The 243,793-nt window shown below is 35.1% G+C and overlaps 2 protein-coding genes across 3 annotated transcripts; one reads left to right on the forward strand and one right to left on the reverse strand.

Annotated features, from left to right (window-relative positions):
• Window positions 1-103,402: 103,402 nt before the first annotated feature.
• LOC149561317 (uncharacterized) lies at window positions 103,403-104,137 on the reverse strand. The gene is made up of 2 exons (XM_089827796.1): window positions 103,625-104,137; window positions 103,403-103,537 (listed from the first exon to the last, which is right to left on the reverse strand). The coding sequence occupies exons 1-2, from the start codon at window positions 104,135-104,137 to the stop codon at window positions 103,403-103,405; spliced, it is 648 nt and encodes a 215-aa protein (XP_089683922.1).
• Window positions 104,138-111,372: 7,235 nt separating this feature from the next.
• Window positions 111,373-243,130, forward strand: LOC149561318 (alpha-glucan water dikinase, chloroplastic-like). 2 transcript variants are annotated; one of them, XR_016363796.1, is made up of 33 exons: window positions 111,373-111,479; window positions 113,819-114,157; window positions 115,366-115,410; window positions 115,500-115,609; window positions 115,723-115,801; window positions 115,972-116,063; window positions 116,191-116,344; window positions 162,626-163,000; window positions 163,107-163,217; window positions 163,411-163,509; window positions 163,683-163,817; window positions 164,048-164,136; window positions 178,215-178,349; window positions 188,952-189,114; window positions 189,199-189,288; window positions 189,380-189,565; window positions 190,358-190,420; window positions 190,534-190,596; window positions 190,853-190,912; window positions 191,021-191,173; window positions 191,386-191,469; window positions 192,009-192,185; window positions 192,394-192,500; window positions 192,724-192,937; window positions 193,113-193,216; window positions 193,360-193,498; window positions 193,750-193,878; window positions 194,196-194,339; window positions 194,799-194,897; window positions 241,490-241,663; window positions 241,754-241,846; window positions 241,934-242,049; window positions 242,571-243,130. XR_016363796.1 is itself a non-coding variant. In XM_089825083.1 (33 exons), the coding sequence occupies exons 2-33, from the start codon at window positions 113,897-113,899 to the stop codon at window positions 242,773-242,775; spliced, it is 4,215 nt and encodes a 1,404-aa protein (XP_089681209.1). In that variant the 5' UTR covers window positions 111,373-111,479; window positions 113,819-113,896; the 3' UTR covers window positions 242,776-243,130. The 2 variants fall into 2 exon arrangements, 1 of the variants encoding a protein (XP_089681209.1); XM_089825083.1 differs by having other exon boundaries at window positions 194,196-194,306.
• Window positions 243,131-243,793: the final 663 nt, after the last annotated feature.

Genomic DNA, 243,793 nt, shown 5'->3' on the forward strand with positions numbered 1-243,793 from the left:
CAACTACACAAATTAAAATATCACATAATATTTTGAGGTTGACATTCAATTTTTGAAAAATATAACATAAACTCACTTTGTGTCATATTTTAAAGTTACTTTATCATTTTATTTTTTTCACTTCAACTAACAATAGAGCACTTTATGTTATATTTTTACGTTGAGTTTCTTTTTAATTTTTCATGTAACACTATATTAACTATACAACTTAATCAAATTTTTGAGTTTTAATTCAAAACATCTTAGTAAATATTACTTAGAAAAAAGATATTTTCACATTATATATTTATTTGTATAATGTAAATATTATTTATGACCCATTTGAGTAATATTTCTTAAAAAATTAAATTGAGATGTGCTTAATTTATCACTTAAGTTATGTGTAACATGTCTACAAGCATATTTTCATCAAAATATGCAATTTCACCCAAAAGGTGTGATTTTGAATGAAAAGGTCATTTGAAAATACATAAAATATGTCATTGCACGTGTTTTGAAATATGCAATGACTCCCAAAAGGTGAGACATCCATATTTGAGTGTTTTCAAAACATGCAGTCACCCCCAAAAGGTGTGATTTTGCACTAAGGGTCATTTGAGAGCAAATTTTAAAACATGCAATTACATCCAAAAGGTGTGATTTTGCTTATAGAATCCATTACACATGTTTTTAAAACATGCACTTGCATCCAAAAGGTGTAATTTTGCTAAGGAGACACTTTTGATGATTTTAAAACATGTAATTTCATCTAAAAGGTGTCATTTGTCTTCAAATGAATGCATGTGTCTTCATAAAATCCGATTTTGAAGATTGAAGAGAAATTTCATGCACATGCCCTCCAAGAACATGTTTTTTCTTGAGATCTACAAATTTATTCATTCCAAATCAAGGAAATATTCTACCTCAAGTCATTTTTGCATTTAAATGCATTCCCATGCATTTATTGTCCAAATCCATGAAAAAAAATTGCATTTCATGAAGATTTGAAGCCACATTTTTGGGAAAAAAATCGCTTTTGGGTGATTTTGATCATTTTTTGAGCTAGAGAAGAGGTATTTTGGAGTTTTCATACATAATCTTGCTATTGGAAAACACGCTTTTGCCCTCCATTTACAAAAATGATTCAATTCAGGGCAGATTTGAAACATATTTTTGATGAAAAATATCCCAAGAGCTTGCATTTATTAAAAATGTTGGTGTTCTGAGGGATTGTAGGGGACGTTTTGGGAATTCTTATCCAAAAATACCTCATTCAATGCTCATTTCGAATTCATCATTGCAAGGTTGAAGAGGTCTAAGTTTGTTTGATAATTTTTCAAAGTTGGAACTTCTTCCTCTTCAATCTTGGCACATTAGTCTTCAATTAAGTGGCCATTTTCCATTTTTCTAATTAATTCATGCTTATCTTGTTGTTTTAATGCATGTTTTATCTCGATGTTGCACACTTGTTGATATAGATGCCATGAAAAGTGCATTTTATCTTTAAAAATGATGAAAAGTCTCATTTTCATACTTTTGGTTTTTTCCCAAATTCCAAATTCGAGTTTTCATGCTGAAGTAACTTGCTTGTTTACATGTTTAAGTCTAATACCAAAGGTTTGTGTTTCTTTTGTCCTTGTTTTCATTGTCTATTTGCTTGATTTTTATTTTTCTTCATTTTGAAGAAGTTGCAAGTTCTTTCCCAAGAACTTGAGCATGTTTCACTTCACTCCATCTTCCATCATAGGACGCAAGTGCATCATTTCATTCCATATTCGTCATTAGATGCCAAGGCATGTTGCATCCATTCCTTTTATATGCAATTACACTTCATGAGAAATTACGTGTAATTCACTTATCATGAAATGACAACTTGAGAACCCATTTTTTATTTAAAGTCACACATTAAAAGACAAATAAATTCATTTGCATACATTCCCATGCATTCAAATTTCATGCCTTAAAGCATATCCATAAAAGGTCACTTCCATCTCATGTTTTCATCTTCTCAAGTTACATTTTACATATGCATGCTATCTCCTCTCAAGACCATCACATTAGATCCTTGATGTATCTAATCCATACCCCAAACCTTTATTATTGATCAATAATCAATGTAACATTTTTTATGGAAGAAATACCTTTGATGATGTGTTTACATTTTGGGATTTTCATGTTGCAACACAAGCACAAGAAATGCTCTTATCTACAAAAAATTGAAAGGAAAAATTAAATATCAATACAATAAAGAGTTGGATCATACAACTCCATCTCATGTCATGTTTATTCTCGATTGTGTGTCAAATACAAAGATTGGGCATGTAAATATGATTGATTTCCTATGAAGGATAGGATCTCCTGCTAATCATGAAATGAAATACATCAAAATTAGTAATATATATTTGGTGTCTTCATTCCCTATGGTTTCCCTAGAATCAAAATTTGTTCTAGGATGTGCAAAGCGGTTTAGTCCAAAGTCTAAAATGGTTAAGGATGCAGATGGCAATGTCATTATTAGCCTTGATCCTGAGGTTATTGAACATATTTTCTAAGTTTCATAGAGTGTAGAATGTGTGGATTTGACAAAAGAATCATCTTTGGAGATATGGAATACAAACAAGGGAAATTATTAGAAATATCTTAATTTTTATTGGTTGATTCCAAGAGAAGAAATTTCTCAAGATGGCCTAGAACCATATACAAATCCAGTTTTAAGCCAAAATTCAGAGAATTGATTACCCTTCTCAGTAGAATATGCAGTCTCAAGGATTCCAATGATTTTGAACCATGGATGTTAATAACAAACACATATTTTGGGTAGAGCTTATCAATACTATGCTTTGTGAGCAACTACTCAATGTAGGAACATCAACACCATTCTACATGAATCCTTATCTTGTCTATATTGATACTACTATGGGATCTTTTTTCAGAACTTTCAACCAAAGCAGACTATCTTCAAGTTCTAGTTTGGGAATATTATGATCATATTACTTTGACAAATAGTAAGTATCACTATAGGAGAGTTCAAGATGCATTCTCTAGATATTTTTGGTGCTTGTTTGATAAGCATTTTTCTGTCAAAAGAGTGTCTGATGAGGCCTAGGATAAGGTTGATCAATATGGTTGCATCTTTATTCATTTTCCAACTTTTAACTATTTTAGAGTTGGTTACTTCAAAGGAGAACCATATACCTTTCATTAGTATGCTACCGACAAAATAATTCTAATGGAATTGGCCAGACAACTTATGGAGGTCCAATCTGATCAACATATTATGCATAGACTAGGTTTTGGTATTACTTCTTCCAAACCCTTGGCGATCGATTATTATATGATCATTTTTGTAGACAAAGGAAATGCCATGGAAGTAGAATTTCAATTAATTACACTAAAGAAGTTCAAAGCCAGATATTATTTTGATTATGGAGAGATGAATTCAAAAATTAAGAGATCATTGTGCATGTTCATCAAATATAAGATATTTGGATTAATGTGAAGACAAAGTTGGATATTATGAAAGTGGACTACTGTAGGTTAATATTGTAATAGATTATTGATCTTAATATGCTTAATATTCCATCTGATTTTCAAATTGAAGATGATGTTAATATTATTGATCCATAATATCATCAGGTTGGTTTTGATAAACGATGCCCTTTTCCCATTCAATAAAAGCAAAAAGAAGGTACTTCTATCCTTGATCAATTTCAATCCATCTTGGAAACCACTAACGAGTGGTTAAAAATCAAAGGTCTCAAAAGGGTCAATCCAAAGTTGTGGGTGGAATACGAAAGTTTTGGTTTGCCTGGAAGGAAGTCATAATTAGAAATTGTAGGCAAAGATGGTGCATCTTCCTCTGATATAAAGAAATCTCTCGAATTCAAATTGAGAGGTGGAAAGGGAATTAAATTATCTCAGGCACCTAAACAAGTTCAAGAGTCAAAAGGAGAATCAGATGAAGGGCCTGATAAAGAAAATGAGGAGGAAGAAGGAGAAGTCATCATTATCTATCCTCCATGACCTTTACAAATTCAAGGACCATCTATGTAGGAATCACCTTTCTTGGGTGCAATAGATGATGATGTGAATCCATTATCCACTATCTTCACACCTTCTATCCTAACCTCATAAGTAAATACATCAACACTTCCTATATATTCAACATCTCCTCCCATTTTAACAACTAAACAATGCAAACACTTCGGGAATGTGTTCGAGGATTTTCCAACCCTCACAAAAGGTCAAGTTTCTCAACTTGATGCATCTATATCTAGATTTTGAGTTGTTCATGACAAAATCTTCCTATCATGCACCTATAAATTTTGTTGTACAAACTAATTCATGCTCAGTCACAATAGAGATACAATCAAGATCAATGCCTATAGTCACCGTTCCACCTATTTTTGCAGATGAAAAATTCAATTTTCCTGGATGGTTAAGCAAGATCACAATGAAGAGAAGAAATATTGTTGTACCCCCAGATGACCTTCCTATTAAAAAACTAAATCAAAATATTTGAAATATAAGATCTTTTTAAGGATCTTAGTTGATTCTGAAAAGACTAAGTTTGTAGAGGTTGTTTAGCCATTGGTGGACAATCCAGTAGAATAGCTTACATGTTATGATTACAAGTTCACCAAAGTAGAAATTGAAAAGTAGCAATCACAAATAGGTTGGTTACAAGATGCTCAATACGCACTTGCCAATGTATCAAAAGGCAATCATGAATTATGGGAAAAGAAAAATCAGCTTGAGCAAAAGGTTGCTCACTTAAATGAGGTTGTTCAACAACAAGCCTCACAACATGAGTTGTTGTATCTCAGACACCTAGAGAAAAGAGGATAGTAGAATATGCATAGTCTTTGATAGGAGAATTCATTTCTTAAGGAGTACAAGCTATTAAAGATACGATCAAAGTCCTATTGAAACTATGGAAGAAATGGTACATGATTTAATTGCATCTTTGACTCGGGAAGCTAACACTTTGAAAGAAATTATGAATGAATGGGATGAGATTGCCAAATTTGATCTAGATGCCATGGTCACGTGTTGTATTCTTCCATCTTGTGAAATGTTCTATAGATGTCATGGACTCATGGGTTACAAAGAAGAGACACTAAGAAATCTTGTAGCAAAGTTGCAGACAAACTTAGAAGATTGTCAGGCTATAGAAATTGGAATCACATGTGATTTGGAGCAAATGGGATGTCATATTCTTAATGAACATGATAACTTGATTGCAGTTGAAGGAATGACTTCATAATATACAAACATGATCAATGCTGATTTAGATTCTCAAGATTTTGAAATCAACATATGTCGATGTAGCAAAGCAAAGCACTTACAAGATTCTCGATCAAAAAATTCCAAGATTGTGAAATCAACATATGTCGATGTAGCAAGAATAGAAGCCATATCAAAGACAATGGATATTTCAGATCTTCCTACAATGTGTTATGTCATCATCAAATTCAAGGCATTAAAGAATAATCTTTAAGATTGTTATTTTGTTTCCATTTGTCATGTTTGAAGATTGAAGAGGATTCATTGCATGAAATTTTTTAATTACATACAATATAATTTGCATGTATAGTGACATGTAATCCAATAATTTCTCTTTTTAGTTAGACTAGGTCAAAGTTGGTTGAGTTGTTCCCACTTTTTCCTCCATATTGTTCTCAACTCCTTTGCCCATATAAAAGAGTGCTCTCTCATTATAATATCTTTTATTGTATGCAAGAGATCTCCAGAGAAATTTTTCAAGCATAACTTTGATTGTGTGGTGCCATCTAGAAAGAAAATTCAATACAAAGAATCAATTGAAACTAAAATTTGGGTGAGTGAAACTGTTGCTTGTGCAAGTTAGAAGCTTTGAATATGATTTTAATTTGTTATCTTTGATTCATGTATTTTTTAAATTCTTAATAGTTGAGTATAAAAATAATTAGGAAGCAATCAGAGCCAAAGCTTTGACTAGGAAGGGTTGTAGAGATACATAGACTAGAAACTTTGATTGTAGCTTATATCTCTTTCTTGATTCACAAAATAGTTAGAATCCTTTACTTTTGGAAGTCTTTGTACACTAGTAGTAAATATTATTCTTATAGAATAGATTAAGACCAGACTTAGAGCCAAATAGGTACACTTTTCAGATAGCCTTTGAGTTAGCATGATTTTATTGATATCACCATTTACAACTCTAGATAGAAGTGCAGTTCAAGGTTTCCTCTTGCCCATTACTCACTCTATGAGTAAGTGAATTCTTTCCTTAAATCTAAGAGGAAATAATATTGGCAATACCCTTTCAAATCTCTCAATTTCTTGCTTACCTTGAGTTGATCCAAGGAATGATGAGAAGGAGGAGCCTTTCCCTTAAGGTAGGAGAGACTTTGTCTCACATGCTGCAGTTGGTCATCCTATTTTGCGACTGGATTTTACCCAAAACCATTGGTTACAAAATATCTACCCAACAAAGATGATGAATTTGATTTCAAAGCAATGCATTTTCTAGAAAGTGATGATGAAAATGATGAAATTGGATTTGTTGTTATTAAAGAAGAAATTTTAAAAAATGAAGAAAAACCATTAGTATCTCATATAGAAAAGAAAAAGTTAGATTGAATTATAGATAATGGATGCTCACTATTTTTCTCACAAGTCTCATTAGCATAAAGATTGTGAAAGGAGTATTGTAATTGATTGGAAATAAGTTCAAGGAAAAAGACGTTACAAGGTAATATTTTCACTAATAGAAGAGCAAACTGATATGCACAAAAATGTTATAGCACCACTAACAGACAAGTGTGAATGCTAGTTGATCCATATCGTCGATGAAGTGAGTTACCATGGACGTGAGAGGATATAGGAATAGTAAGAATGGATGTAAAAAGAGATAGAGAGAAAAATAGTGGAAGATGGAAAGGCCAAAGACTACACATAGGTTCATAGATGAACTAATAAGGCTACCATTCTAGACCCTAGGAGTAAGGCTCACAAATTTTCTATGAATAGACTAGACATGGACTTTGAATTTTTAATTTAAAATTGAGAGGGATAACTTTGTCATGGATAATTGTGCCCTGAAATTGCTAAGTGCATATAGGCCTTGTTATTACATTTTGAAAATGTTGGAGACTGAAGTCTGTGGTGTGAAGAATGAGACAGATAAAGAGAAAAGTGAGTGAAATAACACAAAAATAATTGTTCACAATGCAAGCTAGCAAAAGAGGAAATTATACATGGAAATGCTACATTGATAGGCTATTTCAAACAACCAATGAAAGAGGTGAGATTGAAGATCTCACTAGTATATAGGAAGATCATTACCTCTTTGAGGATAGATGATTTAGATCTATAAGGAAAGATAATGTTATATTTAGATCTTATACATTAGATTTTTTTTTTAACATTGCATCTAGTCGTAGCTCTTAATAGGGAAATCTTCATTAGTGAGCTTTTGTAAATCCTCTAACAAGGTATATTTCATAGGCTTGAGTAACCCTAACACAATATAGACATTCCTAACATGATGTGTTTCTAGAAGAAATTGTTGTATCTCTTAACTAAGCAAACTTTTACATGAATTATAAGAGAAAGTGTATACATTATCCCCACCATGGTTTTCATTCTCTAATCTATGGTTTCCATGTATAAATCTCTATGTCATTTGAATGTTTTGTGCAGAAGTTTATATGCCTTTATTTTACTGCATTTATCATTTCTTTTGATGTTAAGTCATTATTGTTTATTTTGTTTATAATGGTTAAGAAAATAACCGGTTTTAGAGTCAGTATTGATTGCCCCCACCCACCACACATCCCCTACCTTGCCCTCTTCATATCGATCAATACTAGCATTCACATCAAATGACTGGTGACACGAATAAATTTGTTGAATTTAACAGTTATGATGGAGGGGTAGTTAGAGTTGGAGATAGTGCACCATGTCCTATTAAAGAAAAATGATCTATTACACTTGATGGGAAAACTAACATTCAGGATTTTTTTTATTGTTGATGGATTGAGACATAACTTTTTGAGTGTTGGACAACTTGTTGACAAGTGATACCTTTTGTAATTCACAAAAAGGACATGTATAATCAAATGTAAGGATGAAAAAGTGATTGGAATAGGTACAAGGACTAAAGGTAATTTTTTTATTTGAATCCCACCAAGATGACATATTTGGTTGCAAAAGTAGATAAGAGTTGATTATGAAACAAGATATTTTTTCATATAAAGTTTGATAATATTGTGAACATCAATACTAAAAATGTAGTAAGAGATTTACCTAATATTGTGAAACCCTCTAACATGGTTTGAAAGGAATGTGTGATGGATAAACAAAAGAAGAACCCATTTCCTAGTAAGATATTTAATACATTAGGGAAATTAGAGACTGTACATACATATTTCTGTGGTCCTACAAGAAAAAGAACATTTTCTAGTGAAAGGTACTTTATTCTTTTCATAAATAATTTTACAAGGATGATGTGGGTAGCATTTCTTAAAGAGAAATATGAAGCTTTTGAGAAATTCAAGTTATTCAAGAGTAGAGTAGAGAACGAGACAGGATTGAAGATAAGATGCTAAAGATCAAATAGAGGAGGAGAATTTACATCAAATGGGTTCAATAAGTTTTGTGTGGGCTAAATAACATTTGTTAAGACAATGGAATTAAAAGATAACTTTCAATTCCTAAATTACCACAATAGAATGGGATAGAAAAAAGGAGGAACATATGAGTGAGTGAAGTAGCTAGAGTTATGATTCTTAAAAGTAATGTATCACATATATATTAGACAAAAGAAGTGAACATTACAATATACACCATAGAATAGAGTACATATCATACAAGGTACTGGTAATACATTGTTGATATAAAAAAAATTTAATGCACTACCAACAAAGTAACAATTGTCATCAGACTAGAATGTTCGGCCAATATCGACTGAAAGAGTAGAGAGAGGAACTCTCAGCTCCCAAGATCTTGTATATTGGGTCTTGATTGTATAAGAAATAGGTAAAGTTGGATAAGGAGGTGACTTTATTTATAAAGGCAGGTGGGGATTTCAGTAGTCCTTTACACATTTTGGTTTTGGAAATGGATTGCCTTGAACTAGATTGGGAAACAGTTATAGAATAGAACCAAATGGGGTTTACAAAAAGAAAATAACATAAAATAAACATCCTATAGGGTTAGATATTTAATCTACCTATAGTCTACTTTTGTATAGTCATTATCAACAATACATTCTTGGATGATAGGATAACTTAAATACATGCTCAATCAATTAATCTTACATAATCAAGTGCTGCAAATGAAATAGTACCAAAGTAAACAAGATCATTTAGATTTATCCAAGCCAAAGAAGATAAAAATAAGAAAACAAAAAGATCTCACTACTTTCAAGGATAAATGAATCCCATAGAAAGCACTCCAAGATTCCTTTACTCTAATAGAAACTTACAAATATCAACATGCACTAGGTGAAACAATGCTTCAAGGAAGCCAAATTGTAACAAAAGAAAAGGTGGCATTGCTTTCATTCATAATGATGGTGTTTACGATAAAATAGAAAATAAAATCATCAATTTTAACAACCCTAGAATAGTTGACATTCTTCTTATTTATAGGTGATTGTCTACAACCTTGGGAAGGAAACTGACATGTTACCCTAATTAATACACCTACCACCTTTATTTATGAGATTTACAAAATCTACTACCAGCTTCATGTAGAAAAAATAATGGAAGAGGAAATTACACTTGAAAATCCATGGAAGGAGGATGAAAAGAACTGAGGAATGGGGAAGGGGATTTACCAAAGAAAATTCAATCCATAAATGTTAATCTATGCACACTTTTTCCATCAAATCTCTGTCAATTATCTCCTTGAGGTGCTCTTAGATTAATAATAGCCCTCTACTTCTTTGATGATATTAATTCTTCATCTATCATCATTAACTGTCTGTCATGTCATAAATAGGTCTATCAGCCAACAACGGTAGTGGAAGGCCAGATTAAGGAGGAACCTAATACATCTACCTATATATATGAAGGACTTGAGTTTGAAAACTCTAGAATAAAAAACATTGAATGTCAACTACTGCATAATGCAAGCTCACTGACCAAGTCATGAGGGAAGAAAATCCTAGACTTGGTCATGCATTTAATAGAGTTATGCTACCTCTGAAAGCAAATGAAGCTCCTTCTAAACAAGTATTGAAGTTGGCAAAAAGGATCCCTACATGCTCAAAATATTTCTTTTAGGGGGTCCTCATTAAACATCCTCCCAAATCATGATGTCAAAATGGTCAGACCTAGAAGGAGAGGCCTCATCGAGCTAGGAAGATGAACACTTCAGACCCACTCTCATTGAGTGTCGACTTTGCAAGCATCCTATCGTTCGCAAAATTGATGCTTCTAGATCTCCCCTTTTTGGGAAACCTCATCTCCTATGTTGGCAACTAGTCCATCCATGGTTCAGATCTTGGGAGCCAGTTGACTTAAAACCCTTCAAAAATCATCTTCTAATCTCTGTCTGCAAGTGCCCCCTTTATTAGGAGGTCTCCATCTTGTGGAATTTGCATTGGTTCTCATTCAACCATGATACCCAACAAATTTTGTCATTCCTCCAAAGCTAGTACCCATTATCACATATGGAGATCAAATATTTGTTTACACTTACGATTCACTCTTCAAGAACAAAATTCCTTCTCATCAAATTTAACACTTTAAGGATTTTGGGATCTCATGTCTTCCATCCTTGTAAAAGGAAAAATGTGCCATATGGGAAAGACATATAATCCAAAATCCTAAACAAGTATACTAACTTCTAATAAAAGGTATGAGGATGGTAACTAGAAACCATTCCTTAGAAGCATGCAAACCATCTCTCACTAGCAGTCGGGGGGGGAGTCCCGAATCTTGAAATCATGAAATTTCAAACCTAATTAATGCAAAAACATATAGTTTCAAACTCATCACTACATACTACTTAATCTCATCCAAAAACCCAAACATATATCACTTGGATAAGAATTATGATGACATGGCTAATGAAGCTGAGTTGTCCTTACACAATTGACAAGACTACTTTTCAACATTCACTCATGTGACACATAGGATTAAAAAATATTAGGTACTCTTGATGTGACAACCAATTAAATTAAAATTCCAACAAATTTGTTGTAAGCATAATAAGACACTCAGCCCGAGGAAGAATGTTGAATCTAGGTAGTTGAGCAAAAGTGGAAACACCACCATTCATAGTCACCCTAGAAAATTGTGGAGTCATTGGCGCGATGGTACCAAACCGTCATATCCTACTAAGACTAAAATCACACGTGTGCATGTAAGAATGAAAACATACATGCACTCTCTCTTTGTCTCTCACAAATCCAAAAACCACCATCCAAACACCCATGAAGGCATACATGTGAACCTCTAATTGAGAAAAACACAACTCAACCTAGTGAAATCCTACCTCACTCAAAAACTAGGACCAAAAGAGAATACTAGAGAGTACCTAGATGATGAGAACCACTCTCAAATAGGGAAAGCACCCAAGGAAACTAGTGGAAGTGAAACTTGCACCATTAGACCAAGAAAAATGGAAACAAAAGAGGTAGAGTTGAACTTACCCTCTTAAAGAAGGGTGATCTTTGCACTATGTACTTTCAAGTGCCCTCGGGGAGGTCCAAAAATCCATACTACCTAGCACATCATGTTGAAGGACACAAACTAACTCACCAAAACACAGAGGGTGGAGTTGATGCAGCTTCACCTGACAATAAAAAAACACATGCAGCCTCAACCGAAAGAGGAGTTGTGTGATAACAAAAAATAAGATACACTAAGGTGATAGAAAGGCAAGAAGACCATAGAGAAGGAAAAGAGAGGAAAAGAAATGACTACACAAAGACCGTAAGACACAACCTACAAACACAAGAAAAATGTCGAAGGAGAGAAAAGACCAACCTAGAGCACTAGATCAAAAGAGAATCACAACACCAAGATTCACCCTCACCCGCATGCAAACCAAAATTATCTTAAACTTGCTAAAAAACACCCTTGAAGATTTGTAGAATAGACATTCACAGGTGGAGTGACAACCCAAAAAAAAACCTTTACTTGCAGAGTGCAACAGTGATTATAAGAAAAAGTATCAATTAATCCATTTAAGTGTCTTAAATAACCCATATATGATTATACTAAAAAGGTTCATTCATTTTACTTATGCTTCATTAAATAACTTTTCCACATGTTCACCTTTAAGACCATAGAAAATTTCTCCATCATCGAAAACATACAAGAACGTATTCCCACCTAATCCAAAATTAACCTTTGTAAAGACTGAGGAATCCATGCTCAAGGTTGGAAATCCTTAATTCCTTTTCCACATGCAAGGGTCTCATATCCTAGACAGGGATGTGGACACCCAAACATTGAAGACCGAAACCAAACAAACAAAACTTACTCCAAGCGAGGTAAGGGAAAAGTGAAAAGAGGGAACCCATATTTTTTCTCACAAAAAGTAGGGACGTGTATGCAAGGCATAAAAAATTGAAACTTGAATCGTAAAATGCCTTACATTTGAGAACCCTAGACTTAGCCATTGAAATCACCAACACCTTATTATTGTGAAGTTGATCCCTTTAAGCATAAAATCTAGATCTGAACATCCTAACTCAACAAAATTCATGAACTTTACCAGTGTCCAATAGTGAAATGTCTGCTTTGAATAGGGTATACCATTTTAAATCCTGAAGAAACAAAGAAACCAAGCTCATTCAAGATTCCCTTTTTATTTTAGCTTTTATCAGATATTATGCATGTTTCAAGAATCAATCATCTCTTCCCTTCCATATTTTCTTCATAATATTTTTGGGGCATGGGATGTGGTACTTCTTTCTCTATATGGAAAATTTTAATTTATTCATTACAAGGGTACTTCTTTCACCAACCCATCCTTGGCTTTTTGTTTTGGAAGGAAATAAATATTTGGTTCCTTAGATATCACTTAGCTTTAAAACTTCTTCCAATTTGAACAAGGTTAATCCATTTGTTGTATTCTTATGATGATTCTTCTCTTCCCTTTTCTTGCCAACTTAGTTGGCCATTTTAGATTTTGACAAAAAATAGAGCACATGGGTTCAATGAAGGTTGGTCACATCATGAGTTCATACTTGCAATTTTCATTCTACAATAACACAGTGAGTGGGAATTCACAAGATCAGTACATGAATGATCAAATACCACAAATAAATTTGAACAAGCTATACACAATCATGTAGATCATACACGCTTACTTGAAGGAGCAAGAAACAAAGTCCCTTGAAAATAACAAAAAGACCCAAAAGACCAAGACAAAAACTAGGAGACAAAAAGAACCGACCTAACTAATTATAGGGGCCAACAAAAGAAAATAAGAGACATGAAGGAATAAGACAAACAAGAATTTATAGGGTGTCTCTAGGTATACACCAGAGGATTTTTACAAGCATTTGTACATATGTTACAACAAAAGGGGAAATGGGCACCCTTATCCTGCCTCCTTATTCAAAATAATGCTTGAGAAACTCCTCATTGATGGGCAATGGAATAGGCTCTCTAGTTAATGCATTGAGACAGTAAGTATTATCCCCACAAACCTCTATGATCTGGTAGGGACTAAGCCAAAGCTATTTGAACTTTGTATGCTTCTCTTTCTTCTCATGTGCTTTGTCCCACTAGAGGACTAAGTTCAAAATCTAAAAGGCCTTGTACTGGGTTCTTTTGTCAAACCATTGTTTAACAACTTCTTGGAACTTGGTAAAGTGTTCGAGGGTTGCATCCCTCTATTCTTTGAGGTGACTAAGATTTAGGAGCTGGGCTTCCACAATATCATCCTACTCATCAAACTCCCTTAGGAATTATAGGACTGGATTCCGCAGATTCATTAGGAATATAAGATTCTAGCCATAAACCAGATAGAATAGAGAAGTCCCTAAAGTGACTCTGTTTTGGATGTGATCCACCCTTGTTGTGTTAATTCTTGGGATTTATCTCTAGCAAATGTTTGGTAACCTCTAGGAGGATCTTCTTGGTTGATTATGTTACTCCATTAGCTTGTGGATAGTAATTTTTTGAATACTTTAAGGCAACATTTCTATCATAGGACTACTTTAGAATATCGGTCGAGGCAAACGTCATGTCATTATCGCAGATGAGGGTGAAAGGCATTCTGAACTTCATGGTGATGTTCTCCTCAATAAACTAAATTACTACATTTGTAATGTTGTTTTTGCAAGGGATAACTTTAGACCACTGAGTACAATAGTTTGTTGTGATTAATACGTATCAATGTCTGGTGGATGAATTGGGGTTTACCTCCCCAATGGGCATTGGTCTAGCCTCAAAAACTAGTTGAAGAGACATGATAAGGTTTCTCTCTAGTAGTAGTATTTTGACAAGTATGATATTTTTGACCACATGATTGTGAACATCTTGAAATAAACAAGGCCAATAATACCTAGCCCAGAGTATGTGATGGGTTGTAGCATTAATTGAGCCATACCCAGTTCTGAATTGTCTATGGAATTCTTCTATCATTTTCTTTGCCTACTCTTGATCAAGGCACCTGAGATATATGACTTCAAAAAATTTATGAAATAAGGTCCCACCTTTGATCATGAAATATGTTCTCTTTAGTCAAAGGGCAAAAGGTTTGTGGGCTGAAAGTTCCTCTAGGCACTTATTATGCAACAAGAGATATACCAGATCAATGTACCATGGGTCCTGAGTAAGAGTTTCTATGGTGTAAGTAAGACATTCCAATTGAGGGTCAATAGAGGCCATAGCTTTTGATAATCCTTGCCCAAAAATGTATTTTATGGGTTGCATTTCTAGGTCATATTCTTGGAGGATTGTCATACACTTTCCACGACTTTCACCAAGTTCACTCTGCATAAATAGGGATTTGACTACTTGGTCTGTAATGATTGCATGCACTTTGCTTTGAAGGATTTAGTGTCAAAATTTCTTTACAGCCCTGACAAGTGCAAAAGCTCTCTTCTCGAGGGTGGAATGTTGCATTTCAACATTCTTGAAGGGGGAGCTCATGAAAACTAAAGGTTTCTCTCCACCTTTGACTCTTTGAGTTAGTATGAGAGTGAAGTGCACAAATGAAAGGAATAGATATGTAATGGGAGACCATAATCAAGGATTTTAAGAACTAGGGATTCAATAATAGCTTTTTATATCTACTCAAAGGCTTTCTTTGCTTCCAGACTCCAATCAGATTTACTATCCTTTTTCACCATGTCATTTAAGGGTCTTACCACTTCGGCAAATCCTATGATGAAATGTCACACAAAGTTTATCTTTCCAAAGAAAGGCCACATTTATTACTTATTGTTAGGCATTTATAATCTTAACAAAGCCTCTACTCACTCAAGGTCAATAGTAATACCCTTTTTAGAGAAAATATGTCCCAGTAGTTTTCCTTCTATGACCCTGAATATGCATTTCTTGGAGTTTAATGAGATACTGAATCGGTGGCATCTCTTACAAATCTTGACAAGGTGGGTAGGATAATTATTTCTATCTTGGGACAAGATTGTTAAATCATCCATATAGATCATTATGCATTTATTGATCAATCCCTCGAAGGCCATATCCATTACCTTCTGGAAAATTTCCCTAGCGTTGATCAGTTTGAAGGGCATACATCTATAGGTGAACATTCACTACTTGGTGGTGAAGGTCATCTTAAGCCAGTCTTCGTGATTAACCATGATCTTATTGTAACTAGAATATCCATCCAAAAAGGACACTATTTATGCATCATTCATAATCTGTAGGACCTCATCTAATGAATGTAAGGAATGGTTGTCTTTCATTGATAATATGTTCAAGTTCTAGGAATCTACACATAGCCTGATCTCTCCACTCTTCTTTAAGACGTGCACCAAATTAGTTACCCATGTAGTATGTTGAACGAGGAAAATTATCCTCGTGGATAGTAGCTTTTGAACCTCTTGATAAATCAAGGGCTTAATTAGAGGGTTCGCATGTCTTTTCTTTTGCCTGAATGGCTTGGCACCTGGTTCGAGGGGTATAGTGTGTGTCATCATCAAAGTTTTGTATATCTTTAAATCTTCATAGCTTTATGCAATGATGTCTATGTATTCTTGGACAACCGCAAGAATCTTCTCTTTTTCTTTGGGGGAAGAGGAGGTACCAATAAAATAGGATTTTCTCCTCAATATCTATCTTTAGGTTGACATTTTCATACTTCCCTCCCCAAAGGAGGGTCTTGCCTTTGACCCATGGGTCTGAACCAAAGATGTGTTTGAGCGCTATCATCCCCTTGAGGATAGTGTTGGTGGGAAGATCTAGGATTTCTCTTGGTTCATCCTCCTATCCTATATCATTGTGTGTTTCTTCTTCCAAAATCTAATCTTTGAACATGCCACTATTGACCAAGAAGGCCAAGATATGACAATTTTCCTCAAAGACTTGGGAAGGCTTGACATTGTCAGGGATAGATGGGGTTGCTATCAACTCCATTCAGAATCATCAGAGGCAAGAACTAGTCATGGGCTCAAAAGTGCTAGCAGATATAGCCAAAGTAGTGGGGATATAATTTAATTTTCAAAGAATGACTTTGATACCAAAGGCATCAAAATTTCCAAGCAAGTCCAAAACCTAATTGTGATAAGTTGCTAAACATTTTTCATGGCATGTGTACTAGATACAAACATTTTTAACAATGAGTTATGAGTCCCCCAGTTTTTAGAGGTGTGTGACTCTTTTTGTAGGGCAAAAAGAAGACCCAAAACCAACACTTTATACTCAGATACATTATTTTTGCATTCAAAATATAGCTGATATGAGACAAGGAAAGATCTTCCCTTTGGGTCAATAAATTCTACCCCCATGCATAATCTAGCCTTAGCCCTAGATCCATCGAATTTCAAGGTCCATAGACCAGTTTCTATAGGTAGAGACTCAGAGGGTGGGGAAGAAGGTAATACTTGTAGTGGAGGAGATTCCAACCTGTCATCCGAAGTGAGGGACACGGGGGTGGGAGTTACCTCCAAAGGTGACACCAAGATGGGTCACTCGACCATTAGCCCTTCAGTTACAATCATTGGAGGTCTATTTGAGACATGGATTTTTTCTCTTTGTTCTTCTTAGGGAATGTCAGAGAGGTGGACAATAGCTACAATCACACAAGACTCACATCCCAATTCAGAATATCCTTTGCAATAGATCTTACACCATGAATCAAAGAGAAGATTGGTCAAGGAAGTGTTGCACCCTAAAGGCTGACATCGTGCTTTAACCATTTGATGCGGTCATGAATTCTCTATGTAATGACCAGGTCATCATTTGGGAATGTCCCTCCTATTACAAAATCTAGGGCTAAAGTCTCTATGGCCTGATACAGACTAGGCTCAAGCTGAGCATAAGAAACTTCACTCAGTTGACCACGATCGATAAGCACTTGCCTCATTCATGGTTCACTGTCAACTTTGATTTGATTTGCTTCTCCTCTCCAAGGAAGCCATAGTTGGGAAATGTCTATAGAAATGTACCCATTCAGGGGCTTGGATCAATTATGACTTAACAACATCTCATGGGTTTTAAGGATGTCTACTACTTGAATTTCAATGACATTAAATACTTGAGGTTCTTGGACGAGCTGGATTTGGATATTTTTTAGCTCACCCACCATTTTAACAATGGTCTTGTCAAGTTTCACCACAACACCTTTGGCTGGTGTGGGACTGAGTTGAGCTTCTTTTATATACAAAGAGGCATGACATTACTCGAAACCTTAGAATCCACCAAGTAGTTGTGTAAGTTTTTACCATAGATTTTTAGACTAAGTGGGAAGGGAGGATCCTCAATGTTCCCTCAAAAAATAGTCACATTGGCATCATTGAAGGTCACATTTTTGGTAGTGGTCGATCATGTTTCGAGAATATTGAGTTGTTGTATGAGGGCCTTCCACTGCTCAAGACAACTCAACAAGATGTCCATCAAGGACATGGTAGTATTAGTGTTCTCCATCATTCGTCTGATATTGAACTTCACTCTAGATGATCTTGAGCCCTTAATCACAAAGTCGTGAGGCTATTGGGTTAGTTCCATAGTGGATTCACATTGGAATGAGGGTCAGGATGTATGGAGGTGTTTTTAGGTGGGACTGACATTGTAAAGGGGGCCCTATTAACTTGGCTCCTAGTGTTGTAAGGGGGTTAAGAATTAGTGAACACATTGGCCTCATAAGAAGGAATGGGATCATCAAAGAATCCTTGCATAATGGTTTTCTCATCTTCTCACTCTTCCTATCCATAGAAAATAGTTTCACAAATAAAGGAAAAGTTGGAAGATTCTACCAAAGCACCTGGGGATGTTTGATCAGAGCATGACTACAAGTTCGAGTGGGAAATCTAAATTACCTACATGCTCACAGAAGTAATAAGGATAACAAGATTTTCTACATTTGGATTTTCAGGTAAAAAAGTGGGGACTTCATATGATGACACAACTTGAGGGGTCAAAATAGGAAAATAATTCCCAAGTATCTGTGGTATTGTCTATTGAGTCCAATGAGAATATTCTAGAGCTATGGTAGAAGTAGCCTATGGTGCATATGCATAGTGAGAGGTGGGGTAAACTTGTAATCTCACTATAGGAATCTTATTATAACTCCTTGGGCAGGGAGGTACTCTAGACTGGGGTTGACATGGCATACTCTACTGAGGGTCAAATAAATAATCCATAAGGTAGAGACTTCCAAGGCTAAGGTGTAAGCTTTGGCCAATTTATCTCAATCTACTTGGGGTATGGTTCTTATGATGAAGGTTGACACAACTTAGGGAATGACATCCAAGTACATTCTCAAGGCTAGTTCTGGTGTAGGAGTGAAAGCATCTAAACACAATTTGAGAGCACGTTGGAATCATTTATTAAAAACTGGAAAAGGTTCATTGGGTTTCTTTTGAATAAAAATGAATTAATGATGGCACAAAATGGGGTCATTTTTAGACTGAAACGTCGACAGAAAGGTTTTCTCCATATCGATCTATTCGCTAAAGGAATTAGTGTAGAGACTAAGATACCAGTTCAACTCATTGGGACCAAGGGTCATCAAGAAAAAGTGACAAGAAACATTGCAATGTTCTATATTATCTAGGACTAGATAATCCTTAAATTCTTGGACATGTTCTTTCATTGTTCAAGGGACCCAAATGCTCATACTTTGGGAAAACTTTCCCAGGGTGTGATGACAAATTATGCATTGTACAAAAGTTCCCAATGGTGAGAACTGCCCCTAAGAAATGTCATTTATAGTAGAGCATCCATTGTCCCTAGTGGTAATGGGGTTATAGTTACACTTTGGGTATTGGTAGTAGGTTAGGGCTTAGAAGCCATAACCTCCTTCTTTTGCTTGTTTTTCTTCTTTCAGACTGTAAATTTGAGTTCTACAAACTCTGCGAGGATAGTGGATGATTGCAATTGTTAGAGGTGAGTCACAAAAAAAGAGTTCAGTCGACATAGGGTTTAGGGGCTATGATACTTGCTAAATTTTCATTCAAGTAGAGATAGGTCAGGGTCCTCAAAACCAAAACCAAAATCAGATGGAGTCAACAAACTTGAACTTCCCTGGGCAAGTTTTTAGACCTAACAGAACCAAGCGATGCCAAGACTCACCAATAGTATGCAAATAAACTACATGAAAGCCAAAAAGGCCCATCCTTTTAGAAAAAATTATCTATTGATAGAACTTTCATGCACTTCCAAGAGAGTAATAATTGTCAGGTCGTACTAGAATGTTTGGCTAATATCACCTAAAAGAGAAGAAAAAGTAACTCTCACCTCCCAAGCTCTTGTAGATCTAGTCTTGATTGTGTAAGGAATAGGAAAAGTTAGATAAGTAGGTGATTATATTTGTAATGAGGTGGGTAAGTAATTCAATAGTCCTTTATGGGTTTTGGTTTTGGCAATGGATCGTTTTGAACTGGGATAGGCAAATGTCATAGAACATAACCAAATAGGGATTATAGAAAGCAAATGAAATGAAATAAAAAAGCTTATAGGGTTAGAGATGTAATCTACCTATAGTCTAGATGTAATCTACCTATAGTCTACTTTTGCACCATTATTATCAACAATACATGCTCTGATAGTAGGATAAATTCAATACATGCTTGATCAATCAATCTTACATAAATAAGTGATGCAAATAAAATGTTATAGAAGGGAACAAGATCATTTAATTTTATCCAAGTCAAGAAAGATAATAGTAAAAAAATAGAAAGATCTCATTGCTTTCAAAGATAAATTAATCCCATAGCAAGCATTCCAAGATTACTTTACTCTAATGGAAGCTTATAAGTATTAGCATGCACTAGGTGAAAAAATGCTTCAAAGAGGCCGAATTACAACAAAATAAAAGGTGGTACTATGTTCATTCATAACAATGATGTTTCAATAAAATGGAAGATAAAATCATCAATTTATTGACCTTAGAATAATCGACATTCTTCTTATATATAGGTGACTATCTACAACCAAGGGTGGGAAACTAACATCTTACCCTACTTAATTCATCTACCACCTTTATTTTTTAGATTTACAAAATCTATTGCCATCTTCACATAGAAACATTGCAGAAGAGGAAATTACACTTGAAAATCCATGGAAGGAGGATGAAAAGAAGCAAGGAATGAGGAAGGGGATTTCCCAAAGAAAACTCAATCCATAAATGTTGATATTTGCTCACTTTTTCCATCAAATCTTTGCCATTTATCTCCTCGAGGTGCCTACAAATGGATAAGAGCACTCCACTTCTTTGATGATATTAAATGCATTGGGTACGTAGGGAAATGTGTAGTTGACAAAAGATAATTCTTTATCTACCACCATTAACTGCACTCCACATCATAAATTTAGGTCTATCGATCAACAACGAAGACAAAAGGTCAAATTCAGGAGGAACCCAACAAACCCACCTATATATCCAAACGAATTGAGTTCCAAGACTCTTGGATATGGAATGTTGAATGAAAACTAACATATAATGGAAGTTCACCTAACCAAGTCATGAGGAGAAGAAAATCTCAGACCTGGTTCTGCACTAAGTAGAGTTGTGTTGCCTCTAAAAGCAAGTGAAGATGCTTCTAAGAAAGTATTGAAGTCATCCAAAAGGATCGTTACATGCTCAAGATCTTCTTGTAGGGGGCCTCATTAAAAATCCTCCCATTTCACAACACCAAAAGAGTTAGACATAGAAGGAGAGGCCTCGTCAAGCTAGGAAGATGAACACTTCAAACTTGCTCTTGTGAAGTGTCGACTGCGCAAGCATCCTATCATTCACAAACTTGTTGCTTCTAGAGCTCCCCTTTTTGGGAAACCTCATCTCCCATGTTGGAAACTGGTCCTTCCATGATTTGGATCTTAGGACCTAGCTGAATCTTCCCATCTCTTTTTGGAGGTACCCCTTTTATCAAGTGGTCTCCATCTTCTGCAATTTGTATTAGTTCTCATCCAATCATGATTCTTGAACAATTATTTTGGTCCTCCAAAGCCAATACTAATTAGCACCTACAGAGACTAGACATCCATTAACACTCCACTCTTCAAGAACATAATTCCTTCTCATCAAATTTGAGATTTTAAGGATTTTAGTATCTTACGTCTTTCCATCCTTTTAAAAGAACAAATGTGCCACATGCGAGAGACATAAAATCTGAAATCCTAAATAAGTATACTAACTTCTAATAAAAGGTATAAGGGTGGTAACCAAGAGCCTTACACATGAATCATGAAAACTATCCCTCACCAATAGTGGGTTGGGGGGGTAGGGAATCCCCAAATCTTGAAATCCTACAATTTGTAACCTCATTAATACAAAAATAGATAGTTTCAAGCTCACCACTATATACTACTTGTTCTCTATTGTAAACCCAAAAATATGCCACATGAATAAGACTTTTGTCAATGTGGTTAATGATACTAAGTTGTACTTACGTGATTAACAAGATAACTTTTCAACATTCACTTGTGTGACACATAAGATTAATAAATGCTAGGTAATCTTGATATGACAATCGTTTAAATTCAAATAACAACTTTTTTGTAACTTTCACAAGACACTTAACCTGAAGAAGAAGGTTTCATCTAGGTAGATGAAAAAATGTGAAAAAATCACCATTCATAGTCACCTGAGAAAACCATGTAGTCACTGGCACCATGTCACCAAATTATTATATCCTACTAAGACTAAAGTCACATGTGTGCATGTAAGAGTGACACCATACTCATACTCTCTCTCTTTTATAGCCAAAAACCACCACCCAAGGACCCATAAAGGCATGCATGTGAACCTCTAGTTGAGAAGAACACAACTCAACCTGGTGAGATCCTACCTCATGCAAAAATTAGTATCAAAAGAAGACTCTAGAGAGTACCCAAATGATGAAAACCACTCATGGGCAGGGCAAGCACTTACAAAAACCAACGGAAGTGAAACTTGCACCATCAGACCAATCAAAATGCAAAGAAAAGATGTAGAATTGAACTTAAACTCTTGCAGGAGGGTGAGCTTTGCATTATGAAATTTAAAATACCTTAGGAAGCTCCAAAATCTAGACTACCTAGCTCATCCTACTGACAGATGCAAACCAGCTCACGAAAACACAGAGGGTGAAGTTGAAGCGGGTTTGCCTAACAATAGAAAACCATACGCGAGCTTGACCAAAAAAGAAGTTGTGCGACCACCAAAAACAAGACACATTAAGGTGGTAGAAAGGAAAGACAACCATAAATAAGGAAAAGAAACAACTATGCAAAGACCCTAAGGCAAGACCTACAAACAAAAGAAAAATGTGAAAGGAGAGAAAACACCAACCAGGAGCACTAGATTGGAGGAGTGTCACAATTCCAAGATCTTCCCTTGCCTACACACAAACCAGAACCAACTTAAACTTGAAAAAAATACCCTTGCGGATTTTCATAACATACACTCACAAGTGGAGTGACAACCCAAACAAAAACCTTTACTTGCAAAGTGCATTTATGATTATCAAATAATGTGACAATTAATCCCTTTAGGTGTCTTCAATAAACCATCAATCATGATACTAGAAAGGTGCATTTATTGTACTGGTCCTTCATTAATGAACCTTTCCACACTTTCACCTTTAGGACCAAAGAAATATTTCCTCATCATTGAAGATATACGAGAACATATTCCCGCTGAAACCAAAAGTAGCCTTTGTGAAAAATGAAGACTCCCTACCCAAGGCCATAAATCCTTACTTCTTTTTCCACACACAAGGTTCCCATATCCCAAATAGGTATGTGGAGACCCAAACACCAAAAACCAAAACCAAACAAATAAAACTTACTTTAAGAAGGGTAAGGGAAAAGCAAAAAAAAGGGACACAAATATTTTTCTCACCAAAAGTAGGGACGTGTATGCAGGAAATAACAGATACCCCATTAACTTTGGTTTGGGCATAAAACTACTATGCATTACATATAAATTTTTAGAAGAAAAAAAACTATATCAAATGAGATGATTATATAGTAAAGTTTGATAGAAGTGATGTAGACACATTTCTTGGATATTCATTTAAAAGCAAGACATATATATGTTTTAATTAGAGATTGAGAACAATTTTTGACAAAATTCATGTGAAAGTTGATGATAAAATTAGAATACAAGAGAGGATGCTTTATTATGATTTAGATAATAATGCAAATACTAATCACAGGCCTAATAATCAAAATGTAGAATAGGAAAATTTCTATGAAATTGATTATGATTTGCAGATTGAAGAACAAAGAGAATGACCAAAATCTAAAGTTAGAATGGAACAAGGAACACCTGAATAGAGAACACCAAAATATTTTGCAAGGAATCATCCTGAGAAACAGATTATTAGAAGTGCAAGAAAAGGAGTCTTGACAAGGAATCAGGTAAGAGATGAAATTTGTTAAATATCATAAGTTAAACCCAAGGTTGGAGATGAAGCATGTAAAGATGAGTTATAGATAAAGGCTATGAAAGAGGAAATTGACATATTTAAAAGAACATGACATGGGATATGGTCCGTAGACCTATAGAAAAGAAAATCATTGGCACTAAGTGGGTATTTAGAAGAAAGATGAATGAACAAGGAGAAGTGGTAAGAAACAAGGCAAGGTTAGCATGTAAAGGATATTCACAACAAGAAGGAATTTATTTTGAAGGAAATTATGTCCCAGATGCTAGACTTGAAAGAGTAGTTGAATTTTTTTGGAATATGCATCTAGCAATAATTTCAAGGTGTATCGGATGGATGTCAAGTCAAAATTTCTAAATGGATCACTTGAGGGAGAGGTTTACATCAAACAAGTTAATGGATTTTCACTTACAAAAGATAAAGATATGGTTTGCAGATTGAGAAAGGCTTTATATGGATCAAAGCGAGCACATAGAGCTTGGTATGTGAGGTTGGACAAATAGTTACAAAGTTTGTGATTCAAGAAAGGCAATATAAACATTAACATATACTTACTTTGTATGGCTATTAAGGAAGGTGGTTTGATTTTGTTCATGGAGGCTATGACATAACATAATGAAAACTGATCTTGGTAGTTTGTTAATTCTTGGAATGATGGAAGAGCTCCCATTAATGACATTACCTTTGAGGTTAATGATGAAATTATTATGATGGCTACTAGCTTATCCGTGGATGGTAGGAACTGATAGAAGGTTACCCGGATTTTTGATGAGACAATCCTTAACAAGTATTTTAAGAAGAACAAAGAACCAATTAAGCATAGTGGTAGGTTTAGTCATGAGGACCTACTTGAACCATGGGATGGGGTATGTTTTTTGATTATGAAATACCTAACACTGGAGGGTAGGTTTGGTGTTTTCTATTATGACCACTTTCCTTTACTGATCATTTTAGGCATCATGACGAAATATATGTTCCCTTTTTTTTGCTACATGACCGTGAGGCTAAGATGATGGATGTTTGGGATAGAAATAAGAAGGGTAAGAAGTTTGCAATATTGCACTAGGGGCTTTTTCTCGATCTTTATAATTTCCATTTAGCCCTTTTCCCACATGTATTACCTTAGAAGATTCTTAGGGCCAATCAAATACTTCAAGGAATGTAAGTGGTGTCTACTCTGGAGCCTCCACTCCTCAACCATCCCCATCTTTCACACCCTCTGGAACATCTAAAAAGTAGAAAAATGACATAGACAAAGCCCAATTAATTATTAAAAAAACCAAAATTAAACATCAAGTGGAGGTGGATTTGGTGGATTCTGAAGAATATAATGACGGGGGCTAAAGGATGTTTGAAAAATTGGACAAGAGCAAGGAGAGGTGGAAGAAAATGACAAATAGAAAGATGGAGGCTGAAGGGAGGAATCAGGATAGGGGGTGACTGAAAACAGAAATTTGAGGAAGAAAGAGAAAGCATTTACAAAAAATATGTTAAGTAATATGAGGTAAAGGAAGAAGATGAAGTGGAAGAGGAGACCTTTGATTTAGTGGTTGATGAGGTAAAGAAGAAGGAGGTTGGTTGTGACACCACCCATGTGTCAACCAATTTCACCATCAACATCATTGACTTCACCTACCTTGCCCCTTGTTGATCAAACCACTAATGAAACCTCCCCATTACTTGTCACTTCCCCATAAAGAATTAGGAAAAAATATATATGGTTTTATCTAACCCTAATTTGTTATAGGTCAAGGATACTATGATGCCTAAGGGAAATTATGCAAGTTGCCAAGTTCTAGAGGGTACCATGGAGAAGACTAGCGGTGATATTGAAGTCATGAAGGTCTATTTTATTGCCTTAGATGTGTGCTTCAATACCTTGTCAAGATTTGTTGTGAAGGTGATGCATGAGGCAACTACTATGCTACAATTGCTCTAGCAAGAGAGGGATTGGGCACAAATGACTCCAATAAACTATATGGGTTCTTAGATAATGATTGGGCAAAGATTTTAGTGTCAAGGAAGGGGAAGGAAATTGCCAAAAAATGAGCCTTTGGTTTTAAGTGTTTTGTTTTTTGTGGTATGGATATCTTGGGAAGACCCAACTGTAAATTCTTTGGACTGGCCCTGCGTGACTTTATTTGGTTTTAAAAACTTTAAAGTATTTTTAGGACTTAGTTTTGTATTATTATTATTATCATAGACTATGCTATAAACATGGTTAACATAATGACATATATGTTAGATAACAACTTGATCTGGCTATATAGACATTATGAGGACGAGTTTTAGATATTATGTGTCAGGGTTGTGAATGTGTTGGTTATCATGTAGGCGATAGTCTATTATTAATGGGTTTTTCTTTGTTTTGTTCCTAGGGGTCAACTTCCTTGTTTTCATTGCTTTAATATAAAAAAAGCCATTGATGATGAAAAAATTGTGTTTTAAATAATTTTCTCACGTCATTAATTTTTGAATAATATGTACACGATATTGGTAGATATTTGAATCACCCTATGATGAGAAAATATTTTATTTATTTATTGAAAACCTCAATATATATTAATGTAAATAGAAAAACTGTCAAAAAATAAAGTACTATGATTGAACAACTAATATGAAAAATCTTCAACTCTTGAAAAAACTAACTAATAACATAAGAGATAAATATTTTTAGAAAAATAGGCAAGAGCCTACAACACAACGGTAACTTGTGAGCCTCTCATGTGGGAGGTCTTGGGTTCAAATTCACTTAACACATATAAATAATTAATTACAATAAATTATAATTAATCTAGGCTTTAGCCGTAACTTACCTATCCAAAAAAAAATTTAAAATATTTTTAGAAAAATTATTTATTTTTATGACATAAAAATATTATACATGTACAATAGTTTGAAATAACCATAAAAATTTGATCAAAAAATAATCATAGAAAAGAGAAAATATCATAAGATGAATCTTATAATATCCTACACACATAAGAACTAATAGAAATAACAATTAACTAGATTATATTTTGTATATATATATATATATATATATATATAATAAGCTGAGAGATATCCTTCTTGAGGTGCCTATTACATTTAGTGAGATTATGAAAATAGGCACCTCAAGAAGGATATCTCTCGACTTATTTTATATATAATATATATATATAAGCTAGTAGCACTCGCAATGCAAAATTGAAGACATTATTTTTAAAATTATAATTCGTTATAGTTATTATATTATGAATTTTTTAATTAATGAGATTATGAAAATAGGCACCTCAAGAAGGATATCTCTCGACTTATTTTATATATATAATATATATATAAGCTAGTAGCACTCGCAATGCAAAATTGAAGACATTATTTTTAAAATTATAATTCGTTATAGTTATTAAATTATGAATTTTTTAATTAATAAATATTTAATATTATTATGATTTAGTAATTTACAAGAATAAATAATTATTAATATATATATTATATTTTATGGTACATTATAGATTTTATATGTTCACTTCAAAATATGCTTAATGAAATAGATTCCCTTTGCAAAAAAAATGAATCACCACCTATATAATAATTTATACAATAATTTTTTTTTATTCAACTGATTAGAATTAAACTTTGGATTGAAATTAGAGTTTTCATTTGCATTAGTGTTAGCTTAAGTTTTATCCTTAAAGCTAGATTATTATTTGCAATAGAGAAAAGGCCATAGTGGGACTTCTTTAAGGAAATCAAGAGTTAGAGAGTTATTAAGGCTTCAACTTTTATAATGCATGGTTTGTGTATTATTCATTAAATTAAAGTCTCAAGAACTCTCTCTCTCTATATATATATATGTGTGTGTGTGTGTGTGTGTGTGTGTGTGTGTGTGTGTGTGTGTGTGTGTTGTGTCTCTCATGCCCCCCACAACCTCTATCATGTCACCTATTACCTGTTCTCTTTGTGTCATGTATCTTTATGTGTAACTCCCTCTCATAGTGTTTACTTCATGCCTCACCCTCACACACTCGTCACACTCTATCTCACATGTCCCCTTCTATAATTTATCCGCCCTTCCTTCTCTACACACTCCACCCCCTCCTCATAATGTAGACCCTCCCCACTCCCCCCTCCTCTCTCTCTCTCTCACACACACACACCCACACCCACACCCACACCCACAAATCCCTTTTGAAATTTGACTATATGTATATATTTTAAATTAATTTATAAAGCTTGATTTTATTTGTAAACTTAAACTTTCTTTTAAGGCTAACTTTAAAACACTTTCTTGTAACAAATTTAGCATTACTTAGAACATGCTTTTAATTTTAACATTATATGTTTAACTCATTAATTTAATATTTTCCCAAATTTATAAATTTCAACCTTGTTTCAAAATTTGATATAATATCTAATATTTTGTTCTAATTTTCATCCATCCCCTAATTACCACATCTCTCTCTCTCTCTCTCTCTCTCTCTCTCTCTCTCTCTCTCTCTCTCTCTCTCTCTCTCTCTCTCTCTCTCTCTCTCTCCCCTTCGAGATAATTATTGTCTTTATCTCTACCTAATCTCTCTCCCCTTTGACGTTGTCTCTTTCTCCCTCATATCTTCCTACATTTCTCTAGTTGTCCTATTTCCACCCCTAGTTACTATATCTTCTCCTTTATTACCATTCATCTCTACATCATCTCTCTGCCTCCCTGCCTCCTTAATTTGTTTAAGTCTCTCCTTTCCCTCCTCTCACAATCTCGTCCCCCTATTTACCCTCTATATCCACCCTATATCTCTCACTCATGTATCTTTATCTCTCACAATCTCTCTTGCACATGTCTCTTACCATATTTCCTCTTATCTCACTCTTATGTCCCCTCCTCATATCTCTTTATCTCTCAAATTCTTCCTATATATCTACCTTGTGTTTCTCATGCCCCCCATAGCCTCTATCATGTCCCCTACTACCTACTCTCTTTGTATCATGTATCTTTATCTCTCACTCTCTCTCATAGTGTTTACTTCATGCCTCACCCTCATCCCTTTATCACACTCTCTTGCACATGTCCCCTTCTATAATTTGTCCACCCATCCTTCTCTAGACACTCTCTCCCCCTCCACCCCCCTCCTCATAATGTAGATCCTCCCCACTCCCCCCACCCCCCTCTCACACATACACCCACACCCACACATCCCTTTTGAAACTTGACTATATGCATATATTTTGAATTAATTTATAAAGCTTGATTTTATTTGTAAACTCAAACTTTATTTCAAAGCTAACATTATAACACTTTCTCGTAACAAATTTGACATTACTTTAGAACATTCTTTTAATTTTGGTTTTATATGTTTAACTTCATTAATTTAATATTTTACTAAATTTATAAATTTCAACCTTATTTCAAAATTTGATATAATCTCTCTAACATTTTGTTCTAATTTTCATCCTCTCTCTCTCTCCCCTCCCCCCCCTCCCCTCCCCTCCCAAATTCCTCCCCCCATCACCATTTCCATCCATTTGATGCCCTAATTATTGTATTTCTCTCTACCTAATCTCTCTCCCCTTTGACATTGTCTCTTTCTACCTCATACCTTCCTACATTTATCCCTTTGTCCTATTTCCACCCCTACTTACCATATCCTCTCCTTTATTACCATTTATCTCTACATCATGTCTCTCTCTCCCTATCTCCTTAATCTCTTTAAGTCACTCCTCTCCCTCCTCTTACAATCTCTTCCCCCTACTTACTCTCTGTATCTACCCCATATCTCTCATTCATGTATCTTTATCTCTCACAATCTCTTTTGCACATGTCTCTCACCATATTCCCTCTTATCTCACTCTCATGTCCCTTCCTCATATCTCTTTATCTCTCAAATTCTTTCTATATGTCTATCTTGTGTCTCTCATGCCCCCGCCCCACAACCTCTATCATGTCTCTTACTACCTACTCTCTTCATCTCATGTATCTTTATCTCTCTCACTCTCTCAAAGTGTTTACTTCATGCCTCACCCTCATCCCCTTGTCACATTCTCTCTCACATGTCTTCTTCTATAATTTACCTGCCCTCCCTCCCCACTCGCCCTCTCGCCCTCCCCTCCCCCCCCCCCCGCCCCCCCCTCTCTCTCTCTCACACACACACCCAAAGCCACAACCACACCCACACATCCCTTTTAAAATTTGACTATATGCATATATTTTGAATTAATTGATAAAGCTTGATCTTATTTGAAAAGTTAAACTTTATTTTAAAGCTAACTTTATAACACTTTAGAACATTCTTTTAATTTTAATTTTATACGTTTAACTTCATCAATTTAATATTTTCCCAAATTTATAAATTTTAGCCTTATTTCAAAATTTGATATAATATCTAACATTTTGTTATAATTTTAAAAATCTATTGTAATTTCATTATTTGTTATAGTCTTAACTTTATTATTTAATTACTGTATCCAAATTTAGTCCAACATCTCAGATTATATAATCACAATATCTAATTCTAGTCAGTGCAAAATGTCTATTAAATTGTGCTTTTGTTTATTTAAAATAAATGTTTTTAAAATGTTGAGGTTGAGGTACTCCAAATTTTAACCATAAGAACAAACTCTCATTATATATCTCATGCACCCTATAGATAAGATAAGCTTGTTGAGAGCTCTGTAATAGGATACAAAGTCTTCTATAAATAGGTGAATAATTTACATCTTAAATAGGGTAAATTATTCGCCTATTTATATCCATCTTTATTTATTATTCGCCTATTTATATTTACAAATTATAATATAAATAGGTAATAAGATTCATAATAAGCTTGGAGCAACAGAAGATTACCTAATCTCTCTCTATAAATTTATGAATTATATATTGGTGAGAGATATGGGGAGATAAAGATACATTATATGAAAGACATTATATAGGTGGTGATTTAGGTTTGACATATAAATATTATATATATTTTGTAGCATAATAAAGAGTGAGAGATATGGGATAGCTTATATAACTATTGTCTGCGCAACACTTAAACTAACTCATTTACTATATTATTTCATTCATTAAACTATTAAATTAATTGTATTTTAATTTTTTATTAATAAATTTTATTTCTAAATCAATTAATAGTTTGGGTGCTGCATAGACGTTGGCGCACCGACCTGCCCCATTTTATTGACTTTTTGAGACAATCTCCATTATTACAACACAAATGGCTCGACTAAGTCCCACTAAATCATATTCAGACCGCCAAATCAAATTGTTCTTTAAAAAACCGATCAAATAAATGTGTTCTTTAAAAGGCTATAAAATGTGAATCTTCGCGTATGGAAATCTTCTATAGCTTTGCTTATTTCACAATTTTTTTTCTTCCAAAAGGCCAATGGCCAGAGCAAAGCATTAGCTGTACATTGCGGAGATAGGAACGTGCGACCTTTGTTTGGAGCATAATGTAAATGAGGAGGCAGGTTTAAGAAGGTAGACCATATGCAGAGATATTCTCAATGGCATCAGAAGACGAATTTCGTGTAATAACACCAGATTCTGTGGATAGTTGCGGCAATCTGATAATAACGAAGACAATTTTGCTTCAAATGAGAGAGATTTCAGCTATTTAGAGGCTCATTGTTTGTCTTCTCATTACAACGTCTTCATCACCCGCTTAGCGATTATGGCACGTGCTTTCTACTGGTTTGCAATTTTTTTGTTGTTCTTTCGACACGGTAAAGTTCTGCTTTGAAGTGCTTAATAATTTATTTTAACAATAATATTAATTTGAATAGCTAGGTGCACGTTAATTTTTTAAAAAAATTACAAATGTTTACATTGATGAATGCTTCCACTGAAAGAAAGCCTCTCGGCTTAATAAATGTATTTTGAATGTTCTTGTCAAAATCTTTTGTAAATTCTAGCTTATGTAACAATTAGGATTCCCTTTTCAAGTCACAATGTATCTAATTGGCAAATAATAGTAAAGTGGGAAGAATACACATGACAATAAATTTAAATATAAATTTTGAGACTTTTGAATTTCACCAAGATTATTTTATAACTACAAATCTAAACACAAATAGATCAAAAGATCAAAATTGATCATTGAAATATGCACAAACAAAAGCTATAATTGAATATTTTAATAATAACTACTAGTAAAAACACACTACTATGAAAATAAATGAAAAAAATAGTTTTGCAATAAATAAATGTACTTATTAGTTCTTGCCATAGGCGGGTAAATGATTGGATTCATTAGGTTCTAATTAAAATACAATTAACTTGGCCAATCAAATTTTAGATTTTTTTTTGTCTACCATTTGTTATAAGGTTTGAAATATTTTCATATTTATTAAAGTTTAAAAATGTCATTTATCTAAGACCTTATTGGCTCCTATAAAATTTAGCAAGGAAGAAATTATTGATAAGACTTGTACCAATTGCATTGATTGTGCATTTAATTAATGTTATTAGAATTTAGAACTTTTTAAATTTTGTTTATATAAAGATTAAGTCACATGACAACAGAATGACATGCATAATTCTAGTAAATTCAATAATGAAAATTAAGACAATAAATGTCATTTTATTCTAATAAAGGTGACATTCAATAAACATGTGCAATAATAATCAATAATACTAGCAAATTTGACAAATAAAGCAAAAGTAGCAAATTTCACAAATAACAGAAGTTTACAAGCAATGACGAACATAATAACCCTAAATCACGAAGGCCATTCTCGGTAGAGAAACAAAGTTATAAAGAAAAATCGGCAAACATCACAATACAAAAGAAACCTAAATCATAGCAGCTCCTGCTTAAAAACCAGTTTGATATCTTAGTAGAGCGGCATGAAGAACGAATCAAAGAATTAGTAGAACATCACCAAAAAAATTGCAGAGAGTTATCACAAAACCATAAACCTCAAACACATGAATTGGTTAATCATGGAAAAAACTTTGTTGTAGATGAAGGGTGGATGCAAGTTTTTCCTCAAAGTCGGAAATATATAAAGAAAAACACCAACAAAGGCGATCCAGGTAGAATCTTTTAGAATCATAGCAAAAGAGAGAAAGACACACAGAGAGAGAAAAATGTTTTTTCTTTGAGAAAACCAGATATGCAAAGATGTCTCAATCTATGAGTACCCTAGCCTTCAAATTACCCATCGAGCAAACAAACAATATAGATTTTAGTAATGCATCTAAAGAGAGGCAAACCCTAAATTGCTCTGCCATTCCATTTTACCCTAAACCACCTAAAATCTAAGAAGAAAATAGTGTCCTTATAAATCCTAACCCTAGCATCAATTCAAAACATTCAACAAAATTTATCCCTACGGATAAATAATTAGCGTCTTATAAACCAAAATTTCAATTCAAAAAATTTAATTATGTCAAACTAGACATTTAGCTGCATTCGAACAAAAAAATAGAAATAAATATGGATAACACAATGATCATTGGCAACAAAAATAGTGAAGATAAATGGTTTGAATGCGAAAGAAATGGTTTGCATGCTGTCTGGACAAGACTGAAATCAGAAAGATAAAAAATGGTGAAATGGCTCAAATCTAAGGATTCTAAATAGGCAAGTATATCTTTCCTTTCAGATTCTTTAGTATATATGAATTGTATAGATTTAAATTTTAGGGATGCTTTACTTAAAAATGCTCTAAAACTTATAAATGGATATAGTTTAAAATTTTTGAATTGGAAGCCCAATTTTAATGAAATAGCAATTAAATCACTTAATTGCCGATATGGGTAAAATTGAATAACATCCCAATTGAATTTATGCGACTATAATATCTTCATTCAGATTGGAGAGAAACTAGGAGGAATAAAGGGATATGAACCACATCATTCCAAATCCTCAACTATTAAACTACTAGTTAACCTAAAACCAGAACTCTATGATCAAGAACAAATTAAAATTATTACAAATAGGTCATTATATAAAATCAAATTCACCATATACTCAGGAAAAATCAGATATGTAAAATATTTAAAAGCAAGAAGAAGGGTGGCTTCAAACAGTTCAAATTTTGAGGAAATCAGGTTGGATAATAAAACATAAGAATAGAATACAGAACTGGCTATAAGGGAACAAGACATCATCAATAAAAAGATCAGTTTGTAGAACAAAATAGATAACATTGTATTAGAAAATAATAAAGAGGTTGAAGAAGGTGAGATAAAAAAACCAGAAATTGTATAGAATATACTCAAAAAAATTGAAAAGAAGACTAAAAAAATGGAGGAAGAAGATATTAATCAGATTACACAGAGGAGATATAGGGAAGGAATCAAACTCCTCAATGCATTAAGTAAAAAAGCACAAATTTTAAAAGAAGATTCAAAACAACTAGAAATAGAAGTTTTGGAGGTAGAGGAGACTATCAAAAGTATCAAGCTACTTAATTAAGAGATTACACTCAAAATCAATGACACCATATATCAAATAGGGATCCTAAAGTCAAAAGAGGACCAAGAAAGATCAAACAAGGAAAAATCTATATCAAAAAGTGATGCAGGAGCATCTTGCATGGGAAAATTATTGGAAAAAAAAAATTGAAAAAATAAAATAAAAATTGTGGAGGAGAGAGAAAGTGACAAAAATTAGAGGAGAAATAATAAAAAATAAAAAGGAGAAAAGAAAGGAAGAGAGGATTTTTATTTTCGAGGTGCATAGGTGGCACAAAATAGAAAAATAAGAAAAATAGTTGTCATTCCATTAATTGAGGTGTGTAGGTGGAAATTCTAGAAGGTTTTGGATAAATCATGTATTTAATATTTGTTGGGTGCTTAGTTGTATTTGGGTGGGAATTTAATATTTATTTAAAGATAGTTGTATTTACCTTTTATCCCACATTGGTTGTGTTTGTAATGTCTTAGGTTAGAAGTGCCTATTTAAGCAAGGCTTATTATCATTTGTAATCAAGCTCGAGGAGTAGAAGCTTGAGAAGTAGAAGTTGTGGAAGGAGAAGCTTGATATCATCTTGTGGGTGTTGTAAGGATCTTCAAGTATAATAAAATTTCTTGTGAAGCATTTTTTTTATTGGTCTCCATATTGTTGCTTTCTTGATTGTGAGTGGGTAAGGGTGGTGTGGCCCTCTATCAAAAATTATAAAGGATCAGAAAAAAGTAAGCAAACAGAGAAAAGAAAAGGAAAAACAATAGCTAGAAAAGGATCATGTCTGGAAGGAAGATAATAGGATAGGGAAAAATAACAATTTAGAGGACTTGGAACAAGACCAAACAAGGATACAAGCTATGGAGGATACAAAAATATTATGGCTCCTCAATACAGAGGAACTTCAAAAACTGGATGAGAGCACACCAATATAGAATAAATAAATATCTAGAACAACATCATTAGCAGAAGAAAATTGGGAATCAAATATAGAATCTAATGGTGAACAAAACAAGGAAGGATTAATCCCTCTAGCATCTTCAACTCAATGGAGCAACATTACCATAAGGAAAAGAGCTAAAAAATAGAGTTATTCATTTTGGAAAACTCTAGCAAATGGTTTAGACCCTTTTGAAGTACAAGATAACATAGAAAAAAAGGAGGTAGAAGATCACACAAACAAAGTAATAGACTTGATTTCAGCAAGAACAGGTACATTATCAAAAACTCTAGAACAAAGTAATTGTCAAAATACAACAAAAGATAATGAGAAAGGTATATGGCAGAATTGGGAAGAATATGGAATCCTGATGGATACAAGACAAAGGGAATTAGATGAAATAGAGAATGGAGATAATATACAAGTTGAGGACAATACATAACAATAGGAAACACAGATGGATCTAGCAAAACAAATAATAAAAGAGCTAGAAAAAGAAAAAGAAGATGAGGAGGGAGAAAACCAAACATAAAGCATCAACAATGCCCAGGAAAACCTAGAACGACTGGGCATATCAATCAATTAGGAAGCCATAAAGACTCTGAAATGTGGTAAGAAAAAATCAAAACAAGGAAGGAAATCACTTAAATAATTAAGAGAAGCAGATGGTCAGGTAAAAGAACAACAAAAGATTAGCCAAATTCTAAAAGCAGGGAAGATGAAGAGCCTTCCCAGGTTGGTATGAGGATAACAACTTGGAATGCCAGGGGTCTTAATGCTCCTAGCAAAAAATTCTTATTGAAGAGAAATTTAACACTATTTGAATCATAAATCATATTATTACAAGAAAGTAAACTGAATAGAGAAGAAGAAATAAAATTAGAAAAGAAACTAGGTAGTTGGAATATAATCTTGTAGGAATCAAAAGGAGCGTCAAGAGGGTTGGGCATGATATGGAATCCAAGAAAGATAAACCTAGATTTTATAAACTCTAACCATAACTAGATGAGTTACAAAATCAAGAGTGTCAGGAACAATCTCCAAAAAATACTAATAACTATTTGAATCAGAAATCATATTATTACAAGAAAGTAAACTAAATAGAGAAGAAGGAATAAAATTAGAAAAGAAACTAGGTAGTTGGAATATAATCTTGCAAGAATCAAGAGGAGCATCAAGAGGGTTGGGCATGATATGGAATCCAATAAAGATAAACCTAGATTTTATAAACTCTAACCATAACTGGATGAGTTGCAAAATCAAGAGTGTCAAGAACAATCTCCAAAAAATACTAATAAATGTATATGGGCCAACACATAATGCAACTAAGAAACACTTATGGGAAGAAATTAGTATATTCATTAGTGATTATAGCAATGAATACATACTAATAGGTGGGGATTTTAATGTTATTCTAAATCTAGATGAAAAACATGAAGGCATGCAACAAATCTCACAAGCTACTATAGACTTCAAAAGTTGGATAGATCTTAACAAATTACTGGATATTCCTAAAAACAATGGAACTTACACATGGAATAAAACAAAGATTTTTTTTACCTATATAGCATAAAAATTGGATAGATTTTTCTTCAAAGGGGAGTTAAGAGATATAGATATGGAACTACAATCAACAATCTTACCAATAGTAGGATCAGACCATTATACAGTAAGAGTTGAATTAACTAACCTAAAAAACCTCTAAGAAATCCCTTTAAATGTGAAAAAATGTGGTTCCTAGATAATAGTTTCATGGATCATATTAAATTATGGTGGTCACAAGGTAACTTCCAAGGGTCAAAAATGTATTGTTTTGTGTCTAAGATGAAAATGATGAAAGAGAATATACTTAAATGGAGCAAAACACACTTTGACAATATATTTAAAGAAAAAATAGACAACAAAGAAAACCTAAAAACACTAAATAAAAAAGTAATAAAAAAAAGGAATAGATACTGAAAAATACATAAAAGAAAAAGAGTTGCTTGCAAAATAGGAGGAGATATTGGCAAAAGAAGAAATCTTTTGGAGACAAAAATCAAGAGAAACATGGTTAGCAAAAGGAGATCGAACACAATTTTTTTATTATAATAGCACTGTTTTTAAAAAAACTAGAAATAAAATCTCAAAAATCAAGGATACAGTAGGTAACATCATCGAAAATCCTACAAATATAGCAGAAGTATTTGTAGAATATTTCAAAAACATATTAAACAAATTTGATAGTTCTAACAGGTATGCTCAAAATAAAATGTTAGAATCTATTCCAAATTTGGTTTCTTCAGAAGATAACAAATTTCTTAATAAACCTATATCCTTTAGAAGAGTTTAAAGAGTTTAAGTCAGCACTCTTCAATATGAACCCAGATAAATCTCCAGGACTAGATGGATTTCATGTTTTTTTCTATCAAAATTGTTGGGATATTATCAAGATAGATTTATGGAGAGCTATAGAAACATCTATAAATGGCGGATCTTTACTAGTTAAAATTAACCATACTTTCTTAACACTTATACTGAAGAAAGCAGATTCAGAATCCCTAGGGGATTTTAGACCTATAGCTCTTTGTAATACAATATATAAAATCCTCACTAAAACTTTATCTAGATGTCTAAAATTGATTCTTCCTAAACTTATATCGAAGAAACAAATAGGTTTTGTACCTGGAAGATCCATTCTAGATGGTATAATTATTATACAAGAAATGATGCATTCAATAAACAAGAACAAAGAGGCAAGTATGTTATGAAATTGGATATAAAGAAGGAATATGATATGGTGGATTGGAGATTCTTATGCAAAAAATTAGAACCCTTTAGGTTCTCCCATCAATGGATCAATTTCATTTTCAAATGTATATCAACCCCTAAAATATCACTTGTCATTGACGGGACCCTAGAAGGATATTTTGATATCTCGAGAGGTATAACACAAGGAGATTTGTTGTCTCCTTTTCTGTTCACAATTATGGTAGAAGTTTTTGGGAGCTCTATAAAAAAAGCACAAACTAAAGGTAAAATTAAAGGAATCACCATGACAGACAACATCCCAAGTATAATGCATCAACAATTTCCTGATGACACAATACTACTAGGAGATAGCTCATTAGAGGAAGCCCATCACTTCAAAACTATAATTCGTCAATATATGGAAGCATTAGGCCAAAAAGTAAATGCTAACAAATCAAAAAAAATCTTTAATAATACCAAACCTGAATTAGAAAACCAAAATTGCAATATTTTGGGTTACAAAAAAGGATCATTCCCATGTAAATATCTAGTATAGAGTTAGAAAAAGGTACTAGGCATAATAAAGGTTGGAATAATATATTAGAAAGAATGGATAATAAAATTGGAAGTTGGAAAGGAAAGTGGCTAACAAAAGCAGGTAAAGTAACAAAAATTAAAGCAATACTTTCAACTCCTACTTATCAACTATCATGCCTTCCACTCACTAAAAAAGTGAATGAAAGGCTTGAAGTAAAGCTTAGAAGCTTCTTTTGGAACGATACAGAAGATCATAAGAAAATGGCACTCATAAAATGGGATAATATTTGCAAACCCAAGGAGTAAGTGGGTTTAGGTATAAAAAAAATTGAATTGGTAGATGAAACTCTAGGAGCAAAATTGGTATGGCGAATAAATCAAGAAAGGGATAAAAAATGGGCAAAAAATCTTTATAACAAATACTTAAATGCAACAGATCCCACTTCCCTTTTTAGAATGCACAATTCACCTAAAGGATCAAAAAGTTGGAATTTCATAGTAAAATGTCGATCTCTGATCGGTAAATATATTACATGGGATACAGGTAGGGGAGAAGAAACACTTTTTTGGGAGGATTCATGGGATGGTCATCCCTCCCTAGATAGCTTAGGTATTCCTGCAGATGTTAAAAATGTATTAGTAAACTTATGGGGGACTAAAGTAAGTGATTATAAATACTTGAAGGAAGAAAATGGGAAATAAATATGGGAATGGAAATCTCTAGGAAATATAGATCGAGAATATGAAGAAAAGGAGACATTTGAGAGTATCCTCCGATAGCGAAAAGTAAATCAAATGGAAAGAGGAGATAGACTTATACTAGGAGCCTCCAAAGATGGTAGATATAGTGTCAAAAATGGAAACAACCTAATTATTTAGTAACAAAGATGGGAAACTATTAACATGCCTCTTAAACTATGCTAGGATATTGCTTGCCTTCCAAAAGTAGGAATTTTCCTTTGGCCAATTCTCCAAAAGAGGATATTAACAGTAGGAAGACTTAGGAAAATAGGTTTTGAGGGACCTTTGAGATGCATTTTATGCAAAAAGGAAAGTGAGTCTACAAAAGATCTATTATTCCAATGTACGTATGCAAAGGAAGGTTGGGAATGGCTACAACAAAAGCTTTCCTGGACATCCCCTCTGCTCAGTAGTCTTGTTAACAACTTGATAGGTTGCCCTAATGGTAACTCTATTAACATTTACAAAAATTTTGGAACATTTGTCCGTACATCCTTATGTGGGGGATCTAGAAAGAAAGAAAGAAAGATTTTTTTTGTGAGGAGAAGATGAACATTTCTACAATAATTAACAAAATAGAAGCATGCATAGTAGAAGTCATGAATACTCATTTAAGGAAAATAGTAAAAGAGGAAGGTACTGTCACTGATTGGGACAAGAAGATGAAAAGAAATTGGAGAAAATTGATCAATCCTCCACTAATATAGAAGAAGAACAATCTGGAGGCAAGGGATAAGAGAAAATGGGAACTGCCTCTAAGAGGATGCTCAAAATTAAATTTTGATGATGCTTCTAAGGGCAATCCAGGAAAATCAAGAATAGGATGCATCATAAATAAGGAATCTGGAAAATGGATAATTAAAAAAGCAAAACTAATGGGAAATATTATGAATAATTTAGAAGAATTAGAAGCTCTACATGAGGGACTCCAATTAAGTTTAAATTTAGTTATTAAAAAAAAAACTTATAATAGAAAGGAGTTCTCAAATTGTGCTCAACACCTTAAGGAAAATGAATACCCAAATTGGGTATTGAATTCAAAACTAGAGGAAGTTTTCAAATTATTTGGTCTCATTGAAGAAACAAAGATTCAACATATATTTCGAGAAGGAAACCAAAAATAAAATTATCTGGCAAAGAAGGGGGCAGATGGTGAGGATATATTAATATACAATAATCAATCAAACATGAACCAATATTTTTCATTATCATTAGTATAATTACTTATAAATCAACTCAAAATATAAGAATAAATAAATATTAGGAGATTACTTAATAATGATTACAGATAACATTATAAATCAGTAATCTTGGTGGGGACTGAGAACAATCATAATTTTGAATCATTAAAACATTGAGCCCTTCTAGAGCTTTTGGCTCTGATTTCCTCTATAAATGAGGCGTCACTTTCCCAGTTCTTTATCTATCACATTTTTTCATAGGTTTTTTGGGATAGATTTTAAAGTTAGCATGGAGACTGTTATAGTCATTTATCACGCCCTGGAAACTAGAACAATGGCATTTAAGGGCAATCTCAAACCAGAGAGGTGGAGCAAAATTTTGAACCCAATCAATGATTTATCTAGGGTTGTAGTAAGTAGAGTCTTAGGTGAATAAGTATTCAATTATGACTTTACTTGGCACACAAATAGCTCAATTATTGGGTCGTTCATAGCTTGCTTGGCTAGGGCAAACATAGGGCATGTAGAGATTATTAGTCTATGTCACAATATTTTTTATCCTACCTGGTTAGAAGGGTTAGATCATGTTTTTTAAGTATCAATCATCAGAGGATTCCACCTCCTAAGGTTTATATGAGTCACCCACATAGAAGTTTGGGTCAAGCTCAGGTGCTTAGGCATCCTATTCTTGTCAATCAGGGACAATATCATGTTTTATCAAGCTTGGCTGAAGATGGAGGCTAACATTAACTTTCTTTGGCACTAGAGAGGGATTGTGGTGGAGCAGAATATGGAATGACTCCAAAATTATTTAAATCTTTACTTTGCATATATTGAGATAGAGGTTGAATTGGATAATTTGGATAATGTAGAATTTATTTTCCCCAATTTTTACAAATCCAACAAAGAGAAGATGGCTTATGTGTTTCCTCCTAGGTGCCCGGTGTCTAATATCAAGGTAGCCACAAAAATCATTATGGTCTACGTTAAAAAGGATGAGGTATAATCCTTTGTGATATGGTGTTTTGATCGAAAGTATCGATGACACTTTTGGTTTATAAGGCTTCTTTTAGGGCTTCTGTTAGTGTTTGGTTTTATGTCTCATAGACAATATTTTGCTCTATTTTGCCCTCAACAACCCATTATACTGTGGGTTTTTATGGATTTTGATCTTAGCTGTAATACATAGTTCAATTTTATAGTTTGGTAGCAGTGTATAGAAGCTCGGGCTCTTCCTTCTATGGAGAGCTCTGTTTGTAAATACTTGACAATATAAATACATGTAAATGTTATTATCTCTACCAGTTTATTGGGCTTATTTCTTCTTTTTTTGCCTCCTTTGAATGGTTTATGATTTATCGTCATGGTTGAAATTGTTAAGGACGATTAATATACATAATGAACTCATTGGATAAAATCGGGTCCTACTTTCTTTGGGTTAATTGTTTGGATGCGATAGAGTACTTGATACAAGAATGTGAGAGACTATCATGATTTATAATAATCTTGGGATCAACATTGAGCAGTATCTGCTGATTTAAATCACTTAAGAAGGGGTTAATTGGGAATAAAAATCTAGTGTAAGCATACTCTGTTAACTGTAGGAACCTACAAGCTCAAATCTAAAGTGAACAAGTTCATAATATGTTAATTGATTTGGCATTAAATTGACATGTAAGGGCAGGGTTCCTATTCTCTGTTTGGGAACTACTAATCATCAGGTGGAAGCCACCGTTTTAGTAAGTCTTAGATTTAAGTATAAGGCTTCTAAATAAAAACTATTTTAAGAGGGATTCAGAATAACTGACAAAGATTCTAATCTAGAGACTGTTAGGCTCAAGTTTGTAACATAGGTGGATATTATGTTAGAGTTTGAGTGAGACCATTTACAAAATTTACTACTGAATTCAATAATCTTTTCCATAATGTTAAACGAAAGAAACATAAGGATTTCCAGCCAGGAATTCAGGGATATCTAAATCAATGTTTTTAACTAGTAGTACTAATGTTCATTTTGAGTTGCACCATTGATCAACAAGTTAGCAAGGTGTAACCACTTCATCTAGAATAGCAAAAGAAGAGTCATTTACAAAGTATATAAAGATATGGTCGAATTTGTCACTCTCATCCCATACACTGAATAGTATAAATGATTGTTATAGAGATCATTGGAACTTGCAAAATTCAGAGAAGGGATCTAGTCATTTATATTGCATTTAAAAATAAAAATTGAAAGTTGGTAATTGAGGTATGCCCCTTTTAATAATGTAATAATAAAGGACTACGGTCTCGAGCAAGGCTGGAAGTTTTCTTCTCTGTTCTTTCCTACCAGTGCCCATTTGAACAAAGATACTTTGATGTATTTTTATTAAATTAATATAATCAAAGGCTTCGGCCGTTTACTGATAAATAAATAAATAAAATAAAATGTGTACAATATAAAATAAATTTATTTTTTCTATAAATATTTGATGCATAAAAAAACTACAAGCTAACTAGACAACTCAAAATTATATAAATGAAATTATATTTGAAAATATTAAAAATTGAAAATAAAATAAACTTTCAAACTAATTTTAAAAATATATTTTTTCTTATTTTTCATGATTTTATAAATCACATTTTACAATTAATGATTATGCCTTTTTTAGCAATGACATTCAATTTCAAAGTTATAAACAATTATAGAAATATGTTTCATCAAATTTTATTTCAAAAATACTAAAAAAAAATTAGTCTATTCATAATGTTTTTTTCTTCGATTTCTATAATGAAATTAATTTAAAAAGTATGATAATATTTATAACATTTATTTTAACAATATTTTATCATTTTCAGTGGTTAAATAGATTTTAATGATAAAATTTAATAATTCGGTGATTTAATTTTTATGCTTTCTTTTTATTTAATATATTTCTTAAATGACATAAATACTAATATTTTTTTAATTTTCTATAATAGCATATCATTCCATCTCTTTTACTTTTACTTTCTTGTATTTGCTTATTTTTGTTTTTATATATTCTCAGAAGTAACTTTTAATTTGAAATAATTAAATATTTATTCAATATACAAGTATTTATAATTTTATTGTATTAATGTATACAATACAATACAAAGTAAAAGATTTGTTATTAAAAAAATATTTTTACATTTTATTCTATATTAATATAAGAGTTAATAGAAGGGGTATGCCATTATTCATGAAAAATAATCCAATTGATATATTGGCTTCAAAAAGAAAACAAACAAAATTTTGAGATAATACACAACTTATTTACAACTTTTTTTTAGCAGGTGTCTTATCTGTGATTAAATTTGAATTGGACGAATCTAGATTCTTGTTGTAAAGTTCCCATTTCACACATTTTAAACATTCATATTTCAAACATCTCCATTTGAACCTTTGTTACACAAACAAGGACGCAAAGCGTCTAGTTCCTGTCGTCGTGTATTTTGAATTGAAGGTTGTAGTGTTGAGGTGAAATAACTTGTTCATTTTGCTAGTTATTATTGTTTGATTTTCTTCTATTTGTTTTATTTGACTAAGTGAATGAGGCAATAAGACTGCAGAATTAACTTTTCCTACTACAAAATGCAACAGTTGATTTGCCATATTTTTAGAGTCAAATTTCTTGAGAACAATTTTGAAGGTCTTAATTCTAGATAACTTTGGACAACTTGAGAGTTGAATAAAAATTTATAAATCAATAGAACAATTTAGAAGATATTTTACAATAATGATTCATTGCTATTTGGAGGAGCGTTTGTTATGATAAAAGTGTTCAAGAAAATATAAATATGCTAAATCTTGTTTCCATAATTTGGATACATAATCTTTTCTACATTATCTAACAATAGAACTGACGATTAATTTTTATTTTCAATCACATTATTTACATTGAAACAATGTAACAACATTATCTAAAGTTAAGAAAGAAGCATTTGCATTATATTCATTCATATGCATGACAACACTAAAATTTATGTTCACATATGACGTATGACGGTAGCAAGTAGTTGTTTCATTTTTTTAATTTACTTCATGGCATATACAGTAATTTTACAGCTTCAATGCTATAGAGGGTGACAAAGAAGTGAAACCTGACTAACAATTTCGAAATGTCTGAAAATAAGGTACATAGTTATAGACATATTTGGTATAGTATTCAACCTAAGCTATTGATAGAATATTGTTTGTAAGCATATGTACAATATAGCATTTTGGTTTATGATAGCTCAATGGACTTTGTAGCAAAGGTTGTTGTAATAAAGTGTTCTGTAGTTTTTTTATTCCTCTTTTGCCTGCAATGTCAACAAAAGAATCACGTTAGATATTTGTTATTGATACATGAAAAATTTGTGCAATAATTCATGTTTTTAGTGTTTTTTTAAAAGTATTTGTAAGCTCACCTTTTCACTTGTTTGAGTGGTTTGAAGCAAGTTGACATGTGTAATTGCATTGGCTTGGGTCAGTGTGAAAGTTGCTTGAATGCAAAAGTCTCTTAGCATGAATACAACTTTGGATTTTTGCTGCATATATCCGTGATACTTGATGTTGTGGAGTGCTGGGATTAATTGCTCAACCATGATGTTGTCAATGAAGCATTGGATTGGTTTTTTATTTTCACTAAAAAGCAATGTCTTGAGGTGTAACTTGTGCACATAGTTGACATCTTGCTGGCATCCAATACAGTGTGCAGTTTCTTCTTCGAGGATTCCATATCCTTCAAATTTGTGTTGGCAGTGTGGGCAAAATGCTCCAAATGGATTGGAGAATGGATTTGCAATCTTCAATTTCCCATTAACCTGTTTCAAAGTACAATTTTTAAGTGTCAATTACATTTTATAGCAAGAATTGTTTACATTTCAACAATGATTTTCTTTTACCTCTCTAGTTTTCTGCATTATGTCATGTAACATTTGCAGTGTCATTTTGTCATTTAGCTTGCAAATAAATGTGGATAGGCCTGTTCGAAGTGTTTGTTTTCGATCTGTCCTTCTTACAATGTTTCTAAAAAGCCATGTTGGTGTTTCATTTCGAGCAAGATGTTCTTCTGCTGAGATGTAGTGCTGAATAAAATTTGGATGGATTTCCAACTGCGTAAAATATACAAATAGACTTTAAAATATTGAATTGAATATTTGCATAATAAATAGTCCACTAATTTGAAAAAGTATAATTGGAGAAGTAATTTGTATTAATTGTTACCTGTGCTCTATCTTCCTCAGAATGACCATCCTTTATTTCTAGGATGTTTAGGTTGCCTTGCTTTTGTGCTGCAACAACCAATGCACCTACTGTTCCAATAGGGTAGTTGCTTGTGCTATTTAACAGGTTCCTTATTGTAGTGTTGGGGATGAAATTGTAGTCATTGCATATGCGATTGATTGTTTCAACAATGCTTGTTTCATTTAGTACAAGAATGCAATCACAATCACCTCTATCATAGTCTGATTTTGATTGAATTTCAAATTCACTTATAGAAACACCCATGCCTGGGATTATTTTGTCCTCATATTGGTGGATTAAGTTTTCATTAATAGTCACTGTTATTGTCATCTCTACTTTAGGATCTGTTAGGTCTGCCCGTAGCACTTCTCGTGTTTTGTTGACTTTGTAGACAACTAAGACATCTCCTTCAAATGTGTTGCCTCCTTTTCTTGCATTCAAGTCTTCTATAGAAATGCAGCCAGCAGTTTTCAGTTTTGTCCTGCATTGGCACGTATGTTAGTGTATTTTTCATCTGAATATGAAACTAAAAAATTGTTAAAAGAAAATATAGGTTACCTTTTTGTAGATTGTTCTTGTCTCATTTGTGTAGCCTTTCCTGCTCTTTTGTTTGCGTCCATTGATTTGTCTGCATAAATTGTGGGTAGAAAAAAATTGTTTAGTGCATCAAATTCTTTGTTACTATGTAGATTTTTTGTAATTTGTATAATGTGGTTACTAAATTTCAAAGTTTCATGTTAATACAGTAATTACTAAACTAGTGTGTCTTAAATTGTTTACCATGGAATATTCTAACTTGTTTTCGTTTTAAACATTGTAATATTGCGTATTTTGTTTGTTGTACTACATTGTTTTTTTGGCAACAAGAAATGAGAAAAGGAATTGTTATGTTGTCTAGTTATGTGAGTTTGATGTGATTATATGGAATAGATAGTTGTTGGTGATAAATGTATTTGGAAAAATGTAGGATGTTGTTGGGTGAATTTTCAGTAATTTCGGTCATGTTGGGAAAAGTTGCCATTTGTTGGATGGATTTTTAATATTGTTGATAGGTGATTAGTCCAGTATGCTTCTGATTTGTAAATATTGCATATATTTGTAGTTATGTTGGACCAAATATGATCAATAAGTGGAGTGTTCATATTGTCTGTATGTTGTAAGAGAAACTTAAGTTTGTGGTGTTGCATGTAATTGTTAAGAGTTTTAGCTCGGTTGTTTGTTGTTTGTATATTTATATTGAAATATCCTAATATGTACAATATGTTATTTTGCTCTATGTTGTTTAGTACATAATTTAGAGCTCTTTGTATCTCATCTATATTGGAGTTTGGCCTTGCGTATAAGTTGATTATATTAATTTTATTCTTGAAGCTTGTTATTATGATTGTTTGTATTTCTACATTTTCTATAATGTGTTCATTGATCTTGGTTGCTAATAATCCTTTTCTTGTTAAAGTTAGTAAACCGTGGATACCATGAGTAGAAAAGTAGTTGTATGTGTTAGTAAAAGGTTTTGAGGCATCAATTTTGCTATTGACTTCCTGTAGGCATAAGATGTCAGAAGAGACGATGTCATAGTCAGTTGAGAGGTCAAGTAAATGTGCATGATATCCACAAGTGTTTAGTAAGCAAATGATCAAATGATGTAATGATTCCAAGCATATGTCATGATTTTGAAGTTTCCACCGTGCGATTGTACTTAGCCTTTCCATTTCTCTAATTATTTTTTGCTTCACTTTGAAATTTTTGGTTGTAAGAGGCTTCACGAAGTATAACTGATCAATTGTTCTTGTTCGTGAAAGTGTTGTATATGTGAGCCCGTGATTTTTCACTCTTGTTGGATCAAAAGCAAGCGTGTCCATTGTTAGTCCTTGAGATCGATGGATAGTACAAGCACATGCGAGTTGAATTGGAAATTGTTTTCATATGGTTATTTTTTTATTTGCAGTCGTTTTAAGGATCGGTCTTGCAATGCGTAGAATTGGTACCCAATCTTGTTCAATTTCATCATTGTAATATGTAATATACTTTGTTTTTTGTTGGTGGCCTATGTTTGCATCATTAAATTTGATCCATACAATGTCGTGCTCGTTATTTCTAGTGTATAATTTAAAAATTCCGTCAAAGCCATTGACAATACCATCTTGTGTGTTGTAGTTTCCTGAATAAATTTCTATGAGCACTCCTTCCTTCACATTTATTTCAGTAGGAAGGCATGTTGTATGGGCATAAAGTCGTAATGCATTGTAGTTTTCCTCAAAATCATCAATTGCTCTTACTGTAATTGTATTTCCAGGCATACTTGATAACATATGCTTGTTGTGTTTATCCACATCCAATCTCCTAAAGTATAGGAAAGGAAGAGTAGGGTCAGTTGGTATGGGTTTTATGCAGTGGTCATTAAGGTATTCTATGTCTTATGCTCTTTGTTCACCTATATGGATTTTGTTTAGAATGTCAACAAATACGGTGTCTTTTTGACGCATTGTATTTCTCAAAGAGAAACACTTTATATTTGTTCCAGAAATTGTAAGGCATCAAGTCTTTACCTGTTGGTTTGCTTTCGAAGACATTTGAATCTAGAACTAGTAATGCCTAGTATAGGTCACTAGAGAAGATTGTGTCTAATCCTCCAAAATAAATAGTAGGTTTTTGCATGATGTCACGCAAACGTAAGTCAATGTATCTCAAGAAAGAGGATCCCACTAAGGATATCTTGTCTATGAGTAGGATTTGAAGTTGGCAGTAATGCTTACACATTTTGTCAAGTGTATCACTATTTAGAGGGATAAATTTGGACTTATTGAATGGTATGTGTAATGCAAAATGTATTGTAACACCACCAATGTTGTAGGCAGCTTTTCCTGTATATGCAACTATCAATCCCTTTGGTTTGTCAGGGTCGTCATTGATGTCATTACTATATAGACGTAGCAGTGCATGGTAAATAGATTTAGCTGTAAATGTTTTCCCAGTGCCGACACCACCTGTCAGGAAAAGGTGTATTGGTGTGACCCTATCTTTTTGTTTCTTGGTTATGATGTCTTTAACTATCATTTGTTGCTCAATATTGAGTGTTCGACGCAAGTTGAAGTAGTCAATGTTATTCATTATCTGTGGGTGTTTGGCTATCTCAAATCCAACATTTGATGATGTATACATGTTTTTATATGAATTTGTTGGAATGTCTGTTGATATGTCATAAGCTTCATGTATTATGTCATTTTTTCCTTTTTCCTTGTTTTGTTTACTGGAGTCTTTGAGCTGTAGTTCATTTTCCTCTTCTTCAATGTTTCCCCATTTGCTATTCATATTATAACAAAATTTTGCATGATTTCTTATAATCGTTTCTTCATTGCATGCATATGCTAATTGCCAAGAGTTGAAATTTTCAAAGATTGTTTGAATACTTATTATAAATGGAACATATAATAGGACTTGTTCTCTATAGTAGTTTTCTGGATCAATGTGGATGTTGTAATTCATAAAACATATTATAGCAAGTTTTTTTTTCTTTCTAGTAAAATGTTTAGTTCCATTATATTCTGAAACAAATTCGACAAAGCATATGTGGTTTAGAGTTTCTGAACGGTTAACATAGTAATGTAGTGAAGATTTTGCCATTATATTCTCAGATTCATCTGGCTCTTCTCTCAACTCTTTTGAAGATTTAAGAATAAAATTATGCTCATCATCAGGTCTTGTGTCAATGAATATACATCTTCGGGAACTTTGATTGAGTGGCATTGAGAGGACTAAATGTGCAGCTTGTTGTGTTGACATCTGTTGCAAGTTCAGTAAAGCATTTCCTAGTTTTTTTTATCATGTGAAGTGCATCTATATTATTTCTTTGGTGGTCTTTTCGAATCTATTTGAATGCATTTGTCGTTGATTTGTCTACTTTTTCCATATATGAGCTGCAATACATAGCCGTGACATATGCATTTAGTACAAATTGTGCATTTGTATTTGCTCTCCATAACAATGGCATTTTCTTTGAGAAACTGTTATTCCATATTTGACAAGGTTTTCGTTTGAGAAATAGAGTAGGCCTATCTAATGTTGACCTGATTGAGTTGACATAGTCGTACTCTGTCAATTGCAGTTGATCTAGAAACATATCATATGTGAATGAACTATCATAGTTTGCTTTTTCTAGTGTTGAGAATATGTTTGTTGCATTTGTTGATGTTGTATTAGAGCTTTCTGCTAAAGGTTCAAGTATCATTGTTTTTGGAAAAGGAGGGATGGGAAAGTTGTATCGGCATGTTCTTCTTCGTGATCTTTTAATCGTTTTGTATGATTATGTATTTGCAGTTTTGCTAGAGATTGTTGTAAGTGCTCTGTACTACAAGTTATGTAGTTATTGACAAAATTAACTATGTCCATATTGCTTCCTCTCCCATAGATTGGGGCATTATGTACCCAAATCAGAAGATGGTCATGTTCATTACCTCTATTTTGAAATTCTGTTACAGAGAAAAAATTAGAAACTTTACCAAAGAAGGAGACATCAGTCATTATTAATTTTTGGATAGCTTTTGTTCGATGTCGATAATAACGTGCACATGTAACTAGGTCTTTGCAAATGAGGGTGTTTATGTCAGTATTACTTTCACAAGTTATTTCATTGTTCTCTCCTTTTGATTCATTTATGTTGTGCAAAGAGTGTAAAGTTTTTGTTAATGGTTCCCAATTTTGTTCTGCACTTGTAAAAGTAAGGAAAAAAGTTGGTGGTCCCAATTGACGTATCATAGCAAAGGCATTTTTTTTGAGTTGTTGGCAATAGTCTGGAGATATTCATATCCTTTTGAAGTCAACATAGCCAATGTCTGATTTCAATATCTTCTCCAAGTTTGGCTTGTTTTTTACATCTTTTGCAATGAGTTTCCTTCCTTTAAGTTGACCTTTTCTTATTCTGACCCACATTGTTGACAATACTTGATGTATTAGTATCTTGATTGCTTTGAAGAAAAGATTTGTTGTATGCAGTGCAAAATTATGGTGATTGTTTAAGACTTCCCATTGTGCTACTTTTTGATAACTTAATTTTTCTAAGACATGATTTTTCCGTGGTTCTCCAAAAAATAGTGTAGGAAAATTCATTTCCTCTGCATGTTTATCTTTGAATATTCCTATTGGATAAGATTCTTTAGCAGGTGCTATTTCAATAATTTTGTCATCCATGTTTCGTATGCTTCTTGAATCTGTAAATCCATTTATCAGTGTTTCTGATGGGTTAGCATTGTCACTATCACTTTCTGAATTAGAATCAGATGACATAGATTGACGTAATATTTTATCTTGTTGCTCTTCCTCTAGTAATTGCAACCATGCATCATTGATTTGAACATTTTCTAATTTGTATAATGTTGTGTCTGCCAATTCATGAAGAGCTTGCATAATAAGATTAGGCCTTACCATTCCTTTTTGAAAGGCACTTTTATATTCAAGTCGTCGCTTAAGAGAGACTCCAACAATTGATGTGTTATTGAATGATAGGGGCAAAGCGTTTTGGACAATGTTCAAATTGACAAGCACATTTATGATAGAACCGGTTAGACCAATTTGTGATCTTCTATGTCCTAGTTCCCATATTTGAGCAAAAGCAATTCTCAAGGACACTAGTCTTTCCTCTAGTTGACTCAGACATTTTACATGTTGTAAAGGATCATTTGTTCCAATGTTTTCTGGTGTTGCAAATTTTGGAAGCTTTGATTGTTTAAGAGATTTGTCACATATTTTGCATATGTTTGCATTATCATTTGGGTAATTACGTTGGGTCAACATTTTGTATATATCTTTTTCCTTTGCTCTTACATGTTTGATATTTTCTTGAAATGCAAAGTGTGACAAATCGGGCAAGTATATTTCGGAGTGTCTTGTATTTCAAATTCATATATTTCTACTGGTGTCTTCTTTGATCTTGTTTGCTTTCTTTTTAAGCTATTAGTTGTTGGTGATATAGTTTTTGGTGATATAGGTACAACATTATTATTGAATTGTTTTTTATGACTATTCAAACTAGGTTTATTGCAGAGTAGACTACTTTCATTGCTTATCATTTTAGATCTAATGAATTTTTTTGTGTTTCTGAGAGATTGTGAAATAATTTCCTTAGCAGAATGCATATTCTGTTGCTCTTTATTGTTTTTAGCACCTCATTGGATTTTTCGTTCTCTAATGTTGCGATTTTTTAACATGTCCATATTCTGACCAGGTAATTCTGTAAACTTATGAGAATTGATTGTATGGTTTATGCGTTGGACTGGTTGCAATTGCACCAAAGGTTCAAAATGGCCACTTTGAGGATTTGTATCATGAAATAGTATACGATATGGTTCTGTGTTCAATGTTTTATTGAAGTCTACGTATTGTTTTCCTATTTTTAGTGAAAAGACACAAATACAAATATTTAGCCACTTGGAAAGCCAGTGAATGCAAAATATGTCTCCCCATAAACCAGCTCCATTACTATTGTTTACTTCTTTTGCAGATAGATGCATTCGTCGCAAGTAAGTGTTCTTGTCATTTACATTATGGAGGTCTTTGATGAGAAGAGGATGCAACTCATGATTGTATGCATGTAATGCTTCTGGGTCTGCTTTTGCAAGGCACATTGAAAAATAGTCTATTGTACCATTTTGTAGCTCTTTGACAGTTTTTGTAAACTGAAGTAAGTATTCAATAGAGTCAAACAAGCAATCGCCAACATTGTATTTGAATTTTTGTAGTCTACAAAGTCCTTGGTTTGCCAACTCTATATCAATGTTGCATGATTGATTTTTATTAGTCATGTTGACGATGTGAATATTTGATGATCAAAATTTGCAATTGATGAGCATTTGTTGGCAATGTACACTTGTACTTAATGCATTTAAGACATAGTAACTTCTAACATATGATAACGATCTTCATAGGAAGCGAGTGGAATGCATTGTATGAAACTAGTCAACTTCTCTATGAATTTTGGATTCCTTGGTTAATTGTTAGCTATCGTGTCTTAGCCTGTGCATGCAAGACATATACTTTGTTAGTTTTGTTTAATTACACTTTTCAACTTTGTAACCAATAATTTTGTTTAGACTCTTCGAACATATAGACACGAATATGTACATGATCATGTTGCAAGAGACATTAGACAAATTTAGAAGAAAATATTTCTTACTAATTAACAATAGTTAGTAATTTATGTTTGTCACATTTCAATATGTACTATTCATAATCTATCCTAGTTTATAAGAAAAGAAGAATTGTTTTAGAACAAATCATACATACTATACTTTTTATAATCACCAAGATATAAATATATATGCGCAAGCATTACAATATAGCTCTAAAAACTGACTATAGAGAATTCAATGAAATGTTTGAAGATTTTTGCTTATGTGTGCAAGGATCTTCAACATTAATCTCTGTGTGCAAAAACTATTGTATATTCACAAAGATCTTATAGTAGATGCACAGATGCAAGTGTATGTTTGAGGAGTGTGCTTTCCATATTATTTATCACACCCTCAATTTCAAATAACTTGCTTTTTAGAATACCAATTTCCAAAATTATCTTTTCATTAATTGAAAAAACTTTCTTATCGACATTATTTGTTGAGAGAAGAGTTCCATATGCTCTGCAACCTGTATTATGTTCTGTTGCATCCACAAAATTGCTTTTGCAGTCCACTGTTTCATTCATACTATAGAGACTCATATCATAGGTGCTTGAATCTAGTTATTTAGGTCCACTTTTTGTGTTCCATGGGAGCATAGGTTTAAGCTTGCGGTTGCTCATGTTGTCGCACCCTACAATTTCTGAAAAAATATAATTAGATATCTTTCATGTTGAAATGTATTTGATTCGCGTTTATTTGTGCAAATGATTCTAATTACTTGGCTACACTATCTTATATTTTTCATTGACTATGATTAGAAAATGCATGAAAAATGGTAAAAGGAAATACCATTTTGTTGTTGTACTCCTTTATATTGAAAGTGCTCAGATTTCAAAATTTCAATAGCATTTTGCAATAAATCTGAACCTGCAACATTGGAATCGTAGGTTGACGCTAGTTTTCCTTGAAAGCTTGAATGCATGTTCGAAGTATTGTCCAATTTGTATGCATCGTTGATGCTATCATTTCCAACACAGTTATGGGCAACTATGTTTCCTAGTAATCCCGATGATGTATGTGTATATGGTGGGAGATAACTAGTGTGATATTGGTTAGGAAAAATTGTTGATGATTGACAATCTTTAGTTTGTTGGACTACATCAAAATTGTAATTTGTAGGTGTCATTACACAATGGACATCAGGTACTACTGTGCTCTCAAATGGGATGTCATGTAAGGATGGTCTTTGTGATAGTGTACCATCATGTATATTAGACAATGGTGCATAGTGAAGCTTTATGTTTTCCTCTTGATGGGTTGCGGTTTGGTAGATCGGATTTTTTGTTATTAATGGGTTAATATGCACTAATGTATCATTGGTTTCTATTGCACTTTTCTTATAGCAGTCTGCACGGTCTGTCACTCCTCTCATAGAAAGTGTTGCTTCATCATATGCATTTGCAGCTTCTTCTAGCGATTCAAATGTTCCAAGCCATTGGCGTCGCTTAGTTTGTGGATCCCTTATCTCTACAGCATATCGACCCCAAGGACGTCTCCTAATACCCTTGTATTTCCTATGCTTTGGACATTTTTTGCACCTGGAAAACAAGTTTTTGCTTTCTTTAAAAGTGGACATGTCTTCATTCTCCAAATCTATAATTCTTTTTGCCTTGAAACAAGTCATCTATATTCTTGGTTCTATAAAGACGGTGCACAATTTAGACAAAGTAGACCAATTGAATAGATGAAAGAAACAAAGATATTGGTATAGTATCTTTTTACTAGAATGCTATGTAGAAGAATTGAAAATGTTTACCATGATTTTGTTATTTTGAATATAGTAGTTTAGATCTCATTACAAGTAATGAGATCTAATCATCTAATTTTTTCAATTTGCAATCCTTTATTATTATTTTACCAATCAGTAAGAGTAGACAATGTTTAAATTCTAACACTTCTTTTGACAGATTAATGTACATCATGTAAGGGTCCAGATCCATTATAAAAATAAACTTACATAAGAATTCAGAAAATGGGTGCAACAAAAGAAACAGGTAACATGAGTTGATCTTATGAATCAGTAAGACTAGATGATGTTTAAGGACAAAGACTTCTTTAGATAAATTAATGTAGATCATGTAAGGGTCCAGATCCATTATGAAATAAAAGTTGCATAAGAATTCAAAAAGTGGTTCCAGGAAAACAAAGAGCTAACATGACTTGATGTTATGCTCTTGGTGCAGCAAGTATTTTGTAGCCAGACACTTCCTTTAAATTATATATGTTCGCATTGATTAAATTACATGATTCTCAAAAATTGACACTCCAAATGTATACTTGTTTCTATGTTATGTCCTTTGAGCTCCTAAAGACTACATATATTTCTCCATTATGTACAAAGTGACATAAAAAACTATTACGTCAAATGCTAATAGGAATATGAACAAAGGTGTTTCCTTGACAGTAAAATATAGCATTAAGAGAATGCATATGTTAAGTACTGCGAACAATTCAGGTAAAGGCATGGTGCCTTCAAGAATCACCACAACAATTTGCTTTGGGGAACTTGTTTGTATGTGGAACCTTGAACTTTATATACCACGATTATGTCTTGAAAGCTTGTCTACCCTGTCATATGAATATTGAAACCTTTTGTTACATGCCTATTGCTATCTGTCTAGTAGACCATGTAATTATAAATCATTTAACATTATCTTCAAATAGTATTATAATTAATAAATTGAAAGGCCTGTTGATTGACATTGCTATCTTTTGTCTCCAATTAGAAGTCACATAAATTTGTTGCACAGTTTCATGTGGAATGCAATATTCCAAATTTGGTATTTTCTTAGTGGAGACCCATGAATGTCCTTGGTTCTAATGTCTTTTTAATATGTAATGCTAATTCTAGCATTTTCTCAAACAATTGTGTCAATGTTGTAATGCCAAATATTGAATAATATGACAACTTAAAATAATAAATACTAATTGTTTCTACTAACTAATGGATGGTTGGGTCTTGTATCATTATGCTATGTTCATCCTCCAATGCAGCTACATCTATAGCTATTAGTGCACAACTATAAAAAATTACATTCAAGTGCCATTGTAGTCTAAAAAATTAGGTATTACGTACAGATGCCATTGATGCTTTTACAGATTGAAAAGCTATAATTGCCCTAATCAATTTTCAATTTCCATAAATTTTTCATGAAGAAATTGTAGTAATTATAGTTGAAGTATCCTATGATGCTTGAAAGCAAGCATTAAAAATCATATGCGAATTTGATGTGCTTTGCAAACTTGGAATTTCAACAACAAAGAAACATGAATACAACTTTGTTCTCATGGAATCAAAATATTACATGAAATTGATTCTTTCATCATTGGTTGCCATTATACAAATTATAGAATAATCTATTTCTATAGCACAATGGAGCATATACTTATACATTATAAGTATTTACTTTTGGCAACTATCATGTTGTAAAAATTAATTCATCCATAGAGGATGCGCCATCTTCCAATATCTGCTACAAGATGAATGCCAGGTGGCATCTTGTTATTTGAAAATACAAACAAATAATGGTATGAGTAGTGGTGCTTTATGGTTTTAGTAGCTATAGCTCCTGTAGTACCATCATACCATTCTCCTAGAAGTTGTATACTGTCATATGTTATAATCCATTCAAGCGAGAGAGTTGGATATGATATGAGAAGGTTTATTATGCATACAAGTGTCTCACTCTCAACAAGGGTTTTAAATGGTGATAGCTAACAGAATAGTGTTTTGCATGCTGGATTAAAAACATCTATGAATTGTTCTATACTATGATTCTCATAAGGAAAATGGATTAGAATATCTTGACAGTGAACTATGATATGAGCTTCAGTATATACTCGCACAAGATATTTCAAGTAAATCAATTCTCCATTTGTCATGAATGGAGATAAGACATGAATTTGATTGGTCTTTGGTAGTGTTTGAATGTTTCCCCATCCATTGTATTCAAACATTGCATCATGGTTTTTATAAAAATATTTTTCCAATATATTCCTTTGACATTCACTTGGAAGTTGTTGGATTCTTTCAAGGACCTCAGATTGTGGATTTCCATGATCTGTTGGGTAGTTTATTGTATTCGATAAATTTAGAGTATTCATATTCATGCAATACAAGTACAAGAAACCTGTCAACAATGGCCAATAATTCTTAGATTTTGCTAAGTGTCAATGAATTCTAAGATATAGCTTAATTTCATTACATAGTACAAAATGATAATCAATTGATTTCTTCAAATAATTGAATATTTGTTTATCTAAAATTTCAATATCTCTAACGACTTTATAATCTATGATTTTTTTTTGGTTTTAGTTAATTTTCAGTTCATTTATTAATTATTAGAAGCTATTTTGTATCTTAAATATATATCAAATCTAAGTAAATAAACATTGTTTTATGGATAGGATTTATATACATAATTTTTTTCAATACACATGATAGAAAATGTGTTCAAACTATGTTTCATGGTATCTAAACAATGTGAATTTGAAACATCAATTCTTTTCTCTATGTCACAATTGATATAAACATCCCTCAATCAATAATTTAGAAGAGAATATGGAAAACCAAATAGATAAATTTGCCAAAATATCAATAGTAATGAAATATTACTGTTCAATAAATTATTGTCATAATTACGACTACTTGATGATTACAATTACAAATAAAATTTGGACTTTTAGTTTCAAAACTCCGAATGGAAACATATCGATTACTTGTAGCTGCCAATGTCAATTGTCTAAACAAATTCCAAAGCTCCTAGCACAGTTCAAACATCTGTCAAATCTACAAAATTCAAAAGTCAGCAATATAGAACATATAATCCATAAAAAAAAAAAATTCACCTTATCATAATACATTTTTTACAATGAAGTATGACAATATGCAAAGGAAAACATAATTTATGAGGCAATTAGGCACCATTTATCATGCTAGATACCCATTGTTTAATTGGTGTAATGATTTTCAATCTATGTTCAAATTTCTCCATTTCTACTAATACATGTAATATTTAATGTACAAACTACTTCAGTACAACAAGTCTTTCTAAAAATTACACTTTGCAATATGGAAAACAAAAAGACATATTACTAACTATGGATACAACATTTATCACACAAGAAACATGTCAATTAATTTATCGACATCAAATGTTCATAATTTAAAGAGCATTTTCAATACTATTCTTAATCAAATAATAATTTCCTATCTAATGTATATGCATTAAATTTGATGATCATTGATTTTTATTTAAAACATGACATAGTTAAACACTAGTCCAAAATATAACAATTTACTATTTATAGCAATGATTTTACAAAGCAGTAGAATTCATTTTTCTAGCAAGGTTAGAGGTGTATACAAATTATTGTATACAAATTACATATGCTATGGAATATGTACATAGAATCATGACATGTTATCTATGATAACAAGTGATGTATTCAAATTTTGGCGAGCTAAGAAGTACTCATTTCTGCCAAGGAGCAATTGTTTTGTGCATAAGTTCTGATTGGAGGAGGAGACATATGCATTTGGAGGAATATGAGTGCATTGCATACGGCTGAGATTCTCAAAGCACTCTGCTGCAAAAAATGGGAACAATGAGCATGCAAGGCATGATCTACAATTGCCTTATATTTGCTACTAATCGCAATTTTCAGGGAATTGTACACACAAGTTGTGACAGCAGATGAACTTAAAGATTCTAGCGAGAACAGTCCACCTATAAGGTCATTACTCATCTCTATAACATATGCAGCAATGTATGGATCATAGTCTTCTTCAGGCTTGAAGTAATGCTTCACATACGCATTTGCTAATTGCTTCACAATTTGTATATCTTCTAAAAGGTCCATGCAATTGGTCAAGAATTTAAAAACAATGTCTGCATAATGTGTTGAACTAGATTTATTCTGCAAGAATTCTTCACTGAGCACTATGCGCAAAGATTTCTCAACATTTGGGCATTCAATAATAAACACAATCTCCAAATGTCTTGAGTCAATTGCACCAATAATTGGAGAAGTCCATTGTGCACATGGGCATGGAATAAAAATTCGGTCACACATTCTGAAAGTCCAAATCTGCAAGAAATGACTACGAAATTAGATTTAAAAAAAGAGTTGTAGATAATAATTAATATGTTTTTAGACATGGAATAATGTATTCTGATTTGACCTATTTGCAATGCAAATCATAGTGTAATTTTGTTTGATTAGTCTATTGGCCTTGTTAGAATCGATTTGACTACTCACCCTTGAAAATGTTGTTTGTGTCTTCTATGATTGCTAAATTATTTCTTGACTTTCATGAACTTGAAGTTGAGAAATTTGTCTGTGGTATCCAATAGTCTGACTCATTATTTGTGAAATTACTAAAATCATTTGCTAGTTTTCTCACATGGAGGCAAATATAGAGAGAATAAGGTGATGTTGTGCTTTGCTTGAACAATAATCAAATGGGCATTTGGAATGCCAAGGAAAAAGAACTGATTAAATGCCAAATATGGGAAAACATGAATTGATTTACCAGATCTATGACCCTAATCCGAAGCTATATGCAGAAAGTATAAGTCGACAGATTCTAGTCAAACAATTTCATTGTGCCCATGAGAAGGCTCATAAGATTTCAATATTCAACACTGTCAAAGTTTCAAATACTAGTCCCAAACACTTTTGGTAGCCTTTGATAGACGAGCAATTAAAATAAAATGGAATATCCAAGCTATTTGTGGGAGTTCGAAACTTTTTCAGTAGACAATGGTAATATGATCCCTTAGACTTTGAAAGCATTGATCTTTGACTATAACTAGCTTTTGTTCATCATTACAAACAAACTAAACCATTTGTCAACTTACAACATAAGCTATATTGAGCGTGTTCTTTATTTCAAAAAAATATGAATAGTATCATGACTTCTGAAACTAAATTTTGGGAAAACTTATACTAGTTTCATGAATACTGGCATATTAGACCCATACAAATTTCAAAAGAATTACTACTAAAACATGTTAGTAAATAAATCAATGAAAGTTCAATATTCAATTTCATAGAAAAATTAAATCATTTACGTGTAATTTTTTTGTTATCTTTCTTCAAATTTCATCATTTTAACATAAATAGTTATTAAAATTGTTTAAAAATATTACTCATTGAAATAATTTGTACTAAAATATACTGACAATTATTTACAATAATAAAACAATAAAATCAATATATTTGATTTTTTAATTGAAACAAATATAGTAATTACATATATTTATTAAACTATTCTTATAATAGATGATATTTATAACTGATGTTTCGAGGTAGAAAAATGCCTAGTTCTTATCAACTTATGTTAAATATGTTAACGATATGTGTTTTCCTGCAAACAAATTCTGAGACAATCATAGATTTGTAGATTTGTATTTGACAATTGTGGTTATATCCTTTAGTTTTTTCGAGATTATGTCTCTTATAAAAATTCTAGTTGGTACTATTCTTCTTATATTAATTTCCAAAAATCACAAATACTAAATATAAATATTAATTATTCAGATGTAGTATCTTATTTACAATTATTAGTAAAATAATTTATTATTTGTTTCAAGCAAATTTAAATAAGACTTTCAAAATAAAGTAACACACATATTCATTCATTGCAAAAGTTTAAATCATTTCTATTGTCTACAAGTCATGTCTTGCCTTGGTTGCCTTTGTTTCATTTTGTCTGAACATAGGTTTAGGGTTACTATTGACATCTTGATCAGTTTTGTTCCTATACTTTGGTTATGGGTTTACCGGAAACAAAAAACAAAAATAGGAAACATGTAACGTTCGCTTTCAAATTTAAGATCTAGTTCATGAAATGTCAAATGATTTCTTTGCCAGTTCTCCATGCAATTGTTCTCTTGGCCCTGTTTTTAATTACAGACACTCTTCCATGGCAGGGCTCAGTGCCATCTCCAAGTAGGTCACAAATATATTATTTTAAATATCTTCAGTTTATATTTTTCAATATTAATTTATGATGTCAGTGCATGAGATATTATAATCCCCATGGGTAATTCCCAAAAAAAAAACCTATCACCTAATTATGATTTGAAAACAGCGACTTTGTGCCATGGTATATGACCCACTCGTGAAGTTTGAAACCCTAAAGAGGCTTTGATGGCAAACGAGGGAAAATTTTATGAGTAAAGGTGAGAGAGAAGTCATCTTTAGGGTTATCTTAAAACCACTTGCATCAGAAGAAAAACTTCTTAAAAGAAACATAGCATTAACTTTTCACTGACTGAATAAAACTTGTGGAGGCGACATGCTTGCATAGATGTGCAAATTGAAACTAAGTCAAATAGAAGCTTCATTCACGAATCAAATTTTGGAGGCGGAAGCTTTCATGATTAACTACCATTTAATACTACCACGCCCTCTTAGTCTATGTCTAGTACACATGGAGGAGTGTGATAAAATTTATAGGAGAAGGGAGAAGCATTTGCCAGTATGGGGTGGTACGTGGGCAACCATTAACTAAATTAAGTCAACAAAGATGGTTGCCAACGTAGCAATAAACATTTTCCAAGAAGGTGTCCGCCTGGTGAAGGAAAAAGGCCAAAAATGTGTAAGGGGTAAAGAGGTAAGTCTAAACAAAACTGCATGCTTTCAAATTTGTCCCCTTTGCTCATGTCACATGGGTGAAAAGGGCATTCACAAACATGCTGGGAAAAATTTGCATGGGGGAACGACGAAGGCTTTAAAAGCCCATGTCCAATCAACTTAATAAAAGAAAGCTCTTCCCAAATAATTTGGGTGGCTTCTAACTTCTTTGAGCCAGTGAATGTGCCGCCCAACTTGACTTTAACGCATCACCCTTTGACTTCGCGCTCAATCCTCTGACATCATGTCAGGAGGCATCATTCCTTTAGGCGCTTGGCGGAGGGATTTTATTTTTACTTTGTCTACTCTTGAGGGTTGAACCACTCTGCCAATGTCGAGACCAATGAATTAAAGGAGAACAAAAATTATCTTAGCCTAATTTAACTTGCAGATGCTTTTGGATGAAAAGATTTATGCGACCCTACTACTTTACTAATAATAGTCTGACCAGCAATCAATATTGGCATAACCTAGATTTCTTATTTAAGTCACTGGTTTATATATATATATATATATATACACACACGCATCTGCTGCATCCCCACAAAAAAAAAAAAAAAATCCCGCATCTGTTTCCTACCTCCGCTTACGGTTCTGCATCCAAATCAGTAACTTAGAATTATCAAATTAATGTTAATAACCAAATATGGATATAAAAAATACACTACAAATTGAGCAAATCTATCAGTATTAATCCTATATTCAATTAATAACATTATACCTTAGTTACTGGATTCATGCCCGGATTCATCTAGATTCTTCCAGATTTTTATTTTATTTTTGAATTATTTTTCCCCGATTATTTTCTTATAGTTGTAATGGCTTGGATACATAGATTTGTACGAGAATCATATATTCAAACTATGAAATAATTTAATTTTAAAATTATGTGTATTTCTCTCATTTTTTAGTATATATATGTAAATACGTACATGTGTGTGTGTGTGTATTCACAAATTCTCTACAAATCCTAATTGGCAAAAAAAATCACTAATCCATGCATCTGATTCATGTGCCCGAACCAGAACCATTTCACAAATCGGTAACTAAGCATTATACCAATAATAATAATATAATAAATTTCATATTACATATTCCTATATATTTTCCAATGCTCTAATGGCACTAGAAACCAACGATACACAAGCTCCTAAATCTCAGCAGCATTGATTATGAAGAACAACGATTTGTATTAATGTTCATTATAAAACAATATCAAATTTTAAAAAATGTTCAAAGCATTGTGAAGAGGTACGTTTTATAGATTATGAGAAGACACAAAGGTAAGGATTGACTTGAAAATAAAACTCCCAATGTATAAGAAGTGATTTGGATCATTGAAGAAGTTAGGGAAAAAATCAGATATTGAAGTTAGGCATCTTAAAACATATTTTTCAATAGCTAGTGAAAACGGTGAATGACATATATATATATATATATATATATATATATATATTATAAGACAAACAAAAAGAAAGTGCAAAATATTTTCGATAGAGTTATAAGGGAAGAGATTATATATAATATTGGATATGGATAATGGAATAGGAGAAAAAATTATGTATATCAGAGGAAGAGCCCAGAAATTATGACCAATATTTATTGCTGGCACAAATCTTGTGATAGCAATTTATCATGCTGTAGCTCATCTATGAATCAATATTTATCTACATCTACAGTTTATTATATCTAAATTATGTTAAGAATAAAAGGAGTGTATCTATGGTCACATATATATTATACATGCCATTAAGGATGGAAGGCCATTACATGGTCATTCAAGTACATCAGGTAATACTGTAGTAGTGATATAATAAATCAGTGGCCCCAAGCACTTTGCAGGCATAGTCCCAAGAAACGTTAAAGGGCTTGTATAATTAAAATCTGACAGAGCCCATTGTAGTTGGTATCTAGGAAACTTGGGTAACACCTACTCCTGTCTTTGAGCTCGAATAGTAATAAAGTTGGATAAGAGTGTTAAAGGGTTCATCCGTTCGACTAGCTAATCTACTACAATGAACACTAGCATTTTGTGCTTAATTAAAAGATGCCCGGTCAATGGGAAGAACTCTGTATGCGGTGACATTTGGATTGCGGCTCTGTCTATGATCAGGTAGCAAACTTCGAAAGAAAGGAACAATCGCATCTTTAACAAGGAAGCATCAATTGAAGAGGTAACCTCAAAGATTGAATTGAGGTTAAGAGGAATGATCAGTACAAAGAAATAGTTCAAAAGGATGAAGAACGTTTCTAATTGGGATTCAGAAGTGGGCAGGCCTTAAAAGTGAACCAAGGGATGATCATTGCTTCTAAGAATAAAAGGTCGGAAGCAACAAGGATAGAGGCTTTTCCAGGTACAGTCAAAATAAATTTTGACAGGGTTGTGAAAAGTAATCCAGGCAGTGATCAGCTGTATAGAGAGACACAGAGAGGTAAGATGTTTAGGTGACAAATTTCATTTGACCCTAAAGGCAACAAATAATAAGGATGAAACGGAAGTCATGGCAAATGGGCAACAAATGTGTATTGACAAGAGACTCTTGTCAGTAGACATAGAAGGCGATTCATAGGTAGCAATAAGAGTTGTAACAAAAGGCTCAACAGTAAACCGAAAAATATAAAAATGGGAGGACATGATCAATGAAAAATTAAGGAAGCATAAAGATTACAAATTATATCATTCAATCTGTGAGGAAAATAAGGCTGATGAATTCTTGGCCAATCTGGGAGTAGATTCTGGTAGGATGGTAGACTGTTGAAAAATAGCGAATTTGGTGGCCATTCTTGAGGGGGGTCAATTAGGAGTCTGAAATCACAGCAAAAAAGGGGTTGGTTAGTATGGGGTAATATACGATAGCTCAGATTAGGGAATTTAAGCACTCGGAACAAGCCATAAATTAAGGAATCTTAAAGGGAAACTATGGTCCATAATCTCCGCTTCCTAGGTGAGTTCTGTCATAGCAAAGCAAGTCATATAGAATTGCAGAGCAGTGGTGGTGGTAGAAAATGTCATCAACTCTCAGCAACAATACTATCCATACACCTTCAGATCATAGTATACAAGACCCAGCTTGAAACACAGTTAATTAATTTGCAGATTTAATCAATATAGCAGTTGATTGGAGTCGGTGAATCATAGCAAGTGCAGTCTCAGAAGCAAACTGGGCAGATCTGTACAGCTACAGCCATACGTATATGAAGAAGAATAGCTAGAACAGGAGAAGGATGACATAAGAAATCAAAAATAGACATCATGTATGCCAAGCAGTATAAACGAGAACCCATTTTCGCCTGTACCCATCCTACTGCAATTAAATATACATGTAGATATATAACATGTTTCAACTATTACACACTGTGTAACCAAAGACAGCTCAAACACAAAGCAAAACGAAAAACACAGAATCGAATGGAAAATGCAAAGCATGCTTACCTGAGAAGGAAGAAGCAGTGTGTAATCTTTCCTCTCTGGTTTTCATGACCCCAGAATCTGCTCATCTCTCTATTTGTAACTCACGCACAGCGACATCCACAGAGACCAATAAAAAAAATCAACCATGGATTCAGGGATATTGAAGATTCAGAAATTTAATAATGTCACTGTTTACTCAGAAGAATGAGCGAGGGTGCAAGGACAATGAAAGATTTAAAAATAATGATGATAGAGAATTCTAGGAAAATATTCAACACTGTCAGTTCTCAGTGTAAGACCAAATGCATCGTGTCCTCATTTTATCCTAAAATGTGCTATCATATGCCAACACAATAGTTCATGATTTGTACTCAGGCCACAAAGGAAGAGATTTTGGTTAGATTTTCTGCACCCTCCCTGACACAGCCATTAAAACTGACAAGACAAAACAAAATCATGAAATTAAAGACTGCAAAATACCCATCAACGAGATGAAATGTCAGCATTTCATCACAAGATGGTGGAAACCCTACTGTTTGCAGTACTCACCAATTAGAATGTGACAACAAAGCAGTTCTGGAAAATAATTTAACTCTGAAAAAAAGAAAAACATAGCAAAATAGGTCGTGGGGAAAAAATAAAGTTCTCCCATTGGTCAACATTAGTGGAGAAATAATAGCAACCCGGTTGCTATAGTATCCTGTCATTCGGCAGGAACTAATAACACAATTTTCTCGAAGTTTAAGGGTGTAAAAACAAGCAACAAAAGAAATATTCATTCCATCTTTGGTTAACATGCAATGTGAAAAGTGTCTTTGTTGTTGATTCTACCTTTCAAGTACACTCCGCCAACCACAATAGATGGAAAAATTTAAAATTAAATGTACAACTTAACTATGGTGCTTGCGCCCTCCAAGGTTTATTTATTGGCAAATAAAGTACTAATTACTAGCTATATATACCTCTATATATATTACGCCGAGAGTAATCGTTCTCGAGGCGCCTATTTTTATTTAATCCCAAAGTTATTTTAATCGAAGTTGGGATTAATGAAAAAAAAAATAGGCGCCTCGAGAACAATTACTCTCGGCGTAATATATATAGAGGTATATATAGCTAGTGGCAGTCGCGGCGCAACCAAAAAAGTAATTTTAAATTTTTCTATTTTTAAATATTTACTTTTTATTTTTTATTTTGATAAGGTTACTATAAAATTGTTAATTAATTTTTAATTAGAGTTGTATGAAGTTAGTATAAAATTATGCTTCAAAATATTTTTAAAAATTTAATATAAGGAGTTTAATATAGATTAAAAATATATTTTTTATTTTTGGGATATTGTAATGTAAAATGTTATAGTCATACATAGATATATGGTTAGTGACAAAGTTACCATTATAGTTAATGTTAACCTTAGGGATAGAATTAGGGTTAGGGTTAGCATTAGAGTTAGGGTTGGAGTTAGGGTTTGAGCTATGGTTAAGGTCAGGGATAGAGTTATGGTTATGGTTATTGTTAGAGTTATGGTTATGGTTTAGATTAGAGTTATGTTTATGGTTAAGGTTAGAGTTAATGTTATGGTCATGGTTAAGGTTAGGGTTAGAGTTATGGTTATGGTTATGATTAAGATTAGTGTTAGGGTTATAGTAAGGCTAACGTTAGAGTTATGCTCATGGTTAAGGCTAGGGTTAGAGTTATGCTTATAGTTAGGGTTAGGGATAGGATTAGAGTCCAATTATGGTAGAGTTAGAATTAGGGTTAGAGTTAGGTGTAGAGTTATGTTTATGGTTAAGGTTAGGGTTAGAGTAATGCTCATGGTTAAGGTTAGGGTTATGGTTAAGGTTTGAGTCAAATATTATTTTAAATTTAATATAAGGAGTTTAATTTAGATAAAAATATATATTTTATTTTTGAGATATTGTAATGTAAAATGTTATAGTCATACGTAGATATATGGTTAGGGACAAAGTTAGGGTAAGGGTTTGAGCTAGGGTTAAGGTTAGGGTTAGGGTTAGATTCTAATTATGGTAGAGTTAGATTTATGGTTAGAGTTAGGGGTAGGGTTAAGGTTAGTGTTAGGATTAGAATTAGGGTTAAGATTAGGATTAGAGTTAGGGTTAGGATTAGGGTTATAGATAGGGTTAGGTTTAGGGTTAGGGTAAGGTTCTAGGTTAGGGTTAGGGCTAGGGTCAGGTTTAGGGTTAGAGTATGAGTTAGGGTTAGAGTTTGAGTTAGGGTTATAGTTTGAGTTAGGGGTAGACAGAGCATTATAATTTGGGTTAGGATTAGGGTTAGGTTTAGGGTTTGAGTTTGAGTTATGGTTAGAGTTAGGGTTAGAGCTAGAGCTAGAGTTAGAGTTAGGGTTAGAATTAGGGTTAGTTTTAGGGTTTGAGTTACCAATAGAGTTAATTTTACAGTTGGGTTAATGTTAGAGTTAGGGTTAGGGTTAGAGTTTTGAGTCAAGGTTAGGGTTAGAGTTAGGGTTAGGGTTAAAATTAAAATCCAATTATGGTAGAGTTAGATTTACAGTTAGAGTTATGGGTAGGGGTAGGGTTACGCTTACAGTTAGGGTTAGAGTTAGATTTAGGGTTAGGGTTAGGGTTAGGGTTAGGGTTAGGTTTATATTTAGAGTTAGGGTTATATATAGAGAGAGTTATATCAATGTTAAGGTTAGGGTAAGGGGATTGCGTCAGGGTTAAGGTTAGAGTTAGGGTTAGGGTTAGGGTTTCAGTCAGGATTAAAGTTAGGGTTAGGGTTAGAGTCTAATTATGGTAGACTTAGATTTACAGAAAGAGTTAGATTTAGGGTTAGAGTTAGGGGTAGGGTTAGGGTTAGGGTTAGGGTTAGAGATAGGGGTAGACAAAGGGTTAGGCTTAGGCTTAGGGTTAGGGTTAGGGTCAAGGTTAGGGTTAGGTTTAGGGTTAGAATATGAGTTACGGTTAGAGTTTGAGGTATAGTTAGGGCTATAGTTTGAGTTAGGGGTAGACAGAGTATTAGAATCCTAGCTACGATTAGGGTTAGGTTTTGGGTTACGGTTAAGGTCAGAGTTAGGTTTAGGGTTATAGTTATAGTTAGGGTTAAAGTCCAATTATGGTAGAGTTAGATTCAGGGTTACAGTTAGTGGTAGGGATAGGGTTACAATTATAGTTAGGGTTAGGGTTAGGGTTAGAGTTAGAGGAAGGGTTATATTTAGAAGTTTTCTTATGGTCACAGTTATAGTTAGGAGGGGAGTAAGGGTTGGGATTTTAGATTATATTTATTATTATATAAGGTGCCCTATATAATAATATGTATATTCCCACGCTCATGGATAAGGTTAGGGAAAGAAGTAGGACTGTGGTTATTAGTGTTACATTTAGAATTTCATTTAGGAGGGCATTGTGTGCTATTTTTCCCCCAATTCAACCCATCACTGATGTCTGATCTGAGAGACCTTAAATGGGATAGGTTCTTTGCAGAGGGTTAACATCGCTAAAGTTGGCAGCTAACATTTTGTGTTGGCTCGATTTCTTCATTGACCACGCTGGATCATTTTTTCTTGGTCGGGTTGATTCATGTTGCGAGATTCGATAACTCTTATTTCTTCGCGAGCTATCTTCCCAAAAGTGCAAGATGTTGCCATGCATTCCCATTCTAACGTTTCTTTATATGCTAGTGTCTTCAAAACACTCTAAAGCCTAGAATTGAACAAGATGCTGCCATGCATCTCCATTCTGATGCATCGTCATGCTACATTGTTTCTTCAATTCTCTGAAGCCCAAAATTGCATCATGCTACCACGCATTGCCTTTCCAACATTTCCTCACTCCACAATTCTTTCATGAGTCTTTAAGACCCAAAATTGTGCCACATGGAGGGGGTTCACACCTTTTGTGCTATCTGCTTCGTTTGTTGGGAGGAATCTCTTCACTACATCTTAGTCATCCATTGGAAATAAAGCCAATCTTGATCGATGAATGTGACTTAATCCTTCATTGGGAGGAGTTTCCTCATTGCATCTCAGTCATCCTTTTTGAGGGGAGAATCTACATCGACGGTTGTGACTTAATCCTTCATTGGTGAGGATTCACGATGCATCTATGTCGTCTATTTCGAGAGGAAGACCTTCATCGATGACCATCATTCATTTTTGGGGAAACCAAATTCCCCCTTGGGATCAACCTTGAATTTTTTGTGGGAGGTTAAGACATCATGTTATCTCTTTTCATAGTTTTTTGCCAGCGACATGAATGTCTTTCCTCTTCTTTCCATGAGTCTCCATTCTAGCGCCTCCTTAAGTTGCATTGTTTTTGCAATGCTCTAAAGCCCAAAATTGCATCATGCTACTACATGTCACCTTTATGAAATTTCCTCACTCTGTAGTGCTTTCGCAAGGCTCCAAGACCCAGAATTGTGCCATGTAGCGGGGGTCCCCACCTTTCGTGCTATGGTTACAATTTAGATTTTAGGGTTATGGTTAGAATCAAGGTCAATTCTAGAGTTTATAGAATATTTAGAGTTAAGATTAGAGATTAAATATACATGAGGGTTAGCATTGGGTTGTATGATAATTACAGTTAGGATTATAGTTAGATATATCATTTAGATTAGGTTTTAGTCAAGGTTTAATTAGACTTAAGATTAGGGTGAGGATCAATGTGAAGTCTATATTAGGGTTCATATCATGGTAGGATTGAAACTAATGTTAGGGTTAACATTGAAATTATGATTAGGGGTAAGGTGAAGATTTATATTTGGTCATGATTGTGGTTTGTGCTAGGATTAGGGTCTAAGCTATGATTAATTTTATGATTGTACCTTTAGGGTTAGGGTTTTGTTTAAGTTTATGATTATGGTTACAACTATGGTTTATGGTTCAAGTTTAAAGTTGGGAATGTGATTAGGATCAGGGATTAGTAAATTTTTTAAGAGTTCGGTTATAGGTTTACACCATGGTTAGGACCTTGGGACTGGATTTAGAGTTTAATATCATGGTTATCCATATAGGTAGGTTTAGGATTTTGATCAATATTTTGGAGTTTTTTTTTTACATTATGGTTAAGGGTTAGATTTTAGGGTTAGGACTATAACCAATATTAGTGTGTAGGTTCTTGGTTTAGATTATGGTTTGGACTGAGATTTTCGTTATATCAATAGGGATATGTTTTAGTGCTATAATTATAGTTTGATGTTGGATTATAGTTATATTGTACATCATTGTTGGGGCTAGGGCTAAGGTAGGGGTTATTGTTAGGGTTAACTAAGGATGACAATTAGGATGGTTTATCTTTTCAAGTAGAAAAAAAAACTCATATTGATTCAAAAACAAAGAAATTATACTTGGAAAATATTTTTCTATGTCATAATAGATTCATTTATTTTAATTATTGTATTAGTTAATTAGTTGTTTGATGTTTCAAAGTAAACATGGCTTATTTTATTTAAATTTAAATAATATTATTGTTTTGAATTGAATTTAGCTTAATTGTTAATGATCATATTTATATTTCTAATATTAACTCCAATTTGATCAAAGACCAAATATATTTTTGGTATTTTTGTAAACGAACTTGCTTAACACTTCCCTATTTCAAAGTTAATAAAATATCATTTCTATTGTCTTAGATTTGAGAGTAAGTATATTAAATAAGTAATAATAAATGAACATTATGATTAATATATTTCTAAAATAAAAAATATATTACTTAAAAACTTGTTTACTTTAAATGAATAAAGTACTCATTTACTTGTAAATTTTAAAAATAGAAATTAATCTACATATATATAAAATATTTATTCTTTTTCCTATTTGCATACAAATTAATTAAAATCTAAACTTTAAACTACATAAATATTTTTAAAATATATATCCATCAATAAATAGTTTAGAATAAAGTAAAATCTAAAAATTAGACACATATAGAATCTTTTTAATTTCTATATACATGTTTTTCTAATTTATTTCTACAAACATGCAACTGATATTTCTATTATCCATTTTTTTCCATTCTAAAAAAATCTAGATGTAAATAGAATTTTTTTAGATGCATGCAATCTTTCTAATTTTTTCTACATACATATATTAACATTTCTATTTTATATTTTGTTTTTACATTAAGGTTATTTCAATCAAAATATCTAGATGTAAATAGAATTCTTTTCAAAAAAAATTATTTAAATTTAAATAACATTATTGTTTTGAACTGAATTTAGCTTAATTGTTAATGATCATATTTATATTTCTAATACTAACTCCAATTTGATCAAAGACCAAATATATTTTTGGTATTTTTGTAAACGAACTTGCTTAACACTTCCCTATTTCAAAGTTAATAAAATATCATTTCTATTGTCTTAGATTTGAGAGTAAGTATATTAAATAAGTAATAATAAATGAACATTATGATTAATATATTTCTAAAATAAAAATATATTACTTAAAAACTTGTTTACTTTAAATGAATAAAGTACTCATTTACTTGTAAATTTTAAAAATAGAAATTAATCTACATATATATAAAATATTTATTCTTTTTCCTATTTGCATACAAATTAATTAAAATCTAAACTTTAAACTACATAAATATTTTAAAAATATATATCCATCAATAATTAGTTTAGAATAAAGTAAAATCTAAAAATTAGACAAATATAGAATCTTTTTAATTTCTAGATACATGTTTTTCTAATTTATTTCTACAAACATGCAATTGATATTTCTATTATCCATTTTTTTCCATTCTAAAAAAATCTAGATGTAAATAGAATTTTTTTAGATGCATGCAATCTTTCTAATTTTTTCTACATACATATATTAACATTTCTATTTTATATTTTGTTTTTACATTATGGTTATTTCAATCAAAATATCTAGATGTAAATAGAATTCTTTTCAATAAATCTAGATGTATATAGAATTCTTTTAATTTTTTACATACATAAAATCTTTCTAATTTTTTTCTACATACATAAAAGAATAATTTCTATTTTCTATTTAAAAAAAAAAGCTATCATAAAGATTGATAAAAAAATTGATTGCATATGCATTCTTTAGTTTGTGCACTAAATGCACAAAATAAATTGTATAGATTAAAACTTCCCGTGCTGGGCACGAGAATATACAATAGAAATATCAGTTAGCAAGAATAGTCGGCCATAAGCAATCAAATCTTAAACTCTGCAAAATTTCTTGCAAGCAATCTTTGTTCTGTCTTCGGCTGAAAAGGAAAAAAAGAATTTCAGATCTGAGATTGTTTAGATTGCCCTATTCGATTCAAAAAGCCATGGAAGTCACCGCAATTACATCTCCAAGAGGCCTAATGTGCCTTGATTCAGTACCCACATGCTTATCTCCACGAAAAACTCTGCACAGGTCCTCTAGTGGCCTCAATTTCGGTCATATGAACAGAATTCTAAATCTAAATGAAATTAATTAAAATTGAAATATAAATCAAAGTAGAATATTATAACTAATTTTGAATTTCAATTTACTTCTACATCTAAATCTAAATGAAAATGTAAATAAAAAATAGAAATCTCACCTGCAAAAATGTTACTCTAAAACTTCAATTTACTCCTATTCAAAAACTCCAATCTAATCCTCCAATAACCTCCACCTCTTCCTTCCTGCAAAAACATAAAATGAAAATGAAATGAGGAGCCTTGGTTTTATAACTTCTGAGAGGCTCCTCATATCCCCCAACAGACGTCTCTTCACATTCCACGAATTTGTTTCAAATTCCCCCACTCCCCGCAAAAAAAAAAGCATGAATGTGCATGCAAAATTATATTTAACAAAAAAAAAAATCATATTGAAATTATTTTGCCCCTATTTTTTCGGGCCCTATTTTTTCGGGTCCTACTTTTTCGGGCCCTACTTTTTCGATCCTATTATTTCGGCCTCCATTTGGCTTCCTATTATTTCGGCCAGCTATTATTTTGGTAATTCTTTTTTAATATTTAATTTGGAAGTTTGTAACTGCTCCCAATTCTTTTTTATTGACAAGCATCTTGGCATATTCCCGTGCTGGGCATTTGTGTTGCCATTGTATAGAACGCCTCTCGGCATAATAAAAGAGATTTCATCGCCTGCATATACGTAAAGGCAGCCAACCCAAAACCATACAAATTTACTTCCGATACATGAAAAGGCACCGATTCGCCTTCGACTCTGTCTTAGTGCAAACGCAAACGTCAAATTTTCTGAAAACACAGATGAATTTCTTCGTCCAAGGAAAACGAAGGTTCATAAAGTTAAAAAAACAATTTGTTTCAGCGGAATCCTGATGAAGGCAATTGGAGACAAGCAAACACGTGTTTTAAACCAAGATACCCTCTGGTGGGGTTATTGTTGTTTTTATTTCTTTTATTTTAATTTATTTTTACAAAACATTTGTGAAAGTTAAATACAAGATCCAAGAAAGGCATCACTCTCAGACCTTACCATGGCTGTCACCAACTGAAAAAAATGTCAGATATTTTACATAAATATCTGATTTCAATTTCCAACACGTCCACATAAATTATTTACTAAATAATAATAAAGTTCACAGTGTGACAACTGACTGAAGTAAGCAAATAGAAAATGAATAACGACATTTGATTTTATATGGTCTTGCTAATGTATTAAATTTTTTATTTTAATGTTAAAGATGTACCTGAAAATTTTGGGGACAGTATAGTCGTTGCTTTATTATAAGAAAATCTGAGTGGTCTTAGATGCTTGCAACTTAAAGAATCTATTAAAAAAAGATTATTCAAATTTTAAATTATTTTTGTATTATAAAAGACTACAATTTCTACATAAAGTTAGCTATGGATATTTCTTTAATTACAGTTTTGAAATAATTTAGTGTTTTATATATTCACTTTAAATTAAAAAAGTCAACAATCTCAATAGTTAAAAGACTATAAGTCTAGACAAATAGACAATTTTTTAATTATCAAAATTCGTAGTAAAAAATAATTCTATATTTTCTAAAATAATTATAAGATTCTAAAATTGTTTTTAGAACAAATGCATATTATAAAATTTATGTTATGAAAAGTTACAAACAAGATTACATCATCAAGATAAAATATATATTTTTTAATTTAATTAATTCTTTTACTAGAGTTAAGTAGTATCTACTTAGATGTCTTTTTAATAATGCAATTCTATATTTATTTTTTACTATTTTAGTTTTGATTAAAAATAATCAACATAATAATAATAAAAATTGTATTGTTAAAGTATTGTAAAAAATAAGTATTGGTAAAAATATTTATAAGAAGATTTACAAGAGTTGTGTATTTCTTTTAATATCTTCAAAGGCTATTGTTGTGTCACTAGGAACACATTATCTTTTTTAATCTCAAATAATGTAAATATTACAAAAGGATAATACAATGAGGGCAACACTTACTACCATGAAAATATTTCACAATATATTTTAACCCTTCTGGTATTTCATTCCATGTATAAGAAAAGTGAACTAACTAATCACTATTGAAGACTATTATAATTAAAATAATTAATATACTATTTGCATTGCTAATTAAAAATAATTATTTACATGGGGTGCCCTCCGTTGCAAGATGTCTCACCTCTCAAACCAGAGACTACGAGGAACTACCTACAACCTCAAGCCAGCTCATCTACCCTTGTGAGCTAAAAATAATTAATAATTTTTGAACTATATATAATAATTTAATTATAATAATTAATACTTTTTATGATTATTTCATATTATACTTTGATTGAACTCAAATGGAGAGTAGATAATACTTATAACTATTTAATAATTTATTAGTGCAACTAGTTATACTTATTTTTTCCATTTGATTACTTCTCTTACTACATGTATTGATACATTAAAAAAAATACATACACACAGTTAGAGTATTTGTAAATGTGTATTGATGAATATTTGTTAGAGGAATATGTATTGGACAAATTGTGTATTTTTTTAGTGGGTATTGAGGCATCTATGAACAGGGAGCATCACCATTTCTAAATGACCACTTTTTAATGTCTATGCAGGTAGGGAATCTTTCTCCTTTATTCAAAAAGTAGATTACATAAGAAAATAGTGGTTCAAATAGAGTTTCAACAACCTAAAATGGTTATAAACTACACATATAGCCAATATATATGAACATGAGTCTGTGTGTTGGTCATAACTACCCATAAGCTAAAACAATAACTTAAGAGATTAAGTTGCATGTAAAGAAAACTAAAAAATGTTGAGAAATATGATGTATAGTGGGTCCTTAGGGTGTATAAACTTAAGGTGGGCAATTAGTGGGTCCTTTCCCCTGAGACAAGTATTCAATTAAACATCTATTACACTTGCAAACTTGTAATGTAAAATAAGTAAAACTCTATTGCTTACTTTGTCTAATGATTCTCAATATAATATTTATTTATTAGCAATATTTAAGTCTATTATGGTGTCATTAGGGGACATGTTATCTTTTTTATTTATTGAAATAATGAATATAATACAAGAAAGACAACACTTGCTCCAATCATAATAAAAACAACTAAAAATTAGCTACAACCATAAAAAGGCAACTAGCAACTAGAAAACCAAATTGTGCACAATGTACAATTAAGGGCAACCCACAAAAAATATGTAGGAATGATGGAATCCTCAATCCTCAATCATACAAATGCTTCTAATATTATTGTGCAAATCTAGGTTCCTTTTATTCCACCTCCAAATTGAAATTCCTTTTAATCCACCAAATTGAAATGGTGTACTATCTACTAGTTTTTGCTTGATGTGTAGCATTTTTGGCTTTCATCAAAACTATTTTATAATCTTTACCTAAGTTTTGCTAGTTGTTTGAGATATACTTTTAATGTTCTTTATTCAGTAAAAATAATAATTTTGCTTCTAAGGATGAGAGCTGGCTCATGGATATTTTATATATGAAATAAATGATTTGATTTTTTAAAAATAAAGAACACATTAATACATTACCTATGTTTGTGTTTAGTTGGTCCTAGACAAGAAGGAGATGTGGATAAAGCAATTATGTGTTTCTTTGCATCAACATTGTTTAAGGAAGAGCAAACTAGATTATTGTAAACCTACCTTGAGAATAAAAAGATGTAGGAAAGGGAGAGGTTTAACCGAAATATAATATATAAAAATTGACAATAATTGAATCTAAATTTTGGAATTTTGAAAATAAACCTACTATTATGAATGCATCCCTATAACTTGAAGTCACCTTTAGACTTGAAAGTGGCTAAATCAAACTTGACAACATGCATATGTGATGAAGATATGTTTTTAGGTATAATATATGCTAATAGAATAAACATATAAGAATACCGAAATACTTAGATGAAAATATATTAAAAATAAATAGAACTAGTTTTGATTTGGTGGGAGGTAAATCAAGGAACTAAAACTGTAAAGAAGGATACAAAAAGTAGTTGCAAAACATGGTTTTTTAAAGACTAGGATTCTAATCTATTTATGTTGGGATAAAATGTGTCTACGAAAGGCATGAATATTTTCTTGGAAAACACTTTAAGGTAGAATTTTAACGGCAAAATTGTTTAGGTGGGATGGTTTTGTAGGTCTATCCATTTGTGTTAAACATGTGAACACAATGAAGAATTGATTAATCATTTCCTATTAAGTTGACTATTCACGAAAAGGTGTTGACAATGCTTATGTGTTGAATTGGGATGGATAACACCTCTTCCCAATGGTATTAGCCAAGGTTGTACTCATCAACGTGCTATATGGTATTTTGTGAATTTCTTCTCTATTGTTTCTAATTAAGGAATTATAGAAGGAAATTAATTGTGTAATATTTTAAGGGAAAATTTTCATGGGAAGCCTTTTGAATAATTTAGAAGCATGACTATTGTAATATAGGTTGTAAATAATAGACTAGAAACATATAGCTTCAAAAATACACAATGTACTAACTAGGATGATAAGATTGGAGTGGATTAGTTTGGATGGATAATACCACCATTTGTTGGAAGTAGAAGAGAGAAAAGAAAGAATGAAAGAGTTCAAAGTATGTTATCCCCCTAAAGAAGACTAGTAATATTTACTTTTTAATGGAGCCTATGGAGGCAATACGAGGGTTTAAGGAGCAATCCATTCAATTCACTCAAGGGATGGTTTTATAGTAGCTAAATAGTCCAAGTCTCTTAAGGAGGATACAAATAACATAGTATAAATTAAGGATTTACAATAAGGTTTCCTTATTTGTATATAAGTTGGAGTAAAAAAGTTAGAAATAGAAGGAGACTCAACTTTAATCATCAATGCTCTTAAGACTAGATCAACAATGAATTGGACATTAAATTTCATGTTGAGAGGAACACGTGATCTTCTCAAGTCCTTTGAATGAGTTATTTTAAACCATATTTATAAAGAAGAAAACACAATAGTAGGTCAAATGAAAAATTTGGGTGCAGATGGAATAAACAGGAAGCATACACGAGCATTAGATGGGGCTTTATCAATAGGTATTTGAAATATGTTGATAAAAAATAGGTATCTAAAATATACTTTGAAATGGTGTTCAAGTGGGGCAAATGATGACTAATTGCAATCCTCTATTTTGTTTATTTCTCATTTGTCATGTTGAGTTAATGACATAATTTTTACCAAAGGGCTTATAAAATATTATACCTTGGGGTCTTTAAGCGAGTATTTGGAAAAAGAGAGTCTCTTTTAAGATCAAATCTTGATATGGAGTCATAGGGGACAACAACATGATAAATTTCATCTTCTTTGGCATAATCGCTTCTCATTTTAGTTAAAAAGTTTGGCTAAAAGGGCAATTTTTCTTTGAATTTGATCTTTTATAATAAAAAATTGGAATTAGAGATTTGTGGAAACTAGTGGTTATTCTAACAAAAAAAGGTTGTGGAATGTGTTTCATGGAGTTTCCTTCTCGATGCAATGTAGAAGAACAAAGGAGGAGAGAGTTATTCTAAAGTTAAAACAATTCTTGATATTTTCAAAAAGTTTTTTTATCAAGATAGATTTTTAAGGACATATAATGTAATGAATCTAATTTGGATAAAATGATTATTTTTTAAAATATATCCCTCCATGACCATTTTTTTATGAGAAATTGAATTCCAAGTTTTAATGGAAGGAAGAAAATATCTTTTAATCATATTTTTTAAGTTGATATTGACTAGGAAAGGAGAGTCATTATTGTTAGTAGTCAATCTTATTTCATTAATCTTTGGAATGTTTGTTAGTGTGGCTAGAGTTAGAGTTAGTAGTTAGAAGTTAGCATCTTTAAGCTATTTTATTGAAATTGTTTTTGATTAAGTAAAACAAGGTTTTTAAAGGGGTTCCTGAAACCCACCAGTTAACAACAAAATACTACTAAAATTTTAGGTCTAGCAACCAAGCAATAGAAAAAAAAAAGGCCAAATCCAACCATCAGATGTAAACAAAAAATAAATGGCCAAAAGCTAGGGAACAAACAATAAACAAGGAGAAACAATCAGGGTACTAATTCTTTAGCTAGCTCCACTTTCTTGAGCTCCAACTCTTCCATGGCCTTAGCCTTGTTGGTCTGTGATTGGCTATCGTCTAGGGAGACCTCCTCTTCCCTCTTCCTCTTTTTCATTCTCCTTCTTTTGCTCGAGCTCTCACCCTACAAAAAAAAATCCTCATTAGCCGCCCTAGTTTCCTCTTTGTCGTTTTCCTCCTTCCCCTTTTTGCTTTCCTCCATCATTGCATGTAACTGAATGATTTTATCATTAAGACCTTTTATTATGTCGAGGCTCTGGTTAGTCGAGATATGGAGAGAGCTCTTCATCCTTTCCACTCTTTTTTCAATCTCAGAAACCCTTACATCCAGCTTGCTAATCCTGATATTCCCATCCCCCCCTTCCAACCTTTCTTGCCCTTGCATCCTGAACTTAATCTCTTCGATTTCATGGAAGATCCATTTAATGGACCGAAAATTGTCCACCATGTTGTGGGCATTGTCTAGGAGGTTCATCTCCATTTCCTGTGAATTGTCGCTATGAATCACCAAAGTCGGGTCAATGAGCTCTTCCAACAGAATTTTACCATCCTGTCCCTCCAAAACCTTCAGGTGGATAGTTCTCTAACTAGACCCATTTTCGAAGTGTTGGCATGAAAGCTCCCCCATGCAGTTTTCCTTCCCTTTGCATCAAGAGTTATGGTGGTATTTGTCAAGCCCTCTTCCTCTTTTCTCTCTTCTAGAGCTTCAATAATGCTCTCCTTACCCTTATCAAGAGCCTTCACACCATCCTTCTCCCCTCTTTTCCTTTTGGACGAGCTATCCACCTTCCTGCTTACCTAAGCCTTACTGGTGCCCTCCTCTCTCACATTTCCCTCCTTATTTGTGTCCATCCCCTCTTCCTCATCATTATAATCCTCCTCTGAGTTTTCCTCGTGCTTTATCCTTCTCTCCATTCATTTCCTTGGCTTCTTTTTCTTCTTCCTACCCATACCCTTCATGATTTTACTCACCTCCTCTTCGTCTTCCAAGTGAAAACCAACACAATCCTTCGTATCTGATGGAGGTAGGAGCTCTCTGTCTCCTCTAAAGAATTCGCCTTCTAGGCAACAACCCTTTTGTGAGTTTGAGCTTTGAAATGCTCATATATGAGTAATAGCAAACCCTCATGGAAGGCTAGATTAGTGTACACTTTCTTCTTATAATCCATAATACTCTTATTTGCAAAGAAAAATAGGTAGAAGGGGATGAAATTTTTTGTTCCATATCTGAAATGGTTTAGGACAATGAAATGGTGGGTTCAAATCTTGTCAAACCTTGTGTCGAGTGTAATGTAGGAAATAATTGCCCTTAGGACAAACCTCCATAGTTTCTTAATAGATGTGGGCTCATAGTAGGCACCAGTCTTCACAAGATCCTTCATCTCCTTCACATCCTTTACAAAGTCTTTCACCGCATTCAGGGATATTTTATTAGCCCTATAGAATTTTATGCCCTAATTGGGGGAGTTAATGATCTTGACAATAACCCCTTCATTGACCTGGAAGTCAATCCCATCAATCTTCACCTTCCCATCTCTCCATGACTTCACCATAAGGTCAGTTATCTTTGAATCCCAGCCATGAATTTTTTTGATGAAGGACAAGATGTCACCTTCCCTCAACTTCTCCCACACCTTCGAACACCTCTTCCACTTCTCAACTTCTCCCTCTAACTCTCTACGACGCCTCTCCCCAACCATTATGTCGCAGAAAGAAAAAAAAATTGTGTTCTCTAGGCACCATGTGCCAAAACCAGGTTTATCTCACAAAACCTATACTTGTCACCGTCCTCGGTAAATCAATAGAAATAGTAATTACTAGTTACCCATAAAATTTCCCATGAAATGTGCCAAAAGGCTCCCAATTATGATGCCTTTGAATCGACTTGTGCCAAGCTTTCATCAGTTTACAAATTTGATTGACAACATTAACTACCATAATTACACTTTATGTTGCCCATCCTCCCTTGGATTCTCTCCTGCTCAATTATACTTTTAGCGACCATCGAAAATCCCTCTCCACTAGGGCATCTATGTGATGTGTCCCTCCTTATTGCCTCATTAGCCATCCAATTAGCAGCCACGTTTTCCTCACGATAAACATGTGACACAAAGACCCTTTCGAAGGAAATAAAAATATTTTTCATTTCCTCCATCATATTCTTAATACTCCATATGGATGGTGTTCTCCCCTTAGGCATTTGACCCCTACCTCTTTAGCCAGTTTAGTTGTTTGAAGGGCAGCACAAGCCTCCGCTTAACGATGGCAAGAGAGATAAGATAATTTCAAAAAGTTGGCAAATGGTAGAGGAAATTGTGGCATGCACGACATCTCTAATAATTTATCATCTACATTATTGAGAAGCCAAGTTGGTTAGGGACACTTCAATAAATTTCTTAACTCTTTTTCTTTAGTAATCCTAATGGTCTATTTTTTGCAAATCATTTTCATTCAATTTTAGTTAGTGTCTTCAACTTGATTCATGAAATTGAAATTGGTGGTAAATCTTTCTTTTTTCTCATGGAGTCCCTAATTATTATGGAGGTTGAGGCCCCTAAAAGGAAAATGGCCTTTCTTGGAGAAATTTTGCAAAAGGAGATTGTAGGAGGTCATGAATCACTCCCACAAAATTATCATTTGAGTGGCTAAATCTGTCTTGGGTGAGGTTTTCTTAACTGTACGAATAAACTTATAAAGTTAATTCAGAGATACCTACGATGTTGTTGGCCACCCTTTTGCATATTTTTTTAGATAAAAAGAAAACAAAGAAGCTCCATTTGAAAGTTTCCAAAGAGGATTTCTTAGTGGATTTGAACAAGGTGTTGAAGATTAAATATGAGCATCTATCTATACCTCACCTAAAGGATTATATGGTGACCATTTGAAATGATAAACCTCCACCATAATTCCCCATTTTTTCTATCAAAGATATGCACCCTTTTTGAGCAAGAAGGTTTGTGATAAGATAAAATGTCCATTTCTCTTGAAGCTTTATAGACTTAGAAAAAATGAAAAAGCTAATTGGATTGAAAATTATTTCAAGGTGGAAGAGTTGTTTTCTAAAGAGGATGGGGAGGTCAAAATGGCTAATTTTTTGGATGGGTCAGTGACCAAGTTTTAGAAAGCTAGAGGCTAGATCCATGAGACATTGAAGAATGGTCTCCCAATTGGATTCCAAGACAACTTGCCTTCCTTTGTTGGACACTTGCAACTAGATATCTCCAAGGACATAACAATAAAGCATCTATGTGTTTTGTAAATTCTAGGGTTTGAATCTTGAGGCTTTCCTCTTTGATTAAAATCTCTACTAAATTATCGATCATAAAAAAATCTCTCTACTCTCTTTTTCACCGCTTTAATTAAAACTCTATTTTATATTGTAAAATTCACAATGCTTACCTCTCCTTTTTCAATATTTATATGGCTGAAAATTGAGGACAATGAGGAGATCACATGGTTGGCTGCATGTAATTTGCACCTAAAAGCTCAAAGTTTTATAAGAAGAGAAAAAGACAATAAAGACCCTTTTACAACATTAATGGAAGATATCTCTACTATTGGTTCTACAAGAAACATAATCTTAATAGGAAATTTGAATGCTAGGACAATAAGTAATCAGTCTCTTCAGACAATCAATGATTTAGTAAAAGATAATAACCCCTTGTAGCTAAAGATATGTAGATATAATTCCAATAAAAGAATCTCTTGCGATGAGAAGGGATGTGCTTCACACTTGTTGTGTAGCCTTCACAGGTTGGTTATTTACAATCTCATGAAGTATTCGCCAAGTTCTAACATAATCACTTGTAAAATGTACACTGGGAAAAGCGTGGTGGATTATGTGGTATGTTTACACTTGACCATTCCTAAATTAGTGAATTTTAGAAAATAAAGTTGTCCTATACAATTAAAATCTAATATTAAATATGATGTTAGAGAAAAAGGACATGAAAGTGAACAACAAAAATGTTAGCACAAAAGGTCATAATCTAGGGAAAATCCTCATAACCTATGAGCATAAAGAGATATTTTTCTATGCTCTTGAACAAAAAATCTAAGTAATTGGTTAGAACAATGATTCCAAGGACAACAATGGAGAGAATGAGCACATAAACAACACTATGTTGATCCCCCAAGTTCAGAGTGCCTTTTAAGGATATAAGAGATCAAAACCAAATAGGAGTAATTCAAGCACCTTTCCAGCAAATCTATGGTATGATGAAGAATACCAGGTTGCAAAGAGATCTCTAAAAAGGAGAAAATAAAGCAAAGAAAACATAAATGATTACAAGAGATTGATAAAAAAATTTAAAATATAATTATGTGACTGCTCAAAGGAAAGAGATAATCTTGTTAGGGAAACACAATCCTAATTGATTTTGGAGAGAGTTACAACAAATTAAAAAACAAGTAGAAATCAATATTACAAATACTCAGTGGTTGGTTCATGCAAAGCTTTTATATGAGAGGTCAAAAGAAGAGGCTCCATCTTCTATATGTAACATTGCAATAGAGTTATTTTCTATTGAACACATTAAGTTGGGTATAAGGAGGTTTGCAAGTGGCAAAGTGAAGGATATTGATGGGTTGCACACATAATTTTTAAAGTGGGGGGTAGATCTCTTGGTCCCACACATCAAGAACATTTTTAATAGGGTCATTCAGGGTTTCTGTCCTATTGATTAAACTTATATCGTGGTTATTCCCCTACACAAGGGTGGGGAAATCAACAATCTCTCTAATTACCATGTCGTAATGGTGAACCCCCTTTTAGATAGACTCTTTGTGTTGGAAATGATTGAAAAGATCATGAATGAAGAGTAATGGAACTGGTAAAGAATGTTTTCAATCATTGTTTTGTTGTTGATGTCAAACTTTCTACTTACAGGAATGACAATTGCTTTAGTGATCCAAATATTATCAATTGGATGATTGACAAGGAGGAGGCAATCAATAAGATGTAACTAGAGCACCTAGAGAAAGGTTGAAGTTATGATGTTATAATGAAGTACAAGGATCAACTAAGCGATTGATGAAATAGTGTATTGATGACATACTCTAAGACACAAAGAATGGACACACTAAAACACATCAAAAATGTAAGGTTTAGCTAAGTCATTTGTAAAGCCTAACTAAGTTCATTAGAGAGAGTCGAGCAAGCTAGTTAGTGTCGAACAAGTTCTTAGTTGAAGCTGAGAAAAGTTTAACTTTAGTGAGTGTTGAGTGATCTTCAAGTGCCGAGTGATCTTCAAGTGTCGAGTAAAGATCAGGTGCCAAGCATGATACAGGAGCCGAGCATCAGTAAACCAATAATGTCAAGTTGCTGCATTATTTTGAAAAGTTGAAGATTCGCCAGATTTGAGCTGACATGGTAGTTATCTAGAATTTTGTGAATTAGATAGAAGATAAGAATGATGAGTTGGTGGCACAAAACTCTATGTAAAACATTTTTGGCGAATACAATTGGATTCTAGACAAAGTTTCTAGATAAGAGCAAGATATGGGACAGATACATTGTACCCTACATAATCTATTGAAACCCTAAAGTTGGAGAGGGAGAATCGAGCAGGAAAGGTATTCCAGATTTTTATTTAAGGAGTCATAAGGTCATGAAGCAAAGAGAGAGTCAAGCATGAAAGCATGAAGTGCTAAAGAAGGTGCTAAGGAGAAAGAGAGCACAAATACTCTGTTTCAATAGATGACCACAGATATGATTGCATTAGTATGATAAGCAAGAAGACTCAAGGAGACGAAGCTTGAGATGACAAGCTATCAGAGTTGCAGTGATTAAAGCCAAGCAAAGGATTGAACTGAAGTGTGATCTGTAATTTGCAAGATATGTTGTAAGTTGTATCAGATTAAAAGCCATTATTGTTACTTTCTAGAAATTGTAACAGTTAATATAAATCCTATGGATTTAGGTTGGTTTAATAGCCATGTTGTAAATCCTTTAACAGGGTGACATTCCAAGTGAATGTTCCAAAGTCCTTTGACCAGGCCCATTCCTAACAGTATGGTGAAATCCTCTAACAAGGTCACATTCAACAGTGTGTTGTAAGCCTTTAACAGGGCATCACTTTAGAAGAGTGAGAATTGAGTAGCATGTTACTGGTGGTTTTTCCCAAATTGGGTTTCCACGTAAATCACTGTGTCATGTGTTGATCTTGCATGTTTTATTCCTGCATGTTGATTTGCTATAACTTGCTAAGATGGTTGTTTTAAGCTTGGATGGATGAATAGTTTAATGGGCTCACTATAATTGGTGAAAAAGTATTATTAGGGCATTTAGACCTTGGATAACTGATTCACCCCCCCTCTCAATTATTCTAAAGAATTCTAATAGTTAGAGCATAGAATTAACATTTGGGAAAAAAGAGAGGAGAAAGGGGAAAAGGCTCAGGCTAGTTTCTGACCAAAACACTCCACCATTGACCATTGCACCACTCTAAGGTATCTCATTAAAAGAATGTGTGAAAAATAAGGGGATGATGATTTTTGCTACTTTGTGGATTTTAGGAAGGCTATTAACATTGTCCCTAGGGATGAACTTTGGCACAAAATGGAAGAATTGGAAGTCCCAAAAGAATTAGGGCCACTGTTTATAAATTGTACAAATGGGTTCAAGCAAAAATCATAACTAAAGAGGGCATGTCTGAGTGTTTTGGGAGTGACATTGGGATCAAACAAGGGTTCCCTTTGTCACCTACTATCTTCAGCCTCTACATTGATAAATTGGAAGAATGGCTAAACAAGACTAATGGAGAAGGCATAGAATTGAAAAATTATGTGATAAAATTACTTCTTCATGATGATGACCTTATTGCAAAAAATGTGCAAGGTTTGAGAGAGCATTTGAAAAATCTAGAATCTTTTTTCTTAGAGATAGGGATGGAATTCAATGTTGCTAAGACTAAAGTCATTATCTTTCTTTGAAAAAGAAAAAATAACAACACACATTAATATTTGAGGCCAACTCATTAGAAATAGTAGACTAGTACAAATATCTCGACATTTACTTCCATCATAGATTAAGTTGGGAGACATGCAGATCAAGAGAATTCAAGGGGGTTGAAAGGCCTCTTACCTTCTTCAGAAGAGATGAAGGAAAGTTGAACTATGAGATTAAAAAAATTGGATGACCCTCTTTGGTATTTGGTGGTTCTAGTTATTCTATATGAGTGTGAGGTTTGGAGGAGCAACATATCAAATTGTAAATGACAATAAATAGAAAGAATCGAGAAACATCTCATTACTACTAACCTCAAGGTCAAGTCAACGGTTTTTTACGAGATCCTTTTGGTGGAGGCGAGCATGTTCCCAATTGACGCTGTAATAATTATCCAATTGCTAAGCCATCTAAAAAAGTGGAAAATATGGATAAACAATGTTGGCTTAAATTGGTGGTTGAGGAGAAGCTAGAGGGTAGGAAAAAAATGTGGAAGAAACAAATTAGCAAGTGGTTGAACAAATGGAACATTAACCCTCAAGAGTGTCCAAACACTAATATAGAAATAAAGAAATGAGTGTTAGAGAAATTTAGAACTACCATGTGGACAAATTTGATAGGTAGGAAAAATGTCTATAATGTCAAATAATTTACTCGGACATGGGAACATTGGGAGAAAGAAAATTTAGGATCCACGATTAAAGGAAAAACTAAAATTTTGATTTTTCAAGTAAGGACCAACTCTCATCATTTACAATGTGAAATTGGTAGATGGAAGGTCTCTAAAGAAGGGTGGGAAGAGAGATTCATGTACTTTTTGGAGCAAAGGAGTAGTTGAAATGAAGTGACACTTTATCAAAGAGTGTGTTGCTTATGAAGTTATTTGTAGTGAGTCCAAGGATAACCTAGAAGGTTGTAGAATGAAGAAATTTTTTTAAGAAACAGGATTACACAAGACAACTAGCTTCCTAATATGAATCCACAACAAAATGAGCAACCTAGAGAAATTATAGCGACCTTTTAGTCCCTTATACTAATGGTCTCATAGACATCATTAAAACCTTTCATGTCATTTCAATAAAATACCATAGAACTCTTTGCACCTAATATGAAAATGGAAAAAAAAAAAACTTAATGTAAGGTCCATTCCTTTTGGTCCTTTGATGTGGACACAAACTCCTAAACTACTCATTTTTAAATTCTCTTAGGGTCCATTTGGTTGCAGGAAGTGTAGAAACCTGGATTTCTATAAACCTCGATTTAGCCAAATCAAGGTTTTGCAAATCCTAATTCCTTTTTTAAAGATTTTACTTGAACTGTTTGTTTCATGCGGAAGATGAGTAGGAAGATACATTATTATGTATTCGGTTCTTCAAAATGGAAATGGAATTTGATTTTTAAAATTTTTATTTTTATTTTTTAAATAATAAAAAAATGATTATTTTTTAAATAATAAAAAAATGATTATTTTTTAATTAATTAATTAATTTATTATTATTATTTTTAAAAATATTTTTATTTCTAAAACAAATTTTAACTTAACAAAATCTCATTTTTAATTAATTTATTGAATATTAATTTTTTAAATTTATTTTCACTAATATTTTAAAAAATAAAAATCAGTGAACGACCAATGGCCATGATAATTGATTATTAATAAAAATAAATAAATACAATAGTGTTCCACTGTTCAAACATGCATTGGTGGGAAAGAACGGGGAAAGAAAACCTCCAGTCTAGCCTGGGACCATGGTCCTATATTATTACAACATAAAAGGGGCATACCCTAGTCAAATTATTCTTGTCTCCATTATTACATAACAAAGATCAAATTTACACAAAATTATTTGAGCATAAAACTCCTAGATACATTATAAGATATCTTAAAGAAATTCCATCTCTTTTTATGTTCTTGCGAAGTTGTCAAAAGTATATGTCCCTGTCTAAATATCTTGCCACTGAAATAGGTTAATCATAAGACTAGCAAAATTCTTAAAACTAAGGAACTATCTATGTCTAAATTTATAATTACTAAACTCATCTTAGTTATCATATCTCTAAACTATATCAAGAGAAGTCTAGAATACTTTTTCAAACTAATCAAGATATATTAAACATATCAGCCTAAATTAAACAAAATAATAAGGAAGAAAAGAAAACAAAAGAGCCTCAAATAGGAAACAAAGAAAGCCAAAACTAAGAGTAGAATAAAATAGATGAAGCTGAACTAATGAAAGCCTAACTAAAAAAGAGGAAACATACAAAACCAGGGGTATAGTAATACTCTACTGCCAACCTAGTCACACTTCTAGTGTACAAGACGTCAATAAAAGGATCAATTAAATATGGGAAGAAGCACAACCACCAATTAAATCATGAGACACCCTAGATCTTGAGTAAATTTACATAAACATAATTCATAACCAGAAATCAAAATACTGGTTCTTTGTCATTGGAGTCTAAATTTGCCCAGATACAAACATAAAGACAAACAACTAGCCTATAAAGTTGCACTTTTTAACTTCCTCATTCAGTAGATAAATTTAAAAGGTCAAATAGACCAGTCCATTCTCCAGCATAGATTTCTAAATATGTTTAAAACCATATGAAAATTACAAATGTTCACAACCTCTGTGATAAAAATGTGGCAACCCTAACAATCCATAAATGTTATCTAATCTGCCAGAATTAGATCATACCAAATAGAATCAAAAGGTAGGTAAAATGATCTATCTATAACTAAGGAACCATAAATCTCGAGGGCATCCAAATCCAAAACCCTCAAAGGGGCAATCAAAGAAACCAAACTTCTTATTAAAGCTACATAACCAAAATAAGATTTATATAGGATTTCGGGAGAATCCTTATCTCCATACAACAAAGTCTATATAGATACTTATATCTAGGATCCACATATTATAAATGCTACAACCATGCAGTAAAGTATCATCCACATAATGCTAATAACAATAACCATATCAAAGAATAGCAGACAATATGCCAAATCCCCGATACATGATTTCGTTTAACCATTTTCAAAAATAGATCAAAATCTCCTTTACAAACATTAGAGATGGCATCTTACTTCTAAATCACCAATCCACTATCTAGATACCAACCCATAAAATTAGAGCAAAATAATTGTAAGGATCTAATAAAAGCATAAGCCATGAGGGCATCCAAACTAGAGCATGCAAAAGGGTAAAAGAAAACCTACCAAACTACTAGATATTAGTTGTATAACCAAAATAATACACAAACTTTAGGATAAGACCGTATCTCCATGCATCTAAATCTATAAGGATTCATTTGTCAAGAATTTAGAGTTCATAATCACATATACTAAATATAACAGTATCATAAACAAGTTGATAATTACCATAACCTTCGAATAGAACAAACCCTAGAGCATCATATATTGTATCTATCTGCTAAAATCCTGTGCAAGACTTCCCATAAAAAACATTAAAATTAACACTTACTTCCAGAACACCATAATGACCTCAGGGACATCATTAGGGTTCTCAACATAGAAATTCAAAACGAATTCAAAATCGAATTTGGCCCCGCTAGTTTTCTCTGAATTCGAAGTGCAAAAATCTAGGAGATCTATATTATCAAAAACCACTCCAAGCTAAATGTATGCATTGAACAGGTTGAGGTAGTTAGTTAGCCATGCTCTATTTTCTTCCACCACAATTCCTCTCCACCGAAGGAGAAATTGAATACTACCTCCATCTTGGACTATTCTCAGTAAAAGGCCAAATTTTTGTAGATAACCAAAAGGATGATAGTAGGTTGTCTCTAATTCGGAAGATCCATATATTTCTCCTGAAGAGGAATATGACATTTATCATCTATGCTATAAACTGCCTATTCAAGACCCTTCCTCCAAACATGAACAAATATATTGTAACATAGACTGATAATGGCCTGCAAATCAACCTTTGCTCTTGCCATGCAACCAATGAAAGAGCCAATAATGTCACTATTCGTCCTCCATGAAAACTTATAATCAAAAACCCCTTCACCAATGGCTCTGCTTACAGTGATCCTGGTCATGTCATTAACCGGTCTAAGAATTCTACTCCATCTTTCCGATTTGACATTGCCACGGAATGCCATGGTGTGGTTTTCAGAGACGTGGTAAACACTGATGTTTGAATCCATACTCAAAGAAAGAAATCAATGGCTGAAAATGATGGAAAGTGACACCCTAGAAGAAGACAAATACATTTGAAACTCCTAGAAGCATACTCTGTTATGATGACAACTAATAATGACACTCGCAATAACCTAAACACAAGCTGAACTTAAATGTTGACTGATGATGAAAACAAGGGCAAAATGCTCAAAAAATAGCAAAACAAACAAGGGCAATTAAATGTGCACTCAACGAAATGATGAGAATATCATAAATCAGAATATAAAAAGGAACAAACCATAGACAAAGGGGCCATCAAAAAATATAAATACATTAAATACAATATGATATATATGAATCTATTTAAGTATATATAAATATGTGTATATATATATTCATATATATATATATATATATATATATGTATGTATGTATGTATGTATGTATGTATGTATGTATGTATGTATGTATGTATGTATGTATGTATGTGAATCTATTTAAGTATATATAAATATGTGTATGTATATATATTCATATATGTATGTATGTATGTATGTATGTATTTATGTATGTAAATAGAAAAAATGATCGAAGTCGAACACACATGCAAATAAGTCTAAATAAATTGATAAAAAACTATAAACTAGATGTAGAAGGAGCATCTTTGATGACCAAGGAATTGACACCATCTGCCCCCAAATTTGCTAGATAGTCAGCCTTCTGATTAACTTCTCGAAAAATGTGATAAATCCTACTATCTACAAATTGATCAAGAAGTACAAGAACTTCTTCTAGCTTGGAGTTAAGAACCCAATTCGAGATTGTACGCTTTCTTATTGCATTTAAAATAATTTGAGAGTCTCCTTCTATAATAACTTTGGATAAACCTAACTTATGACACATCTACAGACCTTGATCCAGAGCTTCTAATTCTACCAGATTATTGGAAGTAGGCTGAATCAACATGGCTTTTTTGGCTACCCAATGACCTGTGTCATCATTAATAATACAACCAATACCTGTCGTACTTTGGTTATCTTGGGCAACACTGTCGAAATTGAGTTTAGCCCAACCTTTCGGAGGTGGAGTCCGTTTACAATTTGCTCTTGCCTCCTTGCTATTCTTAACATAGAGAAGAGGAGGATTTATCAGTTTTGACCAATTCTTCTTCATTTGACCATCCCAAATAGAAAATGATCCTTCTTCTTTTCGAGCATTTTTGAGATGTGAATCAATAGTTTCGGCTATGCTAGCTTCTATTTTTAATAATAACTCTTTAGGTTGCATCTCTATGTTACGAAAAATACGTCGATTCCTTTCCTTCCAAATTTCTCGTGCCATGATGGAAGGGCATATGTTCCATGGTTTATTATAAATGCCATTAACTAGATTTGTAGGCCATCCTTTGAGGAGATCAATAAATGATTTCGGCAAGGGTGTTGACCACCCTAAAATGTGTTTGAGCCATTCCCAGCATCTTTGAGAAAATGGATAGTTAAATAAAAGATGATCAGAGTCTTCGCAGCTCTATTTACATAACACACATCTAGAGGGGCCTTGAAAACCAAGTTTATGTAACCTATCAGTAGTCAAGATTCTATTCTGAAAAGCCAACCATAAAAAGAATACTACCTTTGGAAGGCATGTAGAATCCCAACAAAGTTTAAGTGGAATATCCACTTTATCCCATTTTTTAGAATGAATTAAAGCCTTGTAACCATTTTTCACACTATACTTCCCATCATTTGAAGCTGCCCAAATAAGTTCATCTTTCCTCTCTGTTTTCTTAATCCTCCTATCTTCTAATATCTTTTCATATGTTTTAATTGCGTCTCCATCCAAACCCAAACCATCCAAAGGTTTCCATATCCATCTAGATTTACCTTCAGATATAACCTCTATTTTGTATGCACAGACTTTGCTTCCCCACAGATTACATAATTTATCTTTAAGATCCTAACATAAAGAACTAAGGTGGAGTGGAGGATGTCCATCCCAAGAATCTTCCCAAAATAATGCCTTGTCACCCTTACTTACATCCCAAGTTAGATACTTGCAAACCAAATGATAACATTTTATCATAAAATTCCAGCTCTCAGATCATCTGGGTAGGGTCTTCATCCTAAAAATTGAAAGAGGATCATCTACATTGAGATACTTATTGTATAGAATCATAGCCCATTTTTGTTCTCTTTCCTTATAGAGATGCCATATTAATTTAGCACCTAAGGATTCATTTTTCCATTGTAAATTCTTAATCCCTAGCCCACCCATGTTCTTGGGTTTACAAATATTTTCCCATTTAATGAGCACGAATTTTTTGTCTTCTTCACAATCATTCCAAAGAAAATTCCTAAGTTTAGATTCAAATTTGAGAAGAAGTCGCCTAGAGAGAAGAAGACAAGATAGAGGGATGGTTGGAATGGTAGATAAAACTGATCTTATCTTGATACTTTTTCCAGCCTTTGTCAGCCATTTGTCCTTCCAACTACCAAGTCTAGCATCCATTTTTTCCAAGGTGTTGCACCAAACCTTACTGGATTTCAGACCTTTCTCAAGGGCAATTCCCAAATACTTGCCAAGGAATGATCCCTTTTTGTACCCCATGATCTTGCATATCTGATATTCTATATCAAGTCTAGTATTTATAAAATAAATCTCAGATTTAAACTTATTCACTTTCTGTCTTGATGCTTCCATGTAAGATTTAATGATGTTTTTTAGACCAAGAGCTTCATCAGTTGTACTTTTGCTACACAAAATAGTGTCATCAGCATACTGTTGATGCGTGATATATGGCACATTTTTGGTTACAGTAATACTTGAAATCTTTTGATTCTTATGAGCATTAGCCACCGCTCTCCCGAAAGCCTCTGCCATGATAATGTAAAGAAAAGGAGATAATGGATCTTCTTGTTTGATACCTCTAGAAATATCAAAAAAACCTTTAGGATTTTCATTAATAAGGACAGAGATTTTGGGAGAGGATATAAACTTAAAAATGAGGTTGATCCATTGATGAGAAAACCCAAAAGCTTCAAGAACCTTGCACAGGAATCGCCAATCAACCATGTTGTATACTTTTTGAATGTCTAGTTTCATAAACATGCATGCCTCTTTGTTCTTACATGCAGAGTGAATTGTCTCTTGAATGGCAATAATGCCATCAAGAATGGATCTACCTGGGACAAATCCAGTCAATTCCTCCCAAATTATCTTTGGGAGGATACCCTTAAGTCTGTTTGCTAAGACCTTATAAAACACTTTATAAACGATGTTACAAAGAGAAATCAGCTTGAAGTCTCTTGGGGTCTCAGGCTCTGATTTTTTAGGTATCAAAGTGAGAAAGGAATTATTGATTTCCAATAGCAGAGCACCCCCATTTCTACAGGCTTCACTAGCTTTCTAGAGATCTATATCGATAATATCCCAACACTTTTGGAAAAAGAAGGCTTGAAAACCATCTGGGCCTAAAGATTTATCTAGATTCATATTAAAGACTACATTCTTGACCTCTTCCAAAGTAATGGGTTTATTTAAAACCCTATTATCTTCTATTGTAACAATTTTTGGGATTACTTTTGAGAAGATTAACTTGCGTTGCTCTGTTAGACCCTTCATAGTTGTTTAAAATATTCTTAAAGTATTCAATGAAGGTATCTGCAATTTCACTTGGTTTATCAGTTAAGGTACCCAAGTGATTTTTAATACATGATATTTTACTCTTTGATCTGTTGTATAGAGTGGAGTTGTGAAAAAAAATTGTATTCCGATCCCCTTCATCTAACCATCTCTCTCTTGACTTTTGTCTCTAAAAAATTTCTTCTTTGGATAGTATATCCTCCTACTTCGCCAGTAATTCCTTTTCTAACATATAACTATCATTGTTCATACCTTTCTTAATTTTTTCTGAGTTTAAGTCCTTTAGTTGTTTTTCTATATCTAGTTTTTCTTTAAAGATATTATTAAAGTGTTCTTTATTCCACTTGAGAATACGTTCCTTAAGAATTTTCAATTTGGTAACGAAAATAAACATTTTTGAACCTTGAAAGTTATCTTGTGTCCACCATTCTTTTATATTATTTATGAAATTGGGATCTAGGAACCACATCTTTTCACATTGAGTGGGTTCTTGGCTAGTTTATGTGGCTCCAAGAATTCAAATCTAACCGAGTAATGATCGGACCCAATAATTAGCAAAATAGAAGATTGAAAATTCAAATTGTTAACATCCAAATCACGTTTAATCAAGAACCTATCTAGTTTTTCGGCAATGTAAGAGAAATCTTTCCTCCTATTGTTCCATGTGAATATCCCATTACTAATCAGGATATCAATCATGTTATGAGAATCACACCATTCTTTGAAATCTTTGGATGCTTGAGAAATTTGTTGATTTCCACCTACTTTTTCATCTATATTTAAAATCGTATTAAAGTCTCCACCTACTAAGAAAAAACTACCTTTGAAATCATACATAAATTTGGCGATATCTTCCCAAACTGCTTTTTTGCCTAAATTACTAATTGGACCATAGACATTAATGATAATAAACTTAAGATTTGATTTTAAACTCTGTACACTACCACTAATCCAATTATTGCTACTATTTAAAACATCTATGAAAACCTTCCTGGGGTTCCAAAAGATTCCTAAGCCTCTTGAGGCCCCAACTGACTCTTGAAATACAGTGTTCTAGAAACCTAACATCTTATCTAATTTATTTCCTTCTATCTTATTCAGTTTTGTTTCCTAAATTAAAATGATATCAGATTCAAAAGTTTTAAGGTTCTATTTTAGTAACCTTTTTTGGCTAGGGGCATTAAGACCCCTAGCATTCCATGTTGTAATTTTCATGGCTCCTTGGGAAGGTACTTTCCCTTCCCATTGTTAAATAACAAATCAATCTTTTATTGTTCTCTATTGTGCCCATCTACTTCTCTGAGTTCCTTTAAATATCTTCTTCCTCTTTTACCTTTTACTTTGCCGCATTTAGGTGATTTAAGACCTTCTTGGTTCACTTGAATCCCAAGTTGATCTAAGTTTATTTTTGCATTCTGAACAGTAGTAGTCTTATTGCAAGAGTTTCTTTCTATTTCCTCATTTTTAAGTTCTCTTAATATCTGATTTATTAGACCAGGATGATTTTTCACCTCTGTATTTGAGCATGTTTTGCTATCATTCCTTTTTCTTTTGTCATTCTGCTCAGAAGCTATTCCAAGCTCCTTTGTCTGAGATTGACTCATATTGTTATCATCATTCTCAATGATTAATAGATTTTTTCTTAGATATTTACATGTATAATTGTACCCCCTAATTTAAGAATCTTGTAGATTAAATCTTCCTTCTGGGCTTTAGTACTCTTATGAATATTCTCAAAATTGAATACCTGAATTAATAAATTAGTTAAAAGATTCAGGCTTTCTTCTTATGATTTTGAAGTACTTAAAATCTCCACTGCTAGATCTACAATAATATCCTTATTCAAAAAATCATCAACTTCTTCTGAAAGAGATTTATCTGCTTTCCTTATACCAATTTCCTTACCCTTTTGATCACTGACCGGGGTAAACGGAGAGCTTATTGAGGCTGTTGGAGTTTGCCAAAATTTGTATAAGCTGTGAGAGACCGGAGTTACTTCCTTGTCATTTGGCATCTGCATTGGCACCTACTTCTGACCATGTTCCATCTTACTCTTTTCCTTCTGAGTTTTATGTTCATCTTCACTATTTGTATTTGGTTCAAATAATAGAGAATTCTCTATGTCTTCAATATTTCCCTCTTTATTGTCCCACACTACCTCTGCTTGTTGTAATATTGAGTTCACTTTTTCTATGGCATCTTTGTGTGTAGGACTCAATTTATTCTTTGTTGAAGCTCCATTAAGAGGGATGTCTAGATCCTTATGCTTGGTTGATATGGACTTTAAATTTTCTATATCCCTTTCTTTACATACCAATTGCTCCTACAAATGCTATAAATCTCTATTTGCACTATTTTTCCTAACTTTTCCATCTTCTACTAACTTAGTTTGTCCTTTGCTACTTTTTGAGTTTTTTTTTCCTTTAGATCTCTATTTTCTAATGGACTTATCATCTTTTGTCAATTCTAGGCTCTTCTTGTGATCAACCACTATGCCTAACTTAAGCCTTACTTGATTTGTTGGAGATTCACCTGTCCTTTCACTGACTGTCCCTTCTATGCATAATGGTTTTGTCTAGAACTCAAACTTGTTCTGATCTAGAATCCTTTGACTCCTTTTCTTTCTCATGATTCTCATCCATGGAAATTTACTATTGAAATCTGAAGTGAGAGGTAGAGTCTTGAATCTGATTTTGTTATTGTCATCTAATTTTATAATCTCTGATATTACACCTTCATAGGTTTAGAGTTTTAGATCATATGCAACTTTGTTAGTTATCATTTTCCTCTACATCTGTATTGACTGATTAAACTTGGTTTTGATAAGCATTTTCACATTATTGTAGTACTGAAAGGTGGAATCAATACTAATAAGCTCTCCCAGAGCAGACCCTAAAGACCTAAGTATCTCTATTTGGAGAAGCTCTAGAGGTAAAGATTGAATATTAAACCAATGTGGAATCATTAAATCTAACCCTTCTTCTCTAAAATCAAGGAACCATTCTACAAATTTAACAGCATGACCTCTAAAGAAGCACTCTGAAACTAATATAAACTCTTTTTTAACATAATCATCCAAACAATGCAAATAAGGGATTCTATCTGAGAAGTGGGATATACTTCCCTGTTCATCGCAATTTTCTTCTATCCAGTCAGAGAGAAGGGGAAAATCTTTCTTAGGACCATTCCAGACCGCAAAAATTCCTACATTTTGACGTTCAAGCGAAGAATCTTCGACTTCCTTATTGGAGATAAATATGATGTTGTGTGTAGAGTTTGACAGGGATAGTAAACCATGATAAATCTTAGGGTTTGATGAGGAACAACTAGTCGCCTTTGCAGGACAACAATGGGGAGGGATATATGAACTCAGTGCATCAATTTTAAATGAAGGAAGAAACCTAAACCTATTAGAATGATGTGGATCAAAAGATGAATGTAAATCTGAGCTTATAGGTTTTGCGAAGAACTTGTGAAAATGAGGGTGGGCATACTTAGTCAGATTGAAAACCCTAAACTGATTTTCCAAGCTATTAATGGTGAAGAACACATGAGATCTGGAACTACCTGGTAGGCTTGAGAAATTTGGAGGAATTTCGGTCCTAGATCTTTGCCCATATAATGCCTTCTGCTATAAGCATGCCTCCTTCTGACTTTGATGGCTTTGATACTATTTTTCTTTGAATTTCTCCAAGATGGACACGTTGTTTGCCATCTCAACTACATATTCAGATCTTTGCGAGTCTTGGACAGCTGATGAAAATCGTTCTCTGGTTTGGTCATTTGCATAAGCATGTGGAATATTTCTATTCGAATAAGATAATCTAGGGTTTTTGCTTCTGTGACTGATAATTTGACCCTGCTTTTTTCACTTTTATGTAGGAATTCGTCATTTTTTTAATTTATTACTTATACTAATATTGATTTTTTATTTATTTGTGAATAAGGCTATTTTTCCAAATTACAAATACTAGTCAAAAATAACAAATTAATAATGATATTACTATAAATTTTGCCAAATTGTAAAATTTGTGTACATTAAGGTCAAAAACATTTATTAATATTTTATCATACAAGAATACATTACAAACTCCAAAATATTCACTACAAGAAAATTGTCTTATCTATACAAATCCGTCAATATGGTCAATCTTTACACAAATTCAAAATTTTATCCATTTTTCCACATGAGGTCCCAACAAAGAAGTCCAAACATAACACAGAGAAGGCATCATAGAAAAGTAATTTCTGCCATTGCCATTGCCAAATCCATCTCACGAGCCTTACAAAACTTGACCCTCTCCACCTCTCGAGCCATACAAAATTTGCACTTAGTTCCTTCATCATGTACTACACTTGTAGATGGAGCACCTTTGAACCAAGTAAAGTATTTGCATCCATTATTCCCCTACAAAATAAAATTAAATCTTTAGTTCATACTATAATGTTCAGTCCATAATAATTTATAACATAGATATATTTATATTCTTCAAAACCTTCTTCCTATTAGAGCAACACCAAAATTGATGCCCTGGATTATTTAGCATGTGTGATATCTTTAACAAGCATGGAACACCACATTGACACATTGGCACATCGAGAAAAGCCATCAACCTATTATAAATAATGCATCATCAAATATTACATTAGTAAGATGAATATTACAATAAATTATATAATTGAAATTAAATTAATATATTTCACATGCATCCTCTGTTGTTTCAAATATCCCTAATCTCGATGGATATACCTCACTTGGTCAGAATGTGGCATTAAGAACAAGTATGGGAGATGTTAAATACAAATATACCAAATCAATCACAAGAAAAAACATACCAGCACAAAGAAAGTATGATTCAAATGCTGAGACCCACCCTTGAACAAAAAATTCAACAAAAGCACCAGTACCAAAAACAGAGGAGGGATAACATTCTTGAAATAGTAAGAAGATAAATTTAATTTTTGGACTCGATTGTGTAAGTTTTATTTTAGCATCAACATTTCAAATCACACAATGAAAAGTAGAGAGTTTGTCAATTAAATTTTATTTTTGGACTTGGTTATTGATATGGGATTTCCTAATTGGGCTCCCACTCCAATTACATAAAAAGAATCCTCAGCCATATGATTATTGAGATAAATATTAAATGTCCTCTAGTTAGATAGAGTATAATGAAACCATGTCAAATAGGTAAAATTTGCATTAACATAAAACATCAAAGTCAAACTAAAGTTCACATTGACTATTCAATCAAGTGTCATAGATCTGAACCTCTTATAAATATTGAGATGAGCTATGTATTGCGGTAAGGATCCATAATTCAGGTCATTAATGCCATGATCATCATTTATGCCATAATACACCTCATAGATATACAATGAATCTTTGTACTAAGTGTAGCTAAGATTGGAGTCCTAGATTAGTTGAATGACCTACCTGAACATTGAGCTTGTACATGGTTTGTAGAACTGCAAATGAAACAAGCTCAAATGTAGATGCAACTCCTTCAATAGAAGCATTTGAGAATAGATCAGACATAGAGATGACCTCGATTCTATTAATAAATGCATATCCTAATTTCCTGTCAGATGAGAAATTCAATATTTAGGTGATCATTCCAGACATTGATAGAGAATTCCCTAATGAGCTATGTCTATGTGAGAGCATCTATTCAAAAGCGAGTGGAGTGATATTTCCTTGAACTGCAAGTGCCATAAAGAAGATAGCACCCAAAATAAAAGAGGGTCTCATGGATCTAACAGTAATGTTTAGATGAAGCTTAAAATTTTGTAAAATTGGGTTAATGTTGAGTGGAGTATGAGAGAGTTAAAAGGGCACTAGAGAGTGGTTATTAATCATTTTTAAAAGCTTCCTAGACAAGTTCATGAAACAGTACCTAAATTAGAGTGGCTACAATGTTAGTGTCTGTGTCATGTTTTTTTCAAGTGTCAGTGTTGTGGGATTGAATGTAGTAGATTTTCTTGTGTTTAACTATGGAGTTTCCTACATAGTTAACCACAAGAAAATCTCCCATTTCCAAGCTATAAAAATTAAGCAAATTCTTTGTAGCCATGTCGAATTTCTAGTGTATTTTGTGTATTGGGTGATAATTCCACCTCCCACATATGCCCAATTGGGCCTTGCAACATGACCACATGATTGCCTTTCTTATTCATGAGCTGTGAAACAAACGCAGGAGGAATGCGTTGCATGAAACATAATACAATTTGTTTTCATAATAGTTATAAATATGAGTACATGAAGCCTTTATAAAAAGAGTAGTAAATTGATAGTAGAATATGTATAAAACTTACCATTCTATCTGAAAAGTATCAAAGCATGACTTTGAAGAAAGAGATAGACCCATTAGAGCACTATTTATCATGTTATTTCCTGTAAATTTTATAGCATTTTTCACTATACGGTAAAAAAAGCTCCCCTTCTTCATCTTCCATGACAAATGACAAACGAAAAATGCAGATGGTTACAAAAGAGATAACCCACAAGACTCTATCTTTTGTAGTCAAAAGATGAGGAATAAAATGATAATCTAGAAATATAAAAAACTAAAGAGAATAACTTATGAAGGGAACACTTGATGCAAAAAATCTCCACAACTACTAAGAACACTAGCAAATGAAAACTCATTTTCCTCATACCTCCATCATGCATGTCACCATAGTTTGATGGATTGCTTGTTATATCTATTTTGAGCATACCCTATTATCATTGGACTCCATGAGATTGCATACCATTCACCAATTTTATCGAACAATTTGTGTGTGTCCATAATTTTGTCAAATCTAGTAAAACTACTGATCATAACTTTCTATGAATATGTATTTTGCTATGGCATTTCATCAAATATTTGGCATACATCCTTAAAACTCCTACATTCTAAATAAAAAGATAATAAGACAGTTCTACTATAAGGCCTTAGGCTGGGAACTAGTTACAAGCATCTGGAAATGAAAAAACTTACCCAAATAGTTACAAGCATCTACAGTAACATAAATAGAAATAAATTACAGAAAATAGAAAAGTGCTACCATGAATTTGAAGGTTATTCTAGTCACCAAATAAATAGCAATCAAACATTCAAACAATAGTAATCAAACTCTCCCAAATGGATTCCTTTGTCTATATAAGCTTAACAAAAATTGGCAGACTTGCAAACACCAACTTGACAAAAAATATGAGATGTACTCCAAAGAAATGATAATGCTGGAGTCTGACAGTCAAACTACAATTGTTAAAACTCAAAAAAAACTGGTAGAGTGTCACAGTCAACGTTGAGCTGTCATGTCAAAATAATAAAGTTCCAATGGTAAAACTAAATCTCAAGAGTTTTATGATATGCTCTATCTTGAGATCATCTTCAAACCTCAATCGTATATAGTTCACTCTTTCTGCTTCAGTCATTCTCAAGAACCCTTTGGCTCTTGTGCTCTCAAGCAAAAAACTATCAAATGCTTGTTGCATTATATCTTCATTGAGGTTAGGAATGGCCTTGAGAGCATCATACACTTTATCATTAATTGAATCAATATGTCCTTCATCCATGGGTATATGTTGAGTACTTTTAAGACCCTCATGTAACTTATTGATGGCTTCACATATGACATCCATCAAACTAGCCATGTTGCCCTTCTTCCTCTTTGGCTTTCTTGAACATGATGGTGGCACTCTCTCTTTGTTGGTTGCACTAGATTGATTGGAAGGGTTCATGTCCTCATCCAAATTAGTAGGAGTTTTAATCGACATAGAAAAATCTCTATCATCATCTAGATCAAGGGCATCAAACACAAGTTTCCCTTCTTCAGTCTCATGTGTTGTTGTAGCTATTGTACCTTTAGCTACGTCATTTCCCACAATGAAGGCCAACTCATCAAAGTATTAGAATGGCTACCTCTTATACGCCTTGGCACCTTTGAAATCTTTTCGTTGTATGTGGGCATCATGAATGAATTAGTTTATTATCTTTTAGTTATGACTTAATAAGATAGATTATACTTAATCAAAATAATTTAAAGATCATATTACCTTCAATAGTTCATCCCACACCCTCTCATCAGAATGCATACATTGAGTGGTCTCATTCCACATGAATCCACTCATATTTTCCAGTTCTTTCATAATCCTATAACCAATCTTCCACGTTTTCAACTTGTTTTTAAAATTATCCTTGGATAGATTTAGTTTCAAATTAGAATTGAACTTATTTTCAATTGTTGTCCATGCCTCTTTTCGAAACCCCCCCTCTCCTTTTCTACCCATCTGGACCTGCTTTGCGAGAAGGTCAAGGAACCTATGTTCCATTTCTCTAGTCCAAACTGCCTTCTTTGAAGAAGAAGCCGGTTGGGTTGTCTGAATTCCACTATCCATTATTCAACAAATTTGAAACTCGTCACAATCAATCAATAACTTCAAATACTTTCAGCCTATATATGACCAAAACAAATACAATAAAAATTAAATATGTTATATATCAACTAGTTAGTAATAGAGTTGTAAACCTTCTTCAACACTATATTTAAAACCTGTCAGCCATTTGAGCATACACTACTGACGAAGCCTAATAAACAATGATTTTGAGTAGATACTACAACCTCACATGACAGTCTTAAATTCAAGTTATTAAACTGAAACATCACACATTTATGAATAGAATGTTTCAATATGAAATGATAGATATTGAAGTATTTCACATTATAACAGCATTCCAGTATTTCACATACAATAGCAACCATTATTTCACATTATAACAATATTCCAACATTTCACATATAACAGTAGCCAATATTTCACATACAAAAGCAGCTAATATTTCACATTATAACAACATTCCTCGTTTTGAAACAACAACCAATATTACAATAACAACCAATATTATAACAACAACCAGTATTTGTTCACACAGCAGCTAGTATTACAACAGCAACCAGTATTTTGTACTATTGAAAGGATATTATAAAATGAAGCTAGAGAGATTATGGATTCATTAGATATAGAGATTGCATGTAATGATTCCAATTGAAATTAGAAATTATTCACAGCTATCCACAGTAACATTCATAACATCATAAAATGTTCATTTCATTTCAATTATCCACAAAATGTTCACACCAAATAAAAGAGGAAAATATAGCTAGGGAAACAAAGATTCACTCAAAAAAACATCTGTACATGGCAGAGAACAGTAGAGGTAAGATGAATGCACCATCATTAGCCAATATGGAACCCAGTGAGTGTAAATAGATAATATATTTGGTTTTAAAAAGTATAAACTGTGGTAAAAAAAACTCAAAACCATCACTGCATAGTGTAGAAATAAAGTGAAAAATTGAAAGAACTTTTATCAAATACATGTAGAACAATAGAGAAAACACATTTTAACCATCTACTTGAAAAGTTAAGTCAAACATTTTGTGGGATTGCAAGGATCAAACATAAATATAACTTAAGCAGAACTTTTTTGATTTATACAATCAAATAAAGTTATAATAAGGACATATCAATGTCACAAATATCATATCACTAGGAAGCTGTAAATATATTGTTCATGTTGATTTATTAAAACTAAGCACGAGATCTGTAGTCTTCCCACATCCTCCTAGCTATCTCGTCTCAAAACTTTCCCCAATCATCCCTATCTCGTTGACTCATCCCATATGTCTCAAGTAATGGTACATTTATCCCATCATGATCATCATCCTCTTCTACTTCTATTTGAGATGGAAAACCATCCTTTATAGTTATAAAATTATGTAATATGCAACATGCAAAAACAATTTTTATTTGTGTCATTATCGGATAAGATGTTGCATGCCTCAAGATAGGAAAATGTTGTTTCAAAATCCCAAATGTGCTCTCTATTGTATTTCTAAGCGAGGAGTGTTGGTGGTTATATAACTCATGTGCACTATTTATTGGGTTTGCTCTTGAAAACTTCTTTAGGTGATAACGTGTGCATTTATAAGGGGCAATAAATCTAGAAACATTTGGATACCCAGCATAAACTAAAAAAAAAAATCCTACAAAAAATGTATAGAAATGAATATTGTCAGAATGTTGCCTCATTTCTGATAAACTTCACTATAAAATCATTTACAAGTAGATTTGACATACCTTGGGGAACTACCAATGGATCTGCTATGGAGAGAGTTGAAGCAAGAACACCACTATTTGCAACAAACCCTTTCCAAACAACAAGAATGTATCAAAACTTATAATCAAATGAACAAACACCCATAACATTCTGTGACAAGTGGCCTTTTCTGTCATGATATTTAGCTTGTATCTTGACATCGATAGTAACCGATATATGGGATCCATCAATTGCTCCAATATAATCCTATGAGATTCAAATGTGTAGTAATATGAGTAAATGTCAACTAATATGTTTAAATGTGAAGTAAGCATGTAGAGCTATGAGATATACCTTGAAGTACGGATCAAAACGATCCTTCCCAATAATCTCAACAGGAGTATTTGGACCAGTAGGTACAAGATAATCAACGTGGAGAGATAAGATAGCCCTTAGGACCTTATGAAAGTGTCGTTTAACTATCTCTCCTGAGTGACCAAAGTTGTGACCAATTTTACGATTCCTTAGATTGTGGCCAAGTGTATGGAGGAACATCACTAGTTGCTCTTCCAACACTATGTTTACTGTATCTTCAATGTTGCCTTTTTGCCTTAGAATATCAGCTAGATGAAAGAAAGTCCCTCTAGTCATGCAAATTTGGTCATGACAATCTGTCTCATTAGAATGGACAATTCGCTTGTAAAATGGAATTTTGTCTCTTTGGTGCTTACGTCTTTCTCTTCTATCTTGTTGAGCAGATATTGCTATAGATGCAGCAAGGAAAGCAAGAATAGCAGCAAGAACACAAATTACTCTGGTCTTCTTAACAACGATAGACAAGATTCTTTTATCTCTAATAGGAGCCATCGGTAACCTAAAAAAAAGTCGCAGTTATACATAAGAATATGGTATTCGCCAATATGAGGAATTTTCAGAGAGTTTGCAAACTATGATCCAAACATCAACAATATATGAGTTCTTTCCAATATATAATCATCTTATCTAGACAATATATGTTTTTGGTCAAACTTTTAGTAAGAGTCCCAAGAAAGATCTATTTTATGCATTTTATATGGTTGGGAGGTTTAATTTCCTACTAAATTTCTTAATTTCCAACAAATCAATGGATACAAATTAGAAAATAAAGGTACAGTAAAACATCATGTCTGAAAATGTATACAAATTAGACCATAATCCATGAACGGTGGAAGGCAAGCTTTTTTATTTAGGTCTATCTTTAACTTGAAAAGGGCACACAAGAGAAGAGAGAATGAAAAAGAAAAAGAACTAATGAAAACCTATGCTTTAAATCAGTCCTCAACTCCTTGATCGATAAACACTAGGCTCTAATGTGAGTCATGACAGTTGTATCCAAAATAGAATCCAGTAAGAATCATCTCTGGCTTGAAATTTGAACTCTACTTCCAAATCTTATGCACACTAGAGGGCAAACTAGCACTAACGAATGGGATCACAAAGCTTAGAAATCAAATATTGACATCTACGAATTAAGAATTGCCTAAAGTGGGTCAAATAATTGTAGGACAAAATATGATGACAATGACAAAGAATAACAAATATTTAGTTGAAGCATGGGAAACACTCATTTTGCACAGAAACCCTCATATTTTGCTTGATTCGTGGGAATGAATCCATCTCTTGCAAGTTGAAACTTATTTTCCCATTTTTCTCTTCCCTATGTACTCATATTAAGGCAAGATTGAATGGATGTGAAATCTCTACACACGTAACTAGGTGTAGGAATAATCAATACTTCCCCAATAATTTGCAAGTGCTGAATGATATGTGACCTCTCAACCTTGCCACCTAAACTCTTTCCATTGTCACATGGCTTTTCTTCCCACTCACTACAAATGTTATAATTATGGAACTGATCCTTTCTTAAATTAAAACTTTCCTTTGGCATTCAAAAGGATATAGCTCAAGCAACTGAAAGTAGAACAAAACATCATTCTCAAGGAGAAAAGCTCCAATATCAAGATGTTGTCCAGAAAAGACGTAGCAAGAATGTATCTAATATCTCTTTTAACATACACAAAATCATGTTTGCCAAGCCCTATTTGCAAGTCTTGTTATCTCTTTTGAATCTTGATCATTTTAGTATATTGTAAAGGAGTAGAGGATCACAAAAGTGAAAAAGATTTACACTTGCACGTATGCTCAATCGATGCACTGTCTTAGACTTAATTACAAGCATAAAAAGATTTACACCCAGCTATGATAGCCAAGTAGGTATAGATAAGCTTGATCCTTGACAACATTTTGAGGTATGTTTTTGGATTCATCATAAGAAACTTAATTTGCATAGTTCAAATGAAATTTCATTGGATCAAATAGTGGAATAGTCACTAAGATGAAGTTTAGTTGACCAAAGAACCACGAAAAATTAAATGCTTATTCTCTGAAAGATTTCGATAAAGTAACCATATGCTTTTGTGCCGCAAAAGTGGAAGATAATTGACATTCTCAAGACTTACAAATCTGAATCTAGATATGGATCTACTGGGCCTTCATTAAAAGCCATAGTAGACCATTATATTGTTAATGAGGATAAGTATAAAAAGATGTTAGGTATTGGAAATAAGAAGCATAAAGGGAGGGTTTCAGAGAAACATAAAAAAGAAGAGATAAAGCCAGGGAAACCGATAATCATCTTCAAGAATAATAGAGAGGAAATGAAGCTAGAAAAAGTAAAAGAAGATATCAAAACAAAGGGCATTTGCAAGGGAACAACAGATCTTGAAAGCAGCAAAAGCAACGAATGGGAATCAATTCAAATTGGGGAGATAGTGACAATGCCATATTTTCAAGGACATGTCTTGAAAAGTACCAAGATTGAGGCTACTTCTGACCTCTTAGGGCCTTTAAAGGATAGAGACAACCCATCTGAGAAATCAGAATGTGTGAAGAAAAATAATCTTTTTAACGCAATGGATGAGGATGTAATTAGCAACAAAGTAGTGGAGATGAACTTTTTCATTTTGAAATTGATAAGCACATCTTGGTGTATGGATTGAATATTTTGGTTAGCAGGTATGAATGTTTTGATTTTCTTAGGAGGTAAAGAGTTTGAAATTCTGGAATTTTTTGAAAATTTTATTAAAATTTATGAAGCAATAAAAAGTTTTAACTGAGTTGGTTGTTCGTAAAATATCGGGAGCCTATTATTGTAAAAATAAGTCTGAATTCGATAATTGAAGCATGGTCTGTTTTCGGTTTCGTTATATTTTGATAAGAATTGAAAAATCCGGACAGGAAACGATGGTCCAAAAAATGATCTGTATCCTCCTGGATTTAGTTCAAAAAAATTGAACTACGTAGCTAGGGCACAGGCTCATTTTGAGTAATAATTTCTATAGGAATTGAAAAGTCTGGATGGGTTAGATAATAAAAGAAAATGGAAATTTGGCTGGATTTGGTTCAAACATTCGAATTCAATTTTTTTGTCATGGAATGGTGAGAGGATAGTTTTTTAGAGGAATCCAAAAGTTTAGACTGATTAGGTGGCTTGGAAAACATCAAGCTCCTACTGGATTTTTTGAGAAAAATATGAATTTGGTTACTAGACGATGGACTATCAAACTTGGAAACCCTACCTTAGAGCTGCCCTTTCTCTGAAAGCCTCTTTAAAGCTTGTTACCAGCTGCCACTGGTGGTTAAGCACTTGGAATTGTTGGTGCAAATAGATATTTACTATTTACACTTTACTTAAGTTTACTTAGGTTAGTGCATTATTTTATTATTTATTTTGTGAGACACTTAGGAGTTTGCATACCTCTATGAGTTGTCATGTTGATAACACAGAAGTGCGCAACTCTAATTCAACACATGGTGTCTACAACACTGAAGTTTGCATCATTCACTGAGTTGTCATGTAGACAACACAATTATTCACACTCTTAATTTAGCACATGGTGTCTACAACATAAATTTGTGTGCTACACCATTGTAGGCTTATCCTCTCATCATCGCACTTACTTCTGTGCTTAATGGAGGATAACCCATATCTAGTGGACATGTGCCTGGTTGTATGACTTATCATGATGCTGATTCCTAGGCATTCTAGAGGCATCTCAGAGGCCTTTATATATAGGCACTCCTAGTGTATTTGTACATTGTGTTGAATGCTATATAGATATTTTGATCATACTCTGGTCTATTTTGTGCTTGTGTTTGAGTTCCTTGGTCTTGAGTTAATTTTTCCCTAAGAAAAATTCTTTCATGGTATTAGAGCTGAGGGAGATTCTCGTCGCAAAGCCATTGGAGACCTTGTTGCTTCATCTCTTGAAGGGACCTGATTCAAATCTAGAGCATTTGCAGCAATTGAGAACATCTAGAGTCGAAGCAGACCTCGCCATTGCATCTAGAATGATGATTCAACGAAGATTGACTATAAATTTGCCTACCCTAGGCAAAAGTCAATTTTGAGGCAATTTTTTTTTGCAAATCGGAATCCGAAGGCCCGATTTGCAAGCTGGGCATGGTTTTTTATCAATCTATTTAATTAATTTTCAGATTTGTAGTTTTTCTCTATATTTTTCGATTTTTTTTTTCATATTTTTTGCCCAATTAGGCTAGCAAAGGATTTTTTTTAGAACCGAGTAATCACACCAAGACCCTGCGTAGAGAATATTCCATCAGAATATTCTTTATTTTATTGGCGGGCACAATCTCATTTTTGGGCCGCACCAAATATTACCAACAGACGACATTAATTTTCGGGCAATAACCATAATCCTGCAAGCACATTAACTCACCTAGTAGTCTGCGACAGTTGTTTATAGCATGGACAGTTTTTATTTTTAAATAACTTTGGAGGCATACCCATGACAAATGTGTGATTTAAATCCCTCATTCACCGGCACCAGTAAATAGCAATCCAATTAGCCTTGTTACTGACGGTAGCAATCATGTCATTTTCATAAAAAGGTTCTCATTGACAACTTCTTCTCTATTTTGCGGCATTAGACAAATCTCCATGTGGTAGTTGCCAGACTCGTCCACGTGTTCGCCCGCTGTTGCAACAACTGGCGCCAACTTTGCCTCAGACCCCACTCGTTGTCTACCATGCAGCGTAAAAGCCACTGTCCAGTTTGCAACATAGACACACATTGCCAAAAACATGTCCGGTTTCAGATGATCCACACGGTGCAGACTCTCGATGCCACATGGCACCTGTGACAACTCATCCGCCACGCGTTAGGCATAGTCACCGCCTGCACAAAGGTCCACGTAACCCACCACGTCGACATCTGACTCGATAGATCGTACAACACAGTCAACATTTTCGTACCACCACATCAGACCCTATCGTACTTTTTTGTACGTGCTAACGTCATTAGTAGTACAAGTGACGTGATCGACACGTCCTGCGTTTTTACTGATGTTAGCAAATTGCTAGCCTAAATTTGATAGTCATCTGATTGTCATTCCAGGACACTTTTGAATTGTTGCGACGATAGTTTGACTATCAAATTTAACATCATGTTTCCCTCTCCAGACCCCTCTTCAGATGCAATTTTGATTTGGCAGCCCAACTTTGAGAGGCCATAACTTGGTCATCCAGACTCCGAATCAAGTGCGATTTTTTTAATTTTGGGTAAAATTTTCTAAACTTTTTAGTGGTATAGCTCTTTTTTGAGTTTGGTGCATGGATTTGTCAGAAATAATATTTTTTGGCAACTATACCTACCTAATCCTACATTTTGCAACTTCAAATGCATCGTACGGGCTTATTTGGACTCCTTTTCAGGTTCTTTTTTTTGAAAGTGCATATTTTTTTGTCTACTTTTCAGATCTATAGTCAGATTATAGGCTTATGTGGACAAAAATACCACTTTTAGAAATAGGTTCTGTTTTGCATTGTATTGCTTCACAATTGTTATATTTTTGAGCTACATTGTAGAATTTTACATTTGTACTCTATACGGAGGTTGTAATAGCCCACTTTGTCCATTTTGACAAGTGACCTATTGTAAACACACTATATATAAAGTGCCAAAATCATTCATTTGGGGGGGGGGGGGAATTTTTTGATTGAGTAAAAAGGGGGGGTGTGTATCGTGTACTGTGTCTCCTTGATCTTGCGCTCTTGCATTATGGGTTCTTTTTCAAAGTTAACTCCACATAATTATGCTACTTGAAAAGAAAACATCAAGGAACCATTGGTAGAAAAAGGTTTACTACATTTTGTAAATGGTGCAACAAAGAAACCTCCTGTTGACGCTGATGAAGCTCGAAAAGAAGACTGAGAATCCAAACAAGAGATGGCCCTAGGAACCTTGTTGAAAAATATCTCTAATCCTGTCAAATTTTGTATTAGGAAACTTACTGATCCAATGGAGCAGAATTCACCCATGACCAAGGAACTCAAACACAAGCACAAAATAAACCAGAGTATGATCAGAATAAATGTATAGTATTCAATACAATGTACAAGTACACTAGGAGTGCCTATATATAAAGGCCTCTAAGATGCATCTAGAATGCCTAGGAATCAACATCATAATAAGTCATACAACCAGACACGTTCACCAGATATCGATTATCCTCCATTAAGCACGGAAGTAAGTGCAATGATGAGAGGATAAGCCTATAATGGTGTAGCACACAAATTTATGTTGTAGAGACATGTGCTAAATTAGGAGTGCGGATAACTGTGTTGTCTACATGACAACTCAATGAATGATGCAAACTCTAGTGTTGTAGACACCATGTGTTGAATTAGAGTTGCACACTTATGTGTTGTCAACATGACAACTCATAAAGGTACGCAAACTCCTAAGTGTCTCACAAAATAAATAATAAAGTAATGCAAAATAATAAAATAATGCACTAACCTAAGTAAACTTAAGTAAAGTGTAAATAGTAAATATCTATTTACACCAACAGAAATCTTTAACCAAGATGTGCTTATATATATTGAGGGTATATGTAATTTAACTACTTGTTAAAGATCAGATGAATGCTGTAGAAAGAAACAACAGAGCTATTTCAGAAAAGCTAGAGCTAGACAAAGTGAAGAAAGAAATCAGAGACCTAAAGGAAGCGAAACAACAGTTTTGGAAGGATAAGCAGTATGATGAGGAAGAGTTGACGAGACGAAACAATTGGCTCAAAATGAGTTAACATGGAGGAATGTTGGCATAGAATGTGACATGAATGAGAAAAGGAAAAAAGAAAAAACCCTCTATTCACCTAGGAAAAAGAAAAAACCCTCTATTAATCTAATGTAGACACACCTTGTTGAGCACCCAAAATTTTTTAATGCAGATGAAGAGCTCCAAGCTGGAAATGCTGAAAACTTTGACCCTATAAAACAAAAATTCCACAACAATTAAAACCCTGTAAAACAATGTCGACACAAGGAAAACAAAGATAATCCAAGAGCTGAATCAGTGAAAACACAGAGTGAAGCAACTGAACCAGTTCAAATGCAGAGTGAAGCAGCAGAGTAAGGAATATTAGGTCAAGGAGAATATATTCACGAGGTGGGTGTAAAAAAAATGCGAGCGAACACCAAAAAATCTTCCAAATTCATTTTGATTGACTCCCCAAAAAGTGAAACCGAATTTTAAAACTCAATTTCTAGTTTTGAGAGGGAAGTCACATACCCTGTGTTTGAGGCAAAATTAGAAGTCGGATATTCTAATTCCATTTTGCCAATTTTGAAACAAACACTATATTTTTCAAAACCAGATTATGTAAAAGCCAATTCCCGTCATCTTCCTGCAACCAACCTTTATCTTCACCAACAAAATACCTGAATATCTCTCTGTTTCAGAAACCATAAATTATAACATTTTTCTAATTAGCAAAGGGCAGACAAATAACATATAGGAAGGTGAAAAAGTTAAAAATCTAAAACGTGGCTCAGCCATAGCGGGCGCCTCGATTCACGTTACACCGCGCTACACCTCACATACGGCAAACTGTGATATTTTACAGGGACTTGTGCTGCAAACTCCACCGTCCGATCTCCATTCACTTTTCACCACAGACGTCGGATCTGAACAATGGCAAACTTCCACGTGTCGCATCGATATTGGGTGATGGGAGATACTTCTCGCAGTTCCTCCACGGTGACATTTTGCAGGCGTATAACTTCGCGAAGCAATGAAACGAAGTCTGCCGTGGAGGGTTTATTGAAGTGGCCGTATACACATTGAATTTATATTAAATAAAAGAGGTATTTTCTGCAACTCTCGAGTTTCCGATCTGTATCTTCATGACACGCTTTTAATTCAGAGATATTTGCTGTCACATAAGCCAACTTTCACTGGTTTTTGCCAAATGCAATGTAGTTTGTAGTCAGTCGTCAAATTTTGTAAGTTGCAAAGTGATTTGGGAAGTTGTGTACTTTGAAAATTGTTTGCGCTTTGAAATATGACTGTTTTTTTTCGGTTTGGGATTTTAGTTAAGTTGAAATCTGTTTATAATATACTTATATTTATATTTTCTTGGCTCATTCGATAGTGAACTGGGTTCTGCATCCTTATATCTGCTGTGTAGATCATATGTTATCAGTCTCTTATCCTATGTATGTCTTTGGGTGCTTTGCTCTGCTGAATTGAGACTCGTTCATTACATTTATTATTTAGCGGTAGATGTCCTCCAATTTTGTAAATAAGTAAAATCTTCGAACGATTTCTCGATTGGCTCTTCACCAAATATGCATTTTTTGATTATAAAATTTGTTTAAAAAAATCAAGAAACCACTTTTGTCAGGCCAAACTAATGTGCCGATCTCCTTGTTTCTGAATCTATTTTGACGGGTATATCGGGTGATGATCAATGATCATGGTCTTCTTCTCAAGCTGGCATAGTGTATGCCACTACACGGCTGATTAAGGATTGAATATGCTCCACAGATTTAAATATTGTGTTATATTAGTTAATAGATAATAAAATTGGTTTTGGGTTTATTGAAAATATTCGACTGATGTGGAATTTGATCCAATGCTGCATACTTTGTAGTGCACCATGTAACCTTATGTGAGTGTCGAGGCCAATTTACGTGGGTTTGCATTATTGATCCTATAGAACATGATGTTATGAGCTTTTGGTAATATCGTAGTTTACGTTAATTCAATCTTTTTGTCTCACACTGTCAGCGTATGATTTGAAACCATCTCTTGTTTCCAACTCTTACATGCTTTCTCTTTGATTTGGGTCATGATCATATCCTTTTTGAATCATCCGACTTTAAAGGAGTGTTGGTGGTTCAATTTTGAGATTTAGATCAGCGGTGTACAATATTCGTTATGAACACATTGAGATTCTTTTGGTGCAAGGAATTCAAGGCAGTACAATTAGTAGTCCTGTCATGTCAAGCTTGTGCGAGTTTTTGAACATTTTTTGTAATCATGCACTTTTTGAATGGATAAATGCTGTGTGTTTGGGCTTTTAAATGTCAGCATAATGGTCTGATATTCATCTCTGGCTAAATTGAATTTGGTCTTTCATTATCTTATAAACTTTTTTGGGTTCATTTGGGCCCAAATAAGTGAATTGGTTCCTCACGTATATAACCGTTTCCATGAATTTTCTGAGCATGTTGAGTCTTCTGATTGCTATATTTGCTGAACTGAGTCACATTTTCTACATTTATAATTATGTCATCTATATTTTTAGGCATGCCATTCGAATGATTCATCTTGCTCACGTTTTGCTATGTTTGAAAAGGGATTATTTTAGTGGCTAATATTTGCTAGTATTGTCATTCTTTTTCCAAAAAAAACTTTTGCCATTTAAAAACAAAGATACATCAGATTCCATTGCCAATATTTGTAAGCAACATATAGTCCAAAGGAAACTTTAAAAAATCTGGAATATCACCAAACAAAGTAAGAAGTTTATATTGAAATAAATTCATCATGATATCTGAACTTCTAAAATTGTATGATTTCTTGAACTTAGTTCCATTTTTTAAATTAATTTTTATTCAGTAGGATTTGAATATATGCATCTTATGGTTTTGAATTATAAATTAGTGTTTGAAAAAGACCTCTTCTATTATGTATTTAAATGTGAAGAACCCAGCGGGTCAATCTGATACGTGGCAGAGTAGTCCTTAACGCATTTAACTAGAAAATACTGTACACTCTAGCTTGGGATTGGCAAATAATTGAAAAAAAATCTACTTGATTGACTAAATCTGCCAGTGATGTCTTCAAATATCAGCATAGATGGCCACTATAATGGTTCAAAAGCAACCATTTATAGCCATCAAGCTTTGCAGTGGCAATCGTTAAAGATAGACTTTCCTTGAGTTATATCCCCACCTTTCTTTTCTGTCTGATTAGTAGTGCATGCAGCTCTGTTACTGATTGAATCTGAATTTTATGGCAGCAATAGGACAGACATATTAATCAGCTGGTTTGGTTTCATTTTATGATTTTCTCCTGTTCTCTCTCTGATTGTTTAACTGATCAATAGACTTCTGTCCTTGTATGATACATGTCTGTATTTATCCTTTTCTGATCATGTATAAATTGTTGTTTGCTTTGTGTTCATTATCTTGTACAGCATTTTGGTGTAAAAGAAGGCTTTGAGGCTTGAACAATTAAGAACTTGTTCTGACATAGGAAGAAGGAGAAAATCAAAATGCTTGGGAATGGTTTACTTCAGCCAGCAATAAGCAGGCTACCATCTGCATATCTTGGTTCTTCTACTGGACATGTTATGTATGCTATTTCTAAAGATGCTTCAAATCCATCAGTTCATCGGTCTTCAAAGCCTCTTCTCAGCATTAAATTGTTCGACAATAGTCTACATTTACCTAGCAAAATTTCCTTCAAAGAACCTTTGCGTGGAACTTGGACGGGGCCTCGTGCAATCTTAGCAACAGATCCAGCTTCTACTGAGGTATGATTGCCCTTTCAGTTTCTCATTGATTTAAAAATCTGACATTGAAAAGCTCAATTGACAAGACTAGGTAGAATGCCCAAGTGGTGTGCATTCCTAGTATCTTGTCATGTATTAATGCTTGATCTCAACAGTTGTGTTGCCAATTTAGCTCTTATAATCAACTACAAATGGTTTCGATACATGCTATATAGTGACCTCAATCCATTCATGAGTTTTCAGTTTCCTTTTTGTTTATTCCTTACGTTGAATGCTTTAACTTGCTGAGTAAACATAAATATAACAGCGAACATATTCATTATAAGGTGAAACGTAGCAAGTACTCATTTGACATTATTCCTTTAATGAAAATATATTCCCACTTGCAAAATAAAGTGTCTTCAGGTGAACCCTGTATGGATTTTGGATTGGGTTCTGGCAATCCTAGTTATAGATATGCCTGCTTCTCTGGTATTATCGTCCTTTTGGTTTCTAATAGATTTTGTACAAGGTAAATGCTATAGATGTCAATCTATATGCCTAGGTACAAAGCCTAAGGAGAGTACCCACACATTAACCCATATATATACAAATGTCTTATCAATTAACATTATCAGATTTCCCCAATCCATTTAGAATGAGAGCAATGTTTCTGGATTAGATTGTGTGAGTTTTTTGAGCATCAACATTTCGGATCACATTACGTGATCCATCATCAGGATGAGAGAATGCAAGAATAGGAATTATTGTTAAAGGTGCTGATGCGTGTTATATAGAGTTTGAGTCTGGTACTTAGTTTTGGCTACCATCAAGATAGCTTTCTGTTAGGGGTGGAAGTGGGAAGCTAGCAAGGTTTCTTTGGTTTAAATTGCGGGATAAAAGAATATTCATGCCCATCAGGGTTACTTTTTATTTTTTAATGTTGAAAAACTATGCATGTACTGTGATGGCAGTAGTGTTAGGATTTGAAACCACAGTATATTTGCATTATTGTATAATATTTGATAAAATTCTTATCTTCTATATTCTTAGTCTGTTAGACAACTTCACTCTTTAGTTATGTAGAATTGCCAGTGGTCCATGTCACATTAAGAAGTGACCTTTTTTCCAGAGTTGTTCCCAAATATGAGCATGGTTTGATTAACCATCCATGATTCAATATTATCAGTCTGTACTTGTTAGGAAGGGATTCTAACTGCCATCTATGTCTTTTTCTTGTTGTTTTTCAGCAACTTATGGAGACATTTGACCTTGATGACCAGTGTCAGCTGCAGGTATTGAAATTGGCATTTGATAGCTGCATTGGTCATCTCTTGAGTCCAGTATAGACACAGTTATACCATGATTATGTCTCTTGTTGCAGGTGAATGTCATAAAGTCTGCAGGTGAATCTCCAGCAAAGATTAATTTGCAGGTTACAAATAGCAGCCCATCCTTAATTCTTCATTGGGGTGCAGTGAGGAGTGGGGAGAAGTAAGTTTTCTTCTTTCTGGGAACTTGTTTATGGAGTTGCTATATCTCACTTTCATTCTTTTATCCATTGCTTTAGATTTTAAGGCTCTGATAGAAGATATTTTATTGAGCAGAAATTGGATACTTCCATCAAATTGGCCTAGTGGAACAACAAATTATAAAAAAAGAGCTTTGCGAACTCCTTTTACGAAGGTAAGTTTTCCTCTGCTGTGAAATTCTTTGTGCCACATATGTACATACTATGTACGATGGATTTAGATAAATGACTTGGCTTTTACTTACATTCTGAGCATTTTGATTTGATTGATAATAGTCTCTGACCTTAAATTAGATTATGCATTCTTGGTTCTCATGATTTGCAGTCTGGGGATACATCTTTCTTGACAATAGAGATACATGACTCAAACATATCCTCTGTTGAATTTCTTTTGTATGATGAATCGAGAAACAATTGGTAAGTGTTTTGTTTAAATTTTTCGTTTTCCAATTTGAATTTTTTGGAAGTTTCCCAATATAATTGTCTAGTGTGACATTCCTAAGTTGTTGACCAATAAAATCTATTCCCTTGATTAAATTTCCAGGTTCAAATTTAAAGGACAAAACTTCCACATTGACTTGCCCAGGAGCAAGAATGAAATCTCTCAAATATCAATTCCTGAAGACCTTGTACAAGTCCAAGCTTTTTTGCGATGGGAACGAAAAGGCAAGCAAATGTATACGCCAGAGCAGGAAAAGGTACTACAAATTCATATCATAAGATCTCATTGGTTAGATAAATAATCTTTGACAAAGGTCTTGCATGTAAAACAGCAAGCAAAACATCTTATAAGTTCTGTTATTATGTGAAGACATTGAGTTGGCATGAAAAACAGCATCAACAAACTACATGTAATAAAAAGCAAAGTTGTGAAGGTTCCTCATCTGCCACTTGTGCATCTTTCATGACTGAATGACCGAAATTGGAAAATCATGGTCAAAGAGAATTTTGAAAATTGAATATTATGTATGGATATCTAAAAATTGAATCCTATGTATGGATATCTGAATAGCAGACATCCAATCATCATTGTTTTTGAAAGTAAAATAGATGAAGTAAAGTTTCCTGATTATGAATAGATGCTAATTTAGTTCTAAAGCCTCCAAGGCACTATGAGTGCTGCATTTGGCCAAGCTAGTCTGATAATTATTATGTAGATAAGATAAGATAAGATAAAATATTAATGTCCAATAGGAGAACACAAATGGGCCTAAGGGAGTGAAAGTACAAATAGAGGCCAGAAGGCAGCAGGACCACCAAATGGTGTCCGATAAAAAGAAAAACAAATAGAGCAAGAAGTGAACAAAGAGAAACAATACTAAACAAGAGAGACTATGAAACCGTGAAATAACTAGCGGTTGGTAGTAGTCGAAAAGAAGCTCAAAACCGAAGGATAACTATATGTGGCAGAGAAGTCCGAACCTGTCACTAGAGAGAGGAGGGCCGCTGTCGCTGGTGGTGCATATGTGTGTGATCTCGGTGTGGTTTCACCGATTTGATGTGAGTAGCATTGGACGGGCTCCCACACCTCTTGGTTCCTCTAGGAGAGGTAACCGGAGTGAAGAAGGAAGTGATAGGCTGATAAGGGGATGCAGATTTGGGGGGGGAAGACTCCCTATGAGTGAGAGAAAGAGTGCAAGGCGTCGCTGATCATCATACTTGAAGGAGGATAAGGACATGCACTCTCTGAATAAGCAATGAAACCTCCCTTGAATCTCATAGTAGATCGGATGGTAGAATAGGAAATGGATCTTACTCTCAACCACACCCATGTCATAACACTGACAAAACTGCTCATCTCTAATTGGATACGTAAGGCATGATGCCGCCGCCGAGAAGAGTAGTAAAGTCGAATGATAATACCATCTTGAATGTCAATATAGTGCTCCGTATAGAAGGCCATAGCAGGTTGACCTAATTCACATGAATAAACCTCTTGTAGATGTCCATCTTGGTAATCTCATTCAACTCCGACTGAGGGGGGAGGAGATGAGCGAGAGCGTCCAGGGAATACTGAAAGGGAGGACGATGCAATATCGATACCCACAGAGCTGAGGAGACTGGAGGCCTAGGCATACTAGCACCAAGCGTGATTGGTAAGGTCTAAAGCGACAATTGAAGTTAAGGAACAATAGGCCAAGTAGGAATAACAGTATTTGCCATCAACAAAGTCCACAATACCCTTGAGTCTATGAAGTAACCAAACTCGGTCGAAGATAATACAAAGTCTGAAGGGATGACCACCAAACTCGGCCAAGATAATACTAGTAGGTGTAGTCAGCTGTCAGCGAATAAGATGACAAAGAAGAAGAGTCTGTAACCTCTCCATCGAAGCCTAGTCTGTGGTCAAGAGGGAGGGTCCCCAAACAGTCGAACCATAAAGGACAATAGGTCTAAACAAGGAGTCTAAAATATGTATCTTCGATGTGGTGTCTGAAGCATTGTCTCTCAAGTAAAGCAAGTGAACCCAACCCCTTGCTGACCTGTGACAACATGGTCGGTCTCAGATTGACGCATTGTCTAGAATTCCTGATACCTAAGTAGGTGTAGCTGGAAGTCATCTCGATCTCAGTACCTCTAAAAAAGAATTGGAGATGAGAGGCTTTCAAGCAATTGAAAACCATAACCTGGGTCTTACCAATGTTGACCACCAGCTGTTGAGAATCACAAAAGGATGCTAACTTGTCCCAAAGATGTTGTAACTCATTAGGGGAGGAAGACAAGAGCACCACATCGTCAGCAAAGAGAAGGGTGGAAATCAAGACCTGATGAAGATAGCATCCATCCCCGGGAAGCGAGAAACTCCTTAGATAGCTCTCAAGCTTGTCAATGTAAATACCAAATAGCATAGGAGAAAGTGGGCAATCTTGCTTGACCCCAATAAAGCTCTGAATGAAATTGGAGAAGCCCAAAGGAGTCCTGGTACGACGAATAACCCTCTTATAAAGTCTCATGATGGCCATGAGTTGAACCTCAGAAGCCCCAATTTTGTAGTTTGGAAATCCGCTCTAAACCTAGCGTGACCCTTGGGCCTTACAACCTAATATGTCCAGTTGTCCCGTGAGGATAATGTGCAAAATTGTGGCATAGAGTCTGGCAAAGGTATGCCCAATCATAATGGTCCCGTAGTTCCCCAAATTAGACGCTGACACAAGGTACCCAACCTTGTGGATTGGGTGAATAATATTGTGAGACCAAGAAGGTGGAAAGCTAGTACACACCACTCTATTGAATAGATTAGCAAGATACGATGTCATATCCCCTCCTTAGTTTGACTATCAGAGTCATGGGAGTTAGCCTATCATGGGAGTCTCGTAGGCTAGCAGTATTGGACAAAGACTTACACAGGGGATTTAGTGGCCGACATTTCAGATAGTTTTGGGACAGTTTGGTGCAATTCCTTGATTTTAGGAGGTTTCCCTAAAATTTAGGAGGATGTGGCAGTTTCTAGATATGAGGTTTCTCGGGACCAGTTCTTGGTTTCAGTTTCACGATGACAGGATGAGTTTCCTATTTTTTAGGAGCATCCCTAAATTTTAGGGAAGGGATTGCCAGTTGATCCATTTTATTTGGCATCAGTCACAAACAGGTGACAAGGTCAGATTCATATTTGGTTGGTTATTTTGGGCTATTATAGACTATATGGGAAATATTTTAATATATTTAAATATTTCCTAAGTTAACGATTAAATAAATTAAAATAAGGCTATTTGTATAGCCAGTTTGGAGTAATAAGGGGATATTTGCTTCATTTGGTTAGGTATGCCTATGTGTTATAGCTCGTTGGAAAGGTCTCGAATTGTTATACATGATTTTCACTATCCAGAGACATTTTGGTGCCTTGAGCTGTGAAATTTAATAAAGTAATGTTTTTCCTATAGCATGGATGCCTTTATTTGGGAAAATGTTATTTTATTATATTTTGTTTAAAAGTGCAAGGTGTGAATTTCATTTAGGGTTCGATTTGCACTTGGGAGGAGTTATAAGGAGATGAAGACCTAATTGTTGATCATCTTTTGGCATTTTGAAACTTATGAATTGTGAAATTGCTTTGGAAGGGCAATTTTGTGGCTTGGTACAAAACCCTCAAGTCTGGACTGTTGGTACACAAACCTCAACAGGTCTTGGTAATTGGAGTTGTATTTCATTGCATTCAGATTGATAGAGGAAGTGGTCTATTTACCTTGGCATTATCATTTGAGTGGAGTAGGGCAATTGTAGCTGAGCGACGAGCTTTTGGCATTAGGCATTTCATTGCAGCAGCTCAGGTGGGGGTTGGAGAAGGTCTTTTCTTCACCACTAGATGCCATAGCTTCCCTTTGGCATTGGACGGTTCATCGCAGCAATTTCTTTAGGGTTGAATCATTCTCAAAGCATCTCCCTGTAGCTGATGTTGATCCTTGTTTAAGATAGTATTGTATATTGGCAGTGATATCTTTGAAGTTAATATATCAGTTTGCTAGTTGGTTCGGATATGTACTATTTCAGAATTCAGTAATGATAAAATGTGCAGCATATGTTTACATTTCTTAAGTGCTATTTATTTCCTATTTGTTATGCAATTATTTTATTTCCGAAAAAACCCAAAAAACTGAAAAAACAAGGAAAAGAAAAATAAAATCAGAATTCAGCTATAAGGTCATTCAGTGGTAACAAACGCTAGTCATAAATTCAGATTTTGAAACAAACGGTAATTTCTGCGGACACCGGAATTGGGAATCTTTCATACGAACCAAGAACAAAGATCCCCAGCTTGAAGAACTTTGCTTGGAACCCTTCCTTATCTGCAACCTTGCTACAGCTCATGGTTTCAATGGCCTCGACAACGGTGGAGATGGTGAAGAGGTGTCATTGGAGAGGGGGGCGATGCAAAGGGGAGGCTGATCATGAATGTTGTAATGGGTGATAATGTAGGAGATCAGGGAGCTGAAATCCAGGTCAGCAGGGAAAGTAGAATGGTGAGGGAAGAGTGTTCGCCAAAAGTGCTTCGCAGAGGCTCGAAGGGAATAGCTGAGGGACCTGCACTACTCAAGGTAAAAGAGCGCTTCTTCCAGCGAAGGAAGCTATGGTAGGAGAGCTTGACCCAAGGGAACGAGGGATCCTGACTCGAGATGACTGATCCTGATCCATGACGGATCCTGATCCATGAAGGCAGTGAAACGACTTGCAATCGTCATCAAACCAATGATTTTGGGGATAGGAGTTGGGGTGAGAGGGATAGGTAATGAGGGGGCGGAGAAGTATGAGAAAGAGAGGATGGTGGCCTCCTGGATCACCGTGGAGATGGTGTCGAACATGGTGGAAGCACAATACAAATCTGTGAAGTGAGTGGCTCGAAGAGGGCATCTGAGGTGGGTGATGAAGAGGTCATGATCAATGTACATAAAAGAAAAGGTGGTGCAGGTAGGTGAGGGCAGCGGAGGGGACAGGGATGGGGCGAAAGGGAGTGGTAAAGGGGGTGGGCAAAGGGGCCAAAAGGTGAGAGTGAGGAAGGAATGATCAGCCTATAGAAGGTGACAGACGAAGAAGTGGCTAATGAAGGGGATGAAGGAGGTGCAGGTGAGGTTGTAGTCAACGACACTAGCACCACCGCAAGGGGCCAGCAGGTAAACAACCCAGAGCTGGGGAAGCAAGGAAGATTATTAAGAACCAAGAGAGCAGAAGACTCACAGAGATGAAGGAGGTGCTTGCTATACCATGTCAAGGGGCCATCGATATCATCAAAGGAACGTTGTAACCAATTGTAACACTGTCAGACTTAGAGGTACATAAGGAATTAGTCCGCCGATCATGGAAAGGGGATTGAAGATCTTTGGGGTGGGCGTTGAAATACCCTGAAATAACCAAGTTCCCCAATCTAGAGAATCTATCAATCCAATCACTGAGGTCACCAAAAGTGTCCCTCAGGACTGTGAATTGCATACGCAAATGTGGCGGCGAAAAATAACAATCCACAAGGACAAGATCCCTATCCAGTCAGCCCTTGATACAAACCCACATGAATCTAGCCATGCTGTTAGAGTGCGTGTGTTACATCCCAATTTTTTGTCCAATTTTAAATGCTCCTTTATAATGTTCGTTAAAATTTCAAGTTCATCGAGGATGATGAAACACAAGGGGAATGGTATGTTACATCCCAATTTAAAATGCTCATAGAGCCGTTGAGGTTTCATGTGAAGTAAGTTGACAATTAAAATTTGTTACATCATGTGAAATGGTAAGATGGTTAATCGTTATAATTTCAGATGAAGATGAAATGCTAGTTAACCCTTATGATGATATTTTAAAGCTATTTTGGCAAGTTGATTATTTATCATGAATCCATGGGAATTAAAAAGGCGGTTAGCCATTGTGATCGTTTATGATTAATAACTTGTTATGGTAATATGATTTAACTGTGGAGAATTTCTTTGTAGGGAGCACGTCAAAGGAGTGGAAGCATTGTCAGAAAAGAATTGGGCACAGGGGCACCACCATCACTGGGCAAATAGGTGTGACTCTTGAATCACCATGGCTAAGGGTAAATGACTTGGCAAGCAAGAGTGTACGTTGGACAATACCATGAGCTACATGGACAACGAATAAAACATTAAATATTTAAACATAATCAAATTCATACCTTTAATTGGCTTATGTTGGTATTCTATATATATATATATATATATATATATAAATGCACATATGTATAAAGGTATGGTGCCACCATGGTATAAAATTATTCAAGCTCATCTCTATTAACATACATGTGTATACACACACACACACACATTGAGAGGATATGAAGATAAAATAAAATATCCTAATTATGCATTTATATAGATATGCATATCCTTGTAGGTATAACCTTGGATACAATAATAGTATGATGACACCATTCTAAAATTATATATATATATATATATATATATATATATATATATATATATATTATAAGTTATTCTTTTAATAAGGAGTCCTTCGAATTTCTTTCTTTTAAAATTATAAGTTTCTATGAGAGACGATGAGTCACTTGGCGATTTTCCTTATTTTGAATCGGTGAACCAAGAAACTGATAATCTTTCTTGTAACTGCCATCAAGAGCTGTGGCTTCAATAGAAACCTTTTATATTGTTTTTACATTTAAGCTCGATAGTGTTTTTGGCAGCTATCATCGATACTGCTTTCCTTCACCATTCTTCCTTTTCTCATTTTCTTATTCTTTCATGCTGTCGATATTGGAAGTGAATCCGAGCTTGTTGTTTCTGTTATCAAAGGGACTTAGTATTCTAAAACCTGTGTTGGCAATCCAGATTTTTGAGAGTCGGCTAGTTGGGATTAACGAAGTTCAAACCCATCATTGATCAGGTTATGTGAATGGCTTCTATTCTTTATTTGGAATATTTATTGCATCCAAAATCTAGATGCAAGTGAGTTTCAAGGATTTCCAATGTTATTTGTTCAATGCTTGACTATGAAGTGAAATAAGAATATCAAATAATTCATTCGATCAAGCTTACCAAGTTATCTGACCATGTCGAGTCTGAAATTGAATATGTCATGTAATGCTTCCATTTTCGAAACAGCTTGTCTTTTAATTTCTGAATTATAATCCTTTGATTTTTGTTGAGAGAAGTCCTTCAGTCTCAAGGACGACTTCATGCCAGTACTAAAATATTATCTTCCATCAGCTGAGTTCAGCAAATGAATCGATATCATCTGTGAACAAACACCAAGGACTCACCCCGAGCTGGATGACCAAGAGAGAGGGTGAAGAGGTAGAAAGGAAGTTCTACAAAACAAGGAACAATAATCAGATTTGATATGATAACTTAAGCTTTAAGAACTATCCAATAAGCTCATGTTTTTCCAATATGTACCCTGTTGCCAAGTTGAGTGGTGGAATTAAGAACCAGAATGCTCAGTGGCTGGACAATGTGTTCCATGTCTATTCCGAGTAGGGAGGGCCTAGATATTTTGAGGGTCTGCGGTTGGGAGGTTAAGCCCCTGACAATGTTTCCCCTCTCCACAAGATGCCAAGAGATGCACTAGACAAAGATGAGTTATGCATTCAAGCATTTGTTGGTAACACTTGTACTTTACTTTTATGATGTTTTTGCAAGTAGAAGATATGATGGATTGAGTTATATCATTAAATCAATTAATCCCTTTGATGAAAGCAATTTTTTTCTCGTTGATGTAATTATTAACCAGTTAGATCGGTTGATCTTCCAATTGAACATGAAGTATATCTAAATGCAAGAGATAGTTTTATCTGATGGATTGTTATTTCTGTCTTTCATTTATATGAATTATGAAAATGAACGTATCTTCTAACTGTATGTCATTGCCATAGTTAGCAATAGAAAGAAAGGGTATGACACAATAGTATTTCATGCCCTAAATGATACAATGGTATTTGATGCCCTAAATGGTATAGTGGTATTTGACGCCCTGAATGATACAATGGTATTTGATGCCTTAAACGATATAGTGGTATTTGACACCCTAAATGATACAATGGTATTTGATGCCCTAATTGATACAATGATATTTGATGTCCTAAATGATATAGCGGTATTTGATGGTATTGTCATTTTGATAAAGTGGTATAGCTATTTATTCCTAAGCGGTATTTATGGACTAACCTGGGTTTTGTAGAAGCATCCCTAGACGGATTTCAGTTTTGAATTATACGGTATGTAGATTTTAAATTCTGTGTTAAATTCATTGATAGTATCTTCAATTGTTAGTTATGAAATTTTTGTTTAACTGATTGAAACCATTAAATTCATTCCATGAACATAACTGATATAACTTTCTTCCTATGAATATGAAATAATAATTGTAATTCTTTGATATGCTAGTTGTTAGTTAAGACCTTGGAAAAGTGGATGTTACAGCGTGATAGTCGTCAGGCTGACAAGGCAGTCACGAATGAGGCAAGCGACCCCACCAGAGCCCCTGACACCCCCAGAGAACTTGACCTCATCCCAATGAATAGAAAGCCACTGATACCTAGGAATCTCGGGAAGAGGACGAGTCAAACTCTCATGTGTCTTGGTAACAACAATAACATCCACAGTGTTAATGACATCCATAGAAAAACTAGTTAATGATTAAAGAGTGCCGTTCCCATTCCGACAGTGAGCTATCAAGGAGTCACTAAGTTCCCCCCCCCATCCTGACCCTATAAGCATTACTTGGCCTAGGAAGCCGACGTGGATTCCCAACCTCGTGGAGGATTGTCTCTGATAACTGCCTTAAGGTTGCGGATAACTGCCCATTTACCCTTAGGACAGGCTGCAACAACTAAAAATCGAGCATGTTTAAGCTCAGTAACCTGTCATTTGGTGAGATCTTCATCCAGATAGATTTTAGATGAAAGAGGGAAGAGTTTTCTATGAGCCTTTAAAACTTGCATCCTCCCTGATGTATAAAGGAATCTAATAAATAGTGTGGAGTCATACCCTATCAATGCCCTATCGACGATGATCTCAAAGCTCAAGCTGGTCACGAAGGAAGGCATACGCCTTGTTAGCTGGGTCAGCATTGGAAGATGGGAGGCCATGAACTTTCAGATTAAGTTCTCTAGCCCGCTACCCCTGTTCACTTGAAAGCTTGGATTGAACCAACTCCTCAACTCCAACCATAGGAAGTTGCTCCTATTGATGCTTTTCATCATTGCAGATTTCTGCCCACGATTTTAACTGTCTTTGTGTCGCTTTCAGTGCATTATGGCAGCTAAGGAGTTTGTCCTGCATATCTTTAATGTATTTAATCTCAGCAGCATGAGTGAAGCTCACATCAATATGTTGTTTTGTGCCTAATGCCTTGATCTTAATGGAGGAAACCTAAAGTCCAAACGTTGTGTATTTAAGTGTGTGAGAGAGGAGAGACTCCTTGAGGAGTTTGTTTTCACCTTCTAAGACCAGCAACCTGTCACAAAAATCCACGTATTCCTCTGCCATCCTCCTGTGGTAGGTTGGTTTGTTTTTAAACTTGTTACAAGTGTGTATGATAAACACTCACCCTTAAAAAACTGGGCAAGTTAATACAAGCATAAAATAAGGACAATTCTAGGAAATCTCCAATAGCAGGCAAGTCATGAACATATTTTGGAGAAGATAACAATATTTATCTAGAAAAGATAGTAATCCTAATTAAAATAGGATTAATACTAGCTTGATAAAAGAAATATCATTTTGAGAGTGACATATTAGAGGCACAAGGATTAGTAAACACAAGGTCATGTATTGTTGGAATCATCTTTTGAGCTCAAATTATCTGAATTTGATAATATCTTATAGGATTCTAGTACATGAGCTTTATCAATAAGAATGTTTTTTTGAAACAGGTTTCTTAAATTATTGAACAAAGGAACACATAAACATGATACACCACAAGTGACAACTTAGCAGCCATGACGAGAATCTTAACCAAGACATGCTTATATGTTTTATTTATGCCTCTAATTGTCAACTTCATGTGGTGCATTCCATCAAAGTTCGTTTTGCTTGATTGATCACATAAAGATTTTTGAGGCAAATATTATAAAAATGGTCATTCTTGTTTTCTTTTATTTCATTCAATCACTGCAGATATATTACTACTATAGTTATGACTTTTGAGATTGCACTTGTATGTAGTTTACTAGCTCCAAAACCATTGGTATATGATCCTAGAACACAGTTTCACCTTTAGGGCCAGGGTTTGTTGTTCATGAGATAAGACAAGGGTTTATCAACAGACTAAAGGGGTTCAAGCCCAACAAACAAGAGTAAATAGACTCTCCTGCATTTTGGGCTCAACTAGAGCTAGGAGTGTGTTCCTAGAGGTTTTTTTAAATAGGATTTAGAAGTGTTGCAAGGTGTAAAGTTGTAGTTGTCATCAAAGTAAGTTTCATCTCAAAGAATATCATTGTGCTAAAGGCTAACCAATAGTGTAAATGATGTCTTCTATATTATCTACCTGATGTGGTCATCATTGTGGACTATGCCACACAAGGGCACAAGAACATTATTGAAAGAATGATTCAAATGATAAGCTCCCAATTGAGATTTCCTCGTAATGGTGAATTGCACAACTATGAAAACTAATTTCTGTATTATTGGTTATGTATTTTGTTTTGTTTGAAGGTGTGCAATTAAATCATTAGTTGTCAGAACCAGTGTCTATACGATGGCCAATAGTCACAAAATATCAAAGGAGAAAATTGAAACCATAAGGCATAATGAGCTATGTATTTACATTCACCAGATATGTGGTATTGATAACAAGGCATTCTTAGTATGTAACGTCCCCTTTCTAGCATTCATAGCATGATGCATCGTTAGCCTATTTCCTATGGTCCTGTAGGCTAACCAAGATACTAAAGGGGTTTAGAAGCTTTTTTACCTAGGTAGTTTAAGTTGCAGGTCATGCTGAGGGGTTTTGAGGCAGCTTTGGGCATACTTAACTTTTATAGTAAATCCTTCTAGGCATGACTGGACATCTAGTGACAATAATATGTTGATGATAATTGTTTAAAATTGACAAGTTTTAATGTTTTACCCAGAAATAAAGATAAACAACAATGAACAAATAAATAACACTAAGACAGAAAAAGACACAATGACTTATCCTGGGAAAACCCTCCAACTTGAGGGGAAATACCCAGCCACACCAAAAAATATCTCTTTTATTAAATAATAGGGGTTTGAGTATAATGCTTCTAATTGAATACAATACTCATCATACAGAGCAATGTTATGTATGTAGAATTGAGGGACTCTTCATATCATAACTGAAAGTCTCATCATTTTCCAAATATTTGTCTCTTCATATTTCCAAATGTATGTCTCTTCAAACTCTCAAACACGTCTCTTCATATTTCAAAACATGAGTATATGAAAGAGCACCATGTAGATACTCAAGATATCTCCTATAGCTACAAACATCATCACTCCCTCTCAGCAAAGGAGACATCATATGCAGATGACATGTCATCATGAAAAACACAATGACTACACCCATGTGTGTCAACAAAACTTTATCGCAGATTTTCTCAACATGATATAGTCACCTCAACACAACATTCACCATGGGTACTCCCAGAGGGTAAAGAACCAAAAAACTAAGTCATGGAGTCTCATACATGACTTCCACCATGGCTACTTCTAGAGGGTGGAACAAGGCTTTCATCTCAAACTTCTCTTGCAAAAAAGAATGCATTAACAAGGGATTGCACCTCAAACTTTTCCTTCATTGAGAATAACTCATTAACAAGGGATTACACCTCGAACTTCTTCCTCACAAGGAAGAATTCATTAATAATGGATTGCACTTCAAACTTCTTCCTCATAGAGAATAACTCATTAACAAGGGATTGCACTTCAAACTTCTTCCTCATAGAGAATAACTCATAAATAAGGGATTGCACCTCGAATTTCTCTGTCATAGAGAAGAACTCATTAAAGCTTGTAAAAGATCATTTGAATGTTGAGACTCCCTCTCAGCTGAGACTCCCTCTCAATAGGGACAACATACAATTTTGATTATGACAATAAATTAATTGACTCCAATGTGACGGTTGACCAAACAAGGACCTTTTGCAGTCTCACTGCTATACGAGATTGTTGATCCTTTACAAAGGACTCAATCTGCCACACAAACTCTCTCTTAAGCTTAATTCCTTAGTATTCAATAATTCACCAAACAACATATTTGACATCCAATAGATGTTGGAATCTGTCCCGTTTTGGTCCAGGATCTTTTCTTAGACCCACTCCGTTGCTCGTATATCAAACATCGAAGACTTTAAGTAGCTCATAGATACTACTGATAACGAAATGATTAAACACAACAAACCGATCATGCCTTGCTCACTATGAGTAATCTTCACACATGCACTAGACTCATGCAATTCTGCTTGGATGGTTATCATGCTTAGTTCAATCAACACACATAGTGAAACAAACAACATATGCTGTAATACTTCAGACATGCATCATGATAGTTACCTCTTGTTCATGATGATATGTATCTCTTCACTGAAGTGATTATCAAAAGACCAAAGCCGTAATACCAAAAAAGGACTCAAGAATGGCTCTCACTCTACCACTATAATGTGCACTCGCCTTATCAAATAATAACCTCACACATGAGATTCTGTGAATACACGATACTGACCAACAAGATCAAAATGGAAAAATAGAAGGAAGGACCCCAAAAAAGCATTACGTTAGACATCATTAGTACTTGTCGGCAGTTCTAAAAAAACTGTGGATACATGTGAACAGTTGTGCGGTCCAATTCTTTGATAAATTCCATATATCTTGTGTTGAAGATTGTAGCTGCGATGGAGATATTTTTATTTCTGATTTTTCCATATGTTGAAATAGAAATAATATTGTGTCAACAATTGGTGAATATATTTATGATAATATTTGAGATTATATTATTTTCTAAGATATGTGTCTTGCAAAGTGTCATGCATTTGGAAACATGAAGAGTCTTGCATGAAGAGACCTTCCTGTGTAATATGAAGAGTCTCTCATTTTAATTGGAAACATGAAGAGTCTTGTATTTGGAAATTGAAGAGACCTTCCGGTGTAATATGAAGAGTCTTTTATTTCAATTTATAAATGTGATTACTTAGTGCAATGATGCATCGCATCAAGTGAAAGCATTGTACTTGAACATTTATTATCAATAATAAAAGAGGTATTTTTCTAGTGTGGCTAGGTTTTACCCTTCAAGTTGAAGGGTTTTCCTAGGATAAAGTTTTCTCTTTTATTTATTCTACTTTTGTTTATTGTTTCTTTATTTCTGGGTAGAACTTTAACAACTTGAACGCAATGACCCTTCATATTTGACATCAACGGTAAGAAGTGAGCTGTTTCACCTGGGAATCAATTCCAAGAACCGTTCACTGATCACTAATGATAGTTATGGTAAGAAGGCGAAACATCTCCAGAACATATAGAGCAATATACATTGACAATTGAACAAAACCATATAAAAAATGAAGAGCTATTGATACACCAATAGCCATCTGAGGTCAATCTTAAATGCTCCATGTCTTGTGAATTTTCCTCGCACAGGTAGTTCTAGAAAGCAATTCACAGATGAAAGCCGTTCCTCATAGGCCAATGACTTTGTATACTTCTCGGGTAGTGGCGCAACATAATTTTCCTTAACTTGATGGTTTATAATGCTTTGAATTGCGTGATGATTTATTAGTGGGAATGTGTATAAATTTTTCATGTTCGATAAAAAAGGTACTCTAGGACATGAAGGCAACAATAGACATTAGGAAATGAATAGCATAGACGAAATAAACTCATCAACACCATAAGAATAAAATAATTTCTGCCAGGCATAGCAAAGAAGTAAAGGTTCAACATCATGAAAGAGACAAAGTAAGAGAGCAATTGAAGTTTGCATAAACATCACAGGTAAGAATGATCTCTGCTGCAGCTACTAGGACAAGTACGAATGATAGCTCCTGTCACTACCAATAATCACCACATATAGATTGCCTGTAAAATACTTATTACAAAGTGCAATAGATACACGAATTAATGAAGAAGGAAAATTCCTTATTTGCTTTTATCCAATCTGCTTTGATACCATGTTAATGTTTTGCCTAGAAATAAAGATAAACAACAGTAATCAAATGAAGACCACTAAGACACAAAAAGACACAACTATTTATCCTAGGAAAACCCTCCAACTTGAGGGAAAAAAACCCACCCACACCAAAAAATGTGTCACTTTTATCAAATAATAAAGGTTTGAATACAATGCTTCTAACTGAAGACTGTACTCATCACACAAAGCAATGATCTATATCTAGAATCAGAAATTCTTCATATTATAACAAGAAGTCTCTTCATTTTCCAAATGTGTGTCTCTTCATATTTCCAAATGCATGTCTCTTTAGACTCTCAAATGCATGTCTCATCATATTTATAAATGTGAGAATATGAAAGAGCTCCATGCAGATTTCAGGATATCTCTTGCAGCTACGCACATGAACAAGAAGAAATTTTTTTGATCATTGTGTTGCTCCCACTTTTGTTCTCCACATGTTAAAGCAAATGAACCAAGATGTCGAGTTAAAAGTGGTATTCTTTTGATTATCTTATGATGAATCCAGGTCTAGTTTTCCTTAGGCTAGAAGGTCTTTATCGGGTTTCCCTCATTTGTCTTCTCTTTTGGTGAACCGGGTGGGTTATCCTAAATTCATGTCTCTTAATGGGTAAATTTAGTACCTAACCTGATAAAGATCATATTTTATTCACTCATAATGTAATGCATTTCTTCACAGATGAAATTCAAATTCCTAGTCTTCATATTGCAACATCTACAGGCATTTCCAATCTGCCTTCTCCTCGGTAGGTGTCGGCCCATGAAGGTATATTTTCTGATCAAATATAGAGGAGGTAGTAGAAGCTTTTAGATATGCTCAATTTGCTTAATAATGGTGAAAGAACTTGGTCAAAGGTGGTATGACTCTCTTTGAAATCCAATTGATAGCTTATATTTAATCCGCGTGTCTACGTTGCAAAGTTGATAAGTCAAATGGCTCAGAGATTAAGTCCAGATCGTTAGATGAAGATTAGATCGACAGATGGTGTTTAAAGATGGAATTATAATGGCCCATAGATATGCATCTTCCTAGTTGTTAGATCTTAGCAGATCAACGCTTATTGCTTTCCGGATTTTCAAAGGTGCACAAGAAATAATTAAAGTGAGAAAATGATGTTTTGACACCTGTCCCTGCGAGCCCCTTTCCCTTTGTTTTCCAAGCGATGTCTAATGATGCATCTTTCCTAGTCGTCAGATCTTAAAGATCAATGCTTATCGCATGTGCATTGGTGATTAAAGGTAACCCAGAGGTAATATGGCGAAGCAGCGAAAGCTTGTGTTTGCAGATTCGTAGGTGGTTAGAAGTAACCTAAAGTCAAGGCAGCGACAAGGCAAAAACGGTTGCCGCACTATCATAGGTTAAATGTAGAGTTAAGCTTTCAGGCCGCGAAGCTGTGAAAGGAAATCGTGCAGTCAAATTTTAATCAGTCGCAATATCGCACAAGTTTAATGCTAATCTCTGGTCTGGCAGCAAAATGACAAAGAAATGCCATCGCATGGTTGCAAGGTTAAAGTTAACCTGAGATTTCAAGTTGCGATCTAGCGAAAGTATATAAATTGCATTGTCGCACCATGTTAATGTTGAACCTCAAAGAAGGTTGTGAAGCTGTGAGAGACAATAGTGGTTAAGTCAAACGATCATCGTAAGAGATAAAGGTGTTAATTGATTAACATTCGCGAGGTTGCGGGCAAAGTTAGATCAAATGAGTAAGGTGATCGAAGGAAGCAATATCTTGTTATTTCAATAAAGTGGCAAAACAATTAAGGCTTTCCAAGTCGCGGCGATGCGAAAAATGAAAAGGACAGTTAAAGATCAAAGAAGATCACATCATTGCATGTGGTTAAACCTAACTTGTTAAGGTAGTGAAACAGGGAAAGGATTAAGGTTAAAGCCTATCCTTGCATCATTGCATGGTATCAATAGCAGTTAAATTCTATGGTTGCGAAGATGCGAGATAAAGTAGTGGTCAATTAGAATAGTTAGCGCAACATCGCACAGTTGAAACAAGTTATGTGTCTGATGGTTGCGAAGGGGCGATAAGGTCAGAATGAAGGTATTTGCACTATTGCAAGTTCAAATGATGAATTAAAGTTTCAAGCTGCGACATTGCGGAGGAAGGAAACAGTTAAGTTCAAATGGATATTGCAAGGTCACGGGTTAAGAACATTGATGACATTTTAATGTTGCGAAGTGGCGAATAAAAGGAATTGCAACATCGGATTCAAGACATTTCAAGTCGCGAAGTTGCAAACAATAACCCAGATCGTCAATGCATCTTGACCGTCCATCAGGCAATAGGGAAAGATATATCAACGATGGTAATTCAAACTTGCCATGACTGTTAGGATATGAAATACAAGTTTTGGTGCCAAGGTGACTATTACAGATCAGAGAAGAATATGAATCATTTTGAGAGTTTCTAACTGTCTCTACTTTATTTCTCTGATGTATTGAATCGTAACTAATGTCTGTTGGATTTCTGAGTGATTTAAGTGCTATGTTAATGTAATAATAAATTGTAACTAGAAGTGTTTGATACCGTTGATTTACTGCCCCATGCATATGTTAGTCTGTGTATTTCTTTCGAGTTAGATTAGAAATTTGAAGACAAATGGAGTTTTGTTTCTCTTTTTAGTTTAACGAACTGACAAGTAATCAGAGAATTACTAAGGTCAAGAGAAATATTTATGTTGTGATATGTAAATCGTAGCCTTGCATTTTAGCTTTGTATCATTTAATCCTACATCTTATTCATATTACAAGTTTTCACAATTGCATTATCAATTACGTAGATTCATAAGATGTGTGAATTTCTGGAATTGATCTCATCCCAAGATCAATCCATTGCCTAAGTTAGTTTTGCCTAGACCCAACTTGGTTTGCCTCTTTTGTTCTCTGGTCAAGAACATACCATAGTAGAATTAGAAATAAACAAATTATTTGAAAATCATAGGCAAGGGAGCTGTACCTATAATTTAGAGGGAAATTAGTTACCAAATAACATTTTCCCAATTGTTGTATTCAATTGTTCTTCATACATTTGGGCGCTTTGAGAGTTATTCATTTTGTTTACCAACAGATTTTTGGTGACTCTGCTGGGGAGATTGAATAGTCGCTAGACCAGAAGAAATATATCATGAGGAAAGATGGTGCTACCTCATGAAAATGTATTCTTTGTGCTTCAACCTAACCTAGGTTTCCAAGACGACCAAGAAGACATAATTTCTTCCTTAAATACATTCGTCTAGAGATATAGAAAGAATATTGAACACTATAGACACGTGAGCCAATTGCTTGAAGAAGAAGAAGCTAGAGCTGAAGCACGAGAAAGAGCAATCCAAAGGAGAGAACTTTGAATAGCAAAACGCAAAGCTCGGCGATAGAATTAATTCGAATCTCTAGATCAAGGAAGATTTCTCAGGAGTACCAAAGAGCAAGGTGGGCAAGATCCTATATTCGAAAAACTTGCAGATCTGGGCTTCCCCATATTAGAAGTACCCCTTCGAAGAAGTGATAAGAAGAGCAGAAGCAGGCCACCTTCGCCTCCCAAGGCACAAACTCCATTATCTACCACTTGTCAAGGATTGACCCTAACGGAGTAGTTGCTCCTCTTGTTATTAATTTTCCGCCATACCTTGCACAAACAGTCATGGTAGCTCCTTGGGCTGCTGAGACTGGTCCTTTACAACTCGTAGCATATCATCCACTTCCTGCAGGTTCTAGGAAGAATTTTCCCAAATTTTCAGGAGATGGGAAAACTTCTATAGATGAGCATATCAAGGCTTTCTTTGCAACAACTCATATTCTGGGAGTTGGACATGAAGATGTGGCTATCAAATTGTTTGTTGAAACTCTGGTCGAAGCTGCGGCTAATTGGTTCTATCATTTAGGTGATGCTATAATTACAAGCTGGGTGATAATGAGAACAACATTCGAAGCGAGGTTCAAAACGGCTGAAGACGAACATGCATTGCTGGCACAACTAACATCCATCAAGAAACAACCCTTTGTAAGCATGAGAGATTTTGTTGCTAACTTTAACAAAATCACTAACAAGATTCCTGTGGCAGATAGGCCTACTACAGGAAATTTGAAATTCTTCTTCATAAGTGCCATGCCACCTCATATCAACTTTGATTTAAGAAGGGCTAGTCTTGCTGATTTGGAAGCGGTGCAGAGAACGACTGTGGAATTAGAAGATGATATGATCTCGGCGGGAAGATGGAAACGTGAGATACAAACTAAGGCTAGTACCAGTGATACTACCTCTATGGAGGAAATGATTCAAAAGTTGTCAAATGAGCTTATTGCCATGAAGAGACAACTTCCCAAATTCAATAACCCTTATTAGTGGAATTTCCAAGACCAGACTAGAAGGAATAATGATGGAAGAAATAATGGAGGTAGAACCCTACAATTGACTAGTCCGCAACAAAGGTTGGCCATAGAAGCACCCCCTAAAAAGGGAAACACGTGTGTTTCATTTGACAATGGACCATAATGGAGAAAGTTGCCTAGAACTAGTCCACATGATGCAGTTGCTAATGACTAACGAATTGAGTACCTCAATGTCAGGGGCTGAAACAGATTCATGCTCGAATGGCGACTATGTAAATTTATTTTTAGAGTACGAGTCCGACTCAGAAAGACATGGAGAATGCTATCCTACTATAGATGGTTTTGCATATACCATGCTCACTAGAAGTCAAAAAGGCAAAACCACGGTTCCTAATTCTCCTTCAGGAACCCATGATCCGTCTACTTTAGGTACTAAAGATGCTAGTCAAGGAATGAAGATTCTTCAAGGAATGAACAAGGTTCCTTTGATTTTGTTAAATTTTGCAAAGAGTCCAAAATTCAAATTTCTCCCATAGATTATTTGAAATCTAACCCCACTGAATTAAAGAGATTCATAGACCACTATAAAGGCGATAATATAAATCTGAATCATAATGTTGCCTCAACCTTTGAAGATGAATCCTTGACATCCAATCTTTTTGAACAAGAAGAAACTATTGTTTTAGCCACCTTTCTTGGCCAAAAACCTGAGCCTTTCTATGTATCCCTTTATATAAATGACATAACTACAATCCCTTTTATTATATAACACATAGTAGATAGAAGTTGTAAAAGGGGTATTATGTTATTTATCCCACATAGAGAAAGTAAGTGTAAGAACTCTTGTGAAAACAATATAAAAAGGATTGAAAAAGTGCCCTTTAGTATGCTTAGATAATTGATGAAACTGGCAGAACTGTGGAGATTTTCTTTCAATGTCTTGGATGACAAAATCCCTCTTCGCTAATGATCTTGACACTGTTGGAAGACACAGTCTTGAGATTCAAAGATTGGGTGCGGAAAGTATCAAGCTGCTGCTAAAGCCTTATCAAACATACCTAGCCGTTCCTTACTGCTCAAATCGATTTATCTGTACTTGCTTCATCTTTAACCGCTGTAGCTAAAACTATACATATTGGCTGCTCCTAAAGTGTTGTACACACAGTAGAAACCATTAGCTCTGTAATGTTCCCATTTTTACCAGCATTGGAGTTTGAGAGATTAGCCTATTATTGTGATCATTGTAGGCTAATATTTGTGGATAAAGGGTCTATTGAGGCAGTGGCTTGGCTTAGGAGGGTCTTATCTTTTCCACAATTTTGTAAGTTACAGGTTGGTCTTCGTTTGACTCATATTGGTCTTCGTTTGGCTCATATTGTACTTCGTTTGCCTCATACTGGACTTCATTCAGGTGTAGTTTTGTGTACTTACTATTTGCGGTAAGTTGGGTGTTGATTGAGATAGACCCCCTCTATTTTTGGAAAGTGCGTTTGGTTACATGGAGAAATAATAGGTGTGACTCATATTTAGACGACATATTTAATGACGAATATTTTGGGAGTTATTATAATTTTAGTGGCCAAATTATTATTAAATTATTAAATGGTTTATTATAATGTTATAATTTAACTTTATAATTTCACTTAAGATGAGGGTTAAGTCATCATTGGAAGGGGGCCATTTATTATATGCCTAAGTCAAGTATTAAATATTTAAAGTGATGCGTTGGAAAGTTTTAAGAGCTGAGTTCTTTTTTTTTTTTTTTTTGATCGGTAAACGGCCGTGGCCATGATTATCTTTATTAATTTTAATTTGTAATTTGCAAATAGATCCCCCGTTCTGACGGGCACTGGTAGGAAAGAACGGGTAAAGAAAACCTCCAATCTTGCCCGGGACTTCAGTCCTATATAATACATTAGTGAAAGGGGCATACCCCAGTGTAAGCTTCATTATAATATCCATATATTTAATCTGCCTTCCGTCGAAGATCCAAATTGGTATAAATGTTAACAAAATCTGTCTTCAGTCACCATAAACATCAAAATGTTAAGGGTTAACAAAATCAACATAATTATATCTCATTATGCAACCAGGAGGCCCATATTAAGTATTAACTGAAAATTAAGTCTTATCAGGAGACTAATTAAATTTAGATAATACATTATGTTATGCTTTTAAATGATTAACTTCTAATTTCAGTTAATTAATATAATATTGAAATGATTAATGATTGAAGATTAGATTTTTATTAAATGATCTAAACTAATCATAAGTTAAGTTCATATAGATTTTAACACATGATAATTTGTTAATGCTAGGTCTGATAGTTCCAATCGAATCCAGAGGGGAAGCCATAATGACCGAAAAATATTGTTGAAGGGCACCCAATCTTTGAAATTTTATGCCACAAACTTTATGTATGTATGAGAGACCAGGAGATGGAAGACTGAATTTAAATAAGCATAGATTGGAAGCTAAGTCAATGGATCCAAAATATCATGATCAAATCAATCCAGATATCGAAGCAAATTATATCTAAAAGTCATTTCATTACTATAGATTAATATGTACAATAACATAAGTTTTTCCGAAAAGTTTGATATGGACATTTTTAAAAATATGCCCTGCTACCAGTTTTGGCCGAATATCCGCTAGATCTGTTATCTACTGAACACCCATAACTAAATATCGCTATAATCCAAAATTTGGGTCAGAGTATTATACAAATGACCCAATATCATCTTAATATTATTCTATCTTAAAAACCATTATGATTTCTGTAGCTTCGTATAGGTTGGTGGCTTTTGAACCTGGCGGAAACTTGAACGTTGACCTTCCCCTGCTAGTTCTGTCATAGTTTGGCAAGCAGAATTCCACATTCTCCAAATTATTAAGTCCACATCTGAATGGATATAGGCATCATACATCCGTAGGTAAGCCGTTAACCAATCCCTTTCATGATCTTCAACAATTCCCCTCCATCTTAATAGAAAGTTGGTACTCGCCTCCATTCGCGGCCATTCTCTAAAAAATTGGACATTGACTACCATGCAAGGGCGTCTAGGGCTTCTTCTAATTTCAGGACTGTTCACATCAAATTCCATGTAAGCTTCAGGAAGAGGGATATGAAGCCGGGCATCAATATTTGCAACAACAATTTCTAACCCAACTAACCAACAGGGTTCGAAAAGATTATGGGTAATCTTGATGATATCCCATTTTTCTACCCCAGCTCTAGCCAGACATCCTACCCAGAGCCCAACGATGTCGCTATTAGTCCTCCATGAGTATTCATAGCTAAAAACCCCTCTCCTAAAACACGGCTAACTGCTACACGACTCATATCATCTATGGGCCTTAACAAACGATTCCAGCGTTCTTGTGTAACCGACCCACAAAAGGCCATGGTGCGTTTTTCAAATGCATGAAACAAACTTATATTGGTATCCATGACACTTAGACTAGACTGCTATCTGTTAATTGAAAGAGACTAAATGCAAACTAAGGTGAAAGACAAAGTAATCCCTGTTCCTTGAATAAATAGGTGGAATCGAAATTTCTGGAGACCTCATAATGGTGATGACATCCAAGGGAATAAAGCATTTCCTTGCTAATTCATCATTTAGAAAGGATGAAAATACTTAGGTGAGAGATTTTGCGATCTTGGTACTCTGCCCCAAAACGTGTGGAATACTATCTTCACAGGAGCTTGAAGGGAAATGATTATATCGCTATCAAAAGTGGTTTAAAGTTATAATTAAATTCTAATGTATTAAAGCCATATGTACCTAAGTTGGCTAATATATCTGCCTCTTTGTTGCCTTCTCTATAAATGTGTACATATCTTATTTCTTCAAATGTTAAAAGAGCTTTGTTAATAGCTTCTAGTTTGGAGTTTAACACCCAGTTTGGGGTACTTCCTTTCCTGAGAGCATTAATGATGATTTGGGAATCTCCTTCTATAATAAATTTTTTGATTTTAAGTTTAATACATAGGTTGATTCCTTCTTCTACTGCTTCAAGTTTGGCGATATTATTTGATACCTTGTTTAGAGACTTAGATCTTTTGACAATCCAATTACTTGTTTCGTCCCTAATAATACATCCAATTTCTGCTTTCCCAGGGTTTCCTCTTGAAGCCCCATCAAAATTCAGCTTAATCCATCCTGGTGGGGGAGGTTCCCATTTACACTCAAGTCTAGCTAAATCATTCTTTTTTTTGTAGTAGAGGGGAGGATTGATTAGTAAAGGCCATCGTTTTTTGATTTTTGCGTCCCATTCAGAGAAAGATCCTTCTTCTCTAGGTCTCTTTTTGAGATCACTGTTCATTACTTCCGAAATAGCTACTTCTATTTTTGTAAATAGGGCTTATTTTGATAGACATTGATCTTGGAAAATTCAACGATTACGTTCTTTCCAAATTTCCCAGAGAATAATGGCCGGAGAGATATTCCATAGTTTGCCATAAGTTTTCTTTTGATTGTCTTTAGGCCACTCCAGTAAGTGATCTACCCATCTTCTTGCTAACGGGGAGGACCAATTAAATTTACTTTGAAGCCACTGCCAACATTCTTGAGAAAATTTGCATGTATATAAGAGGTGTTCTGCAGTTTGTTCATCCTTTTTAGAAAGAATACATCTAGATGGCCCTTCAAATCCCATTTTCCGAATTCTATCAGCTGTTAATATTCTCTTTTGCATGGCTTCCCATAGAAACGTGCCTGCTTTAGGGAGACCAGCTGTGTCCCAGCATAGGTTCAGGGGGAGGGTACTTATTTCCCATTTCTGCGAATTTGTGATCATTTTGTATCCTTCTTTAACTTTGTATATCCCATCTTTGGAGGCTGCCCATATTAATTTGTCCTCCCTATTCTTAAGTATAATGGAGTTGTTTTTCAGTATGTTTTCCAATTTATCTTTGTCTTCTTGGTTAATATCGCAATTTGATAACTGTTTCCATTTCCATCTTTTACCCATATCTGAGTAAATTTCCTCTAAATAATCTTTCACTTTTGTTCCGCATAAAGTTTTAAAGGTAGGTATTGCTTCTTGAGATAACTCTGCCCCTATCAGTGGAGGGTTACCATCCCATGAATCTTCCCAAAACAATGCTTCTTCTCCATTCCCTATATCCCAGGTGAGGTATTTGGAGATCAAACTACGATTATGTATAATAAAATTCCATCCTGCAAAACCCTTGGGGGGGGCTTTGATTCTGAATAATGATGTTTTATCTAAGGGATCAAGATATTTGTTAAAAATTATTCTAGCCCATTTCCTATCCCTTTCTTGGTAGAGTCTCCAAACTTGTTTGGCTCCTAATGCTTCGTTCTGCCAGTCTAGGTTTTTTATTCCTAATCCACCAAATTCTTTTGGTTTGCATATTTTATTCCAGCTTATTAAGGCTGCTTTTTGCTTGTCCTCTAATCCTTTCCAAAAGAAGTTTCGTAGTTTACTTTCCAATTTAGCGTTGATATTTTCTGGCAAATGTGAACATGAAAGTTGGTAGGATGAGGTAGCTGCTAAGACTGCTTTGATCTTTGTTATCCTTCCTGCCTTAGTTAACCATCTTCCTTTCTAGGATTCAGTATGGTTATCAATTTTCTTAAGAATGTGTTCCCATCCCTGATTTGGAATCATACTCTTGTCAAGGTAGATCCTTAGATATTTGAATGTTAAATTTCCTTTTTTGAAGCCTAATTTTTGACAAATTTGATTTTCAACTTCAGTCTTTGTATTTAGGAAATAAATTTCTGATTTCTCAGCATTGATCATTTGCCCTGATGCTTTGGTGTATGTTTCCAAGATGTTTTGTATTTTCTCTGTCTCTTGTAAAGTGCTAGTTTCAGTAAGTATAGTGTCGTCAGCAAATTGTTGATGGGTAGTGTTGTCGACATCATTTGTGACTCACTCCTTTGATTTTACTTTCCTCTTGTGCTGCCTTGATTGCTCTTCCAAATGCTTCTGCCATTATTATAAACAGGAATGGGGATATTGGGTCTCCTTGTTTGATACCCCTTGAGATATTAAAAAAGCCTTCCGGAGTTCCATTAATGAGAATTGAAATTTTAGGAGTTGATATACATTGGAAAACAATGTTAATCCATTGTTTGGAAAAATCGAAGGCCTCTAAGGTTTTACAGAGGAATCTCCAATCTACCTTATCATATGCTTTTTGGATGTCTAGTTTAAGCAACATGCAAGGTTTCCTTATTTTTAATCGCTGAATGGATAGTTTCTTGTATAATAGATATGCCATCTAATATGGATCTGCCAGGGACAAATCTAGTTTGTTCTTCTGAAATGAGTTTAGGAAGAAAGCTTTTGAGACGAATAGCAAGGATCTTTGAAAATACTTTATATATAGTGTTACATAACGCGATAGGTCTGAAATCCCCTGGCACTACGCTTTCATTTTTTTTGGGAATGAGAGTTAAAAATGTATGATTGATTTCTGTTAAAATTGCTCCTCCCTTCTGTGTAGCTTCTAAAGCTTTCCACAACTCTTCTCCTAGAATGTCCCAACACTGTTGAAAAAAGAAGGCTTGGAAGCCATCTGGACCTGGAGATTTATCCAGTTTTATACTGAACAGTGCCGATTTCACCTCTTGAAGGGTAAAGGGCTTATTAAGAAATTTGTTATCTTCTTCGGATATCAACTTAGGGATGTTTCTTAACAATTCTTCTTGAGCAGCTTTATCTGATGATTCAAAATTGTTAAGAGTATCATAGAAATATTTGGTGAATATTTCAACAATTTCTTCTGGATTCTCGGTTTGCTTCCCCTTTGGATTCCTGATTTTAGAAATGGTTTTATAGTTTCTATTATTTATAGTACTGTTATGAAAAAATTTTGTGTTCCGGTCTCCTTCTAGGAGCCATTTTTCTCTGGATTTCTGCCTCCAGAATATTTCTTCTTTAGCTAGAATTTCTTCGTGTTTAATGAGGTATTCTTTTTCTAGTTGATATGATTCGTTATTCATACCTTTTATTAGAATCTCTTCATTCAATTTACTCATTTTTCCTTCTAATTCAAGTTTCTCTTTAAAGATGTTTTTGAAATGTAAATTATTCCATTTTAAAATTTTTTCTTTTATATTTTTAAGTTTGGAGACCAGACAAAACATTTTTGAACCCTCAAACTGATCCTCCTGCCACCAATCTCTAATCTGATCCATAAAGGTTTTGTCCATAAACCACATTTTTTCACATTTAAAGGGATTTCTGCTAGGTTTAAACTGCCTTTGATTTCCATTTGCACTGGGAAATGGTCTGAACCAGCCATGGGTAGAATTTCCGCATTGATCAAATTATTCATGCTAAGATCTCCTTTTAAAAAAAATCTGTCCAGTCTTTCTGCTATATAATAGTATCCTTTTCTTCTGTTATTCCAAGTATATATACCATTCTTTGTTTTTATATCCATAAGAGAGTCTTTCTGGATCCAATCTTTAAAATCGTCCATTGCTTTGTTTTTTTGGTTACTACCCCCCTGTTTTTCGTCCTTACTTGATACTGCATTGAAGTCTCCTCCTATTATGACTATTTCTAGGGGTAAAGAGTTGATGAAGGTGGTGGTCGCATTCCAGACTACAAGTTTCTCTTCTGTAGGTGTCGGTTCATAAACATTGATTATAACAATTTGTAAGTTGGATTTTGTACTAACAATTCTAGCTCCCATCCAATTTGTTTGTGGTGAGAATATTTCGATATTGATTAATCTGGGATTCCATATTATACCCAGTCCTCTTGAGGCCCCTTGTGCCTGCTGAAATTCTGATTTCCATTTCCCTAATTTCTGGCTCAGCTTTATTCCTTCTTCTTTATTTAATTTAGTCTCTTGTAATAATGTAATATCTGAATCAAATAAGGTAAGATTACGCTTTAATAAGCATTTTTTGCTAGGGGCATTAAGGCCTCTAGCATTCCAGGTTGTGATTTTGATTGCTCCTTGGGAAGGAACTTCCCTTTCTCAATGTGAAGAACATCAATAATCTTTTTTTGATCCTTTACTTGCTCTGCAGCCTCTCTGAGTTCTTTTAATGTTCGTTTACAAAGCATTATAAATATGAGCTCATTACATTGGAAAAAACACTGAATATTTATTTGCTTTTGTTGCCTTATGGATTTTCTAAGGTTTTGAATATTGTTGCCCTTGCTTAAGTATAAGGGTTGAGTTTGAGATTCTAAGAAGTGCTTGGCAATGCTCAATTGAGGTATTGTGAATTATTTGGTCTAAATTTTGTTTCTTTCCTACTGTATTCTCTGTGGCTAAGGAAAAGCTTGTTGTTGGTGATTGTGTTTGGATTTGTGAAGGGATTCAATAATGTTTTCTTATATCAATCTGCAACTACATTCTGGAGGTTTGATTTGGCTTTTAGATGGACTATGATCATTTGTGAGGCCACGATTTGGTATCCTTGATTATTATTTTCTTTTTCTTTGATATCTGGCTGAGGGTTTCTGGAAGTGTGAAAATTGTTCTCTTTCAAATTATTGCTGAAGTTTAATAATTTGCCTTCTCTTCCTCTACTGTCTCATTCTATATTTGAGGAGAGATATTTGTGAAAGGTATAACCATTGATTGCAAGGAAGTTGTGAATTGTTGAAGTAATAATTACATGTGTTTGGATCTGGAATTTGATTGTGCATTGAAAGAGGGCAGATTTAGCCTTTGGTGGCTGCATTAGACTTTATCTTTGCACCTGCAAATCATAATTGGAGGTGGCTTGCAATTCTAAACAACCTGTGATCGGAAAATAAAGGTTCGGCTGAGTGCATACTGGGCTGCATTTGTTAATTTCAGGCTTGCAATTTCAATTTGTGGAGGCGACATACTTATCAAAGGCAGTAGTAGGTTCATTTGGAAGCTGCAATTTGTTAATCAGCAGTGACTGGGAGTGCAAAGGTACATTGACAGTGAAAGGGGTGATTAGGAAGTTGTTGGTTCCCAAAACCGCAGATTGGAATCCTACGAGCCTTGCTTGCTCGATGCTGGGATATCCAACCAGTTAAGGCCAACTTGACGGGATTGATCGATGCGATCCAAATCCCCTGCTCTTCCGGCTTTGCAAAACCGAGGCAGGTGTACCTAATCCTGGACAACAATCTTAAATCCAAGATTCTTAAAGCAGATTGGTTAGAACGCGAATGTATTGAAAGTTTTCAAAATGGCAAGAATTTCGAAAACTTTAAACTTGAAAGTTATGAGTTAATAAATAAATTTGATAATTTTTAAATAAAGAATGAAAACAACAAATAAATATATTAATTCCTCAATGGAAAGAAATGAAACAATTGCTAGCATATGAATTATGAATTAAGAGCAATATAAAGACTAGTGCTTAATTAAATGGGCAATCAGAGTCAATATTATATTTTGATACGTACAACTTTATAAAGTTCAATATATTTAAACTATAAATAGATTAATAATCCAAACGCGACGGATCAATAATACAAACACAATTTTAAACTAGTCTAGGATGCACTTTAACTCCTGCGATATGGAGACAAACTAGACATAAATATAGAAACAATTAAATATTTCAAAATATCTATGTTTTTCAAGTTTAAAATGCAATAGTGACCTAGTCCACTTGTTGGAATTTTAAAATATTTGTAGAAAATAAATAAAAATATTTATAAAGGATACAACTTAATAATATTTTAAACCCTAATGCAAATAAAAATAGATACGCTTACAGATTGTGAAATATTTAATTGTTTCTGTATTTATGTCTAGTTTGTCTCCATATTGTAAGAGTTAAAGTGCATCTTAGACTAATTTAAAATTGTGTTTGTATAATTGATCCGTCACGTCTAGATTATTAATCTGTTTATATTTTAAATTTATTGAACTTTATAAAGTTGTACGTTTGAACTTATAATATTGACTCTGATTGCCCATTTAATTAAGCACTGGTCTTTATATTGCTCTTAATTCATAGTTCATATGCTAGCAATTGTTTCATTTCTTTCCATTGAAGAATTAATATATTGATTTGTTGTGTTCATTCTTTATTTAAACATTATCAAATTTATTAATTAATTCATAATTTTCAAGTTTAAAGTTTTCAATAATTCTTGCCATTTTGAAAACTTTCAATACATTCGCGTTCTAACCAATCTGCTTTAAGCATCTTGGATTTAAGGTTGTTGTCTAGGATTAGGTACACCCACCTTGGTTTTGTAGAGCCGGAAGCGCAGGAGATTTGGATCCATCGATCAATCCCGTCAAGTTGGCCTAGGCCGATTGGATATCCCAGCATCGAGCAGGCAAGGCTCGTAGGATTCCAATTTGCGGTTTTGAGAACCAACAGATTGGCGACTCTACTAGGGATCGTTGCAAAATAAACCTTAAGAGTTTCTGATTATAGACTAGTAAGAGTTAGATTCTATTTAATTTCTTAAAACATTTTGATAAGTTTATTACAGTGCATTTAATTTCCTTGAAAATTTTGATCTCTCGTAATTATTTTATAAATTTTAAATTACTTTATGAAGATTTGATCGTGTAGCACCATTGTATATTTTTCTTTAAGCTTTTTTTGTAGATTCAATCTTTGGTAAAGTATACTCTGTTGGAAGGAAGAACTCAAATTCTTGAAGATTATTCATTTCTTCCATTTGGAGGTTGCGACTCTATTCTATTTTGATTGTTACTTTAACAAAAGAAGTGCTTGAATCATTAGTGACTCTGTTGAGAGAGAAGACTGAAAAGGAAGTGCTATACAGTTTTTTTTGAAATGCATCGATCATTTCAGAGAAAGCCTTTTATTCCAGATGGCATTAGGCCATTGGATTTCAGCAAGTTTGATTATGAACCTAGCAGGTTATCTCCAAAGCTTTCACAACTGGTACCAAAGGTCCATGGAGAATGGGATGAATCGGCAATTCGACATTTGAATGCATTCTATATATTTATAGAAGATTATGGGATTTGTGCGGAAGATCAGGTAATGAAATTGTTTGCCAGGACTTTGAAGGACAATGCAAGACAAGCATATGAATCATTACCCACATAATGCATCTCATCCTGTAAACAATTTGAACAATGTTTCCTATATGAATTTCATGATACAAGCGAGGAAGATGACGTGTGTTATGAACAAGATGAAGGCGAGACTTCAGCACATTTGTTTTTGAGAATGTTAAACACTTATCATGACATTCCATCAAGCTTTAAGCCTCCTTACAAGGAATTTTTGAACAGAATTGTCAAGTTGAGAATCTCGCCAAAGGACCTTGATGTAAAGCTTCTTCAGATATGGGATCAAGCTATTAAAGATGAAGCAAAAGATACTAAAGTAATACAAGAACATGATGATGTTTCAGATCCAAATGTAGAAGAAATGGAAGAAGAAGTTGATCATGATGAGACCAGTAAAGAATTAGAGTGTGAAGAAAATGGAAATGATGAAGAGGATTCTCTCAGTGTGGATGAGATTTCAACTTTGTTAGATATGGAATATCAAAAGTATGTCGAAAAGTGTGGTCAAATTTTTCTTCCCATACACAAGGAGAAACAAATTGATGTGTCCTATGAAACATTTGATGATCAAGAAAATTCAGTCATCTTGTCAAAAGAATATCACTTTTATGAGGAGGAAACCAATGAACCAGAAGGATCATACACTTCTCAAGAGGATGACATATTTATCAAAGATGTGCATTGTGGTCTAAGTATAGAAAGAGATATGTTTGGATACAATTTCAAAGAATGTTCAGATCCTATAAATGATGAATTAACACAAGGGAATGAAGAATATAGTTCTTATATACTTCTAGATTTCGAAGACAATGTGAACATTTGTGAAAAGAAAGAAAATGCATCTGAGAATGATTCCCAAATCATTTCAGACACCCTATGTAGTGAAACAATAGAGAATCCAAACATAATATCTTGTGAAAGTGAAGTAGAACAGCATGAGAAAATGTCGGATGAAGGATCTCATGGAAATATTCCCAAGCACTCTATATCCTCGAGTCCATTGTTTGAAGTAGATTTCTTATATCAAATATATCAGCACTATGATAACATGCTTAAGGATGATTCTGAAAATAATGAAAATCATAGCATAAGTGGAGAAATATATTTAGAGGAAGAGCCATTTTCCAATCCATTTTATGATCAATATTTTCATTCAAAATGTGAAGATGAGATGCAATTGAATGTACATACTAAGGAGGATGTGTTGGGAGTTAGTCCTGAAAAATTTTCAAATATTTTAATTGATCAAATTCTTGACAAAACGGAAGTAATAATGCTTGAATGCGGGTTATATTCAAAATTTTCTTGCGAGGAGAATCATTCAGCATGTGGGGCAGATTGTGTGCAAAAGGAAAATCAAACAAAGGTGACTCATTCTGATGCAAGTATGACTGATTACATACATACAAACCTTCCATTCAGCAAAGATCGCAATACACTTAATGACTTATCAAAGGCTAAGCAAAAGTCAAATATCGAGGATTGCATTGATAAAGTACAATCAGTAAATGTTGCTCATAAAAGTGGTGCATGTGATACAGGTATGAATTATGAGCAGCTTATTGAGGTAAGTATCCTTGAAAACTCTATAATAACATTTGTTAATAATATGCTTAAAGAATTGCTTTCAAATTTTCATCATCCTTCTCTTGAGGATTTTTCTTTTATATATACTAATCAAATTAATGAAGTAACAGATCAGATGTTTGGATTTAAAGATGATGAAATTCATTTCTTTTTAGATGATCCTATTGGAAAGACAAATGTAAATTCTAATATTGAACAGGAGATGCATATGTCATGTGATGATTGTTTTTTATTTTCTAACAGAGCAGATTTTATTAAGGAACAACATGGTACATCTAATTCGGCAAGGTTCAAAGTCTTACATGATCAGAATCGAGTATTTGATAGAGGAAAGAAGCAATGTTCCCAATTTTCACTGTGCATCATGTATGGATGCTCGGTCTGCTCTTCCAGAGATAGCTGGAATCTCGCTATGCTCACAGGGAGCATAGGTCCCCAGCAAGAGCCACTGATGGAGCTCTAAATTTTAGCCCTCCATTTGTGCACATTTTCCAATTTTCAAGCTGCTGATGAAGGCTGCATACAGACATAATACATAAAGTTTTGATTCCTACAAACTCCAAGATATGAAACTATGGAGGCTTACAGAAGAACACAAGAAATATAATGAGTTGGAATTATTCTCCAGCACCACATGAACACAATGATGAGGGTTGACCATCAACAAGTAACCCATAAGTTATTTTTAGGAACAAATCCAGATTCCAGCATTTTATGAAGAGGTCAGAAGCTAAATGAACAAGATTGGATTTACACAAGAAGTTTATTAGAATGTTGAAAGAAATTGTAACAGGATCAAAGCCTGCACTATACATATCTTGACAAATATTTGCTCTGCTGCTTATATATCTCGAGCTGTACAAAAGCCATCCATTAGAACTTTATAGAAGATTTGAACCACACCACTATTGCACATCTGGTTATATAATTCATGAGCATCTGCAAGTCTCCCAGCTTTACAAAAATCACAGACAATGATTGTGAAAGTAACAATATCAACAGAGTACTTGGATTCTAATATCCTCTTCCAATAAGTTTCACTATCATGGAATCACACTATAAGAAAGCTCTGCCAAAGAAAAATGCATGAAGTTAAATGAACAGGCCTTCTGATGTCTTCACCTGGTAATGGGTAGCTTCAGCATTATCATCACAGTGCCAGTATAGATGCAGCTAAGCAGCTCAGAAAACCACGGGGATATTATTGATGAAGTTGAGATTTGGTCAGCGGTATATATATTATATAAAGCAAAAATCAATAATCCACTAGCAAGAAAGAAACCTGATGGTAAAGGAAAGTGACTTAGTTTTCTAGTCATGTCAACGCCAATGTTGTGAACATTATTGATTAGTATTGGCAATCATTATTAAATGTACAATATCCAATAAATGAAAAGGAATCTCCAAATGTTTGAAGATAACCGGCAACAATAATATACCAAAGTCACGAAGAGAGGCCATTATAATATTAACTCATATGCTTGGTGAATATTTTGGATCAGGAGCTGCTTGGAGAATGATCTTCGCCCACTCAGCGGCATCAATAAGAGGACAACATCCATGCAAGAAACATGGCAAGGAGTAGTCATCGAAGCAATGAAAGTCTCACAAACTCAATACAAATCATTAGCAATGAAAGGTTTGAGCCATCCGTAATTGGAACATGCGATAAAGGTTGTGCATATTGTTCTCCAATGAAGACTCGTCAGTCTCCTAAGAAGTTATTGAAGATGATAAAGGCTCCTGTACATGCAACATTGTCATTGGAAATCACACAAACTCACGCACCTTTCAATCCGAAATCATGAGAAATTCATTTCATTTGATTCAATTGTAGTTTTAATTTTTTAATCTGTATCTAATATTGCTTTGGTTCTATTGTAGGGATACACACAAAAGAATGATGGAGTTGAGCATTTGAATGGATGAGTCTCCATCATGTCTCTGGGAAATTGAATTGTGCTTATTAGAAGAGAAGCTACAATGGCAATCCTATAATAGGAGGAGATTGCTAGTTATGTTTTCTTCAGGTTTCCATATAATTGGAAAAACATTAAAGCATACGGGCATTAAACATCTATGTTAGCGGTTGAGCATCATTGTGGAAGTAGGTAGAGCACAGGCGAGAAGAGGAGTAGCCTGTGCGAACTTGGAATGAAGAGACTCGAGGATATTCATATATTTATACATTTGAACAAGACTCTTTAAGGTCTAATCTGAATCACCGTTGAAGGATAAAGAGGCATTAAATCATTTAGGTGTCGCTTATTTTAACAAAATCATAAATAGTTTATATTAGTTATTTGTTATGAAGAGATGCGGTGCTTGAAAAAGCAACCGATATCCTTCAACTTTTATAAGTATAGATGTGAAAATCAAACAAAAGGGACAATTCATATTCATATTCCTATAAATTTATACATATCTTATGCACTTATGATATATTATATTTTTTCATTGGCAAAGAAATGATTTTTTGAACTAAGCCTGTGGATGGTGGATTATTGAATGAATTCTTGTTTGATTTTGGAGTCGAACTGTATGGGATGGATCATCCATAAGGAGTGTCTCTAGTACAATTTTATTTCTGGATTAGTAAGAAATATTTATTTTAATTTAGTTGCATTAGAGTTTTAAATTATTATTAAGTTGTTTCCTTTATAAATATTTTAAAATTCCTACAAGTGGACTGAGTCATTATTGCATTTTAAACTTGATAAACATAGATATTGTGAAATATTCATTTGTTTCTGTATTTATGTCTAGTTTGTTCCATATTGCAGGAGTTAAAGTGCATCCTAGACTAGTTTAAAATTGCGTTCATATAATTGATCCGTCGCGTCTGAATTGTAGAAATTATTTATAGTTTAAATACATTGAGCTTTATAAAGTTGTACATTTCAACTTATAATATTGACTTAGTTGCCCATTTAATTAAGCATTGGTCTTTTATTCTTAATTCATAATCCATATGCTAGCAATTGTTTCATTTCTTTCCATTGAGGAATTAATATATTCATTTGTTGTATTCGTTCTCTATTTAAAACATTATCATATTTATTTATTAATTCATAAATCACTAGTTTGAAGTTTTCGATAATTCTTGCCATTTTGAAAGCTTTCAATATATTGGTGTTCTAATAAATCTGCTATAAGCATCTTGGGCTTAAGTGTTTTGTTTAGGATTAGGTACAACCACCTTGGTTTTGTAGAGCTAGAAGCACCGGGGATTTGATCGCATTGATCGATCCCGTCAAGTTGGCCTTAACTGGTTGGATATCCCAACATCGAGTAGGCAAGGGTCGTAGGATTCTAATTTATGGTTTTGGGCATAGTTGGAAAACTCGCCAAATCCAAAAACTCGCCGAGCCCCCCAAAAGTTTAATCGGGAAAAACTCGGCCATTTAAAAAAAAACTCGGGAAAACTCGGGAACCTAAAAAAACCGCTAAAATTTAATTCAAAATACATTTTTTTGCAAATTTCAATGAGAAGATGCATCTAATGAGTTCATTATAGAGAACACAAAAGAAAGAAGCAGGAGTTTAGATATATATAAATGCATAGTGGGTACAAAATCACATTCTCATGCTGAATGCTGATGGCGGGAAGCATAATAGTAAATAATTTGTGTCAAACTAGAAGTAAAAACATCATTACAATCACATTTTCCTCTTCCTAGCTCTACTAGCATATTGTAACTCTCTATCTTACATAATATATATAGGCTTTTTGCCTTTTTTTTTTAACCAACAAAAAAAAAAAAAAATTTAAAAAAGAGTTTTTCTGAAAAACTCGCCGATTTTTTGCAAAAACACGCGATTAGTCGGCGATTTTTCACAAAAACTCGGCGATTTTTTCTGGCGATTAAATCTGAGAAAAACTCGCTAGTCCCAAAACCTCGGCGATTAGTAAAAACTCGCCAATTATTCGGCGATTATGCCAACTATGGTTTTGGGAACCAACAGGAGCCACCCAGCTTCAATGTAGCTTTGAGTGAATTGCATGAGGGCCTACGTACAATCATTTCCATCAAGGGCTGTGTGCTAAATCAGGTATTCCATATAGTTAATAATTCTTGTTATATTGATTGTTGTGATTCCCATCAAATAAAAAATTGCTCTTCATAGATCATTTCTTTTGTTGCATGCCATTCACATATATTATTCAAAAAACTCCAAAAAAGCATATAAATCAAAATTCTCAAAAAATCAAAAAACCCCAAAATACAAAAAACATTTATGTTTTTCCATCAGCATTTTCGTTAGAGACAAGACATGGTCTTTACAATGGTATCAGAGTGGTTTCCTGCTAGCCTATAGGAATTGGGCTCAGAATTATTTGATTCGTGATTTGTTCAGGAATTGATGACATTTGTTTTGTTTGGGATTCAATAGTTATGGATGGTGACAAAAGATTTATTCTAGGTAGACATTATACCCATAAAGAGTGTACTTCACCACCTATGGATGAAGAACCTATGATACATTCTGGTATTCTAAAACAATTGAATGTGTTAGTAAATGAGTTGAACCAAAATCATAAACAGATGACCTAGCTTATTTCAAATCCGAGATTTGAGCAGAGCCTAATATCACTTTTTTGAAGAGTGAAATGTGATGATACATTGGTAGCGACTGATGTGCATGACATTCCTCTTGATTTATTACATGATAGTGTTAAGGTGTTGGACACAATAGAGGTGGTGGGTGATGGGAATTCATGTCATGGTGAGTCAAATGATACAATTGTTGACACAAGTTCCCAAGATTGTGCATTTGATGGTGATGCAATGACAATGGAGGTAAGTACGTGCGATGATATTGTCATATCTATAGCTACTTCTGTGATAGATGAGCCATTTAGTGAGGTACTTAGCATCAGTGTCTTAGATGTTCATGTGTGTCGCTAATAGTACACATGTTATTGATTTTGAGGTTGACGATGATCACTCACCTGAGTGGAGCTGGGCTTAGTTTACACCATTTGTAGACAAAATTCAGTTTCCTTTAGTGGCAGTTGGTGATGTTTCTGTATTTGCAAATTTTGATGAGGATGTGGGTATTGTGGATATAGTAGAGGCGAGTGCATTTTTTGAGAGCAACAAAGAACAACATACTACACCTGTGTCTTCTATGGCTTCATCTTTTCCAGGGGTTACTAGAGATGATTAGGATTCCAGTGAAGTATATTTTATAGGAAGTCTGTACTACTTCACATTTGTGCAGGAATTATGGGGTGCAGAGATTGTTTGTACTTGAGTTGGATGATTGGTTGAATGATTAGGTTAGTACAGAGGACATATTGAGACCTATGGATTTGACTATAGGGGACACTTTAGCATCTATATCACCAACACATGTACTGGGTGTTATATTGCAGGTGATGTTGATGGTCTTGATGAAATTTGCATGCAGTTGGTTTAGTGTTGACAAGGATGCCACGTACTTCTTCATTTGGGATCCAGGTGGAGGTTGGAGTTCACTGTGTTGTGGGATTGCTTGAGGACAAGCAATTTTGGGGAGGGAGGACTGTAATGTCCCCATTTTTGCCAGCATTGGAGTTTGAGAGATTAGCCTATTATTGTGATCCTCGTAGGCTAATTATTGTGGATAGAGGGTCTTCTAAGGTAGTAGCTTGGCATAGGAGGGTCTTATCTTCTCCAAAATTCAGTAAGTTACGGGTTGGTCTTCGTTTGGCTCAAATTAGACTTCTTCTAGGCTTAGTTTTGTGTACTTACTATTTGTGGTAAGTTGGGTGTTGATTGAGATGGACCCTTTCTATTTTTGGAAAGTGCATTTGGTCACATGGAGAAATAACAAGTCCGACTCCTATTTCAAACGACATATTTAAATGATGAATATTTTGGGAATTATTATATATTTAGTGGCCAAATTATTATTAAATTATTAAATGGCTTATTATAAAGTTATAATTTAACTTTATAATTTCAGTTAACTTGAGGGTTGAGTCATCATCAGAAGGGGGCCATTTATTATATGCCTAAGCCAAGTATTAAATAATTAAAGTGATGTTGTGTTGGAAAGTTTCAAGAGCTGAGTTCTTTTGGGAAACTTTCGTAGTTTCAAGAGTCGAGTTCTTTTGGAAACTTTTATCAATAAAGCATTATAAAAATGAGCTCATTTCATTGGAAAAAAGCACGCTTGAATATTTATTTTCTTTTGTTGCCTTGTAGCTTTTTTGAGGTTCTGAATTTTGTTGCACTTGCTGAAGTACAAGAGTTGAGTCTGAGATTCTGAGAAGTGCTTGGCAATGCACAGCTGAGGTATTGTGAATTGTTTGATCTGAATTTTGTTTCTTTCCTACTGTATTCTCTGTGGCTAAGGAGAAGCTTGCTGCTGGTGATTATGTTTGGATTTGTGAAGGGATCCAATAATGTTTTCTTATATCAATCTGCAATTACATTCTGGAGGTTCGATCTAGCTTTCAGATTGATTATGATCATTTGTAAGACCACAATTTGGTATCCTTGATTATTATTTGCTTTTTCTTTGATATGTTTCTGGAAGTGTGGAAATTGTTCTCTTGCAAATTATTGCTGAAGTAAAATAATTTGCCTTCCCTTCCTCTATTGTCTCATTCTGTATCTGAGGAGAGATATTTGTGAAAGGTATAACCATTGATCTCAAAGAAGTTGTGAATTGCTGAAGTAATAATCACCTGCATTTGGACCTGGAATTTGATTGTGCATTGAAAGAGGGCAGATTTAGCATCTGGTGGCTGCATTAGACTTTATCTTTGCACCTGCAAATCATAATTGGAGGTGGCCTGCAATTTTAAAGAACCTGCAATCAGGAAATAAAGGTTTGGTTGGGCTGCGTGTGTTAATTTCAGGTCTGCGATTTCAATTTGTGGAGGCCACACTTATCAAAGGCAGCAGCAGGTTCATTTGGAAGCTGCGATTTGTTAATCAGCAGCGACTGGGAGTGCAAAGGTATATTGACAGTGAAAGGGGTGATAAGGGAGCCACCCAGCTTCAACATGGCTTTGAGTGAATTGCATGAGGGCCTACGTACAGTCATTTGCTTTTAAGTCCTAAATCAGGTTTTCCATATAGTTAGTAATTCCTGTTACATTAATTGTTGTGATTTCCATCAAATTAAAAATTGCTCTTCATAGATCATTTGTTGTGTATTGCATTTCATTTCTTGCATTCACATATATTATTTAGAAAATTCCAAAAAAGCATATAATCCAAAATTCTCAAAAAATCAGAAAACCCCAAAATACAAAAAACATTTATATTTTTCCATCAGTATTTCAGTTAGAGACAAGACAGGGTCTTTACAACCTCTCATGCTGTGATACATCTGGACTAGACGTGAGGCAGATTTGGTTGCATCTGGGCTTTTAAAATCTGCATTTGGAGCTTATTCACTACTGCTGGGTCTGCTACACTAGCTGTTCTGTGGGAGTCTTCATCCGAGCTTTCTACGGTTAGAGTATCTGAATATATTCATTTGCTACATCTTTATTGTATCTCAGATTTATGTTATATTGAGTTTTAATATATATCTATTGTTCTGAGTAATTCGTTGCCATTGAAATTCCAGTTTACCAGAGAAAGAATACAATTCATATATGTGTTGAAATTATATTGTATTTATATATTTGATATGCATTGGATTCTATTTGGCCATATACATTGTGTCTTATTTTAACAAACAGCATTGAAACAAATCAATACATCAGCAAACTGAGACAAACAATAACATAAGATAGCTTGCAAGCAACTGTTTGGCAAAATTACAGAGTGGAAAGGCACAAAATTTGGTCTAGAACAGGGGGTGCCTTTACATAGTAATCCATCTCAGAGCTGCATAAATCTATTTAACTTATGGAATATATCATTACAAGGTTTGAAATGCATTAGAAATTAGAATGCTACAACATTCATCAAATCAAGTATTATACTTGTGCCAGCTTAAGCGGCAAAGATGTCCTAGCTACGACTAAGAGATTCATCTGAATTTATACAAACTATCATAGGGAAACTTCTTTAGAAATAACACTTACAAATAAACAATAGAGAAACTTCTTTAGAAATAACACCTACAAATTAACCTCCTCGAGATTGAACCAAATATGCTACTTCATGCAGGTTGTTGTTAATGGGCTGAAGGTGCCAAAGTATTGGGAACTCTCAGAAATCTATGGTCGAGGGCATTAGACTCAAAAATAGTATAATTGGTACTATTTAGCAGATGCCCATATCCCTCAAGTGTCATTTCTCCTTGAATCATGCTAGAAATTGAGGCCTAAGACATCTTCTTGTATTTGTATGGCATGGAGGAGGTCCTTCTGTGATTTGCAAATCATCATTGCCATTAATGGAATATTGATTGTGGCATCTTAAGGCACATGCTGAGCTCACAAAACAGCGAGAGAAATCATTTAGGAACGTCACAAATTCATTCTGGTTGTTGTAAGGTCTTGCTACTGCAAGGAGGTAGGTGAAAGTTTGAAACGGTGCATCGCATTGGGGTTATAGGTCCAATTTGGATTTTGGTGTGTTTTTGGGTGTAGGAGAGGCCTTGGGAGTAGGTTTTAGAGTGTTTCGAGTGTCAAGTCATGGAAGAGATTGGGATCAAGAGTGAAAATGGATTGGAGATTCCGAATTGGAATGTAGTGGGGATTAGGTCTTGGGAGGGACCACAGATTGGGGGATGGGTAATAGGAAGAAAAAGCTAATAGACTAGGGGTGGAGTTAGGAATTTGGAAGCAAAGGATAAAAAGGGTGCGTTGGGGCGTTGGAGTTTCGAGGTTAGATTTCTCAGATTGCTTATATGTGTGGGCAAAATGAGGCCTAAGTGTATAAAGAAGTTAGGGCTCGAGCAAAAGTTGGCACTGTCAAGTTGAGTCCTAACATTGTTTACGTCTCTCATGCTTGTGAAAATATCAACGGAGCTCCTTTATTTTCATTCAATAAATTGAATATTAGTCATCTATAGTATTTCATCTTGCCTTTGGCCTTCCATCCAGACAAGTATTAGATGTTACACATGAGGCCTATGCAACAATTATGTTTGGCTTTTGGTAGTTTGTAGTGTTGAGTTTGTAGTTACAGTCAGATTGATATGATCATGAGTTTCATTATTGATCATAATTAGATAAATATTCCTTTATATACATATATTATATATTATATATATAATATACATATTACATATATATATATATATATATGATTATTTATATTATTAATATACTAACTAATATGTTTAAACCTTGGAGACATGTCCCTTCAAGAGATATGTCTCCTCCTCTCATACTTACGTGAGATCCAAATCTGCATTTGGAACATATCTATAACTATGGCAATCTTATTACATTTGTAGAAAAGATCCATGTTACTTAACATGGTATTAGAGCCAAGTTGCAAATGTGAGAAAATGATTCATTTATGTAACAGTTAGAAACAAAGAATATGGAGTTTTCATTCGATATAATATATGACACATATGGATTGTGGAATGACTTCAATACACATTTAAGAGAATTTGATCGATAATGAACCATTGTGAAAACAAAAAGCTCTTTGACACTTCATTTGTACAGATTCCACGCAGCTATTAGAGAGTTTGGTGATGACACAATTTTGCTCACACTATATATAAAGATTCCTCTTGCACCATCTGCCAATAAACACAGATCTCAAAACATGCAGACAAAGGCTTCAACAATTGAATTTATGTCCCATGTAGTTCATTAATTGGTGTAAACACAAGCCTCGAGTTGTTGCACTGCCATACCAATATAAGCGAATAAGAAGGCACGATACATAATAAAATGACTGGAATATGTATTTGTACATTGGGAACTCCGATCAACATAACCTTGCATGCTGATGAAAGCACCTCTCTTGAAAGACAAGCGTCAATGGAATAGGGGTAGGTGGACTATATTACATCCACATTGGACAACATTAATAAGATGAGGGGTTAAATCATAAGTAACGATGAAACATTAAAGTATTGTTCATTAGACACAGATGGAGGGTAAAGGGTTGTCGACATGTTGTCTAAAGAATAAGAAAATGGTCGTCTCTTGTCAAGAGAGCAAAAGGAATGAATCAGAGAAACAAAAGGAAAGGAGCGAGAGTTTTAGAAAGGGAAAGCCTCACACGTCGGAGATGAGACTGATCAACAAAGATAGTATCACCAAATAAGGTGATAGGTAGGATTGGATCAGATTCTGCTCTTGGCTCGCTACTCTTGTCTCATGCATAAGTAATATTAGTAAGTGCAAGGTCGATTGGCAGAATCCACAAAAGTCTTAGATCGGGTTTGGAGAAACAATATCATCTTGAAGCACGTGAGTGAGGGGGTTTGGTTTCTCGCTGCTTGACAGATTGATATGCGAATTCGATCTTCTCATGGATAGACACTCAATGCCAATCCAATTTCCAAGCAGTGAAAGGGTTTTTGAAGTTTTTTATGTAAGAAAATAAAATTACGTATATATATATATATATATATATATATATATATATATATATGAACCCCATGTTGAGTTGAAAAACATAACAATGGAATTAGCGAGGAGAGTGATGTGGATAGAGGTTAGACACAAAGTCACCACCAGGTGGCATACATAACAAAAGGATCCAATGTGACAAGTGGAAAACTTTGAATCTCTTGCATGAATTAATAAGGAAATATAATGAGACATTTTCAAGTGTGCTATATTAACTAGGATATAAAAAGTTTTGGGAGTGAGAGATTGTACCAAAGTTAAAAAGACATGTACAGTGGCATGGAAATAACTGACATGTAATCCAATTTCTGCCACTTGTGATTCAGTCTTTCTTATGTGGGAAATACAAATAGATCAAAGATACATAAGAAATACAAGGGGGACCCGCCTTCAAGGTAAGCAGAGGTAAGGTTCATTCCAAATATCATAAAATAATCTATGTATATTATTGTTATTATATTGGCATAGGTGTTTTAAGCTGGTTAATATACCAATCCCCCTAATTCCATAAAGGTTATTCCATAAAGGTAAGTTGGTAATATACTATATTCTTTTGATATTTGTATATTCTAATTCCCTTGCAGTATCTATTTGTTAATGATAGACATTTAAAATATGAAAACACACTTATATTTGACATTAAAATAAGGAAATAATATGTTAAAAATAGAGATATAGACAATAGAATATATGCTTATATATTCACAACATATATTGTATTAGACATTTATCTATATTATATTGAAATGATCTATTAAAGAATTTATTATTATTCTCGAGTACTATGTTATTCTCTCCCTTATTTTCTATATGAACATTTGCCTTGATCTTTTCCTCCAAGAATGTTAGTGCAAGAAGAAGGAGATTGAGATTCAGAGGGAGCCTGGCATGTTATTAGAGGCAACCTTGAAAGAGAGGGAGAGGACTGAGGATGTTACTTAGTTAGAACTTCAGTGATATCGATCATATTGATTTAGAGGGAGTAAACCAATGTTGTGATGGAATCTTCAGTGATTGATAAATTGTAACAATCAAGAGGACTATAATTCACGCAACTATGTGAATGGGCCTACCCCTTGTGTACATCATAAAAAAGTGGTAACTTTAATTGAACAATCTACAAGTCTCTCTTTGATAAATGAAACTTGGCGTATGAGTTGTAGAGTCATTCAAGTGGCACAATCATACTCAATCAAGATATTGGCGTATTGTGGACGAGTTTGTGTTCATTTCTGCTATTAAGTTAAATGAATGTTTGGACTTTCAATGGATAAAAAGAGCAAGTTAGAACTTAGAAAGGAGTTATTATATTTGATACAAAATTGTTCAACAATATAAGAATAAGTGGAAATTTTACATTGTGGGGGGAATAATAGTCAATGTTCCATTCCCACTTTGAGAGGGGAGATGTTCCATTCTCAAACAATTTAAGAAGAAAATTTTGAATCTTCACGTGCAAATAAGTATTCTTATTTTTGACATTTATCTCTTATTTGTAATTTCTATACATACTATAAAGGTTATTTGCCTTGATCTTTTCCTTTTGAGGATGTTCTTACAGGAAAGAAAGTTGGTACTTTACACATGCTACCAAATATTGTGTAGACTCAACCTAATGATAGTAGTGCCAAAGAACTTGATGATCAAGATGGATAAAATAAGGCTCTCATCTTTGATGATTGAGATTATGAGATTCTTCTACATTAAGCGGGAGTATGACACTTCTTTGAAGGCAACGCAAGAGTTTAGAAGATTGATACTCAGAGGGAGTCTAGAAATACATGTGGATGACTGCATGATGTTGATGGGCCTACTCCTGCGTATATCATGAGGAAGTGATGACTTATCACGAGAAAATCAGAAAATTAGATTTAGAGTGAGTTCGATAGGCATCCTTGGGTGAAAAGTTTTTTGAGGAAGTAACTAGAGGACCTGACTTCCTAGGATCGATGTTCAGAGAGAAATTTTGAGGTGCAATCCTTTGTGGATGATATCTTCTCTATGAGGAGAAGTTCTAAGAGAAATTCTTCATAATGCACACTCCTCTATGAGAGAGAAGTATGAGGTGAAAACCCTTTGTTCCACCCTCTAGCAGTAGCTATGGTAGGTCCACCCTTTGACTTGGTTCATGGTGTATATCATGTGAGTTACTGCATGATACTATTGTGATTATGTCATGAAAGGTGATGATTTTTCATTGATGTATATATTTAGAGGGGAGCTAGTGAAAGGTGAGGATCTTATCAATAATTGGACCTGTTATCATAACAGACTACATTAAGTTGTTGTCCCGGTGTGCCGCAAGTTATGATAAAGAACAGAAGGTAACTATTGTAAGGTGACGATCTTATCAATAGTAGACCTATCTCCTAACACCAAAATGTGTTAGAGCAAGTGTTATCTTTATTCTTCAAGCCGGATTTTGCTAGACACCTTGATAACCAACATATCATGGTTTCTTTGGGCTGGATTTTGCTAGACACCATGAAAGTTATGGTTCTTTGGGCCGGATCTTTCCAAACACCATAACTTAAATTTATCATAGACCTCACTTAAGGTGGTATTTAAACTTATATTAAAGTTATAAAATTTTCTTAATTTCCCTCTTTGCTAAAAGAAGTGTTGAGAAATTTAGCCTCATTGTGAATCGTAGCAAATTCCATATATATAATATGTGTGTGTGTTGATGGATTTATGTCTTAGTTACCGGATTTGTGTATCGGACCTCGGATCTGGATTCGGGTCCAATTCGGGTCCGGATCCGCACGTGGATCCGTGAGGATTCGGGCAGGGTTTGTGGATCCTTCAGGATCTGTGGCCCAAGGATCCTGACGGATCCACAAGCAGAATCAAGGATCCTGCCTGGATCCTCAAGGATCCAAGCACGAATCCTGAGGATCCAGCACAAATCTATGGCAATACAAGGCACAAAAACATAAAATCATGAATGTGAATATTCTGATTTTATTTATAATCACGAAAATAGATCAATTATCAAGTATACTAGATTCATAGATGCATACTAGAATCATAGATTCATACTATGAAATGATTTCTCTTAGTTTTTAGTATAAATAAATAAATATATATATATATATACACACATGAATTCTCCACGGATCATTATTGGAAAAAAAATTCCCGAATCCACGGATCTGATACGCATACCCGAATTGGATTTGTTTCACTAATCGGCAACTAAGATTTATGTTGATATCCTTAAATATGCCATTCTAGGAATATCATTCTGAGATGATATCTTTTCGTATACTGAAGAACATAATATGTTCTACATCAATCCTTCCTAACTAAGAGGGAGTGTTAAGTTTGTAGTTACAGTCAGATCTATATGATCATGAATTTCATTATTGATGATAATTAAATAAATATTCCTTTATATATATATATATATATATATATATATATATAGATATATATTTTAATGTATATATATACATATGATTATTTATATTTTTAATATACTAACTAATGATGTTTAAACCTTAAAGACATGCCTCTTCAAGAGATATGTCTCCTCCTCTCATACTTATGTGAGATCCAAATCTGCATTTGGAACATATCTATAACTATGGCAATATTATTACATTTGCAGAAAAGATCCATGTTACTTAACATGTAGCGGTAAGATTTGTCGTCTTAAAATCTCAATTGTGAACTTAACTATTTTTTGTTTTTGGGTTTATCTGATGCTGGTGTGCTTATTGGATAAAGGTTTACCTCTGTTCCCCGATGCATTTTAAGGTGTAGTCTCTCTAAAACTTAATGTATCATGTTGCTGTCATTATGTGTTGGTCCTATTGATTGCCTCTACTTGGGACCCACCTAATTGTCTCTTCCTTTTGTTCATCAATAACTGTATGGGGGTGATAACTTGTCAGTCTAAAATAATGTTGCACTACAGTTCTTTAGGCCACTTCTATTACTGATGCTATAAAATTGCTTACTTCTCTTTGCTTGTAAGTGAGAATTAAGGAATATTGAGCAACTTATTTCTGTTTCCAGATTAGAAGCTATGGAGACAGAACCATAGGATATCATACTATTACCTTACGACAAGAAACCTTAACAGCTGTGGAAACTCAATATATATAGATTGAAAACATGGAGTACTCTACACTTGAGTCATTTTGCTGCAGCTCTTCATTTGAGATTGTAATCTTAACTTGAATAAGTTTAATATGTGACCTCTAAAAGCATGTTATAATTTGGGAAGAGCTTGTATAAAATGGAACAACTTTTGAAGAACCATGCTCCGCATGTACATAATTGTTGCTTCTGCCTATTTGAAAAGAAACTCCACTAGCTTTATGTTAATGATCATTTTAATGTTAAGTTGGATCAACCATTTATTTTACAAGGATCTTTTTTTTTCATCATGACGACTTGTTTAAATGCTTTTTATAAGAACTGATGTTCTTTAAACAACAAATTTATCTTGTTTGGATCTGATGAGTGACCACAGTAAAGCCAACTGTGAACTCTTTGAAAACTACGAAAGTTTGTTTCTGCAGGGAAACCCCTTTCTAGTGGCGGGCTTCCTCATCATTATAGAGTAGACAGAGTTGGGAATCCCTTTTTCCTGGTGGTAGTCACCTATTGTTTTATGCAGCTCTGAGACTCCAGAGACAAAATCATTGTGTCGACTATGGCTGATCTGTTATGGAATAAACATAAACTTGGAATTTCTCCCTCTGAATGAGGCTGGAGCCTATAATTGCATATCATAGAATGTTTTTATATGCTTGGATCACTGTAAAAAAATTTGCATGGAGCATATCTATTAAAAAAGTCTATGTAGCTGTGAAATTCTAATTAGAATTAGAGCTGACAGTTGCTTGTAGAAACCTGCTTTCTGGCTCTTTGTGAAAAATCAGTAGGATTTTATATTTGTTACTTTTCTCTTTAAAGTTAAATGACTTTTGTATGTCTTGTAGGAAGAATATGAGGCAGCTCGGATAGATTTACAAGATGAAGTTGCTAAGGGTGTTTCTGTTGAAGAGATTAGGGCACAGCTTCAGAGGGGTGCAAATTTGGGCGATGGTTCTTCAAGTAATAAGATCTTAAAAGATACACACAAGAAAGTTGTTGATAAAGGTCGGAAGCCTACAGAGTGTCAACGCATTCAACGGAAAAAGCGTGACATGTTTCAAATACTCAATAAATTTCCAGAGAAAACAGAAACTGTCAAAGTGTCTCCTGTGAAAAGAAAGCTCAGTGCACTTGAGCTGTGTTCAAAGGTTATGGAAGAAATGGATGCTGAGTCTGTTCTTCAAAAGAAAATATATAAGCTGGGGAACAAAGAACTCCTGGTAAGACTCTTTTCTGATTAAACAAAATGTTATTTTGATGAAAATTTCAGAACCTTGAACATTATCAGAAACTGGAGATTTAGGAAATGCTCTATTTTCCATGAAGGTTCTCATAACAAATCCACAAGGCAAGGTCTGTGTAAGGATGGCCACAGATATGGAAGGACCACTTGTTCTACACTGGGGACTATCAAAAAATTCAGACAGGGAATGGACAGTACGTTTACTTATATTTAGCTTGTATTTTATCTCTGATTTTGCGGGAACATAAAGTAAAAATGACCATGTATGTTCTGCAGTTTCCGACCAGTGGAAGTGTTGAATTTTGTAAGACATTCTTCATTGAGAAGCATCCTGGTTACAATTATGTTTAATGATAAATCTAATTCTCAGAACATTAACATTTGCAGGCACCTCCATTGGATATTTTACCTGAAGGATCAAATATTCTGCAACAAAGTTGTGAGACAACATTTAGGAAAGGGTTTGCTTTGGATCCATCTTTAAGGGTATGCCACAACTTTATGTTATGATTGGCCAAGAAATACTTATGCTATCACAATTTTAATAGAACATGAAATGGATTTTCATAGCAACAACTTTTGAGGACATTGACCTGTAAATAGTTGAATATTTCTAATAACCTATGCTAACCCATTCAAATTGTTGTCGGCAATGATAGTCTGTTGAGATTGAGATTGGTGAGCATAGCTTTATTGGAATGCCCTTTGTTCTTCATTCAGACAGTAATTGGATCAAGGACAATGGTTCAGACTTCTATTTTAGCCTGAGAGAAAAAGATATTAAACCAGTAAAGGTGATTTTCTTAATGGTGAATGCATTAAATATTGGCCATATATTGCTTCTTATTAAATCCTGGCAGTCAATATCGTTTTCTCAATTATTTTGAGTGCTGTGAGCCTATGTAGATGATGTGCAAACTTAAGGTTTCAATTTCCTTCTCTTTGCAAGATTTCCAAAGAGGTTAAGCTTGCAATAAGTTTTTACTTTTGAATCAATATGAACTGTTTTCTGATTCCTAAGCAGGCACCCGGAGATGTAAAAGGTACTGCTAAACAGGTATTGGATGCAATTGCGGAAAATGAGAGTGAGGCGCAAAGATCATTAATGCATAGGTGATTATACCATCAATGCTAGAGAAGGGGAAAAAAATGCTAGTTTTCTCCTCTAAAATGTTTGGCAATTTCGTTACTTATAAATATCCACGTAAAATGATTATTCGTGTCTTGTAATTCTGTTACTACCAATGTTATTTTGAAGTATAGATAAAACCTTTTCTTTTCTTGGGTTTTCTAGAGAGCAACGCTGATACTCCTTATGACATCAAAAGTGTAAAAATGATATCATAAAGGAATAAGTAACATCTAATGTTAATTGTTGTAGTTTCAGTCGGATTGAATTGATATAGAATTAAACATTTTGCATTTGATTAATCATCAATTAGACACATGCGTGCGCACCCACACACACAAACACGTTCGCACGCACACACAGTGCCACTACATTTAATCAGCAGTTACAGACAAAACACACACAAAACATATAGTGCCACTACATTTGCAGAGATCCTTTTCCCCCCAACATCTAATCCTTTATTAAACTTGATTCAGGCACAATGGTTCTCTTATAGATCACACTCTGTATCTGATGCAAGGGTCTGAGGAAAAGAACAGAAACAATGAAATATGTCAGTAATCCACATCTTTTGGAAACTATTTAATAATGTAAACTTGTATTAAATGATGGCTTTTATAAAGGGTATAATGGTGACCAGATCCATGAAGAGCATGATGACCTCATGGATGGTAAATTAAAGAGATGGTGTTTCCACAGTCCACACAGATCAATGATAATACTTCTGGTTAAAAGCTGTATACAATTATTAGTATCGACATTTTGGATCACACTTTGTGATCCATCATCAAGAATATTGGTGCAGAGTCAGAAACCTTTAAATCTCCGAAGATAAGCTTATACTGAGGTGCTAGGGGTGTTCAACTCAGGGAGGAAGACCTCAAAGTTATGCCTAGGCATGGCAACTTTGGACCAATTCACTAAGGCAGGCAAGACTTGTCTTTGACTTTTGGCTTTGCTAAACCAAGGGGCCTTAATTAAGGTGCTATTTAAGTGCATGTCATGTCCTGGCCATGGGGGAATTCACAGCATTATTAATCATGGTCACAGCCCTTAAATTTTTTAGCTTAGGCTAATTAAAGTAAATAAAAGATGCTAGCGATTAATAGAGGAAGCAGGTTATAAATTAAAGAACTTATCAAAGAGCAGTTATTTCCTACAACAAATGATATTAAATTAGATATAATTAAGTTTCAAGCCAGCGGTTTAGAATTGTGAGTCTTTAAAATGGCAGCAATTGGAAATAGGTGTTAAGACAAAAAGGTATGACCCTTTCCACTATGGAGGTAATGTCCCCGTTTTTGGCCAGTCTGTGTAGTTGATAGAGTTAGCTCATCATAATGACCCTCGTGAGCTGACATGGTGTTTTGGGGGTCTCAGCTGATTACTTACTATTTTTAGTAAGTCTATTTTGGGCAGTTGCTATTTTCGGCAGCGTAGTGGATGGCTTGGCAGTTGGTCGTCACCTACAGTTAATCAGGTTAATAATTGCATGAGCTCTTATTTATTTATTATTCATTGAGTTACATTATTATAATAATGACTTTAAGAGATATTTCTAAAAAGCAAGTTGTAAAGTTTCTAGTGTTGAGTTCTTTTGGGAAATTTTTACGATTTTTGAAGTGGAGTTTTATGGAAACTTCTGCCAACAAAAGCTTATAAATGAGAGTTCATTTCATTGGGAAATGAATGCTTGATAATATAATTGCTTTTTTGTGCCTTTGTGGCTTTTCCTGATTTTTGACTTGTGAGCCCTTGCTGACATATAAGTGTCTCATTTGAGAAATTCTTGGGAATTATGCTAAACGATACAATTGGCCAACATCTCCTACTGTGAATTCTGTGGCTAAGGAGAATAATCTTGATCATCATATCTTTTGATGATTGATTGGCTGAGGATTTTTGAGAATTGTGTATTGAATTGAGATTGATATCGCAATTGGTGCTGAAGTATGCAAGTGTTCGAATTCCTCCTACTGTCTTACTGTGTCTAAGAGGGATTTAGTACTAAGATTATTGTTTGAGCAAGTGAAGGAAAATTAATGTTATTGTTGGAGATCAATAGGGATCGATTTGAGGTTTGACATTGCAAGGAGTCAAAGTCTGGTAGTGTAATTGTGAGAGTAACACTTGAGAGTTACTGTAATGTCCTCGTCATAAAATAAATGTATTTAATTAATCTTTGTAACGGGCCGATTGATTTAATTTATCTCGGTCCCATTTTTATTTTTTTGTGTGTTCAAAGTTGTGTCGTTGTTGGCTATCTTTGTACACCCTCGGAATGGTTTCCTGCTGGGTATTTAAACACAACTTGTAGGAAGTCTTAGGTATGTTTTGGATTATATTTCTTTGTACTACGAATTCCTGTTGGGGATTCTTTGTTGTTGCCATTTCGGAAGTGAAAGATCCTCCCTATTTGGCTCGTGCAGTTTCGGTGGGATTCAACCCTCACCCTATTCCGTTGTTGCTTGTAATACTTCGCTCGGATCTGGCAAGTCGGAGCACCATCATATTGTAAATAATTATTGGTTCGATCTATTTGTTGTTCTATGCACTTCCATTTTGCATTCCATCAACATTCGGTGTTTTGTGTATAAGCAATATTGTGTTTCAGTCGCCATTTGTTTATCTCACATCCATACGGCCCTCTTCCATCATTTCGTACCAAGTCACATCAATTGCACTTCTGTACAACCCTGTTATAGTCACCGTACAGTCTATTTTCAAGATATCGTATGCCCTGCTTTAAACATCTGTACGACCTTCCCTAAATGCCGTACGGTCCTTTTAATACTTGTACGTATGAACTATAATCTCGTTCAGACATTTTGCCTATTGTACGGCCACCTTCCAGCTACACTCCGTACAACATCTGGGCACATAGTATGACATTTTGGATTTATAGTACGATCTTCAATTTGTACGGCCTCTCCCTCGTCTCCTGATTTGGTGTATGGTAGCCGTACGACCTCCACTTCCACAACATTCCTAGGGGAAAAAATGTCCTAGGCAACATATCCGTACGACCAATCAAGCATCTGCAGCTTGGGGTTGTTTGGAACATTACAGTGGTATCAGAGCCTTCGATCCAACCAGCTTGTGGACAGTGAATGAGAGTTTATAGCCGAAAGAGAAGGACACATTTCATTGATCAAATGGCTGACGAACGGGAATCGACCGCTGCCGAACTTGTAGCTCTTTTGAGGGAGCTTGCTAGGAATCAGGCATAGATCACTGGCACGCAACGACTTATGGAAGAAACTCTCAAGAAGTTGGCGGAGAACAAAATATTTGGAGAACAAAATGGTCACAACGCGGACTCGGTGTTGGGGAAATCAATCCCTCAGCCAGCACGCCCCTGACCTTCCATGCCGACTTTTCCACCACGGACGAAGGCACAACATGGAGGGAGATAGCCAACTTTCAAAGAGATGAGAGAAGACTGGAAGAATGCAAACCTTGAAGAAGATATATCCTATAAAGATTACGTAGATTTGAGAATGAGATATTTGGTAGGCGGAAACAGAGGATATTTTAACGATGATCTCAAGAGAAAGTTGAGTAAGGTAAATCTGTCACCATTTGATGGATCGGGTTCCATATCAGTGCAAGCGTGGGTTATGAAAGCTGATACATACTTCCAGCTGAATCCCATGCCAGAAGAAGAAGCAAACAAATTTGCCGCATTACACTTGGAGGGAGTTGTCCACGAATGGTGGCACCACGACACCATCACACTAGGGCATGATCAGATAAAGACTTATGTGGAATTCACGGAGAGATTGATAGAACGATTTGATGGTAAAGATCCGGAGCCCAATTTCAAAGATTTGGCGCAACTGAGGCAAATTGGATTGGTAGATCAGCTCATTGCATTTCAGAAACTCTTTGTTTTGGTGATAGACATTTTCGAAAGAAGGCGGGTAGTGCTCTTCATGGATGAACTGACTGAACCTCTGAAAGGTTGGGTGAAGGGATTCAATCCGACTACCCTGTCAGAAGCAATCCGTAGAGCACGAAGTATGGCCTTGTCGTCAGCATCATCCTCATCCACTCGAAGTTACTCACATCCTAAAACACCGACGTTTCCGAGGGACAAACCTCCGCCCAAGAAGCCATCATTGGATGAAGCTACCAGATAGGAACTCCGAAGGAAGAAATTGTGTTTCAACTGCAAAGGACCTTGAGAGCCGGGCCACCGATGCCTCAGAAAAGGGAAGATCCATTACATTGAGGTCGTGTCCGATGATGAGGATGAACAGGAAGAAATGCTGGTTGAAGATAACCAACCCCACCATGACACCAACATCAATCTGAACCGTACGGAGAGAATTGCTGCTTTGGTACAAAGCGGAGGAGCCATTGCATTGGCTGGTAGCCCGAGGTGCACAATTTTTCTTGTAAGGGGTACCCTTCAGGGACAAAGGGTTACGGTGATGTTGGACATCGACGCTACTCTAAATTTCATCAACTCATCCTTGGTAAGACAGAGAAGTCTCCTTACGGAGGCACACGCAGGCTTTAAGGTCAAGGTTGCCGGAGGGACTTTCTTGCCCTACACGCACCTTGTTCCTCAACTGAGCATCACAATGGCAAATCACACGGTGACTGAGGACTTCTTCATAGTGGACTTGGCGTACATGGATGTTATATTGGGCATACATTGGATGGAGACCCTTGATGAATACACTTAGAGTTTCAAGCTGATGGACTTCACTTTCGTGGTTGACGGAAAGAAGGTTGTCCTCCGAGGAATGACAAATGAAGGTCCGAAGGAAGTTTCCGTACATTGGATGGAGGCAATCTTGCAGCATGATGACATTACGTGGGCTACGCATTGTTTTATCTCGACGGAACCTATAAAGGGGCATCAAACACCTCCACAAGATGATGAACTTCAGGATATTTTAAGTAGACATAATAAAGTTTTCATGGATATTCTAGGCATACCACCTCATCGGGGGTTTGAACACACAATCGAGTTGGAATCAGGAGCAAAGCCAGTCATAACCACACCGTACCGCCACCCCAAGAAATTCAAAGATGAGACCGAAAGGACAATTTAGGAATTGCTAGAGAAAGCATGGATCTGTCCCAGTTCTAGCCCATTCGCATCATCTGTAGTGTTGGTCAAAAAGGACGGGATGATGCGCATGTGTGTGGACTACGGTGCGTTGAACAAAAAAAACAATAAAGAATAGGTATCCCATTCCAAGGATAGATGAGCTGCTGGATGAACTACATGGTGCGGTCTATTTTTCAAAAATAGATCTTCGTTCCGGATACCATTAGATTCGAATGAGGGAAGATGCGGAGAAAACAACTTTCTGCTGCCACTACGGACATTATGAGTTCCTAGTCATGCCGTTCGGATTGACCAATGCACCTGCTACATTTCAATCATGCATGAACCGTATCTTCAACAAACAATTGTGTATCTATTGGTATTCTTTGATGATCTTATTTATAGCAGGACTTGGGAGGAGCACCTGAAGCATCTGAATGAAGTTCTAAGTATCATGGAGGAACAATCCTTGTTCGCCAAACAGTCCAAATATGAGTTTGGTATGATAGAGATACTGTACTTGGGGCATGTTGTCAGTTAATACGGGGTTCAAGTGCATTAGGAGAAGATCCAAGCTATCCTCAACCGGCCTCCCCCAAAATCACTCACGGATTTGCGAGGATTCTTCAGACTACGCAATTACTATAGGAGGTTTGTTAAAGGATTCTCTCAGCTCAGCGCACCTTTAACGGATTTGACGAAGAAGGGGTCATTCCAAGGGAACGAAAAGGCACAACTCACCTTTGATAAGCTGAAAGAGGCCATGAGCAGTTGTCTCTTGCTTGCACTACCTGACTTCACTCAATTGTTCATTCTGGAGTGCGGCACGTCCGGGGAAGGCATCAGAGCAGTACTGATGCAAGATAGACACCCCATCGCTTATGAGAGCAGAAAGCTTACACCAGTAGAACGCCTGTATTCCATATACGACAAAGAAATGTTGGCCGTTGTGCACGCACTAACCAAGTTCTGGCAGTATTTGGTAGGTGCCAATTTTGTCTCCGTATGGATCACAACAGTTTGAGATATTTTTTGGAGCAGTAGGACTTGAACGAACGACAACAAAAATGGGTAAGTAAAGTTCAAGCTTTTGATTTTGACATTATGTGAAAGGGAAGAACAATGTTGTTGCAGATGCCTTATCCAGAAAACCCACCATCTGCTTACTAGACCGGATTTCAGCTGACTGGAAGGCACATTTGCTAGTGGAATATTCCAAGAACACATTTACTTGTGAAATAATGGATGGCCACACCCACAATGATCGGTGTAGAGTAATTGATGATATCATCTACTATAAAGACCGGATATACTTGGTGTCGTATTCCAAATTGAAGTAGATCTTGAAGAAAGTGCACGACTCACCTTTGGCTGGACACCCTGGTTTCCTCAAAACGTACAGAAGTCTTCGGAAAAGGTTTTCATGGAAAGGGCTAAAAGGGGATGTGTTGCAACATATGAGAGAATGTACAGTGTGCGAACAAAACAAGTTCGAACATACTCTTCCTGCCGGGCTGCTATAACCTTTGCCAATTCCCGAACATAAATGGGAAAGTATATCAATGGACTTCATAACAGGTCTTCCGAAGGTGAACAGAAAGGATTGTATCTTCGTGGTGGTTGACAGATTGACAAAGTATGCACATTTCTCACCATCCCCTCGGACCTTCAGGTTGCACAAGTTGCCGATCTGTTTTTCACAGAAGTCTTCCATCTGCACGGGTTACCCCGAAACATCGTCAGTGATCGAGATGGACGATTCGTCAGTATCTTCTGGATAGAATTGTTTCGGATGGCAGGAACATAATTATAACCAAGCAGGAGTTGCCACTTGCAGACGGATGGTCAAACCGAGATTGTGAACAAATGGCTTGAAGGCTACCTTTGGAACTACATCTCGGCACAACGACGAGCGTGGGTAAAATGGATCCATCTGGGGGAATATTGCTATAATACCACTTATCACATGTCTATCGGGATGGCACCATTCAAAGCCCTGTACGGGTATGAACCCCTTTCTTTCATTGACACAGTTCTGGGTGACAGTCGCGCTCCAAGGGCGAAGGACTGGCTTCAGGAGGGACAAGACATACTGAGGAGATTGAAAGAAAACCTACAACAGGCATAAAATCAATAGAAGATGTATGCCGACAGGCGCAAGATAGAGAGGAGTTTTGAAGTGGGGGATCTGGTCTATCTCTGGCTCCAGCCATACCGACAGTCTTCATTAAAGGGATCAGGAAAGGAGAAATTGAAGCCACGATTTTATAGCCCCTATCGCGTGGTTCGTCGCATTGGTGAGGTAGCGTATGAACTGGAAGTCTTGGAGGGAAGCTGCATTCATAATGTCTTCCATGTTTCCTGTCTAAAGAAAGCCATAAGGCAAAATTTCACAGTTGCTACCGACCTTCCGCCACTCAACGAAGAAGGAAAGCTCATCTTGGAACCTGCCGAGATCCTCGAAGTATGTGAAAAGATCCTACGGAATTGCACTGTGAAGGAGTATTTGGTACACTGGCGACACCTACTGTTGGACGATGCAACGTGGGAAGGCGAGCACATTCTCCAGCATCCGACACTGCATTTGTTTGAGGACAAGAAAATTTTGGAATAGGAGGACTGTAATGTCCCCATCATAAAATAAATGTATTTAATTAATCTTTGTAACAAGCAGATTGATTTAATTTATCTTGGTCCCATTTTTATGCTTTTGTGTGTTCAAAGTTGTGTCGTCGTCGGCTATGTTTGTACACCCTCGGAATGCTTTCTCGACGGGTATTTAAGCACGGCTTGTAGGAAGTCTTAGGTATGTTTTGGATTATATTTCTTTGTATTGCGAATTCTCGTTGGGGATTCTCTGTTGTCGCCATTTCGGAAGTGAAAGATCTTCCCTATTTGGCTCGTGCAGTTTCGGTGGATTCAACCCTCACCCTATTCCGTTGTTGCTTGTAATACTTCGTTCGGATCTGGCAAGTCGGAGCACCATCATATTGCAAATAATTATTGGTTCGATCTATTTGTTGCTCTGTGCACTTCCATTTTGCATTCCATCAACATTCGGTGTTTTGTTTATAAGCAATATTGTGTTTCAGTCGCCATTTGTGTATCTCACATTCGTACGGCCCTCTCCCATCATTTCGTACCAAGTCACATCAATTGCACTTCTGTACAACCATGTTATAGTCACAGTACGGTCTATTTTCGAGACACAGTATGACCTGCTTTAAGCCGCTGTACGGCCTCCCCTTAATGTCGTATGATCCTTTTAATACTTGTATGTACGGACTATAATCCCGTTCAGACATTTTTCCTATTGTACGACCACCTTCCAGCTACACTCCGTACGACATTTGGGCACATAGTATGGCATTTTGAATTTACAGTATGGTCTTCAATTTGTACGACCTCTCCCTTGTCTCTTCTGATTTGGTGTATGGTAGCCGTATGGCCTCCACTTCCATAGCATTCCTAGGGGAAAAAACGTCCTCCTAGGCAACATATCCTTATGGCCAATCAGGCATCTATAGCTCAGGGTTGTTTGGAACATTACAGTTACAAGAAACCAAAGTGTCATTCAATTGAGAGTGTATATTTGCCATCTGTTAGCCTGTGTTTGCAATATACACAAGCTGCTTCACATTTTGTAATTTGTGGCTAAGTACAGGGCATGTGTTTGAATTGCTAGGCTGTATTGAGACAATTGTGGCTCATGCCACTCATCCAGTTCATTGCGTTGGTGATTCGAGGGCTATTGCAGGTGGTTGGGAAACAATTATTTGTCTGCGATTTATTATTCAAACTGTGGAGGCCACTAAATCATTCAAGGAGTTGCAGTGAGATTTGGGGTGTGGTTGGCAACCGGACAAAGGCCGTAGCAAATTGGTGAGGATCTGCGACTTGTGTTTGGAGCTGAATTCTAAATCACTTTTGTGAGGTCTGCGTTGTTAGGAGTTGTGATTCCTCTCAGAGCAAGGTATTGGATGGACAGCTTGCCAACCAATTGCAATCCAGGTGCTTATTAGTATTTGTAAATTTGATTAATGTTTAAGAGAATAAAATAGAATGTGGTTTAATTTCTAGTTACAATCTGATTGTCCATATTGGCATTATAAATTCTTTGAAGTTGTTGATACTTTTACAAAGGGAAAATTCAAAAATTATTAAATTTAATAAAATCTCGAAAAAACATAAGTTGTGCATCAACATTTAAACTAGAAGCCAGTCAGGGTTCTTACAATGGAGTCTCTAAAAGGAAGGAGGCCTCATTTGTAGAAGGCTTTCTTGAAGAATCATGATAAGCAAGAAAATAATTAAGAATTGGAATTGAGTGAGAGCAAAAAATAAATAGTTATAACAGCAATTAGATCAAAGATAGATATATAAATATAATAGGATTACAGGCATATTTTACATGCCCATGCTATAGTAATATTGGTAGTAATGAATGATCTTTGTAAGTAATCTAAATGTTTCTATTTATTATATATGATAAGGGATTGGTTAAATACTATATTTGTTCTTTAGAGAAACAGATTACAAATAGGAAGTATGGCTAGCTTTTCAAGCTCATGAGAGCCAAGTACGACACCCAAAGATGAATGTTATGCTTGTGGGCCAAGGGGCTTTTTGTGCTCTTGTGCTTGAGATACCATCAAGCATGCCACCCCAAGATGAATGTTTTGCTCTTGGGCCAATAGGCTTTGTGTGCCCTTGCCTGTGGACGACCCCAAGATAAATGCTATGCTCATGGCCCAAGGGGTTTAGTGTGTCCTTGGGCTTGAGATCCTCTCGAGTACGCCACTCTGAGATAGATGCTCATGCTAAGGGGCTTAGTGTGCCCCTGGGCTTGAACAAGGAGGATGACCAACTTCCAAGGTGGAATGAGGAATGGAAGGGCTATTATGATAATAGATAGTTTCTATTATCTCTGTTTAGTATCTAATGGTTATCTATTGTAATCTTATGTAAATATTAGAATGTTATCTATTGTAATCTTATGCAAATATTAGAATGTTTCTATTCTTTACGATTGTATCTCAAGGAAACATCATTTAGTCTCTTGTATAATTGATCTCTTGATCACTGTTAATAACAAGCAAATATTTTCCAATTACTTCGTAATATGGTATCAGGGCCAATACTCTAATTTTTTTCGAAAATAATTATAATTTCTTGGTTGAAATTATCTGCCTTTATTTTCGAAATTATTTACATGCATATTTGCTTCCAACTCTCTCTATAATCCGACTAGGGTTTTCGTTTTGAGCGATTTGAATCTCCCAACTTTTGGTTCGGTTTTGCAACCCATTTCTATCCAGATCTGTCTGTTTTTTTTGCACATTTCTGCCATTTTTTTGTGGCTTTTTTGCAGCAGGGCTGTTTTTGTTCAAAACCCTAATTTTCTAGTTCAAATTTTTTTCTGGTTTCAGATTGTTGGTGAGTTTTTCAAGAGCTCAACTGGGTTGTCGTTAGCTTTTTTTGGGTGCCTCGATTTTCAAGCTAGCTGATCTAGAAACCAACACCATATTTTTTTTGGGTTTTTCGAGCTCTCTTTTGGGTCACCCTTCAATTTTTCTGGGTCTCTTATTTTTGAGGTTTGCATGTACTTGCATGTTTGTTGCATGTACTTACATGTTTGCATGTGCTGCTTTACTATGCATAAGTCTCGTGTTTTGCCTCCCTCAATAATTCTAGTGGGTTTTCATAATTGTTTTCCTCAAAAAAAATTTCTGATGGGTTTACTTTTAAAAAATTCTGATGGGTTTCAATAACTATTCCCTTAATTTTTTTTTGATTCTGTACTTTGCAAAGTTGTGTGGGATTCTTTCGTGGGTTTGTAATTTTTTCCTCAAATTATCTGTTGCGTTTTATTGTTTTTACTGAAAAACGAAGCTTTGTAATGTCAGGTTTTGATTGATTTTTCACCTTAAAAATCATGTCAGGTTTTGATTGATTTTCACCTCAAATATCATGTTGGGTTTTGATTGATTTTTCACCCCAAAAATCATGGTGGGTTTTGATTGATTTTTCACCTCAAAAATCATGGCCAAAAATCATCTTGGGCTTTGATTGATTTTTCATCTCAAAAATCATGTTGGGTTTTGATTGACTTTTCACCACAAAAATCATGTTGGGTTTTGATTGATTTTTCATCTCAGAAATCATGGCTTTTTGCGGTTTGTTTTGGAGCATTATCCAAAGTACCATCAACAGTCTTCTTAGCAGACATCCTCTGCTCCAGATTCAGAAGACTCCTGCAAGAAAAAAATTTAATGCAACTATTGCCAAAAGTTTGGGAACATAAAGGTTGAATTTCGGAAGTGCTTAGCTGCCCTATCTAAGCAATCTAGTTTGCAGCCCACAACGATCAGTGTGGAGCACCTTGAGTAGACATAATTTGTCTTTTATGCTTTTTGGTAGCTTGTGCTTTGGATAGATTAATCATTAAGGGAGGGTATTACGATAATAGATAGTTTCTATTATCTCTGTTTAGTATCTAATGGTTATCTATTGCAATCTCTTGTAAATATTAGAATGCTTCTAATATTTAGTTTTCTGTTTCTAGAATAGAATGTTTCTATTCTTTAGTTAGCTGTAGATAATTGTTAGTTTTCTCTTAGCTAGAATAGAAAGTTTCTATTCTTTACGATTGCTTCTTAAGGAAACATCGTTCAGTCTCTTGTATAAATTGATCTCTTGATCATTGTTAATAACAAACAAATATTTTCCAATTACTTCGTAATAAGGGTGGCCCATCTTCCATGCTGTTGCGGCAAAAAGGACAATCAACCTTGAGATTGTGGTATGCAAACGTTTTAACAAAATCTTAATGAGGTTATTATGAGAATCCACATTGGAATGGCTAATGTCTTAATTTGGTTTTAATACAAGAATGTTGAATGATGAATACTAACAATTAGACAAGATAAATATAATTTTGATTTATGACAAAGTTCCCGGACTCAAATCCAGCCCTGACTTGGCTAATGTAACTTGACTCGTGAACCGGCTTGAACTCGGCCGTGACTTGGCAAAAGGATAAAACCCTTGAATTTTTTATGAAGATTTACCCTTGTCTTCACCCTTTTTCTATCATATATTGAAATTGGTAGAGCTGACCCAGCTCGCTGACCTACACTCAGTAGGGATGACCCAACTTGCTAACCTGAGATACTCACTCGACTTGTGCAGAGTCTGGAACCATGATTTATGAACTGATGCTAATTTATAGGTGGCTAAAATTGTGTGCAGGATTCTAAACTAGGATTAATTGTTAAAAGGCTTTTCAATTGGTAAATTCACACTCTCAACTATACTACATTTCTTACTTTTAATTAGAACTATGGTTTTAGGGCAAATTATAGTAATATCTCCAAAAGGGACATTACACTACTATCATAGCTAAGGGGCATCTACCTTGCCACAAACCATATCCAACATAGAGTATGCACCTGTTCAAATCGTCACACCATAGCTGTATTCTAGTTTGATAATACAAAGCCCTACACCTTCTTTAAACATATGAAATATGACAAAAAATGTCAAAGGATGTGTACTTGATAGCCCTTGACACTATTATACATATCTAGAGATGGCATTGAGTGAGACTAATAACAATGCAATATAAAATAAAGTTAAATTTGGTTAGTTTTATGTGTTTGTGAGATGAGGGCTTGAGCTTTGGGCAGAGAAGTGCTTACATTCAGCTGGGTGACATATGTCACTGAAGACTAAACCTTCAAAATGTACTGATAAGGAAAGCTCTATCCATACAAATGAGAAGATGAATCAAATTGTAGAACATAAATAGAAAATAGCTTAGTGGTTCATGAATAAACCCATACATTTCTTATATTACTTTAAAAAGATACCTTGCAAAGGATTTGTAAGGATTTTATGGTCATTTGACTGCTAACTTGTAATGCTCCTTTTCATGATAACTTACAAAATTGGGACAATAACTTACAAAATCAATTTCAAGAGGCTTCTTTCCTCCAAATCACACTTGAAACTAAGAATGGTGGCCTACAATATCACTTATGAATGTTTATGTTATATAATCGATGATAATATCACTGCTATCTCTTATATGACAATTGGATACAAGCAAGGTGATTAAATATATATATATATATATATATATATATATATATATATATATATATATATATATATATATATATATATATATATATATATATATATATAGATGATACTAAGATTATCTTGATAATATGTATATACTGCAAATGATAATATATGGATTGGATATTAGATAATTCTGTATCTCATATGACAGATATGATGTTAAAGATTATACAAACTGAAGATATACCAATCTGCAGACATATATAGATCTCTGCTCTTCCTGATATAGTTTGTGTGACAAGTCCATTCAGCAATTGATGAAAACTAATTAGCAATTCCATCCCTCAAGCGATTGCAAGCTCAAATAGGTACTTGATACATCTATTGTATTTCCTTTTTTCATTACTGACCTTGCCTGACTCACCTGCCTAATTTCTTGATAAATTGACCATAACTATCTCTGGACTGCCAATCTCAAGAAATGGACTACTCAACTACGAATATCAAGATGGAGAGATTCTATTTGAACTTGTACTTAAGTGCCAACGATTGGATGCTAGTGACAATGTGCCCACTTCAGATTTTTCAAAGCTTTTGTAGTTTGCAGGAATTAATCAATTGAATTCTTTTTTATTTATTTCTGGTCGATTCTATTACCATTTGAGGCATAAGTTTCAATCATTGGAAGATTAAAGTAACTTTCAAAAGTGTATTATTTAATCTGGTACATTTAATTGATTTTATAAAAGATATCAGGGTTTTGTATTTGGGATTTTCATCTTCTAAAGCTATTGTGATATACAATGTCATTCTACTTGACATTGTGAGAAGAAAAAACAAATTGCAGTTTGTTTTTCTTTTCTAAGTACACTAAGAAACATGCCCTTTATTGTACATGATAAACAGGTTCAATATTGCAACAGATTTGTTGAAACAAGCGAAAGACGAAGGCGAGCTCGGGCTGGCGGGGATCCTTGTCTGGATGAGATTCATGGCAACAAGGCAGCTTACGTGGAACAAAAACTACAATGTGAAACCTCGGTATATTGTTTGTTAATTTGCTTTCCTTTGTGGTACATTCTCCTCTCACGTGATGTTTCTCTTTTTAAAGTTATTTTTGGCACTGCTTGTGACATGTTACTTCGAGACATGTTATCTTCTACAGCTATGCTGCCATTAAATTGCATGAAATGATAAAGCAATCATGGACTAGAAACATGGAATTTGAGGTTTGTGAGCTTTAGGATGAGAGATGTGATGTATACATCTCTTGAAATATAAGACTTTATAAACCAATATGACAGATGCAACTAAAGAATAATTTCTTATAAAGGTGCAAAGAGTCTTAAGATATGTGATACTATAGGTGTTTAAAACAATCAGTTAATACGGATACCTTTAATTTTAGCACAACAAATTTTCTGAGGCTGTCATTGTCAATCTCAGCCTTTCATATCTTCCCTTTTTAAGTTTGGACTTGCTTTTGTGCCTTTCTGAAGAGGTTCACCATTCATGTTACTTCAGGGAACACTTTGACTCATAAATTATCAAGTTCTATGAAATTGTATCAGCTTGATTAATTTTACAAAACAAAATGAGTAGTACTCCATCAAACAACCTCATAAATATCATAAAGCTGTAGCTGCCAAGTTGAATTCTTGAGTTCTCAGATATCAGCTCCTCAAATCTTCAAATCACAAATCTCCTAAATTATTGGACAATGATCTATAATGAGCTACATTTACATTTATAAGGGTATAATTACCAAGATCCATGGACTCCCAAACTATTTGGGCAATAATCTGTTTTGAAATTTTATCTACACTAAATCCCTTCCTGTCTCCAAACATAGATTTCTTGATCTATGAATTCTTCATTGCTATTAGCATTAGGAGAAAAGCAAAAAAATCACATGCAGTGACTATCTCTATGTGAGAAGTTAGCTTGAGATGAGATAGCTCCAGCCTGTGGTATCTACCAGCCACCTCTGTGACCCGATTACACTTTAATCCATTGGATGTTGAATTGGACTCTTCAATAGCACAACCATGTGAGCTTGAAATCTCTTTCAACTATAATATGAATGGCATCAACTTCAAGAATACAAACGTTATGTGAAGCAATCATGTAAGTTTGGCCATATGCAAAAGTGAAAAATTAGGTAAATAGTTTCTAGTATTGATAAGTAGGAGATATTTTCCACAGCAAGTCAAATTGTGATAATGCTATCAGGATTTAACTGTGTAGTTTTTGAGTCAAACTCATTGGCCCATGTATCATGAGTAGTGATTCATACATGAATCCATCTCTCATGAGAATAAATGGAACACTTAGCACTCATTGGCTCATTTGATCTAGGTGATGCTCACAGCGGTGAAGCACTGGGACTTCCCTGGAGTTCACCCATCCCAATACTACTCCAGCTTGAGCGCACTTAACTACAAAGTCTCCTCCATGGTTAAACCCACTTTGTTGGAGTAGTACTGGGATGGGTGACCTCCCGGGAAGTCCCGGTGCTACACCTTTGTGAGCATCACCTAGATCCAATGAGTGCTAAGTGTTCCATTTATTCTCATGAGAGATGGATTCATGTGTGAATCACTACTCATGATACATGGGTTAGTGAGTTTGACTGAAAAACTACATAGTTAAATCCTGACAGCAATATCACAAGTTTCTAGTATACTAAATAATACTCCCTCACCATAATTTTAACTCAAAATTAAGTATCTCTGCTCTTATAAATTCTGCATGCCCAAAATAAATGCACCTTAAGACATACACTTATCTAACTTATCATACAGTATAACTAATATCAAACCAAGTCAACCAATTGTCTATGCCATATTGACTCACTTATCTCTCACATTGTTTAATGCTCAAAACAAGACAAGTAATTAGAATTTTAGTGAATTTTAACATTAATCAGAATAAATACCATTAAGGAGCTCACTTAATAAAATAAACTGCTCTAAATCACTACAAATATACCAAACATGCAAGAATTTAAACATATGTACGGTGCAAATCAGCAACAGCAAGTTGAAGATCAAACACAGTGCATTAAGGTTTTACACTGTGGACTGCATTAAAGGAGGATGCAATGGAGCCTTCCTCAATGTCTTTGAGATACTGCGGAAAACATTATCTAATTATCATGCAGCAAAAGCACAGGACTTCTCACACTGGGCCAATTTATCATGGTTGCCCTTTATGCACTCCGTTTGCCCTTGTCTATCAACAAAAACTGTAAGCAAGTGTGAAAAACTCCCTTCCAGGCTCTGTCTTCTGTGACAGCAAATCACCAATGGAGTTGTGTTGAGTGGCATTTGCATATAGTCATGGATTGTGTGCAATCTCCTCTACAAATTGTTAGTAGTCATGGATTGTGTATAGTCATGGTCTCTTGTTGGACATTAATATCTTATCTTATCCTATCTTATCTACAATGTTCAAACCTTTGTCTCCCATCATTTTGGAATATTGATATATCTGTCTCATGTTGCTGACCGTGCTCTAGCCCCCTCTGGCACTACTTATAATTTCTGTCAAGATATGATGTTTCCTTTTCTGACTGCTGCTTCTGCTTCCAGGTTTGCCTTGTAGCCTTCACCTTGCTTTGGATGCGACTTCAAAGTTTGCCATTTAGTATTTTACCAAAATCACATGTCCTCATCATGGGAACAAAATCTCATAATTGCTTTGATACCATGATGAAATTTGCAGTGAATTTTTTTGTAAAAGCTAAACGCTATTATTAACAACAAAATATACATTATATTGATGTTCATTTTGGGATCTTACAATGATTTGTGCAAATAATTATAAAGCATTGTAGTCCCATAGAGCTTGCCCCAAACTATCATATCAGAAACAAACAACCAACAACTAACATAAAACTAACTATACATTTAAACATTAATATTAAGTCACTAAAGTAACTTTATAACAAAACGTAAGTGCGACTTAAATTTTTCCAACATATTAGGTGTTCCAAGGATGGCATGGTTCACTGTATTTATGAAGCACTGGTCTCTGGCTTTAAGTTTTTAATCTATTGAATAACGTGCCAACTTCCGCTCCTCTTTATATTAGGTTGCTATTTTTCCCAGTAAAAAGTAGTGGTAGTTCTCTTTCAAAGACTTGAGGTAATATTTGAGATTACATGATGGCTTCCAATTTCAAGAAATTCTAGAGTTCCCTACCATATGAAGCCTGTGTCAATCTGAACGTAGATAGGCATATGTCAGAAAGACTACTTCTAGAAATGGGATTAACAGAGTGAGTTGCACCCTTGGATTATGAAAACATTCCAGTTTGATATTGAATCTGCCATGATCATGGCCACATGTCCAGGGTCTGCCTGTCACGAGAGACATGGAAATGATGAATCCAAAAGTAGGTTCAATATCATAAGGGGACAGCAAATAGTCTCATCCTTATCATCAGAAATATTGCAAGGTACCCCTAACCTGCACCAAGATAGCAAGAGCTGTGAAGACACCAAATGTAAAAATTCCTATGAAGGATAAGCAAAGGTAAAAACAGCAATGGCAAATTGAATAGCACTCATGAATCCCTTTGCAGTACGTGGAAAAGAGACTGACAAGATGGAGGACGTACAAGCAATTCTGCATTCAGCTTTTTGTTCATTAAAGAAACCAAAGGAAACTGCCAAAATGGGAAAAGCAGCATACATGCAAATCCCTATAAGTAATAATTGTGAACTTTTGAATTTGAAATATGATATTTTAAAGCATGACAAACTTACGAATGATCAATGATAAGTGATGTAATTATGCGTTGAACCTTTTTTTGATGTATGAAATAATTAATGAATTTTAAACTACTTAGCAAGTTAGTACTTATGCGATAGCTTATAAACTCTACAAACAGTTCTATTATCTATTAACAATTATGCCTGTTTTTTAAGATTATGTTGTAAAATATGTATTATTTTAATATGCTCAGAAAAAAATGTGAAGTTTTTGCCAAGTTGCTGAGTACAAGTCAAATTTGGGGTAGTGCAATGCTGGGCAGAATCCCTAAGTATCATAAGGTATGCCATGCATGAATCTGCAGAAAAACATGTACTCTTAAATCTCCAAATGAAGCAAAGGAACACAAAGTAATTTGAATTTCTTTTGCTAAGTCCAAAATAAAATTGAGTTTTGCTCAACTTAAAAAACAAATCAGAGAAGAAGAGTTTATAAATATAATGGTCGATGAAGAGAAACAGCTAGCTAATGTACTGACAATAAAGCAATAAAAAGTTGTATTATAGGTGATAGCAGTCCAGAGAGGCATGCATTTACATTGGAAATGATATACTTGTAACCAAAACTATTGAAATCACATATCGTGACTCGAAATGTTAGAGTGATTTTCTTAGGGAGGATAAGCCTGTGGTAGGAACAGTTTGATCTCAACAAATACTTTAAAAAGATCTCTGCAAGACTCTCATGGATATAGATAAAGAAAAGTTCATCAGGATTTTTTTTTTGGATTAAAGATAATTAAAACGTTACATACATTATGTGATAAAGTCATTAAGAAGAACCATCATCAATAGCTCAAAAAGCTATCTAACCGAGCCATCCAATTCATCCTGTACTACTAGCCTAGCTCTAAAATGAAACAGTTCATAACAGTGAACAAACCAGACAAATTTTGAAGATCAACCAATACCCAGGACCACTAACAACCTGCCAGAATGGGTCATTAAACCCCTGACTTGATGATATTATTACTACATTCCCCTTTATCACATCCAAAATAGGAGGTTCCATATTTTCATCATTCATCTGCTCCCACTTAGGTTCATAGCTGATAGTCCTCTAATTTCTCTCCTCGATCTCCTCTTTGGTAATACCCTTGTTTTTTCAAATAAGTCTCATAACTCAGATCCAAAATGGCATTGGCCAGCCCTTGACATCAATGACAATAATCCAACATTTCAAAATATTGCTTAAACCTTTGTATGCTCAATGTTTACTGCTATACTTGGTAATTTATATACATGAAGTAATAATACAAATGACAGTGTGTACCAGATGTAGGAGTAAAATATATCTTTATTTGCTCATGAATACATCACAAAGAAGAAGACCAGAGATAGCCAGTCAAGGATTACAATTTATCCGACAATACCATACCCCATTCGTGGGTGGTAATCAACATTTTTAAAGTACTCAATAGTTTCCAAAAGAAACACAACCATCAACCAACCTAACTACCCAACAACGATAAAAAACTTAATATGGACAATTAATATATTGGCGGATAACTAATATTATCGAACACAACAATAAGCATTTTATGTCGATTACATCATCCCTCCCAAAAGGGAAAATCTTCTAGACGACAAGTATACATCATGTAATCTCTAGGAAGACTAATGACGAGTGTAGATTGTAACGCCCTGCCAAGGGATCCAAAAGAATTAACCCAAAGTTAAAAGTTTCCTTTTTTTAAGAAGAATAACATACACATCAAACACATAGTAGCGGAAGCAATAACATACAATCAAGTAAAAACATACATAACAGGTTACATTCCTTAAGGATCCCATGATGTTGAATCACATTTAATTTTAATTAAAAACTAAGTCCATCAAATACCACATCTATATGAAAGAATAATGAAAAGTCCAATATCCTTTAAATAATATACATTTGTTCCGAATGCCTCTTGGCAAATTAAATTCGGAATGCTCAATCATCCACTGTACATGTCACAGGGTATGAAAGGCTAAAAGAATATACATATGTAGAAATAGAAATACATCATCCCCCTCGGATCCATGATACAAAGTACAATAAAAATAAATGAAACCAACCACCATACATGATACATCCATCCATCGTAAAAGATATAACATCCATCATTAAAAATAACCATCCATCATAATGATACATAGAAAGAGTGAAAGTAAATGTAGATAAGGAATGCTCCAGCCACGGTGACTATAGACGGATCTCAATGGTAAGAGTAAAAAACACTACCACTTGACCGCGTGGAACCTAAATGGCCCACTCCCACCGCGCTGAGGAGATAGTTTCAAGTCCCAAACAGGATATCAAACCAAATATTAAGATACTCTCTAAGTCCAGGAAATCCTAAAAGCATTCTAACTCAAGGGTCCTAAGATAGGTCGACATCTATACCCAGAGGCACACAAAGACACGTAGGAAACCTACTATGTAAGCGGGCAAGTGTCATCACATTAATCACGCTGGACTTACCTTGGCAGTCTCTTAGGACCCTAAGGTCCCTAGTGATCCCTATGCGGCCACTAGTATCCTCTCGTACTGACAAGGCATACAACGGAATGCAAGGTTGCAACCAGGTGTTCTCTCTACTCCCATCTTAGCCTGTACTAGCACTCGAGACATGGGCGAGAACATACAAAGACTTATTAGGTTCATTTTAATCCCCATTTAGTGTAATGTTTTCACTTATTAAACAACTTAGGGCCCCCGACCCCCATTGCAAAGCCACTTGCCGACACTACAAGTAGATAACCTGCCCTAGGCTCATAAAAGCACAAATCAATAATCATATAAAAATCACCTCAGTCCAATACAAGCGACTGGAAAGCATAAAAAGGTAATTCGCAATAATCGCATCAGTTCTCTAGGAGCAACTGGAAAGCATCAAAGATAAATCACAATATCCATCGGTTCTCAACGAGCAACCAGAAAGTATCCCAATAATATTGATCAACGACTCAAAATGGTTAAGTCAAACATGTCACAACATGACATCACCAAGATCAAAGCAAACACTTCAGTCCCATCAAGGGGATTGGAAAGTAACCCAAGTATAACTGATCGAGGACTTATAAATGGTTAAGTCAAGTAGGTCATACATTCACCTTAGTGTCACACAAGATCACTAGAAAGCAATAATGAATAGTAAATACAATCATATCATAGAGCATACCATCACATTACCATGGTTGGGTTAAAAAGATTGAGATCAAACATTTAGCATGACATCACAAACACATAACCTCCGAGCCTCGGGTAACAACCTAAGATTGGTCAAAACTCTAGTCAACCCCAAACCCTAAACATAGACAACATACAGATACAAAGTGTAAGTTTCATGTTTTGGTTTATTATAAAAAACATTGTTGAGTTAATAGTAAGGTTTCAGTTTTTCGTTCAACATAAGTTTCAAGTAAATAAGTCTCACAGTTCACCCTTACAGTTAACCCATTCTTATTTTTAAATGATTTGTGCAATTACCCCTATTCGATTTTAAGTCAATTATTCCAAATGACTTATAGGTAATTATTTATTTAAAATAATAAAATAATACTCGTTGATTTAAAATTAAATTCAAAATTTATTTAAAATCGGTATTATAATTCTAATTAAATAAATTTAGATCTTTATTAAATAACTTCTAGTATTAATTTAACTTAATTAACTTACATTTAATTAAATAAAATAATAGTTATACAAAACTAATTTATATTACCTTTCATTAATAATTTATCAAAATTATTGATTATTAATAAATAAAATTTATTAATAAAATCAATAACAATTAATTAATAATTAAAATTACTTATATTTAATAATTATTAATTACAATTCTTTAATATATTTTATTATTTTTTAATAACATTTACAATTTTAGTCTGATAGGAAAATTACGTTTAACCATTCAAAGTTTTAAATTAAAATTTGCTTTTTATTTCAAACCCTTCCCGAATAAAAATGCTAAATTCTTTAATCTACAAAACGGGGTTTTTGATTACTTTCCTAATCTCCACAAAAGATATTGACAGGCATTCAGTAATTTACAACATTGAAATGTTCAAGGGTTCATCACAGAGAAATTTGGATTTACAATCCACAGACACGAAGAAGACATAATTATTTAAATAACGTAATTAACTGTGCAATTCTAAGCATAAGAATCTACTTGGATTCTGATGCTAAAATGGGAACGTCCAGAAGATTTGTGAGAGAATTCGCTTCTATCCAAGAACTTCTCTCTGAAATTTTTCCCAAAATTTCCCTTCCAAAATTTGCTTCCAAAATTCGCGTCCCTAAAAAATGAACCTTCCAATTGTGATAAAGAGTTCCCTCCTTAAATCGAGGCACTAATTGTGTGTTCACCCGGGAGAATTCCGTGTTCACCAGACTTCAATTCCTATTTAACTTTTCTTAATCTTTCTTTATTTTTTATTTTTATTTTTTCCATGCACGTTAAATGAATTATAAAATCACTTTATTTAATTTTCACCTTGACTTCTCCTTTAATTAACTTATTGAATTTTAAACTCATGCGCACTTTATTCAATTAAAATATCTTATTAAATTCACTTGTTTTTTTATCTTTTAATTAATTTCTTATATTTTAATCTCATGCACGCATCATGCGAACATAAACTTTTTAATAATTTAATATCTTTTCACTTTTTTAAATTTATTTTCGAAACTTAATTGATAAAATATTTATTAACTTAAATAATAATATATTATTATTAAATTAAATAAATATTATCACGTTCTAAAATTATCCTTATAACTTTTATTTTCAAATTTAACTCTTTTTATTTAATTAATTTTCCAATTAATTAAATATAATTAAATATTAAAATATCATAATAATTTTTCATTAAATTAAATCATTAATATAATCTTTTAATTAGACTTAATTTATAGAAAATTCACCAAAGACTCATAAAACAACATACGAAAACCCATAAAAAAAAAACACATACAAAATCACACTAAAGGGTTATAATCACGAATTAACGTCATTCGACGCATTCAGAGGGTACTCAACTCAGATTCTTGTCCTATTTTTCAATTAGGACAAATGGCTTAAAGGTTTAGGATTTGGACTTAAGAATTTATCTTCCCTCTCTTACCATTGAGATAATGCGATAGGGTACACTCATCCTGGCAATTCAGGAAAGTCAATATCCGGTACCTGCAACCTGCATAAAATCCATGCATGTACAAACACAATATTCTAAGCTAAACAGACAATGATAGGAAGTGGTGCAACGTGTAGATCCCGACTAACAAGTGACTACAACTCCCTTCCTTAACCACATCAGAAATGCCATACATAAAGAAAACAAACACTCACACCATACACATGCAGTATGGGGTAAGTATCTATAAGAAAACACATATGATAATAAATCATCTAACTAATCCTCATCAACAACTGAAAATACTGTAATAATCATCATGCATCCACGAAGTATAGAGTACTAAGTAATCCCGTCATATATTCAATTGAATGTAAAACAATATCTAATAATCTCAAAACAATACTACTAGTAATCAAGCATAAAACTAGCCTAAAAGAGTTCGGCAATGATAGCAAAAATGTAACTTAGGGGCAGGCACTACATAGATCATGTAATGTGCAAATTCAAAGTTATACTGTGCTTTGGGCAGCACTCCTTGCAAGGTCTGGGGGCAACACCGGTGAATGGGTAGTGCCTCCAGTGAGGTCAAGGGGCAACACTTCTTGTCGGCAACTTTTTCAGATGCCAAGAAAAATGTTAAAGAAGCCAAAATATTTTAAAATAGTGATTTCATTTATTGCCTTGCTACTACCACACTCCACTGTCTTGCTGCTGCCGAATACCTCACCCTTTGTGTCAGAACCCTAACTTGTATGGGCCGCTTGATGCATAGCTGCGAAATACCATACAACAAAATTGAAACTGTCCTTTCAATCCCGTAGGGTAAAGTTGATGGATATGCAACTGAGGGACTCCATACACTGTACAGCAGGGCTGGAAGATGTGGTGCAGATCTAATCTATATGTTGTACGGAAGCGATGACACCAAAGTCCATACACAAGATTGAAGAGTCTGTGCTTGTATGATAATGAATTTGAATATGCTTTTTATGCCATACGGTACAAGCCATACACCATATGGTAATGACTTTGGAGGAGAGTTTACACTGTACGATGGAAGACATGCATCATGTTGGGAAAGTTGAGTGTTTCTAATTTCCTTTATGAAATCTACTGTTAACTGGTTGATCCATAAGCTTCTTCCTTTAATGCTTGGAAGTTGGAACTTTTGGCTGCATTTCTCGCTATCCAAGTACCAATTTTTTTGCGTTGAGTATAAAGTGTATGGTGTGATATGTTGTAGATACATTAGACTGACTTTTGAATGAGAAGTCATTTAGTTTATAGTTATATTAAAATTCTTTCTGCTTTGCTTTCAATATGCATGAGTAGGAAAACTTCCATCAAGAGTCATATAATTTTCTTGTATGGTCTATGACGAAATTGTAAATAATGGCGATCCAAAGTATGCCTAGAATATTAGAGAAAGTAAAAAATAACATGAGCATATTTCACTTGGAAGGGCAAAGGTTCCGAAAATAAAACAAAAAATTATTGAATATTGACCTCAAAATCACATGTTTGGATTTCCATCGACAAAATACAGTCATATTTAACAGTATGCTTCTGGGCTTAGTTGTAAGTGGTATGTTCTATGAAAGTTGGGTTTAATATAGTTTAATAAAAACCAAATTGATCAAATATGAATAATCAGCAGTAAGGAAGATATGGTAGATAATCAGTTTGATAATTGAATGCTAGCAATTGCATTAGGATAACTCTTTATACTTTTGTTGCAGTGAAATTAGTAGTGCTCAAGATCGTCTGACAGATTTATTGCAACAAGTTTTCCAAGATCAGCCTCACAATCAGGAAATTGTGCGCCTTATTATGTCAACTGTTGGTCGTGGGGGTCAAGGTGATGTTGGGCAGCGTATCCGAGATGAAATTTTGGTGATACAGGTAGGTTTGCTTTTTGTAGGTATATATGTGGAAATTCCCCCTACAATTCAAAATTCACTGAGTATATATTTTTGGACTTTGCAGCGAAACAATAACTGCAAGGGGGGAATGATGGAAGAGTGGCACCAGAAGTTACACAATAACACAAGTCCAGATGATGTAGTCATCTGCCAGGTTGGTTGGCATAAGGAAACTTGTATTTTGGACTTCTTCATTTGCATGGAGGGGATTGTGCTGAGATAACTTGGGTGCTGGCATTTTGCAGGCCCTTCTCGATTATATCAAGAGTGACTTTGATATTAAAGTTTACTGGAATACATTGAACTCTAATGGTGTGACAAAAGAGCGCCTTGCAAGTTATGATCGCCAGATTTGTTCAGAGCCACATTTCAGAAGTGACCAGAAAGAAGGCCTTATTCGTGATTTAACAGCATACATGAGAACATTGAAGGTTTGACATAACATTTCAACTATATTATTTATTTGAAGATGGCTTGTTTTGTGGTCAGCTTCTTTGTTAGTATCAAATAGGCTACTGCTTGCATGTTTTCTAAACATGTTCTACTATTATCAATTTATCTGTTTTCAGTGCCTGATCAGATTTTTGGTTCCGAGAAATCTAGTAATGACATTAAAGGATCTTACACATGGTTTTTTTATCATTTTAGTATCAATGTCATATGCTTAAATATGTTAGATACTGTTGAGAAGGTCGAATGATTTTTAAACATTTCTCATTAGTGAGCTGATTTTTCTTATCATAGCACTTTTGAAGTTGCCTTGCAGAGGTTTCATCTTGTATATTTTAGTCTGGTCAATAGGCGAGAGTCTTTTATTTCTTCTTTCTCCAATTCAATTTTAAATCTTGAACAGTAAATTGAGATAGTTTATAACAAGAAAATTGAAGTTAAAAACTTTGATGCTTAATCTATAGAATTTTTGAAGAGAAATACAGTGTTGAATGGTAGAAGCATTGAATATTTTTTTGTGAGGAGTCTTAATCCAAAATGCAAGGCCTAATTTCTCAAACAGATTGGTTAGAAAACAAAAATCTCTTTAGGATTTTTAACTTTTTGAGCCTTTTGAGATAAGATAGTCTTTTTATAGTTTTCTGAATAGCCACTCTCCTGTCACAAAAACTACTTAGCATATTTTTGTGAAAACATCAGGGATTGTTTCTCTTATATCTCTTGAAGCTTTTTTGCAAGCATGCATAGATGATGTTTTATATAAACTTTTGCAGGCAGTTCACTCAGGTGCAGACCTTGAATCTGCCATTGCAACTTGCATGGGTTATTCTGCAGAGGTAGCTTATTTTGCTTGCAGAACCGACATGAACATTTAGAATTTATTCTTGTAATCCAGAAGTTCTGAGTTTGTAATAATTGGATATGTAATTGGTCTGATACTGTGCTGCAGGGTAAAGGTTTTATGGGTGGAGTTCAGATACGCCCCATTAGTGGATTGTCACCAGAACTTCCGGTAATGATGAAAATCTTGTTCGTGGCACATATTCAGTTTTATATATCATGCAACTAATTCGTATGGTTGTGGTGAACTAAATCCTCACTTCATTGCCTTGATTGAAATATATCCTGATTTCACATGCCAAATCAAATTTTTTATTATCTGATACTAAAATCCATTGCCTGTGATGATTAATGGTCTCTTCACAATATCCCATCCTTAATATTTATAATGTTGGACACATTTTCTAACACTCAAAATATACAAATAGGGACTTCTAAGATATATTCTAGAGCATGTTGAAGATAAGGAGGTCGGCCCACTTCTGGAGGTGAGTTACACACTTTACATACTTTGGTGTTTTAAATTCAGATTCCTAATTAAGGTTTGCTCATCCAAATGTCTTCAAAAATAGTGATATCTTCCTTACATGTACTAGGGATTATTGGAAGCACGGTTTGAGCTCCGGCCTAACCTTCTTAGAAATCACAATCGACTTAAGGATATTATATTTTTAGATCTTGCTCTCGACTCAACTGTTAGAACTGCTGTTGAAAGGGGATTTGAGCAACTGAATAAAGCCCAACCATCGGTATCTTCACTTATCTGGAGCTTAATTATTGAGGAAGGAAAACATATGATTTTTAAGATAATGATTTGTTTCTGTGTATACATTTATTTTGAATTAAATATTTTCCATATCTTCTGTGGTCCATATGTAATACAGGCTAGCTTGCTTATTTAGTTGCAATGCTCCAAATATGTTATGATTTCTGATGAGCTACTTTCATCTTCTTGATGCAGGATATAATATATAATATTTCCATTGTTCTTGAAAACTTATGTTTATCTTCAGATAATAATGAAGAACTCATCTACTGCTTAAAGGTTTTTTCCTCTTAACTTTCCTTCCTGATAAACATCTGGCTTTTTTTTGAAAGGTTGCATTTCAACCACTGGTTGATGTTGCTTTAATTTTGCTTAACTATTTGTACATTTATTTGTGTATATGTATTTATGCTTCTAAATAGCAAGGATAAACACAGACTTGTACACGCATCATTTATTTGTGTATATGTATTTATGCTTCTAAATGGCAAGCATAAACACAGACTTGTACATGCATCATTTAAGAAGGAAACTATTTAGAAATTAGTGCACTCAATTGAACCTTAAAAATCTTTGACATGTTTGCTTTTCTTGGATTTGCAATCACTATTTAATGCACGTCTCTATCCTTGTAAAGTCATGAAACTTCACAAATACCCACAATTCTGAGCTCTAGTTCCATAAGTAGTCCAATCATACATATTCAAAATTATCTCACAATGTTTTAATTATATGCAAAACAATCGATGTTTAGATATATTTGAAAATCTGAGCTCTTTGTTCAGTAGCTAACAGAACTTTAAAACTACTTTTTGAAGGACTGGTATCATACACTCCATTTGTGCAAGTCTAAAGCAGATCAGTGGGCACTTTATGCAAAGGCCGTGCTTGATCGGACAAGACTTGCACTTACAGAGAAAGCTGAACACTACCAGAAGATCTTGCAACCAAGTGCTGAATATCTTGGAGGCTTGCTTGGAGTAGAACAGTGGGCCGTATGTAATTTCTACCCGCTAAAATTCTGTTGTAATTTTTGTTCTCAAGATGCTTAGATGCTGCTCATTTAGACTCATTCTTGAACATCATCATGAGGACGCAGTTTCCCATGTGATGTCTTCACATTCTTTTAAAAAAGGCTTTGATTGTATAGTACTTGCATTAGGTATTAGTTTAGTTGAAAAAGTATCTACCTTGTGCTTGCAGATAAACATCTTCACTGAGGAAATGATACGGGCTGGCTCAGCTGCCTCTCTTTCCTTGCTTCTTAACCGTCTTGATCCTATTCTCCGAAATATTGCACATCTTGGCAGGTAGTGTCATGTAGTTACAATATTTTAAGAACTACTGGATGCCATATTTCCATTGTTATTTCGAATTCAGCAACCACATCACTTTATAAAAATATCCTAACAGCTTAGTGTTTGTTATTAACTGGGTCATCAGTATATTGGATATTTTTCTAGCTCAAAAACTAGCAGTTGAAATCATGCAAAAAGGCAATTATTCTTAATATACTTTCAAATGTTTGGACAGTTGGCAGGTGATCAGTCCTGTTGAGGTGCGTGGATTTGTTGTCACTGTCGATGAATTGGCTACAGTTCAAAATAAGGTTTATGAACAAAAAACAATCTTAGTGGCAAGAAGAGTGAAGGGAGAGGAAGAAATTCCAGATGGTGTAGTTGCTCTTCTGACTCCTGACATGCCAGATGTTCTATCACATGTTTCTGTGCGAGCAAGAAATAGCAAGGTAGTTTATAGATCTTTCACAAGCATTATCCTTTCGGGTACAATAATAGCCCCCAAAAAAAAATGGGTACAAGAGTTTTCGTTTTCATGATAATAGATTTGGAAATGGACGTTCATCTGAAGTTTCTTTTTAAGTAGAAATGTATTCAATACCTCATAATTTCAATTTCATTCAGGTGTGCTTTGCAACATGCTTTGAACCAAATATTCTTGATGACCTTCGATCAAAGGAAGGAAAGGCATTGTCAATACAGCCTACATCATCTGACTTAGTTTACACGTATGTTTTTCACTTACATTTTTTTTAAGGCTATGGCATGGTTGGTTGGTAATTCTTGCAATCAAGTGTATCTGTGTTAGCTTTCATTTTTTTGTTGTTGTGTTTGAGGTCAATTTTCACGTTTGCATTTTCCTTATCTGCAGTGAAATCAAGGATGATAGTGTCTTGGGAGCTTCTGGAAATTCATCCAACATGGATGAAATGTTTCCAGGAATATCACTAAAAAGAAAACATTTTAGTGGAAGATATGCAATCTCAGCTGATGAATTTTCCAATGAACTTGTATGTATTTCCTTGAAGTGGAAACAAAAGCTGAATTTTCTCTTAGAAAATGGAAAAGTTTATATTGTTATAAATTAGTTGCGCTAAAATAACTTGGATGAACAGTTTTCACTGAATAGGCTGAGAAAAAATATTGTATGATTGCCAATGGTATTTTAAAGGCTGTTGCTAAATGTTCTACAATTGCTTTATGATTTGCTTGTGTTAATTTCCTATTTCTTATTGTCACTCTTTTGTGTTTCTTCCTTCAGGTGGGGGCTAAATCACGTAATATTGCGTATTTGAAGAGTACTTTTGGGACATCATGGATACGAGTTCCTGAGTCGGTTGCACTTCCTTTTGGTGTGTTTGAGAAGGTTCTATCAGAGGAAATGAACAAGGTACTCTATTCTTCATTTCTAGAATTTCTTTAGCAGCACACTGATGAATTCTTGGTTAATTTCTTTCTGTTATAGACAAGTGAACTTTACAGAATATATATTATGCACAGATATGCTAATACATGTGTTTGACTACATGTACACATTCATGTGTGTGTGCATGTGTATTATATAGTATCCTAAATTCTATATTGTGTAGCATTGAGTGTGCTTAAACAGTAATACTACTAAGAGAGGTTTTATTTGATTTTTTGAGAAGTTGAGTTTATTGATCCACTTTTTTATATAAATTGTTGGATTATAAAATTACTGTGCAGGATGTTGCTGAGAAGATAACAGCTCTCAACTTAATTCTAGCGCAAGGAGATTTTCAGAAACTCCATGACATTCGAGAAACCGTTCTGCAGTTGAAAGCACCTCATCAACTAGTATGTGTTACACCTTCAGAAAACAATAAATAGGTCTGTTTTAAAGGTTTTTCCTATTTCTGATGTGATTACTAGAATTGTTTTGTTACGAAGAAGATGAATTGTAAATCTTATTTCTAATATCAATATGATATACTTTACCAATAAGGTTGAATTAAGAGCCTTGAACAATGGTGATGTAGGTTGATTATGTTATAGAACATAGAGCAACACCAAGCAATGTTTCACCATTGCAGCGATATTTTTTCTATAGTTGTTTGTTGCTTTAATTTTGATATCATAGAATAAATAGAGATAGACATTTGTATAAGTGATATGTCAGCATTCCAGCAATACAGTTTTGTATTTATTTTCCACTTTAATTGTTATTTGCCTATTGATCTTGACACACACTTGAATCAATCTTTTCTTAAGCTTCCGTTCTCTTTTACTAGGGATTTGAACAATTAGATTTTTTTTAACAGAAACAGAACATCTTTTCTATGTTTGCAGGTTGATGAACTGAAAGACAAAATGAAGATTGCAGATATGCCATGGCCTGGTGATGAAGGTGAAAAGAGGTGGCAACAAGCTTGGATGGCAATTAAAAAGGTGAGCATTTATCAAATTAATTAATTTTTTGTTAAAAAGTAGATATGTTTCTATGCTTATGATTTTTCTTTCTCGTGTGGGAATTGCTCCATATTGATGTAGAGCCAAAGGGTCAACACAATAACGTGTCAATCATCTTTAAATGCTCATTTAATAATGCAAATTCCTTATCTCTCCACATTCTATTTACATGTACATGCTAATTAAAAAATATTAATGTGGGTTACATGCTAACACCCACATGCGAGGACTATTTCCTAATATTCCCAATCTTAGTGCTGAGATGAGGTTATGAACTTTATTCTGGAGCTGCATCTATGCTTGGCCTTGATTTTTCATTGTCTCCATGTTTTGGGTTGCTCCTAAGGTTTGCCTGTTTCATATTTTTGTTTACCCGACCCTCAGTCAATGAGAAATCTTCATGGATGTTGTTTTCCACCAGTAGTGCATCCACGCAATAAAACTATATCCCCAAATAGAAGTTTGACACAATATTCCCCTTGACAATACCAAAACAACTTGAACTTATAAAATGCTTTCCAATCCTTTAATTACCTCCAAGGACAGATGGAGTGCTAACACCTTACATAATTGGAGTGGCTGAAGATGTTTGGACTTTGGAGCATGTAGAAAAAATGCAGAAAATAGGGAAATGACGCTGTGTCCAATTTTCTTCATTCACTGTCTTTCTTATCCGTCACGAGTTTCCTTTGGGAGTCTGATCACTATCAATAGTCTTTGCCCATGCATAACTGATAATAGGATGCCTGGAACATCAATTCTCTTGAATGCGAGTCCTCTTGAGTGTTTTCTATTTGAGAGCTCTGATACTGGAAATGTATTGGTAAAGAACTAAGACATAATTGTCATAACCACAGTGATAAACTGTAATCTCTTTGAGTCATTGCTGGTCCAACACTGACCAACCAGTTGCTGACTTCCTTTGCTGATTGACCATCTGTAGCATGTCATGGGTAAGTTTCAATGATGATCAAATTCATATGTGAAGCTTGCGTATAAGAGTATGATCAATCACCGTTTTAACACTTCCTTAATGTTAACATGATTGTCCAGACTTGAAACCATAGTTCATCCTTTAATAATTATGCATGTACTTTCACAATTTTGTCTCTCCCAAAGATTTCACACAATTGGAATGATGCGAAAAGGGCCGGGGATATCTCAATTAGGGTTTCAAATAGGGGACATGATAGAACCAGATAACCATTGAAAGCAGCTTATAGTGTATGGATTCTTTAGAATCTTCTTCGCAGTAGACTATTCTGCACTTTCCTGTACAACTTTGTAACTTTTGCCCTATCTTTTCAATTTACTATTGATGTATGGTCTCATGATTTCTACTCCTTTGGTATTGATATATGACCCTCTAGCATTTGCTCCAATACTGTTCACTTCGATAAATCCCTTGTTGTTATTGTCTAGTTTGGTACTTCACATTCTATTGCTGAAACTGTTTCTCCATCTTTCATTACATTCTTCGAGCCGTTTGCAATTGCCTCTTCCTTAGACTACTGAGTAATAGGTTGGTTAGTTTGGTTAGTAATAGAGATTTCATGTTAAATAATTAACATATGTGTGTGTTTTTTATGAAGTTTATTTTCGGTTGTATCCATATTAAGGGTCTTCATAAATGGCCATATACATATCTAATACTATATGTATAGTTGGATCCGTATTTGTGTCCATGCAACTTTGGGCTAAGGACATTATCAACTTGAAGACTTTGTTATGTCTTGTTAATGTAGATGTACAATGTAAGTCTTAGATATTCTGCTCCTATAGAATCCAAAGTCTTGAACTTCAACATCTCGCAAATTGTGAAAAACTTGGTTGGTATGATAAAGTATACCATGTTAGGTCATTTGTACTAAGTTGATGCTAATTTTTCTACCTATTTGTCACATAACCCAATTTTATTCTTTTTTCATTGTGATCATTTTGGTTTATCTACCTAGCAACCCCTTTAATATACACCTCAAGAGAATAGTATGGGTGGTGCCAATAGAAATCAAATCCAGACGACTGTATAAACCTTTGCTTAGTAAAGTTGGATGAGGACATCAACAAAATAGTCAATTTAATTTGCTATACTCTTTAATAATTGTCCAAGTTGGGCAAGTTAGACTGAGTTGATGACCTTAACAAATATTTAAGTAGACTTAATGCCAAATAAAATACCACGAGCCTATTGTCTAAATTTTGCAAACTCAACATTGCGGACAACAACTAGCTCTGACTGGGGAAGGTCTCTTATTCATCCTTGGAAATGACGAGATGTAGAATTAAGCGACCAAAAACGACAAAAAGAATGATGCACATGATGTAAAGCAAAACTAATTAAAACAAAATGTAAATTTGTGTAAATACACTTGTTAAAAAAAGAAAACCTACCTGATCTAAAATTAGCTAGCAATGAAAGCTTTCAGATGAAATCATTCACTGACTCAACAAATCACTGCCCTTTTTCAGCAGCTTGAAGTACCTTGCATGTTTGCTGGGAACTTTGTAAACATGTAACATGAACAACTGGAGCAATGATACCAAAGCTTGATGTAAGAATCCTTGAATAAGATGAACAAATTCATCTTCCCCTTCAAATGAAACCAATGTACAACTGCCCCAAAATGAGTCCATGGATCCATGCTTCTTTGATTTCTTCTTCAATTGTATCTTCATGCTCAAGTACAAGTGGAATATATGCCTTCCCATTAACTTCTAAGCAAGTGAGATGTCTAATTAGACATCCCCTTGGTCGAACATAGACTGATCTTTTGTAATATCCCTTTCCGGATATTTTACCAAAAACCCGTGATAAAAAGTGCAGAATTAAATCCGAACAGAAAACCAGTATTCACTATAAATTCCAAAACTCTAATCGATTTCTAACCAGCACATTTGCATACAAGAAACTCAGAAAAGATCATTTTATTTCCCCAATATTCAGAAACTTATACATAAACCAGCAGATTAATACAAAATAATTGTCCAATAACATTACTATATTATACAACAGCAATACAATAACATGCAACAATCCCAATAATCCAATCTTATAAACATAAATGACAGTCAGATTGGCAGTGTATATTAAATCAGTAAGAAGGCTAGGTTTGCGTCCAACCTTCAAATCCTTCTTCAAGGGTTTGTGTCCTAGAAGAAATAACCAGCAACTGTTTCTAGCTCCCAGATTAATATTTATCTTCAATATTATAATCTTCATATATCCCATGTGAAGTCTGATGTACCTTTATCACTTTTTCCAATGTGATGCACTCTCTTTTAAGCAATGTGAGATAAAGAAGCTTTTCGTCCTTTAGTCACTTAAGTGAACATAGTACCTTTTTAAAAATAAAGTGACAAGTTAAATGAACTTTAATAGTCACTTAGTCAATAAACCATATAATCATCAGACAATAAAATAACTGGTCAAACGAACTTGGATAAGCACGTGCAATAGCTCGTTGGAAAGCTCTTGGTGAGACACTTCCAAATCAATATTGGGATATTAAGAATACTGGGCTCTGTTTACTTACTAAAAATAGTAAGTATCCGGACAACCTGCCAAAACTGCTCTGATGGATTTGAAACTGGAAATGTCTAGGCCAAACCTCGCATTGAACCCCGTAAAGAAACTTTTTGCCCCTAAAACCTAGGCGAAGTGATCTGGCACACAGAATTTTAATGTCCTTAAAGATTGCTTGCCCTCAAGCAATCCGCTCATACCTGCAGAAACCAAATGCCAGGATCCCATACTCGCCTCGAGAATGAGGTTCTACTCCTCAGCCGATGTACCCCAGCATGCATCTTCGCAAACTCAGAAGGGTGAAACAGTACAATAGGAATCAATGTGCCAAATAACTGAATGCTAGGATCCCAAGTCTCACCATAAAGGGACACCAATTGCCACGTACTGCTGCCCTGTGTGCCAATACCATCGGTTAGAATGAATGCCTCACTCCATGAGTGACCCTGTGAGTCTGTATTGTCAAATGAAAATGGGGGCTCAACAATATACCCATATCCACCCCAAGATGATAGCAACAAAACTCTCCTCCTAGCTTCCTGACCGAAGGCAATACCTAGGGATGCTCCACTTGGATCCCAAGTGAGGATCTGCACGTTGTCTGAGATGCCACTGACCAGTTCTTGTAATACTTGCACCACTGTACCACTGTACCACTCTTGTAATATCTGTTCCAATGTCAATGATAGATCCAGCCAATCCGACTCCACTGCCATATCACTCTAGTGTAAGAGTAGTCCTAATCTTTGGAACTCTGATACATCAGGAAACTGAAACACATAGATCATAATCATGTGTCTGTGTAGCAACACAACATAATTTGCCAGATGTAAGATACTATTAACTCCTGGACCCCCAACTTCCCAAACAATAGGATCTTGGGTAAATGAAAGAGTGGTTGGTGAATCACCAACATAACATTGCCTTCAACACCCTGCTGAATAAAAAATGTACACAACTCATGTGGAATGTAGGGTAATGTGTGATCTCTCCATTCACTGCAAATAACTCGTTGACCCTGGAAGGCCAATTAGAATCAACGAACATACTACCAACATACATAGGCAAATAACTGATAGGGGAAGTATACCAACAAGAAAAAACACTAATCAACAAGTAGGTCGTGGCCATCTCATAAGAGCTAGGTGATAAAACTCTGGGCAAGCTGAAAATTCCCTCAGAGTATGCTAAGGATAAATCTGAACTTCCTATTCCACCATTAGTACCCTCACTTATGTCAAAGTCTTTATAAAAGTATGGTTCACTATTAGCCGAAAACTCTGAATTATCCTCAGTTGTTGTATCACTAGCCATGTCCTCTTGTGAAAATGTACAACTGCTGTCATAAAAATCATAATTTTCAGTCTTATCAACTTGCTGATGATAAATTTTTTCTCACCATCGATAGTCTCAAACGAGAAATACGTGACTGAATCACATTGCTTGGTTTCACATCTACCCACTTTATGACTTCCTTCAATGATTTGCGTGATTTCTTGTGCCCTTGAACCACTGTCATCTTCTTCATAAGTGGCTGCCCCACTTGTTTGATTTTCAGCTTTGTGGATGGAGTAATGTGTTAAGCTCAATTGAAGACATAGCTCATCTACCTCACTCTCCTTGTCCTTTGCAAATTTTATTGCTAGATCTCTAGCCATTAATAGTTGCAAGTACTTATATTTTATCATTTCCAAAGTTTCAAAAATAGTATGTAAAAGAGGACTTGTGATACCGCAAACATTCCCATGCCTCTTTTCTATCACAATCTTTCGCATGAGATCCTCAATCAGATTGGAAGAATCATCCAACCTCGTCAACACTTGGACAATCTTGTCTTCTTTGACCAAAAACATATCCAATAAGTCAAGGAGTGATAATGGTTTTTGACCATCTGCTTCAAACACAAATGGGTTGTTCTCCATTGAGTTTTCTGATTTTTCATCACCTGGGAGAACAACATTTTCAGATATATCTTGTAACTCAATGTGTGCTAGATCATCTATCCTGCCAACATTGCGGTCCATTTTCTCCTCCTCAAAACTTGACATAACTTCCAGCTTGGTATCATCTTAATATTCATCCAAGTTAATTTCCATGTCACTAAAAAAGATGCTGGAGTTGCCAATGTTGGCGGTTTGGTCAACTCTACTACCTGGGCCATTAACCAACTCATCAGAAGGACTAGTGTAAACAACTCCATAAGATACTTCTGTCTCCCAAGTACCTGTTAGTATACTCGTGCCATTATTAGTACTACTGTCAGGTTGATTGATATTTTCCCTATGCAATTCTCTATAACTGTCCCCTGCAAGGAGACCTTGGGCCAAATCATAGTATTTGTTTCTTATCGTGTCTATCTTGTATTGCAACTCTAGCTGAAAGTCAACATAGTCCGTGAAAGGTAATTCTTTCTGAATTTGTGGAGGAAATTTGTGGTACTCATCATATATGCTCAGTATTTCAATCCTCATATTGGACTGGAAATTGTGGACAAACTGCTCTTGGGGCTTCATTTAAATCTCAATTTAAATTGTCTCTGTTAATCCAAACAAAGTATATGTATGTCTTGAAATATTGGAAAGATGTAGATTATCCTTTCATCCCATTCTTGCTCAACAAGTTCTCTACAATCCCTTTTCAAGTTGATCAGAATCCATATAGATCTATGATTTGTGGATTGTTGTATTTGTTTGCTTCTAGACCTGCGATAATGCACATGTATGTTTGGTTGCAAGATATGAAGATATCACACTCATCCTGAGAAATAAAGATGCCACATCTAGCTGAGCAAGTTGAACTGTAATCCAGAACCTCATCTCAATCCTTCTAATCCTCATGCCAAAGTGTGATCTCCAACACAGTGTTGCCAGCACAAAAGATGGTTGACATCCAACCTCATTGCATCAGCATGGTAACAATTTTGGTCAACAACACAACTGAACAACTTGTCACAACAGTGACATCATCAGAAACCAATGGGATGACATTGTTGAGGGAAATATATCATATTAGATTCTAGCCACATCACCAAGCACATGTAGACATCAACACCAAGTAGTCCATAATTGAGCATATCAGCAGCCATCAATCACCTTCACAAGCATCTGCCTTCTACATCCTAATGCCAAAATATTCTGCTTTCAACAATCTTTCCACATGTTCACATAGTAGAGAGTTGACATGACACATAATATCACAACACATCTGCAATCTCATAACTTCCAGCAACAAGAAGGTTGATGTCAATGGCAACACCATCAACAACTGCTGGCTCATTAAATTTCAATCAAGATATGATTTTTATGGATGCCACCGTTGCTTGCATTTATATACTTGATTAATGTTTGCATTGGTTTCTATTCTAGTAGTAACTTCTAATTCTTAGGTACTGCAACTTTTTTTCTTAAAGGAGGCATATAATATCCCCAGAAATCTTTCCTGTGAGATAGAGAAAAGGTTTCTCAAAATTGTAGTTACTTTTAACAAATATTTCATAGTACTGAAGATTTTTTCTTTCTATGAAAAGTAACTTGTGTGGCTTTCACTTGACGGTTCTTTACATCAACCTTGTTACCACAAAGATCAATTGGGATATTTTCACAGACCTAACAGAGATCTCTATGCCATGTTGGAACATTCTTGTACATCAACCTTGCAGTGACATCAAACATAATAATAGCACACTGGCCATGAATGTAATAGCCATCTTTGAGGCCGCCAAATTTCTCTTGTCCTGCAGTGTCCCAACAATAAACCTTATCTTCCCACAGTTGGTAAAAAATCGAGGGGATGAACTTCAACACCAATCGTTGGCCCGTATTTTACTCAAACTCTCCAATAAGATGTCGTTTCACAAAAGTTGTCTTTCCCATACAGCCACGGATAGGAGACTAATGTTAGATACAACATTGCTTACAATGCTTAGTCGTGGCACCCGACTGCTACACACACGCCGATTGCCCACGGCTTAACCAGTAAATGTGGTTTGCACACGCGATTGAAGTCTTGGCCGCTCGTAGTCATTACCCAACCCTACTCAGACGCCGCCTGGAGATACCAAACAAGCCCACACACGAATTCCTCCTCTCAAATGTAATCACCCTGCTATCACTAGGTAAACCCCGTGGAGGGTAGTTCAAACCACAATGAAATAATCCAACACCCGCATTTAACAGTCACTAACCCTTGAATCTTCTGCGCTTGTATACATATGCAGGACTCCTGTAGCTCACGTTGGGCACTAAACCCCTACCTGACGGTCACCACCTCTCAAATCACTACAACCCGACACGTCCCTGCTAATAACCGCTGAGCCACAACTAGGAATGTTTTGCTTTTAAAACCCATGACTCACTGTAATACGGCACCTGTATTGCATATTATTCATGCTACCAGACCTCCCTCTATGCGAAATACTTGCGACTTCTTGCAATATAGATGCGGCTCACGATTTCTTGATACACCCGCAGTCCCCACAGTCATGTGCGCGACTTTGCCAAGCTTTCCAAAATCACCAATGTGGCCTATTACTGGATTCGTGGCAGTTCCCACAAATGCTGAGCAAGGCAATTGCAACAGATTCTTCTCCAACTAGTATTTTCTTGCACGAATTTTCTTCTCCAAGTAAAACACAGAAAACTCGATTGAAGAGTATTCAGATTATGAAGAAATCAACTAGCTCGGAATTCCTTACCTTCTATTTTGTTTCACTGTTCTTTAACTGCTTGCTGATTTTTTTGCCCAACCTGTATAATGCAGATTAACGAAAGTTTGGGGTGTCGTCCAACCTTCCTTAGAGACTTTAGATTTGAGGGTTTTCGTCCTCAAAATCTCAGACCAGTTACATCAAAGCAACCAGAACTATGAATATTTAATTTCATAAATTTCTCGTGTGTTGCATGATTCCACAGGATGGCAGGATTCTTGGCTCTGATACCACTGCAATATCCCTTTTCGGATATTTTACCAAAAACTTGTGATAAAAAGTGCAGAATTAAATCCGAACAGAAAACCAATATTCACTATAAATTCCAGAACTCTAATCGATTTCTAACCAGCACATGTGCATACAAGAAACTCAGAAAAGATTATTTTATTTCCCCAATATTTAGAAACTTATATATAAACCAACAGATTAATACAAATAACTGTCCAATAACGTTACTGTATTATACAACAGCAATACAATAACATGCAGCAATCCCAATAATCCAATCTTATAAACAGAAATGACAGTCAGATTGGCAGTGTATATTAAGCCTGTAAGAAGGCTAGGTTTGCGTCCAACCTTCAAATGCTTCTTCAAGGGTTTGCGTCCTAGAAGAAATAACCAGCAACTATTTCTAGCTCCCAGATTAATATTTATCTTCAATATTATTATCTTCATATATCTCATGTGAAGTCTAATGTACCTTTATCACTTTTCCTAATTGGATGCACGCTCTTTTAAACAATGTGAGATAAAGAAGCTTTTCGTCCTTTAGTCACTTAAGTGAACATAGTACCTTTTTAAAAATAAAGTGGCAAGTTAAATGAACTTTAATAGTCACTTAGTTAGTAAACCATATAATCATCAGACATTAAAATAACTGATCAAACGAACTCGGATAAGCACATGCAATAGCTCGTTGGAAAGTTCTTGGCAAGACGCTTCCAAATCAAAATTGGGATATCAAGAATACTGAGCTCTATTTACTTACTAAAAATAGTAAGTATTCGGACAACCTGCCAAAACTGCTCTGATGGATCTGAAACTGGAAATGTCTAGGCCAAACCTCGCACTGAACCCCGTAAAGAAACTTTTCACCCCTGAAACCTAGGCGAAGTGATTTGGCACACAGAATTATAATGTCCTAGAAAAAGGGGACATTACATCTTTTCTTGTCGGTGTTGAAGTTTGTAGCTGTGTTGGAGATCTTTATCTCAGTTCTTATATAATGGAAATATATTTGTTATGATCGTTATGGTCATCTTCAACTAAATGAGACAATTGTGAGAATATTTAAGTTTATATAAAAATTCATGTCATTCGTCATGCGTATGAAAACATTAAGTGTTGTATATTTGAATGGTCTTGTTGGCTCCCAAAACCATAGATTGGAAATCCAAGAGCTTGTCGATTTTCCAATAGGATTCCTTAATTAGTTTTGGCCAATGAATTGGAATGACCTTGATTCCCTTGCACTTCAAGCTCCGCTATACCTAGGCGGGTAAACCTTCACCTCAAATGTTGACTACTTGGTTCGAGGCTTTTTTATATTGAATTTAATCCTTGTGAGTTCTTCGACTGGCATAATCCTTGAACTTGATCAAAATAGTTGAATGTTTTGTATATGGTTCCTAACAATTGCTTTGATGCTTGTAAGAAGGAAGATATGGATTTTATGACTTCAAATATAAACCCAATAATAATACTTAAATGATTCAAAAGACCAGTGTTTTTGCTTATTCAGGCAAAACTTTACGCACTTATACTGTCAACAATTTAATAATCAAGATGTGATAGATCAAATATTTATGCAATCTTAAATTAGTTCAGATTGAACTTTGACTCCTATGGTAGGGAGACAAATTGGACACAGATACAAAAACAATTTGATATTTCACTATATCTGTGATGATCACATTTAAGATGCTAAATGACCATGTCCACGCTTATATGACATTTAAATTCTATACAAAATTTAAAAATGATTATGAAGGACGAATCACCTGCAGTTTAATTCTCTATGCCTTAAATATAAACAAAGACTTTTTATTTATCATTAAGAAGTTATATTTGAATTTTGTATTACAAAGCCATATTTTTACAACTTATTCCTCATTACAAGGGAATGTAAAATATGTTTTCTTGTCGAATATACATACGTTCGAATATATATATATATATATTTTCTTGTATTGGAACTCCTATTTATAAATATGGATATAAGCAACGCGTCTTTTCATCTTTGAATCACCTCTTAATAAAACAACTCTTTAGATTGTAATTGCATCGCTTCATACCTAGTTACAAAATAATCATCATTTGTTAATTCGAATTCACACTTAGGGTCCATTTGGCTGCGGGAATATAAATATGGGAATAGGAATACTTATTCTTGAATAGAAAATGGGGTAATGTATTCCTATTCTTGTTTGGTTCAGCTGGAATTTGATGGGGAATTCATAGACCCAAAAATTTATGTTTTCTAAAATAAATAAAATTGGAATAGGAATACGTATTCCAATTCCACCTATTTAGGTGGAATAGCAAATGCTCATTTTTGGGCCAAAATTGGAATACATATTCCTATTTTATTCCTATTCCAATTCCAACTTAGTGCATCCAATTTCCAAACACATGATTCAAAATTGTAAGAATTTACATATGCCTATTCCACTTGTATTCCCCCTGCCAAATGGATCCTTATCTCATTCCATTATCGGGCATGACAATAAACTATTCAAAAAACGCTTCTTTCGTTTATCGCAGGTTGCAATAACGAATGACATAGGAATTTCTTATTTGTCGTGCAAGCGCAAGGAAATAGATGTAGTGTTTTAATTTATTACCAGTGTCTAGTTCATATTCTTTGATGTGTCCGCTACTATCCACCAACAGTCTACAGGTGTGTTTTGTCGTGAATAGGGATGTTCAATACTCCTCCATTCTGCTCTTGAAGTTTTCCGTTAGAGATTCTAACTTTAGAGTTTGCCTGCATAGACTGCCGTAAAAATTGCTTCCACCGTGATTGATAGAGAACAAGTGCAACAATATTCTAGTCAAATACCCGTAAGATGGTTGAGTGTGTGATCGATCTAAGGCTCCTAGCAAGTTTTACACATTGAGGATGTGCTCTAGTCACACATATTAGTATCATGTGTGGATTATATCTAGCAAACATATCCCGATATAGTGCCTTATATGTGCAACTTGTTTTGCTAGCAATGGACATTTTCTCTTTTCCTGACCAGGGAATACTTTCAATATGATTGCATCTAAATACCTTGAAACATATCATTGCCGCTATGTGTAGGTCTGCTAGAATAGACACTCTTTAGTTTGTTGTGGTATCTAACTCATGCATCAAGATTCTAGCCTGGGTTCGTTGTTGAATACTACAGTGTGTAATTGGTGTGGGTTTGTAATGTCCTTAAAACTAGCACTTGTACCCCAAAGGTCCAAGGGTCAAGCTGATTATCTAACCAAAACCAAAACCATTCAGAACGCCTACCATATATTAGAAACATTCAATAAAAAGTATATACAGTTTGAAATGGTCTGGGACTTGCTCATTTGAGTATTTTCCCTCTTCAGTGCAACCAGTTCTTGCTCTATCCCTACGTTAGACAATAACCATAGAATATCCTTTCTCGTCATAGTTATGAACTGTTACTAGTGGCCAAACAATATCACACAACGTTTCCTCTGTGCCTATTTTCATTCGCTCAAAGTCTTTGTCGGCGAACATCATTTGATGGAGAGGTCTTTCAGTGTGGGTCACACTCATTGAAACCATAGTTTTTGTAACAGACCAATTTTCATAATCAATTTTAATCTACTATTAATCTAATTTTATAAGTAACTGATTTCATTTCACATGACAATGATTTCTACCAACTAATTATAACTAAAAGAAACTCTTTCCAATCTAACTGTCTTTCATATTCAGCTGATTTCACGAGAAACAAAAATAAATATTTATGTATTGCTAACAATTTAACTATTTCTAAGTTTCTAACTAATAACCTATTCATCTTAAAATAAAGTAAGGACTAATTATATCAACTGAAATGCTTATTTAACATAAAAGTAAATGTTTTCTACATCTAGACATTAAAATATCTATGTATTCTTCTAAGGGTTAAAAGTAAAAGAAACATATAGTATTAACAAAAGAATCCTTTTAACTCGTTGTCCAAGCCTCGGCATTGGTGAGAGGAGAAGCATTGACATAGGCTTAATCTCCCAACCGTGGACTATTACTTATCCCCACTCATCCTAAATAGAACGGCCCTCCCTACCTCAGAATCGGGCTTGGGATGTTCATAAATCCAGCCATCTAGGTAATCAGATGGTTTGAGTGTCCCAACAATTATTCTCGAAAATAACTGAAGCATCTGGACAAACAACAAAGATCACATGGTCGACACATCTGCCTATTTCTACCCTGGCCAAAGATTTCAAGTTGGGTTTGTAAACCCAATCTCCACCACTCGACTTGACAACATATTACATAAATGGAACATGCATGAGCTATTATAGTTTTTGTCTATTATTTATTTGTTCTGATTTCATTCTTGCTTGTGCAGACTCTCTACACCTCCTCACCTTTTCAGGCTACCATGTCGGTGATTCCTAAGTGCTCACGAGTTTATATCCACTATATTTGCTTTATACCTCTTCACCTATAATGGCATCATTGCCTGGTGAATTCCTCAATGTTTGATATTATTTTCATCTCTGTGTGGGTATAATTGAATGAATTAAATTCAGAGCAGAATTAATTCTTCATGGTTTTCCTTGTATTTCCATCCTTCATATACATGGTTGATATATGATTAAGAATAAAGAACATTAGTGATATAAAAGGGAGACTTTATGAACTAGAAATCTACTTTTTGTCTACCCTATTGTCTGTAATAAATTGGCATCAGTACTTGGCTTTCATGCAAATCATGATACACGACTGGCATAGTAATATGAAACTACAACATGGTTCAGTGGTATCAATAGATGGTTCTTATGATAAACATGACTCTCGACTGGTATAAGAAAATAAGAACTTCCGACTAGCATAGCATTTATGAAATGAAGTATGGACGAAATCTAACAAGGTTTGGATCTAACATGACCCACAGTCGGCTCTTTGCTTGCCGTGGCTGGAATATGAACTCCTCCCTTACGTGCTTTGAACCTGTGGGTAAGGAAAGCCCTGGAGGTGAGTTGAAACACATAAAACAAATGAATGAAGTTGGTGCCACATAGATTCTCTTCCTTTGTGTAAACATATGCAGAGAGAAAGAAGCCACGAATGCAGAGAAGAAAAAAATAGACTATGGTAAGATACGATCGTGAGACTCTTTAAAAGGAAATAGCTTGGCTCTTCGGCTACCATCAGTTACAAGAAGCCATTTGAATGCCATTCAGATCGAATAAAGGGAAGAAGGAGGGAAAGAAAAATAATAAGTTAAAGAATTTTTATTATTATGTTATTATTATTATGCATCTTTATGTATGTTCATGTCTATGTATTGATAAAGCGGCATCATTAGATTATAACTTATAATTTATTGGTGTCACCTTATTTTTATATACATATGTTTGTATTTGAGAGTGTATAATAATGATTAAATAATAAATTCATTAATAATTTTTCAAAGGTATGAATTATGTATAATTTATATTATTTATTATATTGTTTCTTTAATAGCTCATGCGGTTCCACAATGCAACATGTTGTCAAATCCTAGTATCCTTACCAGGGTAGTCTTAGGTCAAACCTATCGATTCTGATGACTGGACCGTTCTACCATCCCCTTCCGATGATCCCGTTTAGCAATGCTTCCCCTCTCTTCAGTCTTCTTCCTGCAATTCACTCAAACAAACATTCTCTCTAAAACATTAATTCAAAGACATTAATTGTTAATTCAAAACAAATGCCGATCATCTACTGACCGTTATAGATCTCATCAACGTCTATAATAACTAACTTATTTCACATGATCATGAAAATAACTCATTATCAGTTGATACAATGTAAATTAACTAGCTCGCTTCACATGATCAAGAAAGGAATAAATTGATACAACGTCTATAATTAACTAACTCGCTTCACATGATCAGGAAAGAAATAAATTGATACAACGTCTATAATTAACTAACTCACTTCACATGATCAAGAAAGAAATAAATTGATGCAACGTCTATAATTAACTAACTCACTTCACATGAAAATAATTCGTTAAACCAATGGTTATGATCATTTTAAAACTTAGAGCAAATTTTTGGGATGTAACATAACCATCCCCTTAGATTTTTCATCGTCCACGATGAAAATAATTGCAAACTTAAGTAGTACTTAGCCAGTTATACGGAAAGAAAAGAAATATTGAGTTTTCAATCTCAGAGAAAAGATAGGGATATCTTTGAGAAATATCATGATAATCCTCCCAGGTGGCATTATTTTCAGCATACTGGTCCCATTGGACCTTGCAATGCGTTACTTCCTGATTTCGCAAGCATAGCTTACGTACCTCGAGTATTCTAAGTGGTCTTACCTCTACCACTCTTGGTTCTCACACCTGCAGTAATTTCCAATCAATCTTATGTTCATGGTGGTGTTGATGTGAGTTTTTGTACCACTACATAACATATTAGTAATTGAATACTTGATACGGAGTATCGAACACACAATCCCTCTCTTGAAAAGTTAATACTCATGAAACATGAGAATAACTCCAATGTTCCTTACACTTGTGGATACTCACTCAGTTTATCGATGTGATTTGCTAGTAATCATGTAGGTGGCCTTACGCAAATTGTTGAGGATGACTTGGATTTTGGTGGGATGATGGAGATGGTGGTTCGGTGTGAATGCTAGATAATGTTGGTGGGAAAGTGATTGTGGTGGAGGATGAATGATTTTTATGACTGGTATCTTTCTAACTCTCTTCTCCTAAATTCTAAGTCCTAAACTTCTTGCTATCCTACTCCTACTCCTATGAATGGAAGACTAGCAAATGGACTAGGATCGAATCTAATGAAAGTTAACCAGCGGCTCCACCTTCACAGATGTAATGATTCAAAGGAAAAAAAAACTAGTTTGCCACACAAGGCTTCCCAACAAGCCGCTAGGATGCTAGTGGCCTAGTATTGATCCCTATCAAACATCTACTAACGCTACCATACAACTATCCATCTACTTTACCCTTACTTAACAACTTGAAATGCAATCAACTTTAACAACTTGAAAGGAAATTTTACTCTGAACTATTTGGAAGTAGAAATCATGCAATAATACCAAAGGCTCTTAATCACCATGCAAGTCACAACAATGAGAAAGAAATAGCAAATTTTGGTATTATCTTTGCAACAATTTTCTCTGACCATTACAAATGAGAGCAAATGGCCTTATATAGAGGCCAAAATGTACAATCGATGGTAGAGATAAAGAGGCAAAACCGACGATCCAGATTGAATCCTAAAAACCTAATTAGGGCTGCCACCCCATCGTCCAATGAGAAGATGCCACCTCGTCAATGGACCAATGAAAAAAGTGTAAAAGTGGCAACCAATAAGAAGGCACCAAAATGGCAGCCAATCAGAATTAGACACTTGTCCTATCCTAAAAGAAAGGGAAATTGCCACTTGGGCTTACATCAAATGATCTAATATAAATCTCCCTCCTTCTTTCATTCTTTTAGCTAAGGCAATGAACTTAGCTAGCCTTTCGTTGACTTCTTCAATGGGAGGACAAAGTGTGTGCTTTATCTTGAGCTTTGCTGATTTCATCATGCTGTTTGCTACTTGTAGTGTCTTCTCATGATTCTTCTCATACTCTTTTGCAAATCCAATAAAAGCATTTAGGGAGGAAAGGGTGTTTAGATGTTTCTTCTTGATAACAACCCTTCCTAACTCATCCAATCTTGATCCAAGTCTTGTCTCATTGATATCCTCTTCTCTGATGTCTTCAAAATCAAGTGCCATCCCAATGTCGCTCATCATGGTTGAAATGGAAGTGTCGACGCTTGGGCTGTGCTGTGTAATTGTCTTCTGTATCTCCTCAAATGTTGTCAATCTAGTAGTCAAGGCGACAAACGAAGATTCGACTATACCCAATCCTCTCTCATCAACCAACTTGGCCCTTTCCAAATATGCCTTAGGTAGCCTAATGAACGCCTGTAGCCTGGGAATAACTAAATCTTTGATGGGAAGAAAATCCTTCCACTCTTCTTCAAATAATCTGAACTTGTTTCTAACAGTCACTAATGACTGAAATCTCGAGATGAAGGAAGGCAAGAAATTTCGCCCATCTTGGATTGTATCATAGATCCAACCCTTGACTTCATGTAGCTGAGCTAATATCTCTTCTAGGTTGCTTCCGCTATCTTGAGGAAGAGCTGCCTGGTGCAACTGTTGAACAGGCTGGCAATCTCTCCAATATTTGATGTTGGCCTCCAACTTTACGATCCTTTCATTTGCCTTCCTCAACCTTTCTCTGATTGAAGCCATACCCTCTTGGATCTCTTCACATTCCATATCATTTGTGTTTCTTCCCAAGTTGTGTTCCACTATCTCATATTCCTAGGCCGCAATTTCATCCACTGCCTTGCTGACGGTTGGTATAGCAATCTGAACCTTTCGGTGACCATCATTGTCGCTTCTAATTACCTTTGCCACCGTCTTTGCCATTGGTTTCTGGTTCTCGCTATCACCCTTTTCTATTAATCCTTGGATGTCTTCAACTGTTCGGGCAGTTACCACCTCGCCTCTTGGCATAAGCATTTGCCTTAACCATAGTGGTGCGGTGCATCTCCCCAAATTTGGATTTGGTTTGACTAACAAAGCATCACCAACGGCCACGGGTGCTTGACTTATTATCTCAATATCAATCGTCCCATCTCCTTCTTCACTAGTAACTGCCATATCATCTCCTTGTTGGTTTTCTGAGAGGGGAATACTCGGTGCTCTCACTGTAACCACTTGATTTTGAATCGAAGCTTACTTCTACCGCAGCCCCTTTATCACTTGAATTGACCTCTTGGCTTCTAGCCTCAGTTATGCTCTCTCTTGATGGAATTGTATGCTGTCTCTTGGTTGGAAGTTCCGATGTCCTTTGCTCTTCTCAACCTCCAAAGCCCTTTTCTTGCTTCTAACTGTTTCCTATTGCCGACTACTTCCTTCACCCTTCTGTCCGACTGATTTTGTCGGACCTTCTTTTGACTTCATCTTCTCATAAGTAAGGGGGACCCTTTCACTTTGTAGCCTCCTTAATCTTTCATTATACCACAACTCAGTATGCAAATCAACTGCTCTTGTAACTGCCTCTAAGTTAGGATCTTGATGATCATCCCAATCTACTGGATTGAACTCTATTCCTTCTACTGTATTATAATCTCCTCTCAACACATTACCATCATCTTCCAATTGATCGGGAATATCAAGGCCTCTCCATTTGATATCTCTCATCATGTTCACTGACAATCTTGAGAAAACTAGCTTTCTCACATGGAAGTCATCCTTGGCATTGGCCCAAAAGTCCTCTATAGTGGGAACATGTTTAAATACATCTCCATGAGATACCTTGATAAGACCATTAGGATCGAATCCTTGCCTTGCTCTGTACCATCCTAGATGATACCATTCCAATTCCTTCTCCGCAGCTGCAAAGGCGGCCCGATTGGGGCAACTATCATTGCCAATTCCGATTGAGAAGGTAATCCCCGTCTTACCTTCGTTTCTCATTATTCTATCATAGTGCTCAAGTTGCCTAGCCAATTCCATCAAAACTACCTTTTTGGGTGGGTATCTTGGAAGCCTCTTGGGACAAACTGTGCTCCTTGCTACTCTAATGTAAGTTAATTGCAGAAATTGGATGAACCAACTCCCAAACTTCTTTATCTTTGCTTCTGCTTCCGGTGAAAGTCTCTTAGTAGGTGTCCCTTGTAATACCCTTACTGTCTTCATGGCAAAGGCATCACAAAGCATTTTGTAATCCTTGTTGTTGTGCAAACGAAGCTGTGGATAACATTCATGCACCAAATATTGCCCCGGCCCATTGCCAACTTCTCCTAAGGCCTTAAGTCCCGGACTCTTATACAATCTAGCAATTAGGTAAAACAAATAGGAACCCATATAGAATTGCTTTTGGTTTTGTATTGTTCTGAGTTGCAACTCTAGATTCTCTCTTATGATCCTAGCCCAATCAAATCTTCTTTTTCCTTTTTAAATTTCATCAATGAAGAAGTACATCTAGTTTTCAAATTTCGTACCTTGAGCTAGGCCCATGATCCGACTGAGAAGCACAATGAGATCTCTGTATTCTGATTTGAAGTCCACCACTGTAAGCTTTTATGACTTAGTTATGCCCTTCTTTCTTTTGCGTAGCCAATCCTGCTTTAGATGTGTGAAATAGGCCTCTTGGTTATTCTGAAATGATTTAGCTGCTTGATCCATCATCACTACTGTCATGCTCTTATACTGGGGAATGTTAAATGCTTCTTTGATTGCTTGTCCGCCAACATTGGCCAACACCCTCTTCCCTTCATCAAAAATGATGGATTTACTGATCAGATCAAACCTGGATGTGCATTCCATAACCAAATCCGGACAGGGCAATGTAGGAGGGAAAGCTGCTGCTTGTACAATTCCACTTCTGTATATCTTCTTTGCCAAGGGGAATTGTCCTTCCTTTAGTCTGTCCTTTACCTGTATCATGTTTACTGTACCGACATTGGTATCGGTTATTCACTTCATTTTTGAGAAGAAAGTTGTTTTGGGCGTCATATCTTCTTTGTCTTTTTTAGTGTTTGTTCCCTTAGGATTCTAGCTTGCACTACTATCCTCCATCTCGTCGCCCTACTACGGGATGGTAAAGTGGTGGACAATGAATGCAAGAAGAACCAAGGGAGACAATATCTAGACAAGAACGAAAGAAGGAAATCAGCTTAAGAACCCCTTTCAACTCTAAATGATTTGAAATTGCTTTTACCAATAGCCGGGTCTTCTTTTGGAATTTAGGATCAAACTCGAGAATTTCAAATCCCTTGCAAATCAAAATTTTAATCTTTTGGAATTGTCCACCATTTGCCTAAAAAAATCAGACCTTCATTATGTATTTCTTCTCCAAATAAAATTGCCTAGATCTGAAGTAAAAAAATGCAGTCCCTCTAGAAGAAATCAGACCCTAACCATAAATCGCTTAGGGCATAAAATCAGATCTGCCCTCTCAAAAACGTGCCAAGGATGGAAGGTTCTGCCCTCAACCAAATTCGCCCAAGCATGGAAGATGTTCTTTCTCAATAAAAATCGCCACACATGAGAGAAATCAAACTGCCCTAGCAAAAAAAAAATGGCCCAACATGAAGAAGAAATCTGCCTTTTTCAAAATTGTTTAAGCATGGAAATTCTGCCCAAAGAAGAAAATCGCCAAAGGAAGGAGAAGTCTGCACTTGCAAGAAAAATCGCCCAAGGAGGAGCTGGTTGATGGAATGAGAGAAGAAGGAAAGGGGAGATCCCTTTATACTTAACTCCACACTCCTTCCCTAGCTAGCCAACTTGTACCCTAGGAGCAAAAAAAACAATAATAAATGCACAATTCTGGTCCCCAATTAAATGCTTGGCCAAAAATTAACTTTGCCAAGATTAAATTTACTTTTTCAAATTGCCAATTAGAACAAAATTGCAAAAAGAAAGTAAATAATGCCTTGGAGATGCTAAATGTTTCCATTTAATGATGATTTAGTAATTAATATGTCATTAAAATTGGATTTTGGCTGGCCAAAAGCCATTTTTCAATATTAAATTACCAATTTCATTAAGGGCTTAAAAATTTTCAAGGCAAATTTAATCCATTTAAAACCAATTTTTTTTTTTGCAATTCAATTCAAATTGATTTTGCCAAGCAAATTTAAATTTTGACAAAAAAAAAATCATTTTTAGAGTCTAAAATCGATTTTGCAATTTGATTTCATCTTCACAAAAGAATTTTTTTTTCTCACCAAAGAAATTCGAGATTTTTCAAAAAATTCAAATCTAGCAAAATTTCACCTTTTGAAAATTATCGAAATTTACACAATTATATCCAAATTTTCAAAAGAAATCATCTAAGTACAAATTTTACAATTTTATCCTGCCAAGTGTTGCTCTTTGAAAATTTTGTCCGACCTAAGGATGAAATTGGTTGTTCTGGAATTCAAGTTGAAAGCGGGTAAGAATAAACCTAGCCCTCTCCCCTCTGGCCCTGAAGGTGTCCAAGACTTGAAAAAAATTTTTGGACAAGTCAAAAATTTGCCAAGGCGATTAAAAAAGGGGGCCCCCAAAATTTTGGGGCGATGGTGTGAGAACCTCAAAACAGGTGGGTGATATACTTTTTAAGATATGACACATGGAAGACGTCATGCATCCTGGCAAGAGTTGGTGGTAAAGCAATCTTGTAAGCCATTGGGTTTACACCCTCCAGAACTTCAAAGGGTCCTACATATCTCAGGGCTAACTTAGCATTCTTGCCAAATTTGATAGTACTTTTCTGAGGCTTAACCCTTAATAACACCTTGTTCTCTACTGAGAATTCTCTGGGTGTTCTTTTGGCATCAACATAAGTCTTCTGTCTGTCGTTTGCTTCCTTTAACTTGTGATGAATCTGAATTACTTGTTCCTCCATCTCCTAAAGCATTTCAGGCCCGACAATGATTCTATCTTCCAACCGATTACAACTCACTGGAGTTTTGAATTTACGACCGTACAAAGCCTCAAAGGGAGCCATTCTAATGGTGGAGTGATAGGAGTTATTATATTCAAACTCTACTAGGGATAAGTATGTTTCCCATTGGTACTGTTGGTCCATACAGTATACTCTTAGGAGATCTTCTAATACTTGATTTACCCGTTCTGTCTGACCATCTGTCTCAAGATGATAGGCTGAACTAATATTCAATTTGGTGCCCAAAGCCGTAAATAATGTTTGCCAAAATCTGGAAGTTATCCTAGCATCTCTATCTGAAATAATTTTCTCCGGAATTCCATGCAACCTGAAAATCTCTTTTATGAAATTATGGGCAATCTCGGGCGCTCCATCAGATAAATTCCCTGGTATGAAATGAGCAACCTTAGTCAATCTGTCAATCACAACCAAAATAGTGTTGTGTTGATTTCGTGTCATAGGTAACCCTTGCACAAAATCCATGGATATTACCTGCCACTTCCACTCGAGTACTTCATTTGGGTGCAACATACCTATTGGGTACCGATATTCTGCCTTTACTCTCTGGCATTCCAAACACCCTGCTACAAATTTGATTATCTCCCTTTTCATCCCTTTCCAGAAATATAAAGGTTTTATATCAGATAACATTTTCGTTACTCCTGGATGTCCTGAATATGGGGCTGAGTGAAATTCACCTAAAATTTGTCTTTGAAGTTCAGGGTCGTTGGGCACATAGATTTTGTGGTGGTATTCAATAATCTATCCTCTTCCAAGCTAAACTCTGAATACTTAGGATCTTGCGGGTCTCTGATAAGAGCCAAACTGATTTCTGTATAAAACTCATCGTGCTCCAGGTGTCGTAAAATTTGGTCCATCAACTTGAAGTTTACAGTAGTTATCGCCGAAATGTGTCTTCTCCGGCTTAGGGCATCTGCCACCTTGTTTTCCTTACCTTTTATATAACTTATATTGAACTCATAATCTGCTAAGAATTCCAGCCACCTTCTTTGTCTAGCATTAAGATTTGGTTGAGTGAAAATATACTTCAAACTGTGATGATCAGATCTAAGCTCAAAAGGTTTTTCGTTTAAGTAATGTCTCCACATGTGCAAGGCATGCACTATTGCCGCTAATTCAAGATCATGGGGTGTGTAATTCTGTTCAAAATTTTTCAATTTTCTTGATTCATAAGCAATGACCTGTTCGTCCTGCATTAACACACCTAATTCTTCTCCGGATGCATTTGTTATAACTACGAACTGTTTTTGTGGATCAGGTACCCTTAGAATAGGTGCAGTAGTCAATTTTTCTTTTAGAAACTCGAAAGCTGATTGACACTTCTCTATCCAAATAAATTTCTTCCCCTTTCTTTGAAGTGAAGTGATCAGATAGGTTATCCTTGAAAAATTTCTAACAAACTTTCTATAGAACCCAGCTAATCCCATAAAGCTCCTAACTTTGGATACATTTCTAGGTATGGGCCATTCTGTAATCGCTTTTATCTTTAGATGGATCCACTACTATACCCTGAGCTGATATAATGTGCCTTAGATATTGAATTTCATTTTGGTAAAAAGCACACTTAGATAGGTTCCCATATAGCTTGTGTTCCCTTAGTCTTTGCAGAACTATTTCTAAGTGTCTCTGGTGTTCTTCGTTCTTAGAGTATATTAAAATGTCATCTATAAAGACCAATACAAACTTGTCTAGACAATTCTGAAATATATTGTCTATTAAATTCATGAAAGCTGTTGGGGCATTGTTTAACCCGAAGGGTAATACTGTAAACTCATAATGTCCATACCTGGTTCTGAATGCGGTTTTATGCATATCCTCATCTTTTATTCGAAAGTGATGGTATCCTGACCTTAAGTCAATATTTGAAAATACTGTCGCACCCTTCATTTGATCAAAAAGATCATCTATCCTCGGCAATGGGTATTGGTTTTTGATGGTGACTTTATTAAGCATCGTGTAATTTATACATAACCTCATGGTTCCATCCTTTTTCCTTACAAACAATACTGGGGCTCCCCATGGTGAGACACTAGGCCGAATCATCTTCTTATCTAGCATATCCTGAAGTTGAATCTGTAACTCCATTAACTCTGTAGTTGTCATTGTATATGGGGCTCGGGATATGGGTTCCTCTCCTGGTATCAAGTCTATGGTAAAATCAAATGCTCGGGAAGGGGGTAGTCCAGGAAGTTCCTCAGGAAACACATCTTGATAATTGTTCAAATAAGGGTATTTTTCTTCAAAGGACTCTTTTAACTTTTGTCTGATTTCCCCATCTTCATAAATGTAGTCATCCCCATATGTGATTGTTTTAGGTTCCCTTGTATCCTCAATCCTAACTACGAAAATCTCACAACCTTTCCTCCCATATCTCTTTAAGTTGCATTGCAGAAATCTGTTTTGATCTAATTTCATGTTTAATCCTTGAAATGCTTGTTGGTCTGCCTTGATCATTCACGCAGTTTACAGTTTTAGCAAGACAATCTACTTTGGCCTTATGTTTACTAAGTCAATTAATTCCTATGATAGTGTTGTATGACCCCAGGGGTGCTACATATAAGTTCAATTTCGTAGAGGAATTCAGGAAGTCAACCCTAGCTTCAAATAGGCATTGCTCCACCTTAGCCCTTGACTGGTTTGCATACTCGATTGTCCATGGTTTTGCCATAAAACTAGATCTTTTCGGGAACCTACTTAACAACCTAGGTGATATAAAACATTCAGATACTCCAGTATTAATTAATATGGACACAGGGTTCTTGTAAATCTTACTCGGAGTTTCAATGGGACCTATCTGCTGCTCTTCTTGTCTATCATCCAGGGCTGCGTGAATCCTTTGCTAAAAGGCTTGTTGCTGCTGCGGCAAAGGTGGTCGCTGTGGCGGGCTGATGCTGGGTTTAATGGGGCATTGTTTCATAAAATGATCCTCTCCACAGTTAAAACATCCTCCTTGTGGTCCCTTCTTCTCATTATTCCTGTTGTTCTTATTTGTATAATAATTGCTTTTGACATCCCTTGCTCCATTGCTTTTTAACTCAATTTTGTTATTCTTATAGTCCTTAAATTGCTTTTTCTGAGGTTCGAAATCAGCACCATCCGAATTCCAGGTAGTTTTCCTTTTTTTGTCTCGGATGGAGTCATCCTTTCTGATCTTGTGTTCTTGCCGAACAGCCTTTTCTAGGGCTTCTTCCATGGTTTTGGGAGCGAGAATAGCAACAACTCCTCCTATCCTATTGTTCAATCCCATGATTTGAATTTCCTCACCTTTAAATTAGTGTCTTGCTGATAAGGTGGTACGTATTTAAGCAATCGGGTGAACCTCTCCTAGTACTTCTGTACTGACATGTCTCCCTGCTTTAAGTTTTGGAAATGTAAAAGCTTCTGATCATAAAAGGTTTGAGGCAGCCAACATTTTCGAAATATGTTCACAAATTTCTCCCAGGTGATGTCAATGGTTCTAATGTTCTGTTTGACCTTGGTATTTCCCCACCAAGTTGTAGCTTCTCTGGTGAAATGATATATTCCCCAAACTGCCTTTGAGGTCTCAGAGAAATTCCTAATTTCAAAATATTGTTCCATCTCAGTCAACCATGCTTTTTCTTCCTCCCCGGACTCAGAACCGGAAAACTTAGGTGGTTTTTATTTTCTTTATATTTGCTGATAAATCAGCTACTATCTCTTTCTTTTTTTTTTTTTCTGATTGCTTGGGAGAGGGAGTTTTCTTATGTTCAGAGACTTCTGTCCCTGCTCTAGGAGGTGGTGTGGTTTGGACTTCCTTGCGGTTTTGCCCTATCTGGGCTGCCATTTCACTCATTTTCCTTTCCATGGGTTCTAATTTTAATTGTGTTTCTTGCAAGATCTGGAGTAGCAGTTCATTAGAAGATTGAGGGTTCTCGCATATTATATCTTGGTTTTCAGTGTTCTCGCTACTATTCATTTTTATGTTTAGGATTCCCGCCTGTTAATTTGCAATTGTGTCAATTATGTAGAAAAAAAAGATCTTGTACAATAAAGACAAAGTCTTACAAACACATGATTTCAAATAACTTAATTTATTTCATTGCTTCACTAAGCAACCTTATTTACAAAATTTCCTCTATTGAGGAGGTTTACATCAACATAACATTTAATCTTGCTTTGCAGCACTAAATTTTGGTTTAGACTAGTACATATCTCGCACCATCCAGGATCTATGAAAATGTAAAAGAGGGTTGCTCTGTTGAGCATTCCAGCTTTGAATCAACTCATTTCTATATGCTGCTTTGCTAGCAGGAGTCCACCTGACTCTTTCCTTCTTCATTCGCTAAATTGCCTGATTCAGGGTTTCATTATCTCGAGGTACAGAAGAACAGGTGTAGTCATATTTAGTCATGTTTCTAATGAGATAGGGAAAGATGGGGTGCCGAGTTTTCTTGTGGGGGGTTTTACGTACTTGCATCCTGTAGTCAATCCAGAATCTTTCAGGTTTCAAGATGGTTGGGTGCCTTAGGTTCAGTGTCAAACCCAACGCTCTGATACCATATGTAACAGACCAATTTTCATAACCAATTTTAATCTCCTATTAATCTAATTTCATGAGTAACTGATTTCATTTCACATGACAATGATTTCTACCAACTAATTATAACTGAAAGAAACTCTTTCCAATCTAACTGTCTTTCATATTCAGTTGATTTCACGAGAAATAAAAAGAAATATTTATGTATTGCTAACAATTTAACTATTTCTAACTGATAACATATTCATCTGAAAATAAAGTAACGACTAATTATATCAACTGAAATGCTTATTTAACATAAAAGTAAATGTTTTCTCCATCTAGAAATTAAAATATCTATCTATTCTTCTAAGGGTTAAAAGTAAAAGAAACATACAATATTAACAAAAGGATCCCTTTAATTTGTTGTTCAAGCCTCGGCATTGGTGAGAGGAGAAGCATTGACATAGGCTTAACCTCCCAATCGCAGACCATTACTTATCCCCACTCATCCTAAATTAATAAACGATCCTCCCTACCTCAGGATCGGGCTTGGGATGTTCATAAATCCAGTCATCTGAGTAATCAGGTGGTTTGGTGTCCCAACAGTTATTCTCCAAAATAACTGAAGCGTCTGGACAAACAACAAAGATCACATGTTTGGCACATCTGCCTATTTCTACCCTGGCCAAGGATTTCAAGTTGGGTTGATAAACCCAATCTCCACCACTCAACTTGACAACATATTACATAAATGGAACATGCATGAGCTATTATAGTTTTTGTCTATTATTTATTTGTTCTGATTCCGTTCTTGCTTGTGCAGACTCTCTACACCTCCTCACCTTTTCAGGCTACCATGTAGGTGATTCCTAGGTGCTTGCGAGTTTATATCCATTGTATTTGCTTTTACACCTCTTCACCTATAATGGCATCATTGCTTGGTGAATTCCTCGATGTTTGATATTATTTTCATCTCTGTGTGGGTATAATTGAATGAATTAACAAAAACGACCTTATTTGTTGCACAGATTTGATTGCACCAATACAAATTTGTTTGAGATATATTCAAAACATCTATATGGCGTATGCAGTGCAAGTCAAATTACAGCTACCCATAAACTATTGTCATGGTGTGAATCTCAAACTTTGCGATGACTATCTGGGAGACTAAATCCAATAGGTGCTCTAGAATTCAACCAAATAATATTTTCTATTTGTAGATATAAATACTCAATGCTTTTTCTTAGCCTGATTGACATAGATAGTATAGATAGTATTGTCTATGAACATTTTTAGGCAACAATCGCTACATTGTTTGTTTATTAGTCATGGCCCTAGAGCTCACATTATACAACTTGGAATTGTGATGGTTGAACAGGGGATTTTCACACCCTGTATTTGAGGATTTTTAATTTGATGCCATATGACAAAACTTTTCAATGAACAAGTAATTGTCATCAATACAATTTAGGATTTTATTGCTCGTAGATATTACCGAACTTCATTTATGGTTTCTAATGCATCAAAACCACATATCTAGATACACAGTGAAGGGGGCCATAATTAAGATTGTATATCCCTTCAAATTAGGAGAGAAATAAAAAGCATAGATACCTATTGAATATTATTAATTAATACTTCGTCAACAAGCTTGTTGTCATTCTTAGCAGTTACATGGAAAACTGTGACATACGAAACCAAATGCACAATGCAAAAGCTCTTAGAGAAAAAATCACAACACCCTTGTAAAAGGTGTAGTATAGAAAGGTAACACAATGAGTTAGATGAAGAATTACCATCCTTGCACCATCCACCAAGAGAAGATATGCAAGCTATTGCTAATGATAAGGTCAAAATCAGTCAACACTTGAACAACCTGCATGTATATTGAGACTTTCAACCTACAAAGAAAAGATTATAAGATCGTATAGAGTTTTGGTGCAACTGTTGCACATCTAAACATAAAAAATTTGGGCCAGTTAACTAAACCAAAGGATAGCATGAATTCAACTACAACTATCATGCTATTTTTATAGTTTTCATAGAACTCTAGTAAGTATCAAACTTTAGAATTAGAAAATCCAACTTCATTCTTTCTAAGAACTCCCAAACCATCATAAAATGACTTGTAATTTTTTAAGCTACATGGGAAGTTTCAGAACTCCCAAACCATCATAAAATGACTTATAATTTTTTAAGCTACATGGGAAGTTTCAGGGCATTCCCCTCATATCTGCCCTAACTATACCCTGATATCATTGCATTCCATTAGGCCGCTTCTTTGTGAGGCATCTTATCAAAAACTCTCTCTGTTCTTTTTATGCTCCTGCATTTAATATGCATGTACCAAGAGCATATCCTTGGGAACATTTCCATTATTTCTGACCTCATATAAATGAGATATTTGTAATCAATAAGAAGTTCAATATTTCACATTACCTCTGTCTTGCTAGTCATCTCTAAATATGTTTAGACTCTGCGTAGGTTTCTGGTGAGTTACCTGCGGTAGCTCCAGAGCATCATACAACGACTGCGTCACCCCCAAACTCTGAAAAATGAAACTCAATCCCTAAATGCTTTGCATCATCCACTCAACTAAAATTAAAAAAATAGCTTGTAAATTGTTTCAATATCTTGTTCTAGACTGGTTGTCCCTAAATCGAGAATACAAAGCTCAAGACTTGAAAAACTAGAAGAGCCTCCCAGTAATAATAATTCATTCCCATATAATTCTGTAGGGGAAATGTCATGAAAACATATTGATCTACCACAATTTCAGAAGGTAATCCAAACTATGAAAGTGCGAAAGGCCCTTCAGATGAGGCATGTGAGACTTGAACACATATCCAACTCCCTTCCTCTGAGCTCTAATCAGGCGATTCATTTTCCAGTGTATACAACCAAACTGGAGAAAATCGAGCACAGCAAAAACACACAGCTTTAAAAACACAGCATGCCCTTCTACTCAAAATGAAGAGTGTTACCCAGGCCATTGCTATAAGAAGTATTTGGCTTGTGCGGAAAAGTACTGAAACAGGGGGAGAAATATTCAATCCAACCTATTACTTACTAAATAGGCCAACCAGAGAAGATGAGTATTAAAAACACAAATTAAAAAACTCATCATATCATTCTCATCAAATGAAGAGAGCTATCTAGACTAACTGTAAAAATTCATTTTGAACATAAATAATGAAACACCTACCTCCTCTAATAGGCCTCTTTCTCTCCCAAACTACACCGCCTGATGAAAGCAAAGTAATTTAAAGTTGGGATTGAATGGGCATGCCCCATCTTTTCATCTATAAAAACCACATTTAAAACAAAAGGAAAGCCAACGAAGCAACATGAAGATATTGCCTGTTCATCATGGAGAAGAATTGAAAGGTACCGTTTACAGCCAAGATAAATCTTTCATAGGTGTTCAGAGGACAACTTTCACGGAAGAAATATTCACCATTTTTTAAATTGCATTTTGTTCGATATGTGTTATTTACAAGCTGAGTGAAAGGGACAACTGGTGTTTTGGGATAACATCCGGGGTAAAACCCTCGTGATCCGGATAGCAGCTGGGCCACCTGATAAGAAGCTTTGTGGCAAGTATTTTGGCAGTGAATGCTGATTTTCACGGTATATCTGACAGTTTATTAGCATATGGACAACTTTACGTCAGTAGGTGATGCCCACAGTGAAAAGCCTATCGGCTTAATTAAATAAAGCAACTTAATCAAATCAAAGTAATTAAATGATTTCAAAATTTAAATAATATTATAAAGGACCTTTAATTAATTAATAATTAATAGGGGAGTCCAAGTAGTAAAATAATAAACAAAGTATGTCGACTATTTTGTAGTCCTTCCACTTCTTGGAGGCCTTTATAAGGCGATGATTTGCTACGTAGGAGAGTGTTGTGGAGTTAATTTTTCTTTTTATTTCTGGAAGTTGGAGGCTGAAGTTGGTTTACACAATTTCAGAGATGGAGGACCTTCCCTAGTTTGTGTTTGCAATTTCCCTGGGAATCATTCATCACCGTAGTCCGTCATTGGAAATATTATTTCGATATTTCACATTGTGATTTAAATTAGTGAAGGTGTCATTCAAAGACAAATTTGTATTAGACATGAAATTAGATATTGTGTTCTAAATAATATTAGCGATATTGGTTCCTTTCTGTGAAATCCATAAATGCTATTTTGACCTTTTGGATGAATTTCCTGGTTATCTCAAATGCAATGATTAGTATTATATTTGTGGCATCAATCTGTATTACTTTTGGGCAATAATAATTATAATCGCTTTGACTCTCGAGGGCATATTTTTGTACATGTACAATTTCGTACAAAGGCGGTAGCTTTGCTAGTGTACGGGGAAGGATTAATGTCTCGCGTTGGCAGATTGGATGTCCTTGTACACTAACATCACTCCTTCCTGCAGCAGCAACATAAATCTTTCTTTCAGGATCTTCATCATTGCTGAAATCTGTAACATAATCAGAAATAAGCGCGTTCACATTTAAACTAAATAAGGAGTCTTCTTTTGGAGTGAAATACCTTTTCATTCCTCCTTTTCAATAAAAACCAAAGCACTTCGTTAGTCAAAACAAATCGAAATCTGTTAAAGGTAACATCAAAAAAATGCACATATCCAGCAAGAATCTTAATCCAAGAAAAGCCTTCATTAGCAATGCACTTGATAGGCAATTCAAATAAATGAGACCAAAGAGCAACAAAACATTGACATTCGAGAAACACATGCTCAAAAGACTCAGGAGCATTACAAAATATCACAAAATCTGGAAGGAAGGCCAAAAGAATGCAGCACATTGTCAAAATCCAGCTTTCTGATTAGAAGTAACCAGTGTAAACAGATTTTGTTTTGGTTCAACAGGGCTATGCCATGTAAGGTTCAAACATTTCAACCATTTGGTGTCCAACCTGCATAGATTTCAAGATTTATTAAGCCATTGATAAATTTCCACATAACTAATATGCATGTAGTAAATCATTTTGACAGAGATCTCAAGGAATAAAGATCCACCTTGCCATCTAATATTCTGAATAAGTTCAAAATAGGTCATGATTTTACCTGGAAACCATTCCCCCAAGTCATTTTAAATCAGTGTATGTTTCATTGTGAGAGTCAGGCAGATCATATTTTTGTTTCAGTTGCCCCAATGTCCCAAGCTTGGCATCAATCAGTAGATCTTTCAAGGTATCAATTCTCAAGGAAAGCTAGTGTTTAGCTGAACAACCTCGTGTCAAAGCCAGAGGTTTTCTGTTAGTCTCCAATTCCTGCCAAAGAGATCTATCAGACACTGTATATGGGGCATCATTACCAACAGCTGCTTTACGAGAAACCAATATTCTCCCCAAAGCTCATGCTTTACAAATAGATGAGAAGACCTTTGAGCCATAGATTTTGACCTCAAATTGATTAAAAAGAAAATCAAACATGGAGATAGGTTCCAAAGTTTCGCTTTTTTTGGTTTAGATAATGGAAAGTTATTCCTGATTAATATCTTCCATGGTTCATTGCCGTGGACAGCATTGAATACTCATTTAGAAGCTAAAGCTATACCCTGCAATTTAAGGTCTTTCAGGCCTAAACCGCCAAGAACTTTTGGGAGACAACACCACTTCCATGATACACAATGTCTGTTCCTGTTTCCCTTACCATCAGACAATAGAAAGTATAAGAATTTTCTCAATTTGTAAAATGCACATTTCAACTAGCCAAGTAGAGGAATGATGAACAGCTTGTGAGGACAAAAGCTTTTGTATTATTTGGGCTCTCCTAGGCAATGAAGCAAACGAGTCTGCCACTTCTCACGTTTCTTTTCTTTTTTCTTTTTTGAAAAGCCATTCCCACACATCTTTTATAAAGGAGAAACATCGAATGGAATACCAAGCCATCTCATTACTTGTTAAGGGTTTGACCACCCCCAACCTTCAGAAGCAAACCAAATTGGAGGAGCATCAGTCCATCCAATAAGTGGATTTGTGGCCTGCAAATGCCTGCACCGTACTGACAACATTGTCAAAACCGCTTTCAAAAAGTTCAATGAACAGGACAGTGTCATCAACAAATTGGGCATTGAGAAGCATATCATTGTTGGGCAAGGTAATAGCCTCAAGGCTTGTGGGTGGGGGGAGTGGAGGGAGATCTAGAATCAGTTGTAAGGATATAGTGGAGAACAACTACAGCAATGACAAAGAGGGCAGGATAAATAGGGCAGCCCTGCCTAATAGATCTTTGCAGGTTGATTGGATTAGAGGGTTCACCATTAATATCAATGACAGTGGATGAATCTTTAAACAAGACATTAATCCATTTACATAACTTGGGGGAAAATCCAAATGCTTTTAACATTCCAATCTCAAAGGACCATGCAATCCTGTCGTAGGCCTTTTCAGAATCTAATACAATCATTGCCCACATTCTGCCCATCCTTTTTAGACCAGTGCATCCTTTCCTAGCTAGTAACAAGGTTTTCAAGAATGAATCTCCCTTCTGTAAAACCAGTCTGAGTTACTAAGATTATCCTCCCCAAAACCTCAGTATGCCTTCTAGCCAGGATTTTTGCCAGGTACTTATAAGAAAGGTTGAGCAGTGTGATTGGGTGCCAATTTCTGTTTTGAGTTCTGTCACCTCTTTAGGCATGGGTTTAATAATACCCCTTTCTATATCCTTGCCCAATGAGTTGGAATCAAAGGTAGCAAGATATAGTTCATGGAGTTTCATACTGATCCAATCAATGTTTTCCATATAAAACGCAGGGAGGAGGGCATCCAATCTTGGAGACTTCCCATTATTCATAGATTGGATGGTATTTCTAGTTCCTTGCACCATAATATCTTTATTCAATGGAGGGCTTCTTCCTTTAAGACTTTCATAGGAATCAATTGAAATAGAATTCCATGGCCTTTTGACTTTGGGAGTCCTGTTTCTAAGAGATTAGCTTCTGAAAGAAATCATGAAAACAAATTAAAAGTCCTTATCATTGGACTGCTGACCGTTGTAATCAATTAAGTCAATGAGTTCTCTGTCTTTTTACTATTTCGTTATCTTTAAGTATTTAGAGCCTCTGTGTCTCTCCTTTGAGCCAGTTCATCTTGGTCCTGATTTTCTGTCCCTGAAATTTATAATTCTGGGTTTTTCTAATCAGAGATTTGTTCTAATTATCTTAGTTTCTGGACAATAATCAGGGCCCTTTCCTGTAGTTGACCTTCAAGGGAGAATCAATAGAGAATCAATCCTGTTTCTGTTTACAGCCTCCTTCCCAACAATCTGGAACACCTTTCTCCAAACTGAAAAGAGGGACCCCCAAAGTTCTGTAATTTCTTTTTAAGGGGTTTAGTGATATAGTTGACTGATTGTAGGGCCCGCAAACAATCCCCATAAAAAAGAGCTATGTTCAACTTAAAGATTCCTGATCAAGGAGCCACTTTAGGAGTGAAGGAAGCATTTCATATGACACTTGCAAAGGAAATGGTATGACATAGAAGAAATAACTGAAACATCATCACCCCCATTGGTTGGATCAACAGAGGAAAAAGACATTCACAAACACTCTATCCAGTCTACAATATATCCTGTTGTTCATTGATTGATTATTACACTGCACGAATCAGATGGCTGAAGAGTCACTCTTTGTTTTAGCAAGGAGGTCCATAAGATTAAGATATCTGTTGAATTTAGACCAAAAAGCAATATCATCACCCTTCCATAGAACATCTTTTCCATCCTTCCTTTCTTCCTTAAATTCACTCATATTGAAATTCCCTACACAGATTGATGGGACCTTGGGAGAATTGGAAGCCAGCCAATTCCAAAGGTCTTCTTCTCTCAATAATCATTAGAGGCAAATAAGGCCAAATCCCAAAAATATTGTCCTCAACACAATCCATATCACTTTGTAACAAGGGGAAGATCTGGATTGAACAAAAAATTTATGCCGTTTGGGGTGTAGGAGAACAGAAATACCATCCTTACTTCTGTCATGTTCTGTGAGAAGTTAGAACTGCCTTCGCATTGTTCCAGATGGATCAAGGAGCCACTTTAGGAGTGAAGGAAGCATTTCATATGACACTTGCAAAAATGGGAATGATAAGACATAGAAGAAGTAACTGAAACATCATCATCCCCATTGGGTGTATCAAAAGAGAAAAAAGACATTCACATACACTCTATCCAGTCTACAATATATCCTATTGTTTATTGATTCATTGATTGATTATCACACCACACGAATCAGATGGCTGAAGAATCACTCTTCTTTTTAGCTAGGAGGTCCATAAGATTAAGATATCTCTTGAATTTTGACCAAAAAGCATAATCATCACCTTTCCATAGTACATCCTTTCCATCCTTCCTATCTTCCTTAAATTCACTCATAATTAAATTCCCTAAACAGATCGATGGGACCTTGGGAGGATTGGAAGCCAGCCAATTCCAAAGGTCTGCCTTCTCCCTACAATCATTCAAGGCAAATATGGGCGAATTCCAAAAATATTGTCCTCAACACAATCCATATCACTCTGTAACAAGGGGAAGATCTGGATTGAACAAATAATTTATGCCATTTGGGGTGTATGAGAACAGAAATACCACCCTTACTTCTGTCATCTAGTGGGAACTGCCTTAGCATTGTGCCAGATGAATTTAATTATAGATTGCACTTGGAAGTGAGTAACCTTGATCTCTTGCAAACAGAGAAAGTCTAGCATTAAAGAAGGCCTCGAAAACATACTTCCCATCTCCACTCTTTAATTGCTGCACATTCCTATTACATATGTTTGGATTCATTTTGTTTCTGGGGGGAAGAATTTTTTGGCTTTTATACAATTTGTCAAAGCAGTTTGGAATAACTTTTTTCTCTTTTACTCGGTTTCTTATCAAAACCAGACTCGGAATTATTTTTCCTATTTCTGACTTTTCTTTTTTTCTTGTCATCTTTGGCAAGACTAACTGTTTGGACCTGAGAGGAAGTCCTCAATATTACAAAGTAATTGGTAAAATACTTGCTTGCTTATTAATAGAGACCGAAAGGTCATTTTATACAAAAGAATAAAACGACGTTTCCTTAGGAAACAATTGTAAAGAATAGAAACATTCTATTCTAACAGAGAAAGCTAAAAAAACAAAAGCAAACAAAAGCTAACTAGATATTTACAATAGATACCATTAACTAATAATAGACAATTATCTATTATCGCAATACCCTCCCTTGATAGTTAATCTATCTAGAACACAAAACTGTCCTCTGAATTTGAAAAATTTATCAGGACCAAGAGGCTTGGTGAGAATGTCTGCAGTCTGATCTGTGGTAGGAACATACTGCAAATCTATAGTCTCGTCTTCAACCAGCTGTCATATGTAATGACAGCAAACATCCACGTGCTTGGTTAGTTCATGGAAGACTAGATTTCGTGCTAACTTGATAACGCCTTCATTATCAACAAACAAAGTAGTTGGTCCTGTTGGTGACATTTGCATATCCCCAAGCATCTGACGAAGCCAAACAGCTTCAAATCCAGCCTTAACAATCCCTATGTATTCAGCCTCTATAGAGGACAGAGAAACTACTTGTTGCTTCTTACTAGTCCATGTGACTGCACCAGATTCCAAACTGAACACATCCAAAAGTTGACTTTTTATCATCAACAGACCCTGCCCAATCTGAATCTGTGAACTCACTTAGTTTTGGATTAGAACTTCAAGAGTACAGAAGTCCATAATCTAAAGTGCCCTTCACATAATGAAGCACATGCTTTGCTGCCATCCAATGATCAGCGTTAGGAGCTGTCATAAAGTAGGAAATATAGTTGATTGCGAAATTGATATCAGCCTTCAGGCCTAGTAGTAGAGAGGTAGATGAGACTGCCTACTAGTTGCCTATATGTAGTATCATCAACAGAAGGAGAATAAGACTTTGCAGATAACTTGAGACCTTTCTCCATAGGTGTAGATGTAGGCTTGAAATCCTACATACGGAATTTGTCTAACAAGGCCCTGGCATATTTGGACTGAGAAATGAATATACTAGAATATTGTTGCCAAACTTCAACACTTAGGAAATAATGCATGAGCCCAAGGTCAGTCATATCAAAAGATTGGCATAAATTTTGTTTGATTCCCTAAATCAAAGATGCCGAACTGCCAGTGATGATTAGATCATCCACATAAATAACCAGAAGGACGATGTCACTGTCAATAGTCTTGATGTACAAATTTGAGTCTGAAGAACTCCTCTTGAAGCCTTGATCATTGAGGTACTTATCAATTTTTATGTACCATGCCCGAGGGGCCTGCTTCAAGCCATAGAGAGCTTTTACTAATCTGAGAACCTGATGGTCTTTACCAGCAACCTTGAAACCAGGAGGCTGCATCATGTAGACCTCTTCATGGAGATCACCATTCGAGAAAGCACTCTTGATGTCCATCTAATGGACCTTCTAGCCAAACTGTGTTGCCATGGCTAGGACTAATTTGATGGTGCTCATCTTTGCAGTAGGAGCAACGGTCTCCTCATAATCAATGCTCTGATGCTGAGAAAAGGCCCTTTGCCACTAAACGAGCTTTATACTTATCCAAAGTACCATCCGATTTGTATTTGATTTTGTAAACCCATTTGTAGCCAATGGGTTTCTTCCGTGGTGGAAGATCAAAAAGGACCCAGGTGTTGTTCTTCAGCAAGCTCTGGTGTTCAGATGTCATGGCCTGTTCCCACTCTGGAATACCTTTAGCCTCAAAATACCCACATTTTTCTATTGAAATCATCAACAAACAATAGAAAATACGTGGACCGAAGAACAGGAGTTGCCATAGGGCCGCAGATATCGGCATGAACAAGCTGAAGTATTGAGAAGCTCGCCATGAATTGCCACTGGTGAAAGGTGTGCGATGTTGCTTCCCAGCCTGGCATGCATCACAAACTCCAAGCTGTTGAGTCTGAATCTCTTGCAATCCAATAACAAGCTCATCTTGAGCAAGCTGTGAGAGATAATGCACATTTAAGTGCCCATATTGCTAATGCCAAAGTGTGCTGACATAAGACCGCCAAGAAGCCATAGCTAAGTCCCAAGAATCACCGGAATCACCAAGTCTGAAAAGACCATGATCCTCAAGACCCACTGCAACAGTAGATTGAGTCACCCGATCAATGATGGTGTACTGATGTGAACTGAAGGTGACATCCAAGTGTGGAGAATGTCGCAGCAACTGACTAACTAAGAGTAGATTTAGTTCCATCCTTGGAACGTAGTACACATCAAGGAATATGAGATTCCTCCTAGCCAGCTGAATCTGAATGTTGCCTTTCTCGACAACCATGTACTCTTCTCTGCCACCAAAAATAACTAAGTCTGAATAAGGCTAGTAGTCAGTAAAGCAATCTCTGCAGTGAGTGAAATAATGAGAGGCACCTGAATTAATGTACCAGGTAGACGACTTCACATGATCTGTAGGTCTTTTAGCAATGAAGGCGTAAAAGACAAATTTTGCCTGCTCAGTGTGCTTTGCATTGTTCGCTTTGGGCTGCGAACCTGATTGCTTAGACTGTGCAGCTAAGCGTTTTCGACATTCATTCTTCATGTGTCCAAACTTGTGGCAGTAGTTGCATTGAATGTGCTTCTTTCGGGAACCATCTGATGCTGGAGCAAAAGACTTATACTGAGATGGCTACTGAAACTTGCCTTTATCATTCTGAAAGGATTTAGCAGCAAAGTCTTTCTCTGTGGAGGTGGAGGTGGAGCTACTATCGAACTATTGTTTCCACTGATCTTGTTGAAGCAGTAGTGTGCAGAGATCAATGAACTTCAAATCAACACCAGTAGACGTGATGTTGAGAGTCTCGGTAAAATGCTCATAGGACTTTGGTAAACTCCGAAGAGTGATAACCACAATATCCTCTTGCTCCATCTTGCGACCGATGGCAAGTAACTAATCACAGATTTCCTGAATAATATTTAGTTGTGCCTGGAGCGAGGTTTGCTCATCCATGACAATAGAAAACAGAGTGTTCTTTGGAAAGAAAGCTCTACTTTTGTCAGAAGTCTCATGAAGACCTTTGAGATGTGTCCAAATCTCGACAGTTGTCTTGCTAGATGGAATATGAGAAAGCTGATCATCAGCCACGGATAATTTGAGAAGCATCACCGCCTCCTGATTATTCAAATTCTATGTATCTTGATCAAGACTAGGAGAAGTCGGACGCTTCGTAACACCTAAAACAAGTTGATTAGTGTCGCAATATTCAAAAATTGCGATGATTTGCTGCTTCCAAGTGAGATTTTTTCGACCATTGAATTTGGAGTTGTGCTCGAGCAGAATGTTTGTCAAAGATGCCATGACACATTTTTTTCAATGAAAAACTATGAAAATAGGTGAAAGCACATTCTTCGAGGAAAAAAATGGAAAACCCAAAAAAATCAAAGAGTGACCCAGAAGAGAGCTCGAAAAACCTAAAAGGAATATGGTGTCATTTTCTAGATCTGCTTGCATGAAAATTGAGGCACCCAAAAAAATTTGATGACGACCTAGTTGAAAACCCACCAAGAATCTTAAATCAAAATATTTTTTCAAGGTAAAAAATTAAGGTTTTGAAAAAAATGTAGTTGTCAGCCATGAAAGCTCAGATTTGCAGAAAAATGGCAGATTTGAAGGCAAAAACCGTCAGTTTTGAAGCAAAGAAAGGCCAAAACAGTTGAAGTACGCAAAAATGACACCAAAGATTGATGTTAAGGCACATGGATGGGAGAAAACAGGTGTCCAAACACCTAAAAAACGATGCTGATCAAAATCGCAAGTTGCGGACCAAAAAATGCAATTTTTGCAGCCCTGATTTGCAGAGAAAATCGTGAGCACTTTCAAGAAGATGATGTTGCGATTCCAAAGATATCAAACACTTACTACCAAGGAGTGTATTTATGACGCAATTTTCAGAAGAAACGAGCTCTGTAATGATTTTAGATGCGACTAGAGATCATGACCCACAATTTGCGCAGATGAATTTTTCACAAGGACAGAAACCCTAGGGGGTTTTGGAGAGAAAACCTTAGAAATGATTTTTGAAAAATCTGAACAAATAATTTCAAAAGAAAATAATTTTTCAAAAAATTTGAAGAATAGGCTCTGATACCATATTATCAAGTAATTGGTAAAATATTTGCTTGCTTGCTTATTAATAGAGACCGAAAGGTCATTTTATACAAAAGAATAAAACGATATTTCCTTACGAAATGATTGTAAAGAATAGTGTAATGTTTCCATTATAAAATAAATGTATTTAATTAAACTTTGTAACGGGTCGATTGATTTAATTTATCTCGGACCCATTTTTTATTTTGTTTTCGTATTTTGTGTCGTCGTCGGCTATCTTTGTACACCCTCAAAAAAGGTTTCCCGACAGGTATTTAAGCACGGCTTGTAGGAAGTCTGTAGGTATGCTTTGGATTATATTTCTCTGTACTGGGGATTCCTATTGGAGTTCGGAATTGTTCGCCATTTTGGAAGTGAAAGATCTTCCCTATTTGGCTTGTACGGTTTCAGTGGGATTCAACCCTCACCCTACTCCGTCCCTGCATGTATTACTTGTTCAAATTTGGCAAATTGGAGTGCCCTCTCTTGGCAAACATATTCGGAAAAAATTGTGTGTTCAAATCTTACTATTGTATTCGGAATTCATCTAATCTTTCATGTTCATATAGCACTCACCATTTGTGTTCTAATAACTATCCGTACACTTCCTGCCATCTTTGTATCGCCTCATCCAAGGTCATACGGCCTTTGTCTGTTTTCGGCTCATTACATTCCACTATCAAGAAAACCCCTTTGCTCTTTCCTTACCGTACACCCTCACTCCTGTCTTTGTTCGAACACTTGCCCTCACAGTACGGCTTCCATCTTTTTGCCACCCCCATCTTTGTACGGCATACTACTGTATGGCCTCTAAGATAACTGTAAGACATTCAAATTCCTCCGTACGACAATCATCCCCACTGTACGGCTGTTTCCATTCCACGTACGGACTGATAACCATACTTAACATTGTTGACAACAGGAGGACTTCATCGTACGGCTATTAGTTTCTCCTTCCGTATGGCCATCAAGCCTCTCACCATTCCGTATGGCCAGTTCAGTTTCTTGTCGCCTGTGATTTTGGACAATCTCCAGACACCAAGAAGGGCGTCGGTTCATTATAGTGGTATTAGAGCGCTTCGATCTTGCCAACCTATGGATGGTGAATGAGAGTTTATAGCTGGAAGAGGACACATTCCATTGATCAAATGGTTGACGAACGGGAACCGGTAGGCGCCGAACTTGTGGCACTTCTGAGGGAACTTGATCGGAATCAGACACAGATCACTAATATGCAGCGGCTCATGGAAGAAACTCTCAAGAAGTTGGCGGAGAACAAAATATCTGGAAAACAAAATGGTCATCGTGTGGGCTCAGTATCAGGTAAATCACACCCTCAGCCAGCACGCTCTCGACCTTCCATGCCAACCTTCCCACCACAGACGGAAGCATATATACCAACTTTCGAAGAGATGAGAGAGCACTGGAGGAATGCAAACCTTGAAGAGGACATTTCCTACAAAGATTACGCAGATCTGAGAATGAGATACTCAAGAGGAGGAAACAGAGGAGGATACTTTAACTATGATCTCAGGAGAAAATTGAGTAAGGTGAATCTGTCTCCATTTGACGGATCGGGCTCCATTTCAGCACAAGCGTGGGTGATGAAAGCCGATACCTACTTCCAGCTAAATCCTATGCCAGAAGAAGCAATCAAATTTGCCACGTTGCACTTAGAGGAAGTTGTGCACGAATGGTGGCACCATGGCACCATCACATTAGGGCATTATCAAATAAAGACTTACGCGGAATTTGCGGAGAGATTGATAGAACAATCTGATGGGAAAGATCCCGAACTTAATTTCAAAGACTTGGCGCAACTAAGGCAAATTGGATTGGTAGATTAGTTCATTGCAAAATTTTAGAGACTTTCTGTGTTGGTCACGGACATTTCCAAAAGAAGGTGGGTCGTGCTCTTCATGGACGGACTGGTAGAACCACTGAAAAGTTGGGTGAAGGAATTCAATCCGTCTACCTTGTCGAAGCAATCAGTAAGGCACATAATATGGCATCGTCATCGGCATCAACCTCATCTTCTCGAAGTCACTCACATCTAAAACCGCCAACATTTCCGAACGACAAACCTCTGCCCAAGAAGCCGTCATTGGATGAAGCTACCCGACAGGAACTTTGAAGGAAGAAATTGTGTTTCAATTGCAAGGGCCCTTGGGAGCCTAGCCACCGATGCCTCGGGAAGGGAAAGATCCATTACATCGAGGTCGTGTCCGATGATGAGGATGAACATGAATAGGAAGAAATGCCGGTCGAAGATAACCAACCCAACATTGACACCAATATGGCCAGTTTAAACTGTACGGAAAGAATTGCCGCTTTGGTATAACGCGGAGGATCCATTGCATTGGTTGGCAGCCCGAGGTGCACAGTTTTTTGTGTACAGGGTACCCTTCAAGGACAAAGGGTCACGGTGATGTTGGATAGCGGAGCTACTTTGAATTTCATAAACTCATCCTTGGTAGAGTGAAGAAGTCTCCCTACGAAAGCACACACCGGCTTTCAGGTCAAGGTAGCTGGAGGTTCCTTCCTGCCGTGCATGCACCTTGTTCCTCAGCTGAGCATCACAATGGCGAATCACACGGTGATGGAGGACTTTTTCATAGTGGACCTTGCTGACATGGATGTTATTCTTGGGATATAGTGGATGGAAACCCTTGACGAATACACTCAGAGTTTCAGACAGATGGACTTCACTTTTGTGGTTGACAGGAAGAAGGTTGTCCTACAAGGGATGGCAAATGAAGAACCGAAGGAAGTTTCTGCACATCGGATGGAGACAATCTTGCAGCATGATGACATTGCGTGGGCTGTGCATTCTTTTATCTCGGCGGGATCTATAAAGTGGCATCGAACCCCTCACAGGATGAAGAACTTTAGAATATTCCTCCTGGCATACCACCTCATCGAAGGTTTGAGCACACTATTGAGTTGGAATCAGGAGCAAAGCCGGTCATAACCACACCGTACCGCCACCCCAAGAAATTCAAGGATGAGATCGAACAGACGATTCAGGAATTGCTTGAGAAAGGATGGATCCGTCCTAGTTCTAGCCCGTTCGCGTCATCCGTGGTGTTGGTCAAAAAGGACGGAACGATGTGCATGTGTGTGGACTATCATGCACTGAACAAAAGGACAATAAAGAACAGGTATCCCATCCCAAGGATAGATGAACTAATGGATAAACTACATGGCGCGATCTATTTTTCAAAAATAGATCTCCGTTCTGGATACATCAAATCCGAATGAGGGAAGAAAATGTGGAGAAAATGGCTTTCCGCTGCCACTACGAACATTATGAGTTCTTGGTCATGCCGTTTGGATTGACCAACGCACTTGCTACATTTCAATCATGCATGAACCACATCTTCAATAAATAGTTGCATAAGTATCTATTGGTATTCTTTGATGATCTTATTTATAGTAGGACATGGGAGAAGCACCTGAAGCATCTGAATGAAGTTTTGAGTATCATGGAGGAACAGTCCCTGTTCGCCAAGAAGTCCAAATGTGAGTTTGTTATGACAGAGATATTGTACTTGGGGCATGTTGTCAGTAAATATGAGGTTCAAGTGCATCAGGAGAAGATTCAGGCTATCCTCGACTGGCCTCACCCAAAATCACTCATGGATCTGTGAGGATTCTTCAGACTGTGCAGTCACTACAGGAGATTTGTCAAAGGATTTTCTTAGCTCAGCACACTTTTAACAAATCTGACAAAGAAGGGGGCTTTCCAATGGAACGAAGAAGCAGAACTCACCTTTGATAAGCTTAAAGAGGCCATGAGCACTTGTCGGGTTCTTGCACTGCTTAACTTCACCCGACCGTTCATTTTGGAATGCGACGCATCCGGGGGGGCATTGGAGCGGTTTTAATGCAGGATAGACACCCCATCGCCTATGAGAGCAGGAAACTTACACCAGCAGAACGCTTGTATTCCATCTACGACAAAGAAATGTTGGCCATCGTACATGCACTAACCAAGTTTCGGTAGTATCTAGTAGGTGCCAAGTTTGTCGTCCATACAGATCGCAACAGTCTGAGATATTTCTTGGAGTAGCGGGACTTGAATGAATGGCAACAAAAATGGGTAACCAAAGTTCAATCTTTTGATTTCAACGTTGAATATGTAGAAGGGAAGAACAATGTTGTTGTAGATGCCTTGTCCAAAAAACGCACCATCTGCTCACTAGACCAAATCTCGGTTGATTGGAAGGCACAACTGTTAGTAGAATATTCCAAGAATACATTTGCATGTAAGATAATGAATGGCAATGATCGGTACAGAGTGGTGGATGATATCATCTACTATAAAGAGTAGATATACCTGGTGCCAAAATCCAAACTGAAGTAGATCTTGAAGGAAGTACACGACTCACCTTTGGCTGGACGCCCCGGCTTCCTTAAAACTTACAAAAGTATCCAGGAGATATTTTCATGGAAGGGACTGAAAGGGGACGTGTTGTAACATATAAGAGAATGTATGGTTTGCCAACAGAACAAGTCCGAACACTCTTCCTACCGGGTTGCTACAGCCTTTACCAATTCTCGAACATAAGTGGGAAAGTATATCCATGGACTATATAACAGGTCTTCCCAAGGTGAACGGAAAGGACTGTATCTTCATGGTGGTTGAAAATTTGACAAAGTATGCACATTTCTTCGCCATTCCCTTGGACCTTCAGGTTGCACAAGTTGCCGATTTGTTTTTCAGAAAAGTCTTTTGTCTACATGGGTTACCCCGAAACATCGTTAGTGATTAGGATGGACGATTCGTCAATATCTTCTGGATAGAATTGTTTGGGATGGCAGGAACAAAATTATCACCAAGCACGAGTTACCACCCGCAAATGGACGGTCAAACTTGAGATTGTGAACAAATGGCTCGAAGGCTACCTTCAAAACTGTCTCGGCACAACAATGAGCGTGGGCAAAATGGATCCATCTCGGGAAGTATTGTTACAATGCCACATATCACATGTCTATTGGGATGGCACCATTCAAAGCTTTGTACGGGCACGAATCCCTCTCCTTCATCGACACAGTTCTGGGTGACAGTCGCGCTCCAAGGGCGAAGGATTGGCTTCAGGAGGGACATGACATATTGAGGAGTTTGAAAGAGAACTTGCTGCAAGCACAAAATCGACAGAAGGTGTACGTCGATAGACATCGAATAGAGAGGAGTTTTGAAGTGGTGGATCTGGTTTATCTCTGGCTCCAGCCATATCGACAGTCCTCAATAAAGGGAACAGGAAAGGAAAAATTGAAGCCTTGATTCTATGGTCCATATCATGTGGTCCGTCGCATTGGCGAAGTAGCATATGAATTGGAACTTTCGGAGGGGAGCCGCATTCATAATGTCTTCCATGTTTCCTATCTGAAGAAAGCCATAGGTCGAAACGTCACAGTTGCTACCGACCTTTCGCCACTCAATGAAGAAGGAAAGCTCATTCTGGAACTTGCCGAGATCCTTGAAGTACGTGAAAAGGCCCTACAGAACCGAACTGTGAAGAAATACTTGGTATGCAGGCGACACCTGCCATTGGACGACGCAACATGGAAGGCGAGCACATCCTCCAGCACTCGACATTGCACTTGCTTGAGGACAAGCAAATTTTGGGACGGGAGGACTGTAATGTTCGCGTTATAAAATAAATGTATTTAATTAAACTTTGTAATGGGTCGATTGATTTAATTTATCTCGGACCCATTTTTTATTTTGTTTTTGTAGTTTGTGTCGTCGTCGGCTATCTTTGAACACCCTCGGAAAGGTTTCCCCAACAGGTATTTAAGCACGGCTCGTAGGAAGTCTATAGGTATGCTTTGGATTATATTTCTCTGTACTGCGGATTCCTGTTGGAGTTTGGAATTGTTCACCATTTCAGAAGTGAAAGATCTTCCCTATTTGGCTTGTACGGTTGCGGTGGGATTCAACCCTCACCCTACTTCGTCCCTGCATGTATTACTTGTTCCGATTGGGCAAATTGGAGTGCCCTCTCTTGGCAAACATATTCGGAAAAAATTGTGTTCAAATCTTACTATTGTATTTGGAATTCATCTAATCTTTCGTGTTCATATAGCACTCACCATTTGTGTTCTAATACCTATCCGTACACTTCCTGCCATCTTTGTATCACCTCATCCAGGGCCGTACGGCCTTTGTCTGTTTTCGGCTCATTACATTCCACTATCAAGAAAACCCCTATGATCTTTCCTTACCGTACACCCTCACTCCTGTCTTTGTTCGTACACTTGCCCTCACCGTACAGCTTCCATCTTTCTACCACCCCCATCACAGTACGGCTTTGCTCATCCTTGTACGACATACTACCGTACGACCTCTAAGATAGCCGTACAGCATTCAAATTCCTCCGTACGGTTGTTTCCATTCCACGTACAGACTGATAACCATACTTAACATTGTTGACAACCGGAGGACTTCACCGTATGGCTATTAGTTTCTCCTTCCGTACAGCCATTAGGCCTCTCACCATTCCGTACGGCCAGTTCAGTTTCCTATCGCCTGTGATTTTGGACAATCTCCAAACACCAAGAAGAGCGTCAGTTCATTACAAATAGGAACATTCTATTCTAATAGAGAAAGCTAAAAAAACGAAAGCAAACTTAAGCTAATTAAATATTTACAATAGATTACCATTAACTAATAATAGACGATTATCTATTATCATAATACTCAATCCATCTTCATCAACATTAGAGCTTGGTTTAGCTAGATTAATCTCTTTCCCACTCACCTCCTCTCTAGGATTGAGGTCAGAATCTATGGCTCGAAGGCCACCAAATCTCAAAGTAATAGAAGAACTTCATGATTTCTTAAATATTGGGAGCTTTTTCTTGAATAGAGTCTAAAAGCTAATTGCTGAGCACTTTTTTTTTCTGTAGAGTGAAATTAGTTCCTTGTTTAGATTTGGGGCAAGAGTGGGATATAGGAGCAACTGAATCCACCATTGGGATAACTAATCTTCAAATAGTGGATCTAAAAGAGGCATTTTTGGTTTATTAAGGCTCAAGTCTCCTCATTCATTTCTTTCCTCCACAGCATGGCCTGTTGTTTCAAACATCTGAATATTAATAGGCTCTGAGTGATAGGTGTGTTGGCTATAGTAAATGCTGCCAAATGCCAAGCCCGAAGGAGGGAGAGAGGTATGTGGCAGAAAAGGTACGAAGAATTCAAAATAAATCAGAAGTGCCTGCAAAAGATAGACAAAAACAAAAGCTAGACCCAAAAGAAAATAAGAAGATAAACTAAACAAGCTGGAAGAAGGGTTGAATCTCTGTGAAGAACACCAAACCAAGTCATAGATGCAAGGGCAACCCTCCAAGGGCATTAATGGTAGGAAAGCGTTTGGCTTCCTCAAAACACTGCACTCACCTCCTATGGTGATCTTACATTTTCACAAAAAATATTACAAGGAAACTGTTATACCTTTTTTTGCCCGAGTTTGAATCTTTGTTGCCATCCATTAAGCACTTTTATCTAAGTTAATCATTACCATTGAAAAGAATGGGTTTCTGCAAAATATAAGAAACTTATGTTGGTATAGTGTATGAGTATGGAAAAATCTGGTAGCCTGATGACTAAAATCTATTTGACATCTGCTAGCTTATTTTGGAAGATTGGTTGAGATTCCACAACATCCCTTAGGTTCTGTGTGTAATAATAAAAGTAATGTATGTTGTTAGAATTCACAAACAATATTCTCAGAATTATGCCTATTCATTTCTTGTGCACTGTTCCGTTGAACTGATAACAGTATGATGCAGTTGATCAAAAGGCTATGGATCTTGGAAAGTATGTTTATTGTTTATGAGTACCAACTAAAATATTTTTTTCTAATATTATTTCCTTTATCCACATTATCCCATTTACATTGAAAACATATAATCTGCCTTGACATCCTTTAAGCAGATGCAAGATAAATTTTGCTAGCCTTGTTTTGGAGTGATATATTGTTTGTTTTGTTAATTTTAGGTCTGGGCTTCAAAGTGGAATGAAAGAGCGTATTTTAGTACTCGTAAGGCAAAAATAGATCATAATGACCTGTGCATGGCTGTTTTGATTCAAGAAATAGTCAATGCAGACTATGCATTTGTCATTCATACGGTGAACCCATCAACAGAAGATTTGTCTGAGATCTATGCTGAGGTACATTCTATCTTTTGAAAGACCCTTCTCTAAATTATTTTACGAGTTTCAGGATTTCCATTCATCTTGCCATTGGATGTTGTCTTTCAGGTTGTAAAAGGTCTGGGAGAAACACTTGTTGGCGCGTACCCTGGTAGAGCTATGAGTTTTGTTACAAAAAAGTCAGACTTGAGTTCTCCAAAGGTGAAATATTGAACATACAAGTACAGATAGTCGTTAATCTGCAGTTCTATTCACATATACCCTTTTTCTTATTAAATTCATTATCAGATATTGGGATACCCTAGCAAACCAATAGGTCTCTTCATCAAACGGTCAATAATCTTCAGATCCGATTCAAATGGTGAAGATCTGGAAGGTTATGCAGGTGCTGGCCTTTATGACAGGTATGGACATATACATCATTCATTCATAGTGTACAATTGATATGGTGTTCTCATGTTTGAATATTAATTATTTAGATTTTGCTCACAGAACGTATTTTTCAGGCTATACAGTCTGGTATTAGTTGAAGTGTATGAGTGGTCTGTATTACATAGTAAAATCTAGCTTTGCAGAGAAGAATACTTAATTCACGTTTGGACACTTATAATTTATAAATAACATATTTCTGAGATTGCAGGGGAAATACGTATAGTTTTTGATGTATCATTCTCATAGATCATATAGTTTTGGTTAATTGTTGGAAAAACAATCAGTATAAATGCCATATGAGGTTAAGTGATCTGAATTGTAGATATTCACCTCTTTCCTAGAACGTTTTTTTTTGGATATGAAGACAATGGTACTCTTTTACCAGGTCCTTTTTGGCAAGTAATAAACGTTAAACTGGATACACATTGTATGCACAAAAATCAGGAAAAAATGGTACTATATTTTGATGTTGAAGCTCTTTTTGCTATGACAGTGTGCCCATGGATGAAGAGGAGAAAAGAGCAATTGACTATTCTTCAGACTTACTAATAACTGATCACAACTTCAGACAATCTGTACTTTCAAAGATTGCACTAGCTGGATTTGAAATTGAACAACTCTATAAATCTCCCCAAGATGTTGAAGGTGTAATTAAAAACGGTGAACTCTATGTGGTACAGACAAGACCTCAAATGTAAAGACACTTGTCAGGATCTAAAATCACTTCAATGGCAAATAGACCATATCATATGTAGCCAGAAAGTAGGCAAAGCTCTTCTTTGAAAGATGTTTATACCCAATAAGTCCGGACTGAAGAATCTTAGAGTCTGGAGTAAGAGAGTGGTTCATTTTCATATCATCAATAATCATTATTTCAATTTTGTAAAACCTGGCATTCCCAAGGCTATGTGGATGACTCGTCAAAGTGCAAATTAATGTATTGATATGGTTAATTTCAAAGGATCTAGGCTTTATTCAGCAAATTGACAGATTCTGTAGTTTCTAACTCATGGCTTCTATATATATATTTTAATCATTCCATAATATGCAAAATCTAGTGTTTTGCAATTTTTATACTTATTTGTTTTCCTTAATAATTATAAACGTATCATCTAATAGTTATTTTATCTTGCATGCTTTTAACAGGTATGTATTTCGATCGGAGTTTCGATCTCCGATTTTCACATTATTGTTGTTGTACTCTTCATTTCTTTTAATATGTACAGGGTGAATTACAAATCTCCCATGTCAGATATAAGCAAAATAGTTCATTTAGAAGTACACTTCCCTATGGTGTTTGTCTTGTACTGTCATTTCATTTGATAGAGGGTTCGGACCTACAAGGCAACCCAGCAGAGGCACAGCCTGTGAGCTATCACTCAGCAAAGGCCACCACAGATGGAATTATTTGAAAAACTAAAAAATATATGTTCATGCGAGTATACAAATCTAAGTTATATCCCATCCCCGCGTTAGACCAATCTGATGGGGGTCTTACATAAACAAAACAAATAAAATAGTGGCTTAACACATGAAAGGAGGAACATAACATGAATCAACATACAGGAAACAGGAAACATTTATTAGACAAGGCAATGGAGTTGGAGGAAGAGGTTACAGTTCAAAGACACTATGGTATCCCTTACCTTTGGTGGTCCTTGACATGAACAAAATACGGTAACTTCAACGAGGGTAGTTTCTGTGTGGAGGGATGAT

This window comes from Cupressus sempervirens, chromosome 4, assembly GCF_028749045.1.
Source record: "Cupressus sempervirens isolate cs-2001-9-10 chromosome 4, ASM2874904v1, whole genome shotgun sequence".
Lineage (NCBI taxonomy): Eukaryota > Viridiplantae > Streptophyta > Pinopsida > Cupressales > Cupressaceae > Cupressus > Cupressus sempervirens.

Coding starts and splice junctions, on each gene's coding strand:
- LOC149561318 (XM_089825083.1), top strand. CDS start 113,897: ATGCTTGGGAATGGTTTACTTCAGCCAGCAATAAGCAGGCTACCATCT. Junction 163,218..163,410: donor ATTCAGACAGGGAATGGACA/GTACGTTTACTT, acceptor TAACATTTGCAG/GCACCTCCATTGGATATTTT. Junction 190,913..191,020: donor AGGTCGGCCCACTTCTGGAG/GTGAGTTACACA, acceptor TACATGTACTAG/GGATTATTGGAAGCACGGTT.
- LOC149561317 (XM_089827796.1), bottom strand. CDS start 104,137: ATGGCTCCTATTAGAGATAAAAGAATCTTGTCTATCGTTGTTAAGAAG. Junction 103,538..103,624: donor GTTTTGATCCGTACTTCAAG/GTATATCTCATA, acceptor TGAATCTCATAG/GATTATATTGGAGCAATTGA.